Source organism: Artemia franciscana, chromosome 13, assembly GCF_032884065.1.
Source record: "Artemia franciscana chromosome 13, ASM3288406v1, whole genome shotgun sequence".
Taxonomy (NCBI): domain Eukaryota; kingdom Metazoa; phylum Arthropoda; class Branchiopoda; order Anostraca; family Artemiidae; genus Artemia; species Artemia franciscana.
The window spans coordinates 25,816,897-26,076,737 of NC_088875.1; the positions used below are offsets into that span (position 1 = coordinate 25,816,897).

General features: G+C 35.5%; 4 protein-coding genes and 1 non-coding gene across 9 annotated transcripts; 2 read left to right on the forward strand and 3 right to left on the reverse strand.

Moving 5' to 3' along the window:
• Positions 1-9,550: 9,550 nt before the first annotated feature.
• On the forward strand, positions 9,551-28,570 carry LOC136034721 (uncharacterized). Its single transcript, XM_065716083.1, has 2 exons — positions 9,551-9,728; positions 27,467-28,570. The coding sequence occupies exons 1-2, from the start codon at positions 9,637-9,639 to the stop codon at positions 28,380-28,382; spliced, it is 1,008 nt and encodes a 335-aa protein (XP_065572155.1). The 5' UTR covers positions 9,551-9,636; the 3' UTR covers positions 28,383-28,570.
• A 3,231-nt stretch (positions 28,571-31,801) lies between these two features.
• On the reverse strand, positions 31,802-63,127 carry LOC136034720 (lysosomal aspartic protease-like). The gene is made up of 9 exons (XM_065716082.1): positions 62,976-63,127; positions 55,725-55,854; positions 47,544-47,667; positions 44,777-44,895; positions 42,116-42,312; positions 39,590-39,712; positions 38,800-38,953; positions 33,758-33,850; positions 31,802-32,101 (listed from the first exon to the last, which is right to left on the reverse strand). Exons 1-9 carry the CDS (start codon positions 63,071-63,073, stop codon positions 31,940-31,942), a joined length of 1,200 nt encoding a protein of 399 aa, XP_065572154.1. The 5' UTR covers positions 63,074-63,127; the 3' UTR covers positions 31,802-31,939.
• A 9,162-nt stretch (positions 63,128-72,289) lies between these two features.
• LOC136034722 (glucose-induced degradation protein 8 homolog) lies at positions 72,290-97,911 on the reverse strand. The gene is made up of 5 exons (XM_065716084.1): positions 97,723-97,911; positions 85,966-86,162; positions 74,906-75,103; positions 73,934-74,053; positions 72,290-72,470 (listed from the first exon to the last, which is right to left on the reverse strand). Exons 1-5 carry the CDS (start codon positions 97,823-97,825, stop codon positions 72,387-72,389), a joined length of 702 nt encoding a protein of 233 aa, XP_065572156.1. The 5' UTR covers positions 97,826-97,911; the 3' UTR covers positions 72,290-72,386.
• A 4,110-nt stretch (positions 97,912-102,021) lies between these two features.
• Positions 102,022-210,703, reverse strand: LOC136034723 (venom dipeptidyl peptidase 4-like). 5 transcript variants are annotated; one of them, XM_065716087.1, is made up of 15 exons: positions 210,474-210,703; positions 162,816-163,053; positions 144,011-144,105; positions 139,998-140,128; positions 138,455-138,660; positions 132,874-133,043; positions 131,482-131,600; positions 125,866-125,989; positions 118,435-118,682; positions 115,401-115,602; positions 114,226-114,431; positions 107,098-107,289; positions 105,454-105,626; positions 103,760-103,965; positions 102,022-102,190 (listed from the first exon to the last, which is right to left on the reverse strand). In XM_065716087.1, the coding sequence occupies exons 1-15, from the start codon at positions 210,486-210,488 to the stop codon at positions 102,080-102,082; spliced, it is 2,436 nt and encodes an 811-aa protein (XP_065572159.1). In that variant the 5' UTR covers positions 210,489-210,703; the 3' UTR covers positions 102,022-102,079. The 5 variants fall into 5 exon arrangements, with proteins under 5 accessions (XP_065572159.1, XP_065572161.1, XP_065572160.1 ...); XM_065716089.1 differs by lacking the exons at positions 131,482-131,600; positions 210,474-210,703 and adding exons at positions 128,695-128,798; positions 189,521-189,742; XM_065716088.1 differs by lacking the exon at positions 210,474-210,703 and adding an exon at positions 189,521-189,742.
• Positions 198,878-198,951, forward strand: Trnan-guu (transfer RNA asparagine (anticodon GUU)). The gene has a single exon. It is a non-coding gene; the product is annotated as a tRNA-Asn (tRNA).
• Positions 210,704-259,841: the final 49,138 nt, after the last annotated feature.

Consider the following 259,841-nt stretch of genomic DNA (forward strand, 5'->3'; position numbering starts at 1 on the left):
TAGGAGGAGATGAGCCCCTGGTATGGTTAATAATTTTTGTTTGTTTTAAGTTTTAATGCTGCTCCTTACTTCCAGCTGAAAAAAACTTTTTCATATTTATTTTTTCATTGTTTTTTTTTTAATAATGCTTGTAAATCCTGCGCTCCCTTCATGGAAATTTTCTTCCCCCATGACAATTTCCTCGATGGAAAGTTCCCCCAGCATATCCCCCTCTTCTCAACCCCTCTCCCCAACCAAAAAATCCTCCTGAAAACGCCTGTACCCTTCCCAATAACCATTACTATATATAAGCACTGGTCAAAGTTTGTAACTTGTAGCCCCACCCACGGGGACTGTGGGGGAGTAAGTCGTCCCCAAAAGACATAGATATAAGGTTTTTCGACTACGCTAAATAAAATGGCTATCTCAGAATTTTGATCCGTTGACTTTGGGAAAATAATTAGCGTGGGAGGGGGCCTAGGTGAACTCCAATTTTTTTGGTCACTTAAAAAGGGCACTAGAACCTTTCATTTCCGTTAGAATGAGCCCTCTCGCAACATTCTAGGACAACTGGGTCGATACGATCACCATTGGAAAAAAAAAACAAAAATAAAAACAAACAAACAAATTAACACGCATCCGTGATGTGCCTTCTGGCAAAAAATACAAAATTCCACATTTTTGTAGATAGGAGCTTGAAACTCCTACAGTAGGGTTCTGTGATACGCTGAATCTGATGGTGTAATTTTTGTTAAGATTCTGTGACTTTTAGGGGGTGTCTCCCCCTATTTTCTAAAATAACGCAAATTTTCTCAGGCTCGTAACTTTTGATGGGTATGACTAAACTTGATGAAAATTATATATTTAAAATCACCATTAAAATGCGATTCTTTTGATGTAGCTATTGGTATCAAAATTCCATTTTTTAGAGTTTTGGTTACTATTGAGCCGGGTCGCTCCTTATTACAGTTCGTTACAACGAACTGTTTGATCTATGAAGTTTATGGTAGCTAAAACAGCATTTGGATGAAAAAATCTCCAATATAATCACTTTCTTTATATGCTTTCGAAAAAAGGAACAAAAAGTAAAAGAAGACATTTTTTCCCTTTTTTTCGACTATAAGTTCAGAAATTTTAATTGCTTCTTGCTGTTATCCTAAGTAAAGTACATAAAAAAGCAGTGACTCACATATATCTAAATTTGAATTAATTAGATTCTTCGTGAATCCGCACTGTTTTCACTTACTGACGTTAACAATTCTATTTTAATTCCTGATCAAAAATTTTCAAACCGAAAAGAACAATTATCTCCGAATTTTAACATGTTCCAGTAACCAAAATTAGAGGCTATGCCATGAGCTATTTAAATAATAAAAAAAAAAGCTATCACAAGCCCGAAGGATCGAATTTGAATTTCTGGGTCAGTAAATAAAAACAGGATAATCAAAAAAGTATTAAAAAGAACGAAAACAAAGAGACTGGAAAAATAATGCCACAATTAAAATCTCTGAAGGAAAATCCATCCGAGATGTAAACGAGATTATGTTTAAGTCGTTAATAAGTTAAATTAACTTGTATTCATTCGATCCACATAGCAAAGTATCTATCCTGTCAACATCCTGTTCTTCAATTCGCAGTTCATCCAACATCGTGATCAATTACGTCTCAATGCAACATGTGCTTCACCTTATGCAAAAAGTTCCGTATCCAGATAGATAACTGCTTTATAGACAGTATATCCTTGCATTTTATGTACTGAACATGCCCAACTGAGAATTAATGGAATATATCTTAAATTAAAACAAACAAAAAAGATACTTTCTAACCTGTGAAGCAAACTACTTGTAATACTACATAGCCTTGGAACCATAAAGACCTATAATAACAACCTTTCATATTTTCAGTAAGGAATCATGGTTGCAGTGATAGCTTCAACTAGCGAAGAATGAGCGACATCCCATAGTAGCCAATAACTCATTAAAGCGTTTTGAAACAAATTAGCTAGTGAGAAAAAATTGCCATTTCTATCTGATTCAAGAACACTACTACTAATACTAACAGCTCAGTGCAGAACCAAGCTGCCTGAGGCTAACCCAGCTACACATGCTCCTAATCCGTCCCAATCTTTTCAGTCTTCCTCTTTACACAATACCAAGAAGTTCCCGTTTGCCTCAAATTTTTCTTATGACATTCTCTCATCCCATTCGCAAACGACCTGTTCTTCGTTCGGCCCTAGACGGCTGGCCGATAAGTGTGATCTTTGGCAGTTTGTTATCCTTCATCGGCAGAACCTGTCCTAGCGTGCTCAATCTTTTTCTCATTATAGCCCTAGTAAGTAGGGTAGAACCATATTTTTCGCACAGCTTACTGTTTGAAATACAATCGATCAGTTGAGTATCCAAAACAATTCGTAAGCAATTTCAGGGCTACCACAGCTTGAAGGAGTTAACAATAGGACTTTTTTTATTAATTCAAGTTCTATTTATTTTCATAAAATAACAAAAACAATATCCCAAAGGGCTCAATGGCCCGTTATTTGGGAAAAGGCATACAATAAATAAAGAATCATAAAACCTGTCATAAACATACTAGCCAACATCTAAATATAAATAAATAAGGAAAAGAAATCTACTCACCGGCAGTCCCCACGAAACAGCGACCCTCACATCACCCGACAATAAAATACAATTTAAAATTCCCGCGTCATCGAGGATACAACACCAACAAAACAACAACCCAAAAAAGAAAAAAAAATAATAAATAAACCATAAGAAACATTTAATAAGAAACTTTTCATCTGTCTCTTGAAGGAGCCAAATGTTCGTGACTGTCGGATCTCAGCGGGAACCAAGTTCCAAGCACGCCCCACAGTCACAGCCAGGCCGAAGTCTGAACGAACCGAGGGACTAGCTGGAATCATCACATCCTTCCTGTTACAAACCATATACGAATTTACTTCCCCTACTAGTATAAGCAGTCCCGAAAAACAACATGGGAGATCTCCCCAGAAGTATTGACTTTTTTGGCGGAAAAAGGGTCTTTCTAACAGCGAAAAAAGGACCAATAAGGATCTGATGCAGCTGTTGTTTACCATAGGAAAGACAATCAACATCATACTTGATATTCATCACATTGCTCAAAAATCTGAAACCAGAATGATCGGCAATGTAGCGTCATCATCTTCTGGAAAATCATAGGTAATATCAAGATGATCCGACACCTTGGCTTTCCATATTTGCTGTTTTTTCTGGCTTTGACGTTTCTTCTTTAGACCTTCAAAAGTGCAGTTATTAACAATTGCCTTTATTCTTGCATATAATTATCTGAGTATAAACAAAGAAATGAAGATGATAAACGGCTCTATGGCCAGTAAATGAAAAAGAAGAGAACAAAATATCAAACAAATATTTCGCCCGTATATAGCAAGGCGTCTTCAGTGTAGAAATTAATAAAAAAAAAAAAATAGAAACTAAAACTAGAAAATATATATAAATCTAGATTTGGCTAATATACAATTACTTACATATAAAATTGGCAGCTACCTTCACGAATCCAAAAAAGTAGCTGGATTGAAAATTTCAAATAACAAATGAACTAGACTATATTATTGCAACATTATTTTATGAAAAGATTGTGATGCTGCCAGTCGTTTAGGTATGTTACTTAAACTAGCCCCTTGGACATTTTGCAAGACTTGGTTTTTGAAAATGGGTTTATTTTTAAAAGTAATATCATCAATAGGACTTAAATTACTAGTTTCTCTATTAATTGATAAACCTGCGACAATGTGTTTTTTTTCTAATTTTTTCCATAGCCCACTGATCGAAACCTTTATCATTGGAAATGGCAGTTGCCTCCTCGAACGGTACAAAATGGTCCGGATGATATAAATTATGTTCTGCTAAAGCTGTAGTAAAACTTTCTGGAGGGTTTGTAAATGTTAGAGCATTATCAATTGAGTTTCGATGCTCTATTTACGTTCCTCACCAACACCGCTCTTAAGTCTACGATCTATTTACATTATTTCTTGTGCTTCTTTTGTCTTTCACCAAATTCATGGCAATCTTCCAAAATCTCTTCAAGAGACTCCTCTGTTTATTTCTGATTCAGCTCCGTATAGCCTTCGTTCTTCAAATAATATGTACATTCCGCCTACCCCTGCTATTTGATCAGATTTCAATTACCTCATTGCTTATCAACACGTCTGGAATTCACTAACTTCTTCAGTAGAGAGATGCCGCTCGTTTGGGACTTTTAAAAGGATTCTTAAGGATCATTTAGTAAAGAATCATATAGAATATTTTTTTTCCCCTGAGGAGTTGATATCCCCTGAGTTTTGGTGATGGTGTATGGTTGTCCCCTCTGCGCTTTGAATCCCAGGTCTCAGGTATGTTCTCTTTTTCATCTTATGTGTTATTTGGCTATTGTTCTCTTTTTTGGTTGTTGCTTATATTGTATTTTTTGTATCCCCCTTGTATCACTGGCCATGTAGCCTTTCGAGGGGGAATAAGTGTATTGTATTTCCATTTTGTATTGTATTGAATAAAATTGTTCTTTTTTTCTTTTTCTTCTTCTATAAAACGTTCCACAAATTTTTAGTGCGTTCGACCGACGTAAAATTTTCCATGAGAGCAAGGAATGCTATACACTCCACTTACGCTCCCAAAATTTAGACATTTACTCAACAAGTTTTCTCTGGCTTTCAGCTTTTGATAGGTGAAATTTGATCAATCTCATATATTTGAAACCCGCATAAAAAAATTAATTCTTTTGACATATCTATTGTTTTCACCAGTTTTTGTTTTTAGAGTTTCGGTTACTATTGAGCCAAATCATTCCTTACTAACATTTTGTTCCCTCTCTCCGAAAAACATTTTAATGATATTGTATTCCAAAACTTATGGGAGCTGACCCCTGTCCCTCCATGGCCTAAATCCTCGCCCCTCCCCCAAAAAGTCATTTTGACGATATTTGATTCTGAAACTTATGGGAACTGCCCCCTCACTCTCCAAAGCATGTCCCGATCCCCAAAAAATAACTTATCAGCTAAATTTTATTCCAAAACTGAATGGAGCTCCCCTTGTCCTTCCCTGGCCTTCCTCCCCTCCCCGAAAAATAACTCATTAACGATATTTCCTTTCAAAACTTATGGGAACCTTTGTCGGGGGTTGTCCAATTTGCCCCCCCATCTTTCTCTCTAAGGAGCTATTAGGCAATCACCTCAAGTGGGTACTCGGTGTAAAAAAGTATTTTTCGTCATGAGCGCTAGTTTGTTTATCTTACATTTTCGACCATTGCTATTAGTGCATTGGTAGAACAGACACATCCTACTGATAAAATACCTTGAGTTACCGCAAGAAAATGTGTATATAAGATAGATTCATCTTAGAATGGAATGCTCACAAAGACGAATATGTGAAATGTGAGAAAAGCACTAGTGGAGACATCATTGGAAACGTATGTGTGCGTTTCCAAACGTGAGAGATTAAATTTCTTTGGAGCTCCAAAAATTTCAGAATTCGATAGACGACGAAGGCCGGTGTTTTTCTAGTGCTTGTGGTAAAACATTAGTGATTGATAAATCGTACTTTTAACTTTCTGGTATCAGCATTTTATCGATATCAAAAAAGAGACAGGCATACTTGTAGCAATGTCATAGGCCATATCTTGTCTATGTATTGCAACTGTTACCTTGTAAAAATAATTTTGTAATAGATAGTGAAATAACACGTAAACTAAAAAGGGCATTGGCAGATTATGTGTCTAATCATAGGCAGCGCAATAGCGCTGTCTAAGTAAAGAGTGATGTGGGGATAATTTATTTAGTTTTTTTTTGGTTTTACACCAGGGCTTTTCGTATCGAAGGAGCTGTCGCATATATCTTTGAGGATGACAACTCTTCCCCCCCCCCAGAGACAATGATTGTCAGTTATGCCCGTGGGGCATATAAGGTTATTATAGAAAGGGTGATCATATACCTTCGGTGGGGCTCGTTGGATTGCTAGTCAGAAGTTGTAGTACCCTTTATAAGATTCAAAGTGATTGGAGGGTGGACAATCCCCCACCCACCACCACATCTCGTATTTTCTCAAAATGTATCCGATATAAATTTTGAAATAGTCAATTATTGTCCTAGGAACTTCAAGAAAGACTCATTCGATTGGGAATTTAAGGGGTCTTTTTTTAACAGTCAAAAGTGGTTGGAGGGCAACAAGCCTCCCCCCCCATACCCATTAATTCCCTAAATACATCCGATAAAAATGTTGAGATAGCCACTTTGTTCAGCGTAGTTGAAGGGTCCGGAAATTCTGCCTTTAAGGATGACACCCCCTCCCAAGCTCTCAGTACAAGGGTTATAAGTTATGCCCAGAAGGTTTATAAGGTTCTTATGGAAAGGATGGTCGTATAAACTCCGGAAAGGGGCTCATTTGATTGGAAATCAGACGTTTTTAGTTAAAAAATTAAATTAAAAATTCAAGATTATAGTTTTTCAGTGCCGTTTGTTCAAAAATAGTCCAAGATCAAATAACGAGGCACATGGGGACAGAATCTCCCAGAGTGTGTAAGTTCTGCCCCAGGGGCTTATAAGGTTTTTATAGAGGAGCTGGTCGTGTCAACTTTAGAAGAGGCTCATTTGATTTGAAATGTATAGTTTTAGTTCCCTTTAAAAGTCAAATATAATGAAGAGCAACTAGCCCCCTCCCTTACATTCTGTTTTCCCAAAGCACATTCAATTGAAATTGCGAGATAGCCATTGTGTTACCAATAGTCCAAAATTATATAACAGTTTCTTTAGGGTATACACAATCCTCCAGAACCCATGGGCAAGGGTTGTAAGGTATTTTCGGGGCATATAATGTTTTTATGGTACGGGTAGTTGCATAATTTTTGAATCGGATGGAGCTCATTTTATTTGAAGTCGGAAGTTTTAGTGCCTTTTCTAAGAATGAAAAGTGAATGGATAGGTAATTCGCGCTTTACTGAAAATAAAATACGTTTCATATGTTTTCACTTTTTTACTTTCATAAATAAAAAAAAATAACAACACTTTAAGGAATATATATATATCAGTATATGTCAATTAAACTGACAATTCACGGTCATTTGATTTTTTTTTTTTTCAGTAAAGCACAAATTGTGTTCTGATCTCGGGAAGGCATGGAGGGTTATCAGCCCTGCTCGTGTTAATGTTTGCTCGTTTTGAGTTTGGCTCGGCCATTTATTGTAATTTCTGTTCGTTTTGAATTTCATTTATTTATTGACAGTGATTTGTGGTAGTTTTACGCTTTGAAGATATTTTCGCTCATTCTTCGCTTATTGGAGCTCTTTACTTTTCTTTCAAAAAACTTCTTTTATGATAAAAGTTTTTTTTTAAATTAATGAACATAAAGACAAAATGGATGAAAAGCAAGCAAGTGGAAATACTATTGATCTTGCCATAACAGATGTAGTCATTGAACCCAATAATAGCAAACTACAAAACGTATAATGAGCTTTTGGATGAAACTGTGATAAAAAATTTTATGACCGAAAGTGGAATAATGAATACTGTACTGTTTACGAAGTAAGAGAAAAGAAAAACTGCCTTGTCATGGGAGAACATGATGATTTGCCTTATGGAAAGGATTCGAAATATCCTAAGTTGTTAAGTGATATGCCAAACTCTTGGCCAATACCAGTGGTTCCTACTGTAAAATAATGCCAACTCAGAAAAAAATTAAATATAAATATGTAACCTTAGGTATTACTTGACCTCTTTATGGATTTCCAAGAAAGTACAAATTGTATTTTCAAATAATGCTAAATCAGGAATCAAATAAAGCTGCTCTTTTGTTACCACACTGCTTATTCTATACCTGTGATCTTGGTTAAGATCACCATGTTGTCTAAGGTAAAGCTCCATCTTTGAGAAGTCATCTATGCATTGTTATTTATTGGTCATAAATTGGATTTAAATGAAATAAATACAACATTTGATTCCCAAATTATTTTGTTTTCAGACATAATAGATCTAATCACTATTGCTGCTAGCCTTACCTATATGTATTTATTGTTTCGTATATCAGAAGGTTGCCCCCTCATCACTACTCCGCTTTTCACGCTAAAGTTCATTAGAAAGTTTAAAAAAGCTTCTTATTTTAATTGAAGGGAATTTGTGTTTCAAGAGTGTTTTTTAAAGATTATATACAAAAAATCAAATTATAGCACAAAAAACGAGGTATTGAGAAAAGATAAACTCCCATAATATACAAAAAAATATATTTTCATTTTAAGTTATTTTGTTGCTTCTCAGTTAAAGTGAAAAAATGTGTTTTTTAATTTAGTTTCTTATCATTTTTCTAATAATACCAAAACATTGATATTTCTCCATTCTAGAAAATTCCTTGAATCACAACTTTTCGTAAGTGAAGTACCCCCCCCCCCCCCACATGAAGAATATCCCCCGACAGTTCAATTTCCACTGAAATTCCTCTAAAGAAATTTTTTGCGAAAATTTTCAAATCATGTCAAATCCCTCTCCTTGGGAAATTTTTTCAGATATGCTACAAACCCAAATATATTATTTTATATCAAAATTCAAATCCTTCCTCTTCATTTTAGCCAAAAATAATATGTCTGAACAATTGGTCAAATTTTGCAACTTGAAGTCCTTTCACCAGAGTCTTTGTTGGATCAGGCCTCCGAAAAGACATATCTATTAGAACAAACAGGTATTCGGAATAGAGTGACTATTTCAAAACTCTAATCAGACGTTTTGAGTAAAGAAAGCCCGGGGAAGTGGGTTAACTGCCCTCCAGCCTTTTTAGTGGCTTGAAAAGGGCGCTAGAGCTTTTAATTTCAATTCGAAGAGCCTCTGCTGATCTTTTAGGATCATTTGTTGGATATAATTTCCCTTATATCGCCATAATTACCATAATATCATCACCAAACGTAAAATTATTCGACCTTTGAACTCTGCTGAAAAAATGGCTATCTCAAAATTTTGATTAGATGACTTTGGGAAATGGGCTCAGGAGGAGGAGGGGGCTAGTTGCACCCCAATGTTTTTTGTCACTTAAAATAACACTAGAGCTTTAAACTTCCGTTAAAATGACCGTCTTTCGATGTTCTAGGACCATCGATTCAATAGGATCACTCATGGAAAAAAAATGAACCTGGACCCTTGATTCACAAGGAACGAAATTCCGCATTTTTCTAGAAGCTTGAACTCTCTACAAGAGGATTTTCTGATATGCTGAATCTTATGGTGGGACTTCCATTACGATTCTTTGACTTTTAAAAGGTATAGCCCCGATTCTTTAAAAATGAGGCAAATTTTCTCAGACCCGGATATATTGATAAGCATTACTAAACTTAATTGATCTTACATATTTAGAATCAGTATAGTAACCCGACTTTTTTATGTATATATTGATGAGTAAACCTTGTTTATAAACATTTGGTTAATGTTGAAATACGTCACGTCTTACTACAAGTCGCTATCACCTATTGTTTGAAACTTCCGATGTTTAATGGATAATATAAAAGAAGGTATTGGAAACCCCGTTACGTAGATGACGCTATTGTTCGGTAACATTTGAAGAAAAGCCCATGACTTTAAGCTACAAATTCTGGAACTGGAGCTAAAGGACACTTGCAAAAAAAAAAATCAAGATTATGGAGAGCCCAGGCTTCTTGAGCTTATCAGATGATGTAATTTTGGAAATTTTGTGTTATTTGAGTTCAATGGATCTTCTTTCAGTTAGCAGGTAAGCCATTAGACCTATGTAGATTCTATTGGTTGAAGTAAAATCTGATTGGATAGCTTAAGTAGCTTGTTTTGGGAAATTTATGCAATTCCAGTGTCAGACCAGGTGATTACACTCTACTTGTCCCAAATGATACCCTCCCCCTTAGTGGTACCATGTGTATCCCTAATCAATGTGTTTCTATAGGCTATTTTGCATTTGCTAACATTTCGTTTTCTTTGTAAACTTTTTTTACCTATTATTTCAGGTCTGTTGGAAATATTATTTTAAAAAAATGATCTATGAATATTGATAGCAATTGAAGGAGATATGATAATGTGATAAGCCTAAGTAAAAAATGCTAGGCTATTAAAGTTTTATTGTTCCATTATTTCTGGTAAAGTTTTAGATGAGCTACTGTTTGCTATTTTGGAAAGTGGTTAGGTGAGAAAAATGAAACTTTCAGGGATGATCTATAGATCAAAGTGTGCTCTGGGAATGTAGGCTATTTTTATATCCCTAACTCTATCCCTCCTTCCCCTCTATGTAATGCTAATTACTGCTTATTTTCTAATGAAATTTTGTCCTATATCACTGTTAAAAGCATAAATTTATACTTACCTTGAAAAATTTGAGCTTTTAACCTTGTTTATAATTCTATATTCATTGATTAACTCTTGTAATAGGAGCCACATGTTTTGTCAATATCTGATGTTGCATCACCTATAGGCTACTAATACCTGATTTATGATATTGCCAAATAATTAAACTTGTCTATAGCTATGAATTGTCTAATTGCTTAAGGATACAGACCACTTATGAGATGTGAACTGCATCATTTAGGGTGGGACATACATTGTTTTGCCTAGCAGCAGATCTTAATTAATGGAAACTAAAATTGAGATGCTGGAATTATAAAAACACCAGGACTGACTTTAGAGTCTAAATTATACCCCATCAATTTTTGAATTATTGACTTGGTAGAAGTGATGAAAGACTTGAGAGCCAATACCTTGTTTAAAGAGTAAGGTATTGAGGAGGAGCCAATCCTCCTCATATAGCATAAAATACTTCTTTTTGGGAAAGACCACTTTTCTTTGGCATTCCAGAAAAATATGTAATATTTATGATTTATATATCAAGCAATAAGTTACATTTTTAGAATCAGAACACAATCAGCTTTTTGTTAACATGAGAATAAAACTGAGACACTGAAATAATATATACATCAAAATAGGATAATTAGTATTTCCAAAAAGAGGCCCTTCTAGGTAAGTCAATAAACTAAGAATTCTAGGTGTTTAGTCTTAAATAATTTTAATAATAAGTATATTGATGCATATCTTAGATTTTTAGCCATTCATTGACATATACAATTCTTGTCAATTCTTTTTTGGTAACAAGATGTGAGTGTTTGAGTTTTATCTAATTTTGAACAATTAGATGGTGGTTTTTTATCCTATGCAAAAATTTTTGTTCATTTTAAGTTTTAATGATGAAAAGTTTTTCAGCTGAAAAAACTTGTTTTCTATTTAATTTCTTATTGTTTTTTAAAATAATGCCAGGAAACTCACCTCAACCTCCACAGGAATCTCTCCCCCTCCCCAATAGAAGATCCTCTAGACAATTCATTCCTGGTGAAAATTTACCCCAGGCAATTACCCTTAACATTTCTATTATAGAATTATGTCAGCAAAGAGAAAGTACAACAAATAAAAAAAAAGGTTTTGTGGAGGAGTTCTGACAAGTTCCCTGAACAAAAAAATCGCCTGAGAACCCCCCCCCCCCCCCCCGAGAAACCTTGCTCCCCTGCAGAAAATTTACCCTCCCCCCAGCCAACAAATTTATACATACTTACCATTAACAAATACTATATGTAAAGAATGAACACATTTTATGACTTAAAGGCTTTTCCCAAGGGGACTGTGGGGGTCATGTTATCTCCAAAGGTATAGTTATTTGACCTTTACTAATCTAACAGAACAGCTGTCTTAAATTTTGATTAGAACATTTTAGAAAAAAGGAGGGATAGAAAAGGGTGGGTTGTTGCCTTCCAGTATTTTTGGTCACTTAAAAAGGGCACTAGAAATTTTAATTTCCATTTGAATGAGCCCTCTCCTGGTATTCTAAGACCATTGGTTTGATATAATCACCCTTGAAGAAAAAACAAATAAACACGCATCCATGATCTTTCTTCTGGCAAAAAATGCAAAATTTCACATTTCTACAAATAAGAGCTTGAAACCTTGACAGTAGGGTTCTCTGAAAAGCTGAATCTGATGATGTGATTTTCATTAAGATTCCTTGACTTTTAGGGACTGGGTTCCCCTTTATTGAATGTCAGACAAATTTTCTCTGGCTTGTAGCCTGTAATGGGTAATATTTTCTCTCTGCTATGACAATTTTCACCTTCTTTATCAACTTTATTACCAACTGAGCCATTTTAATGTTCACAGGCAACAATCAATGCACAACTTGTTTGAATGGATATTCAACAAGATGTATCAAAAATCAGTGTGTTTAGTTTTTATCAGATAATATCAAATAAACTGATTCTTGGTTTTGGTACATCTAGTTTGGGTTAAATAAAAATTTGAATAGTCAGATTATTGCATTGGGTTCAGTCTGTGAATAATTTTGCTTTAAAGACAACCTGAAATTTTGTGAAATCAAATTATGTGATAATATTATAGCCTACAATTTACCACAGATGAGGTAGTTTTAGCATTGTATTACAACCATGGCATGTTATTGAGGAGTAGAAATTGTCAAAAATGTGGCCAGGTGTGTGCAAAAACTGGAAAAATTTTCTGTTGCCAGAAAACTAGCTGTAAACTATACCTATTTGTGGTGGCTATGAAGTTTCCACAGATAAGCATAATTTTGCAAAATCAGTCTGTGATCACACATAGATGGCATATTAACCCCAGGAGAGAAGAAGTCATTGTTTAGATGGATGAAACCAAATTTGGCAAGCATAAGTATAATCATGGTCATATTGCTGATGGTGTTCTTGTATTTGGTGGAATAGAGCAAGGGACTGGAAATTCATTCATAGTTTCTCTACCTGATAGAAGTAGAGGCATGCTGTTAGGACATATACGAAACATCATCCTGCAAGAGATAACATTTGTCCCTGCATAGAGACCATAAATAAGAACAAATTAAGAATTTGAACTAGTTAAACAGCTTGTGATAACAAACTATGTGGAAGGAGCAACTTCCACTAATAATAACCATAATGCTAATGAATAGAAATTTTTAACAAAAACAAATTGATGTTCCCCCCCCCCCAAAAAAAAATGGGAACTAGCAATGTTTGGTGACTAGGGTTAGGGCATCAGCAATTTGACAGAGCAATTTTGGAAGCACTGTTGCAATTTTCCTTCAAAACAGGATTATTGCTTAGTCATGACTTGGAACATCATCTCTTGAAGCAGTGTTGGGAAATGCTTAAGTAATTAATTAAGTAAAAAGAATCTGAGTACTTGTACTCTACTTAAGTAAACAATTTCTAAAGTACTTAATACTTGTACTTAAGTAAAAAAAAGTTGAAGTATTTAGGGGTACTTAAGTACCCAAGTGATTTCTTCATGGCACAGAAAAATTTTACAGCATGACGCAGGGCCGACGTGATGAATTGAACTACCTATATATTAGCGGGTGAATGGATTTTAGTCTTTGAGAACAGCAGCTCCTGGCCCAATTGCTTAATCATGACTTGGAACATCATCTCTTGAAGCAGTGTTGGGAAATACTTAAGTAAAAGTACTTAAGTAAAAAAATCCGAGTACTTGTACTCTACTTAAGTAAAAAATTTCTAAAGTACTTAATACTTAAGTAAAAAAAAGTTGAAGTACTTAGGGGTACTTAAGTACCCAAGTGATTTCTTCATGGCACAGAAAAATTATTCCAGCATGACCCAGGGCCAGCGTGATGAATTGAACTACCTATATATTAGTGGATGAATGGATTTGAGTCTTTGAGAACAGCAGCTCCTGGCCTGGTGCAAAATTTCAAAAGAGGATGCTATCATGGTGGAACTTCCATGTATTTTAAACAGAAAGTTTTTGTGATAAATGGGAAAATTCAGATGTTCAAGTTAATGATAAAGAAAATGAAGATAAAGCATGCTAGAATGGATCATTCTCTTTTACAAACTTTGGAGAGATGCTCGATTCTCATGACAACCCCAAGTATTTCCAACTTCCTCCACACTTCAGGTGTGTCAGCCACACGCTTAACCTGCTTGTATCCACTGATGCTGATAAAGCCCTCTGGGATATTACATATAAGAGGCAGTACCACGCCACCTTTTTGAAGTGTATTGTTCTCTGGGATGCCATGAATAAAAGTTCAAAAGCTGCTGATGCTATGAAAGAGGTATATGAAAACTGCTTATAAGACCTGTGGTAACCAGGTGGAACTCGAAGTATGACAGTGTCAAAAGTCTGATGGATTGTCACAAAATTGAAAAGCTTGCTGACACATGTGATGCTTTGCAAAAACCAAGGCTAACTTCTCGTGATGTTGAAATTCTTGAAAAATACATGAAAATTATGGAGCCAGTAGTAGTGGCATTGGACATTCTTCAGGGGGGGAATGCTACTTTGGTACTATTTATCCTACAATCAAATCATTTGAAAGGAAGCTCAAAAAGCTGAAAGATTTGGCAAAGGTCAGCCAGCCTTTGGTACATGCTCTACTTGTGGTTCTCGAAAAAAGATTCCCCACGATCCTGGACGAGTGTTCTTCAGGCAAGAGACTACGTTATTGACACTGCAAGTCATCCTTGCTTCAAATTGAGGTGGTTTCCTGACAACCAGAAGGATTGTCAACTCTTGGTGGACAGAGTGAAAACGGTCAAAGATTTCAGAAGTACTGACTGGGCTGATAAAGGTAGCTTTTTGTCTGGAGATGAATACTTCGATCTTAGTGATAAAAAACAACTCATGGTAATTCTGGCACCATGACCGTGAAACCAATCCTGTGAAGGTGGAGGTTTTGTCATATCTGAATGAGAGGTGAAAGGAACTATCTGTGCTTGGAGTGTACCTAAAGGTAATGGAAAATTTCAGGAAGTACAACTGTATCATTCCTTTGTCTGCAGAACGACTTTTCAGTAGGCGGTGGAATTTTTACTCCAAAAAGAAACATGTTGGAGTTGGTATGTTTTAAAAGTTTCTGATGTTGAAAGGAGCAAGTAAGAAATTAAGTGAAGCTGTAATGAATGTTCTTTGTGAATTCTTTTCTTTTTATAACTTAACTGAAATAAAATCTGATTTTTTTCAGTGAAAAAAAAAAGCAAGTGCAGCAAAACTAGTTGCGAATTTTAGCTTTTCAATGTGTACTTTTCCGTGTCCGTTATCTAAAGGATCTGCAACCAGATTGATTTAAATCATTTTTTTCCAGGCCCTCCCTCAATCCAACCATATAATACTCGTTGTCCTTTAAGTAAGCTTCCTGTGCCTTTCATTGTCTCCGAACAGTCTAGATTTTTGCCTTAAACTTCTATTACAAATTATTGGAACACATATGAATCTTTTTTGATCAGTGTCTATCGCTATTAACATTAAAAACTAAAATCAAAGCTCTGCTAATTAGTAAATATTAATTTGTGAGTAGCTCCCGGTCCTTCAGCTATCGGATAAATATTGACAATAATTTTAATAAATGTTTTTTAGCATTTATTTTTTGGTGTGAGATAGGGTGAGAAGTGTGATGACATCTGTTTCTTCTGGGTTTGTTTGTTTCTACTGTTTGTATTGTCGCCCGGCTTTCGAGCCAGACTCCCTGTCGGGGATGTTATTTGAATAGTTTTAGATATGTATACTTAAAGAATAATAAAGAACTTGAACTTGAAGATTAGTTAAGGACCGCTAATTCCATTTCGCTAGAAAAACTTTAACAATATGTTGACTAGGAGCAATGTGTTTAGGTTGCTGAAGCAATATTTCGAATTGAGTTTTGCGGGCTGCTAATATAATTCTATTGAATATAGGAAGTAAGAGCAACAGCTTTTCAAACTGAATACCCATTTCTCTCTTCTCCTTTTTTTCTAAAATCATGAAAAAATTAAATTAAGAAACCATTGATGTGATCTTGAAAAGTAGAAAAAATATGAAAGAAGATTTAAACTAGCTGAATATGTTAAAAGTAATCAGATTTTAATAATACTCAATTCGGTTTAGGAAAACAACTAGCCGAACAGAATAGCATTTGAACAAAATACAGACCAAACAAAAATAGCATTTGAACCAGACCAGATTTCTGCCTATTGATTTCTGGATTTAAAGAAGGTATTTGACACAGGTTACCATTTGCAGTTATTATTTGACTTGGAAGAAATCAGTGTGACTGGAATCAGTTAGACATGGTTTTTGTCTTTCTTGAATAATTGCTACCAAATTTTGGTGAAGGGGTCTTTGACTTTGTTGGTCTTTGTTTCTAGGGGAACAACCTGCAGAGTATAACAGGGTTCTATAATAGGTGCTTTTTAATTTTGAATTTGTATTTATTGGATTGAGTGCTAATTGCCTAAGGCTGGTATATTCCTTTTCTAGATGACACACTTGTGCTTGAGCTGCTCCATCAGTTTATGCACCCTCTTTTAAAATCAGAAAGGCATTGACCAATTTTATTAAATGGGTAGACTTCATTATTTTGATACTAAGTTATACTAAACCCAGTAGCATCCAAATTTTTGGATATCTATTATTGAAACCAAGTTCAAAGTTTTCCAAATCTCTGAGGGTTCTTTACCAAGTGAAAAACCTGTGTCACAAAAACTCAAGTTTCTTTATTTTGCCATCTGTTGCCCACATATTTTCAAGGTTGTTCTATAGCCTATAGGCAATTAATTCTGTTTTCATATTATGAAAAACTCTAAGAAGTCCAAAATAAAGCTGTTAAACTTTTGTCACCTAAAGCTTTCATTTTCTTACTGATAACGTAGACGAATTTCATTTTAAGAGTCAACTCCCTAATATTTCAAAAATTAAATATGAGCAAGTTGCAATTTGTTAGATTTGTTTGTTATAAGGCTTGTGGTGCAGATTAGGTCGTACTGTTGGTTTTATAATTTTTTTTTCTTTGTCCTGTATTATTTTCTAATGTTTTTTTGCCACCCCGTTGGACAAGTTGTTTACTTCTCGGGGTGGCTGTTATTACTTTTTTTTTTTTAAATAAACATATCTCTCTATCCAAAAAGTTAGTATTTGATTTTTAAGCATTAGGATAATCTTCAGCCCTTTTCTGTGGATTGTTTTTTCTCCATTAATAGTGATGATACACAAGGATCATTAAATCTGGTACGCCCATTCAGAGACATGGCTATAACTTTTTTTGTGTTTATCACCAGGAGCCCTGCCTGCATGACCACATAGCAGTGTCTAAGTTGCCCTTCCATAAGTTTATCCAACCAGAAATATGACTACTAACAGTGCTATAGGTTGGTCTAGAGGAGTGACCCTTGAGAAAATTATAGGCTAGTAAACAACAGAGCATTGTACTGGATTTTGAGCGTTACATATTTTTTCTTTCTCCTATTTGTTTTGGTTTATCTTGCTGTGAGTCTCATTTTAAGGTATTGTTCTATTATGTGTTGCTTTCCCATTGAAGTAATGTTGCTGTTTAATTCTTTTTTTTGCCTTCATGCTTTTGGTGACTTAAATAACACGAAAACTACGAAATGTATGGAATGTTACAACGCTGAAATTCAACTATTATGTCGAAATTTTGACTGATGGATTTTGAGTTTTGACCTTGACTTGGTAATAGTTTTGGAAGCTTGTCTCCAAATGGTAGTAAGCATGAAATAAGTTATATAGAATAAATTTATTAAGTCATGAAGGATGGGGTAATTAGGCAGAGTGTGGGACTCATAATAAATAAGGGAAAATCTAAGTCTTGCTTTGGTGGAGACGGTACTAATTCTATAATTTTAGCTGCACACCTAAAAGGTGGAAAGTGTCTAATATTATATGCCCTTGTACAACAGATTGATGGAGACAGTGGTGAAATAGATGAATTTTACATACAACTCCAAGAACAAATATAAAAGATCTCAGGTAGAAATATTCTACTTTTACTAGGATACTTCAACGATAATAGGATACAACTAGGGAGTTAATGAAGTGGCGTTCAAAATACTTCGAAAAATTATCTCAAATACAAATACTCAGGCTCAGAAGTATTTAAATACGTATTTCAAATACTCATATACATGAATTTACGAAATCCAAAAGTAGGAGATCACACGTATCTAAGATTGATTTAACGTTTACTCATGAAAAATAAACAGATTGTTCTCGTAACATTATGGTAGAAGCAGAGAAGTGTCCACAAAATAGAAATAAGGTTACATAGGGAGATTATTAAACACTTTTATTGACTATTAGTAGAAGCATGTTTTCGAACCTTTGGTTTTCCAGCTTATTTCTTTTATAAGTGAGGATCGAACTGCCAACTGAGAAGATATGCTCAGCTGGTGCAGATGACGTAATGCATGTGTTATACTTTCTAAGAATGTTTAACACTGTTGGATATTCTAGGATAGACACTATACCTCTAGCATCTGTTACCAATGGATCACAGACAAATCTACTTATAAAGAGGAGTTACTCTACTCGTCCGGTTCTAAGTTCTGGCTCTCGACTCCTATGAACGAGAATAGGTTAGCATTGTTTGGTCATGGTATGATTCCAGCAGCTAGAGGGCATGGTAAGTTTCTGTCAGCAGTTCTTTCTAGACCCATAACAAGCATTCTCATCTCCACTACTATTGCCCCCATCATCGCAGTTTTCTCATCCTCAGGCACCCACCTTGCTTCGATAGCTACGTTTCATGACTCCCAAATTCGTTTTTAGTCTTAAGAAGGGAGGCAATTACGTGCCTAAGAAACAGCTTTTCTTGCCCTTTAAGATGGCCAAAGCTTTTTCCAGAAGCTCTGCGTCATTCACATGTTCAGCCAATAGCTTAATTTCAATACTTTTTTAGTCTTGGCACCTTTATTTCATCTTGTGCAATCATTAGTGTATGTTTCTCCTGGAAGGCTGTTACTCACTGTGTAATATTACACATCGAATTCCATCAGGTGCTATTTGGACGAAAATAGGTTGCTTCCCCATTGCTCCCTAAAATTGTCTCATGCTTTAGTACTCCGGCGAGTTGTATTCCGTAAGGCCTGATATTTTGTAGATGCTGCTCCACTAAGCCTTTTGTACAGCTCACATGCGAGAGCCTGCTCAGAATCTATGGTTGGTACTAAGTTCTGCATGTCGCTGCAGAAGCGTAAATGGCTGCATGTTGTTTAAAAGCCTTAAAAAAGTCACTTCTGTTGTCTGTTATAGTTTTGTATACTGAAGATCGTACTCTTCGTTTAAACTATTCAGCCGAAATGGATATGCAGCGTAATCACAAGTCCCAATAAATCCGCGGTATACTATAGCTGCAGAGCTCCTTGAAAGATCTGCCTTGAGCCAGTGAGCTGTAACACCAAGGTAGCTCTTGTTTGTTTGTATTCCAAATATCAGCTATCTTACGAAGTAAATCCAACGCTTTGAACTTGTCAAGCTGACTTTGCTTCATATTTTCAAAGATAGTCTCTATTCTCGGTCTGAGCATGTTCTGTAGCGTAACTATTGTATATGGTGCCGTACATGCTCCCAGTTCTCGGTAAACTTTTCGTTCAATGGTAATCACAGGTCTTTTTTCTTCACCTATGTAAATGATTATCTGATTTCTTGGTCAAACATTAAGATTGGTACTGAATGAAAGGTAGATATGCTGTTGTGACCTATTTTTGGAAATATTGTAGACTTTTGCCCCTCCCCCCCCGTCTCCATAGAAGTTTGCTAATTACGCTACGGATTAGGATTAAACCTTGCACGGTTTTTTTTCGTGCTAACAGCTTCTACTTGTAGCACAAACAACAAGAGCTGACATAGTGTCACAACTTCCTGGTTTGAGGCAGATCTTTCGAGAAGTAATGCAGCCATAGCCTTCCTCTAGTTTGTTGGGACTCATGATTACACTGCATTTGCTTTTCAGATGGATAGTGTAAACAAAGAGTGATATCCTTGTGCTTTAAGATAATCAAAATTTCTCCACATATCATTGGTGATGAAATCTATACATATTTACACATATCAAACAGTTCGTGGTAACGAACTGTAGTAAGGAGCGACCTGGCTCAATAGTAATCAAAACTCTAAATAATGGAATTTTGATACCAATAGCTATATCAAAAGAATCGAATTTCAATGCTGATTTTCAATATGTAAGTTTCATCAAGTTTAGTCTTACCCATCAAAAGTTACGAGCCTGAAAAATTTGCCTTATTTTAGAAAATAGGGGGAAACAACCTCTACAAGTCATAGAATCTTAACGAAAATCACACCATCAGATTCAGCGTATCAGAGAACCCTATTGTAGAAGTTTCAAGCTCCTATCTACGAAAATGTGGAATTTTGTATTTTTGCCAGAAGGCAGATCACGGATGCGTGTTTATTTGTTTGTTTGTTGTTTTTTTGTTTTTCCAGGGGTGATCGTATCGACCCAGTGGTCCTAGAATCTTGCGAGAGGGCTCATTCTAATGTAAATGAAAAGTTCTTGTGCCCTTTCTAAGCGACCAAAAAAATTTGAGGGCACCTAGGCCCCCTCCCACTCTAATTATTTTCCCAAAGTCACCATATCAAAATTCTGAGATAGCCTTTTTATTCAGCGTAGTCAAAAAACCTTATAACTATGTCTTCGGGGACGACTTACTCCCCCAGAGTCCCAGTGGGAGGGGCCGCATGTTACAAATTTTGACCAGTTCTTACATATATAATGGTTTTTTGGAAGTGCACAGACATTTCAGGGGGATTTTTAGTTTTGGGGGGGGGGGTGAAAAGAGGGAGATATGTTGGGGGAACTTTCCTTGGAGGAATTTGTCATGGGGGAAGAAAATTTTCATGAAGGGAGCGCAGGGATTTTCTAGCATTATTAAAAAAAAAATGAAAAAATAAATATGAAAAAGTTTTTTCAGCTGCAACTGTAAAGGTGCAGATTAGCTTACCTGTAGTGAAGGGTGCAGAAGCCCTATCGACAGAACCAAAGATGCGCGATGAGACGTGGTCTGTTTATATACTGCCTCCAATCGATCTATCTGTGCAACTTTACAGCTCAAATGATTGAATGATATTCAGTAAAAACTAGGGGTTTTCACCTGGAGGTACTAATCCACATTCTTAGTTTGAAATAGTTCTTTGTTTTGGCAGCTGCGACAGTAGGCTGTAACATGTCCTTAACAAAGTTTTTTTTTTACTTTAATAAAAAAGCTTTTCATCGGGAAAAGTCTCCAAAACCACACTTTCTGTTTTGTTTGAATTTGCTCGTTTTGAAATTTGTCGAATTTTGTAATTCCTTAAATCAAACCCTTGCCAATTGATGACCTCTACTAGAGACAACAAAGAGCCTCGAACTATGTATTTAGCAAAAATATATCTATTTTTGAAGTATTTTGTATTTCAAATACTGAAAACAGTATTTAAATATTTCAAATACTCAGCAAAAAATCTAGTTAAATACGTATTTTGGAATAAATGAAAGTAGTTTAAATCCGTATTTCAAATACATTTATTTAAGTACTTGAGATGGTATCCGACTGTCGGCCAATTTGCTGTAGGGAATGAAATAACGACGGTATTAGGATTTTACAATTTTGTAGTTAACTTACCTACCCTAGACCTTAGTTCCATAGGCACACACGTCGTCAGTGAATAGCCTCCAATCTTCCCTCAAGTGGGCCGCTGCGTAGATTTCCTTGCAATAACCTAATTAAAACCAATACATTGTTCAATCATGAAATGAAACATATGTTATCGTGGCAGCCTACTTGCATGGCCGGAAGACAGCTAAACTCATTGATAATATTTTTAGAAATTAAAGATTTGTAGAATCAATACAAGACGCTAGGGCGTATAGAAACGTTGTTGTTTGGATTAAAAGTAAATATTACCATCCATCAGTGGCCCAGGGTCTTAAGCCTGGAAAGATATATTCCAAAAAAATTGGATATAAAATTGAAGAGTTTAAGATATTGGAATATAGAATTTAGATGGAGTAATGTTAGGAAGATAGAGCATGAGAGTTTTTGGGAAGAGTGTTACAAAAATAGCTAAGAGCATTAGCTGAAGAGAGAAGAGTTTTGGATAAAAAGTTTGTGAGTGATAAATCTTACGAGAATAAGATAGAAATAAGAGAACTAGAGAAGTCATAATAAGTGGATCAAGAATATGGGTAATAGAGGCTATGGGTACAATATATCGGGATTTGGAAATGCCGGCATACGGCATAATATACATCACATGGACACTGAAAAATTGGCAGGTAGCAGATTGTCTGCAATCTATCGATTGTATACAGTATATCCGGGATTTGGAAGATGCTGGCATATGGTATAATATACATCACATGAGGACTTTGAAAAATTGACAAGTAGCAGATTGTCCGAACTATAACGGCTGAGTACGTCACATGATATAGAGCGTCAGGGGTGTGGAGGTCTGCCACTGTACTTCTGCGCAAATGGACCGTATTTCTCCACTCATGGTTTCTTTCTTTGTAGACAGAAAGCAGTGTTTCACCAATTTCGTTTGTTTTGACTCGTCGCCAAAAATGTTTTTTCTTATGATTTGTGTTAAGGGTAACTGTTGTACCGCAAAATAAACAGCAGCTTTTGAAATCGAGCTTCCTCGAATGGGGTCTCAGAAGACATCTTTCTTCAGTGATTTTCTCTAGCTCTGACCGTCTTTTTTGCTTGTGTAATTTTTCAAGCACTTTTTGTTCCTGCAATATGTGCGGCAATCAATGTGTACCCGACTTCCAACCGCACTTCAAAATCAGGGTTGCCACCCCGTGAAAAAAATCGCTACATTCTCTTTGCATATTTATGCAGAGAATAGAACAAATATTTACTTCCTCCCTGTACTTTTTGAATTGGTATCTTTGGCTTATACCCCGACCACTGAAAATTGGTTATCAGTGATCTAATCGAAATATTTGATTTTTTCTTTTTAATTTTCCTTTCCTTATGGATCCAAAACCCCAGTTTTTTTTCCCTAAAAAATAGAATTTTTTTTTTTTACTCCAGTTGAGCTAGTATAATTACTGGGACAATTTTGAAAAAGACCTTTTTATATTTTGATGGAAAAAATGTGTCCCACTCTCCACAAATTTCAATAAGCATTGGTCTTATTGCTTCTTTTGCATAAAAAATTAATTATACCGAAATCGCCCAAGAAGTAAAGTTATGTTAATCCTAATGGAATGTGCCAAAATATGATGAAAATCTAATACTTTAGATTATATAATAATATAATTTGGGCTATAAATTTCCACATTAGGGGGTGGATGGGTAAAGTAACCTAACTTAACCTTACCCCCACCCTTCTAATGTGCAAATATATAGCCTAAGCTATGCAACTCCAATGTATTCTTTCACCCGTTGTTTGTCTTTGTGGCTGTGAAACTGGTTTTCATAGATCATAAATTATCCTTATTATCCTCATTATCCTTAGCAAATTGTTCTTAGCATACTTTCATCCCCAAAACCTATCATGAGGGGCTGCGTTGGTCATGTGAAAGCTAAAGGTGTAGTTTTGGAACCTTTAAACTCTACTAAACAAAATGGCTATCTCAAACTTTTGATCGAACAATTTGTGGGAAACAAGGGATGTGGGGGGGGGGGGGGGCTAGCGACTTTCCGATCTTTTTGTTCTAATAAAAGGGACACCAGATATTTAATTTACCTTCAAATGAACCGTCTCCCGATACTCTAGGATTGTTGGTTGATATGATTGACCCTGGGAAAAGAAACAACAAATTAACACGCATCCGTGATTTTCTCTCTAATACAAAATTCAACACTTTTGCAGATAGGGGCTTGAAACCTCTACAGTAGGGCTCTCTGATACGAAAAATCTAATAGTTTGATTGTAATTAAAATTCTTTGACTTTTAGTTGGTGTTTCCTCCCTCTTTCAAGAATCGCACACATTTTCACAGTTTCTCTGCCTTTTATGGTTAAAACTAAGCTTAATAAATCTTATATGTTTGGAATCAACTTAAGAAGCTGATGATGCATCGATTGATATCAAAATTGTGTTTCTAGAGTTTGGGTTACTATTGAGCCTTGTAGCTCCATTTTTACAGATCGTTACCACAAACTGTTTGATATGTTTCCAAATAAATCCAAAAACTTGGAGAATAGGACGTTGTCTGCGCTTATTAGGCGTTTCAATTACAAATAAGAGAATTTTGAGGATTATCGGAACTCCGATTAGATATTAGAAGTAAAGATTAAAATCATTTGACAATTCCCAGAGTAGACGATCGCCCTCCCCCCCCCCGTCTACTCCCAACCAACTTCAGTCATCAAATTGCAATCGATTTAATATATCAAGTTATATTACAAATCTTATTATAAAAGGTACAAGTCCTATTTTCTTTTTCAATGATTTCTTTTTTTTTCGTTTAAAAAATTATATTTAATGTATACCTACCTTCTTATTTGTCAATGACTCCATTTCTGTTCTATTTGCAGGTGTAGAGGTTGTATTCATATCCACCATTCACTCCTCTTTCAAAAGTTTTTACAGAAGAAAAGCTAATTTAGAACTGATAGATTACAGAGAAAAAAAACATAAATATGAAGACAAAAATTCGACCTGAGCAAATGTTGTGAAATAGGAAGAATAGAACATTATTGCAATTTTGCGATTAACTACGTCCGTCTATTATCTTGATGATAACGCTCTGGGGTCTATGTCTGATATGGACGTATGGTGCGAAATCAGTGGTGTATTTGCATAAATGCTAATCTGGAACATATTGGGAACTGTAGTGAATCACAAAGGGGCAAAGCAAATTATTCTTAGCATACTTTCATCCCCAGACCTATCGTCAGAGGCTGCGTCGGTCATTTTGAATCTAAAGGTGTAGTTTTGGAACTCTTCAAACTATGCTAAACAAAATGGCTATCTCAAACTTTGATCGAACAACTTTTTTGGGAAAAAGGGATGTGGGAGGGGGGGCTAGTAACCATCCGATCTTTTTGTTCAAATAAAAGGGACACCAGAAATTTTAGTTTACCATCAAATGAGCCCTCTTCCGATGGATCGTTGTTTCGATACGATCGCACTTTGAGGGCAGAATTGTCAAGTATGGAAAAACAATCTATTTCCTGTTACCAATCAGTGCTCACGGAAAGCACTTTTTTTTAATTATTGCGATCCCCATTTTTATTTTCAACGAAAATACCAAAATAAGATATTCTTCCCAGTCTATTGATAAAGGTATCATGTTTAGATTAATAACTGAGAAAATGTTTGAACAGGTCCATTTAGTCCCAAGCTTAAGTATTACGAAAACATGTTTTATTTAGCTGATGGAAAGGCTTAATGAAGGCCCTGTATGGTATTCCAGGCTAGTACTTGAAAGTGATTAGTGCTTTATACAAGAATGACATTGATATGGTTAAGGTTTACGTTTCCTTTGGTTGTTGTTTGTGTGTTATGTTTCTGTAGTTCTATGGTTTTGGTATTTCAACATAAGACAACAATGTTGGTAACATTTGGTAACTGAGGCTCAGCTTTGCCGATTCACTCACTATTTTTTTTTTTTTTTTTTTTTTTTTTTGTTAAAAATGATGTTGCAAATAGACAAAAGCATCAGAAAATAGGAAAAATTTTCACATTTTAGATTGTTCTTTAAGAAATGTCTCAGACATATTAGGATTCTGGCTTGGTCTACGGATAGATCTCAATCTTATGAATCCATGCTCAACAGTACATTTATCCTTCCGGTCCAAATTACAGCTGAAGGTTTTTCCAATGGTGTCAGTTCGCTGAAGTGTAGGAAGGAGGCAAAACTTAATTTTTCAAAATCTTTGAAGGAGGGCAATTTTTTTTTTTTTAGATATTTCAATGGGAATATCAAAAATCATTTTAAATGAAATTACAAAAGAAAAACTGATCTTCAAAAGACAAGAGGGGAAAATCCTGGGAAGGCAACATCTGAGTTTTAGATAGCAGGTGAGGTTGAGGGACGCCTCTTCCTATTGTAAAAAGACGAAGAAAAGATAGCATCAAGTCAGAAGTGGAAACTCCTCTACAGTTAGATTAAATAAATGCTATGACTGTCCTAGATAAAATGTTAGCGAAATAAACGAATTCTTGGAGGCTTTGAAGGTTCATTTGGCGAGAATAGGTTTGGAAGTTAATGCTGAGAAGAATAAGTCGCCTTAAATTGGGAATAAATGCGTATTAGGAGGTGGATAATACGACAATTAAACAAATGAAAAGCTTCGCTTACCTATATTGTATTAACAGTAAAGACAACGGCTACGGTGAAGATCTTTCTCCGTTGAGAAAGGTTCGGAAGGATAGAAAAACAAATTTTAGAACCCAGACTAGGATACGAGATGCTATGTTAATGATGGTGGTTAAGTATGGTTTTGAAGCTTGGGTGCTTAGAAACGCTGAAGAAGATACGTTAGAAATTTTCTAAAGGAACAGTCTAAGGACAGTTTTTACTTGTTTTAATGACATATCAAACAATAAGCTGTATAACAATGTGTTTCCCTTCCATTTTCTAGGGCTATAATGAAAGAAAGTTTAAGATAAGTAAGTCATGTTTTACCGATAGAAGGTAAAACATGAGCTGTTTTACCATCAGCTTTCCAAAAATCATTTTTTTGGCAATTCTTCAGAAGCTAAACCAAAAGTAAAACTTTTTTGAATGAGGTGCCAGAGATATTAAGGGAGGAATCAAAGCTGTCCGGAACTTTTTGCGAGGGCCTGGAGAATGAGCAAGCGCAGCTGTGTTGGACTGAGGGAGCTCAGTCAGTAGTGGTATGATATTACCAATGAACTGTAAAAATGTAGACCAGTTCGATTAAGTCCAATGAAAAGGCAGTAGAAAAAAAAAAATCAGAAAGAAAATCCGTAATTTGGTTTTGACTATAATGCAACAATCTTCGGGTGAAAAATGAATCCGCAGTTTTGGGGGTTTTGTTGGGGTACTTCTTCCAGGAGAATGCTTTTAAGTGTATTGTATTGCAGACTAAGTTAAACCGTCATCTTAAAAAGATATTCTGTATTTCATTACAAGTAATTTTATTGTCATTATTATTCATTTTTTTTTGGAATGTAATTGTGAATTTACAAAGTTAAGAATCAAGCAAGACTTTAAAACCTTAAAAACTGGTCTTCTGAAAAGCTTGGTTTACTTTTAGTTCTACCAAACGATGTCCCAGAGACAAATCAGGCCATTTTGAATACAAAATTGTTGTCAAGTGTCACTTTTTAAGTGTCGTTTTCATACTAATGACCTTATCTTTGCCGGCCCAGAAGCATTCGTGAGAGGCGAAGTGCTCAGTAGGATTATACTAGAAAACAAATAACAAAAAATGTTTTAATAAAAAAATGGATAGGTTAGATGTTGCTACTGATAAGTTGAACCAGAGAGAAAAAATCAGTTCTATAGCAGGAACACTCCTTCGAATGCACGCGTTGTCTTTACAATTTTTTTCAAAGAATTTAATGCTAATCTTGCAAAACTTTATGCTATTTGTTTATGTTACTTTCTTAACACATGTTTTCGTATCTCTATTCTTGTGCATTTTCTTTTAAATTCCTCGGATTGCAGTTTTGTTTGTTTTTTTTTTATTAGTAGGACTACTTGTTTTAAAAATAGTTTGTTTTCTATTTCTTTTAGGTGCTGCAGACGGTTAGGACAAATTTCACATGACAAAAGTCTGTGGAAAAGAGCAAAATTCGATAAAGCATTACACGCAATGGAGCTGAAGAAGGCTATATCTTTTCTTCATGAAGGGACCAAAAGTGTGGAAATCCGAGGTTTCAAGAAAGTAAGGGATTCTAAAAAGGCATCATATATGTCTCTTACAGCATCAATTTTTAATGAAATTTCCAAATATTGTCCAGAGTTGTCGGCTCTTAATTTGACGGAGCATTACATCAATGGAAAATTATTAAAAGTAACAGATTGGCCAGAATCTCTTCGGTCATTTACCTTAAGCTATTCTGAGATACTTTTCCCACCAGAAAGAAAGAGCTACTTTCACAACATGTGCGCTGTATTACCAAATTTAACTTATTTGAGTTTTGAAGGCAGCTCTGTTGATGATTCAACTTTAATGCCAGTTTCTAAACTAGATAATTTGAAAACATTAGTTCTGTGGAAATGTCGGGAGATTGGAAAATGCATTGCGTATATTGCTGTCTCTGCATTTGGTTTCAAAACACTCGAGACGCTTGACATACGACTCACTCAATTTCATGATAGCACTATTCATGCACTGAAAAGAGTCGAGAGCATCAAAAATCTATATATTGATGCTGAATACCTAGCTGAATGTGGTGCTCATGAAAGTGACGCCATTACAGACAGATTTTTGTGGATTTACAGAGATGTGCCTTCAAATTTAGAAGTGTTACATATAAAAAACTGCGAAATAACCGATAAAACCCTAGATTATCTTCCAACAGCATGTCCATCCCTCAAAGAGCTGAATGTAGAAGGGACAGAAATTACTCAAAATGGATTGGATACACTTAAAAGATTTATGCCTAGTTGTAGAGTTATCCATAACCTTTCCGAAAATGAATGGTAATAAGCAATTATGCAAAAAGGTCATTGTTCTAATTTGGGGATGAATCATCCATGAAACCAGGGCCAAGTCTGAAGCTTGTTGGATTTCAGCATTAGACAAGAAACACTAATTTGTTGGATGTGCTTGGGAATGTGTTTCCAAAAATACATTTTTATATCTTGTAAGAGGAAAAGTTACGTGATTTTTCACTTTGTATAGCTGTACACAGGATCATACCTATGATAATATTTCAATGGGGAAGGGGGTGCTTAAGCCATTTTTAGAGACAGTGAGCCTCAACTTTGGAAAAGTCCTTCTTTGTCAATTGAATAACCAAATATTATGTATGTATTTATGTTCCGGGTCAATTTAAGCGCAGTAAACTCTTTTCACATGTTCTCGCTCTGAAATGTAACATAAGAAGAAAATAAAAGCAAGTTTATAAGCCTGACTTGTTGTCATCATATGCGTTATTACTAATTAGTGCTTATTTAACTTTTAACTGTAAAGATTACTTTGAGGGAGCATAACAGAAAGGGGGGCTTCATTGTTCAAATTGTCTGACCAAAGTAGAACAAAATGTATTCAAATATAATATTACAAAATGTAACGAAAATGAATTCCTTCCGTAGTTGTCATTAGAGGAAAAGATAGAGAATGAAGTCCCCTGCCCAGAGGTTTCCCGTTTTGCACAGATGTGTCTTAAATAATAATGGAAAATTGGACGTCTTGATAATCTTAATGGCTTTAAGGTTGAAAAAATGCAAAGTCGCGACCAATGTGTATTTGAGTTATTGTTATCTGTGTTTGCTCAAAAGAATCCAGAAAATGAAAAATGACCCCCCCCCCTTCACATAATTTGGTTCAAGTCCTCTCACCCCCTCCCACTTTTAAGAGAATTTCTTGATACGGCTGTGGTCATTATGCTGTGTGTTCTGAGCATAGGTTGTTGTGTATTATTTCTCCCGCCGTGTAACGTCATAAATGAGAGGATCAGTTGCTGGTTCGGTTAACTGCATAAACCAAACAAGGACGGAAATGGAGAAAGGAAATGCATTGCTAGTTTTGGTTATTACGCAGCGATCTTTTGGTGGGAGAATTTTTCTTTTTGTTGTTGAACCATTTTGGTTCAACATTTTGGTGTATTTTAATTAGTATGATTTTGGTCGCATTGCCTTTAGAAAAACGGTTTAACTTTCTTGGACCAAAATGTTTTGTTTTTATTTTATCTTAAGGTATTTTTTCTTACGGATCTGCATAGTTAACAGTCAATTGAATGCTTTAATCCTAAAATTTTTAAGAAATACTATCAAAATTGGAGTAAATCCATTTATTTTCTGAATGGCTGAATATAAACCGAAAGTAAGAAGATATATTAAGCTACATATGAAACTAAAATATAAACAAATAAGTTCGTGGTCTTTAGCGGTGTCTTAGTCATGCTAATCACACCTACGGAGTCAAACACTCAACAATACAATGTCCTTGGAATGAGGTCTTCGTGGATAATCATAAAGACAGCGGGGCCTACGGTAATTGTTTGAAGACGAGGGGCATCGGTTTTAAAATGGCACATTTACAGAAAGGTTTCATATTTACATCTCCCTTTTGTTCCCATAAAGTGTTGCCTAGTATTGGTCCAAGACTGGTTTTTTTCCCTCCAGTTTTCATTTTGAATATGTGGTCTTGTACAGTCTAAATGTGAATAAAATTGTTTCCTTGCTTTGCGATTAGAATGTCATTGATTGAACATCTTTTTGTTGTTGAACCATTTTGGTTCAACATTTTGGTGTATTTTAATTAGTATGATTTTGGTCGCATTGCCTTTAGAAAAACGGTTTAACTTTCTTGGACCAAAATGTTTTGTTTTTATTTTATCTTAAGGTATTTTTTCTTACGGATCTGCATAGTTAACAGTCAATTGAATGCTTTAATCCTAAAATTTTTAAGAAATACTATCAAAATTGGAGTATATCCATTTATTTTCTGAATGGCTGAATATAAACCGAAAGTAAGAAGATATATTAAGCTACATATGAAACTAAAATATAAACAAATAAGTTCGTGGTCTTTAGCGGTGTCTTAGTCATGCTAATCACACCTACGGAGTCAAACACTCAACAATACAATGTCCTTGGAATGAGGTCTTCGTGGATAATCATAAAGACAGCGGGGCCTACGGTAATTGTTTGAAGACGAGGGGCATCGGTTTTAAAATGGCACATTTACAGAAAGGTTTCATATTTACATCTCCCTTTTGTTCCCATAAAGTGTTGCCTAGTATTGGCCCAAGACTGGTTTTTTTCCCTCCAGTTTTCATTTTGAATATGTGGTCTTGTACAGTCTAAATGTGAATAAAATTGTTTCCTTGCTTTGCGATTAGAATGTCATTGATTGAACAGAAAATAAAGTTTAAGAAGAATGAATCTGTTGCATAAAGTAGGCTTTAAGCCAGGTAAATCCAGGCTTTGTTTAGTAGCAGTTCTTATTAATAATTAAAAAACGAGTGACGGGGATGTAAGCTCCCCTCGTTTACAGGAAAATGTTTGTCCTTTTAGTTTCTCTGTCACTCTTTAATTTTATTTGACAAATAAAATAGTTTTATTTGTCGAAAAAACAAATTTGTCAAGAAAACAAATAGTTTTCTTTCAAATACTATTCTTTTGGATTTTTATTGTAGAAAAAACAAGATGTGATTTTATGAAGTCCAGCGAGTCCTCAATGCTTTTCTTTTTTGTAGAATTTTGACGAACCATCATGGTACTAAGAAAAACCATTAATTTATACGAGTTTGATTTTGCACCTGAAGTCGGTTTTCCTAAGATCGCAGAAGAGTGTAGTCTCAAATTGAAAACAATGAAATAGCAGGAGTTGATTGGCATCTTTAATCTGGTGATTCCAATTGTCCATTTAGACCACAATCTATTTAATATCTGGTCAAAATGTATAATCAGTAGTGTCCTATTGATTCTATCGACGGTTCTTTTGAATTCTCTACTCATCGACTAAGGTTTCTTGTTGGCATGGCGGAAACTGGAAGACAAGAATCTTGCAATTGGTTGACTTGTCGCTAATCCGACTTGAAGATTTAGCTCTTTATTTCATTGAAAAATATATTTAATAATCTTTTTAACTGACTACAAGAACTTTAACTGGCCAATCGCCTTCTTGTCTCCTGGTGGACAGCAGCACAAGAAAACTGTACTTTTGCCAAAAGAAATAATCAGTGATGCAAGTAGGAAACACCGATGAATTGGCTTCTATAAAAATGAATTATACTAATTCACGATGAACAGAAAGTGATACTTCAACCCACTATTACAACCCGCCCTGGTCTGGATTTTTCAAAATACTTACGATCGCAGAAAGATAAACTGACAGCTTGCAACTAACAGGAAGTTTTGAAAATCGCTTCATAGAATACATACTTTCTGGAAATCTTTTAGCATATCAAAGTTTATATATTTACTAATGTACTCACAAAAACACAAATAAAATTAAATCATATCACGCAAAATTTAGATAAGATATGAGTTATACTCTATCCGCTGCTACTGTATAACACTTTGCTTATTCATTCAAGCAACTTCGGCAAAACCTATTCTAGCATTGCCTAAATCAAATTCCGTGTAATACCGACCAATGAAAACGTCACCCAAAATCCAGATTGGACCCATTGGAGGCGGAACGTCAAGTCCAATAAAGCCAGAAACACAGAGCGTTTTGCCAAATTGAGATACCTATAAGTTAAATGAACTGATGAAAAAATTGTTTTCAAAAGCGACGTCACAAAATGATCCTCTAAAAGCAAAATTTAAGTATCCATTTGTTTGTTTGTTTTGTTGTTTTCTAGACCACTGTTAAAGTAACCAATGTTTGACCTAAGCAGTTTTGAGAGAATTTAGGCATTAAGGGAAAAACAATAAGAAGCACTTAGATTGGTTGTCTACTGGAAGACAAGGACCAGTTCTTCAATCTCCCACGATTCCTTTAATTCTTTTTTTTAGACTTGATACGAGTATATCTAATAAAATTTGCATTTTTAGTCATTTTCGCTTTGATCCGTTAGTTGTGTAATTATAAACTGGACAAGCCGGTGGTCTCCGACAGCAAATGACCTGTTCTCTGCATCAAATTTGCAAAGTTAATCTTTTCAAAGTAGGAATTAAACTTTTACTTCTGATATTATATATTCTATATATAATATTATATTCTATTACATATTGTAAAAGTCGTAACCCTGAAAAACAAGGAAAATGAAATCCAACTAGGTTATTCGTAACAATTTTAAGTCGAAAAATATCGTTTACAGAATATTCAATTTGAAAATTCTTTGATTTTTATTCTCTTTATTGATAAAAAGTACTATTAACATGAATCGCTATTTATCTTCTCGTAGCCCAAAATAAAAAATAATACAGCACTCTAAAACTAAATACTCAAAGGAATGTTGCTCCAGCACGCCCCCCCCCCTCGTCCCCCGGCTATATCCAATTTTCCTCCTATAGACGCTAATAAGCAAAATATTTTCAGTATATTTATATTCTTTTTTCTCCGTTAGCTACCATTATTTTATGTTTCCCAACACCACAAAATTTGCACAAATCGTCTTACTCACTAATTACGTTCAAATTTGCTAGTCAACACATTTAGCTGTTTTGATGAATGACATGAGTTTTTTCGTCTGTCATTCAAACAATTTCGTACTGTATTTTGTAGATTATAAAGTATGCAGAGTCCGTTCGTGTCTTCTTAGTGCTCCTGCTAGATAAACACTGTTTAGCGTTCATGCAACCGAATCAACTCTCCAAACAAAAAACTTTTAACACTGCCACCAGTAAGCTACACTGGCGGTGGCAACCCTACCAACACGGATTAAGCGTAGTAGGTACCGCAAGCTACTGTCCAGACCAGTGTTATCACCTAAAGTGCATCCTGGGAAATTAGTTTTTGATTCGCTTTTAGATTTGAACCGTAAAATCGTACTTTACCAAAGATAGTTTTTGTCATAAAACTGGTGAAAACAGCTGTCCCATGCCGATGGAACAGCAGCGGGCAGACTAATTTCAAGGAAAAGAAAAATATTTTCTTTTGTTTGAAAGCACCTATTCAAAAGAGTCTTCCATTAAAACAAGGAATAACTATGTGGTATCAATAAGTGCTTATCAGAGAGATATTACCAGCGTGCACACATTTTGGTGCTTTGGACCTCTAATAGTCACATTATAATAATTATTTGTCGCTGTCCCCATTTTACGTCTTTTCCTCTTTAAAAAAAAACTTACTAAATTTAGTTACTATTCAACCTTTCAAATATTTAAAGCAAGAAGCAAGTTTTTCTTTTAATCTTAGTTCGTTTAAACGGCAAAAGAAGCCACAAAAAAAGACAAACCAACCTGTAGAACATAATCTTTTCCTTGTAGAGTAAAGTCGGTTCCTCCAATTGTAAGTACAATGTCCGGCAACTCGTTGATCCTTTTGCAGTCAATCTGTCAAAAAAATAAGTTAACTATACAATTTTAAAATATTGCTGTTTAAAATGATTATTCAACACAAAAATGAAGGAAACACAGGAGCAAGACACACAGCTGATGCAGAAGCAAGATGGGAAAAGATCCCTGGCATGAGAAGTACAAAGAAATCCATTAAATACAGGGTTTAATTTCCAGAAGTCTTAGGCTGCACTAGAAACAATTATAGGCGTCAGACCTTCGGCTTATACAAAGTCGAAGATCCTAAGCACACACTATGATAGATTCACCATAATAGTTACATAATTTCCTTCAATATTTTCAGTTTCGGCATTACAAGGATGATCTATGTGACTAATCTCAATATTCCTGGATGTAACCTTATATGACTTTAAATCACTACTTGCATTGATTAAGGATTTTGTCATCCTGTAGACTCGGGGGTCGGAAACAAGATTAGCCAACCATCCTGTGCTTTCGCACACCCTTCCTGTTACAGTTGACCAAGCAAAATTTAAAAGCAAGCAATGAAATTAAGATAAAGTCTGGCAATGGCAGCAGTGAAAAACTTCTGACTATAGGCAGTAATTTCAAAGAAAATAAACAGCACATCTGCATATTTTTGGTAGAAAATAAGGGCGCTCCGAAGAGCGAATGAAGATTTACTAGATGTTTTCCAGAGAAACTTCCGGACTGACCATATTTCAAAGAGTAGGCTGTATGAAAAAAGTGGTTCAATTCCGCTTTCTAGGCTATAATGAAAGAAAGGTCGAGATGGCTGGGGCACGTCCTGTGTATGAAGGCTGACAAATTACCAAAAATTGTCCTTTTCGGCCAACCGTCTAGGGCTAAAGGGAAAGCAGGTCGTCCTCGTCTGAGGCGAGAGGATGTCAAAAAGAAAGATCTAAAGGAAAGAGGAACTTCCTGGGAGGGTTTAAAGAGGGAGGCTTTGAAAAGATTGGAATGGAGAAGGAGCGTGCGTAGCTGTGTTGGCTTCAGACGGCTTGGTGCAGCAGAGGAAAATTGGATCTTCTTGGAAGGGACAAAGAGTAAACCTTTGAATATACCGCAATAGAGGAGTGTGCACTATGCTGGCGTCACGCGGCTTGGTTTGGTAGCAGCAGTTTCAGTATTAGTAGTAGTATATCAATATCTGTAATCTTTATTTTTGATACGATTATTTATTTTAATTTCTGTTCGTTTTACGTTTCATTTATTCATTGATAGCGATTTCGGCCATTTTAAGTTTCTATAATTATAGTACTCAATTTTCGCTTGTGTTAAGCTTTTAACATTGCTCTTATTTTTTTTCAAAAAATTCATGTTTCGAAAAAAAAAAATCTAGTTGACATCTGTTCATATCTGATTGTCAATGTTTTATTATTGGTTAAGATTATAAAATTTTTATTTCTTTTTTTTTCAGTTTTCTGTCTAAGGATTAAAATAGGATTCTAATTTAAACTTTTAAGATACATAATATGATCTGAGCATTGGACCTGATTGTATTCAACACAATTATTGCATAAATTTGGATCAATTTGAAATCATAGTTTAGGAAGCCTTGAACTAAAAGCTTTGATTCCACAACAATCCCTCGTTAATATATTTGAAATAATTCTGCTTGAAAGAATGTTCAAAGATTACACATTCATGAAAATGGAAAAACAGAACAAAAATATATCCAGAGACATCACTCAGCTCTCAGTATTTCTGACTCTTAATACATCCATAGACAACACTCGGCCCTCTTTATTTTAATTTAGTTCAATATTCCTCTCAACATTCCCTGAAACTTTCAACTTAATAGCCCTAGATATTATTCATATTAGATAATTCCTGAGATACTTCAGATGCGGTCTTTTGACAACCTGGGTACACATATTATTCAGTATGCGAATATTCAGTTCAACATCCTCATCAACATTTCCTAAAAGTTTCAATTTAATGCCCTTAGCCGTTCGAGAAATATTGCAGACACGTCCCGTTGACCACCTAAGATTCACAAACCTATTTTGACATAGTTCAACTAGTGGCGGTTCTTCGCCTTTTAGGGGGGGAGGGCAGCTGCCCCTCCACCAGTTTCTACGACCCCCGACGTTAAATTCCTTTTATTTTATATAAAAGGTCGCTCCCTCGAGATAATGAGGCCTGAAATCATGACCGAGTTCAACATTCCACTCGAGATTCTCTGATAGTTTCAGCTCAATGCCCTTAGCCGTTCTAGAGATATTTCGCATGGGTCATTTTGACAACCTGGATGTAAATATTATCTTTTTACTTTAATTCTACATCCGCCTCAACATGAAGTGAAAGTTTCGATTTAATAACCTTACCCGTTCTTGAGATATTGCATATATGATCTTTGACAACATGGATACACTATGCGTCTTTTGATATAGTTCAATATCCCACTCAATATTCACTTAGTACTTTCAACTTAATACTTTTAACTGTTACTGAGATCTTGTAAATTCAGCCTTTGAACAACCTGGATGCACATATCATCTTTTTCATTTAGTTCAAATATACCTTTAGCCGTTCCTGAAATAGTGCAAATAGGATCTTTTGACAAACAGGATGCACAAATCGTCTTTTAACTCAGTTCAACATCCCCTGAAAGTTTCAACTGAATATCCTTAGTCGTTCCTGAGATATTGCAAATACACCCATTTTGACAGACTGGATGAGCATAGTACCTTTTGGTTTAGTTCGAAATCGTCCTCGGCATTTGCCGAAACTTTCATCTTAATAGATTTAGCCGTTCCTGAGATTCTGAAGGTATGCACCCTTTTAACAACCTCTATACACATGGTCTTTTGATTTAGCTCAATATTCCCTGCAAAATCCCCTAGAAGCTTCAACTTGATACCCTAAGCCTTTCCTGAGATATTGCAAAAGCCCCCATTACTTAAAATAAAACATACATTTAGAGAATTACTAATTTGCATAATTCTCTTTTTTGCTCCAGGGCCTACGGGGGTGATGACATCCTCGGAGGCATTTTAATTGTACATTCCAAGTATTTCAATCAAAATGGCTATCTGGAAATTTTGATCGGATTTCTTTGGAGGTTGCAGGGGAGGGGACCAGGTAGCAAAAAGGCAATAGAGGGGGTCTGCTTGCCGTCTAATCAATTTTGTCTCTTAAAAAGGCACAAAAACTTTTAATTTCCAGTAGACGAGCCCCTCCGTGACCTCTGTGGTCTCTATGACCATTCTTTTCACATAAACTGGCTCTGGGGGAAAAAATTAGTACGCTGAAGGCTTATGGCATTTTACTACAGACAACGTTAAGGCGAGAGCATTGCCTCTAAAGTATGCCACTGCTATGACTAACTTGTTAAAAATTTCAATAATGTCAACTTATTCTTTTAACAAGCATTAAAACTACAATGCTTTTACTAACATTAAACATTAATACTCGTCAAACTTGTCTTGTTATTGATCTCAATGAAAAAAGAAGAAGAAAAGATTGTTACAAACTAGGATAGGTATGAGAAATCGGGAAAGCTTTAAGGCAAGAAATCTATGCTAAAAGACAATGTACAACATTTAAAAAAATTAATGTTTAACAGTCTTATGATTTATGTTAAATTTGTACTAGCACATTTTTTCAACAGCAGTTAAAAATTGTTTTGCTTATTTTTGCCTCGAACAAATTGTTTTTTCCTCAAAGTTTTGAGGATTAGAAGAGTAAATACCCTACTTTTCCTCCAAATTTGTTTTTTCATTACTTTCAAAGTTAGACACCATTGTCAATTAAACAACTAAATAGCTGAAATTAAACAATTCAGTAATACTTTGCATACGTGTTAAGAAACAATTACTAAACTCACATAAGTTAGTTTTAGTTAAGGCTCGGGGGCAGGAACTTACACAGAGTTCCCGCCCGTGTAAGGGCGACGTAGAACTCCGTATCCGTACTTCCAGTCTGTCAATATCTTAGAAAAATTCCTTTCAATTTTTTATATTCCCAAAGCAATTCCCCTATTTTTTTTCACTATCTTTGAAGCTAAGTAAAGAGTGCTGGGCCTAATTGGGCGTTAAATCATATTTATATTTTATAACATTTTTACTTTTAAGGTTTCTTTCTGTGTAAATTTGAACGAGGCCAATCATATGAATTTTGCCAATCATTACATAGTATAAAATGTTAGCAAAAAGTTAGCGTAACGCAGGCAAAAAAAGAAAACATTCGTAGAACATAGGCATTGACAAAATTGAGAAGCTAACAAACCAAGTTTTGTCTACCATGAGAAAAATTATCTCAAGCTTCATTTGTGAGATGATTCACAGAGATTTCTACTGAGTTGACAAGTCTAACGTTTGAAACATTCATATTTTATAACGTGTGAAACACCTAATTTGACCATAATACGATTAATTTTGCTCTACTTAACTAAGAACAAGGAAGCTTAGCTTAGGGAAAAGCTAAAGGGTGATTCGCAGTTCCAAGTATTTGCCCACCGAGGTAACTTCCTGTCGGTGGTTGTCTTCTCATTCATGGCAGAAATTCTAAGGAAAAATTAGCAAAGGAAACGAGTTTGATTTCCAATTAATATTCTAAACCTTCGCCAATGGTAAGTAATTGACACGGAAAGCATATCTTGATATGCCGTGGAGTCCACTCTGCCTTTTAAAGTATAATATAAACGAAATACTTTGGGAAAGACAGAATGATGGGTACTCAATAATGTAATGAACTGTCAAGAAATACATATTTTCCAACTTCCTTGTCAAAGTCGGAACGGAAAAAAAAGAAGACATGGTTGTTGTTATTTTCCAAACTTACTAAGAATCCTAAATCAAACGTCCCATAATCCCATCACTACGACCACGCAATTAGACAGAAGGGCCCATGCATGAATTATAATAATCCATGAATTTTCTTCCATTTTTAGTTAAATACAGTATTAAAAGACTAATTAGAAGTGTCGATTCAACGGTTTTCAAAAAAAAAAAATATACCATGTATTGACCACCGGTAATGGGAACAGCTCCGATCTTCGAGTTAATTTCCTTTATTTCAGCAACAGGTCCACCGATCAAGCTAGTTCCAGTGTCTGCAATAGCTTGGCAGCCTCCATTGCAAAGTTGACTTTCTGCCCCGTCGACGAAAATCCTAGAAAATAAAAATATGAAAATGAGCAACGGTATTTCGGGAAAAAGTAAAAAAAAAACTGATTTATCTTCAATTATTCCTAGAAGAGATTTACATCCCCAATTTATACCCCTCGGCGCGGGGAACCAAACAAAAAGAATGCTCAGAGTAACTCGTTTATAAGAAAAATTATACTGTCGAAACTTCAGCCTCCAACGTCAAAAATCACAGTTAAATCTTTGCCGTTGACTATCCTTTCTCGCAACTATTCAATCCTGTACTAACCCCAAACTTATGCCAAACAATTGTTACTTTCACCAGAATTTATCAATTACGTAATTTAAATTGAATCTTTTATTTAAAACCAGAAACCGGATAACTTGTAGGTCAAGTGGAAAAACCTTACAAACGATATATATAATAGAGGGAGAGAGAGAGAAGAAAAGAGAGAGAAATCTTCATTAGTAGAAAACAAGTAGAATATCAAATGATTAAACTTCTAAAATAATTATAAAGATAATAAAAGAAACTCTACCTATCCGAGAGAGAGAGAGAGAGAAGAAAAGAAAAAAATTCTTCATCAGCAGAAAACAAGTAGAATATCGAATGATTAAACTTCCAAAATTATTACAAAAAAATAACAAAAGAAACTCTAACCTATCCATTGTAAATTGCCAGTAGCCTTGTTTTGAGACGGGTACATAAACAAAGTCTCCTTTGTATTTTTCTGGGTCCGATCCACCCAAGATAAGTTCTCCACCGACGTCATCATTCGGATTTCTGCATAAGGACAAGACTAATTACATCGTTATAATTGTAACTACCAAAAGCAATTTCTGTTCTTGGAAAAGAATTAGACAAGAAGGCTAAAGGTACATTCATATTTCAAATGCAAAAACAACTTTAACAGTAGTTCTGAGCCTTTTATGATACCCATACACCGAATTCGAAAGTAGATCTGGTTCTATTGCAGTTATAATTCTTTTTATCGATAAACTTTTTCGATTAGATCCTTTTTCTTTAGCAAAACAAGTGGCATTTTTTTAAATGGGATCTTTTTTCTATAGTATTCTATCTCAGACTTTCTTATTTTAAAGTTGAAATAACATAGATACAGCATAAAAAGAAAATTATATTTATTAAAATACAAATTCTTGAGAATGTCATTTGTGACATCGTACCGCATATAGAATATATCGTGAGTAAGGCAAAAACTGCTATGGACGTTGTCCAAAAGCTTAAGCGTCAAAGTTACTTTTAGCAGGTTTGCTGTTTCTAGATTATCTTCAACCAGTTCCCAAAACTGTAGATCATTTGAAAGGTTACAAATGCCAGTTCGATTTTATATCTTTTCTTTAGACTAGATTTTACTAAGCTACACTTTGTTGTTGTTTTAATATTCAGCGGGATTTGTATCAGTATTTCAGTAAGATTTATGAAGTATGGCTTTCGGTGTATTTAGTCAGATCAGCCATTACAATGTCCGACAAGTAATAAAGGCAGATTTGATAAACCATAGCGAGCTAATCATTCATCGAAATTTGGGCAACAATTTTTTTCCTTTTTTATTCACAAAAGGGCCGCAAAAACATCATAACAGTTTGAACCTCTATGCAGAACGACAAAAGGACAATAAATATTACCGCTTACGTTCAAAATAGGTCCCGATGCATCTTTGCGTATTTGAAACGACCCCAAAAAATGTGTTTGGCACTCCAACTATTAATACACTTCCTTGGAAAAAATTACCCGCTCCTCCACCCCCCCAAATAAACAATCCATCAATAATTGATATATCCAGAGAGCTTAAATAAATCTTTGACTCATACTCCACCATTCATCATACTTCCTGACACAAATGAGCATTCACCGAATGAAACACAAATCAATTTCACTTCTAAAAACCCATAAGCATATACTCATTCCATAATCAATTACTTGATCTATCTCTAGACAATTGGTTGGAAAAAAATCACAAAGAATTCCTAAACTAACTGAACTCCTTCCGCCGGAAGCCTGTTCCTGACTTCAGATCATACATACCTAAAGAAAAATTTGAATCTGGCAGTAATTGAAACTGGCGTTCTAACCAGCTTAACGTTCCCGGTTTATATCAACGTTAGGATTTTTTTTTTTTTTTTTTTGGAAAAGCATACAGCCGAGAAATTAGAAAAAGATTACACATAAACAAATTTAAAGAAAATTTTATCAAACCAAAAAACAATACTCGGCGAAAAATTGCTACATGCTAAGCACGCTCCAGAGATGCTTCAATTCGTGTCAACGCCAATTAAAACCTCTCTATCATGTTAAAAATAGGAACATATTAAGAAACCCGAATTTCTGAATTTCTTAAAATCCATCATCTTATTTTACTAGCAATTACAGAACCCGTTGCTGAGTATGGAATAGGTTTTCTGTTTAACTAAGGTAAATATAGGTAGCAATCATACAAATCAGGACATTTGGAGTATGTGAAGGACTGTACACACGCTTGATTGAAACTCATAGTTAATCTACTTTTAAGAGATGGCTCCCTAATTTTATTCACTTTTTGTCAGAGATTTTATTTAACAAATGAAGATGTAGCGTATTTTTTTAACACTCATTGAATAACAACTCAAATCGTAACGAACCTCCTAATAATAGCTTATTTTACGTGCACAAAAACTGATGGCTAGACAACAGTAACTAGTGACAAGGTGGAGTAACGAAATTAGCTAACCTGAAAAGATAACACATCTATCTTAATGAAAAGGCTTTTTTGTTCAGTTTTCAATACCAGCATATCTACCCTAATTTCATATTTTCGATGGTTAAAAGGTTTATATGTTTCAATACAAAGGAGCTTTTCCAAGCACAGAATGTAAAATTAAAAAGAAACAGATTAATCATGGGTAAAAACCATCCAAAGAGCTATTCCTATGATCAATCCATAAGAAGTAAAAGAGCCGACAGTAAGTATCATATTCTTCTCAAATTCTGAAGTTTAGCACCTAAATTCAAACGGCAAAATAAACCCGGCTTATAAGTTATAACAAGAGGACGTTAGTTTAAGCTCAAATTCTGTTATATTAGAATAAATTAAAGTGGCATATATTAAAACTGAGTTATAAGAATAGTAGCCTAAACTGAAAATGGAAAATCTATATCAACGTCGTAAGTATGTAACAGACAACCTACCTATCGAGGTAAAAAGAAAACACAGGGTCAACAACGCCCTGATCAACCATTGTGTTAAAAACAGGTTTAACACCATCTACAGATATCGTTGAGAATCCCATTCCCAATATACCATCAAATTTAGCTGCAATGAATACTAAACCTGGTTCACTTACTGCTTCAGCGAATGTTTGATTTGAAGCAGCTAGACTTCCAATCTATAAAAAGAGAAAAAAAAAACAACGAAAAAAGCAAATTGACCAAACTATATCTTACATACAGGATGATTTAACACATGTATATATTAATAAGCTTTTCTCTAGGGTATGATATCACATTTAAGTGACTCAGTTACCTTGGTATTCCTTGAATTGTAAATTACAGAAAAAAAAAACAGTTTACCAAAAAATTTAAACCAACTGCGGCAAAATTATAATACTAAATTAAATTATTTATGAATAACAGCAACAAAACCAACCAACAAACGGTTTTTTTTTTTTAAAGTCTACGAACAAAAACAATTTTTTACACAAAATGATTTTTGGGCTCCATCGCCATTATTGACAACGAGGCTCGTTGTTTACTAGGTTCCAGTAAAGAGGAACCTATGTTTATGCGGATAAATTTTTTGGAAAAGAGAACATGTTCGATCCTTGGTGCCTGGAAAGCCTAAGGGTATTAAGGCGGAACTTGCAGGGAACGTTGAAGGGTGTCAAACTAAGTCAGAAGACACTCTGTATCCTGATTGTCAATACCTAAAGAGCTGAGTATGGAGTTGAAACTTCCTGATCATTGAAATTGGAAATCAAATTAGCATCCTTAACCGTTGTGGAGATACTGTAGATACATAGGATGTATTTTATTTTTATTCTTAACACGCCATGGAAATTTAAACTTATTACCCCTGGTCACCCCTGAGATACTGCGAATACACAATTTAGAAAACCTAGATGTATACAGAGTCTTTTCCTTTATTTCAATATTCATCTCAACTTGCCCTAAAAAGTTGAACATTATATCTTTAGCCTTTCCTGAAATTGTACTGTAACGACCTTTTGACAATATGGATGCACACGATGTATCTTGATTTAGTTCAACATACCCTGAAAGTTTCTACTTAAAACTACTACTACTACTACTAGCAACTAACTGCAGCACCAAGCCAACTGGGGCCAACACAGCTACACACACTCCTTCTCCATCCCAATTTAATCAAAGCATCCCTCTTCGCACCCTCCCAGGAAGTTCCCATTTCCCTTAAATCTTTCCTTACGACATCCTCCCATCCCTACCGAGGACGACCTGCTTTTCGTTTGGACCTAGACAGTTGGTCGACAAGGACAATCGTCCTTCCTATCTCAGCGTTTCCCTCAGTATAGACCTAGAAAGCAGGATCCAGAGCCCTACTTGACCACTGTCGTCACTGTAGCTTCCAATATTCTAATCTTCGTTCCCAGACTTGTCTCCTTATTCTTTCAAGCTTTTCACCTGTGAAAAAATACTCTTGGCTTCGGCTGTACTATATTTAACAGTTTCACTGCACCCACCGTCATTACTAGCATTGGTACCAAAGTTAGCGAAGCAGTCCACTTGATCGATCTTCTCTATACGCAACATTACCTTTTCACCTTCACTTACTCCTAGCCTAAGCGACTTTCCTTCCTAACATTAGTTTTGAAACCTGTTCGCAAAACCTCTGAAAGTTCATTCATTTTAATTTAACTCAGCCCTCAGCAACCTATGAAAGTTTTGAGTTAACCTTCACCGTTCCTGAGACTTTGCCAGCACACCCTTTGGACAACCTATATGCACACAGTGTTTTTTGATAGGGTTCAACATGTGCTGAAACTTTCAACCTATACCCTTAGCCTTTCATGAGATATGGTATATACGCAATTTTGACCTCCCCAATGCACACAGTATCTTTGTTTTAGTTCAACCATTCAGACAACATGGGGCGGAGGGGTTGCAGGGGTGGCTCAGGCTAAAAAAGGCCACAGGAGCGGGCACCTAACCTCCGATTACTTTTGGTTCTTTAAAAGAATACAAGAACTTTCAATTTCCAATAGAAGATCCACCTCCCAAATTTCTGCATCTACCACAGCAAGGCCCTTATATAGGGGCCAGGGGAAAATAACAAGTAAAAATCAATACATGGGAGGCATACTGCTCTCTATTAAGTCAACGCTACTATGTTGACTCCGAAATGTACCAACTGGAGAATAGCCACATCCACAATTTGAGGTCACTGCCCCTGTACTCTGTGGATTATATCTCCTACCAGTTATGTTTCTGGGCCTTTTAACCACTCCAGATGAAAATGGTTATCTTAAACTTTTATGTGTTGCCATTTGAGCAGTTCTGATTTTTGAAAGATACTAAAACTTTCAATTTTTCACTAGCTTCTACAACCACCTTTTTAATAAGTAGTGATCAGAAAAAAACATATGGAGGGGGAGGGATATTGCTCTTTAACAAGTCAACCAAAAAATTTGCCTTTCATATAGACAAATAAATATTTACCAGCTTTACTGTAAGTTAACAACCAAAAGCAAGTTTAATTGGATCTTTATTTCCCGCATTTAAGACAGCCATAATCTTTTCGACTTCCATTTAAAATCAGTACCAGAGTGTAGCAGATATATTGCTTCGGCAAAATAAGAAATAAAAAGTAAGGCTCACCATGACCGAATCAGTGGATAGAAATCCAGACAAACTACCAGTTCCATAATGAATGTCGAACTCTGTCCCATTAGCTATGTATGTAGATGACTTCTTACTGTCATATTTGTTATGCATCACTGAAAAAAGAATACAAACATTCAACAATGAAGAAAACCTGAGCTACCTCAGGAGAAAAATATAAGCTACCATTAAAGCTCCCAAAACGACCCCAACCATTTCTATCTTTCACGGATATTTAAAAACTCATAGGGAGCTGTTAAGCTAAAAAACAAACATTTAAAACGCACAAGAAAGCCCACAAAATCTTACTCAAAAAACCTGCAGAGGTATTTGTCAATAGTTTTTAAAACTCCTCTTAACGATCGCTGTTCATAAATACACCTCAAAGCGATATGGCCTACATAATCGCTTGAACCTATAAAAAAGCGCAGGTCTAGCGTGCGCAAAATTACCTTCTGATATGGCATTATAAAAAAAAAGACATAACTTGTTTCTTGCGAATAATCTATTATAATAAAATTTAAGTTAATCAAAGCAAGAACAGATTAAAGGCCATTGAATAAAATACTTAAGTATGTTTTACCCGTTTACTCCCCTTGATGAAGTATATGAAGTGAGTAATTTTCTTACTTACAGACAATGCCCAGTTCGTAGTCACAAAAAAAAAACATAAAATCAGCTGACGGAAGAACTCACAAGAGGTCATATGAAAAATTTTGATTGGCCTACCGCAAATTGGCTAGTAGTGACCTGTTCATAGTCGTCATTGATTAAGCCTATAAGTATGTAGCTAAGGTTTTGAGTCATAAAAAGGATCTAACAGTAATAGCAGTCATAATCGTTTGTGATGTCGGTATTTCTCCTGTATCTATTCTCCGTAGTATATGTTTTTCACCAGACCATACATATTTATTTTGACGTTGTTGGATTGATTGGGTACGTACCATATTCATTTCTAGTTTCTTCGCACTTTGAAAAACAATATATTACAGGTTTTGGCGAATGCATGTGATAACACCTCAGTTACGATAATTTATGAGGCCACTGAAATTGTGCGTGATGAGCCTCCTCTTCACACTCGAAATTCTTTTTTGCGTCCAAGGTTTCTGATATTGACCTAGTTGTTGTTTTTTATAAATTAATTATCTCTCTCTCTCTCTCTCTCTCAACACTGATATTCCAAGATATCCTTAAAAAAAATAAAAAAATAAAAGTTTCACCCTAAGGAGAAGGAAATGGAAACAATATTAGAATATTGAGTCTGTGATTCTTTTTGTATAAAAATGTTTAAATCAAAAATGTTCAAAACCACCTATATTAAAAAAAAGTGCCTCTATTCAAAACTGTTGTGTTTCGCCCATATGTAATGTTCCACCAAACTATGAGATTCTATACCCACCTTGTGGGTATACAAGTGGTAAATGTTTACTTTTTCCTTTCAATAACTTTACCAATAATATTTTCGGGATGTGTACTAAAATTCAAATATACGTAATGGAAATTGCCTTCATAGTTATTGGCGATACCGATTCAAAAACCATATCTACCTGTGAAACAATTACTGCTCTAATAATTTAAATATAATAAGGTGTCATGACGTAGTTAAAAATTATTGAAGAAGTTAGTTTGCCATAGATCATTTTTAATTATTCCCATGTGAGCCAAAATATTTTAAATTGGTAACTAATTTTTCTTTTCAATTGTTCCTTTTCAATTGATTCCAGATAGTTCCTTTAAATTTTCCAAAAATTCTTAATTCGTGTTTCATATAAAGCATGTTTCGTCTTAAGCGTGTTTCATATTAATCTCATGAATATTTCATATTAATGTTTACAAATAATCAACATATTAGCTAAATGTATACTTGGAAAAAAAACACACACATTCAGCAGACAAATAACTATTTTTAAAGACTGAAATAATTACTGCATTTAACAAAATTTTGGTTTCAAAAATATTATTGCCATATCCTATTTCATATCTTGAATATCCTATACTAGTGCTTCCACGTAATCAACAGGTGTATTACCTAAAATTAGACTTGTTGCCCCTCCCTCCCAAAAAATAATTATTTTTAAAGCGAGAAAAATTGTCATATTTAGTAATACAGCTCAATATTTACAACCTCAAGTATTTCAAGCTCAATATTTTTTTTATCTCTGTGAATGCCTTCAATTATAATCTTTGTATTGCTTTGATATTTATTATATCTTTGTATTGCTCAAGTTCCTTGACAAAATCAAAAAGATTTATAGACGTTGAATAACGGTTAATGAATAAGTTTTAATGTAGGTGAATTAAGGCAGTGAATTACCAATGAGTGCCACTAGAAAAGGAAAAACTGAAGATGAATGTTTTACGTTTAATGAGGATTGTACTGCTAAATACTGGTTTCATAATGTTGGAAGTCACTTATATTATGTTCATAATTAATTTATAGTTTCCTCTAAACTGTAATTAAAGTATATTTGGTTTATTCAGCGCATGTCAATAATGGAGTTTACAGTGCAGCCCTACAAAGAAAAGTGTATATGCAGCACACCCACTGGATTCACAAACCATTTTCATACTGGAAATGCAACTTCATTTTGGATGGTAAAGATAGCAATCTGTCTTTCTTGTTATTTGAAATTAACAATGCATTGAAACGACAGGGATTCAAAAGGTAGATTACTCTTTACTTTCCCTCACTGTTTCTAATGGTTCAGTAATAATAATTAACCTAAATACGAACAATCGCAGATATTTAAAAGTTTTGTCTTACAGCATGCAATATTGGACCATTTGCATTTTTTAGAAGGAATCCATAAATTCGAGGACCCAGTATCAAAAACGACTTTGAAGCTCTGAGGTGGAGTTCCGATTGATATTTCTCCATAGTATTGAGCCTAAAAAGGGGGACATAATCAAATCACTTAATACAAGTATGTACAAATAAATGAAGAATAGGGGTATCAAAAGATTATCTGAGAGACGTTTCAAAGAGTCCATTATACCATTTCACTTGTATTATTATGCTTTTATTACACATTTATCAGAAGTTTTCAGAATTGAATTTTTGCAGACCGTTTTCCTGTCTTTTTATCTATTTTTTTACCCTCATTTCACTTGTATTATTATGCTTCTATTACACATTTATCTAAAGTTTTCAGAATTGAATTTTTACAGATCGTTTTCCTGTCTTAGTTCCTCATGTTCTAATTTTCATTTACCCTCTATGAAGTATGTGATTTGTGCTGATTTTTTTTTTCTTCAACAGATTCGAATAAACGTAAATGAGGCGCGAATTATGCATAAAAACAAGTGTTAATCCCTCCTCCTCGAATTCGTGACTCAGTAGCATATCACACAGTAGGTTGACACCTCAATCCTCAACATAGGAATAGACGCATTTGCAATGAAGCCAAAGCAAGGAATCAAAATTTAAATTGAATTTTAGTAAACATTGAATAACAGTAAAAAGAAGCATGGCCAAGTTCACTTCTTTTTACAGTTATTCAACAGTTATGATTCAAGGGCTAAAAATGGAAAATGAGTACATGTAAGTAGGTCTAACTTTAACTGAGTAGTCCCAGTACCCACTTTTAAAGGTCAAATCTATCTTAGGTAACCTGACACTATTTCCACACTTCAAGTACACCGCGATACCAAATGGCATCAAATCAAACCTCAAGACATCCATTTTAATTAAAACTTCATAAGGGTCAAAAAAGCTGACTGCGGATGAAAATGATCTGTGCAGTCCCAGGGGCAATGAGTCCAAACTCTTCAAATAGCCTATATCAAACAGAAGTCAGGTATATTTACAGTTTGTCTTCAATCTCCTTTAACAAATAGTACATACGCACTGTCTTAGGCATTATTGTCTAAATTCGGTCTCAACCCCCTTTACTAGACAGTACGTACACTCCATATCTTGCCCCCTTGAGTCAACAGCACACATATTCTGTCTCCGATTCCCTTTCGTAAACAACAAATATGATTGTTTCCAGACTCATTTGGAGACGATGCTCCCAACCTATTTGGTAAATAGGGTATGTTCCATCTTCTTTACTCCTTTGGCCAACAGCATGTAACGTCTGTTCTGGTCCTCTGTCGATTAGAACTACAATATGAATACCCTAATTCAAAGGACTTTTATCACAAAGAATACATCTTATTTCCCCAATAGTTTTTACGTATCCTAATGCATACAGAAAAAAAAAACAAATCTATACATATTCCATTATGTATATAATGAATAGTGTATATGCTCTGTCTTTGACCCCCCCCCTCAGTCCTCAGGGCAAAAACTTTAACCCTACTCCATTGGCCAGGATTGTAACATGACTGTCCCAAATCAAAAAGAAATAAGTGTATTTTATATTAATAATGCTTCATGAATATACGCAAATGACTAATATGAAATATGAAGTATACACTTCGCGAATAGCATTTGATATTTGAAACATAGTATTTGATCTTCACCAAAAAATGGCACTAAAGTATTTCTTAGCAACCTGACTACGAATCCGAACATATTTGTGCAATATATTTCACAGATGGTGGAAATGCCATTCCTTGTTGAAATTGAATTTAAAAAAAAACAAGTTTCTTTAACTAAAAGTAAGGAGCGACATTAAACCAACGAGCAGAAATTATTACTTATATGAAAGGGGCTGTCGCTTCCTCAACGCCCCGCTCTTTACGCTAACATTTTTTCTTGTTTTATAAAGTAGAGTTTCGAGAAAGAGTCAAAATTTAGCGTAAAGAGCGGGGCAATGAGGAGGGGACAGCCCCTTTCATATACGGAATAATCTCTATTCTTTCAAGTTTTAGTGTCGCACCTTTCAGTTAAAGAACTTGTTTTTCTTATTTAATTTCTGGACGTTTTTGAATTAATGCAGGTTTCTTTTTTTTAACTAACAATAGCCTTATAAAAACCAAAGTTTGATTTTTGTTGCAGTTATTTAAGAATGACTCCTGAATCAAAAGGCTGTTTAAATTAGAATAATAACCTTTTTTAATAGTTAAAAAAGAAACTTCAGCGTAAGAGCAAGCTATTGAGGAGAGGCAAAACCCCCTCATATACTTAATATTTTCTGATCGTTTTAAGCTGTAATGTTGCTTCTCACTTTCAGTAGAAAAAACTTTTCTTTCATTTAATTGCTGATCGTTGTTTAAACAATGTTGGGAAATCCAGCTACTCCTCTATGAAAAATTCTCTTCCCCAACGAGAAACTTCTCCATGGAAAGATTCTCCCACATAACTAAAATTAGCAACATTTGCGGAAGTAATTTTGTATGGCATAGTAACAGAAAGGTCAAAGAGGTCGAAACTGTTTTTATGAAAACTAAATTCGCAAATTGAGCAATTCTCAAATAACTGAAATGAATGAATGATTGAAAGAAAAGATCTTCAACCCCCCTCATATAAGTAACAACTTATGTCCGTTTTAAGTTTTAATGCTGTTCCTTACTTTCAGTTGGAAAATACACAAAGAAATTATTGTTCATATCGATCATTATTTAACAAAATTCGAACGTTAGCGCAAAACCGAGGTGTTGACGAGGAGACGAGCTCCCTCATAAACGCAATATGAGGGGGTTCGCCCCCTCGTCAATACCCTACTCTTTACTTTAAAGTTCGAAATTTGTTCCAATTCTCTAAGAATGAGCCCCAAATCACAAAGGCCGTTTAATTTGAATAAATAGCTCTTTTGAAATTACTAAAAATACTTTAGCGTAAAAAGCAAGGTATTGACGAGGGGAAGAATCCCCTCATATAAGCAATAGTTTATGTTCGTTTTTAGTTTTAATGTTGCTCCTTACTTTCAGTTGAAAATAAAACTTTTTTTTATTTAATTTCTGATTGTTTTTTTTTTAAATAATGCTGGGAAATCCAGCGCCCCTTCACGGAGATTCTCTTCCCCCATGGAAAGATCCTCACATGTGACCTTATATCCCCGACCCCCCTCCCTCACCAGAAAAATCCCCCTGAGAACATCTGTGTACTTCCCAATAACCAATAAAATATGTGAACAATGGGCAAAGTTCATAACTTGCAGCCCTTCCCTCAGGGACTGTGGGGGATTAAGTCGTCCTCAAAGACATGGTAATTAGATTTTAGGACTATTCTGAACAAAATGCCCTCCTTGTGGCCTAGATACTCTCCAATTTTTTTGTCGCTTAAAAAAGCATTAGAACTTTTAATTTCCCTTCAAATGGGTCCTCTCGCGCCATTCTAGAACCACTGGGTCGATATGATCACCCCTGAAAAAAAAAACTAAAAATGAATTAACACGCATCCATGATCTTTCATTTGGAAAAAAAATTATATTTCACGTATTTGCAGATAGGAGCTTGAAACCTCTACAGTAGAGTTCTCTGATGCGCTGAATCTGATGGTGTGATTTTCATTAAGATTCTATGAGTTTTAGGGATTATTTCCCCTTTTTTCGAAAATAAAGCAAATTTTCTCAGGCTTGTTTACTTTTGATGGGTATATCTAATCATGATGAAACGTATGTATCTAAAATCAGCATAAAATCGGATTTAATGCTGATTTCAAATATACAAGTTTCATCAAGTTTAGTCTTACGCATCAAAAGTTACGAGCCTGAGAAAATTTGCCTTACGGTCCTGACCAGAAGATGAAGAGCCCCTCAAACCATTGACAATTCTGGCTATTTCAGCTTCAGAGACAGGTCCAAAGGTAAGATCTAAAATCAGGTAGAGAAGAAGAAGGACTTAGAGAAGAGGCTATAGTTTTGCCAATATTAGCAAAATAGGAAGTGAATAGATCTTGAACTTTTAGCTTACCCTCTACATTTTTGCCGTCAATAACAACACTTAAAGGGACAGAAGGAGGCAGAGAAGACGGCATGATAACAGAATTGGTTACTTGCTATGTCTTCCTAATGTCTGTACTGCATGCAGAGAATTTTCTATAATAAAATAACGATTTAGCCAATCGGCAAAGCGAATTGTAAACTCTTATATAAGCTTTGAAAAGTTGAAGCCGAGAATCACACGAAAATGGCTTAGAGGACCTGCAAGCCTTCCAAAGATTATTTTTCTTCCTCCAAGGATTCAAAGGGGCGGTTTTTTTCGATGCAGGATTCGACTGGTGTACATCATCTGTGTCCATGGTAACTTCTTTCAAAGAATCATAAAACGAATTGAACAAAGAATCTATATCAGATTCATTTTCAGAAATACTCCAGAAACGACCCGCCAACCGTGACCTAAAAAGATGCAAACCCCGATCATTAAATTTCAAAGAGGAAAAACCAGCTCTTTGGGTCCTCCTAGGCAACGGATCAGAAAAATCATACATAGAAAAAACAAAATCAAAGAAGCGGTAGTGTTAGTTATACAAGTTGGAATGCATGCAGAAGGTAATGTTCCACAAAAGAGCATCGTTGAAAGAAAATCCAAGGACGAGGATGACCTCTGGTCACATAAATTAAGGTTAAAGTTACCCATAATGACAAGTTCACACGAATGAAGTTGGATCATTTCCAAAACCTCATCAAGAACCTGAAGGAAAGAAGGAACAGACCCACTAGGAGTCCGGCATGTATTGCCAACAATCAAAAGTTTTAACTTGGGTTTTAATCTCAATATATATTGATTCGAAAATTCCTTCTTGATTTCATCACAGGTCGTGTCTAACAGAGTACGGAAGATATTCCGAAACATAAAGAGGAAGACAACCTTTAGCCATCCTACTTCAATTCAAACATTCCATCTTGTGCCCAGGGAGATGCAATAGAGATTCACTTTTTGAATCAAGGAAAGTCTCATAAAGACCAATAAAATCAGGGTGGCCACTAAGCACTATTTTTTTCAACTCATCAAACGAAGAACAAAGACCCTGAACGTTAAGTTGAAGCACAGAGAAACTACCATTTCGTTTAGACACTCCGACCTAAATTCGATATATACTTACAACTAACTGAGAAATGGGGATTTGATGGTGATTTATTGGACTGACCTACTAAATTATTTATCAAACTAAGAATATCAATTGGGTTATTTTGAAGATAAAGTAGACGTTCGCCCAAGGAGAGAATGTCAGCCGAATTAGAGTCAGACAAACTCAAATATATACAAACTATGATCCATCACGCGCCACTCACCACCCAGCCTAGTATGTCCATAACAATGACATGTGGATATCAACTAGGCAAACAGAACAATGAACTCTTTTTTTAGAAAAATGAAACAAACAGAAAAATAAAGGCCAAAAACAGAGAACTTGAATAAGAGAAAAACTTGTGTATTTAATGAAAAACAACGAAAACATAACTAAATCTCGCAATCCAGGAGACAAATTTGTGTATGATAACTTGCAAAAACAACCCTAACAAATATCAAACAAATAACTAAAGAATGAACAATCACACCAATCACTCTTCACCTTCGACTGACACAGCAGGGGAGGGAACCACAGAGGCTAGTTAGAATAAATCCAAGACAGATAGTCATTGTAAGAGAGAAAGCTGGAAATACTTTTAAGCGTTGTTTAAAAATGATTCATTTCACTTGCTGATAGATATTCTATCATCCATCCTAAGCAGAACTAAGGTACATTGGCATACAGTAAGGATAATTCAGAATGATTTTGAATTTGATCAACTTGGTGGAAAAATAGATATTCAAGCCATGGCTAGTTAGAATCAAGCCGAGACAGATAGTCTTTGTGAGATGAAATTTGGCATAACTTTTTCAGAATTGCATTAAAATGATTCATTTCACTAGCGTAAAAACTCCAGCTTAAAGAGCGATGAATTGAGGAGCAGACAGCCCTTTTTATATACGGAATAATTTCTGTTCGTTTTAAGTTTTAATGTTGCTGCTTACTTTCAGTTAAAAATAAAGCTAGTTTTTATTTAATTTCTGAAAACTTTTCATTAATACAGGTTCCAAGTTGGCTTACCGTATATGAAAAATAAAAACAAAATGTGCATATTAATTTTGGCAGACTTATTCCATACATGAAGGATTCCCCCCTCTTCAATACCTTGCTCTTTACGCTAAAGCTTTTAGCACTTTTAAAAAAGTATCCTATTCTAATTAAACCGCCCCAATGCCTCAGTAGACACTCTTAGAAAATTAGGACAAGCAGTTAAACTTTATATTTTCCCAATAATACCGGTAAATCTGGTATTATCTAAAGATATAACCCTCACAGAAAACTCTTCCCTGGAAATTTCCTTCAACGTAAAGTGCATCCCCCTCCCCCCGTCAAATTCCCTCCAGACAGTTTCATCCTCATTGAGAATATCCCCTTCCTGTAAAATTGTTTGCAGACAGTTCAGCCTAAAAAAAAGAGCGCATCTGTGGTCTGTTTTCTGGCAAAAATAGTAAAATTACACATTTATGCAGATAAGAGCTTAAAACATCTACAGAAGGTTCTTTGGTAAGCTGAATCTGATGGATTTTCAGTAAGATTCCCATAATTATTGGGTGTATTTCCCATTATTTCAAAAATCAAGCAAATTTTCTCAGACTCGTAACTTTTGATGGGTAACACTAAATTTGATGAACCTTACATATTTGGAATCATCATAGTAAGCTGATTCATTTGATGTATCCATTTACATTAAAATCCCGTTTTTTAGAGTTTCCTATTACTATTGAGCCGAGTCACTCCTTACTTACAATTCGCTACTATGAACTGTTTGATTCAATACTTTATCCAATTGTAACAATTCTTTTCAATAAAAATTTCTGCAATAAGTTTAAAACTTTATTTGTTGATAATGCTTTATTTCCTTTTTTTTGATTGCATGCCTTGCAGGAGTGTTGTAACAGGTAGCATTGCATATTTGAAGAATTGTGAATAAAACCCTCAAGTTAGTTTTTTCCTAATCTTTCAACTCATTTTTAAGGGTTAAGCACACCCTCGGCAGTACGCATTCCCGGGTATAATCGTAATCAGCGGGTTCAATATGACTAGAAACTGCTTTCAGATTGTGTGAAACAGATGTGTCATGACGACCTGCAAATAAGTCTTTTTGTCTACTGATGCCTGGACTATGTGTGGCAACTGCTATCAAGACTACAATAACCACTTTCCTACTTTCAAAATTGAAAAAAAAAACGTCTTGACTAAAGATTTAAGAATTTTAAATATAATTGACAATCAATTATCTTATACAAGGTGTCATACATATGATGAGCATAAAGAACAAAATTAAAGATGAAAGAAGCAAAATATACACAAAGCATTTGTTTTACTTTACAGCTTACATTCCATATTTCTTTTTGAATCTTTAGTGTTTAGAAGGTGGAGTAATTATGCTCTACAAAGAGTATTAGCACCCTTGGTAGGGACATAAGCGATTGAAACCCTTCCGCATTCCTCTAAGGTAAAGCGATTTTGTATTTAGACTAATTACTCTACTTTTATATCGAAAATGAGTTTTTTTTTTTGTTTAAATTTCTTGTTATTTTTATTATTCCTAAAACTTAAAAAATAAATCTGTATCAGAACCAGTTTAATTACTAATTCTTTTTACACTTGTTACTACTTTACCACTACTACTTTACTTTAATTACAACTTATTTTAATTACTGATTATAAATTATTCTAATTACAGTTTAATTACTAATTATTGCATTTTCCTTCTCTGGGGTGGATTTTTGGTAATCCTAATACTACAATAAATTCGTAGCAGCATTAAACTACTTTAAACAACCATACCAGTGAATGATTCTCCTCTATTCAAATGGTTTCAGACTTTTGTTTTTATTAGCTCCCAAGAAATCCCAAAAATTTTTAGTATTCTTTCATAATTTCATGACAATATTAAGCGGTATTATACTATGAGCATGAAGACGACCCAGAAGTATCCATAAAAAGTATCAAAATTTTAATAATTTTTTACCTGCTAGTCCTCACATGGATAAAGCTAAAAATAAAAACTCTAACAAAATGAAAGATCAAGTAGCTTACATCCATATAGTTTGAAAGAGGTTCAGGCATAGGAGTACTAAGAGTTCCCCATTTGTGACGAACATAATCTATCGAAGTTCCAACACTTTCCAAATGTCTTCGTACAGAATCTGATTTTTGAAGCTTAATCCTACAATATGAAAAACAACAAAGTGATATGAATAAGTTGAAAAGTTCAGAAAAAAGGATATAAACCCTGCTCCAGTCAAACACATGAAATTATTTGACTGTCAAACTTAATGTATTGTAAAAGTGTGGTTGAACACTAATTTGTTCAAAAACTAAACAAAACTTCTCTTGAAAAATTGTTAAAAGTGGAATAATGCATCATGGTTTCAGCAGTAGCTGCAATCTATCAAAGAGTAAACCTCAGCCCATAGTAACCAAAAGTTCAAAAACATGTTTTGAAACATACTGCCTAGGGAGAAAAAATTGCCATCTGACACTGACTCAGGAATGATAAATATTATTTCGGTTTGTCTTAAAAGTAAAAGTTTATTACAAAAAGAAATTTACGTGATTTAAAAAAAAAAGACTCAAACCCCTCAAAAATGGCATCAGATCAAAATGAAAGTATACCATTGGAATCAGCATCGTTGAAAACCTAATAGAGGGAAATAAAGGTCCCCCTCCATGAACAACAAGGCAAATCATTTTTTTTTTTGCATCAGTAGCACTAGCTTCTGTCTCCTGTTTTTTTTTTTTTTTTTTTTTTTTTTTTTTTTTTTTTTTTTTTTTTTTTTTTTTTTTTTTTACAGGCCTAGCGGACTACCAGAACATCATGGAGATGCTTAATGGCTCATTCAATAACTATTTGTCATATCTACGTGCTTTTTATAAATTCCGTCATCTGCAAGTGCGATATGGCACTAGAATGGCACTTTTGTATCATTTCTCAAGGGGTGGCACTAGCAGGCAACCAGAACATTGTAGACATATCTTTTATAGCTCATATAAAAGATATTGCTCATATCTACGTCCTTCATATGAATTCCCCCATCAGCAAGTTCCAAATGGCACTAAAAACGTCACTTTTGGTGCCAAAGCTCTAGTGGAAAAGCAGGGGCTATTGGGCTAGCATAACTTATAAGTATTGTATCAGATTAACGACGCTTCTTGACTGCTAAGGCCCTTGCGTCGGCCCTGTAGTGCATTGCTGCAGCATGATCCGATCTCTGGGTCCTGTATTACCAAGCTAAGGTCAAACCCACTGCGCCACCACAGGACCAGAACTTATAAGAGAGATGGTTAATGGCTCATTTGAAAGCTATTGCTCATATATACGTGCTTTTTTTTTATCAATTTTACCATTCGTAAGTGCGATACAGCACTGAAAACAACACTTTTGGTGCCACTTCAGTGGAAAAGTTATGAAGTACAAAAGAGGTGCTATTGTAATAGCTAGCCTATGTTCCAGAACCCTTAACTGGAGGTTTACAAGAATCCCTCCCGTACACTCCCCCTCCCGGCCCCCTTAGTAAGTTTCATAAATCGTCTGCTCATCAGTAAGCAGCTACTGAAACATTAGCAGGATACCACACCATCATAGATAGATGTTTAAGGGCTCAATTAAAAGCTATTGCTTATACTGAATAGATTTTCACATATTCTACCATCCTTTAGATTTCACAGATTTCAACGTTAACTAGTTTCTGTGGAAAATTTGCAATGGACTCTTTGTCATGATTGAAGCATTAGCTGCAACCTAGTAAAGAGCAAACCTCAGCCCCTAGTAACTAAAAGTTAAAAATGTTAAAACGGTCTTTTTTTCTTCTTTTTTCCAGGCCTAATGGGTTACTAGACCATCATAGAGAGATGATTAAGAGCTTAATCAAAAGCTATTTCTCATATGTGCGTGGTTTATATAAATTCCGCCGTCTGCAAGTGCCATATGGCACGAAAAAAGGAACTTTTTATGCCCTTTCAAGAGGGGTGGGGCTAGCCAGCTACCAGAACATCTTGGATAGATTTTTGATAGCTTGTATAAAAATGTACTGCCCATTACATTCTTCCTATAAATTCTGCCATCTGCAAGTTTCAAATGGCACTAAAAGTGGCACTTTTGGTGCCATGCCTCAAGAAGAAAAGCTGGGGCTAGTGGGCCACCAGAACTTTTTAGAGTAATGTTCAATGGCTCATTTGAAAACTTTTGCTCATATCTACGTGTTTTTTTTTTTTTTATCAGTTCCACCATTTGTAAGTGAGATATAGCACTGAAAACAACACTTTTGGTGCCACTTCTTAAGTGGAAAATCTTGAAAGCATAAAATGGTATCATTGCAATAATTATGGTCCAAAGCCTTTAACTGGAGGTTTACAGGAGCCCCTCACAGATACTCCCCCTCCAAGCCCTCTTAGTAAGTATCATAAATCGCCTGCACATCTTAAAGTACAAGATTATTGCAAAAACAAATTAACTAAACCTCAAAACTTTTCAACTAAAAATCAACCAAGAATTAAGCTTGAATGATCAACAGTTTTCAATGAACCTTCAAACTTCACTCTGCAATGAAGCTTGTGTGTTAGTTCTAACAGTGATAATTGAGGTAAATCCTGCCTAGGTTTTGAAAAACACCTTTTTTGGTCATTTCATTGGAAAAGGCACTTTTTTATTAAAAAAAAAAATGGGGAAAACAACTGTAAGTGCACCTTGTGGGAATTTGCTATCAAGTCAAATTTATAAAAAATGATTAGGTATAAACATAAGATTTTAAATGAGCCCTTAAACAGCTCTCTTTTGCTACAGTAGCCTTCTAGTTTCTGCTAGTCAGTAGATGATTTATAAAGCCCTGTCTTCATTATGGCTTTTTCAGGTGGAGTTGGCCAGGTAAAAACAGCTTTTTGCTCATCAAAAAAACAGATATATATATATATATTGTACAGATTGTATATATTATTGTTGTGAACATATATTGTTTTGTGAAGTATGGATAATGAGCTCTATGTTATAGACTGAAAATTTTTTGTAGCTGTCAAGGTTATCTGCACTATTTTCTAGAGGTGTCTTATCTCCCCTAGATTGGTGATAATAAGAAATTATATGAAAAATAAGTTTTCAACTGAGACTAAAGAGTGATATCAAAACTTGAAACAAACATACATTATTCTACATAAATAAAAAAGATTGTGTCAAGATTGTTTCTACATTAAATTTCAATCAAAAACAAACAAAGATGAATTTTGAAAAAAAAAGTTTTTTGGATGGAAGTAAGAATGAAGTTGAAACTTAAAACAGACAAAAATTATTGCTTCACAGCCTATGTAATATATATCAATAAAACTAGTAAAAATAAACCAACTAATTATGTTTTCATATGCTTTTAGGATTATAGAAAACTAGTGCTTTACTGAAAACACAAAATAATATATAAGCTTTGGTACAGTAGCAAACCAATTAAGGATACTTTTTACAGAATAAAAAATATTTTCAGTCCCTTTTAATATAATGCAACAATCCATTTTAGGATTGCTGCTTTCTTTTTATGTTTAATTTGGTATCACTTCTGCACAATGGCTCAGTTTGATGACAGGCTCTTGTTTTGGTTCTGAAAAGGACATGTCATGATTAGTTTGCACACAATTTCGAAGTAAAGCTATCTTGATAGTATTAGGACTATAGACTAGCTTTAAAATTTGTATCATATCTTGAAATTCACTGTTGTATAGAGGGAAAAAATCAGATTACAAGAATTCATATTATGTCTTATTTGATCTTTATTTCCAGTAATACTAAAGCATATTTCTTAAAATTTAAGACTATACACTGCTCACTATTGGTATTATAGCTTGCAAGACCAAAATGCAACTTGATTAATCAACCCAATATTTCTGTATGATGATCAATTACTTCATGGTTGTTAAAAAATATTTAATTTTTGCTTATGTTTTTAAGATAGTTTTAATTGCATGCTGAAATTTACTGATGTCACAACAGGTGTAAGACTATGAAAAGCTTATAGATTTGTTTATTGCTGTCAGGCTACATGCTCACTTTTGACTTCCAAATAAATATTCCTATTTTTCATACTTGACTTTTGTGTTTTCAGTAAAGCACTAGTTTTCTATAATCCTAAAAGCATAGGGAGAAATAATTAGTTGGTTTATTTGTACTAGTTTTATTCATATATATTAGATAGGCTGTGAAGTAATCATTTTGTCTGTTTCAAGTTTCAATTTCAGAGGAAGGGGAGTTTTTGTTTCCAAGAGGAGCCCCAGAGTCTTTCTTCCTATTGCTGTCTCTTTTTCCTATGTGAACCTTCTTGCTCTTTGATTAGTTCACACACTTCTCTTTGGCAAAGAACATGTCCAATGTCTGTTGTTTTGCCTTCATTGTAGGATTCTCTGAAAATCCTTCATAGCAATATCATTGAACATTTTGCCAGCACTATTTAACTGTCAGAGAAAATATTTAAAATATACCGTTTTCACTAAAGCACAAACGATGCTCTTGCCTTTCAAAGGTTAATGGGTCAGTGATCTTACTCCTTTTGTAAGTAATTTCTAATGTTTTAAGATTCAATAAAATTCATTTTAACTTCTGTTTCCTGTTAGGATTCATTTATTTAGCTATAGCAGTATTTCTGATCTTTATGCTTAATTGCAGAGGGTATATCATAAACAAGAGCTAAAAGCTCATATGGCACTTGTGACAAGGCAAGAAGAGCTAAGAGCCAAGAGCTCATATGATATGAGCTCTAGCAAAATTCTAAGAATCAATAGATTGATTTAAAAGGAAAATCAGAGGCTTAATGCCAGTCAGGATTTAAAATAAGAGCTCTGAGTCATGATGTCCTTCTAAATATGAAGTTTCATGAAGATCCAATCACTTCATCACAAGTTAAAAATATGTCATTTTTCCTAATTTTTCAGAATTAACCCCCCTCCAATAGAGTGGATCCATTCCAATTATGCCAATCATGTATCTAAGACTTCTGCTTATTTTTCCCACCAAGTTTCATCCTGATCCCTCCAATCTAAGCATTTTCCATGACTTTGGGTCCCCCCCCGAACTCCCCCCAATGTCACCAGATCCGGTCGGGATTTAAAATAACAGCTCTGAGACATGATATCCTTTCAAAAATCAAATTTCATTAAGATCTGATCAACTGTTTGTAAGTTAAAAATACTTCATTTTTTCCAAATTACAGGCCCCCACTCCCCCCAAGATGGTCAAATCTGGACCACAACTATTTCTAATTTAATCTGGTCTGGTCCCTGATACGCCTGCCAAATTTCATTGTCCTAGCTTACCTGGAAGTGCCCAGAGTAGCAAAACTAGGACCAACAGACAGGCCAACAGAATTTGTGATTGCTATATGTCACTTTGGTTAATACCAAGTGGCATAAAAAAGACTAAATTGGAAGTCATAAATATTTTTTTTCCTGAGAAAGGAGAGGAAAACTGTAAGAAAGAAGAAGAAAATGCTAGATAATTTGATTAAGGAGTGTCTAGAAATTCAGTGTCAGGGGATTGGTCCAAGTTAACCCCTCCATTTGACCCTAAGCAAATCAAAGCCTATTCATTATAAATAAATAAAACAAGTATTAATCCAATTTTAGTGCCCTAAATAAAATAGTATTTTAACAACACGTGAATTTAATACAGTAAGAAAATTTTTACCTAATGGATTTTAAAATAGAGGAGGGATATTAGCTTTTTAAGCCTAGGAAAACCAATATGTTTGAAAAAATTAATTAACAAGTGAAAAAATGACAGACAAAAATGTTTAAACTGGTCTTCTATGCTCAACTAGGCCTGGGCTGGGGGGCAGCTGCCCCTCCCCTCAGTTTTTGTGACAGTAATTCCTTTTATTTAGTATTTTTATGTTCCTATCAAGGTACTTAATTGGCTAAAAAAAAAAATCCTTATACTTTGCCCTCTCCCCCCCCCCTAGTTTATGAGGTATAAAACCATTAATAAACCAAAACTAAAAAAGAAACAAAATTTTATTAAGAATAAAAATATCAAAGAAGTGTTTTTTTATACTGATTCTAAACATATAAGATTAAGCTCAAAAATTAGGGTTCAAAACTAGGTGCCCCTTACAAACCAGTATCCAGGACAAGGTAAAACCTTGCCTGCTTCCTAGATCTGTCCCTGTCACTATGTAAAATACAATGTACATGTCTCTATGTTCATATTTACAAAAAAATATTTAGGGTTGGGGGGGGGGGGCTTAAAAGGTGGTCACCTAATTACTAGGCCTATGCTCATACTAATTCCTTCTACCTACAGATTTGTAGTAAAATAGGGGCAGTCCTAAAACTGTCTCTATATTTCCAGAATGCCAAGGAAGAAGTTGTTCCCAAAGAGAGATTTTCAATTCATATATGTATAAATTCACCACATTTCTGAGCAGATTAGACAGGCTAGTAGGCTATATTTAGAAAGAGCAAACAAAACATCAAACAATAGCAAATAAAACATCAAATAAGAGCAAACAAAAGAGTAGACAAGAGCAATCAAGTAATATGTTCACCTTGTCCCTATATCAGTTATGAAATCCTGTATATTCTGACCCAGGTCTGTTTAAATGTACTCTGATACAATACCTTAATTAATCTGGTGGAAACAATTTTGATGCATAAACACTAGGTCTTAAATCAAAATAGGCTAGTCTAGCAATTTTTATGGTAAATTTCTAGTTTACTTACTTTTTGCTATCCTGGAGAGGGGTTAGGTTAGGAAAATGAAGCTTTCATTAATGAATCTAGGGCCTCTGTGTTAACCCTCTTCTGATTTCTAAGTCTTAGAAAGTTGCCTGCTTGACTAGTCTAGCTTATACCTATTGGAATTTGTCAAAATAACATTTTACCTTGATTTTCAGTTAGACTTTTACTTTATTTTTCTCTAGTTTTGGTTCTTGAAGTCAAATTTGTTATTTAAGTAAAATTTTAAGCCATATCAATGGTTTTTTTTTTAATTTAGGATATATATTTGCAGATCTTTGAAACCTCATAAATTGGAATTGAGGAAAGTTGTTCAGCTAAAAACTGTTTGGTTGTATTTCATTTAAGCCAAAGATCTATTTGCAATAGTTCACTTTTAAAATCAAATGATTAGGCTATTTAAGGTTATCAAGGGTCAAAGCCCTCTAGAAAAAGAAGTAGCGGATTTAGGAACTTCAAAATACTTTCCCAAGGCACATTTTGGCATGTAGACCCATCCCTAAAAATTTCATTTGCTGAACATAACCCCTTTCCAAGAAAGCAAAAAGTAGCTAAACTAAAATTTTACCATTTTTATTTTACCTGTGAACACTATTTGAGTGCCTGTAACTGGCATCAAACGTAATTGACCCAAATGCATGAGAACATGTCAACACTAAACCAAAAAATAGGGCAATCATTATAGTAGCCTGCCTAACTTCTATTTCATCAAAAACTTGTCATGACAGGATCGCTGTTGCCAGTACTCAAAATGATTAAATAATATCCTAAATTGCTACTACGGAAAGATCGGGAAAGATAAAGCAGAAACTAAAATACAGGTCTTTACTCACAGGCATATACCCCAAAAAATCTCCACAACATGACTTATGCCACAAAATGGAATATGAATACCAAAACTTCAAAAGTAAAATCACTGAAGCATTATCAGAGATAATCAGAAATATATGGGAGCATATACTTTAAAAGCTTACTTGACGTACATGCCAAAATATTGGGCCTATAAGAGAACATTTGGGAGTAAAGGGAAAAAGAAAAGCTAAGGGAGCTAAGAAAACATTTGGCTCTCCTCCCAATGGGCTTTATACTTTCATAAAATGGGTTATTATGGATCGTATATTTAAAGCGCAATCATGATTAACGGTAATCAAATACTGGCAAGAGCAAAACAAGACACTATAGAGCATATATTAGTGCTGATATTTATGTTGAAAGTAAATATAATATAAGAAAAAATGAAACTGTAGCATATGAGAATCATTTAAAAACAAGGATTAAAATAAAAACGTAGATGAATACGCTAAAATGAAAAAAATTTAGTTGAAACTTGTTCTATTTATATTGAGAAATTAAGTTCTTTTCTATTTTAGTTTTGTAAATCAATCAATCAATTCATTTAAAGGAAACGGTGAAAAAATTACAAAACTTCATACTCAAAGGCTCTTTGACCTATGAAAGTGGAAAACTAAACATAACATTAAATAATAGCAAAAAAATCAAAAAGAAGGACCGGAAGAAGAAAAAAGAAATAAAAAAGAAAAGAAACAGACAAAAGAGAAAAAATAATTAAACAACAACAAAAAATACCATACCAATCGAAATAAATGAATTGAATAAATTGAAAAGGAAAGATAAAGGTTGAAAAGAAAAGGGAGGATAGAATTAACTCTCCAGTTATAAGAGGTGGTCGGTTAACTCTTTTTTGAATTGTATATAAGAATGACATAGCCGAATCTTAACTGGTAGAGAATTCCATTACAGGCACAACATAAAACTGGGTTAAGATCTGATTTTATGACTTTGGTTTTGTGAATGAAAATATCCATGTCATTTCTAGGAGAAAAAAAACCCAAGATTCCTTTTGTAGTTCAGAATTTCAAAGATAAAATTGTTTGAAGAAGTTAGAGAAGATTCCATGAAAATATATAAAAATGAAACAAGAGGAAAGAAAGATGTATGCGGATTGACCATTCAGTAAATTCATGCTGAGCTTTCCTGTCACCTCAGATGCTTGTTCTGCTATATAATTTGAAAGCAGGGAAGGTGAAAAAGAAGAGAATTTTGATAGCCATGCTCTTAGACAGCAGTACATATGAGGTTGAATGAGAGAGTGAAAGAGGAACTTTATTGTTGAACCTGGGAAACAATGACGAAGCTTTCGATGAACTTCTAGGTTTCTGGAGAGCTTAAGTTTCACAAAAGCACGGTGATGTTTGAAAGAATGATTTTCATCCAATGAAATGCATAGGAAACAAACATGTCTATCAGGGGGATGAGTTATATCACCATGAGTGGTAGAAATAGTTTGAACCAAAGGACAAGAAGTACCTGATCTGGAAAAAATGGGTGGAACAAAATTGTGATCACAAATACTACAGCAACATTGTTTTTTTATTCTGATACAACAGTGAAAAGATCATTGATAAATAAAAGGAATAAAACAGGTCCTAGGATAGACTCTTGAGGTACACCAAAATCAGCACTGAATTGATCTTGAAGCTTAGTGTCAGTAATGATAGAGCTTTCAGATGAATAAGTTTCAAACTAATGATAACTGTTTCCCCGTAAACGTGTTTCCCCTATGTGTTCCATTTTGGAGAGTAGGATAGTATGTGATATGACACTTTTCTGACATCACTTTTGATAACACTTGTGATAACACTTTTCTGACATCAAGGAAAATTGAAGCTGGAATTCTACCCTCATCAAGTTCCTTGTGAATGAACTTCAGCGAGGTCATGAAAGCATGTTCTGTTGAGTTTTTAAGGCAAAATCAAACTGATTATAATGAAAGAATTTTTTTTTTATAAACAAACGACAAAAGTCTAGAGCACATACATTTTTCAAAATTTTACTAATGGCTGCTAAAAGAGAAATTGGTCGATAATTCAAAGGAACATCTCTAGAACCATTCTTATGGAGAACAACTAATCTGGTAGATTTTAGGGCACTAGGAAATGTTCCATTCAAAAATGATAATTTCACAAGAATGGTGAGAGGGGGAAAAATTGAGGGTAATATAAACTTTAAAGCCTTGGCAGGAATTTGGTCAGGTCCACCATAGGAAGATCCAATTAGCTCAGAAACGATTCTCTGGTCTTCAAACTCGGAAACAGGATACAAAGCCCTCGATCTTTGACAAGAAGGACCAAGGTAGTTTTTAAAGTCTCTGGTAGATGAAGCACTAATCAAATTTTCTTTGGAAATTGATTTCCCTATGGATGCAAAGTGAGAGCAAAATTCGTCCATTATGATCTTATTATTATTTATTACTGCCCCCTTAGAAATTAATTTGTTTGGCAAGTTATTTCTTTTGGAATTGGGATGAAGAACTTTGTTTATAAGTTGCCAGGTTTTTCTCAGATTCATGCCAAGTTTAGAGAACATCTGGGAGTAATAAATGTACTTGGCTTTACGAATGAATGAATTCAACAAATTTAAAATGTTTTTTTTCCAACAAATTAGAGGACTTGAATGGCTTCCACAAGCAAGTCTTTCTTTTTCTACTCTTAAGAAGAGCTGCAGTCATCAAAGAAGCACGAGGAACAGCACGCTTGGAGCTTTTAGAAGCTGACGTTACACAACAACTATCAACAAAGGACTCTTTGACCAGATCACAGTATTGATTGGAAAAACTATCAACAGACAGACTCGAATCGGTGTATAATTTTGGGCTATCCACACACAAAGCTTACATGTTCTTTGCTGATTTTACTACTACTAAGGGTAGAATTGTTGGTGCCCTTGGTTCTAATTACAAAATAACCGTCATTTTTGTTGTTGTTTCTCTTGTTAAGTCAAAATTACTCCCTTTTTAGGACTATCTGTTACCTCTCCCACTATTATTCTTAAATACTTTGTAATCTTTTGGCCTTCCGTTTTAGTAGTAGCAGCAGTATTAGCATCAGTACTAGTTGTATGAGTAGAAGAAGTAGTATTAGGATACAAATATTGTCTTTCGTGTAGTTCAACATCCCCCACAACAAGACCTGTAAGCTTCAACTTTATACACCAAACTGTTCCTAAGATATAGCTGATACTCCCTTTTGACAACCTGCATACAGACGGTGTGATCTGATTCAGCTCACCTTCCACCTTCAAAATACCCTGAAAAATTCATCTTTATACCCTTAGGCATAGTTGTAATAGTAGTCACAGCAGTAGTATTGATATCTATAAAACTAGTGCTAACAGCAGCAGTAGTATTGACATATTGCCTTTTGGTCAGTTGAATATATATGTCCCTTTCGTCAAGTCCTGGAAGTTTCAAATTATATAATTTGCCATTGCTATGGCATTGTCGATATATCCTTTCGATAAGCTGTATATTCATGTGCTTCTTGAAGTTTTCGTCTTAATGCTCTTAGCCTTGCAAGTAGTTGCTATAGAAGTGGTAGTTGGAGTATTACAAGTAGTAGTATACGTAGCAGTGATATCGGTGTTGGTACTGCGTGCATATATTGCCTTTTGGTCAATTGATCTTGTCTGTTTGGAGATATACTGTTTGGAATTGTTCTTCTTGAGATATGCCCTTTTGACAATTTGTTTGCACATAGTGTATTTTGATTTAGTTCAAGTTTCCCCTCAATATTCTCTCAGATTGCCACCTGCATAGACTTAGCCTTAGTAATCAAGTGGGCATTAAATCATGGTTAATTGCAAAAAAAGTCAAGACAGACAGTCCGATTGAGTGAGAGGCAAACCTGACATTAACCCCCCCCCCCCCTACTAGGATTGTATAAAATGATGTTAGTTAACTTTTTAATAGATATGTCTATCTATTTCCGTCCGTGCGTCATTCCTAGGGCAAAAGAACTAAGGAAGATAGCCATAGAGCTAAGATTGTCATAGAATCTATAGTTTTCCGAATGTTTGGTTAAATGGCACGGCTAAACGACGGGAGTAAGTAGGCCTCTCTTATTAGACCAATACTTGTTTGTTATCCTTTAGCAAGGCACGCCCGCCTAGTCTCAGGTAAGTTGACCAAGAATTTAAAATTGACTTAGGACAATTAGATTGCCTGGAATGAGAGGTAAACAAGACACGCCTACCTATGGTCTTAGGCAGATTGAACCAAGAATTGACAGACCCTTTAGACTTTGGACACTTTTTCTCCTTGCAGTTCCTGTCAACTCGTTGGTCAACTAACAGTAGATTAAATTTTTATTTGTGCAAATGTCCAAGTATATGAATTGAATCAATCACCTTGCCTGACACATATTGCAGGTGGGCCCAGTTTGACTTTAGACGCTTGTTTACCTGTTATTCCACGCAAATGAAAGGTCCTGTATCAATTCTCAATTCTTGGTTCAACCTGCCTAGGACCATAGGTAGGCCTGCCTTGCTTACCTCTCATTCGAGGCAATCTAGTGGTCCTATGTCAGTTTTAAATTCTTGGTCAGCCTGCCTGAGACTTTAGGCAGGCATGTCTTGCTAAAAGATAACAAACAAGCATTGGTCCAATAAGAGAGGCATACTTATTTCCGCCGCTTACCTGTGCCATTTAACCAAACACTAGGAAAACTATGGTTTCTATGACTATCTACCATAGTTCTTCTGCCCTTGGAATGACGTATGGACAGAAAATAGATAGACTTATCTATTAACAAATGGACTAACATTATTTTTATATAATCCTAATAAGGGGGTTAATGGAAAAAGAAGTGGCAGCAGCAGTATTGTATTTGCAGCAGTATTAATAACAGTAGAATCAAGTACATGCTGCCTTTTGGTCATTTGAACACCCCCCTTCAAGATACCCCGGAAGTTTCATCTTGATACAATAAGCCGTTCCAAAAAATATTGCTGATATGCCTTTTAGATCTTAATACTCTTAGCTTTACAAGCAGTTATAGTTGAAGTAGTAGTGTGGTAGTAGTAGTAGTAGTATTAGAAGTGAAAGTAGCCATGGTGGTAGTGTGCACATCTTACCTTTTGGTCAATTCACATTCCCTTTTAAGCATTCTCTGAAAGTCCTAACTTAATACCCAAATCCATTCTGGAGACATGCCCATTTGACAATCTGCATGCACAGTATGTATTGATTTAGTTCAGATTAACCCTTAATATTCTGTCAAATTTTCACCTTAACACGGGTAGCCTTAATAGTCCTATTACCATAGTAGTAGCAGCAGTAGTGTTGTATTAGTAGTACTACTAATAATAGTGGCAGTAGTACTAATAAGAGTAGCAGCAGGTACAAGTTTCTGTTTGGTCAGTTGAACACCTCACTCGTAATCCCCAGAAGTTTCATTTTGATACGCTAAGCCGTTCCTAAAATATTGCTGATACACCTGTATCAGCAATTTGTATGCACACAGTACCTTTTGATTTAGTTCAACTTTACCCTCAAAGTTTCCTCAGATGTAAATTTCCATATCCTTAGCCTTGGTAGTGATCGCTACAGAAGCAGTAATTTTAGCGGCAGTAGTTATAATAGTAGTAGCGTGCAAATATTGCCGTTTCGGTCAATTGATCATCTCCCTTATCATTTCCTGAGTTCCCAATTAATATACTCAGTAGTTCCTGAGTTATGCCCTTTTGATCGCCCGTATGCACATAATGTGTTTTGATATAGTTCCAACACTCCCCTCAACTTTCTCTGAAAGGCTAAACTGATTGTCCTTCGTCTTTTCGGAAAGTCAAGGTCAAACACGCCCACCTTTCTCAATAAAATACACTATCTCTTAAAAATGCACGAATTGCCTAGCTTGTAGCCCTTGCCCTGAGGGCTGTGAGCGGGGGGGGGGCCACCTATAGGGCATACCTACTGAACCGTTCAACAGTGCTGAACAAAATATCTGTCTGAAAATTTGAACAGGATATATTTTGGGAAATGATGAGCATGGAGGGAGGGGGCTGGTTGCCCTCTAATAAATTTTGACTCTTAAAAAGGACATTAGAACTCCAATTCCCAATCAAATTACTTCCATCCGACGTTTATACAACCACCCATTCCATAACAAGAGCTAAGAGCTCATATGGCACTTGTGACGAGATCGGAAGAGCCAAGAGCTCATATGGTATGAGCTCTAGCAAAACTAAGAATCAAAAGATTGATTTAAAAGGAAAATTAGAGGCTTAATGCCGGTCGGGATTTAAAATAAGAGCTCTGAGTCACGAGGTCCTACTTGATATCAAAATTCATTAAGATTCGATCACCCACTCGTAAGTTAAAAATACCACAATTTTTCTAATTTATCCTTTCCCTTCAGCCCCACAGATGGTCAAATCGGGGAAAACGACTTTATCAAGTCAATTTGTGCAGCTCCCTGACACACCTCCCAATTTTCATCGTCCTAGCAGGTCCAGAAGCACCAAACTCGGCATAACACTGAACCCCACCCCTAACTCTCCCAAAGAGAGCAGATCCAGTCCGGTTACGTCAATCACATATCTACGACATTTGCTTATTCTACCCACCAAGTTTCATCCCGATCTCTCCACTCTAAGCGTTTTCCAAGATTTCTGGTTTCCCCCTCCAACTCCCCCAATTGCAACTGATCTGTTCGGGATTTTAAATAAGAGCTATGAGACATGGGTTCCTTCTAAATATCAAATTTCATTAAGATCCGGTTACCCATTCTTAAGTTAAAAATACATCAATTTCTCTAATTTTTCCAAATTAACAACCCCCAGCTCCCCCAAAGAGAACGGATCCGTTCCAATTATGACAATCACGTATCTATAACTTGTGCTTAGTCTTCCTATCAAGTTTCATCCCCATCTCTCCACTCTAAGCGTTTTGCAAGATTTCTGCCTCCCCCCTCCAACCCTCTATGTCCCTGGATCCGATTCAAATTGAAAATAGAGCATCTGAGATATAAGATTCTTCTATATATCAAGTTTCATTAAGATCCGATCCCCCATTCGTAAGATACCTCGATTTTCACGCTTTCGAAGAATTTCGGTTTCCCCCTCCAACTCCCCCAATGTCGCCGGATGTGGTCAGGATTTAAAATGAGAGTTCTAAATCACAAGATCCTTCTAAAAATCCAATTTCATTAGCATCTGATCACTTTTTCGTAAGTTACAAATACCTCATATTTTCTAATTTTTCCTAATTACTCCCCCCCTCCCTCAATGACCCCGCATCCGGTCGAGATTTAAAAAAAGAAATCTGAGTTACGACGTCCTTCTAAATATGAAATTTCATTAAGATCCGATCATTCCTTCATAAGTTGAATTTTGTAAGTTCTAATTTTTCAGAATTAACCCTCCCCCCCAGCTCCCCCAAAGAGAGTGGATGCGTTTCGGTTATGTCAATTACGTATCTAGGAAATGTACTTATATTTCCCACCAAGTTTCATCCCAATCCCTCCACTTTAAGCGTTTCCAAAGATTTTAGGTCCCCCCGCAAACTCCCCCCCCCCAATGACACCAGATCCGGTCGGGATTTAAAATGAGAGCGCTAAGACACGATATCCTTCCAAACATCAAATTTCATTAAGATCCGATCACTCCTTCGTAAGTTAAAAATACCTCATTTTTTCTAATTTTTCAGAATTAACCACCCCCCCCAACTCCCCCAAAGAGAGTAGATCCGTTCTGGTTACACCGAGCCCGTATCTAGGACTTGTGCTTATTTTTCCCACCAAGTTTCATCCCGATCCCTCCACTCTAAGCATTTTCCAAGATTTTAGGTCCCCCCCCAACTCCCCCATATGTCACCGGATCCGGTCAGGATTTAAAATATGGGCTCTGAGGATACGATATCCTTCCAAACATCAAATTTCATTAAGATCCGATCACCCGTTCTTAAGTTAAAAATACCTCATTTTTCTAATTTTTCCGATTTAACCGCCCCCCCCCCCAGGTGATCGAATCGGGAAACGACAATTTCTAATTTAATCTGGTCTGCTTCCTGATACACCTGCCAAATTTCATCGTCCTAGCTTACCTGGAAGCTAGCGATCGCTATGTGTCACTTGGTAGATACCAAGTGCCATAAAAACCCTATAGCCCCCGGGGCATAACTCAAAACTCTGGTTCCTGGGTTGTAAGAGGTTGTGTCGACCCTGGAGGCATTGTTGTATGTTCTTTGGACTAGTTTGAAAAAAAGGGCTATCTCACAATTTCAATCAGATGCTATTGGGGAAAAGTGGGCGTCGGTGAGAGGGGGCTAGTTGCCCTCCATCACTTTTGACTCTTAAAAGGAAACTAGAGCTTTCATTCCCAGTCAAATGAGCCACTTCTAAACTTTATGCGGCCACCCCTTCCATGAAAACTTTATAGACTCACGGGGAACTTACAGCACTTCTACCAGACTCTAGGGAGTTGTTCCAGTCCCGAAGGCCTTGTTTTATGATCTTTGTATTATTTTGAACAAAATGGCTGTCTCAAAATTTTTATCGAATAAATTTTTTGAAATTACGACGATATGGAGGGGGCTCGTTGCCCTCTGATCACTTTTGACATTTGAATTGGACACTAGAACTTTCTATTTGTAATTGAATGAGCCCCTTCGAAGTTTCTACGACCACCCCTTCCATAAAAACCTTAAGTGTTTATAATGGACAACTAGTACAACTTATTGCCCGTATCCTGAGGACTATGGGGTTGATTATGGGGGAAATGATGGGCGCAAGGGAAGGGGGCTGGTTGTCATCCAATCACTTTTGATTTTTAAAAAGGAAAATTGAACTTTCAGTTTCCAATCGAATGGGCTCCTTTCGAAATTTCTATGACAGCTCCTTCTATACGAAGTGCCTTGATAAAAAAAAAAAACAACCCAAAAATGAATAATACATTAGCGCTACATAGCGCTGTTGCGCTGTCTATGAAAGTCTTAATGACGTTAACCTTTCTAGAAAACCAACTAGAGTTCCTAGTCCTAACGATTTCCCCAAGTCTTTGACTTATACTTTCAACGCCATCAAAATGCCAAAAAGGAAAAATTATGAATAAGAATTATCTTTAATACGAATAAATAACGAACAAAATCATTTTCTCAGTCGCAAGAGCCGAAATAAAAAGAAAAATGATAAGCCGACGCTACTTTCCGACGCTTTCTCTTCTGCTGCCATTTTGCGTCTCAAACTTAGCATTTACAAAATCCGTCATATGAGGGAAATTAACCTAAAATATAGAAAATAATTAATTTGTTTATTTTTCTTATTCTCAAGAGCGATTCAATTTTAGACTTAGGTTGATGCCGATACAAATTTATATTACCAACGAATGAGCATTTCAACAACGATACAATAGTGCCATTACCGTTCAAGTTTTAGACATACTATATGCTAAAAATACATTGCGCCCTAACACAAGTTGTAATAATGAGTGTACCTTAGCAATGAGAGTGAAGTTCCTGACAACTTTTTGCTATTTTATAAAATGGAAAGATTTTCTGACCTTATTTGCCTTTATTTATTTTCATAAAAGATTTGTTATTCACTAAATGAAAACAATAGGTCAAAATTTTCCAAAAAATTGTACTGTTTGAATTTGCAACTGTATCAATTCATGTACTTGTTTAGCCATTGCACCGAGCCAGAAATACAAAAGAAGCAAATAATTGAGGCGGTAATAGTTAATTATCCAGAACACACTCAAGAATTTTGATATGCAAGATCTGGGAATAACCGGCTTAGCTGTCTGTATTCGGATACAATTAGCTTAGGCTTAGCGGAAAAACTACGTTGTAGGTATATTCTAATTAAATACTTAATATATAGAATTTTTATTTTGGTTAGGTTAGGTATTTAATATAATGTGTTCTGGGTGGCCTGCTTTCCATAATTCTTTGTCGTAGATTCAACGATTTTGTTAATAAAGTATTATATTTCCGCCAGATTTGGTATATTCCATTAGGATTAGCCCAACTTCACTTCTTGGGTGTGTTCTGTATAATTCATAAGTACCATAGAGGCAATTATTGATTTCTAATGTCAGCGAGTTGACTGAAAGCGAGAAAGCAAGTTGACTCTTTTTGCGCACAGTTGCAAAAAGATTAGCATTGGCGATATGAAGACGTTAGAAACCCGTCCTAAGTGTAATGGGATTAGCGGCACCGAAAGTGACTTCCTCAAATCTTAATACGTAAAATAGCAATTATATGATTTAAAAATCTAAAGCAGACACAAATTATAATTTATGGCTAAGTCAAATCAAACTTAAAACGAACAGAAATTACAACAAATTACCGTTGGTATTCCAAAAAGAGAAAAGTGATATTTCCTGGAAAGCTTAAGTTGAGAGTCTCTCCCTCAAAAACAAAATGAACCCCTAGTGATTGTTCGAATTTTCAATCCATTTTCCCCTATTTAAATTCCAGCCCCTTAACAGATATCCATATGCTTTTTGTCGCATCTCAGGATTCAGTATTAATTTGGGATATCTTCAGTCCACTTTAAATTTTACTAATACTGCAATTAAATTGTACTAATACTGTGTACTAACAGTATTTCATGTTAGTTTTAGGTCTAACTTCTTTACTCATAATAAATTGCGTTTCTTTCCAGTTTTATTTGGCTCTTTACTTTTCCTTGAAGAAGTTATTTTTTTCTAGACTTAATATACATTTAAGGACAAGTACGTACCCTTTTCTTATCTAACTGTTCTTGGAATAGGAGTATCAGCTTAATAAACTGAACAAGTTTGGGGTTATCTCGCCCTCGGTTTTCGCAGCGAAGCAAGGCTGCATTTACTTCACCAGATACCTACAAGAAAATAAATTATTCATCGATAATAACAAATTAAATACTTAGAATGATTGTGATTCATTTTCTGTCGTGCTAGTACACTTACTTAAATGTTGTTGGTACATCTAAGAAATATTATGTGACCACTTAAGGTCTTTTCTCTGTTTTCAAAAATGTAATTTGATATTAACATTACGGAACATTTGACTATGTAATAAGGTTCATTTTACAGAATGTTGGGCATTTATATTTTAAAATAAGTTTTTACTAGTTATAACTTTGATTGAGACACTCCGTTCGCCTTTGCAGTAAACCTTGCCCTTTTGTTTGACACTAGTGAGACGAGTAATTCTTTCCCAGATATTCTGACATGCAAGCTAGTGAGCTTAGCCTTACTACCTTTTCTTAGATAGGTCTCTATTTTATTAATATGTTCAGATCACTTAAAAGGGTTGTATAAATATATTTATGCTTTGATCTTGTTCTTGAAATTGACATATCGACAAAAAAAATCACAACCATTATCTAGCGTCTGATATTTCTTAGAATTTTTTCCCAGCTTGGTAATTATGTTTTTTTTTAGACATTGAAATTTGACACTTGCTGGTATACCAATTACACAAATTTTGACGGAATATTGCACAGTAAAAATGCTACAAAACGTCGTAGAAATTTTCCTCTTAAACGAAAAATTATTTCAATTTAATTTTTTTTGCATTGACACTAGCTCCCACTCTTACAAGTTACCAATGCATCTTGAGCCTACCAGCAACTTTGTTACTGAAATATTTCTTCTTGTCAACATCAACTTTTTCCAATTAATATGTTTTGGCAACATGTATAGATGCATTCAAATGTTTTAAATGTTACCTTTTGTCTATGTGAAAGCTGTAGGAGGTCAGCAAATGGAGATTTCTCTGGGTCATCAAACGCCAATAACGCAAGAGTTCTTTCAACTTCAGGGAGGACAGCTGGATCATTGACAGCACATTCTCCAAGGCGATCTTGAGCGAATTGAAGTGCTTCCTCAACTCTTTGATTTCTTATTAGCTCAATCATTTGTTGTTGCTACAAAAAAGGGCATTTACACTAAGACCAGATCACTGAGAGGCCAAATAAATCAAATCTAAGGAGGAAACAATGGAGAAGATGAGCCAAATTATAAATTATATGGACTGTCGTGTAAATATTTAGAAAGAGAATCTTTAAATTATTCTTTTGAAATTTCCCTATACTGTAGCACTCAAGCTGAAATTTCATCTTCGTCCTTGAAGTTTTAGGTTAATTTTGTGGTGCAAGAGCGATTTGTAAGTTGACTCATAAACTAAGAGCATATACTGCTGGTCTTGACGCCAAAATACCTATCACTTAGTGGGAAAAAATCTAAGATTTATTTGTTTTAGCTTATAATGGTAATCATTAAGATTTAGATGGCAATAATATTCTTTCTATTTTTGTTATTAAAGCAATTTCACAACGGCTGAGTAGGCACATCAGACTGGGTTATTTAAGGCCCATAAAAACGTAAATTTGATTCTGATTGCCAGATTACTTATAGTCGGTCCATCACAGATCATTATAAGTTCTTACATTATGAAATGGCAACATAAAGAAGCCGTAATCATTACGAACCAGCAGAGCTATAAGTCAATCAAGTAGTTTTACCCAAAACCTTTTAAAAAAATGTAAAATCTGCACTCTAGCCTAGCTTCAAAAAAGGTCAAATAAGGAATATCACTGCTTTCTTAAATTACCACAAACACACGTAAAAAAAAGAAGAAAAACACAGTTCCTGATACTTTTCATATCTATTACAAATAGCAAAACGCTTATTCCACAATTGGCCTCTATTTCAACAAAACCAGAGACAATTGTAATAAAGTATTTCGGTCAAGCCAGTTATATCCCTCCATGAACACTCAGCTTTTCAATTTTCAAACTCGAGTTATTTTCAAATACAATCTTGTCCTTACAAGGGCCTTTCCATTGCAAAAATAAGCTTATCGCAGACCTTCCTGAGCCTTTAGACTTATACTACTGATAAATATCATAAACTACTCATAAACTTTACTGATGAATGCCAGTCATTCCTTAATTAAGGTGCAACCACAAAGTCTTTCCAGTATGGTTTTATGGATGTATTTGCGTTTAGTAGACCTCTTTGATAATGTTGTTGGGGCATTATTTATTCCTAGTCTGTGTAACGTTCCTGCTAGTTTCAATGGAGGATAGACTTGGGTATTTAGTCATATTTTATAGGTCCTGATTTCATCAATGACTAGACGTCCCAAATACATTTGACGACTTGTCTGATTTGAAACATGTTGCGTATATTTCGTGTTAATTTTTCAACAAGCCAAATTTTATGAGTTTTCATATATGGTAATTTGTGTCTTCATTCTTATGTTAAATAATATCTTACCAATCTTGGCTAACTGGACGACGAATAAGGCAAGGGACTTAACAAGAACGCCTATTCTGTTTATTGTTGTTATTAACAGGCTAAGCCTATTGTGCTTAGCTTTACAGGAAAACAAAAATAAGGTTTTTAAGCAATCACCACGAATAGAATCTCGTTTAAAAATTTGAATAAGCAAAACATGAATAAATTTGCCATATATGACTGAATAACATGGTTTCAGTCGGGTATTTACCTAAATTAGTTTAAAAAACTTAATTTGGACTTCACTGGAACAAACAGATGACCGTGGATTGTCAGTTTAATATAATTATACTAATATTAATTCCTTAAAGTTCTTCCCGAAGTCAAAACATTTTAAATGTATTTTTTTTCGTAAAGTGCAAATTATGTTCTGGTATTGAGAAGGCATGGGGGTTGTCAGCCCTACTCGTAATAATATTTGCTCGTTTTGAATTTGACTCGGTTATTTATCGTAATTTCTATTCGTTTTGAGTTTCATTTATTCATTGATGGTGATTCGTGGTAGTTTTACGTTTGGAAGGTTATTTGACTTTATTTCTGCTAATATTTGCCTTAGTGGAGCTCTACTTTTTTTTGAAAAATGTGTTTGATGGAACAAAATTTACATTAATTTCTGCTCGGTTTTTATTGACATAAGTCTTTTTCACGAAAAAAATTACAACTTTTCGATTTTTTCTTTCTATAAACAATTTTATTCTTGCCAAAAATAAAATTGTTTAATTTAAGTTTATATCTCCTCAGGTTGACCTGAAAGATAAACTTAACATCATCCCCAAAAAATTATTTCTATGCTCTTTGACAGCCAGGATACATATACACTTTTTCTTTTATTTATTGAAATTGTAAGAGCAGAAGAGGTAATAGTAGTAGCCCCGAAAGTTTCCAATTAATAACCACTCGTTCTCGATATATTGCTGAGGTTTCTTATTTGTAACCATAGACACAGTACCTTTTCATTAAGTTTTAAAGCATAATAGACCTATTGTGGTGGTCACCATAACCAATATCCCTAGAGACAAAGCTTCTGGACTGTTCTACCACGCTGGAAAAAATAACTGTCTCAAAATTTTGATTAGGTGTGTTTGGAAAATGAGAAAGCTTAAGGAGAGGGCTGATTGCCCTCCAATCTTTTTTTACTCTTAAAATGAACACTGAAACTTTTAATCTTGAATCGAATTCGCTCCTTTAAAAGTTTCACTGATATTTCTAGTTATTATAGGGCAACACTGCCAATGGTATTGTTTCTACGCCCTTATGAAAACCTGCATGCATACAGTTTTTTTTATTAAATTGAAACTCCCCCTCTGTAGTGGTAGCGTTAATAGTACATGTATTGCCTTTTGGTGATTCGAACATCATTCTCGATAAATCCTGGAAGTTTCAACTAAAGACAATTAGCTGCTATGATATTGCTGATAAATCCTTTTGGTAACCTGTATATTTATATACGTTTGTAATTTCTGTATTAATGCTCTTAGCCTTACAATTAGTTGCAACAGAGGTAGTGGTTGAAGTAGCAACAGTAGTAGTAGTAGTAGTAAATGTAGCAGAAATAGTAGCATTAGCAGTAGCATGCATATATTGCCTTTTGGTCAATTGATCTTCCCCATTAAGCATTTTCAAAAAGCTTCCAACTTTATACTCAAATCCATTCTTGAGATACGCTCTTTTGACAATGTGCATTCACAGAGTGTCTTTCGATTTAGTTCAAATGTCTCTTCAATACTTTAAATGTAGTATTGCGGTTGTATTAGTAGTAGTGGTCGTAGTTTTAGTAGTATTAATAGTAGCGTGCAAATATTACCTTTTTCGTCAATCGGTCATCTCCCTTATCATTCCCTGAAAGTTCCAAATTGGTATACTCAGTCATTACTGAGTTGTAGCCTTTTGACAGCCCTTATCAACATAACATGTTTTGATTCAATTCAACACTCCCCTCAGCCTTCTCTGAAAGGGTCATCTGAATACCCTTTGTCTTTTAGGAAAGTAAAGGTCAAATATGCACACCTTTCTCAATAACATATACTATAGTGCATATAAACATATAACAGTGAACGAATTGCTTAATTTGCAGTCCTTTTTCTGGCGGTTATGAGGGAGTTGTCCCTAAAAGCATAATTACAGGAACTTTCAACTATACTGAAGAAAGTAGGGTTTCAAAATTTTGATTGGATTTTTTTTTGGAAAATGATGGTCTTGCGAGGGGGAGCAGCTGGTTGTCCTCCATTCACTTCTGATTTTTTAAAATACCACCATAGCTTCCGATTTTCAATCAAATGAACCCTATCCAAAGTTTATTCAACCACTCATTCCAAAAAACATTGTATGCCTTCTTGGCATAACTTACAACCCTTGCCTCCAGGTTCTGAGGGACTATTTCAACACCGAAGGTCTTTTTATATGATCTTTAGACTATTTCGAACAAAATGGCTACCTCAAAATTTGTATCAGATGCATTTGGGAAAAGAAGACGTGGGGTAAGGCTAGTTGCCCTCCTATCACTTTTGACAGTTGAAAAGGACACCAGGACTTCTGATTTCCAATTGAATGAACCACATCCAAAGTTTATACGACCACCCTTTCCATAAAAACTTTAAATGTTAACAATTAGCAAATAATAGAACTTATAGCCCTTGCCCTGAGGGCTGAGGAGGGGTGTAGATTGAAATACATAACTACTGGACCTTTCAAATATGCTTAATAAAATTGTTATCTCAAAATTTTGATTGGATGTCTTTGGGGAAATGATTAGCGAGAGGAGGCTGGTTGCCCTACAATCACTTTCAACTATTAAAAAAAAAACAACTAGAACTTTCAATTTTCAATCCAATGAGCCCCCTGCAAAGTCTATGCGACTACTCTTTCCGTAAAAATCTTGAACGCCTCGGGGCATAGGCTACAACCCTTGCCCTGAGGACTCTTTGCGCCTCACTGCTCTATTAAGTTGCCTTTGATCTTTGGACTATTTGTTGAGCCATTCCAAAATTTCTAACAGATACATTTTGATAAAATATGATGCGTGGGTAAAATAAGCTCCGATCACTTTTACTCTTAAAAAAGGAACTAGAACTTCTGATTACCAAGCCAATGAGCCCCTCCGAGGTATATACGACCATCCTTTCTATCGGAGGGCTTTCAGATTTCTATTGGAGGGCTTTCAGATTGCCCTCCAATCACTTTCTACTATTAAAGAGGGCACTAGCCCTTTCAATTTCCAATCCAATGAGTCCGTTTTGAAGTTTCTACGACAACTCCTTCTATACAAAATGCTCTGGTCTCAAAAAAAATAAATAAATAACTAAATAATACATTGTACCCAAATAATTAGTTTGAAGAACCTTTATAAGAAATAAAAAATATTGAATACCATTAACAAAAACATAAATAAAGCCTCTCACATAATTGTGAGCATTTATTTTTGTGGCTTTCGTACAACTTCATTGAAGTTTGTATCATCTCCTTAATCCTTTTCTTATAGATCTTGGCTTGCTCAGTAAGGAATAAAAGCACTACTGTATGGTGACTCCATCTTGTGAAAACTGCCATACAATTGTCATATGGCATGATACATAAGCTACCTGATCTGAGATAAATCACCTGTTACGAATCTTGCTCAACAAAAGCCTTCTCTCTTGACTCCTTTTTAAGTTTTGGATCAATAATAGTCGGAACAATAGCGCTGACTAGGTAAAAATTGAAGTGGACTCGACGTTGTTGTTTTTTTCACCAAGGCACTTCGTATGGGTAGAGTTGTTGTAGAAACTTCGGAAAGAGCTCATTTGATTAGAAATTTTAAGTTCTAGTGCCCTTTTTGATAAGCAAAAGTGACACGAGGGCAACCATCCTCCCTCCCACGACCCGTTTTCTCCAAAGATATCCAATCAAAATTTTTAGTTGGGAATTTTGTTCAGCAGAGTTGTAAGGTACAACAGTTATGTCTCTGGTGATGTCAGCAACCCTCCCTACCCCATCCCTCAAGGTAAGGACTGTAAGTTATGTAATTCACCCATTGTTTATACATAATATTTGTTTTCAAGAAAAAGGGGCATGTTTAACTGTTGTCTAGATAGGCCAACAGAATTCTGGTGAAGCTCAAACTAAATCAAGACATACTTAGTGCATGCAGATTGTCAATAGGACATATCTCAGAAATGATTTAGTGTATTAAGTAGGAACCGTTGGGGGACAATGACAGGGATGATCAATTGACCAGAAGGCTACATGTGCATGCTGCTACTAGTAATGCTTCTTCTGCTGTTAGTATTACTACAAATCCTACTAATGCTCCTACTAATATTCCTATTACAAACAAGATGAACTACTACGGCTAAGGGTATGAAGGTGAAAATTTTAGAGAATATTGCAGGAGAAGTATAACAAATTAGAGGGAAGAAGGAAATGTTTAACAAAATTATTATATGTGCAAACTAGCAGCAGTACTAATACAGCTACTGCTATTAGTACTACAATTACTAATGATAATGGTATTAAGGTGAAAGATTGAGGGATTGTTGATAGGGGTTGGACTAGATCAAAACACACTATGTGCATGCAGGCCATCGAGAAAGTTTCAGCAATATTTTAGACACAGCTAAAAGTATTAAGCTGAAACTATAAGGAAGCAAGCAGAGGATAGTGAGCCGACTAAAAAGGCACAATGTCAATACTATGATTGTTACTACTGCTAACACTACTAGTACTATCACTGCTACTCCAAAGCTCTTACTATTACTTGTGCTACTACAACTATTAATATTGCTAATGCTAAGGGTATTTGGTAACACTTTAAGGGAAAGGCGAGGGCAGTGTTAAACTAAAAGCAAACCACACCATATTTAGGCAGGGAGTCAAAATGGCACAAGAGCAACATTTAAAGAAATAATTACAGCAAGGTGAAGCTTTCAGGGTGTTTTGACGGGGATGCTAGATTGAATCACAACAAAGTATGTATATGAGGATAATTAAAGGAGTGTAAGATAAATTAAAATAAGATATTTATTTCAAAATTCACTATCACAAACCATGAAGGACCAAATTTGAATTTCAAAGTAAAAATATCATAAAAAAAAACACACGAAAAAGGGAAAACATCATTCGTCATTTAACTGGATAATATCAGTTAAAGTTAAAAAGATCAAAACTGGTCAAGTAAAACTAAAAATAAACAAAACAAACCAAATAAAAGAAATGAAAAGGGACACTAAAAAAGAGGGATAGGGGCAAAACAAGCAAATAAATACAAAAACCTGGCCAGCACCACATCCAATAAAAAAAAAAAAACTAGATGGATTTTTTTTTCATTTTTTCTGTAATGAAGAGTACAGAGATTTTTTCATATCTAGACGTGAAGCTGCGAATAGGGTATAAAATAGGAATGGGTTCATAAACAGCTCTAGCTAGACGGCCAGAATCTGGATTGGGAGTGACGTTTGGGGAAAATGCTTTCCGTGCAAAGGTTTATTATTTTTTGCAAAACGGAGGCACAGCGTACCTCTCTTGGGTTCAAAGTTTTCAACCTAGCTTCTCTCAGAAGCAGAGAGTATAGCGCCTTACCTTCTTTGAAAATTATTCACAGGGCTCTTTTTTGGATGGATTCAATTTTTTCTTATTCTTTACGGGAGATATCAGGGTGCCAAACTGGACAAGCATATTCGAAATGAAGACGGACGAAGAAAGTATGGATCTTTAAGGAATGAGAAAGGGGGACGCACAATTTTTTTAGGAGCTAAAGGAGTAAGATAGACGCATTAGCTCTATGGATGGTATTTTTTACATGCTTATCCCACTTTAAATTAGAATAAATTGTGACGCTAAGTGATTTCAAGGAAGAGGACACAGAAATTTCATGAGGGATAGGATTTTTTAAAAAAAGAGCGAGGATTTGAGGAAACATATTAGCATTACCATGGAGTTAGAGGGATTAACAGTGTACTAACCATTTAATAACAATATCTCAGCAAAAACAAACCTTAGGCTATTCAGCTAAAGGTTTCAGGGCTACTTATATTACTACCACTTTTGCTATTTCTACTCCTATTACTTCATACTATTACTACTATTTCTACTACTATTACTTCTACAATTGAACAATATAAAAATAGTGTCAGTGCATCCAGGTTGTCAAAATGGCGCATACAGGATATCTTAGGACTGGAATAGGGCATAAAGTAAAAACCTCCATGGAAAGTTTATTGCTTTAAAACTACATCAAAAAGCACTACGTGCATGCTGTTTGTCAATAAGGACGTATCGACAAAATCTCAAGAACGGTTGAGCATTTTAAGTTGAAACTTTCAGGGCTATTATTATTACTACTTCTGCTACAATTATTGAACTTAATCGAAAGGGCTGAAGTGCATCCAGGTCGTCAAAATAGTGGAGGCACAGTATTTAAGGAACTGAATAAGGTATTAAGGTTTATTTTTCAGGAGTAGAACTCAATAGCCCCATGCTTTCTATAGACAAAAACACAATTTGCACTTTAATGAAAACAAAATACAAGTTCAATTTGTTTTTAGGGGTGGGAGGAAAGCTCCACTTGCCACCTTCTCATTCATTTTGGACCTATCCAAAAAAATCCGGAAATGATTTTTATATGTAATTGTATTAAATTCAGCAAAATTTATCTGGATGAGAGCAATGGGGGTAACTTCTTTAGGCCTCTTGAGAAATTAGTGTTTATTATGGGGATGGCGAACTCCGTGGTAGGGGGGGGGAGTAGGTGCAATAGACTTTACTGGCACTAGGAATTTCCTCTGTGTATTAGCATATTCATCTGCAATGGCCTTATACATGGATGGATTTCTTAACAAGCTATGCAGGGTATGAGAGCTATTGGCTTCAATTTTTGTCAGATAATTTATCAAAAGAGATCTTCTTCTTTCATTTATTGTTGATAATCCACTCTCAATAAGCAGAAACTTAGTACTTGTTGGTTTCCTGAGACCAAATATGAGACGGATTATATTATTTTATGTTGTTTCAATTTTTTGCATCAGAGTCTTTGCACAAGCATCATAAACAATGAGCCCATAATCAATATAGGGTCTTATATGTGATTTATAAAATTGGAGTAAATTTTTCTCTTTACAACCCCAAAGTGTGGATAGTAGTCTTTTTATTATTCTTATTTTTCTATAGCATTTTTTTTATTGTGTTTGTGATATGAAGGTGGAAATAAGTTTATGGTCAAGTATGAGACCTAGATAATTGATTTGATTGTCCAGAGGAATAACTATTCCATCTAGAGTTAGTCTTGCATTAACATTATTTTGCTTATGATGAAATTAGACGATTTTCGACTTGGTGGGTGCAATGGGTAAATCAGAATTTTGGGAAACTCTTCAAATTGGAAAAGTGACTTTTGCAACTTTGAATGTACAATCTCAAAGGTGTTGCCAGTTACCCCTGATACCAGATCATTAGCATATCGTAAATTGGTGTGTGGGAGGTTCATGTTCCAGAGAAATAGGGAGAAGAGGAGGCAGTTCAGGACTGCACCTGCACCCTGTGGAAGACCTTTGGTTATTGTAGTTTTGGGTGAGGAGGCTAAACCTACACAAACAATGTAACTTAGATTTTCTATGAAAAATTTTTATAAAGGATACTAGCTTGGGGGGTAATCCAACACTTGCAAGTTTAGCTAAAAGGATCAGGTGGTTAAAGTTGTAATATGCCCCTTTAAAGTCTAGGAATGGAGCAACTACGACATTGATTTTTGATAGGGATTCATTTATTGCGTTTTTTGGGGTAGTTGTTTGGGGTCCATTGAGCAGACTTTATTGGGATGTTGGTTTTTAAATTAATTAGTATGTCTGCTGATTTAGAATCTTGGAGAACTATTACCAAAGATCCATCATGGTTAATATTTAAAGAAAACATTGATTTTAACAATGAGAAGATTGCAACCCTTAATAGAGCTATTTTATTTATCTCAAAGGGGGCATCAGGAGAAATTTTAAAGTATATTCCGAGGTTTTGTGAAGGAGGTTTGATCCATCATGTAATTCATTAAGTTTGACCCATTATGTGAGCTTTGAGATAGGGAATTTGATCAGCCAAGATGTGGAACATTTCCGGTATTATCGGGGGTAGGGTCTGGAGGGACTTTTTTGAGAAGTGTTGTATGCAATGCCTATTGGAATAAGCTTTAATACTAACAAAAGGAGATTATAATACCAGGCCATCTGCACACATTCCTACAACCTGAATAGCAAGATGTGCTGATGTCAGCATGATACTGAGAAGCCTAGAGACTCTGGCAATGCCCTGGGTACCTATGCAGAAACGTTAAGGTCTAAAGCAAGAGATTCAGTAATGAAGAAAATATACTTTTGATTAATTCTCTAGTTGCACATCATGAGCAAATGGGTATGGTACTGAAGAAATTCAGCTTATCCCAAACAATTTTGCTGGCAGTAGAATATCTTGAAAGAAGTTTTTTTTAATCCTATTTATTTTATGATTAGTAAAAAAAACATATTTTGGGAGATAATGAACAAATTATTATGGTACAGAACGAATCCTGCTTATCCCAGATAATTATGCAAAGAACGCCTTATAAAAAGTGTCTTGTGGTGAACAGTATTTATTTTATGCTAATTAAATATCATTATCGAAGATTCAAACAGCTGATGGTAAAAAGATTTACATTAAATATTAAACAGCAAAGCAAACTTATGAGTCCCAAATTTATGTACACCCTGATTCAAAAGCCAACCTCTGACATGATGCAGCAATAAGTTGAATTAAAGAGCAGTAGTTTTTTTTTTAGTTTCAAACAAAGATACAATCATTAAATACTTAATAAAATATTGCAACGAAAAGTTAAGTACCACTATCCAAAATGTTTTTTTTTGTGGAAGGGGGGGGGGCAATGAATTTTACCGATTGGTTGGTCGTTTTTACTGACTGATTTTGGTGGTAATGCTATTAAAATTACTTATTTCTTTTTTACCAACTGACGAATTTTCATTGATTTTTTGTCATTTTCTTCTATGAGCTTATCTACCCTAAAAAAAAGAAAAAAAAAAAAAAAAAAAAAAAAAAAAAAAAAAAAAAAAAAAAGAAAAAGAGCCAGTAAAATAGTGTTGCTTTCCACCACTATTTTATCAACTCAGTTTTTTTTTACCAACTGGCTGAAAAGCTCATCAAACCTTGATGCCACCAAAGTAAATTTTTTTCCTCTGCTCAATTCTCTTTACTTTTGTAAAGAAAAATTAACGCTTCTAATTTTGTTACTTATTGTAAAACCCCTAAAGGGATTATATAGTAGGGAAAGGAAGGTGCAACACTTAGGGGAAAGAAGGGGCAAGCCATAAATAAGTACAATCAGACTATTAGTTTGTCAATTTGTCCATGCTGTCTTTTGAATCAATCTAAGGGAGGTTGATTCCTGATGTTATATCCAAGCCATCCAAGCTTCTTTTACTATAGTATAAAGAAAAATAATCTTTCATAAGTTCATACAAGCCTTGAAGCCACAAACCTGCAATCTAAAATAGAGCGTGTGGTCCTTGTCTAATAAGCTGGGATATTTTTCATTAATTAGATGGATAGCCTCTTCAATCTTTCCACATTCAAGGGCTTCCTTTACTCTAATTCTCTCATCCATGGAATCCAGTTCAATTGTTGGTTTTAAGCCACTCTCTGCAGCAAACTTCTCAGCTGCATCTTTGAAACCTTCTGCAAAAGATGATAAAACAAATTAGTTGTGATAATAATCAATTACATTCAGTTCATAAAAAAAAATTGATTACAAGCAGTGCTTATTTTTCTCCTTTTGAAGATGAATGACCATAGATTAGTCAAATAATGAGTCTACCTACTCACAGTGCACCTTAACACTGGTAGTATAGAAAGACAGTTTGGTCTAAGGAACTATAAAGTCATTAACTCGGGCTTTTGAGCAAGACTTTAACTGAAGATAAACTAAGTTTATTACAATACTAATAATTAATTGCATCTTTAAGAGAAATCAATGATTTCTTTCAATTAATAACAGAAAAACAAACAAAATTGAAACAGAAAAAATAAAACAGGAAAATCATGGGACTTAAAAGTAATTGATCTACTCACTTTGATATACTTATGGCAGTATATACAGTGTAAATAAACAGAAAGCAAATTTATAGTGGTTTGTGTTTCCCTTATGCATTACTAAATATTTCATTCAGTCACCATGAATATTGGAAAGTTATTGAATACACTCCAGCAAATGCTTTTAGCGACAAATTTAGTTGTACATACTACTACTAGTAACAACTCCCAGCAGCAACAAGCTGCCTGAACCCACCCCCTTTATACATGCTCCTCCTCCATTCCAATCTATTCAAAGTCTCTCTCTTTAAACCCTCTCAAGAAGTTCCCATTTCCTTTAAATCTTTCCTTATAATATCCCCCCAAACCATTCGGGACAACCTGCTTTTTGATTGTCTTAAGATGGTTAGCCAAGAAGGATGCCTTTTGGCAATCTATCATCCTTCACCTATAGGATGTTTCCTAGCCATCTCAAGCTATAGCCCTAAAAAGTGGGATTAAATCACATTTTTATACAGCTTACTGTTGGAGATATGGTCAGTCAAACAGGTACCAAAAACAATCCATGGGCAATTTGTCTGGAAAACATCTAGCAAATCCTTCTCCATCTTTTGGTACACCCATACTTGACCACTTTCATTCCTGTGGCCTCCAATATTCTAATCTTGGTTTGCAGCCTATCTTCCCACTCTTCAACACTTTTTTCAACTGTGAAGAAACACCCTGGACCTTGACTATCTTACTGTTAGCATCTTCACTACACCCAACATATTTACTAATAATACTACCTTGGTAAGCAATAGGCTATATACCTAGGTAAGATATAGACTATATACAACAGTTTGCTGATTTTTTGGACTTGCCATTATTTTTTGGGTATATCTTCATCAATTAAACAAGAGCTAAGAGCACATATGGCACTTGAGACAAGGCCGGCACAGCCAAGAACCAAGAGTTCTTATGGTATGAGCTCTAGCAAAATTCTAAGCATCAACAGATTGCTTTAAAAGGAAAATCAGAGGCTTAATACCGGTCGGGATTTGAAATAAGAGCTCTGAGTCACGAGGTCCTTCTAAATATCAAAATTCATTAAGATCCGATCACCCACTCGCAAGTTAAAAATCCCTCAATGTTTCCTCTCCCTTCAGCCCCCCCCCCAGATGGTCAGATCGTGGAAAACGACTTTATCAAGTCAATTTGTGCAGCTTCCTGACACACCTACCAATTTTCATCATCCTAGCACGTTCAGAAGCGCCAAACTCGCCAATGCACTGAACCCAACACCCTCAACTCTCCCAAAGAGGGCGGATCCAGTCCGGTTACGTCAATCACGCATCTACGACATTTATTAACGGTTTCCAACTCCCCCCAATGTCAAGAGATCTTTTCGGGATTTGAAATAAGAGCTCTGAGGCATGAGTTCCATCTAAATAATAAATTTCATTAAGATCCGGTCACTCATTCTGAAGTTAAAAATACCTCAATTTTTCTAATTTTTTTCAAATTAACAACCCCCAGCTCCCCCAAAGAGAACGGATCCCTTCCAATTATGACAATCACGTATCTATAAATTACGCTTATTCTTCTCATCAAGTTTCATCCCGATCTCTCCACCCTAAACGTTTTCCAAGATTTCCGGTTTCCAAGATTTCGGGTTTCCCCCTACGACTCCTCCAATGTCACTGGATCTGGTCGGGATTTAAAACGAGAGTTTCTAAAGCACAAGGCCCTTCTAAATATCAAATTTAATTAAGATCTGATCAACCGTTCGTAAGTTACAAATACCTCATTTTTTCTAATTTTTCAAGATTAGTCCCCCCCCCCAACTCCACCAAAGAGAGCGGATCCGGTCCGGTTATGTCAGTAACGTATCTTGGACTTGTGCTTTTTCTTCCCACCAAGTTTCATCCTGATCTCTCTGCTTTAAGCGTTTTCCAAGATTTCCGCCCACCAATCCTGTATCTAGGACTCGTGCTTATTATTCCGACCAAGTTTCATCCTGATCCCTCCACTCTAAGCGTTTTGCAAGATTTTAGATCCCCCCAACTCAACTCCGCCCAATGTCACCGGATCTGGTCGGGATTTAAAATAAGAGTTCTTAGAGCTTAGAACTGGACAGCAAGAAGTCCCTGGGACCTCCAGTATGAAGGGAAGCTTTGCACAATGCTAGGCCTATTTTTTGTCACAACAGGGTTTTCAGCACTTTGTGATGCTCTTCTATCAACAAGAGTTAAAATTTTGCACTGTCTCAATCCTATTACCGCCTACTTGTTATATATCCATGCCTACAAATATTACATTGTTTATTTCAATACAGTTGCCCTTTTATGAAATTAAAATAGAAAAACAGGTTTTTCAACTAAAAGTAAGGACATACATTAGAACTTTGAATAAATGAAAATTTTCAATATATGAGGGGATTTCCCCCTCTTAGACCCTTCTCTCTTTATGCTAAAGTTTCACTTTTTTCCAATTCCTTGAGAGAGACTTCATAAATATTTGGGCTGTTTAGTTAGACTAAAAAGCTTGTCAAAGCAATAAAGACGTTAGTTTAATGAGCTAAGGATTTAGGAGTGTGCAGCCTCACTCATATATGGACTAATTTTTGTCTTTTTCAATGTTGTTCTGTATTTTAAGTTGAAAAAACGTATTTTTAAAACTTTAATTTATGCTTGTTAATCAGATCATGCAGTTCCCTCAATGTGGTTTCAGGCACCATCCCCTTTCCCCACTTTGGAAGTCCTATTTCCTCCCCCTCACAGTATGCTGCCCTATACCCTCCCTACTCTGCCGCAAACCAGCAATTTCTTGACGGACAAGAATCACTATTCCCAACCAGCCCCCCTTTCCCAGCACCTTACAAAACCCCACCCCCAGCCTTTTCGTTTCGTCCCTCATGCCTACCCTGTCAACGTGACTCAGGTCTGAGACTTTTTGCATTCAATAAATGTCTTGGAATAAATCCTAATTGTTCTCCTCGTGCTTCATCCATATCGCTGCCCGTCCCCCCACCTCCGAATCCCCAAGACAAATCCTTCTCTTACTCTAATAATTCATCTATCAATGTTGACTCTAACAGTCATCCCATAGAAGTCAAATGTGCTCCCTCAGTCCCTTGTTCTGACTACATTAATCTGCCCCCCTGCAAATCCCACCACACCCCCTGTACCCATTTGTAATTTAAATAAAGTCAAGTGTAAAAATGGTACCTTTGCAGGTCGTTTTAAATTTCCCACACCTTTGTTAAGCAGCGCTGAAAGTCTTAATTTTGAAAAGCTTAATGAATTAGACTCCTTTTCTAAAATATATAGATCAGACATAATCGCTATTACTGAAGTACATGCTCAAAATACACACATGTTAAAAATGAATAATTTCTTTCAGTTTATTAAACTCAGACCCGAAACCGACCCTCTGGGTAAGAAACGAGGTGGAATTCTTTTCTTTGTCCGTACTGATTTTTATCCTTCAGAAATATTAGTTCCTTGTCTAACTCCCTTTGATGAAATTTTGTGGGTTTGTGTTTGACCTAAGGTCTTACTACGTCCTTTCAATTTGATTGTCCTGTATTGTTTTTACTACTCTCCTGGGCAGAGAATGACTGAAAAAATTAATTTTATTGAAAAATTGCATGGCAGTGCTGACTATGTACTATCTAAATACCCAAATGCTGGAATTTTCCTCCTAGTTGATGCAAATGAATGAAAACTTGAATCTACATGTAATACTTTTAGTCTAAAACAAATTGTAAAAGTCCCTACTACCACAGGCAATTCTACTCTTGATTTAATATGCACCAATATGTCAAATTTCTACAGACTCCTCACCATTCTTCCCCCTCTCGGAGGTAGTTACCACTTTAGCCTACTCCTATCTCCACTAGCTACAGTTAAACATTACTTTACTATCACTGAAACCGTCTTTAGACCTCTAATTGACTCAGGAATCTACAATTTTGGCTCTTGGATCACTAGTGAAAATTGGTCCCCTGTGTACCAAACAAATGATGTCGACTTCAAGGCTTTGTCCCTCCAAAATTTATTGAGGACTAATTATGAAGCCCATTTTCCGGTGAAAAAAAAAATTAAAATATGCTCTACCAATAAACTTTACATTACTGCGACTTTTAAAAGACTAATAAGGGAAAAAAAATCAATTTGTTCAAGCAAGGACATATCACACAGGCTAATCTAATAAATCTAAGAAAGTTCCTGAAGAGAAAATTGAGAAAGGCAGCTTCTGAGTATTACAATAGTAAGGTTAAGGATCTGTATTCTAACAAGCCCAAACAATGGTACAGGAAAATTAAAGAGATTTGCGGAAAAAACCCTGTTGAAGTTAATTTTCATCTCTCTCCCCCTCCCCAATAGAGATATCCCCCTTACAAGATAGCCAACGATTTGAGCCCGCATCTTGCGTCCATAAAAAGAAAGGAGGGAAAAAATTTACCTGCTTTTTGCTAAATCAGTCATTTCCAATCCCCATACTGAGGACTTACTCCCTGATTTTCACAATCCCATTAGACTCCAACTCCCCGGGTCAGCTTCCTTAGCAATCCCAACTTACTCTCCAATCCATGCTGTTACAGAGAGGTTTTGTAAAAGTTTTATCCCCTTTATTCTGGAACACCTTAATAATAATTTGTGATTATGTAATTGCCAAATTCCCCTTTTCCTCTATTGCCGTTTTTATTTTCGATTTACTGCAATGTTTTTGTAATTTAGTTGTTAAGTTTACTGATTTGCCCTTTATCTTTGATGATTTTGCTTTTTTAATTTCTTTTTAATTGTAAGTGTTTGACTTAATGTACTGATTTGAATTATGTTTTCTTAGCTTTTACTGACATATAAAGCGAACTCGGCTCTATTGAGCTTGTGATAGTCTTTTGAAAATAAATATTATCTTATCTCTGGATCCACTGACACTTTTTCATAACAGGTGATTGCAAATTGAGAAAAAGCTTATTATTCTTATTAAATGGCCATTATGTTTCGGGAGTTGTTCTTAAGGAATTGGGGCAAAAAGTCAAGACTTTAGCGCAAAGAGCAAGGTCTTGAGGAGGGGGAAACCCCTTTCATATACATAATAATTTCTACCTGTTTAAGTTTCGACGTTGCTCCTTACTATGAGTTGAAGAAACTTTTCTATAATTTAATTTCTTATCACTTTTAATAGCACAGAGAAATCAAGGTCCCCCCTTGATGAGAAATTCCCTCGTCCATGGAAAAAATTCACATTTGAAAGTTGTTTTTATGTATAAACAACCTCCACCTTTCCAGGGGAATTCCCCAAGACAATTCAGAAAATTTCTTGCAGATGATCTGGGGTGAAAAAGTTTTCTTACAGCATTTTCACTTGTAAAAGACTTTAATTTCTGATTGCTTTTAAAATCATGCTCGTAATTCCCTTCTTGATAAAAAAGTTTCCCAGCAAAAGGGTGTTTTCCAGCAAAGATTTTCAAGGGGGGGGGACAAAAGAAAAGAAACTTTAAAAACAGTAGAAACAGGGATAGATGGTATCCTAGCCTAAGTAAATTTAATGTAGGAAAAGAAAACAGCAATGGCTACAGACTGTTGCAATTTTGTAGGCATAACAATCTAGTTATAACCAACACAGTGTTTGATCATAAAATGGCCCATCAGTCAACATGGAATTCACATGATGGCAAGACAGCAAACCTTATTGATTATGTTATTGTAAACCAAAGACTGGTAGGATCAATACAAGATACTGGGGCATATAGGAGTGCTGTTATTGATATTAAAAGTAAAGATCACCATCTGGTAGTGTCTAGGGCTTATTTAAAGTTGAAATTTTAGAAGAGTAACTAGTCCCTGAGAAATTATGATGTTAGTTGACTCCAGGATGAGAATTTGAGACAAACTTTTCAGGAACAGTTGAATTATAAGATGGAGAGTTTAGAATTAGACAATGTGAAAGATGGAAGGAATTATTTTAGGAAAACAATGTGTGAAGTTGCTAATGATGTCTCAGGGAAGAAGGCTAGGAGTATTATTGAAAAAGGTTTATGTTTAGTAGTGACAAGGGGCATGTACAAGAATTATCTGAGTGATAGATCATATGAAAACAAAAGAAATATAAAGAAAGTGGAGAAAGCATTAAAATATGAACTAAGGAAGTGTGAAGTGGAGGCCATGGATAAAATTGCCAAGGATCTGGTAGATGCAGCTATATGGCATATTAGTAAATTACTGGCATGTTCATAAATTGAGACGGAATAGTCAATCTGGACCTGTCCCAGTTAAAGATAAGAATGAGGCCACAATTAGTGATAAGGAATGACTTAAAGAGAGATGTGCAGAACATTTTGAGAATGTGCTAAACATACAGTTACAGGAAAAGATATAGAAGGATATGAAAAAGTTTATGATACCTTAGTTGTGAAGGAGGGTTTGTTTTGTGAGAAAGAGCTTACAACAGTAGTAAAAGGATTAAAAAATAATAAGGCTCCATGTGCTTACAGTGTGGTAAATGTGTTTCATAAATATGGCAGCTCTGAGGTTAGAAATAAGTTATTGAAGATTATGAACATGATTTTGAAAAAGGGGAAGTACCTAGCAATTTTAGGAAAACCTTAATTAAACCACTATATAAATAAGGTGATAAGACTAGTGTGGTAATTATCAAGGCATTAGTCTGGTCTCTGTAGGTAGCAAATTACTTGGTAATAAGATACTTTTTAGACTGAGAGATGCTGTAGACAAAGTTTTAAGAGAAGAACAGTGCAGTTTTAGAAAAGGTAGAAGATGTGTCAAAAAAAAATTTCACTCTTAGGTTAATAACTGAGAAATTCCTGAGTTATCAAACACCTTTAGTCCTCAGTTTTATAGATTATGAACAAGCATTCGATTCTGTTGATAGAAGAGCTTTAGTAAAGGTTTTATCCTTGTATGGTATCCCCCTTTATATGGATCGTTTGGATGGATTTGTCTTAAGAAGCACAGGAAAGGCAATGGGAGACCATGGAATCAAATGGGGAGGGAAAAATCTCCTAGAGTTAGATTATGCTGATGATTAAAGTGTCATAGACTGAAATGTGAGCAAATTGAATGAACTTTCAAAGTTTTGTGAGTTCAGGGAATAGGTTTGAAAATAAATCTTAAGAAGACTGTCACTAAGGCTAAGAATAAGTGAAGATGAAAAGGTGATGCTGGCTAATGAATAGATTGATCAGATGGACAGCTTCACCTACCTTGGTAGCATTGTTAGTAAAGATGGTGGGAGCAGTGAAGATGTTAAAAGTAGAGTAGCCAAGGATAAGGGGTTTTTTTCACAGTTAAAAAAAATTGTAAGAATAGCAAGATAGGTCTGCCAACCAAGATTAGAATATTGGAAGCAACACTGGCTCAGATGCATAGGCACTCCAAAAAGCAAATGAAGATTTGCTAGATGTTTTCCAGAGAGATTGCCTACAGACTGTTCTTGGTATCTGGCTGACTGATCATATTTCAAACAGTAGGCTGTATGAAAAGTGTGGTTCAATCCTGCTTTCAAGGGGAATAATGAGAAAAAAGTTGAGATGGCTAGGGCATGTTCTACAGATGACAGATGACATATTCTCAAGGATTTTCCTTTTTGGTCAACCATCTAGGGCTAAATGGAAAACTGGTCATCTGTGGTTGGGGTGAGAGGATGTCATAAACAAAGATTTAAAAGAAATGGAAGCTTCATAGGAGAGTGTACAGAAGGAGGCTTTGAATAGATTGGGATGGAGGGAGAGTTTGCATAGCTGTGTTGGCTTCAGGTAGCTTTGTGCTGCAGTAAGTTGTAGTAGTAGTAGCATTGAATATTATAAATATTTTAATAACAAATACAAAATTATTGAAAACGTTAGTGCCAACCAGGAAGTATTATGGTTTCTGCCAATTTTTCATGTGGAGATGTCCTGGCAGAATTATCTAAAGGTTATTTTCTGTATGTTTTGATTTCTAGGAAACAATTTCTATGGAATGGGGCATCTCTGAAGTGGTCATGAAACCCCTTAAAGATTAAAGTATTATTCAAATAAGAGAATGCTACAGAGAATTTTTCAGGGTGAATCATTCACAAGCAATTTTACAGGGAGGGGGATTCTCAGTGAGGATGGAACTGTATACAGGGATTTTGACAGGGGGGAGGTTTACTTTATATTGGATGAAATTTTCAAAAAAGAGATTTCTATGAGGGAAAGGACTGCCCCCTCTAAGTAAGAATTGTGTCCCCCTCCTTACATTGCTCTTTACTCTAAAGTTAGACTATTTGTCCCAATTTTTAAGAGTGTTTACTGAAACAAAAGAGCTTTTTATTTAGAATAGGAAGCTTTTTTAAAAGTGCTAATGGAGGAGGGGGCAACCCTTCATGTAAATAGTAAATCTTCCAAAATTATTTTGCAAATTTTGTTTTTATTTTTCATGTACTATGAGTCAAATTTGAACATTATTTGAAAAACATCCAGAAATTAAATACAAAAATAAGTTTTTTGATTGAAAGTAAGGAGCAACATTAAAACTTAAGACAAACAGAAATTATTCTGTATATGAAAAGGGTTTATCCCCTCCTCAATGCCTCACTCTATACTATAAAGTTCTTGCTGTTTTATTAAGTCAAGTTGTGGCAAAGTCAAACTTTAGTGTAAAGAGCAAGGCATTGAGGAGGGAACAGCACCTTTCATATACAGAATAATTTCTGTTTTAAGCTTTAGTGTTGTTCTTTACTTTCAGTTAAAAAACTTTTTTTTTCATTTAGGCTAATTCAAAAAAGAAAAGTCTATTGCCTATTGCTTATACATAGCATTTGTTATTGGAAGGGAAAGAGGCATTTTTCAGGAGACAAATTGTTTTCTGGGGTAATTTTCAGTGGTGGGATGGAATGCCCCCTCTTAAATACTTTGATCTTTATGTTAAAGTATGAATTTGTATCCCAATCCTTTACAAACAAAAAGTGAAACACAACATTAGTTAAATTAGAACAAGATAGCTTTTTGAACATTCTAAATAATGTTAGCATGAAGAGCAAAGTATTGTGGAGGGGGGTGTCCTCCCCTTTTTGTAATAATTTCTGTTTGGTTAATTTTTAATCCCTACTTTCAGTTGAAAAAACATCCTTTTTTGTTTAATCACAAAAAGACACAAACAATTCTCAGAAGAAAACACTGATATGTTGCTGATTTTGAATAGTCAACAATAGCCAGTAGTTTATTTTTCTTTATCCTGAAACTGAGCCTATGTAATTTCAAATCTAGATTCTTGTGATAAGGATTTATGTCACTGAAGCTTATTTTCATATTATTCAATGTTTGGAAAAAAAATTGTGCAAATACTCTTTAATTATAATTTTTGTTATTGAACTTGGGCAAAGCAAAGAGTTAATTAATTTGAGCAAAAAAAATGATTAGAGATACTGAAATCAGTGTGACAAAAAAAACTTTGGCAAAGCAAAGAGTTAATTAATTTGAGCAAAAAAAATGATTAGAGATACTGAAATCAGTATGACAAATATAACTTGGGCAAAGCAAAGAGTTAATTAATTTGAGCAAAAAAAAAATGACTGGAGATACTGAAATCAGTATGACAAATATAACTTGGGCAAAGCAGAGAGTTAATTAATTTGAGCAAAAAAATGATTAGAGATACTGAAATCAATATGACAAATATAACTTGGGCAAAGCAAAGAATTAATTAATTTGAGCAAAAAAATGATTAGAGATACTGAAATCAGTATGACAAATATAACTTGGGCAAAGCAAAGAATTAATTAATTTGAGAAAAAATATATTTAGATATACTGAAATCAGTATGACAAATATAACTTGGGCAAAGCAAAGAGTTAATTAATTTGAGCAAAAAAAAAAATGATTAGAGATACTGAAATCAGTATGACAAATATAACTTGGGCAAAGCAAAGAGTTAATTAATGTGAGCAAAAAAAAAATGATTAGAGATACTGAAATCAGTATGGCAAATATAACTTGGGCAAAGCAAAGAATTTATTAATTTGAGCAAAAAAAAATGATTAGAGATACTGAAATCAGTATGACAAATATAACTTGGGCAAAGCAAAGAGTTAATTAATTTGAGCAAAAAAATGATTAGAGATACTGAAATCAGTATGACAAATATAACTTGGGCAAAGCAGAGAGTTAATTAATTTGAGCAAAAAAAATGATTAGAGATACTGAAATCAGTATGACAAATATAACTTGGGCAAAGCAAAGAGTTAATTAATTTGAGCCAAAAAAATGATTAGAGATACTGAAATCAGAAAGACAAATATAACTTGGGCAAAGCAAAGAGTTAATTAATTTGAGCAAAAAAAAAATGATTGGGGATACTGAAATCAGTATGACAAATATAACTGGGCAAAGCAAAGAGTTAATTAATTAGAGCCAAAAAATTATTAGAGATACTGAAATCATTATAACAAATATAGAAAGTGAAAACATCAACATACTGTTTAATCAAATTATCACCCAACATATCCAATTTAAAGCAAAACATCTCATCATAAAACTTATCTAATGATGGACTTGAAGCAAGACAGTAGGGCCTAGTTCACTTTGGATGCATGATCTAATTGCCTATAGCCTAGGCAGTTTTGTCTCTAAATCACCTTTGTCACTGTAGTGTTAATCAGCCATGCAAGGGGAGGATGTGATGTAAATTATGCAAATATGGTAGGCATGCAAGCTTTTTCTGGGTTCTGATCTGACCATAACTGATATAGGCCTATAGCCTTAGTTTTATTTTAGATTGTTGTTCTTTTCATTTATTGATCTGTTATAATACTGGTTAAGCTGTGTAGACTTGAAATATCCAATTCAGCCTCAAAATTCATGCTGAATATTGCATTGAAATATAATTTTAAATGAGATAAAAGTGTTAATAATTAAAGGAGGAAACATAATAACCTGATTAATGTAAATATACTTCATATGGAATAGTAGGAATTTCATTCTGTTAATATATTTTTTTAGTTTGATTGCCTATGTATCCTAAGGCTATAAATGGGACCATTAGGAGAGATCTTCTGATCAAGTGGCAGAAAAAAAATGTTTTAAGCTTTAGAAACAACATAAAATAAGAAATCAGGTGGTAGTATTAATTTATTAGCATACTTTTATTATCTCTAAAGAACTGTCCATATTCAGAACTCTCATCTATAGCCTAGCTTACGTTTTTGTGGTTGATTAGAAGCTTGGGTTACAAACCTATGCAAAGATAGTCCATGATAACATTGTTTATGTCATTTCTAGAGAGTTTATGCTTTTCTAATTTTTTCTTCCAATCTTCTTCTTCGAAATTATAATCCATTTCTTTATACTTCAGTTAGGCTTTTATTTTAGAAGTAGATCTTATTTTACCGCGGCTTCTTCTCGAAGTAAGGTTGCCATAAAGATCGTTGCCACTACTCGACAAAGAGACCTGAAAAATGAGATTTTAATTTTTGCAACAAACAAAATGTGTGTAATAGAGGCGACCAAGTAAAACAATTTTATTTTATCGGTAATATGATGCTTATGTTCGTCTATCTTTGGCTTGTCATGAATTTAATTTTCCATTTCATCTAATCCCTATCTCAATAGTGTAAAATCAAACACTGAACCATAGAACACCGACAACAGTCTACCATCCCTTAAACCAACGAAAATAAATTCAATTTTTTGATTATCTCTATCTCCATATTTTTTCACTTCTTTTTGTTTGTGCTTATGGACGGCTCAGACGGCGTTCGTAAAGTTAGTAAAGTCGTTCGCAAAGTGTAATAGAGTTTTCACCGCTCATATGAACTTTGTACTTTACGTGCGTTTTGAGCAGCAAACTATTCAAATTTCTGAGGCATTTCATATTTTGGAGATAAAGTCTTGAAGAAATAAGGAGCTTCCGGTGTGAGTATAGTTTTTGAGGCATAAGGGCTTGTTACATATTCTGTTTTCAGGATCAAACATATCAAGATCCCCTGTTTTTTCGATTTTCTTGTGAAGTTGACAGTGGTGGTAAAAATCCTGGGAAATTTTCCTTGAGGAGACTGGTATATGAAAGGCATTTCTCGGACTAGAGAAATCAGCATATCTTCAATTTCCTTATTCCAAATTTCCAAATCTGTTTAAAAGTTTTGCTCTTGAACTCTTTCCCTATTGGTCAACTTTACGAAAAAAGTTAACTAAAGTTTAACTTTAATGCTTGCTCATGTAAAGGTTTACGAAAGGTTAACAAAGCAACTTTACGAACTTTGCGAACGACTTTACGAATGCCGTCTGTTACTCTCTTCTATGCTAATAACACAAGTAAATTGAATCAGATTCGCTATAATGCTTTCCAGAACTCTGAGGGCACATGCTACACAATGGCGCACGTAAATTTGAAGAACTCTAAACAGGCTATTGCACTCAAAAATATGTAGGATCAACAGTCTTTTATCAGATTTTATAATATCTTGCTTTTCAATAGATAGTAGCGTTCACTTTTCTTTGTGTTCCTTTGGGTTTTATATTCAACAAAACCCAATAATCACAATATCATACCTTTCAATCCTGTGTAAATTCGAATAGTGATGTAATTCTTGTTCTCTGTGTGCAGAAGAACCCAAAAGACGCTTAGACTGAGTTTGTTTGGGGAAAGAGGAAGAAAAACAACAGACAACTACTTCTTGCAAGTACCTTCTATCATTTTTATTAGGCCCACTTTAGAGGCCTTAACTAAGACAAGATCTGAACAGTGGATGCCACAATATATGTATATGGAACCTGATTTGACTTTGCATCTCCATTGTAACAGGCAGGTGCGTCGCAACAAGAGAGGGGGGCTACAACCAAGCTTTTTGAAATTTGGTGAAAGTCAGGCCAAAATTCCCGAATTATACTAAATTTGAAACCAAGTAGCTACAGTTGAATCTCAGAGAGTCGAAATTTTGATTTGATTTTGATACAAATTCCAAAATCAGGTAGTGAAAGTGCGAAAAGCTAATTTTTCTAAAAGTGCGGTAGAAAAGCTAAACAATAAACAAAAAGGCTAATTAATTATCTTTTTTACCAGATCTGGGTTCGCTGTTTAATAAACTGTAGGCGTTTTAATCACACACATTCTATATATTCCGCGAAACGGTCTTATGATGAAACCCATGAAATGAGGTGGAATATGCGTACGTTTCTCCGCAAGACGTAGCACCTATCTGTTTTTCGTAAATCTGCACACTACGTAAACATCAGATACAGGAATTTGGCGTTTTACGGACAAAAAGAAAAGAAAGTGAACCACAGACGTAGGAAGAGACTATTTTTTCAAATGATGCAGAGGAAAAACAGGGTTTCCAATTGACTGTCTCTATTGACGCTTTGTCCGTAAAAGGGAAAAATTAAACGGACACAGGGCTTAAAACATAAGAAGATAGTAAAAAAAAAAAAAAAGAAGCGCCATTTTTACTCCAGTGTCTGATCAAGCCATCAAAAGTTAGAAAATTAGATAGCAATTTGACAATTAATTAAATTGTTAATCTGCATTTTTAACAAACAGTGTGTGGTAACAAACTGTAAGTAAGGAGTGACATGTGCTAATAGTGACCAAAACTCTAAAAAAAAGAATTTTGATAACAGCATATAGCCTACATAGAAAAATGACTTTTATGCTGATTCGACATATATAAAATTCAACAAGTTTAAAGTTACCCACCTGAAGTTACAAGCCTGATAAAATTAGCCTAATATTCAGAAAGGGCATTAACCCCCCCCCCCAAAAAAAAAAAAACAACAACAAACAACTTAGCAATATCGATGAAAATTACACAAGCGAAGTTAACATATCTGAAAAGCTGGTTGTGTAAGTTTCAAGCCCCTATCTTTAAAAATATGAAATTTTACAGGTTTGTTCCGAATAGGATGATCAAGGATATATGTTTATTTGTTATTTTTCCCCAGGGAGGGGGGAGGAGATTGTATAAAATCAGAGCTCCTAGAATATTTAGATACTTCTCATTAGAAAGAAAATTGAAAGTTCTTGTACCCTGTTTTAAGTAGAAAAATGATTGTGCAACAAAAAAGAGGCGTTTCCTGCCATTTTGTGGCACAAAACGACATGTTTGGTCCAAAGGGTGCCTAAAAGCCACAGAAGAAAATTCTGGTATGAACAATCGACTCAATATTATCGAAAGGCTTTATTATGACCTTTTCAGTTTCAAAGGTAGGAATGCGACACGGTTGTACATTTGCCATTAAAGATGGTGCATTCGCCCGTGATCCATACAAAATAAATCGTTGACATGACATATACTTTCAACCTCCATTTAACTGAATTGATTCCTTTGAGGCTTGATGAAATTATGCATAGTCGTGTATAGCTACGCACCAGCTATTATAGAGGAGGGCCTAAGGATCTTAGGACAGATGGGGTAAGGAGTGTTATTGAAGCCTAAAAAGTGCGTTATTTCGGTCAGTTTTCCTAACTCTCTGTGAGCTTTCAGATAAATACAGTAGGTTTGGGAGAGTGTAGAAATTAGTATCCTATACCTCCTGATTCCCGGGAATAATTTTTGTTACTATGCCTGTAACATGAGGGATGTGGGGTGATAGCAATCCTCTTATTACAGACAATCTTAGATCATCGGACTCCCGAAGTCCTCAGTATATAGATTACAAACACGCAATTGATTCAGTCTATTGAAGAGGCCTTGCACTTGTATACTGGATCAGATTAAACGATTAGTGTTATGTCCGAAAAATATTACTGTGGTTAAAGTACGAAATGAGGCTAGTAGCTGGTTTGGTGATGAATAAAGAGTTATGCAGGGTTGTGCCCTATCCCCATTTGTATGTACCATTTTGATGGATTTTTCCTTATGGAGCACGGCAAAGGAAATGAGAGAACGTGGAATCAAATGGGAAGGGAAAACACTCCTAGATCCTAGACAGATTATGTAAATGATCAGTGTCATAGATATAATTTTAGCAAAATAAATGAATTTCTGGAAGTTTAGAGGATTCAGGGCGAAAGAATGGGTTTGATAATTAGTTTTGAAAAGATCAAATCGCTTAGGTTAGGAATTAATGAAGATGAAGAAATGATGTCCGTCAGATGATGTCAACTTATCTGGGTAGTATTATTAATAGTGTTGCTGTATGCAGTGAAGATACAAAAAGTAGAGTAGCCAAGGCCTAGTGTTTTTTCACAGTGGGAAAAGGTTTGGAAACATAAGAAGATAATTATGCGAGCCAATATTTTCACGAAATTCTCTTTTCCTCCTTCTTTACGCCCCCCCCCATGGACTTCTCTTTTCCCTTAAATCTTCCCTTACGACATTCTCCCACCCCTATACAGGACGACCTGCTTTTCGTTTATTCCTAGACGGTTGACCGAAAAGAGCAATCGTTGGCAATCTGTTATCTTTCATCCGCAAAAAGTGTACTAGCCAGTTCAACCTTTTTCTCATTATAGCCCTAGATAGTAGGATTGATGTCGTAAATTAAATATACGAAAATAAACGGGCGTTAAGTAAAAAATCCTAAGCAAGCCACAAAGACAAGGAAGTATTTATTACAAAGTAATATATGTTGTACTGATAAAAATAATTGTCAGCTAATTTGATTCTTCAACCATATGAAAGCAATCATCCATCAAAAAGGCTGTAAGAGAATGGTACACATGCCTCTTTAGTAAGTTTATACCGTGGTTCTCATCCGGATAGCTCTGAAAAAAGAAATTAAGATGATATTTGATTTTTATTTTAAATAAATTTTTACCAGATTTGTCAGCTTGAATTTTTATTTCCAATCTAAGTACACATTTTTTTCACTGTAATCCTAATTATCATCTTAAATTATTAAAATAGAATAATTTCATTTCCAAATTGAAAATCAAAATCAAGCTTTTCTTAGCGTTCAGGAGCTTTTGTTTTTGGATTGCATTTTATTGCTTAACTCAATAGATTTTTCTCAAGGAAAGAAAATGAAAAGTACTAGGAATTTTCGGAAAAAAACTAGATTTTCTATCAGCAAATGCAGAGCTATTGTTAGTATATATCCCTTTCTAGTCAAGATCTTTGAAGTGAAGGTGAGTCTTAGAAAACAGAGGTCTTGAGGTAGAGCAGAGAGTTTATAATCGAACCTCTCGACAAGAATAATAACGAAAAAATGAAAAAGTATTTGGAGAATTAATGACTACCTTAAAGGCTTATACATAGAACTTGTTTTGGGAAGCGGGGGCCGGGTAAAAATTTTTGGGACGAAATCTTTTTGGGGGGATGAGCTTACAAGATGCAAAAATTATAAGTGAAATTTTTACATTAAATGTATACACATTTTTGTAAGATCTTGCAAAAGCCAAGCATCATAGTTCTTCATAGCGAGCTACTCAAAATGAAAGGCTAGAGGTTACAAAGATTAGGGAAAACACTGTTATTTTGCTTATATTCAAAATTAATTCTTAATGGTTAAGATACGCTTGTTGAGGAAACATTTTAAAAACAAAATACTCCCAAAAAAACTAAAATTGAAAAGAAAAAACACAGGAGAAACATCTCTATAGCGAATAAATACAATATCAGATATATGTACCGAACAAGCTCGATACAAGTAAATTGTTTTTTATTTTTAACCTGTGGGATGAACGACCAAATACATTGGTTTTAAAACATATGTAGGCTATAGCAGTCAAGGATTTTATCTAAAAGAATATTCCCATGCCTCTATACGATATGCCGGGGAAACTGAAAATCAAATTCAATGTTCAATTATTTCAGACCCCGATGCAGAAGCCTATTTTTTTTTTTTTTTAATGGAACCCTTTGTTCCGGAGGGCAGGATTAGGAGTTACATTATAAAAAAATGTACTATGTGAAAAATATAGGCAATTATCAGTAAAATTGTTGACACAATGAAATTGAATGGGCGTCAAGTATCCAGTCCCCCCCCCCCACATTACATAAGTGATTTGTTGGAGTAACTGACAAACTTGAAAGGCAAAAATTATCAAAAAAATATCAAGGTGCTTCTACCTTCTATTAGTGAAATAGATTTTTGGTTGTTTGTTTACTTTGTCAGTACCTTCGTGACAACAGTACATTTCCAAGAATTCAGAATCAGAGTTAGCCAGGTGAAACTTAAACTGAACTCTCAATTTTTGAGCTATTTATCTACTATGGTAAATAGAGTTTAAGATGAATTCCAGTCCCACTCATATTAGGGTTTGTCCGTATAAAAGACAGAATAAGAAAAAAATAAATACTATTGGGAAGAGAAAAAGTGATTTTTGACAAACCTGAGAATGAAATAAAATATCTTCTTTTTCTAAAACCTTGGCTAGCATCATAGCTTGCTGGTAGTGGACGTTATCATCTGCGGTGCCATGAAGTAAATAGAACTTTTTGTGCCGGATGTTTTCTACATTTCTCGTTACATCACTTGTATTGTATCCAAGAGCGTTATCTTGAGGTGTACTCATATAGCGTTCGGTGTAAATAGAATCTACAAAGACGAAGGAAAAAAATACAACTGAAGTTGTCATTAATCAGCCTTACCTCAATATTAAAAATGATATGATTACTGTACGTTAGCATTCTAATTTATAATTATATAGTCAAGACTTATAATATAATTTTTACAATACAGATTTGATGTGCTTGTTTCTAACCTCTCGTTTTTTAATACTTATCACTTTTGATTCCAAACTAAAATTTTATTAAGGCAGCTTATAAGGTTTTGAAGTCAGCCTTTTCCATTATTTTGTTTGTTATCTAAAACCTGTGTTATTAGATGACCCTTTTGATTTCTTCTGAACACTGTATCTTTTATAATAGGTTTGAATCACTTCAAACCTATTAAAGCTCAGTTTCCGAGCTAGAGGATTCAAGGTTTGAATAGTTTCTTAAAAATTAATTAATTGTATTAATTAATTAATTAATTAATTGTACAAATATCTTGCACTCGTAGTTTTTTTTTTACTCTTTTCTTACCCAAAAGGCCCACTGAAATATTTGTTATGCGGAATTTACATTTGAAGCTTTTAGTTCCTTTTTTTATTTGGTGTGTAGTCGGACTTTTTTTTTATTTCATTTCTTCATTATATATAACTAGTGATCTGGCTAGTCTCGACTAATGCATCCAATACTTAGGCAATCATTGTCACAGCGACACCTACAACCTAGTAAAGAGCGAACCCTGGCCCATGGAGACCATAAAGCTCAGTTTGTTTTTACATTCTGACAATACTTAAGTTGAAAAAAAAAAGAATTTTATGCCTAATCAATCACAGGAAACTTTCCCTAGCGATAATGAATATTGAGATAAATGCATTTTTGTCATATTTGTAAGTTGCAACTGTTCAGAATAATACAATGTTTTGGATTTCTGGTCTTGTTTTAACTTATGTACTCTGTGTCTTTCACGGGGACTGGAGGGTTAAAAGGCAATTGCCAGTGATGCCTACGTCGTTACAAAATGCAGCATGAATATCGTCAACGATTAAAGTAAGACTGATAAAGAAAAGAAAAAAGAGACATGACAAAGTGCAGCCGCATCAATAATCTAAACTAGTATTTATTAAAAAGTATCTATTTTATTTTTCTAAAATGTGAATTTATATATTGCTTCATTGCAAAAATCAGCCCCCCTCCTTATTATTTGGTATGAACATCCTTGGTTAAGCAACTCGGTTTGAGCAGCTTTACTCTTTATAACAAGCTTTACAAAAAGATACTATCAACTATTTCAGGGCTATTTAAATACAAGTTTGTTTTCGGCAAGTGGTTTGGCTTGAAAAAGATATCCAAATTTAAAAAAACAGACGATTACAAGAGAACTCTTGCTACATCTTACTCTCTTCGTCTCATTTCTATGTTTATCTTCAGACCTCTTTAAAATCTTTCTGGTAAAATAAAAATCAGTTCTATAAGCATGTCTCTCGAAAAGCGTCTCAACCCAAACCAATTTACTGACTTTTTTGCAATGTATTACCATAATATATCCAATTTGTTACTGGAGCAACAGACATGCCACATCGATAAGCTGTTTCTCCCAAAGCATCGGGTATATCCATTTCGAGAGCTGAAGCGGTTGCAAATCCTCCGTAACTCCAACCCCAGATAGCTGTTTTGCTTCCATCTACGAAGGGTTCTTTTTTCAATTCCCTAAAAAGTAAACATATGGGTAGTTAAATGAGTCAATGACAAGGGCCTAAACATGATCTCCTTTGGGAGGTATTACCTAGCTCTTCAAGTTCTTTCGTAATCTATGTTGGGTTAAAATATTGATTCGCAAAACCGAATAAGATACATGTAAATTTTAGAAGGAATTTTTCAATAGAAATTGAGAAGGTTAGCATTTCAACGTCAACACAAAAATACTAAACTTCAGCAGTTATTGGTCTCCCAGCTTTCCCCCTCTCTTACGCCTCATAGTATAGAACGAATGATCGCAGAAATATGGAGGAAAGAGCTCACTTGGTTGCAAATCAAAAGCTGTTGCGTTCTTTCTGAGTGACCAAGCACCTTGTGTTACCCTGGGAGATCCACAATCCCGCATGTCACCGAACAAGAATTTGAAGATACACATGTTTATCATACAGAAGGTCCAACACATGTGCGACTTGGGCCTACTTCTGTTGGGGTGGTAATATGAATCATTTTCCTTTCTTGGCTATAGTGCCATTTTCTGATGCACACATAAGGCTAAAAACCAACCATCTTCCCAGCGTGTATGAGAAGTAAGTAAATAAGTTCATGTAACTACTACTTCTACAACAACTAACAACTTACTGCAGCATCAAGCCACTGGAGGACAACACAACTACACACGTTCCCCTCTATACCAGTTCTATTTAAGCCTCCCTCTTTACACCTTCCCAGGAAGTTCTCACTTCTCTTTAATCTTTCCTTACGATATCATCCCACCTCTTTGGGGACAACCTTCTTTCCGTTTGGGTCAAGACGGTTGGCCGACAAGGATTATCTTTGGCAACCCATCATCCTTCATCCACAGAATGTAGCCTAGCAAATTCAAACTTTCTCTCACTATAGCCATAGAAAGCAGGATCGAACCACATTTTTCTTACTGCTTACTGTATCAGTGAGTTGAGTACTCAGTCAGTCAGATTAAAAACCCCTCCAATTTTACATTAAATGATTCAGTTTCTTTATAAATATTATACACCTCTGAGCTACACCCATATTCAAAGCTACTTTTTATTCTTTTAGACCGATTTCAATGCTTATATGGTAAACAGTTAAAGTTTATTCCTTGAGACCAATTCAACTGTATTCACATTAAAGCAAAGATTTAAGTTTAAAAGTAAGCAGCATCCATTTTCCTATTAATATTCAAAACTGATTTCAGACGCAAAAGGCTTGGGAAACACTTTATATATCAAATTCTACAGCTCATTTTGCCACCGATAGGTACTCCCCCTTCATCCCATCTTGCACAAGCCTTATATTTAACATAAATTTTTCTTTTTCCTCATAAAAGATGTTTCATCAACAGGTTCCAAAGTTTTCCTGTTTATCGCATTGCTGCTGCTAAAAAAAAGAAAAAAAATTAAACTGAGAAAAATCCCAATTAATATTATTTTTCTCGTTTCAGAAACAGTAAAAAAGCACTAACTTCATCACAGTGATTTGATCTTCTACTTCAACGGTCCCCATTCCTCTGTAAATTTCGAATAAAATATTTTCACCCTGGTAGCCAGAACCTCTTCCATCAATATATGCATATATAATTCCTTGGGATGCATAGTAATGTCCCCAAGATATACTAAATGCTTCAGTAACTTGCTGTGAAGAGGGTCCACCATACCTAGAATCAAAAAGAAAAGCTATGAGCTATAATAAAGGAATACATTTAAGTAAGCTTACCAGGTTTAAACAGACATAAGTCATAGAATCGAAGGGAATCTATTTTATAAGGGTAATACAACCACCAGATCTATAGCCAGTATTATTTTCCTCATAGAGGGGGATTTTGGGAAACTTGGAATTTTGAAGACGGGAGAGGTTACCAGAATATCATCTATTGAAAGGAAGTAGTGCTCAAGTTGGTTTCGATGGTTGTTTTGCATTATCGATTATTATGTTTAAAGAGTACATACCAAGATAGATGTTTGTACATAATATGCACCCCTAAGAGGGTGGGAAATTGGAAGACAATTCTGTAAGTACGATGTTAAAGACTGATGATCTGACAGTTCAAGATACACAGTAGCCTATGCCTGGTGAGAGGCTAGTGTGCTATCTTTTGCTTCTTCTTAAGGTACCTTCTTTTTTGAAATATTTTGTATATTAGGAGCATTTTAAGTTCTCAATATGCCGCTAGTCAATTACAAACTGAAACCATTCGGTTTTATACATCGTTTAACTTTTCCTTAAAGGAATCAGCAGATGGCTTTGACAAGATAACATCCTCAGGGATCCGATTTCGGATAGAATCAGAGCGCAGAACAAGCTGTTTTTAACTACTCCTAGCCATGTGTTTTGTCCTTCAGAGAGCGAGATGTGTAGCAAAATATTTGTCTTTTCGTCTTGACAGACGGGGAAGAAAGGTGAGAAAACTCTTCAGGAGGAGCCTGGACGTACCCATAGAAGACAGTGATTAAAGCAACATCAAACCTTACTTTTCAAGGTAGCAGTTGCTCCTTGGCGGAGCTAGACCCCATCTTATAAGCCTTGTTACGGAACCTTTGTATAGTTGCAAAGTGAGTTTCGCAAGCCCTATAATTAAGCAGGCAACAACAGGTCTTGTGCAAGAGTTATATTTAAGTAGGGAGGGGGCAGTTTTCCCTGTATCCATGTACCGGCCGTTTTAACATGGTCCACTTACATTACTTGACTTACATTACTTACAGTTACTTGAGCACTATTAAAGGCTAATCTGGGTTGCAATGGTAGCTAGCAACCTAGTAGGAGACGATCACGTCCCACACTTAGAGATACAAAAATTCATAACTCCTAAAAATAGAGTCAGATCAAAAAAAGAAGTTCACTTTTAGAACCGCCTTGTCCGATACCCCTATATAAAAAACTAACTGTCCCTTGGCTTAAAGAGCAGGGAAAATTCATTTCCTTGAAAAACAAGAAAAATGGCTCCAAGCATGATATTCTTTATCGACGACATCTTTTTTCAGTTTTTCCCTTCTCTGTAGCTACCGGGCACTAGAAAATCATAGAGCTGTATAATGGCTCATTTGGAAGGAAATCTCTTCACTTAATTGGTCGCATTTTCCCTTTTTCTTATTGTTAGACGTTACTGTTCTTTTCTGGTTTTGTCGGCATTGATCATGCCTCGATTGACGAATCTAAAGATACTGGGGTATTTTTTTTTTCTTTCCTTGTCCTTTTCAGTGGGCGGCGTTTGCCCCCCTTCCCTCTAGTAAATACGCCCCAAGGAAAATAACTCCCTACTGAAAATCCCCCCGGAAAAACCACAGAAAATAACCCCCTGTAAAATATCGCCCCCCCCCCACGCAGAAGCTTCTTTGACCTTGAGGTGGAGGTGAGGATAAGGAAGGGGCAATCCACCTCCTGTGCGGAATAAATTCTGCTAACTTTGTGGTTTAATGTTATTCTTTACTTTCAGAATACCAGCGTAGACCAGAATTATACCCAGAAATCACAAGGGAGTAGATATTAATTTCACATTTTTGATGTGTTTTTAAAGTTTTCTTTTGTACCCCTCCCCCCCCCCAAAAAAAAAAAACTTTGCTGGAAAAACCCTTTTATTGGCTTTTTGCTGGGAAACTTTTCATTGAAAGGATAACCGGCATGATTTTGAAAACACTACACAAGAAACTTGTTCTGGATTTAAGAAAGTTCCTGGGTGGAATTTTCGGCTAGAATAGAATTGTCTTGGGGGAATTTCCCTGGAGGGGGGGGGGTATTTCTACGTCAAAAGAGCTTTCCACGTTGGAATTTATCGTAGAGGAAGGAATTTTTCATGAAGGAGAGCCAGATTTCCCAGTATTATTTGAGAACCATTAGAAATAAAATTTTTAAAATAAGTTTTTTTTTAACTGAAAGTAAGGAGCAATAACAAAACTTAAAATGGACAGAAATAATTACGTATTTGGATGCGTTTTAATGACTCAAGAGTAGCCTGGCCAAAATAAGTGAGAGTAGTGCCCTTGTGATGCCGTCTCTTTAAGGAACTAATATGGCAGATGAAGGCCAGGGAACTGGAATCTTTCTATGACATATCCCTTAAAAAGAAATTCTTAACGACATTCATATAAGGTTTTCTTATAATAATTGATTTTAAAAAACTTTGTGCACAAAACCTGTTTTTTAAAGAAATATAAAGAACTTCATAAACCCAAAAATGAGCCGAAATAAAGTCAAATAATCTTCAAAGTAAAAAATCATGGAATCTAATAAAAAAAACCGAAGAGATATAAATATCTTTTTTTCATGAAATACTTAATAAAAACAAACAGAAATTAATTTTAAAAAACGTTTTCCCCACAACAAGTTTGTCAAATAAAAGTAAAGAGCTCCATTGAACAAAAAATTAGTAGAAATAAATTTAAATAATTTTTTAAGCGTAGAACTACCACCAATCACCATCTACACCTAAATTAAACCCAAAACGAAAAGAAATTACACTAATTAACCGTGTCAAACTCAAAAAGACCAAAAATTAACATAACTAGGGCCGACAACCACCACATCTTCTCAAGACCAGATCATAATTTGCACTTTACTGAAAAAAAAACAAAAACACATAGAGTAATATTTTTCAGAGAGCATCAGTTTTGATAATGGACATCAGGTATAAGAAGATTTAACCTTTATATCGGAAGTGAGTCTGAGATTCGAGTTGAGTGATATTACACCGATATCCTGCCAGTTAAAAGCACGTTTTACTCGTCATGGTAGCACAATCTCCTTAGCTTGTTTAAAAAGTCAGAACGAGTGGTACTTTCTCCTAGTAGACTTAGTGAATGCTGTGGCTAATGAGTGTCGGTTCAAAGATAATGCGGAGACGATAGCATCTATTGGCAAGCAGCTCGATAATACGGCGAAAGCTCGCTCTCATAACCCATTTGATAGGCAGCCTTTTAAACAGACTTATGTGAAGCTGTCTGAACTTCCTTCAATGGCACTCGGTATACTCATTTCTTCTGCGAAGAAAAGTGAGTATCCTGCCTGTTTGCTAAACTTGACAAAGTTTTTGCACGAAACAAGATGGATGTCTTTATTTGTCACGGACGACGCTAGCCATAAAAAAGGCGCCTATCAGACTTCTACTGGCACGAAAACACTTAAATAGATACCGAGTTAAGTACCATATAAGAAAACGAGTCCCGGCTATTCATCAGAAGAGGCAGTCGAACAGAAGCAAACCACTACTCTCTGTTTAGAATCATCCTTCAACAAATCATACAGGGATGATAAATCAGGAAAGAGGAAAAAAACCTGATTCAGTATGCAGTTGACAGACTTTCTAACAAAGTAGGATTCAGAGAAAGGAGTAAATCTAAAGCGTATTCAGATGTTTACTTGCCACTTAGAGAAATGGTAGAAAGCTGCGCCAATTAAAGTAAGATGACTGGAGAAAAATTTAGAAAGATATTTCTGCTAGCGGTTTTGCGAAACAACATAAATCCCAAGTGCAAGTCTTGGGAAATCCAGCTTCTCGGTGAATGTGTCAAGACATCGAGGAATGTCAGAGAAACTATGGGAGTTCTGAGTAGACTTCGTATTCTATCCTCTCGAGCAAGCGTCGAGTCATTGATCAATACAGCAGTGGAAAATGGAAAAACAGTCAAACACTCGCTAACAGCAGCTGATTACATTGTGGTAGTTGACAACAATCAGCAGGCCTAAATTAACCAGGTGAGAATAACTGGAAGGTCTGATGTGGAATGCATACACTCAATTACAGTTACGACTGTCTATAAACCTAACTTAAATGCGCAATCTTTCCTTTGCACCCTGTGTTAGAGCCGAATGATATTGATCACAATTTTTTTTTGTTCAGAGCGATTCAGAATCATACTGGATGGCAAGGTTTGCAAAATCTCAGCTCGAATGTTCAGCTGAATTGTACATGCTGAAATTAGATCCCGATAAACTCAGTATTTCGCAGCTGCTATGTAAATTAAAAACAGCCGTACATAGTCTTACTTCGAACTTAAGGACTGACGAAGAATTTGAAGCGAAGGAAAATATTAAAGAACTAGAGGATTCATATGCACAGATGAAAGCGACGATATGGATGTTGAATTTTAGTGCAGCCATTCAATAGACCTTGACTCAGAAGATGATTCACACAGAGCCGAAGAATCGAAAGTTGATTCATCTTATTTTCCCCCATTTCGCAATGACTTTGGTGTTTCCAATGACATCGTTTAATATTAATGGTACAAAGGATAAGGACTTCGTTATTAATAAGCTCTGCAATGATTTTAATTTGGTGTACCTGCAGGAGCATCTTCTTACAGATTTTAGCAATAACCTTTTGCGTGGGAGCCCTCGTCATGATGTGTTTTTTACTGCTGCCAAAGCCACAAGAGGCCACCCATCCGGTGCTAGCTTGTATTTTTAAGCGCAATCCGAATTTGGTTTCTCCTGTGACTTCTTACTCGGATTAGTTTTGTTTTGGCTTTTTGTATGGGCACTATAGTTTTCATAAATTCTTATTTGCCTTATGATAATCGTTCTATCAGAGCGATGACTAGATATGCCGAAGCTTGTAAAAAGCCGAAGTTTTTAATGGAAAAAATCTTTCTATTTTTCTAGATCAAATGATCATTGGTGACCCCAATATAGATTAAAAATCATTCGTCAGTGAGAAGTGATTCCTTGTTAGATTGCCTTGCATCTTACTAGTATTACTACATCAATAGTGTCTGTACATTCTGAAGAACAAGATTTCGACCATCTCCCTATTTCATTGACTTTTATGCTTAATATAAAAATTACAAGTATTTGTAAAGTGCCTTCAAATTGTTTGAAAAAAGTAGTTCGAAAAATCTGATGTCTCTCTATATTTTTACACTAACAAACCTGCTGTCTGCCTTACGAATTCCCTATCATCTGCTCCAGTGCTCTGTGCCAGTGAATTGCAACCTGGATTGCTATTATAATCATATTATTAAATGTCTAAAAGATGCTGAGGCAGTTGCTGTGTCGTTGCAACGTGTTAGATGTTGTGCGTAAAAATCTATTTGGTCTTTAGATCCTAATTTAAAAAAAAAAATGTGGAATGAACATGGTAGACTGCATTACGGAATTGTTTCTGACCTTAAGCGCAAGAGCCTTAGTGAATATAAAAATATCTTAAGTCAATGCGTCATCGTGGTGTGGATTTTCCTGTGTCCAGGAGAGAATGGCGAAATGTTATTAATTCTGAATTGATTAGAAGTGATACGCCAAGTAGTGATTGTCTTCCTCCATCTGCTTGGCATGACCATTACTCGTCTATATTTTCTAATGTTAATTTCCGGTTGCATTCTTTGTATACTCGTTCGCTTTCTGCTACTTTTAACACCCCCCCCCCACTCTCTATCTCAACGTCTTCGTATTCCCATTTATCCTTCATCCGTAGTTGAAGCAATTAAGAAACTTAAATTAGATAATGTTGATAATGATGTTATGTCTAGATTTCACCTTTTATTAGATTGTATCCTCCCCCCTTATTGACCACATACACCTACTTTACAGATGTGTCTTTGTACGTCTAGTGTACCGGAAAGTTTTTTGTGTGGCACTGTTTCTTCAATTTTAAAGAGAGGAAAATCTCTTTAATTTGTTCTTCTAACCAACCTATTACTGTCTCTTGCACTTTATTAAAGTTCTTGAGCATGTATTACTACCTTCTTGTGACTAATAAAAATGCTTGAGGGAGATAACCAGTTTGGATTTAAGCCCGGAGAAGGTTGTCAGCATGCACACCTTATATTATCTTCTTTGCTTCTTGATCAATCTATTGGTTATAATGCTTCTTCGCTACTGTTACTCTAATTCTTTTCTTCGGCTGAAATCAGCGCCAACTACTATTACTAAAGTGAAAAGAGTTTTAAGGCAAGGTGGAGTTTTATCTCTGGCTCTATTTCAATTATGTATTTCGGGAGTTCTGACAAAGATATTGGCTACCTATCTCTATGGTTTTTCTGATGTTTCATATCTTGTCTAAAAGAATCGGCATTAATTATTTTAGATTTTATAATTTTTTGTTGTTTCTTCCTCCCTGGACTAAAAACCGGGTACCTATTAAAACACTTCTTGTTCCTGATATTACTGTAAAACTGGAAGTACTACATAGAAAGCTTTCAAATACTGCTTGTATCCGTTTTTCTCCACACCACCTCCTTATCAGGTTTTTTCAGTCGTAAATTGTTTTTCCTTTATCTGTTGGTTTGTTTTTCTCTCTTTGGTTACTCCGCATTTTTAGTATTGTAAAGAGTGAGTAAAAATCAAATAAGGATAACAATCAAGACAGCTTGCGTCAATATTTATCTATGTTACTGCTGTATTAGATTCTGCAAGTTGATTTTTTTTTTCTTCTTTTTACCCTCCTTTTAATTTTTTTTCTCTTTTGTTTTAGTGTATTTTATTTTTATGTGTTACTCTGTAACTGGTTTCCTTTCGATTTCTATATTGATTTGCGTTTGGTTTTATGTGTTTTTCTTCGTGTTACTCCACGTATTATACCTTTGTAAAAATATTTGTGGGTCAAAATAAGTAACAATAATAGTCATAGTTTCGCTATAACCTTTGTAGTAATCAGATTACTTACACATTAACCAGTACTGGGTATTTCTTAGAAGCTGGATTCTGAATATCAAAGTCTTGAGGCATAATAAGCTTCACATTAGCATAATAAGGTGATGAAAGTGGTCCAATTTTAATGCTTCGCATGTAAATATTGGTGGGCATGCTTACATTCTTCAAATTCTCTTTCAGAGAAAGATTAAGCTCCCAGTCAAGAAGTTCGTTATGGCTCTGAAAAATTCAAGCTATTTAGTCAAGGATATCAGTTTGAAGAAGGCAAAAATACCATATAGCATGAAATGGCCTTTCATATAATAAAAAAGACCGTTTAACAAGACCATGCTCATCGAATTATTCAATGACTGAAAGTTATCATCGTTTGTTTTTGTTCTTTTTGTTTTTCAGTTTTTTCATTCTACTAGTACTTCTACTATCAAGAACCCATCGCAGCACCAAGTTGCATGAGGCCAAAAAAGCTAGGGATTCTCCTCCTCTACCCTAATCTATCCAAAGCCTCCCTCTTTACACCCTTCCAGGAATTTACCATTTCCCTTAAATATTTCTTTACATCTTCCCACCCCAACCGCGGACGACCTGATTTCCGTTTAGCACTAGACTGTTGGCCGAAAAGGACAATCTTTGGTAATCTCTCATCCTTCATCCACAGGACGGGCCCTAGCCATCTCAACCATTCTCACATTATAGCCCTAGAAACCGGGCTTGAACCACACTTTTCATACAGCCAACTATTTGAAATACGGTCAGTCAAACGGGTACCAAAGACAATCCGTAGGCAATTTCTCTGGAAAACTTATTCTCACTTCTTTTCGCCCTCTTTCTCTCAGCAAATCTTCCTCTGTTTTTCGGAGCACCCAAGCTTGAGAAGCATATTTGACAACTATTTTTTCTCTTTCTTTTTTTTCTTTTTTTTTATCGTAGGTCTTGTATAGCTAGCGTCACCTATGAATCTGCTTTTTAGATTTAAGGAGGTGGCAAGAGGTTTTCAGCATCACTAAAAGCTTAATTTTTACTGACAGGAAAATTTGAAAATTTAATTTAAAAAAAAAAATTCCTTTAGAACTTATTTACTGAATTTATGAAGATAGTCAGAGGCTTTCAGCTTCATCAAAGGCCTATTAAAATTTTGAAGATAATAGTGTTTTGCTTGACAAGCATGAAAATGAAGTTTTTACGACTTACATCTGTCGCACTTCGTAGTCGAACTTCTGGTACATTCGGACCGTTACAGCTATGAGCATAATATGAGGCATCGGAACTGAACCTCGCATTATTCCATGTGCAGCCAGTATTACAAGTAAGACAAACAAAACCGTTCCCATCAATTTGAATTTCATATAGATGTCTCTGAGATGGTTTTGCAACATCCGTTCCAATAGCATACCTAAAAGGCAAAGAGTAGAATTTAAGACTGGAATCGAAGTAAAAGGAGGAGTGAAATTTTGCAGCAGACGCAATCTGCAATCTGCATCAAGAATACTGAACAGCTCAGCATATAAGAAGTATCCCAATAAATATAAACTTTAAGAAGTATACTTGTTTAGCTATTAATTTGTAATTCTAAATTATTTTTGGTATGGTCATTTCCGTCATATATAATTACGATTAATGCTTAAGATTTATAAAAAAATATGTATATTTTAGGCTTGGTATTCTGTAGAAAAAAAAAGTATTATACTCGAATTTATTTCCTTAAGCAAGTTATAAGAAAACTTATTCAGGAGGTTTTTTTTAATGCACTACACAGAAATCGAAGTTAGAAATTAAACAGAATATGTTCTCCAAGATATTATTCTGATATTTAGAAATAACTTACTCAAGAGACTGTGCACAGACTGTCACAAGTGAACACGACCTTGTTTGTTTAGCCCTTTTTTATGTATTTATTACGTACCTGGCTGAAAACAACTTAGTTAAGAAATTCTTGGAATAAGCAGGGTAACTTTTTTCTAGCCTTCCGACTAAGATGGAATACGGATGGGCGAAGCGGGTATCGGAATTAGCCGATGAAAATGGAAAAAAACACATGTTTTAGCGATTATGCAATGATGAAAACAAATAGTTTTTCGCACCCCTGCTTCTTTTGGCTGGTTCACAAAAATGACCGTGTTTACAAATTATTGAACCTGACAAGCTGTTCATGTGCATTGATACCTTTACATTTTGCTCTAGATGAAAATTGTCTCTGTAAAATAATATTGTCAATTTTTTTTTCATCTCGTTTATCTTTTGAAAAAAAACTAATTTGACCCACTTATGATGGAAAATTATGGTCGATTGTCCTTCTTCGGTAGCACACAAACCATAATTGGAAGGACCAGGAGAAGAATATATGAAACTGCGCCAAAATGATTCATTATAATGTATACATTATAACTTAATTTTATCTAATTTGGCGTAGATTTTAGTTTCTGGTCCACAGTTTTCCTGTATAATATAGACACAGGCGTGGCTCGATGGGGGTGAGGAGGGGGATGATTCATTTCTTCTTGTTTTTGTGAAGTCGAGTAAGTCGTTTGACCTAATTGAGGTCCCATGTGCTCAAAGAGACAGTCTAATTTGTATTTTTTTTTTCTTGGAAAGACTTTTGCTTTAAACTTCTCGGTAAAGAAATGCTCAGCTTCAGTTGTAGATATCAAAAGCCGAATTCACATGTAGAGTAGAGCCATTTTATTTTATTGTTTAAAAGTATTTTTTTAGTTTTGTTTTTAAACAGATTCGTTTAAATTAAATCAGGCTTAAAGGGATTAACAGGCTTAAACTGGATAGGTAGCCATTAGCGCCTTAAAATCTGCTTATGTCCGTATATGATTTGTCTGGTCGTTCAGATCTAGCCACCACTTTTTGTCAAGTCATAAAAGTCGTTTATTTTGGCCTCATTCAGTTCCCAGCCGTTCAATTCAGTCAGAAACAGTCTACGGTGTATTTTCCTTCTCCTGAAAAGACTTTGGGATTTTCAAACTTCTTAGTAGAGAAATGGTTCATTTTAGCATTACTTGACTTCAGTCGTAGTTACCGTAATCAAATTTGCATGTAAATAGAATAGAGTCATTTCATTTAATCGCTTAATTTTTACTTTTAATAATTTCAGATTTAAATTCTATGACAAACCTGTTTTTAAATGTTTTAAAGCTTCCTCGGGACCAAAAAGCGTCCAAGGTAACGCAGCTAATCTTTAGATCAGGTAAAATTGGTTAAGTTGTTCAAAAACCTGAAAAAATTTCACGAAAAAGAACGACTGAAAACCCTTTTCGTGCATATCTGAAGGCAGAATGCACGTGAAAAACTGATATTCCGTGAGAATTTATATCTTATCTTTCACTTTATTGCTTCAAGTAAAAAATTAGGGATATGAAAACCTACCATATTATTCCCCCAAAAACTGACATTATTTAAATTACGTTTCTAAAACCCTATGTTTCTCGAAAGGCAAACTTTGGACACAAATCCTTACTTCTACTGAATTGGTTGATATCCGACAACCTATTTTGGAGTCTATCCTGATGACATGAATTTAAAAACCCTATCTTTCCTGCCCGAAGAGCCCTATTCGAATGACTAAGATCTTAAATGCTGCTTCTGACTAAATTTGGTTAAGAATCAACAGGCTCTACAGTTGTACATCCTGAAGGTTAGAATATGGAGACTTCTGTCACTCAACAGAGATGAGACTCCCCCCCCCCCCTTCAAAAGGTTCAACAAGGACACTGGCTAAGAACTAAAATCAGCATTACTTATAGACAAAAAATCTGCACTCAATAGTATAAATTTACTAAGCTGCTGCTTAGTCCACCTCCTTGGTTTCCAAATTCCGAAACTGGCTGTAGTTATTCGTATTATAGACCACAGTATTTACCAAGTCCAAATTAAAAAACTTACCTTTACATAAGCAAAATATAATTTGTATGAGTTTCCACGAACTCAGTTGTAACTGAGTTAGAACTCAGTTATCGTGAAATCTTACTAACACCTGGATTAAGCTAGCGCTAATTTAAGCCAATTTGATTTTCATAGAATTTTTGATTAGCTAAAAAGTATATGAAATATTTTTATTGGCTCAAATTTGCGCTAGTTAAAATCCCGGTATTAATAAAATCCCATTGTGATTGGGCCTTAAGCATTAGACTTTGCAACTAGAATCAAGACCTGAAAGTAGATAGTCGTATAACCGATCTCGATGAGTTAAATCATGAACTTAAAGTAGAAGCATGCTTACACAATACCACGGTTTTCTTCAAAACTGATGATTCGCGTGATTTCAAAATGGCCAAAAGTCAGTGGTTTGTACGACCAACTCTTATTGATTTGATCAAAAAGAACAACATGTTTATATTTTCCAGCTTCCATTGAATCAGTTAAAGGAACTTCTACAGGATGAAGGATCACAAACATGGATCCATCGCTATTAAAAATAGGGGGGTCAAAAAACTCGTTCCATCCTCCTTCAGAGGCATAACTGTGAATCTGAAATAAAAATAAATAGATAAATTTATTTAGCACAAAACCCCGTGGGTCATGGCAACAGAAATCAAATATCAAGCACTAAATAATTAACAAATCGAAATCTATCTGTCTTATGATCACAAGACTCTTTTTGCTTAATATGTTTTTGGCAAGCCTAGTTCACGATCAAACAATCCTGGGTAACGAACTTTGAGTAAGAAGTGACTAAGGCGAAAAGTGACCAAAAACTGTAATGAAAGGAACTTTGATAGCAATTAATGCATGAAAATAATCATTTTTTTTTATGCAAATTCAAAGTATATGAAATTCTTTAAGTGTAATGTTACCCATCAAAAACAAAGAGGCTCACAAAAATGGCCCGATTTTCAAAAAAAGGGGGAAGGACACTCCCCAATGTCGAGCAGTCTTGAAGAAAAGCACGCCGTTGGATTCACCATGTCAGAGAACATTATTGTAAAGGTTTCAAGCTCCTATCTACAAACATGTGGAATTTTCTACTTCTGCCAGAAAAAAAAAATCATGGATGTGTGTTTCTTATTTTTTTTTTTTTTTACGGGTAATACTCAACCAATGGTCCTATAAGATCAGTAGAAGCTTATTCGAACGGATATTCGAATTTCTAGGCCCTTTCTAAGTGACCAAAAAATTGTGCCAAGGAAAAGCGGCATTTTCTGCCATTTTGTGGCACCAAACCACGATTATGTCCCAAAGAGGGCCAAATTGCCAAAAATCCTTGCCAAAATTCAAATTGCGAAAGAGGACCAACAATTCTGAGATAGCCAATCAATTCGAAAATATAAAAAAAAACGTATATTGGGCTTCCCAGTTGCATAGGAAGTAATACCACAGAGCGGCGCATTTGCCCCTGAAAAGTCAAAGTCCATAAAAGATAAATGGTTAAAATAGATATTTATCTTGATGATTGATTTACACAAGTTGATTCGTTTAATTTTTCATAAGATTATGCGTAGCGACGTATAGTTGCGCATCAGTTAATATGAAGGAGGGGAGGTGGGTCATCGTGTGCGTAGGGAGGGAGGAGAGAAAATGCCTAAAAGAACCCATTTTAATGCCCAAATTGTCTAACCTTCGTTGATTCTTCAGATAAATATAGAGAGAGGCATGTGGAAGGGCATTAAGAGTTACTTTCCTCTCCTTTCAGTTTAAAGGCCCAATAAGGGTTGCTGCGGGGCGATACCTCCCTTGTTATTGCAGAAAAATGTTTCTGATGTACATTTTCTAGCTTCATTGTTATTTTCCATAAGGTTCTGTTTTGGGTCCTTCGTTATATCTTGTATATGCAGATACTATGCAGTTTTATGTTCCGGGTGGTGTTAATACTTCTTTCGCCGATGACACGGTATTGTCAGCTGCTGCAAGAAATGCTGATGATCCTGTGGAGAAAATTAATCAAGCTTTAAGTCGTCTTGTTAATTTTTTACAATAAGCCGTTTATCAGTGAATGTTTTAGAAGCTCATTTTATGTTATTTAGTCGGAAAGGAAGTCTAGTTGATTTAAATGGAAAAATATTTATTTATAATAGGCCATTGAAACAAGTAGCTGTGGTGAGATACCTTGGTTTCCAGCTTGATCAAAATCTGTGTTGGAAAGCACATAGTGATTAAGTGGCAGCTAAGGTATCTAGAGGGCTTAGTCTGATTCGACGTCTGAGAAATCCGTTACCTCGTTCTGCCCTTATAACTGTTTATCATTCTTATTGTCGCCTTATATTTCTTATGGTTGTGTGATATGGACTAGTGGATTTTATACAAATATTAAACGAGTTCAGTTTTTACAAAATAAAGCTATTAGATTATTAGGTAATTATTTGCGTAGTGAAAATGATATAGTGAATTGTTACAGGAAACTCATGATTCTTAATGTTAGCCAACTTCTTGGTTATCAACTTGCTATTTCTGTATTTCAGAGTATTTACGGTTTGTCCCCTGAAATTTTTCATCAGATGTTTAAAAAAGGAATTCTTCATACAACAGTCAAGTGACTAGATACATGGACGATTTGGTATACGAGCGTCGTACCTCTCAGAGGGCAAGTTTTAGTCCCAGGTTTGCTGAACCAGTAGTATGGAATTCTTTACCAACGACCATAAGGTTATCAGAAAGTATTGGCCAGTTTAAGAGTAGACTGATGAACCACCTTCCGAGAAGAGATTAAGTAAATAATTTAAATGGGATGACCTATTGTCTTTTTTTTAAGTAGGATTTTTTTTCTCCCTTCTTCTTTATTTTCCTTTTTTTTCGTTTCTTTTTTCCTTTTTTGTCTCATTTCATTTTTTACATATATTGATGATATCTATAATAAAAGTGTCTCTCTGTCTGTATTGAACTAGACTGATTTGCTTCACTTTTTTAAATAATACACAGTGATGTGCAAGCGCACATCAAGTAATATAAAGAAGGGAAGGTGGGTAATTTTTCAGTTTTATAAGCGGGGGGGGGGGAGGAGGAGATGCTTCAAAAAGTGTATTTGAAGACCTAAGCATCCTAACTCCAATTGAGCCTTCAGATAAATACTGAAGGAGTTTTAGGGAGGGGGAGGAGAGTTCGTAGAACTTGATATTGAATCCTTCTTGATTCCCGAGAATATTTTTGGTTTATGCCTTTATTATTGGACTAGGAAGCTGGGCAATAGTACCCCTCCCATTGTGACTTTTTTTCTCTTAACATAAAATCCTATATTTACCTGTCTACTAGCACTGAGGTGGAACAGGTGAGGCGGGGAATCATTTGCTATTTACATACAATGTTTCAATACATTTTTAATTTAATGCGTATTTTGTTTCAATATATTTTTAATTAAAAATCAAAAAGAACAGAGATTATTCCGTGCATGAGGAGGACTATCCCTTCCTCAGGCCCTAGCTATTTACTCTGAACTTTGACTTTTCGTCCCGATTCTTTAAGAAAGAGTGCTGAAACACAACAAGAACAGCACTGTGAACAGTGCTGGCTGTTGAACAAGAATAAGAATTTTTTTTAAGCACTAAAATCTTAGCAACAAGCGAGCGTTTGAGGATGAGGCAGTCCCTCTCACACATGGATTAATTTCTGTTCGTTTTAAATTTAGATATTGCTCTTTACTTTCAGATAATAAAAAACTTGTTTCTGTTTTTTTAACCATATACAGAAAAGAGATCCAACTCTCTCAGTTCTTACAACAGTCATCAGGACCAAATCTTCACCACTATTCCCACTCATTTGGCACGAATTACAACATTCACAAACAGAATCCTTCCAAAGCATACCTCCGATTGTAAGAGAGATTCAATGAAAAGAAAATTCACCACAGTTTTCATTTTAATACTAATTCATTATGCTTCTTTTCTTAGTATTAGACAGATATGACAATATTAATTACTGAGACAGTCTGGGATCCAGTAGGCAGTGAGATCGCGCAGAGTAACCAAATTAAGAGAAAGTGTGTGTAGGCCGTGAATAATAATAAAAAAAAATCAGGACAATAGTGTATATAGGCAATGACAAATTTGCAAACTGCGGGGTCTCAACCTATGACTTCCTTGCTGAAGTTGCGTTTCAGGAACGGTAACATATGAATTTTCTGTCATTTTCAGCCTGACATGGCTCTTTTTCTCCAAACTGAAGAAGGATATTAGTCTTCTACCCAGGTCATCTTTCAACATTATTTCAGAGAAGAATTCAGCAGCTTTATACCATCCACTTAGACACAATGATAAATATGCTCTAATATCAGTCTGTGGGCTAGCTGAAGGGAGAACATGGTGAAATGGCAAAAGTATTTGAATTCTGAGTTATTGGGATTACAACAGACATCCTTTTTTTTAATCCAACTTACACACATGCTTAGCTAAACATCAATGTTCAGGCATCATCATTACCCAATAATTGTAATATGCTTCCTTTTTAACACGAATTCCCTGATTGTTTAGAAGTTATAATGGCTACAAACTAATTTCAAGCTAAGAGCACGTGTCGCCAAGGCTTTAGGCTTTTGATCTTACTAATAAAACAAAAAGTAACAGGCCCATACACCCATAAGTCGGCCTTAAATACAAGACATTCAGTCATCAAGTTTCTATCATGACATCCTTTAGATGGAAACAAGGTCTCACTGTTAACCTTCCCAACTAATAGCTCATGGTACCAATTTATTATTGAATCTCTTCCGACTGTTCACGTTTTATCAACTTCGGTCAAATACTCTGATGAAGCTATATGAGACCTTTAATAATAACAATAAACAACAACACATCGTAGCATAAGCCCACCTTGAACAGCAGAGCAAAACTGATAGTTTCTTGGCGCTATATACCTCTAAGACCATCCCTTTTTGAGTACCTCACCACAAGTAGACTTAAACCGTAGATTCTAAAGTTTCGAGACTCAGATTTATAAGTTGCAATTCAGTTCCAATAGTGAAATGAAAAAACTGGTGATGTATTAGCAACCCGATTTGAGAGAGGTATTGTATATGTTTCGAGTAGAGAGGTACGAGTAAATTTCAACCTTATTTTAAATCAATTGAAATCTTAGTGATTGAATGGAAATTTAAGAGTATTTTTAATTTGGAGTATATTTACTTTTTATATTGACTCAGTGCACTTTTTGGCAATTTTTCCACTATCATTCTTCAGTTTAAATCTAGCTTATCTCATACTTTGACTAGAAATGGGAATGAATTAAAGCTACTCTTTCATTGTGACAAATTGCGATTTCGATGCTAATAGAAGACAACGCGATGTAATTGACGTTCCCTACTATTGACTTTCATTTAGTATTTAAATATTATTATTTCTCATCCAAGAGCATTAGCAATTGTGGGCTACACTAATTTTAAACTGTATAAGCAGATTTCGGTATTGCCTGAAACCAAGAACAAATAAACGGTAATATAAACTCCAGAAATCCATTTATTTATGTACCTAATATGGATAATTTCACATTATGATGCGAATTTCTAAAGTTGGTTTGCATACCTAACATTACTAAGACAGTACTACTTCAAGTTAGCAAAATAATGCTGAAATACCAATTTTTTGAGCCTGCATAAGAGTCATTCATTGGCAGGATGGAAAAAGTTCCAAAGCTGCCAGTAGCAGAATTCGATAGAATTCCAAAATCTGCTGACATTTTAGCAGCATAACTTGTATTTTGACAGCTTTTCATTGAGCCAAAAGTTTTTTTTTATATGTAAGAATGGTATTTTCAGAGAAAATCTACCAACAAATTTCACTAGGCCATGAAAACTGCCAAGTAGCATTGCTGCTATGCTACCACATTTTTTCCAATGCGGTTCATCAGTTTGGGCTCATACTGCAGAAAGCCTACCAAATTGGGTGAGCTCAAACCTTATAAAGACATTCTAGAATGCTTTAGTACTACACCTTATTCGAAGAGGGATCTAGATTTTCAATTTATATTATATGACACAGGAAGTGGGCCCATGGTCTTCCACCATCCCTACCCTTCTTTTCGCCAATTTTCAAGCCAAAAGATAGACATGTTGCACCACGTTTGAACCGGAATCACGAACAGATGTTAGTTGCTTAGTTTATAAGGTCTACAAGGGTTTTAAGAGTATAGGGGTATTTTCAGTTGTTAAGGGTGTTTTGGGAGCGTTTTTAAGGAGATTGTCCTCAGTTCAAACAGTTCATGGTAGCGAACTGTTAGTAAGGAATGACCCGGCTCAATAGTAACTGAAAGTCTAAAAAATGTAATTTCGATACCAATAGATACATCAAAAGAATCAAATGTTATACTGATTTTAAACACACAAGTTTCTTCAAGTTATAGTCCAACCCATCAAAAGTTACGAGCCTGAGAAAATTTGACTTATTTTGAAAAAAAGGGGAAACACCTCCTAAAAGGCATAGAATCTTAGTGAAAATCACACCATCAGATTCAGCGTATTAGAGAACCAAGAATTTTCATGGAAAAAAGTACATTGTTGTTCCATGGAAAAAAGAAATATAAACAAAAAAATGTGCTTTTATATTGGTCAATTATTTATGTTGGGTATTTATTCCATCATCTTTTAGATCTTCATTTGCCTTGCTCATATTCTTTAATCATAAATTTAGAATTGCCTCATTTTATTACGGTTTTTCAACAGGGGTTAGCGGTGTTACACTGTAAGCTCAGCCAGAGTTGACCCAGCTCCAAACAGATACCAGGACAAAACCGGAGGAAAACACGGGAGGCGTAGGGTGATTTGCCACCAACCACGCATTGCGCTCCCAGCTGAAGGCAGAAAGTCAGGAAATTGGTACCTACATTACGCATATCATTGGTCAGCATGGGAAAAAGTAAGTTGTTTAAAGTTTATTTTATTCTGACGTATTTGTGCTACTTCCCCGCTATTCTAGTTATTATTTTTTATCTTCTATTTTTTTGATGTTATTTAAATTAACTTCACAGTAGAAATGAACCTGTTAAATCACGCAAGTTTACATTTTTTTTCCCCTACAGCTGAGTCCTTTCAAAACAAAACAATTTCAAATTCAATGCCCAAGATTCATCCTAATGAACAGGAGTTCAGGATTAGCTGCAAATAAGAACCCTGATCAGGTTTCAAGTTTAGTTGTTCTACTTTTTTTGGGCATTTCCGCATACCCTTCAATATATGGTGATCACCAATTGTGCCCAAACGTCAAGAAAAAAGTTATCAGAATTGTTGTTTTTCATTGCCTTTGAACAATGTGCTTAGCACAATCTCAGAACCAGTACGCTTTGACAATAAAGTGACAAAAAAAGCAATAAAAAAAAGGACACATCAGTGCTATCCATGCAAAAAACGTGATTTCTATTGTTGTTTAAGGTGGAGGGATGTACCTTTCCTGTATGGAGTTTTGGAAAATGGCAATTCCAATGGTGCAGTTTTCATTTCGATCCGACGCTCTTTTCAAGCGTTTTCAGGCCATCTTTCTAAATTCCCATAGGTTTGTTTTGTATTAAGCTTTTACCATTAAAATAAATTGAAATCATAGTTAGCATTCCTTAATCAGCTTCAGATGGCAATTTTTCTCACTTGACAGTTTTTTAAAAAGAGTGTATTAAATTTTTTGTTACAATGTACCATGGTTCCTTCATTACCAGGTTCCAGTTATCATTTTGTTTATGCCTGTCGTCCGGCGGGTTCTTTGGCTAATTTTTAGTATTGAAACACTAAAGACTTTAAACTTACCACATTACAGTCTCCAGAAAACGAATCACATATAGAGAAATAAGACTGGTTTTGCACTCGGTTGGACCAGACGACAAAAAATGCTTCTTCGTTTACCCAAGTTGCTGTAGTGAACAAACAATCTCTGTAAATATATTCAATGTGTTATTAATTAATTCATGGTAATAGTGCAGTGAGTAATAGTAAGCCAGTAACAGTGCAGTAACAGTTAAAGTAAGTGCAGTACAGTGCAGTAACAGTGAAGAGTAATAAAGCAAACATTTTTTCCCACCGTATCAGAACTGAATAAGAGCAAAGATCGTCGAAAACTGACGAAAGTTTTATCCTCAGCATTTTAACCGTGCTTATTATACAGGCACTAATCCAAGCTGAAACCATTAAAGTAAAAAACAAAGCTTATAGTACAAGCATCATAAGCAGCATAGGAATGCATTTGATAGTTAAAAAGGCAGTGACAGCATTAAATGCTTACTCAGACAAAGGCGGATCTATAGCAAAATCTTGGGGGGGGGGCAATGTGACAAGGGCACCAATAATAGACCAGGGCACCAATAAAGTCAATTTAAAATAAGAGCAAAAAAAGAAATAAAACGTAATGAGCACTCCAGAAAAAATCTTGGAAGGAGGCGGATATGCCCCTGTACTCAGAGATCAAATATGGGACAAGTGATCACTCTCTCAATGTATAAAATGTAATTTCATAGCTTGGACAAATTAAAGAAATTTAACTATTTAATTTGTTTTAAATAAGTTTATAAACGGGAAGGGAAGTAAAAAATTTAAAACAATGGCATTTAAATGATTAACAACATTATAATTATACATTATGGTAAAACAATAGCAATAGAAAAACATCAAAGCTAAACTTCCTCGGTACTTCAAGTTGTTTTTTTTTGTACCTAATTCAGACACATAGACATATTAATCTCTTACAGAAAACATACAACGTATGCTTTCGCAAGGTTCTAACGCCGTTCCTTCCCTGTTACGACCAAATGTTTCTTTCAGATGTTAGAATACATCTATGGTAGCATTTTTCTAGCAATAATAGGCTTAATCTGGTAAATTTTTTAGGTTTGAGCACATTTTATAGTTACTGATACATAAAATTTCGATCCTGGATATTTTGCTATTGGAAAGCTTCTTTTTTCACGTGTAGTAGTCTATTTGTCATAACAGGTTAACAATAACACATACGAAGAAAAAAAGAGAAAAAATAAATGAAATTGCATAAACAAGGTTCTTTAAACAGGGACCATTTTGACGATAACCAAGTCATGGACATTCGCAAAAACTTGTGCCATTGCCATTAAGCACTATTTACAAATGTAATATTCGGTAGCGCAGCAAGTTCCATTTGGGAACCTTAAAGACCTATAAATACTATGTTTCTTATATAATGTTTCCATGGAGAAGGAAGTTTCCAGGGGGTGAAATTTTCAGAGTAAGCTTTATACTGGGGGAATTTGTCAGGATTCCTATACAAAATTTCTTTATGTGACTTAAGGGTAATTGTCCGGGGTAAATTTTCCCCAAGATTGAATTGTCCAGAGATTATTCCATGGGGAGGGGGATTTTTCCATGGAGCCAGATGTCTTGGTGTTATTTAAAAAACAATCAGAAATTGAACAAAAAAAAGTTTTTTCGACTGAAAGTAAGAACTAACATAAAAACTTAAAACAAATAGAAATTATCCCGTATTTGAGAGAGCTGTCCCCTCCTCAACACCTAGCTCTTTACACTAGAGTAAATCAGGTTCTAATTCTTCAAAAATGACTCCTGAAACCCAAGGGTTGTTCAATTAAAACAACAAGTAACTTTTTTAAAAGTGCCGAAATACTTTAGCGTGAAGAGCGAGGTGTTGAAGCGGGGACAGTCCCCTCATATACGTAATAATTTCTGTTTGTTTTAAGTTTTCACGTTGCTCCTTAGTTTCAGTTGAAAACTATTATTTTTTGTTTAATTGGTCAGGTTTAAGAGTTCAGCATTTACAGGCCACCACTTCCGAAGAACAAGTCTTGTATTCGTAATTTTTTCGCTCCAAAAACTTGAACTTCTTAGTCTGCTATTTGACGGATTGAGAGCGATACTATCGATCAAAGTTTACTCTTAATATTTGGCAATTTTTAGTTGTTTAGAGTTTTTAAATAAGAAACCAAATCTTAAGCAAATGATAGTAGACAGATACGTGAAAAAGCGCTTTGCCATATTTTTCAAAAGCACAGGAATGTGCTTTTGCGACTGCAACCTTTTGCAAGCTTGCATTTTCTTTGTCTCCGAATTTTCAAGAAAGAAAAGTCAAAAAGAGAAGTCAGGGACCAATCTATGTTATTTCAAAATAGAAAATAAATAGCTGACTAGAAAATGATCAAACATCACAATTAGTGGATCAGACGTCTTAAGACAGACAGAGAGACAGACAAATCCTTATCATATCAATACTTATATTATCATACTCGAAAAATTGATAAAAGACAAAAATTAATAGAATTAAAATATTTTCTCTGAGGCCAACCTGACTCTTATACATAATAATGATAGATGGTAGTAAGATTACCTAAGCTACCGATGTCAGGAATCACCTGACACCCGTTGCTTAGGTAAGCTTATTACCATCTATCATTATTAAGAATTGAAATCAAATACCGCCAATTGCCAACGACGCCAACGACGGATACTAACGAACAACTGAGAAATAAGGCAAGGTTGATAACTTAAATAAAATCTTCAATGCACACAGGTAGCGTTTCTTGAATTTGATTCTGACACTGTGTATAGCAACAAATCTGCAAATAATTTGAATGAGCTATATACTATATTTATACTAACGATGGTACTTCTTCGGGTGGAGTCAACATCACCAGCTGAACTGGCTCTTCAACAGAACTTGCATTAAAAAGCGATATTACAGCATTGGGGTTAGTTGTGCCAGGCTAGAAAGGAATAGAAGTCACGACAAAGTATTAGACTGCAAACTCGGTGGCTAAAGTAGAATCGAGTAGGAGAAAAAAAAAGGAAAAACACCCAAAAATTCCATCTGTTTTGGATATTTGGAAAAAAAGAACCATGAACTGCCTCTTGGTCCAATTTAACAAAAAGGGAACATTTTTACTTTTTTCTAGAGCGATCTAACTCTGGAGGAAAACCTAACAATAGCAAAATAAATTAACAAATTTTTAACTCTTTTAATTATGAACAAACAAAATATGCATTTCGGAATAGGTACTAACAAATTGCTAGTGCTCTGTTATATGTCTTACTTCTTATTTGTAATGGAAACTTCAGAATAAACCTTTTAAGATTATTTATTGATTTGAAGTGATTGGTTCTATTTATAAACAAAAAGAAAAAATAAAAAAAAAGGCTGGAATTAAAATAGAATTTCTGAAGTCAATTAAAAATCGCTTGTATAGGTTTTCCTAAGACACGTTTTGTTTTACCAGGATCACTCTTTCTTTTTACTTCATCACTCTTACATTTGAAATATGAAAGCAGAACGGCTCTTCAACACTCTTTCTTAGGAAACTTAGGTTGAAAAAATGTGTTGTTGTATTGCTGTTGATGGCAGGACGTATTGCAAAAAAAATGTGATGGCTGGAAAGATGAAGGTGCACTCTTAACGCAAAAAAGTGTTTTAATTTTTTTTGAAAGGTCATAGCAAAAAGTTCTAGAACTATTACCCAAGCAACATATTAGAATAAAAAGAATGTCTAATGAAAATCAGGTAAATAATTTCCTCAGTAGTGCAAAACTAAATATTGGATGACATTTTTCAACGGTACTTAGTTGCCAAACTGTGAATAAATAAACTGTAATTTGGATGACATTTTTATGTTTGGTCAATCGTGATATGATATTTGTAATTTGGATGAAATTTTTCGGTACTTAGTTGCCAAACTGTGAATAATTTCACTCCTATGACATAGTATAGTAAGTATGAATACATTATAATGAAAACTCTTTTACGAGGGGCCCAAATATGAAAATCAGTTTAACCAATATTCTTTCAGTGGCAATTTCCTACGCACAAACCCTTAAACTAAGATTGTGTTCAAATTAGGGTGTGGGGACTAGGTGTATGTGGCCCCAACCAATGCGTTACGGCTTTTCTCTTTTTTATTCCTGTCGTGTGAAAGGCTCTGAAATTGTAAAGAAAGATTTACACGGCGGTTAACCTACGATTCCTTCCAAACAACAATACAAGAATAAGATCTATTTCCAAAAATTAAGACTGTATATTTTTTACCAAAGAATAATAACACAAACGATACTAATTGATCTCGGGTGAGAAATTCAAACTTCAAATTTATCTTATGATTTGAAATAATTTTTAGGAAAGTAAAAACAAATTCAGACACAGAATCTTGGGGGAGGCCCAGTGTGACAAGGGTGCAAATGAGAAAAATCTTGGGGGGAGGGCCAATGTGACAAAGGCGCCAATAATTGACCAAATTGACCAATTTATTCTAAAAAGTAGTAAAGAAAGGAATGAGGGCATCAGAAAAATCCTTGGGGGGGCTCAGGCCCCCTGGATCTGCCATAGGCGGGAGCACTAGCTATATCGTACATTTCAAAAATGGCTCAAGTCTATGAAAAGCGGGAAATTCAGAGAAAGAAAAGTTCCTATGATGGAAAAGACTAAGAATGCATATTTACTTCTAAGTGGTCGTTTTAGAACACAAAAGAATGAAAATAAAAAAAGAGTAAAAATTATATTCGATTGCAAGAAACGGCAAAAGAAAAAATAACTGAGAAAGCCTTGGTTTACTTTAATGAAATTCAGGATATGAATGAGAAAAAAAACATGCTAATGCTAACCATATAGAATCCACCAAACCAAAACTGTTTGTTTTTTTCTAGATAAATTCCTTATTCCTATTCATTCTCATGCAACTATTACTTGAATGAATAATTAATGCTACTGATGCAAGCGATTTTGCAAGTTTACTATTTTCTACTGATGCAAACATAACGTGAAACTAATCTTTTGTATTTTTCAGACTGTGGTGCTTTGACATTTTCTTCTTTTTTAGTTGAGGAAAAGGTTAATGCATTTATATAATATTTTATTTAAAAAAAAAGAAAGTACAGGTTATTTTTGATAAAAGAAGCGTTTTCTGTTGCATTCTCTTTTTCTTTGAATTCGCAGCACGTTAAAATGAGTTAGATTCTAGATAGTCTCTAAAACCTCTTTTTTCCTACGCTAGTTTGACTTCGTCAGGAGCGTACACAAAAGGAGGCCAGCCTCGGCCCCTCCCCTGAATCCCTAAATTTTCTGAAATTCTTAGGCACTTATTCAACCTATTAAATAAAGTTTTTTGTTATTGCTTACCCCCCTTATAAAAAAACCATACCCACGTGTTTGCGTCATGTTAATAGTGCTTACATGATGACTGGGCTATTATGGGAGCCTCGTTATTATCAAACGATGTGAATAAAGACCACACAGCAGAAATTTACGCTCTAAAATTTACTACTCTAAGGAGTAGTAATAAACCCTGACAAAAAGAAGAAAGTCCTTTTTGTAAACAAGCAAAAGCCAATTCACCAAAGTATAATTTAGGCTAATTTAAAGCATTGCAATGTTAATCATACATGAACTTAAATCATAGTTACGTTGGGTTCAAATTTCTTGGGGGCATAAAATGAGATTTCCAAAGCTTTCCTTGAAAATTGGATCCAGGGTGCTTAAGCCAAACACTTGTGAAAGACACGATCGGGTTATGGGTTCCTGGCTACAAAATATATAAAGTTTAAATAAACGTTTCCACACACAAAAATATAAGATTATTAAAACCCGATTTATCATCTTATAATATTGCCACGACAAAGAAAGAACGGATTCTAAGAGCAATGCAAATAAGTTCAAGACTGTTTCTGAACCTACCAATAAGGGAAGCGAACATTGTTTCACAAGGGATCGTAAACTTATTTATAACAAAACGATGTTAGGTGTACACCAGTGACCCATGGACAACAGCTTACAAAATACAAAAGTTTATTCTAGCGTGACTAGCATATGCAACCATAGTTTTATTCAGAACAAAAAAAATCCACTGTCAATTTTATATTGCATGACGTGCTCAAACAGGTTTTTTCACCTTATTTTTAAGAGCTTAAATTTACTTTTGGGATGACAGATTCTCTTAAAGAATCTAGACATTAAAAAACTTTGTTTGAGTCAGTAGCTACCCACGGCCAAAGCTAACATCTAGAAACGAAAGATTTGAATTTTGACACAGCGAGCATAATGATGCGGCCAGAATTATTCTATTTGCTTTACTTTCTAAGATACAACCTATTTGAAGGTCGTTTTCGACCTTCAAATAGAGCTTCATTTGAAGGTCTATTTGAAATATGTTTTCAGGGGTGAAAACATATTTCACTAGTTTTTCATATTCAAAGCCTAGTAAAGACATACTAGGACGACAAAGCCAAGTATCCACGCCCATTAGAAAAGGAGCGGCAAAGACGTGAGGAAAATAGAATTTGCAAAACCTAATCATGGATTTAGGTTTTGAAATCTATTCCTCCTGTTCCAAAAAAAAAATAATACTATTTTGGAGCTTTCTTGACGACTAAAAAAATTCAGATACTTGGTTTTGGCAGAGGACAGCCATAAAATCTAATATAATTTACGTTCTGAAAATTAGACGTCTAAATGCCAAACATAAACGTCGGTTAATTAGAATAGAAATCTTGATTAAAAAAATCTTGCCTTTGTTAGAAAGACAAGAAAAATGGACCGATGCTTTTTTTGCAAGAAGCGACCCTTTTCAGCCGACTTTAGGATTTTTCTGGACAAGAATAAAGTTTCTCGTAGCAACTAAGTAATTTCTTCCTTTCACTTTCTAAGAACATACACATGACTCAGGCTATTCTAGCTTCTTTTTCTAATTTACCCAGTGAAATACTAGGATGGGAGTTTCTAATCTAGTAAGAATGTTGACATTTTAGGAGATTTAGAAAGCCCTGATAACAATAAGTTTCATCGAGATGACGGGTTACCTTTGGATACATAATGTTCATATTTTTCGTATATTGCCAGTCCAAATCACCGGGGTTGCCATATATCGGGAAGCTGAATGGTTGTACGTTCAGATCATTAAATGTTGCAAAGGCAATTTTTGAACCAGAGGGTGAAAACCATATTGCATTATCAGAACTCAAAACCTCCTCTGTAATGTAAATCGAAATCATCTATTGTAAATAAGTTGCACTTTCATAGCATGGCCCAACTTAGTATCTTTAGTTAATCAATTAATTGCATAATAACAAATACTAAAATAAGTAAAAATACAGTCATCTCAAGAAAAAATTTGTCAAGGAGCATAAGAGTTACGGGTACTATCAAACAGTTTGTGGTAACGAACTGTAGTAAGGAGCGATCCGGATCAATAGTAAACGAATTTTTAAAAAATGGAATTTTGATACTGATAGATACATTAAAAGAATCGGATTTTTTGCTGATTTTAAATATATAAGTTTCATCAAGTTTAGTTCTACCCATCAAAAGTTACGAGCCTGAGAAAATTTGCCTTATTTTCAAAAAAAGGGAAACGCCCCCTAAAAGTCATAGCATCTTGACGAAAATAACGTCATCGCATTCAGCGTATCAGAGAGCCATAATGTAGAGTTTTCAAGCTCCTATCTACAAAAATGTGGAATTTCGTGTTTTTTGCCAGAAGACCAATCAAGGGTGCGTGTTTATTTGTTGTTTTTTTTCCCCAGGGGTGATCGTATAGACCCAGCGGTCCTAGAATGTTACGGGAGGGCTCATTCTACCGGAAATTAAAAGTTCTAGTGTCCTTTTTAAGTGACCAAAAAAACTGGAGGGCACCTAGACCCCCTTCCACGCTCATTTTTTCCCAAAGTCAACGGGTCAAAACTCTGAGATAGCCATTTTGTTCAGCATAGTCGAAAACATAATAACTATGTATTTAGGGACAACTTACTCCCTCACAGTCCCCGGTGGAGGGGCTACAAGTTACAAACTTTGACCAGTGTTTACATATAGTAACGGTTATTGGAAAGTGTATAGATCAATTCAGGGGAATTTTTCTTGGATAGGGAGGGGGTTGAGGCGAGGGGGTTACATGGGAGGCTTTCCTTGGAGGAATTCGTCATGGGAGGAGAGAATTTCCATGAAGGGGGCGCAGGATTTTCTAATATTATTTAAAACATAAAACAATGAAAAGATAAATATGAAAAAGTTTTTTCAACTGAAAGTAAGGAGCAGCATTAAAACAAAAAAACGGAAATTATTACGCATATGAGGGGTTCACCTCCTCGTAATACCTCGCTCTTTACGCTAAAGTATTTTTAGTAATTTAAACTATTTCTTCTACAGCCTTTGTGATTCAGGAGTCATTCTTAAAGAATTGGGATAAAATTTAAGCTTTAGTGTAAAGAGTAAGGTATTAAAGAGGGGGCAAATCCCCTCATATACGTAATAAAAAATACGAATTTAGAAGTTCGTTACGAAAGTTAAATCGGAAGTTACGTTTATTTTTATTAATAAAAACGTTCGTAAGAAATTAAAAGTTCTAGTTGCCTTTTTAAGTTACCAAAATACTGAAGGGCAACTAAGCCTCCTCCCCCATTCCTTTTTCTTAAAATCGTCCGATCAAAACTAAGAAAAAGCCATTTAGCAAAAAAAAAAAAAAAAAAAAAAAAAAAAAAAAAAAAAAAAAAAAAAAAAAAAAAAAATTGCAAATTTCGTTCTAAGTATTCATGTGCGGAGAGCCAAAATCAAAACATGCATCAATTCAAAAACGTTCAGAAATTAAATAAAAAAACAAGTTTTTCTAAGTGAAAGTAAGGAGCGACATTAAAACAAAACGAACAGAAATTAATCCGTATATGAAAGGGCTTGTTCCCTCCTCAACGCCCCGCTCTTTCCGCTAAAGTTTTTCAGTGTTTCAAAAAGTATATTTGAGAGAAAGAGTCAAACTTTAGCGCAAAGAGCGGGGCTTTGAGGAGGTAACAGCCCCTTTCATATACGGAGTAATTTCTGTTCGTTTTAAGTTCTAATGTCGCTCCTTACTTTCAGTTAGAAAAACTTGTTTTTTTTATTTCATTGTTAAAAGGCACACACTACGAACTGTTAAAAATACGAACAATGCTGGAGACAAAGCTTTGAGAATAAGACCTTGACCTCGAGTAAAGCAGTGTTAGTTATGGAACTTTCACAGCCGCTTCTCTGAAGATTCGAGATCTAAGAGGGACAAAGGAAGGCAGAAGGAAGTTTTCGTAGTGCAAATGGAGGAGGATTGAGGCAAATTTCAGGCACAATTTCTGACGATGGGCAATAAGGGGGTCAAGTTAAAATGCTTTTAGACAAAAAAAAAGTAAAGCAAAAGGAAACCTCCGTAGATGATTTGCAGTGATTTCTTCGAACTCGTTCGATTTTATCACTTTATTCTTTTATCAGAGCGAAATGTCGAACAGAACATGTATATTCTAATAGTGGGGTGCACGAAAATGCAGAACATTAATTCCATTTTATCCTCTGGAACTCGGAATTTCTAGAGTTTTCGGTATTTGGATAGCACCGTTTACCTTCTTTAAGATCAAAGTTGTCTTTTTATGCAAAGTTAGATCACACGAGATTACTACCCGAAAAAGTGTGAAGCATACGAAATAATGGCACAATTAGTACTAAGAATCTTTAATGTACAAACTAATTACACACAATTACACCAGATATTAGTACAGATACATGACTTATTGGCATACATCTATGAGTCATACATGAAATATATGACTCATTTTTGGTCATCTATGACTAAAAATGAAACAATAGACACTAATTTTTATTGACCCGCCTACTTTTGAACCGTTATGGTCAATCAGAATAATGTTTTCACCCTTCCTAGAGTGGCTAAGGATCCACTCAGTAACTGGTAATGTTATAACTGGTAGGTGGATTTGGCAGTCAATATATTACTCCCTATGCGGTTAACAGGAGCTGAATGGGGTCCAGCAAATTGTTGGGGAGCCGTGAATGGGGAGATAGGAATTAATCTCTTATTTCCCTTCATTTAGACTAAGCCTGAACTTACTACAGAAAAATGTTTCTGGCATTTTTAAAGTTTCATCAAACTAATGTCTTTGCTTCTTATTTCATAAAATGATTTGCAGTGATATGTAAGTGCACACAAACTATTATGAAGGGGTATTATAAGGGGTAGTGGACCATTTTTTAGGCGGGGAAGAAGATTTATAATGCCAAAACATCTTGACTGTTTTTGAGCTTTCAGATAAATACAGAATGAGTTCAAAGGAAGGGGGAGGGAGAGGTAGAAATAGAAATATAATCCCTTTTGATCTTTAGGAATATTTCCGGTCTACACCTTTTTTATTGGTGGTAAAAGGAGGGGAGGAATTATGCTCCCCCTATTGCGACAACATTTTTCTATGTAGTATTAAATACTATATTCACAAGTTTACTGATAACCAGATGGAAAAAGCAAGACGGGATATCATAAGCCATGCCAGGGCAACATTTTGCTGTTGGTATGGGATGGAACTAGTTGGAAGCTTGGAAATGAGCCAAAAAACTCTTTTTATCTTATTAACTTGAAACTTACGAACGCTAAAGTCCTTAGGACAAGGGGACTAATGTATAAAAATTAGTAAAAAGTTAGTCTTAAAATCATACGAAACCTTGGGTTAAGGGGATTCCTATACAGAAAAAATTGCTTCCTCTCAAGATGCAGCCAAAAAAGAACTTTTTTCCCGCCCACTACAAATAAAAAGGGTTATCTTAGAAACTTAGGATGGAACCCATTTGATTGGAAACTAAAAGTTCCTGAACTTCTTCGAGGCCGAAAGCTACTGAAGGGAAAATTGCCACCCCTCGGTTCCTTTTCGACTATCTAGCCCTCTTCTATCCCCTGTGATGTCGAATCAAGAATTATGATACTCAATGCAAATTATGTTTCTTAAAAAATGCCCTCTCCCAGTGATGCAGATACGAACTTATCGCCAAGTTTGGACACTCACTACTTGCGAGACGGAAGTATGATTCGTTGCTGCTACCTCCTTGTACAAAGCGTCTGCCTACCCGAAGCAAGAATAAACTCGAATTGTTGAGATGCCGTCCCAATTGTTCTACGAACTCTTTAATTCTTTTTTTTGTCAGTGCATTCAATCGTTCGTAATTCATACTTGTAATTTATTGATGTTGTTAGAAAATAGCACAGTTTAGTTGTGGCCTAGGCAAAAATTGTTTAAAGTATCTTTATTAAATGAATCTTGAATCAAAACTTTGAGATGTCTGATTCGTTCAAAAAACTTCAAATGTCTAATAAGTTTGCCTTTGGAGTTCATGCCAACCCCCAGCCCTGCTGATAAGATTTACTTTATCCTACCATGACAACTAAATCCCCAGAAACATGAAATAAAAAAACAAAAAATAAAATAAGATTTAAAAATAAATGCTATAGGACATTCAACACCACATTTTCCGCCTAAAATTTGGAATATTGGTAGAATGTTCCTAAAATTCCTTCTTTTGTTCACTATTTTTATTCCTCATACTTAATCTTTGGCTGCTCAACTTCACATGGGGAGGGGGAATTTTAGAGAGGAAATTTCCAGCGTGAGTGAGGAATTTTCCATAGACAGTTTACAAAAAAGGGGATATACCTAGCACCAAACCGAACCTAGCCAAAAAAGTTTGGCTAGACGAAACCATCGCAGTATACTTTCTTTTGAACTCTGGCCTGGGATTGCCTATTTTGTTATTACTTTTAGAAAAATCAACATTTTGATTCTTTTTTTTAGCTAAATTTAAGATTTGTTCAGAACAAAATTTCAAGAGGGAATAGAATGGTCTGTTTTGACATTGTCACTGAATCTAGTCCTATGAAACGAGACAAGAGTCTCTGATCAAGGAATATAAATAGACTTTCGATGGCAACCCACAGTGGATTCTGCAGGTAGTTATACAAAACGTTCGACGACCAGCTTTTGGCTACTTAAGTTCAACGACAATTTTATCCATTTCTCTTCCCCCCTCCAAAAAAATCATTGAACACCCACACAAAAGTTTGTTTGTTGTTCAGTCATGGGACTCTGTATAATGGAAAGAGTTGACCACTTAGAAACATTAATGGGAGCTCAAAAGACGCTATTGCTACAAAAATTATATTTTTAGAATGAAGTCTATGTAGGTGTCTTATGAATGCATGTATTACTCTCCATCAAATAAGTTGTCATAGCTTGTCCCAGACAAACCGTTTGCGATGAACTCGCCGAAGTACAGCTTGTCAGGATTTCCTTATTCAGCGTGCACACCGCCTAGATTACTTTGAAATAAGTTTCACGCGACTATCCGTTGCCATGTGGAATGCCCTCCGAGCAGAGGTAATCATAGAAAATTCTTCTCCCAAGGCGTTAAAGGGAAGGTATAAAAATACCTCAAAAATAAAAATTAAAGAAATTGCCAAAATTAGTGGCAAGTCATTACCTGTGATCGAATCGAGAAGCCTGTTATAAAAAAACAAAATATTTTAAACATAGCTAATGTTTTCCTTCTTGGCTAAATTCCGAAAAAAAAACATATGATAAAGTTCGTACATACCTTCATAAACCCAGTCTGGGATTCCATTAAACATAAACTCACTACCATCAGATGTAATCCTTACAGCGGGTGAAGTTGGCGATGGCATATAATAAATATCGTTTTCAAATACAAAGATAATACTGTTATCATCACCGGGTGAAAAGGCAGCATATTGTAAAACATCTTGGTCTGGCAAATTTCTTATTGAAATAGGGTAGACATTGCTGTAAAAAAAAAGAACGAAAAATCAGAAAGTAAAACGTTTTTAGATATATCTTTGCATGGGAAATACGAATACTGTTTCCTTGTCGAATAAGAAGGATAAATTACGAGGAGGTGGACACACCACCTTTGATAATAAACACTAAAGTAAAAGACGGTTGTCAAATTTAAATTCTAAAATTTGTTCACTCAAAAAGCATTCTACTGCACTTTTGATACAAATATGAGTGACAAGAAAGTGGAAAACAAGAATATATACAATTCAAGTGCAAGATAAATAATAAAACGATTAGAATAAAGCGTGCCTTAGGCTATACTGCTCTGCTAAGTGTTTATATATATATATATATATATATATATATATATATATATATATATATATATATATATATATATATATATATATAGTTAAAAAATAATATCTCCCCCGAAAAAGTCAACCCAGAAAACTACCAACGGAAAAATTGCCCCTGCACAACTTTTCTCATTGTAAGGCTCGTACCTGCAAATTTAACTCCCGGTAAACTTTGGGGTTTTACTGACAAACTTTATAAGATAATTACAGTCTGTATTATGTTCCAAGGCACAAGCGGCGAAGAAAAGAAAAACAAGAAAAAAGGGACACATTTCTGCTTTCCATGCAAAAGTGATTTTTCTTGTTTGTTAAAAGTGGGGGCATTAATTTCCTCTAAGGGGTTTTTGACAATGACAATTCCAAAAGTTTACTATTCATTTTGACCCGAAGCCATTTTTGAGTTGCTTACCATTTCTTATTTCTCTTTTTCGAAATTCACATACATGTTTTCAAAATAAGGTTTTATTATTCATATTGATTGAAATGATGGTCAATATTCTTGAAGCAACTGCAAATTGCAATTTTTCCTCCCTAGATAGTTTTTTGAACTTTTGGTTACTATGGGGAGTCATTCACTCTTTACTAAGATGCAGCTATAGCTGCAAGCATCATTCGTGCGGAGACGAAATGAGCTAACTAATTGCGCTTTTCTGTGACAAATAAAACAAATGAGTGATTCAAGTTGTTTCACTCGGTAACTAACGAATAAAAGTACATGTTGGTATTTCTAAACAGTTATTATTATGTTAATAGACATATTTTCTCAAATTAACGAGCTAAACCAGCCTTAATCTAAGACAATCCCAAAGTGATTCGTAATTTTCAACAAACAAGTCCAGTAGAATTCCCAATATTTCTATTATAGAATACCCTAAAAAGCGTTTGTTAGAGGCATGCATATTTAAAATTTGAACGAAGAAGGGTAGTGAACTGGATTGAAATTAGAATTGAACACTCATAAAAAAATATTGTGAAAAATCTTACTTATTTGCAATATCTAGGACAGAGTATTTAGCTTTTGTTGAATGTCTCCAGACCCGCGTTACGTCAAAGTTGAATAGCAAAAACTGACGATCCTTTGACAACCAATAGGTGTGGCCAATCTTCCACTGAGACTGTAAATGACAAAAAGTTATCCATATTAAAAATATTAATGGTTTAGTCAGAAGAGTAAACTGTGAGATATTAGACGCAAAATGTTCACCGTAAATTTTTCTGGTTTAAATTCTCAGTTCACAACTCGGTCTAATTCCTATGCAGCTAAAGTTTGATAATGTAGCTCTTTAATTTATCTAGCCCTCACAATATTCTAATAAAATGAGCTTGTTTCCTGGCGATTAAGCTTACATGGACAATAACTATAAAAGGGAAAGGAGAAGAGAAAGATGGGCTATTCAGCCACAATGACCACTCGGAACGCTACTTGAGTATCAAAGTCTTTTTTTATAATGTAATTATACCATGAAAAGATTTAAAGGTTCATTGGTTTTTGTTTAGCTAAATTAGTCAAGGGCACATTGTCCAAAATTCAAATTGTCGGTAAAGGTTTTTTTTAACAAATAATCAGGTGTTTTTAATAAGAATCGACCACACTGCTAGCAAATATACGGAGAATGGCATAGTTAAAATAATGTTTAACGGGTCATTGAAAAAATAGAGCGAATAGAGAAGTAAATTCAAGCTGCATAAACCATAAATTTATAAATATAATTTTTAAAATATTCTGCGCGTTTATTTAACAGGAGTGATCCGATTTCTCTTTGATGAATGTAATGTAAGTCATGTACAGAGGCTTCTATACGTTGGGTACCACTTAGGTGTAGTTTCAGTATGAAGTTTTCAAAGTGAAATCTGTTAGCTTAAAATATGAAGCGTTATGATGGAATATAGAAATATTTTGTTTTATGCCCTAAAGGATTATCAGACTTAAAAGAATAAAATAAAGATTTTTTTATACTGTACTAAAAAATTTCGTAAGACTAAATATGTATGTGTGGAGCAATCATGAGCATTTCGCAACTATTCTAGGTTAACTTTCTATGCACTGGACAACCAAAAATTTCATTCTTAGTCCTAAAAATTAAATTTTCTGATAGTTTGAATAATTGTTCTTTGACTCAAATAAATATGGACAGAAGGCCATTTTTTCAGCTTCTATATTACCAATAGTAGCCTCTTATTTACAAATCATAAGGTTAGCAGAACTTTAATACCAACTTGGTGGAAGTCAAACATCATTATGAAATATGCATGTACTACCTCCTTTGGTTTAAGAGTCCCCTAAATTGCCTTAATAGTGTCAGATTTGGAATTAATTAAATAAACAAAACAAGTTTTTTTCAACTGAAAGTAAGGAGCAACAATAAACCTTAAAACGAATTGAAATTATTACGCATATGAGGGGATTCGCCCTCTCGTCAAGACCTCACTCTGTACGCTAAAGTTTGAATTTTGTTCCAATTTTTTAAGAATGACCCCTGAATCACAAAAGCCGTTTAATTTGAGCCATTGTCTTTTAAGTAACTAAAAATTGAAAGGCAACTAGGCCTCCTCCCCCACTCTTTTTTTGTTAAAATCGTCCGATCAAAACTATAATTATTAATATGCAAATTTCGTTCTAATTATTCATGTACGGTGAGCCAAAATCAAAACATGCATTAATTAAAAAACATTCAGAAAAAAGATAAAAAAACAAGTTTTTTTCAATTGAAAGTAAGGAGCGACATTAAAGCTTAAAACGAACAGAAATTATTCCGTATATGAAAGAGGTTTTCCCCTCATCGACGCCACACTCTTTTCGCTAGAGTTTTTCATTGTTTTAAAAAGTAGAGTTGTGAGAAAGAGTCAAACTTTAGCGTAAAGAACGAGACGTTGAGGAGGGGACAACCCCTTCCATATACGGAATAATTTCTGTCCGTTTTAAGTTTTAATGTCGCTTCTCACTTTCGGTTGAAAAAACTTGTTTTGTTTTTTCAAAAAAACTTCTAAAACTCTAAAAAACTTGCATGTAGAAGCTCAAAATCCTCTACAGTAGAGTTATCTGATGCGCTGAATCTGATGGTTTGATTTTCATTAAAATTCTATGACTTTTAGGAGTTGTTTCCCTCTTTTTTGAAAAATAAGGCAAATTTTCTCAGTTTTGTAACTTTTGAGAGGTTAGGCCAAAGTTGTTGAAACTTACTTACAGTTCGTTACCATGAATTGTTTGATAAGGTAAAAACTCTTAAATATCAACTTTGGCATTTGTGAAACATCCAACTAATAGCAAACCAAATACATTTGTGGAATATATTATTAATGTATTTTATCTGGGACAGTCTTACTGCAGTTTTAGTGATATCTAATTATTAACACTTAATCATTTAGGGATATTCACAAAATAACCCCTAAGCAACCATGAATAAAAAAGTACGCCATCTATACACCTATAAAGTCGAGCGGCAAAGACTAGCGTCCTGCTTTAAACACTTCAAAGATATAAAGCAAGAATAACACAGAACAGAAAATGACAGAGGATGTCAAGATGCTGCAGGTTCACTTTTTATCATCAGTCATGCAGACTGAAAGTCGTTACATGTTTCTAATTTAAGCGAGAAGCTTAAAGGGGCGCTACTCATTAGAAAGGGTGCAACAATAGATGGCATACATTCTTGCAATGAAAAACTTTTACATATAAAATATAGATATTTGTCAGCTACTAATTACAAATGGTGCTAAAATCGATTCTTTAGATTCTTCGGATAAAACACCTCTACATGTAGCTGCTGCGCCTAGAAACCGAGATTTTCAGCTTGAAAACAATCAATAAACATTGTTGCAGTTTAGAACTGTTATCTGATCATTTAAGACAACCGCAAAAATAACCCATGGAAATAATGAGTCAAAACAGCTGCAACATGTGTATTCTTATGAATTTTGGAGAAAGAGCTTAATGTTCAGGAGTCTGCTATTGTGCAGACCTAAATATTGACATAATCCTGATTTCATCAAGGCACAAAATTGCGATCATTCTGCTAAAATTTATCTATGTTCAAAACGAACTGTTTGTTTAACTCGGAGCCCTAACTTTGTTTAACTTCGAGCAATGGGCGACAATAAAATTTGAATACTATAATATAAATCTAAAATGGAAGTTTTACTGCCATATTTGTAATTAGGGAACCAAAAAGGGGCAAAAAGTTTAAACTTGTAAAAATAGAGGAGGACTCATGCCCCAGTAATTACAAATATCATGAGTAAAAAATTTACATAAACCTCATTTCAAGAAGGTATAAAGCGTCCCCCCATTCCACAGGTTTTTCAACTTAATTTTCATTTCCCGAAATAATATATGACACTGCTTTACAATTTCTATTCTTAGTTCTTCTCTGTAAGATCATACCAGGAACACTCCAAATTTAGAGAAACGGTCAATATGAATTTGAAAAGCAGTGAAAAGCCTTCTTTTAGAATAGGATTGACTTTCACCTCCTCCCTTAAGCGACTCAAAAATTAGCAAATTAATTTGAGAACCTTCAAGTTAAAGTACAGTATTGACTGAATGAAACAGATGTACTAATAGACTTACAAGATAAGACATACCTAAAGACAAGGGGGGGGGGGGGGGGTTGAAATGCATGAAGCACAGGGGTAAAGGTGGAGAAAGGGCAGCAGATATAAACGTTCTTGCACGTAAAACTATCTCTGAGTAGAGAAAAGTGGTTCAAGAAATTATCCAGTTCGATGGAAATACCGATAATACTGCAAGGCATCGATACAAACGACAAACCTGATCATAAAGACAAGGAAAGAAAAGCTAAAACAAGTTAAACACCCCAAAAAATTAAACAATTATAGAGGTGCGTCAGCATAAGCGTTTCTATAAGAGAAGAGACAAAATACGAAATATAAGAGAACAGACTCAGATAAGAATATGATAAGTTCACATAAGTGAGGAGAAGGTATGAGACAATTTAATTCGGCTCCGTAAAAAAAAGGCTTAATGTTTGAATTCTTACCAACTGATTTGCTGTTAACAAAGTGGAAGATGACTGGGTTGCAACATCAAGTATTTGAAGATCTCCTTCTTGATTGTCGTAAAGAAACTCCGTGTCTGAAAACACATAAACATATAACTTCAAACAGAAATGGAAAAAACATAAGCCTGGCCGTGCTGAACGTTCAGAATAAAAAACTAAATAGAAACGAAGTAGGCAAACCTAAGAGGAATAGAAACTAGAAATAAAATTTTTCTCTTTTGCTTTCAATTTAATTTTCAGGAAGAGACACCTTGGATCAAAATTTTGAGACAACCATTTTGTTCAGCATAGTCGAAAGACCAAATAATTACGTCTTTCGGGACGACCTAATACCCCACAGTCTACAGGGGAGGGACTGCACTTTACAAACTTTGACCATTGTTTAAATATAGTAATGGTTATTGGGAAGTGTACCGAAGTTTTCAGGGGGACTTTTTGTGTTGATGGAGGGGGGCTCGGAGGGAGAAAGTTAAGTATGAGGATCTTTCCATGGAGGAACTTATCATGAGGGAAGAGAATTTCCTTGAAGGGGGCACAGGATTTTCTAGCATTATTTAGAATAGTAATAAGAAAATAAATGAAAAAAGAATTCAGCTTGAAGTGAGGAGCAGCATTAAAGCGTAAAAAGAACATAAATTATTACGCATATAAGGGGGTCTGTCTCCTCCACAATACCTCGCTCTTTACACTAAAGTATTTCTAGTAATTTCAAGTATTTATTCTACGACCTTTGTGAGTCAAGGTTCATTCTTAAAGAATGCCTCAGTTCAGATTCAACTGGGACATAATTCAAGCTTTAGAGTAAAAAGTAATAAAATTATTACGTAATAAAATTATACAAATATAGAAGTTCGTTACGTGAATTAACTCGTGAGTTATGTACATTTATTATTAATGAAAACGATCGTAAAAAAATAAAAAGTTCTAGTTGCCTTTTTAAGTAACCAACAATTGGAGGGCAACTAGGTCTCCTCCCCCACCCCTTTTTTATAAAAAAAAAACTATGAGAAAGCCATTTAGTCAAAAAAAAATAATACACAAACTTCGTTTTAATTATTCATGTGCGGTGAGCCAAATTAAAAACATGCATTAATTCAAAAACGTTCAGAAATTAAATAAAAAACAAGCTGTTTTATCTGCTAGTAAGAAGCGATATTAAAACTTAAAACGAACAGAAATTATTCCGTATATGAAAGGGATTGTCCCCTTCTCAACGCCTCGCTCTTTGCGCTAAAGTTTTTTATTGTTTTAAAAAGTAGAGTTGTGAGAAAGAGGCAAACTTTAGCGTAAGGAACGAGGCGTTGAGGAGGGAACAACCCCCTTTATGTACGGAATAATTTCAGTTCGTTTTAAGTTTTAATGTCGCTTCTTACTTGCAGTTAAAACAAATGTTTTTTATTTAATCACAGTTAAGGAAGAAGGCAATAGCTAAACTCATTGTAGTGAAACTAAAATTGTCGTGAACGGTCCCAGAAAGAAACAAGATTAAATTAAATATTTGATATATAATGATATCAGCGGCTGAAAAGCCCATTAGTTCAAAATTTAGTGTTACTGTAATTTGTTTTTATTTTCAATGTTGTAATAAGTACGTAAGAAAATATTTGTAACATGATTCATCAAACAGTTCGTGGTAACGAACTGTAGTAAGGAGCAACCCGGCTCAATAGTAACCAAAACACTAAAAAACGGAATTTTGATACCAATAGCTACATCATAAGAATCGCATTTTAATGCTGATTTGAAATATATAAGTTTCATCAAGTTTAGTTTTACCCATCAAAAGTTAAGACCCTGAGAAAATTTTCCTTATTTTAGCAAAATCTTAACAAGAATCACACCATCAGATTCAACGTATCAGAGAACCCTACTATAGAAGTTTCAAGCTCCTATCTACAAAAATGTGGAATTTTGTATTTTTTGCCAGAAGGCAGATCACAGATGCGTGTTTATTTGTTTGTTTGTTTTTTTTGTTTTCATTTTTTCCAGGGGTGATCGTATCGACCAAGGGGTCTTAGAATATTGTGAGAGGGCTCATTCTAACGGAAATTAAAAGCTCTAGTGTCCCTTTTAAAAAACTAAAAAATTGGAGGGGGAAGACTTACTCGCCCCAAGTCCCCGTGGGAGGGGCTACAAATTAAAAACTTTGACCAGTGCTTACATATAGTAATGGTTATTAAAAAGTATACAGACGTTTTCAGGGAGACTTTTTGGTTATGGGAGGGGTTGAGAAGAAGAGGATATGTTGGGGAACTTTCCATGGAGGAATTTGTCATGGGGGAAGAAAATTTCCATAAAGAGAGCGCAGGGTTTTCAAGAATTATTAAAAAAAAAAACAATGAAAAAATAAATATGAAAAAGTTTTTTCAACTGAAAGTGAGGAGCAGCATTAAAACTTAAAACGAACAGAGATTATTAGGCATATGAGGGGTTCAACCCCTCTCAATACCTCGGTCTTTAAGCTAAAGTATTTTTAGTAATTTCAACTATTTATTCTACGGCCTTTGTGATTCAGGGGTCATTCTTAAGGAATTGGGACAGAATTAAAGCTTTAGTGTAAAGAGCGAGGTACTGACGTGTGGGTGAACCCCCTCATATACATAATAAGAACATACAAATACAGAAGCTCAATACGTAAGCTAATTTGTAAGTTACGCATATCTCTTACTAATAAAAACATTCTTAAAAAATTAAAAGTTCTAGTTGCCATTTTAAGTAACCAAAAAATTGGAGGGCAACTAGGCCTCCTCCCCCGCTCCTTTTTTTATCAAAATCATTCGATCAGAACTATGAGAGAACCTTTTAGCCAATAAAATAAATATGCAAATTTCGTTTATTATTCATCTGCGAAGAGCCAAAATCAAAATATGCATTAATTCAAAAACGATCAGAAATTAAATAAAAAAAGTTTTTTTTTAACTGAAAGTAAGGAGCGACATTAAAACTTAAAACGAACATAAATTACTTTGTATTTGGAAGGGGCTGCTCCCTCATTAACGCCCAGCTCTTTACGCTAAAGTTTTTTACTGTTTTTTAAAAAGTAGAGTTGAGAGAAAGAGTCAAACTTTAGCACAAAGAGCGGGGCTTTGAGGAGGGAACAGCCCCTTTCATATACGGATTAATTTCTTTCCGCTTTAAGCTTTAATGTCACTCCTTACTTTCAGTTAAAAAAAACTTGTATTTTTTATTTAATTTTCAGTAAAGCGCCAATGACGCAGTAGGTTTTAGACTTTTACAGTTAGCGAAGGAAGCGATACCCATACTCTTCTTTAGAATGATTTTGTTCGTTTCAATCTAGATTGGCATATTTGATTAAAGCTGTATTCGTTTTAAGATTTATTTATTCATTTATATTAGCACAACAAAAGAAGAAAACCAAAAGCAACGCGAAACCACAAAAATGGAACAATGCAAGCTGTTCTTTTCGGGTTTTAATCGGCATTATTCGACGCGTCTAAAGATATTAGCATTTTTTATCTTTGCTTGTCCTTTTTAACCCCTGTAGAAAATGCCCCCTCTTTCACGCGCAGAAAATAACCCCCCCCCCCCCCCCCAGAGATTACCCCCATAAAAAGTTGAGACTAGAACTCTCAATTTCTAATCGAATGAACAAATCCTAAGTTTTTGCGATCTTGAGGTAGAGGTGTCAATGAGGATGGGACAGCCCTCCTCTTACAGAATTTATTCTGCTCATTTTGCGGTTTAGTGTTATTCTTGACTTTTATAATAACAGCGTAGACCAGAAATATTCCCAAAAATCGTAAGAGAGTAAATATCAACTTCACATTTTTATGCGATTGTAAAGTTTTTTTTGTACCCCTCTCCTCCATCCAAAAATACATTTCCTGGAAAATACCCTTTTGCTGCCTTTTTGACGGGAAAATTTTAAGGGAGGGGGGTATTCCCGGCTTGATTAAAAAAAAGCAGAAACTAAAAATCTTTTTTTCAAATGAAAGTGCGCTAAGAAAAGATTTTTACTCCCAACTTCCCCAAAGAGAGCGAATCCAGTACGGTTACGTCAATCATGTATCAAGGACATTTGCTTATTCTATCCACCAAGCTTCTTCCGATTCCTTCACTCCAAGTGTTTTCCAAGATTTCCCCCTCCAACTCCCCCCAATGTCAAAAGATCTGGTCGGGATTTGAAATAAGAGCTCTGCGACATGAATTCCTTCTAAATATCAAGTTTCATTAAGATCCGATCACCTATTCGTAAGATAATAATACACCAATTTCACGTTTTCCAAGAATTCCGGTTTCCCCCTCCAACTCCCCCAATGTCACAGGATCTGGTCGGAATTTAAAATTAAAGCTTTAAAGCACAAGATCCTTCTAAATAAGTTACAAATACCTCATTTTTCCAAATTACCCCCCCCCCCCAACTCAACCAAAGAGAGCATATCTGGTCCGGTTATGTCAGTCACGTATCTTAGACAGGTTTTTATTCTTCCCATTCAATTTCATCCTGATCTCTCCGCTTTAAGTATTTTCTAAGATTTCCGACCCCCCCCCCCCCTAACTGCCCCCCAATGACGTTAGATCCGGTTGAGATTTAAAATAAGAGATCTGAATTACAAGGTCCTTCTAAATATGAAGTTTCATGTAGATCCGATCACTCGTTCGTAAGTTAAAAATACGTCATTTTTTCTAATCTTTCAGAATACCCCCCCCCCCCAATAGAGCGGATCCGTTCCAATTATGTAAATCACGTATCTAAGACTTTTGCTTATTTTTCCCACCAAGTTTCATCCCGATCCCTTCAATCTAAGCGTTTTCCATTATTTTAGGTCCCCCAAACTCCCCCCAATGTTACCAGATCCGGTCGGGATTTAAAATAAGAGCTTTGAGACACGATATCCTTCTAAATATCAAATTTCATTGAGATCCGATCACCCGTTCGTAAGTTAAAAATACCTCATTTTTCTAATTTTCAGGATTACCCCCCCCCCCCCAACTACCCCAAAGAGAGCGGATCCGTTCCGGTTATGTCAATCATGTATCTAGGACTTGTGCTTATTTTTCCCACCAAGTTTCATCCCGATCCCTCCACTCCCAGTGTTTTCCAAGATTTTAGGTTTCCCCCTCCCAACTCCCCCCAATGTCATCAGATCCGGTCGAGATTTAAAATAACAGCTCTGAGACACGATATCCTTCCAAAAATCAAATTTCATTAAGATCTGGTCAACCGTTCGTAAGTTAAAAATACTTCATTTTTTCTATTTTTCCGAATTAACGGGTCCCCCACTACCCCCCCCCCCCCCAGATGGTCAAATCGGGAAAACGACTATTTCTTATTTAATCTGGTCCGGTCCCTGATACGCCTGCCAAATTTCATCGTCCTAGCTTACCTGGAAGTGCCTAAAGTAGCAAAACCGGGACCGACAGACAGACAGACCGACAGAATTTGCGATTGCTATATGTCACTTGGTTAATAAAGTGCCATAAAAAGTTTCTTCAACTGAAAGCAAGGAGCAACAATAAAACTTAAACGGAAAGAAATAATTACGTACATGAAAGGGGTTGCCCGCTCCTCAAGACGTTGCTCTTTAAGCTAAAAGTTCGACTTTTTTTCCTAATTCCTTAAGAACGATTCCTGAAATACAATGGCCGTTTAATAAGAACAATGAGCCTTGTTTAAATTTCTAATCACCTATTATGAAAGAGTGACGGTGTGAGCAGAGTGGGGAGAGGAGATGGTGCCTGAAACCATCTTAAGGGAGCCAGATTACCAATCTGAAAATCTGATTAAAAATCAGAAAAAAAATTTAAATAAGTTTTTTCAACTTAAAGTACAGAAAAACATTGAACAAGACAAAAATTAGTCCATATATGAGAGGGGCTTCACCCTCGTAAATCCCTTGCTGGTTAAACTAACTTCTCTATTGCTTTAACAAAGCTTTTTATTCTAATTAAACGGCCCTGACATTTATGAAGTCTTTCTTAAAGAATTGGGAAAAAAGTCAAAGTTTAGCGTAAAGAGAGGGACTTAAGAGGGGGAAGCTCCCTCATATGTGGGGAAACTTTGTTTATTTAAAGTTTTAATGTAGGTCCTTACTTTTAGTTGAAAAAATTGTTTTTTCTATTTAATTTCATAAATGGGTTACTGTATTGAATTAAAAGACACATCATTCCCACAAGATTCTGATAAATGGATAATTCTTCTGGGCTTGTTCTCTTTTGGTTGGGGTTTTGAGACTGAAAAATCTCTTCCTTGCTAATTTATCAACTATGAGATGCTTCATCGTTGTAGCATAATATTTTTAGGCATGGATATATAATGAGTCGGAGCTAACAGGCTTGAGACTGTGCAGGATTTTGACTCTTGTTTATAGATTAAATAAAAGAAAAAAGGGTTTTTTTTTACTAAAAGTAAGGAGCGACATTAAAACTTAAAACGAACAGAAATTAATCAGTATATGAAATGGGCTTTTCCTCCTCAACACCCCGCTCTTTACGCTAAAGTTTGACTCTTTCTCTTAATTCTACTTTTAAAAAAAAAAACTTTAGCGTAAAGAGCGAGGGGTTAAGGAGGAAAAGCCCCTCTCATATAGGGAGTAATTTCTGTTCGTTTTAAGTTTTAATGTCGCTCCCAAGTTTCAGTTAAAAAAAACTTGTTTTTTTTATTTTAATTTCTGAACGTTTTTGAATTAATCCAAGTTTTGATTTTGGCTCTCCGCACAAAAATAATGAAAACGAAATTTGCATATTATTTTTTTTTTTTTTTTTTTTTTTTTTTGGCTAAATGGCTTTCTCATAGTTTTAATCGGAAGATTTTGAGAGAAAAGGAGCGGGGGAGGAGGTCTAGTTGACCTCCAATTTTTTGATTACTTAAAAAGGCAACCAGAACTTTTAATTTTTTACGAAGGTTTTATGTTTTTATTACGTATGTTTTTATTACGTATATGAGGAGGTTCATCCCCTCGTCAATACCTCGCTCTTTACACTAAAACTTGAATTTTGTCCCAATTCCTTAAGAATGACCCCTGAATCACAAAGGCCGTAGAATAAGTAGTTGAAATTACTAAAAATACTTTAGCGTAAAGAGCAAGGTATTACGAGGAGGTGAGCCCCTCATATGCGTGATAATTTCTGTTCGTTTTAAGTTTAATGCTGCTCCTTGCTTTTATTTGAAAAGACTTTTCATATTTATTTTTTCATTTTTTTTTAAATAATGCTAGAAAGTCCTGCGCCCCCTTCATTGAAACTCTCTTCCTCCATGACAAATTCCTCCTTGGAAAGATCCTCCCACGTAACCACCCTCTCAACTTCCCCCTCCCCCAACCAAAGAATTCCCCTGAAAACGTCTGTACACTTCCCAATAGCCATTAGTATATGTAAACAACGGTCAAAGTTTGTAACTTCCAGCCCCTCCCACGGGGACTGTGGGGGAGTAAGTCGTCCCCAAAGACATAGTTATTAGGTTTTTCGACTATGGTAAACAAAATGGCTATCTCAGAATTTCGATCTGGTGACTTCGGTGAAAAAATGAGCGTGGGAGGGGGCCTAGGTGCCCTCCAATTTTTGGTCACTTAAAAAGGGCACTAGAACTTTTAATTTGAATGAGCTTTTAATTTGAGCTTGAATGAGCCCTCTCGCGACATTCTAGGACATTTTTAGAAAGTGGTCAAATATGGCTGAGAATCATGGGCGCTCAGAAAAGCAGAGGAAGATTTTCTAGATGTTTTCCAGAGAAATTGCCTACAGATTGTTCTGGGGACCCGGCTGACTGATCATATTTCAAACAATAGGCTGTACGAAAAGTGTGGTTTATTCCCGCTTTCTAGGGCTATAATGAGAAAAAGGTTGAGATGGCTAGGGCACGTTCAGCGGATCAAGGATGACAGATTGCCAAAGATTTTCTTTTTTGCTAACCGTCTAAGGCTGAACGGAAAGCAGGTCGTCCGCGTTTGGAGTGGGAGGATGTCATAAAGAAAGATTTAAAGGAAATGGGAACTTCCTTGGAGGGCGTAAAGAGGAGGCTTTGAATAAATTGATAAGGAGGAGGAGCGTGTGTAGCTGTATTGGCCTCAGGCAGCTTGGTGCTGCGGTGAGTCGTTAGTAGTAGTAGTAGTATTGAATATTATAAATATTTTATTAACAAGTACTAAATTATTGAAAACATCAGTGCCGGCCAAAAAGTATTACGGTTTCTGCCAATTTATAACGTGGAAATGTTCCGGCGGAATCATCCGGGGGCTATTCTCCACGTGTTTTAATTTCTGGAAAATAATTTCCACTGATAGGGGCATTTCCGGAGTGATCGAGAAACTGATTAGAGGTTAAAGTCTTATTCAAATGAAAGCATGCTCAGGAGAAATATTCAGGCTGAATAATTAGATTCTGAAAAATTAGAAAAATTGAGTTATTTTAACTTACGAAGGAGTGATCGGATCTTAACGAAATTTGATGTTTGGAAGGATATCACGTCTCAGAGTTCTTATTTGGAATCCCGACCGGATCTGGTGACTTTGGGGGGAGTTGGAAGGGGAAACCGGAAATCTTGGAAAACGCTGAGAGTGGAGGGATCAGGATGAAACTTGGTGCGAAAAATAATAACAAGTCCTAGATACGTGATTGACATAACCAGAACGGATCCGCTCTCTTTGGGGGAGTTGGGGAGAGGATTAATTCTGAAAAATTAGAAAAAATGAGGTATTTTTAACTTACAAAGGAGTGATCGGATCTTAATGAAATTTGATGTTTTGAAGGATAACGTGTCTCAGAGCTCTTATTTGAAATCCTGATTGGATCCGGTGACATAGGGGAGAGTTGGGGGGGGGGACCCAAAATCTTAGAAAACGCTTAGAGTGGAGGGATCGGGATGAAACTCGGTGGGAAAATAAGCACAAGTCCTAGATACGTGATTGACATAACCGGGACGGATCCTCTCTATTTGGGGGGAGTTTGGGAGGGGAAGGGTTAATTCTAAAAATTAGAAAAAATGAGGTATTCTGAACTTTGAAGGAATGATCAGATCTTAATGACATTTCATATTTAGAAGTACCTCGTAACTCAGATCGCTTATCTTAAATCCCGACTGGATCAAGTGTCACTGGGGGGGGAGAACCGGAAATCTTGGAAAACGCTTAGAGTGGAGAGATCGGGATGAAACTTGATGGTAAGAATAAGCACAAGTTATAGATACGAAATTGAAATAAATGGAACGGATCCGTTTTCTTTGGGGGAGCTGGGGGTTGTTAATTTGGAAAAATTAGAAAAATTGAGGTATTTTTAACTTAAGAACGGGTGACCGAATCTTAATGAAATTTCATATTTAGAAGGAGCTCATGTCTCAGAGCTCTTATTTTTAAATCCCTAACGGTATTAAGCCTCTGATTTTCCTTTTAAAGCAATCTATTGACTCTCAGATTTTGCTAGAGCTCATACCATATGAACTCTTGGCTCTTGGCTCTTTCGACCTTGTCACAATTGCCATATGAGCTCTTAGCTCTTGTTGTTATTGAACTTTGGCAAAGCGAAGAGTTAATTAATTTGCACAAAAGAAAAATGATCGGAAATATCGAAATCGATTTAACAAATATAGAAAGTGAAAACATCGATAAATAGTTTAATCAAATTATCGCCCAACACTTACAATTTAAAGCAAAAGATCTCATCGTAAAACTCATGTAATCAAACAGGTCGTTGTAACGAACTGTAAGTAAGGGGCGACCCGGCTCAATAGTAACCGAAACTTTAAAACATGGATTTTTGATATTAATAGATGCATCAAAAGAACAAACTTTTTATGCTAATTTCAAATATATTAGTCTCATCAAGTTTAGTTATACCCAACAAAAGTTACGAGCCTGAGAATATTTGCCTTATTTATAAAAAATGGGAAAGTAGCCCCTAGAAGTCACAGAATCTTAATGAAAATCACATCATCAGATTCAGCGTATCAAAGAACCCTGCGGTTGAGGTTTCAAGCTCCTATCTGCAAAAATGTGGAATTTTGTATTTTTTGCAAGAAGAAAGATCGCGGATGTGTGTTTATTTTATCTATTTTTTTCTTCCCAAGGGTGATTGTATGGACCCAGTGGTCCCATAATACCTCGATAGGGCTCATTCGAAGAGAAATTGAAAGTTATATTCAGAAATTAAATAAAAAAAAACAAGTTTCTTTTAACTGAAAGTAAGGAGCGACATTAAAAATTAAAAGAAACAGAAATTATTATGTATATGAAAGGGGCTTTCCCTCCTCAACACCCCGCTCTTTACGGTATAGTTTGACTATTTCTCACAACTCTACTTTTAAAAAACAGTAAAAAACTTTAGTTCAAAGAGCGGGGTGTTGAGGAGGGGACAGCCCCTTTCATATACCGGATCCGGGACATAGGGGGTTGGAGGGAGAAACAGGAATCTTGAAAACCGGAAATCTTGGAAAACGCTTAGGGTGGAGAGATCGGGATGAAACTTGGTGGGTAGAACAAGCAAATGTCGTAGATACGTGATTGACGTTACTGGATCCGCCCTCTTCGGGGGAGTTAGGAGGGTCCAATGCTTTGGCGAGTTTGGTGCTTCTGGATGTGCTAGGACGATGAAAATTGGTAGGCGTGTCAGGGACCTGCATAAATTCACTTGATAAAGTTATTTTCCCAGATTCGACCATCTGGGGGGCTGAAAGGGGAGGAAAAATTAGAAAAAAAAGGAATTTTTAATTTACGAGTGGGTGATCGGATCTTAATGAATTTTGATATTTAAGAGGACCTTGTGTCTCAGAGCTCTTATTTTCCCGACCGGCATTAAGCCTCTGATTTTCCTTTTAGATCAATCTGTTGATTCTTAGAATTTTGCTAGAGCTCATGCATATGAGCTCTTGGCTCTTCCGACCTTGTCACAAGTGCCATATGAGCTCTTAGCTCTTGTTTTTCCTTTTTTTTTTCAGCAGGCCTAGCGGACTACCAGAACATCATCGAGGGATGCTTAATGGCTCATTCAAAAGCTATTTCTCGTATCAATATGTTTTTTTTATAAATTCCACCATCTGCAAGTGCCATATGGCATTTTTTGTGCCATTTCTAGAGGGGTGGGGCTAGCAGACAACAAAAACATCGTAGACAGATTTTGTATAGCTCACATAAAAAATATTGCTCATATGTACGTTTCCCTATAAAATCAACCATCTGAAAGTGCCAAATGGCACTAAAAATGGCACTATTGTTGCCATGTCTCAAGTGGAAAAGCTGGGGCTAGTGGGCATTTAGAACTTCTTAGAGAGATGTTTAATGGCTCATTTGAAAGCTATTGCTCATATCTACGTGCTTTTTACCAGTTCCACCTTGTGCCATATAACACTAAAAACGGCATTTTTGGTGCCACTTCTTTAGTCGAAAAGCTTGGAAGTATAAAACGGTACTATTGTAATAGTTATGATCCAAAACACTTAACTGGAGATTTACAAGAACCCTCCCGCATACTCCCCGTCCTACCCCCTTAGTAATTCTCATTAGTCCGTTGGTAGAATTGATCATGAACCCTTTAACACGGTCAGCCAAAGTCAGGGCTCGCAAAATGATTTTTAAATTTTCAAATGTTCTTAAGAGGAAGAAATTCATAGAAGAACAGATAATTGAATTTCAAAATTCCTAATTCCAAAATTCATAATTCCTTGATGTACCCCTCCCCTCATCCTGTTCGCAAAAGTTGAGCTTCACCGAACATAGTTTAATGCTCTCACTCTTTATAATAGAAGCTAAAATTAACTCAATGTTTTATAATAGCCAATTACGAATGTATTTGCTGAATAAGGTCCAAAAACTATGCTTTTGGTGATGACATAGCTCTCCATAGTCTTTGGGAAAAGGGCTTTAAGTTACACAACCTTGTCCAACAAGAACAAATAGATTGAATTCAATCATAAGCCGCCGTAGTTCAGTTACTAGCGAGTTAGACTTTGAATCAGATTGGCAAGGGTTCAGTTTCTTAATTAAATAAAAAAAAATAAGTTTTTATAACTGTAAGGAGCGTCATTAAAACTTAAAACGAACAGAAATTATTCCGTATATGAAAGGGGTTGTCCCCTCCTCAACGCCTGGTTCTTTACGCTAAAGTTTGACTCTTTTTCACAACTCCAGTTTAAAAAAAAAATAAATAACTTTAGCGTAAAGAGGGAAGGAATGAGGAGGGGACAACCCCTATCGTATACAGAATAATTTCTGATCGTTTTAAATCTTAATGTCGCTCCTTACTTGCAGCTAAAAAAACAAGTTTTTTTCTATTTAATGTCTGAATATTTTTGAAGTAATGCATGTTTTGATTTTGGCTCACCGCACATGAATAATTAAAACCAAATTTGCATATCAATTTTTTTTTTTCGTCTAAAGGGCTTTCTCATAGTTTTGATCGGACGATTTTGATAAAAAAAAGGGTGGGGGAAGAGGCCTGGTTGCCCTCCAATTTTTGGTTGCTTAAAAAGGCAACTAGAATTTTTTATTTCTTTTACGAAAGTTTTTATTAGTAATAAAAATACATAACTTACGAATCAACTTACGTAACGAACTTCTATATTTGTATATTTTTATTACGTATATGAGGGGGTCCGCCCCCTCGTCAATGCCTCGCTCTTTACACTAAAGCTTGAATTTTGTCCCAATTCTTTAAGAATGATCCCTGAATCACAAAGGCCGTAGAGTAAATAGTTGAAATTACTAAAAATACTTGAGCGTAAAGAGCAAGACATTGTGGAGGAGATGAACCCCCTTATTTACGTAATAATATCTGTTCTTTTAGGTTTTAATACTGCTCCTTACTTCCAGCTGAAATTTTTTTTATTTATTTTCTCATTGTTTTTTTTTTAAATAATGCGAGAAAATCCTGCTGCCCCTTCATGGAAATTCTCTTCCCTCAAGATAAATTCCTCCATGGAAAGATCCCCCACGTAACCTCCTCCCCAACCCACCTCCCCCTCAACACGAAAAAGTCCCCCTGAAAACGTCTATACACTTCCCAATAACCCTTACTATATGTAAACAATGGTCAAAGTCTGTAACTTGCAGCCCCTCTCCCGGGGACTGGGGGGGGGGATTAAGTCGTCCTGAAAGACAAAATTATTAGGTTTTTCGACTATGCTGAACAAAATGGATATCTCAGAGTTTTGATCCGGTGACTTCGGGAAGAAATGAGCGTGGGAGGGGGCCTATGTGCCCTCCAATTTTTTGGCCATTTAAAAAATGCACTAGAACTTTCATATTTCCGTTAGAACGAGCCCTCTTGTGACATTGCAGGACCACTGGGTAGACACGATCACCCCTGGGGAAAAAACAAAACAAAACAAATAAACACGCTTCCGAGATCTATCTTTTGGCAAAAAATACAAGATTCCACATTTTTGTAGATAGGAGCTTGAACCTTCTACAGTAGCGTTTTCTGATACGCTGAATGCGAGGGTTTGATCTTCGTTAAGATTCGATGGCTTTTAGGGGGTGTTTCCCCCTATTTTCTAAAATGAGGCAAATTTCTCAGGCTCGTAACTTTTGATGGGTAAGACTAAACCTGATGAAACTTAAATATTTAAAATCAGCATAAAAATGCGACTCTTTAGATGTAACTATTGGTATTAAAATTCAGTAATTTTAGAGTTTCAGTTACTATTGAGCCGGATCGCTCCTTACTACAGTTCATTACGACGAACTGTTTGATCAAGCATCTTTATTTCAATCATGGTTTTCTGCCTCATATATGATTATTTTTTAGCTAATTCACTATTTTTCTTATTTTTTGTGAATTGTGAAATGTTCCAAACACTATTTTTGGAATAAATTACGCCCAGGACCCCAACCCCTTGCCACTTAAGGGTTGGAGAAGTGTAGGCCCATGGTTCTGGAACCACTCAAAGTTGTTTCTTCAAAGAAGGATTACTTATTGTTATATTTATTTATTCATATTATTTCCTTTTTTACTATTTAATAGACAGAATAAAACTATTTGCAATGTATTTAGAGAAATCATAGCACTAAGAACCAATTAGCTTTTTCCTGTGATATTTTTCTGGTTGTCAAGTTACTTTCCAGCTTTTTCTTATTTATTGCTATTCCACATCTGTATATCCAATATTTTTTGGTGTTTATCAGAGGGAGGGGGGAGGGAGATGTTTAGTGAAGTAACACCAAAATTTTGCTTAGGTTTTGAAAGCCTTAAAATTTTTCTTTAGAAAAATGGTTACTCTTTTCTAACTGTCGAGGTTGCCCACTTTCAAAATTTATATACACCATTTTGTGCAGCTCGGCATTATTTGAAAAACGATCAGAAATTGGATAATTTTTTCCCCTGAAAGTAAGGAGTGACATTAAAACTTTAAACGAACAGATATCATTCCGTATATGAGGGTGCTGCCCCCCCCCCCCGAAAAAAATTAAAAGATCATTGAAGTGTTGCTTCTCCATTAAATTTAAATTAAAAAACGGGCAAATATTAATTTAAAAAAACAAAGTTTTTTGCCGGAAGTAAAGAACAATGTTAAAACTCAAAACGAACAAAAGCTATTGCTTTACAGTCTATCTAACATATATCAATAAAACTAGTACAAATAAACCAAATATTTCCCAATATTTCCCTAATATTTCCAACCATATTTCTCTGTGTTTTTAGGACTATGAAAAACTAGCGCTTTACTGAAAACACAAAACAATATAGGAGTTTTGAGACAGTAAAAGTAAACCGATTAAGGCCACTTTTTACAGTATACAAATAAAGCACGGTTTTCAGCACTGTTTCGCTGGTGAGACAAAAATGTTACCTGATAAATCAATCAATATTTCTGTTTGCTGTTCAGTGACATTGCGGTTATAAAAAAGGATTTATTTTGATGCTTATGTTTTTGAGATAATTATAATTGTATGCTGAATGTTACTGATATCAAAGCTAGTGTAAGACTATGAAAAGCTTTATAGATTAGTTGGTTCTTTTTAGGCTACATACTCACTTTTAACTCATAAATCAATATTCTTGTTTTTATGGCACATGGTATTAACCAAGTGACATATAGCGATCGCAAATTCTGTCGGTCTGTCGATCTGTCGGTCTAACGGTCAGTCAATCTGTCGGTCTGTCCCGGTTTTGCTACTTTAGGCACTACCAGGTAAGCTAGGACGATGGAATCTGGCAGGTGTATCAGGGACCGGACCAGATTAAATTAGAAATAGTCGCTTTCCCGATTTGATCATCTGGGGAGGGGAGTGGGGGCCGATTAATTAGGAAAAAATAGAAAAAATGAAGTATTTTTAACTTACGAACGGGTGATGGGATCTTAATAAAATTTGATGTTTGGAAGGATATCGTATCTAATAGCTCTTATTTTAAATCCCGACCAGATCTGGTGACATTGGGGGGGGAGTTGGAGGGGAGCCTAAAATCTTGGAAAACACTTAGAGTGGAGGGATCGGGATGAAACTTGGTGGAAAAAATAAGCAGAAGTCCTATATACGTGATTGACATAACCAGAACAGATCTGCTCGGTTTGGGGGAGTTGGGGGGAGGTTTAATTCTGAAAAATTAGATAAAATGAGGCATTTTTAACTTACGAAGGATTGATCGGATCTTAATGAAATTGACGAAAGTAAAACAGTTCAAAATAGGGATGAAACCTTTTTACCTATTTTGAACTGTTTTACTTTCGTCATGGAAAGGCAGTGTTGTCTTCGAAGTTATCTACTTGAAGAAATTTGAAGTTTGGAAGAATATCGTGTCTCAGAGCTCTTATTTTAAATTTCGACCGGATGCGGTGACATTGGGGAGAGTTGGGGGGACCTAAAATCTTGAAAAACCCTTAGATAGGAGGGATCAGGATGAAACTTGGTGGGAAAAATAAGCACAAGTCCTAGATACATGACTGACATAACCCGAACGGATCAGCTCTCTTTTGGGTAGTTGGAGGGGGGTGGAGGGGGGGTTAATTCTGAAAAATAGAAAAAAATGACGTATTTTTAACTTACGAATGAGTGATCGGATCTTAATGAAACTTCATATTTAGAAGGATCTCGTGACCCAGATCTCTTATTTTAAATCCCGACCAGACCCATCGTCACTGAGGGGGAGCAGCTGGGGGGGGGGAATCTTGGAAAATACTTAAAGCGAAGAGATCAGAATGAAACTGGATGGGAAGAATAAAAACAAGTCCAAGATACGTGACTGACATAACTGGACCGGATCCGCTCTCTTTGGTGGAGTTGGGGAGGGGGGAATAATTCAGAAAAATTAGAAAAAATGAGATATTTGTAACTTACGAACTGGTGATCAGATCTTAATGAAATTTGACTTTTAGAAGGATCTTGTGATTTAGAGCTCTTATTTTATATTTCGACCAAAACCTATGACATTGGGGGGTATTGGAGGGGGAAACCGGGGAATCACTTGGAAAACGTGAAAATTGTGGTATCTTTGTCTTACGAATAGGTGATCGGACCTTAATGAAACTTGATATAAAGAAGTCTCAGATGCTCCTTTTTCGACTCGAATCGGATCCGGGGACATGGGGGTTGAGGGGGGAAACAGAAATCTTGGAAAACGCTTAGAGTGGAGAGATCGGGATGAAACTTGATGGGAAGAATGAGGACAAGTTCTAGATACGTGATTGACATAACTGGAACGGATCCATTCTCTTTGGAGGAGCTGGGGGGGTGTTAATTTGGAAAAATTAGAAAAATTGAGGTATTTTTAACTTAAGAATGGGTGACCGGATCTTAATGAAATTTGATATTTAGAAGGAACTCATGTCTCAGAGCTCTTGTTTCGAATCCTGACCAGATCTGTTAACATTGAGGGCGTTGGAGGGGGAAATTGGAAATCTTGGAAAACGCTTAGAGTGGGGGAATCGGGATGAAACTTGGTGGGTAGAATATGCAAATGTTGTAGATACGCGATTGACGCAAACGTACTGGATTCGCTCTCTTTGGGGGATTTAGGGGGTGGGGTTCAAGCTTTGACGAGTTTGGTGCTTCTGGGCGTGCTAGGACGATGAAAATTGGTAGGCGTATCAGGGAGCTGCACAAATTGACTTGATACAGTCGTTTTCCTCGATTCGACCATCTGGAGGGCTGAAGAGAGAAGAAGAATTATAAAAAAATTGAGGTATTTTTAACTTACGAGTGGGTGATCAGATCTTAATGAATTTTGATATTTAGAAGGACATCGTGACTCAGAGCTCTTATTTCAAATCCCGACCGGCATTAAGCCTCTGATTTCCCTTTTAAATCAATCTTTCGATTCTTAGAATTTTGCTAGAGCTCATACCATATGAGCTCTTAGCTCTTGTTTATACTTGGTTTCTGTGTTATCAGTAAAGAGCTTGTTTTCTATAATAATACAAACACGGGGAAACATGATTATTTGGTTTATTTGTACTAACTTTATTGATATATGTTAGATATACTGTGAAGCAATAATTTTTGTTAATATTAAGTTTCACCTTTGCTCTTTATTTCCCTCGACAAACTTTGGATAAAATGTTTCAATGGGTGCAAGAGCTGTATTCCTAAGACGCTAGGAGCTTAATTCTGTTGAGTAAATCAATTGCAAAGTAGGGGGGGAGGAAAGATCGAATTTTCATAGTAGGCTTCAGATTTTCTGTATTTGAGATAACTCCCTACAGATTTAATTTGGAGAATAGAATGAATTTCCATGGACTGCTGAAAAAAAAAAAAACAAGCAGGACATTATGTATGTTACCAAATGAAACATTGTCGAAGACAAATATAAATTATTTATTTTAAATTCAGTACCCAAATTAAATAAAAAACACAATCTCAGAAAATATTTGGGAGTGGAAAAGTTTTGATTATTCATTCTGCGTAGTGACAATCAGACTAAGCGTGATATAACACCTTTTTTTTAACAAATAACCAGAGGCATCAATTCACAGAATTTAGGGCGGGGCGAAAACTTTTCTTATATCTTTTTTTATAAAGACACAAAAAAATATAATTTTCAAAATCTGGGGGGGGATCAATTTTGGCTTTTCACGATTTTTCGCTGAACATACTAGATAAAGGTATACCTCAAAATCTAGGGATATAATTGCCCCCCTCCCCAATCGGCATCCCAACATACGAATTTCATATAAGACTAACTTCTACTGTACTTGGTAACTGTTTAGCTTCAGGTGACCGGACGGCCTTCGAAATATTCAGCATTGTGTTATCTAAAACTTGTTTACTTTTCTCAGTAAAATTTGGTATTACTCTGTTTACATTAAAAAATGGCACCTTAATTCCTGAATTATTCGTTATTTATCTTCTTGCAGATAAAACCCAATTTTAGCTTTAGTAGTTCCAAGTTCCAAACAGATTATAAATTGTAGGATAATAAAGACAAAGTGCTGGCAATGCCTAGCCATTCAAGGGGAAAAGTTAAAAGTGCCTTCTTGCTGTTCTAAACAGGAACTCTTTAGAATGAAAAAAATCTATTTCATTACTGCCTAGATCTGGGTCAAACTGGGAAGCATTCCTTCACCCTATCTTGTTGGATTGTCAGTCTCAGTCAATACAATAAAAAAAAAATATCTTAAAACCTTTCTAAATATACATTCAATGAAATTCCCATCGGTATGAATGCTGATCTCCCCCGCGCATCAATAGGGAAGATCCGAAGAAATCAGATTAGAAAAAATTGACAACCAGCTTCACTTAAAAGTTGGGCAGCGAAGAAAAAACTTTCAGGGTGGGAGTATTCAGAAAACTATAATAGCAAGATGAATTAAGTCCAGACTGAAACCGAGGTCGTTTTCGAACATTTCAATGAAATTCTCGGTTTACCATTGTTCACTATAAGTAAATTTTAAACATAATACCTGATATCCATGTTCCGTTGAAGTCCCTCGGGTAGTACCTCGAATATAATATATCATCAAGGGTAAATCCGTTAAGGAGTGGCTTAGGGGAAGGTGCACCATTTGAAAACCCAACGACGATTCCAGCAATAATTCCAACAGAAATGGCAACTACTGCCATTATCCCGATTATTGCTGCAACTCTTCCCTTCTTTTTGGTAACAACTTCTTTTTTATCTACGAGATCATCGATTATATCCTGGAATATTTAATTATTACTAGAATGTCATATGGCACAGGAAAAAGCCTCCAGTTTTTATTTAGCAGGACTAGTAAAGAACAAACTACGTTGTCACTACAATCCAAAGCACGCTTTTAAGTATTTTACTATGGCTGTAGCCTATTTTTACAGCGCCATTTACCACCTTGTACAAGAAGAAGTAGATATTTGTAAAAAAGATGATTCTATTTTAAAATTTTCGGCTTTTCAAACAGTTCGTGGTAACGAACTGTAGTAAGGAGCGACCCGGCTCAATAGTAACCAAAACTCTAAAAAATGGAATTTTTATACCAATAGCTACATCAAAAGAATCGCACTTTAATGCTGATTTTAAATATATAAGTTTCATCAAGTTTAGTCTTACCCATCAAAAGTTACGAGCCTGAGAAAATTTGCGTTATTTTAGAAAATAGGGGGAAACACCCCCTTAAAGTCATAGAATCTTAACAAAAATCACACCATCAGATTCAGCGCATCAAAGAACCCTAATGAAGAAGTTTCAAGCTCCTTTCTACAAAAATGTGGAATTTTGTATTTTTTGCCAGAAGGCAGATCACGGATGCGTGTTTATTTGTTGTTTTTTTTGCCAGGGGTGATCGTATCGACCCAGTTGTCCTAGAATGTTGCGGGAGGGCTCATTCTAACGGAAATGAAAAGTTCTAGTGCCCTTTTTAAGTGACCAAAAAAATTGGAGGGCACCTAGGCCCCCTCCCACGCTAATTATTTTCCCAAAGTCAATGGATCAAAATTCTGAGATAGCCATTTTATTCAGTGTAGTCGAAAAACCTTATAACTATGTCTTTGGGGACGACTTACTCCCCCACAGTCCTCGTGGGAGGGGCTACAAGTTACAAACTTTGACTAGTGCTTACATATAGTAATGGTTATTGGGAAGTGTACAGGCGTTTTCAGGAGGATTTTTTGGTTGGAGGCAGGGGTTGAGAAGAGGGGGATATGCTGGGGAAACTTTCCATCGAGGAATTTGTCATGGGGGAAGAAAATTTCCATGAAGGCAGTGCAGGACTTACTAGCACTACTTAAAAAAAAAACAATGAAAAAATAAATATGAAAAAGTTTTTTTTCAGCTGGAAGAAAAAGCAGCATTAAAACTTAAAACGAACAGAAATTATTACCCATATGAGGGGCTCACCTCCTCCTAATACCTCGCTCTTTACGCTAAAGTATTTTTAGTAATTTCAACTATTTATTCTGCGGCTTAATACCTTGCTCTTTACGATAAAGCTTTTTTTATTAATTTCAACTGTTTATTCTACGGCCTTTGTGATTCAGGGGTCATTCTTAAGGAATTAGGACAAAATTTAAGCTTTAGTGTAAAGAGCGAGGTACTGACGAGGGGGCGAACCCCCACATATATGTAATAAAAACATGAGAATACAAAAGTTCTTTACGTAAGCTAATTTATAAGTTACGTATATCTTTTACTAATAAAAAGATTCGTAAAAAAATAAAAGTTCTAGTTGCCTTTTTAATTAACCAAAAATCGGAGGGCAACTAGGCTTCCTCCCCTGCTCTTTTTTTCTCAAAATCATTCGATCAAAATTATGAGAAAGCCATTTAGCCAAAAAAAAAATATGCAAATTTCATTTTAATTATTCCTCTACGGAGAGCCAAAATCAAAACATGCATTGATTCAAAAACGTTCAGAAATTAAATAAAAAAAAACAAGTTTTTTTAACTGAAAGTAAGGAGCGACATTAAAACTTAAAACGAACAGAAATTACTTCGTATATGAAAGGGGCTGCTTCCTCATCAACGCCCCGCTCTTTACGCTAAAGTTTTTTTACTGTTTTAAAAAGAAGAATTAAGAGAAAGAGTCAAACTTTAGCGTAAAGAGCGGGGCGTTGATGAGGAAGCAGCGCCTTTCATATACGAAGTAATTTCTGTTCGTTTTAAGTTTTAATGTTGCTCCTTACTTTCAGTTAAAAAAAACTTTTTTCTTTTAATTAGTTACAAAAGCGAGTCGATGTAACAATTTCTTTTGGCATGAGTCCTTAAATAGCTCTTACAAGTGCACCGCTAGCCATAAGGAAAAAGAGAAAAAAAAAGAAAAATAGACATATAATTGCTTCACATGCAACAACAAAGAAAAGTGATTTCCCTTGTTAATCAAGCCAGGGGACTGTAAGTTTGACGGATAGAGCTTTCGGTCATGACGATTCCAATGGTGTACTTTTGACTTCGATTCGACTGGGATTCAAAATAATTAATTTGGAGTTACTATTGGTCGAAAATCGTTCTTTACTAGATTTGCAGCTACCGCTACAACCACGACATCTACAGTATAGATGCGCAAGCCAATTATTATACACTAGCATATATCAATTAATTTAACCATGCTAATTAGTGATCTATTGTTATAGACTTTCGCACTCCACTACATTGGCTGTAGAGCTATATTTAATTATTGGCTATATTTAATTTCTGAACGTTTTTGAATTAATGCATATTTTGATTTTGGCTCTCCACACATAAATAGTTAAAAAGAAATTTGCATATTAATTTATTTTTGGGCTAAATGGCTTTCTCATGGTTTTGATCGGACGATTTTGAGAAAAAAATGAGCAGGGGAGTAGGTCTAGTTACCTTCTAACTTTTTGGTTACTTAAAAAGGGAACTATGACTTTCAATTTTACGAACGTTTTTATTAGCACAAATATACATAACTTACGAATTAACTTACGTACCGAACTTCTATATTCGTATGTTTTTATTACGTATATGAGGGCACACGCCCCCTCGTCAAAACCTCGCTTTTTACACTAAAGCTTAAATTTTGTCCTAATTCCTTAAGAATGATCCCTGAATCACAAAGGCCGTAGAATAAACAGTTGAAATTAATAAAAAAAGCTTTAACGTAAAGAGCAAGGTATTAGGAGGAGGTGAGCCCCTCATATGCGAAATAATTTCTGTTCGTTTTAAGTTTTAATGATGCTCCTTACTTTCATTTGAAAAAACTTTTTCATATTTATTTTTCAATGTCTTTAAAAAATGCTATAAAATCCTGCACCCCCTTCATTGAAATTCTCTTCCCCCATGACAAATTCCTCCATGGAAAGTTCCCCCGTATAACACCCTACACTCCCCCTCCCAACCAAAAAATCAACCTGAAAGCGTCTGTGCGCTTCCCAGTAACCATTACTATATTTAAACACCGGTCAAAGTTTGTAGCTTGCAGCCCCTCCCACGGGGACTGTGGGAGAGTAAGTCATCCCCAAAGACATAGTAATTAGGTTTTTGACTATGTTGAATATAATGGCTATCTCAGAATTTTGATCCGGTGATTCCGGGAAAAAATGAGCGTGGGAGGGGGCGTAGGTGCCCTCCAATTTTTTGGTAACTTAAAAAGGGCACTAAAACTTTTAATTTCCGTTAGAATGAGCCCTCTCGCGATATTCTAGGACCACTGGGTCGATACGATCACCCCTGGAAAAAAAACAAATGAACACGCATTGGTGATCTGTCCTGTGGCAAAAAATACAAAATTCCACATTTTTGTAGATAGGAGCTTGAAAATTCTATAGTATGGTTCTCTGATACGCTGAATCTGATAATGTTATTTTCGTTAAGATTCTATGACTTTTGAGGGGTGTTTTTCCCTATTTTCTAAAATAAGGCAAATTTTCTGAGGCTCGTAACTTTTGATGGGTAGCCTAAAACTGAACTTGAAACTTATATATTTCAAATCAGCATTAAAATGCGATTCTTTTGATGTAATTATTGGTATCAAATTTCCGGTTTTTAAAGTTTCGGTCACTATTGAGCCGGGTCGCTCCTTACTACAGTTCGTTACCACGAACTGTTTGATACGCTACTCACTCAAGTTTACGCTGTGCAAAACTCGAGAACTAACCGATTCTTTCGTTAGTTTCTTCGTTATTTTAGAAGCAAAATTGGGCTACATTTTACATTAGGGGGGGGGAGTAAAGTATAGCGGGTCTGCATGCAAGGTGTGTTAGGTAAAATTATTCTACATATTATTAAGTAAGAATCATTTTATGACTTCAAACTTTCCAAATGCTTTACCCCCCCCCCTTATGTGCAAATTTATAGTCGAAATTATATATTTCCCATCTATTCTGTCACTTGTTTTTGTCTTGTCTCGCGCTAAGCTGAAAGAAACTAACGAAGAAATCTGTTTGTTCTCGAGTTTTACACAGCGTAAACTTGAGTGAGTGGCGTATAAAACATAAGTGCCAAAATTCCTTCTCCCTACGGAAAAAGAACAAAACTCAAATAAAATTCTCAAATTTGCATAGCCTTATTTTTCACAGGGAGTATTTTTCGGGAGATTTTCCGCGGGAGGGAGGTATTTTCCACGGGGGTATAGAGCTCGTCCTAAAGATTGTGTTTTAATGTGAGTTCTTTTATATTCCTTTTTTTTCATTTGTTTTGCTAAGGACCCTAGGATATAAGGTCAAAATATTAAACTCGAAATATCAAACCCGAAATGTACATTAAACTGACAATACACGATTTTTTTTTTAATGAAGTGCAAAATATGTTCTGGCCTTGAAAAGACATTGGGATTTTGAGCATACTCCTTTGGTTCCCAAAGGCAACTATGCATTCAAAGGAAAGCTAAATCTTCTTAAACTTTATGGTGTCATATGATTTTAGCTTAATTTTGATAATTTTTCACCTGCATTTTTTTCTTTTTTTTTAATTTGGCACCCACTTCAGCCAAAAATCGCGGAAGTTCATATGGAAGTCCTTTCAACAAAAATGGATTTGCGAGTTCTTAAGATACTTATGGTGGGTGAATTCCTCTTTTTCACTTTCCTTATATCTTCTCAACGAAACTAAAAAATAAATAAAACACAACTGAAAGAAAATTCTCAAATTTGGAAACCTCATTTTCCACGGGGTGGCATTTTCCGCGGCGGGGGGGGGGGGGGGGGGGGGGTAAACGGCTAGAACCCAACCGCCATTCATATAAATTTTCGGTCATCCTGTAGACACCCTTTAAAATTTAGTCTACCGTTTTATAAAAAGAATCTTTTCGTGGTACATTTCAATATAACCAAAATATTAAAATTCCTATAACTACAAAATAGTACGTTACGAACCAATACAACCAGATTTGTTACCGCATTAGGTCAATGAATAATGTTTCGACGTTATTCATATGCTCTCTAGGTCTCTTCAGCCTTCGTGTTAAGAATTACGGACAGGATGGTGCTTTGTTTAAGGAAGCTTCTACCTAATTTTGACAGCATGCTCCGATTCAAAATACCCCTGCAATCTCTCTATATACTGTGTTGAGTTGCGTAACAAACCTTTCTTTCCCTTTAAAAATAGCAGTTTGTATTTGGGGCCCAAATGACACTAACTGATGTATATTTATCTCGGAAACACATTATAATTGGTTCTGAAAATTAGTCTAGTAACATTTTCCGGCGTAAAAACGACATAGGTCACGACTTTGGGAGGATACATTCCCGCCTCCCAGTACCCTTGATATATTGTTCATGAATCATTTGCTGACTAAAATTAGAGACCTAGCTATCAAAAAAACTGCTAACCTGAAGGTTGACAATTGATTCCAGGCTTTAGAAGGGTGAGTAGCAATCACGTCATTACTGTTCTATACTTTATAACCTGAGTTAATTTTGCATGAATTTGTATGCATGAGAATTCACACATTAGATTGTTTCGACGACATCTTTTTGAAGACAATGGTAACTTCACAAATATTCGTTTTCCGGTGTGAAAAAACGATATAGATAAGTCACGACTTAATAAAAATTCGCTTAGAGTCTGAATTTCGGAAAATATTCTTCATATTAATGACGTCAATTTCATATGCGTGGCTTATCCTTGAGTTTTCCTTTTTTAGTAAATTAAAGCACACTCAGCGTACCGGTAGTTGATAGCATGTTGGACTTCTAATTCGAAAGAAGTGCTTGCGAAAAAAGAAATGCTTTTTCCCATGTTCGAATTTATGGTACTTTATGGTAAAAAATCGTATTACTAATCATAAAGTTTCAGCTGAGAAGAACCTATTTATAACTTCTTTCTGTGAAAAAAAAACTAGTATTGGCTTACTCTCTATACACTAGTATATGTATCTTATAGCTTCTTCATAACTCTATAACTAGTAAATTAACTCTATAATTCTAGTGTAGGCTACCACAAACAGAAATATAAAAATTTAATCTGTAGATGGATAAATTTTCAACAGCTGATATCTTTGTATTCATATCTGTCTTTTACCCCTCCACCCACCTCTTTCTTTGTGTTTCTCTTTCTCTTTTTTGGGTCTGGCCAATTCAGTATAAAAAAATAATATAAAAAATTAATATCTATTCGACGAACTGGTCGGCTTGGTATAAAAAACTAATATTTATTCGAATAATCGGCAGGTTTGGTATCAAAACTAATACATATTCAACTAACCAGTTATTTCGTATGACCTGTTAGCAGAATTTAAACAGTTCGTGGAAACGTACTGTAAGCAATGACGTAGCCAGGGTGGGAGACGTGGTGGTCTAGAAATCCTCCCTCCTCTTTAGTCGAAGAAGTCAAAAGGATGTAAAGGAAAAAAAAATCATTAATATAATAGAGAAATAATGTTGCAACAAACCTGAACATGAAACTCTCTTAATTATGCTAGTTTCTAATCGTTATGAGTTTAAATTGATTATTCATCCTAATCTGTGTTCTTTTTAGGTTTTAATCATTCATTCACAGTAATATCTATTATTGTTTAGTTTAACTTGATTGCTCAATTTGGTTTTTGTTCGTTTTTTTTTGCTTCATTTATTCATTCAGTTTCTTCTGTAGGTTTTAACTCGGACTTATTACATGATTCAATTTCATTCGTTTTGGGTTTTATTGGTGCTTTCAATTTTCGTTGAAACTGTTTTTCTTGAAATCTTTGTTTTAGTTACCTATATTATAAAGGTGAGAATGTTATAAATTGTTAAAATCCGGATCACAAAGAGATTTTATCCAAAAACATTTAAGATCCCAAGGACTGCCTTTTTTACACAAATGAACAAATTACACAAATGCAATATTCTAGGCCCCACGGCTAAAGGATAAACTTTAGAAGAAAGGTAAAGAGTATTGTACCATTTTAGATTGAGCATTGGGAGCAGATGTATTCCTATATAGCCTAATTGAAAGCCTCTAAGTCGTCCTCTTTTCTAAAATTATACCAAAGGGGACTGCTCGAATAAAACCAATCGTCATAAAATATCAGAAGAGGATTCTTTGACCAGAAATTTTGAGTTTTGGTCTTTTTTTATGAGTTGGAAATTACAGAAAAGAAACAAGCTCCATGGTTGTCGTTTTGGCAAGAAGTCCCTTCGTGAAAAAACATGATGTCATTCTGACTGTCGAAACAGCTATTTCAGTTAAAGATTGACATATACAAAAAATGTGTCCTTGGAGGCAAATTCCCTGTAACACTCTGAATATTATGTTAAAAACGAATAGATATTAACTAAGAAAACAAGGTTTTCTAAAAAAAAAAAAAAAAGGTTAAAAACGACCTTTCGAGTCAAAAGCATCATTAAGACTCAAAACGAAGAGAATGTATACTGTATATAAAGGAGAATTCCACTTCTTATAGCCCTTACTTTTTTTACTTTTTTGGTTTTTCTCTCCCATGCTTCAAGAACGAATGCTCTAACAAAAGAGTAATGAGATTAAAAGTTAATTTCTTTTTACATGTTTTTTTTTATTTCTTTTAGCCCCGAGAATGGAAGTGTTTATTTATTGGGAGTTTCTTTAAGCAATTAAATAAAAAAGAAAAACGTTTTTTTTTTCAACTGAAAGTAGGGAGCAACATTAAAACTCAAAACAAACAGAAATTATTCCGTCTATAAGGGGGTTGACCCCTCCTCAATATCTTGCTCTTTACACTAAAGTTATTGTAGAACTTTTAAAAAAGCTTTTTATTCTAGTTAAACTGCCCTTGTTTTTCAGGTTTCGTTCTTAAGGAATTGGGAAAAAAAAGTCAAACTTTAGCGTAAAGAGCGAGGCATTGAGGAGGGGGCAACCCCCTCATATACAGAATAATTTCTGTTCGTTTTGAGTTTTAATGTTGCTCCTTACTTTCAATTGCTTTTTTTTCACTTCTCACCGTCTTTCAAAAAATGCCGGTAAATCTGGCTCACCCTTCATGAATAATTCCCCCCTCACGGAAACCTCCCCCGTGGAAAATTCTTTCAACATAATTCCCAGCAAAATTACACCCGGAAATTCTCCTGTAAAATTCTCTCCGGACAATTCTATCCTGGCTATAAATCTCCCCCACCCCCGCCATAAAATTTCTTGCAGACGATTCACCCTGGACAATTCTTCTTAGCACACTGTAATTTGATAAAGACTTTAATTTCTAACCGTTTCCCGATCATTCGGGAAATCCCTCCACCATGGAATTTTTTTCTCGGAAATCCAATAACGGTGAAAATAGCTTGTGGATAATTCCCCTGGAACATCTCCACATGCAAAATTGAGTTGGCAAAGAGAAAGTAAGAAAGAATAAAAAGAATCTCGTATAGGAATTTTGTCAAATCCCCCAGTGTAAAACTACCGTTGGAAAGTTCACCCCCCCCCCCTCCGAAAATTATTCCTCTCCATGGAAGATTCACCCTATGGAAACCCACAAAAACAAATATTCCCCCTCCCAGAAAAATTGTATACTTCCCAATAACAAATACTGTACGCAAATATTGGACCAATTTCATAACTTACAGGCCTCTCCTCAAGGCCGTGTGGTGTCATATTACCTCTAAAGACATAGCTATGGGATATTTCAACTATGCTGAACAAAATGACAAACTTAAAACTTTAATCGGGGAACTTTGGAGAAAAAGGGCGGGGGGGGGGGGTAGCTGCCCTGCAATTTCTTGGGTCACTTAAAAAGGGCACTTAAACTTTTAATTACCGTTCGAGTGCAGCCACCCCAGTTTTCTAGGACCACTATATCATTACGATCATCGCTGGAAAAGAAAGAGAAAAAACAACAAATAAACACACATCCGTGATCTTTCTTCTGGCGAAAAAATAAAAAATTCAACATTTTTCTAGATAGGCGGTTGAAACTTCTGCAATAGAGTTCTCTGATATGCTGAATCTGACGGTGTGATCCAGTAAGATTCCTTGACTTTCAGGGGGGGGTCCTCCCTTTTTCAAAAATCAGGTAAGTTTTCTCAGGCTCGTAACTTTTGATGGGCGACAAACACTAAACTTGATGAATCTTATTTATTTAGAATTAGCCTACTAAGCTGATTCTTTTGATGTATCTAATAATGTCAAAATTCAATTTTTTAGTTTCGGTTACTATTGAGCTCGTTCGTTACCACAAACTGTTTGATGACATTTTCCGTTCAATTGTTTTGAAAGGGAATCCGCAAATAAAGCACTTGAAATCACCAACTGGCTATACTTTGGCATCCGAAAATACTTTCAATTAAGCATCAGTTAAAATTTAGGGTCGATAGGGGAATGGGCCTAAGAAGGAGGCAACCTCTTTATCATATTCAGGATGATTTCAATTCGCTTGGGAATATTAATTGGAGCATCTGCTTGGGGTCGGTACCTGTGGAACCAGACGTTTGTCCAACATACGAGTTGTTTTTTTGCTTTAATTTGAAAAACTCCGTTAGCAGAAAGACTTGGGAACCGACATAATCTAAGACAATGTTAGAATTATTTACATCCATGCTATTTTTTTTTCTATATGCACGAAAAATCCCAATTTTAGCCACTTCAATCCATAGGTTGTCATGATGAAGCATCCTAATTAGGAATAAGCAACTGACTTACAACTTTGGTCTGATTATTTAAATCTGCAGGGTCTGTTTGAACTTGATCCCCCATTGTTAATTTTTCAGAATAGTATTCTCATAACAGCACTGATATCAAACACAAAGAATAGAATTCTTTTGCTTGGGCTTAGATAAGAGCAAGAAAATTATCCGATACAAATTAGATAAGGGAGTTATAGCTAGAATTAGCTTAAGCTTTGAAGTTTCCATTGCAGACAAAGGAGCAATTGGATCTCAATTGTGATCAGTTTACGACCTATAGAGTTAAAACTTTCAGGATAAATCATAAAAAACAACATTAATAATAAAAACATAGGAAATGTAAACGCATTTAACACTTTTTAGATGAGACAAAAGTAGCCATTACATGTAAGTTATTGTAGAAAATCGGTCACTTTTTAGGGCTCAAGACCTTTTTAAGTAACGCTTGACCTTTCACTGTCTTTTGATTGACAAATATTCAGTAAAACAGTTTTTTTAAGCCAAACAGTCATAACTCAAAATAACTCAAATAGCAAAAGCCATAGCTATACAACGCAGCAGGAGGTCTAGGCAGTGACGACTTTTATATTTTTTCTTTACTCACAGACTTTTTCCTTTTTTCTCTCAACTTTTCCCGTCTTTTGGTCACACAATAACAAGAAAAACATACCTCAATGCATATTCAATCCAATTTTGATGATAAGTTTAAATTTCTATTCCCGTATTATATCTATTTTTGGCACCAGGAACTTGTATCAATAAAAAAAAAATAAAATCCTAGACTATGATCCCACAGGTGGTATTTCAATATAAGCGACCTTTAAAAACACCAGAAAACAACAATAAAGTTCTGTAAGATCAGACGACAAGCTATTCGGCATAGTTTTGTTTTGATTTAATAAACAAATAAAAAATCTAAATTAAAATACAGATTTTCAAAATAATTTTTGCGCAACTTCCCTTGAAAAATTATTTTCATAATTGCAGCAGTAGCTGCTATTTAGTAAAGAGCTAACTACGGCCCATAGTAATCGGAACTTAAACACTATAATTTTCACAAAATTGTCAAACGAGAGAAAAATCCTTAGTCGACGTTAAATTTTAAAGTGATTTTTCAGCAAAGAGCTGGTTTTTCACAATTCTATAAACATAGGAAAATATCATTAGTCAGTATATTTGAGCTAGTTTTATACATATATTTTGCAAAGGCTAACGATTTTTTTTCATTTTAAGCCTAAATTTCACTCTACTCCTACGAGAAGAATTATTTGGTAGATTTTAATCAAATTGTATGATCACTCTGACTCAAAATAGCACGAAAAACTTGCGTCTGCATTTCATCTGCAAAAAATATTTCTAAGGCAAAATCAGGCAATGCTTAGATATTCAAACATGTTTTTACGTTAAAACATAAATTAAGGTATTTTTAGACATTTTATCTTTGTTATTTTTTTTCCTTGTTCACTTTTCCTTCAAAATACTAAAATTAGCTGATTCGTTTTACCGTGTAAAAACTGCAGATGCAAATAGATCGGTCCAAATTTAAGTAAGACATGGTCAACCAGGACATGCTATAGCAGACTTGGAAATGCAAACAGGAAGTTTCTGCATACAGATATAATTTTTACATGGGATTTATTAGCATCATCAATTATTTTCGTAACAAAAAATAATCAGGAGAGAATTTCGGGCTATTTCTTCCTCCTACCTCTCCTATATGGCCCAAGAATACATTTGATCGATGACTATTGTTCTTGTTTAACTTTTTCACATAGTTTAGATCAGATATAAAACGTATTACCCAAGGACCATCACTGATCCACGAAGTCTTTTGCAACGATATATAATGCTGTCATACTTAAAAACGATATCGGGTCCACATCCTTCATTTTTAATCTTAACAAAAATATCTATTTCCTTGGTGGCACGAAAAAAAAAATTGTTTTGTACTTTATAGTGCATTCGGATAAAAACCATTTTTTTTTAAACACAGATTTAGAGAAAGCCTACCTCTAGTATTATTATGATTAAAAAGAAAGTCATACTTATGGCTGAAATCAAAATTACAAAAACTACACCGCCGATTATCTATCCCGAGCTGCCACTCAATAGGACCTTTCCAAAGACCTTGAGATTTCATTCCTGTGCTTGGTACCTGCGGAAAACCTATTCTAATCAATTGATACCTAGGTTTTTTTTTGTGGCGTGGCTCTATAAGCATAAATCTATCATATTCGTCATGATATCAAGAAGAATCATCAAGGCGTAGTTACTCTGAACAAATCATTCGTGTCGAAAGTACCGAGACATAAGTTAAGTAAAAAAAGTTATGATACACCCATTCACTAGTACAAAACAATCATGTTCAATTTGTGTCTGGCCAGGTCATAATATGTCACCATCTTTGGTTCGCTAATAAGAAATATTTTTAATGTTTGCAAGTCAACACATAATCAATTTTGGTAATTGTGGCTTAACGGTATTGCCAAATTATTTAGTCTGTAAACTGATTTTAAGTCTGTAAACTATTGTGTAAAATAAAGTAAAAAACCTACAATTATAATACAAACACTACCGAAGAAAAAAAGTAAGTGGTATAATCTAACTTTTAACCTGGTATAGAGCGAACAACACTCCGTAGTAACAAAAAGTTTAAAATACGTTTAGAAATAAACTGCCAACTAAAAAAAATCGCCATCTGACACAGACTCAAGAATGGTAACTATTATTTCGGTTCGTCTTAAAAGTAAATGTTTATTGCGAAAAGAAATTTATGGTGATTTCGAAAAATGTCTGAAGCCGCTCGAAAACGGCGTCAGATAAAAATGAAAAGTGCAACATTGGAATCAGCATAGTCAAAAACCTAATATAGGGAAATTACGCCCCCCCCATAACAACAAGGAGAATCACTTTTTTGTATGGGTAGCACTGATCTGTCTCCCGCTTCTTCTTTTTTTCCGGGGCTAGACGTTTACCAGAAAATCATAGAGAGATGTTTAATGGCTGGTTTAAAAGCTAATTTTTCATATCTACGTGCTTTTTTTTATAAATTCCATCACCTGCAAGTTCGATATGGCACTAAAAATGGCAATTTTGTGCCATTTTCATAGGGATGGGGCTAGGGGGCGACCAAAACATCGTAGACAGATGCTTAATGGCTAAATACAAAAGCCATTTTTCATGTCTATATTTTCCCATAAAGTTCACCATCTGTGCCAAGTGCCAAATGACACTAAAGATGGCACTTTTGGTGTCATGTCTCAAGCTGGAAAAGCTAGGACTAGTGGGCTACCAAAACTTCTTAAAGATATTTTCAATTGCTCATTTAAAAGCTATTCTCATACCTACGTACTTTTTATCAGTTCTACCATCCGTAAGTACCATATTGCACTAAAAACGGAACTTTTGGTGCCACTTCTTAATTGGAAATGCTTGGGAGCATAAATCCGTACCATTATAATAAAACCCTTAGCTGGAAATTTACAAGAGCCCCTCCGGTATACTTCCCCTCCCACCCCCTTTGTAAGTCTCATTAGTCCGCAGGGAGAATTCACCATGAACTCTTTCACATGGTCAGCCGAAGTTGAGGCTCACAAAATGATTTTAAGATATCGACTGTTCTTAAGAGGAAAAAGTTCAGAGAATAACAAATAATTGAATCTTGAAATTTCGAGTGATTATTCCTTGACATACCTTCTCCCCTCTTCCTGTTGGTAAAAATTCAGTTTCACCAAATATAGTTTAATGGTCTCACTCTTTATAATAGACTCTTCAATTATCTCGATGTTCTATAATAGCCAATTACAAATGTATTTTCTGAGTAAGGTCCAATGACAATGCTCTTGTTGATGACATACCTCTCCGTAGTCCCTATATGTCCCTAAATCTATATATATATATATATATATATATATATATATATATATATATATATATATATATATATATATATATATATATATATATATATATAAATATATATATATATATATATATATATATATATATATATATATATATATAATATATATATATATATATATATATATATATATATATATATATATATATATATATATATATCTACTAGCTGTTGGGGTGGCGCTTCGCGCCACCCCAACACCTAGTTGGTGGGGCGCTTCGCGCCCCCCCAAGCCCCCCGCGCGCGTAAGTCGTTACGCGCCATATTAGTTACGCGCCATTGTAGTTGTGTCCCTGTGTCCCACCTGTGAATATAGATAGATTTATATATGTGTTTCAAACTACGTAAAAATTGCGAATATACAACATTCTTGGCTTTCCCATTGTCTGTCCATATACAAAGCCGTATGTACTAATAATGACGTCATATGCAAACGCTCTTTTTACAAACAAACACACATGCATACACACAACTCGTTTTTATATAGATAGATAGATAGATAGAGCAATAGATAATCAATTCTTAACAACTGAGCGTTTCGCTTATGTAGAATAATATCTCGAGGTAAAAACTGATCACCGACCATAACGATTGCCACTTCGTCGATAGTCGGAGCATTGTATCTACGCACATGTTGGCCAGGAGGCGTTTTGTCAGCGGAAATAACAATTTTATGAGTATCAGTAGGCATCAAATCGATGGCTGTTTTGAACAGACGCACTAAATTATTATTTTCGTGGAAAAGATGTTGCAATTGGGAAACGATTGTCCTTTCAACGTGCCTGATTTCTTTCTGTTCTTGTAATTCCTCGGCACGCTTTCTTTTCTTACTTTCTCTATCAACAGCAAGCCTGATTTCTTGCTGTTCTTGTGATTCCTCGGCATGCTTTCTGTTCTTTCTTTCTCTATCAGCAGCAAGCGTGTTTCCCTGCTGGTCTTTTGATTCCTCGGCACGCCTTCTTTTTTCACTTTCTCTTTTAGCAGCAAGTCTGCTTCTGCGTTGCTCTGGTAGTTCCTCGGCATGCTTTCTGTTCTTTCTTTCTCTATCAGCCTCAAGCCTGTTTCCCTGCTGGTCTTTTGATTCCTCGGCACGCCTTCTTTTTTCACTTTCTCTTTTAGCAGCAAGTCTGCTTCTGCGTTGCTCTGGTAGTTCCTCGGCATGCTTTCTGTTCTTTCTTTCTCTATCAGCCTCAAGCCTGTTTCCCTGCTGGTCTTTTGATTCCTCGGCACGCCTTCTTTTTTCACTTTCTCTTTTAGCAGCAAGTCTGCTTTCGCGTTGCTCTGGTAGTTCCTCGGCACGCTTTCTTTTCTGACTTTCTCTATCAGCAGCAAGTTTTTTGGCATAGACTCTTTGAGCATCTTCATCAGTCATTGTAAATTTAAACATTAATAGAATTCTACGCGAACATATGTCTTATATAACTTGAATGACGTCACCTTCAAAGCAAAAATGATGGCAACTAATTTCATGACGTCAGCCGAAACATGACGTCACCTGATCCACAGATCCACAGACAACTTATTTTTATATATATAGATAGATATATATAAAAATAAGTTGTCTGTCTGTGTGTCTGTCAGGTGACGTCATGTTTCTGTGTCGACTGACGTCATGAAGTTAGTTGTCGTCATTTTTGCTATGACGGTGACGTCATTAAAGATATTTAAGACATATATGTTCACGTAGAAATCTATTAATGTTTAAGTTTAAAATGACTGATGAACTTACAATGGCGAAAGCTGATGAAAATGCTCAAAGAGTCTATGCCAAAAAACTTGCTGCTGATAGAGAAAGTCAGAAAAGAAAGCGTGCCGAGGAACTGCCAGAGCAACGCGAAAGCAGACTTGCTGCTAAAAGAGAAAGTGAAAAAAGAAGGCGTGCCTACCTGCTGATTTCTGTAATTTAGTGACGTCCAAAAATGAATTGATTGAAAAAGTATTTCCGAATATTCTAAAAAAATTATAAAAATAATAAATGGCTAAGTGAAAGAGCGATTCTCGCACCCAAAAATATAGACGTCCACGAAATCAACAATATTGTTTTGACCAAGATTCGAGACCAGGCAGTCCTTTACAAGTCAGTCGACACAGTTTTGGAACCAAATGAAGCGGTTAATTATCCATCTGAATTTTTAAATTCCATAGATCTTTCAGGGTTTCCACCACACGTGCTACAACTAAAAATAGGCGTACCAATAATACTTTTAAGAAATATCAACCCACCAAAGCTTTGCAATGGCACGCGACTTGCCGTAAAAAAAAAAACAATGGAAAACCTAATAGAGGCCACAATCTTGACAGGGCCTTTTGAGGGTGAGGCTGTTCTTATTCCTCGCATTCCCATGATTCCAACGGATCTGCCTTTTCAATTTAAAAGATTGCAATTCCCAATTCGATTAGCATTTGCAATCACCATTAACAAAGCTCAAGGTCAATCATTAGAAAAATGTGGTATAGATCTTAATACTGATTGTTTTTCCCATGGACAATTGTACGTTGCATGTTCGAGGGTCGGTAAACCTGACCATCTATTTATATGCAGCGACAATTGGACAGCGAAGAATGCTGTATATTCGCAAGTTTTACGCAGTTAATTTGTATTGTATCTATCTATCTATATAAAAACGAGTTGTGTGTATGCATGTTTGTTTGTAAAAAGAGCGTTTGCATATGACGTCATTATTAGTACATACGGCTTTGTATATTCACAGACAATGGGAAAGCCAAGAATGTTGTATGTTCGCAATTTTTACGTAGTTTAACTCCTGCAGACGAAATGAATGCTTGCCTGAAAAATTCTAATTTATGGGCACATGTAAAAATATTAAAATTAACTACAAATATGCGTGTCCGATTGCAAAACGATGACTCTGGTCAAACATTTTCAGATCAATTGCTGGCAATTGGAAACGGAAAGCTCCCAGTAGTGGGAAAGCCAAAAATGTTGTATATTCGCAATTTTTACGTAGTTTGAAACACATATATAAATCTATCTATATTCACAGGTGGGACACAGGGACACAACTACAATGGCGCGTTACTAATATGGCGCGTAACGACTTACGCGCGCGGATGGGCTTGGGGGGGGGGGGCGCGAAGCGCCACCCCAACAGCTAGTATATATATATATATTTAAAATTGAATGTGTGTGTGTCGACTGACGTCATGTTTGTTTGTCGACTGACGTCATTATAAGGATTGAGCTGTATGTCGTCATGAAGTTGTATGTCGACTAACGTCATGTTTGTCAACTGACGAAATTACACACCGGGACACTGGGACACAAATGACAACCGGGACACAGGGAATATAAATGACGACCGGGACACTCAAAGAGAAATTACAGACTGGGACACCGGGACATAAATCACGACCGGGACACAGGGAATATAAATGACGACCGGGACACAGGGACACAACTACAATGGCGCGTAACGACTTACGCGCGGGGGGGGGGGGGGTTGGGGGGTTGCGGATCGCCACCCCAACAGCTAGAATATAAATAAAAATAAGTTGTTTGTTTGAGTGTGCCAGTTGACTGACATCATGTTTGTGTGTCGACTGACGTCATTATAAGGATTGAGCATTATGCCGTCATGAAGTTGTTTGTCGACTGACGTCATGTTTGTCGACTGACGAAATTATAGACCCGGACACCGGGACACAAATGACGACCGGGACACCGGAACCCAGGGAATATAAATGAAGACCGGGATACTCAAAGAGAAATTACAGACTGGGACACCTGGACACAAATAACGACCGGGACGCAGGGGTTATAAATGACAACCGGGACACTGGGACACAAATACAACGGGGACGCTGGGGGGGACATATAAATGACGACCGGGACACAGGGAATATTCGATTTGCAATCACCATCAACAAAGCTCAAGGGCAATCTATCTATATATATATATCTTCTATATATATAAAAATAAGTTGTCTGTGGATGGATGGATGGATGTGTCAGGTGACGTCACCTGAAAAAACTGGATCAGGTGACGTCAAAACTGAAAAAACTAAAAACTAATAAAAAAAATAAAAAAGCTAAAAAACTAAAAAAACTAAAAAAAGGCAAAAACTACAAAAAAAACTAAAAACTAATAAAAAAGCTAAAAAACTAAAAAAACTAAAAAAAGGCAAAAACTACAAAAAAAACTAAAAACTAATAAAAAAAAATAAAAAAGCTAAAAAACTAAAAAAACTAAAAAAACTAAAAAAAGGTAAAAAAATAAAAAAACTAAAAACTAAAAAAAAACTAAAAAAAAGGAAAAAACTGAAAAATAAGCTAAAATAAAGGTAAAAACCAATAAAAAAGTAAAAAAAAAACTGAGAAAACTAAAAAAAGGCAAAAACTACAAAAAAAAAACTAAAAACTAATAAAAAAAAGTAAAAAAGCTAAAAAACTAAAAAAACTAAAAAAAACTAAAAAAAGGTAAAAAACTAAAAAAAATAAAAAATAAAAAAAAACTAAAAAAAAGGAAAAAACTGAAAAATAAGCTAAAATAAAGGTAAAAACCAATAAAAAACTAAAAAGAAAAAAAGGAAAAAACTAAAAAAAAATTTCATCTAAAAAACTAAAAAAAACTAAAAAAGGTAAAAACTAAAAGAACTAAAAAAGAAAAAAATAAATGACGAAACTCAAAGAGAAAGCGACCAGGACAAAAGGAATGTTCGATTAGTAATCAACAAAGCACCGGGACACAGGGAGTATAAATGACGACCAGGACATAAGTAAAAAAAAAACTATCTATATATATAAAAATAAGTTGTCTGTGGATCCGTGGATCGTGGATCAGGTGACGTCACCTGAAAAAACTGGATCAGGTGACGTCAAAACTGAAAAAACTAAAAAAAGGCAAAAACTACAAAAAAAACTAAAAACTAATAAAAAAAATAAAAAAGCTAAAAAACTAAAAAAACTAAAAAAAGGCAAAAACTACAAAAAAAACTAAAAACTAATAAAAAAGCTAAAAAACTAAAAAAACTAAAAAAAAGGCAAAAACTACAAAAAAAACTAAAAACTAATAAAAAAAAATAAAAAAGCTAAAAAACTAAAAAAACTAAAAAAACTAAAAAAAGGTAAAAAACTAAAAAAACTAAAAACTAAAAAAAACTAAAAAAAGGAAAAAACTGAAAAATAAGCTAAAATAAAGGTAAAAACCAATAAAAAACTAAAAAAAAAAACTGAAAAAACTAAAAAAAGGCAAAAACTACAAAAAAACTAAAAACTAATAAAAAAAGTAAAAAAGCTAAAAAACTAAAAAAACTAAAAAAACTAAAAAAGGTAAAAAACTAAAAAAAAATAAAAAAAAAAAAAAACTAAAAAAAAGGAAAAAACTGAAAAATAAGCTAACATAAAGGTAAAAACCAATAAAAAACTAAAAAGAAAAAAAGGAAAAAACTAAAAAAAATTTTCATCTAAAAAACTAAAAAAAAACTAAAAAAGGTAAAAACTAAAAGAACTAAAAAAGAAAAAAATAAATGACGACACTCAAAGAGAAAGCGACCAGGACAAAAGGAATGTTCGATTAGCAATCAACAAAGCACCGGGACACAGGGAGTATAAATGACGACCAGGACATAAGTAAAAAAAAAATTTAACAAAACTAAAAAGAAGGTAAAAACTACAAAAAAACTAAAAAGAAAAAAAAACTAAAAACTAATAAAAAAACTAAAAAATCTAAAAATCTAAATAAACTAAAAAAGAAAAAAAAAGGAAAAAAATAAAGGAGAAAAACAAAACTAAAAAACGAATGTATATACAGACCGGTACACCGGGAGACAAATGACGACCGGGACACAGGGAATATAAATGACGACCGGGACACAGGGACACAACTACAACGGGGACACCGGGGGAAACAGGGGGATATAAATGACGACCGGGACAAAAAACTAAAAAGAAAAAAAAAACTAAAAACTAATAAAAAAACTAAAAAATCTAAAAATCTAAATAAGCTAAAAAAGAAAAACAAAGGAAAAAAATAAAGGAGAAAAACAAAACTAAAAAACGAATGTATATACAGACCGGGACACCGGGATACAAATGACGACCGGGACACAGGGAATATAAATGACGACCGGGACACAGGGACACAACTACAACGGGGACACCGGGGGAAACAGGGGGATGTAAATGACGACCGGGACACCGGGACAGGGAATGGTCGATTAACAATCACCATCAACAAAGCTCAAGGGCAATCATTAGAATCATGACGTATAGATCTGAATACAGATTGTTTTACCATGGACCATTATATGTTGCATGTTCAAGAGTCGGTAAACCTGACAATCTATTTATATGCAAAGACAATGGGACAGCAAAGAATGTTGTATATTCGCAAGTTTTACGTAGTTAAAACCATATATATATATATATATATATATATATATATATATATATATATATATATATATATATATATATATATATATATATATATATATATATATATATATATATATATATATATATATATATATATATATATATATATATATATATATATATATATATATATATATATATATATATATATATATATATATATATATATATATATATATATATATATATATATATATATATATATATATATCACAGGTGGGACATAGGGACACAACTACAATGGCGCGTAACTATTATGGCGCGTAACGACTTACGCGCGCGGGGGGGCTTGGGGGGGGGCGCGAAGCGCCCCCACCAACTAGGTGTTGGGGTGGCGCGAAGCGCCACCCCAACAGCTAGTATATATATAAAAATAAGTAGTCTGTGTGTGGATCTGTGGATCAGGTGACGTCATGTTTGTTCGCATATGACGTCTGAATTATTTCACACTAATACAAAAGAAGAAAAAAACTAAAAAAGGTAAAAACTACAAAAAAAAACTAAAAAGAAAAAAAAACTAAAAAAGCTAAAAAACTAAAAAAAACTAAAAAAAGGTAAAAATCTAATAACTAAAAAAAACTGAAAAAAATAAAAAAAGGCAAAAACTACAAAAAAAATAAAAACTAATAAAAAAACTAAAAAAGCTAAAAAACTAAAAAAACTAAAAAAAACTAAAAAAAAGTAAAAAACTAAAAAAAACTAAAAACTAAAAAAGAAAAAAACTAAAAAAAGGAAAAAACTGAAAAATAAAAGAGAAAAAGAAAACTAAAAAAATATGAATAAATATATATAAAAATAAGTTGTTTGTGGGTTATGTCTGTCTGTCTGTCTGTCGAGTGACGTCTTGTTTGTCCGCATATGACGTCTGAATTATTTCACACTAATACAAAAGAAGAAAAAAAACTAAAAAAGGTAAAAACTACAAAAAAAAAAACTAAAAAGAAAAAAAACTAAAAAAGCTAAAAAACTGAAAAAAAACTAAAAAAAGGTAAAAAACTAAAAACTAAAAAAAAACTGAAAAAACTAAAAAAAAGGCAAAAACTAAAAAAAAAACTAAAAACTAATAAAAAAACTAAAAAAGCTAAAAAACTAAAAAAACTAAAAAAAGGTAAAAAACAAAAAAAAACTAAAAACTAAAAAAGAAAAAACTAAAAAAAAAGGAAAAAACTGAAAAATAAGAGAAAAAGAAAACTAAAAAAATATTAATAAATATAAAAAAACTACAAAAAAACTAAAAACTAATAAAAAAACTAAAAAATCTAAAAATCTAAATAAACTAAAAAAGAAAAAAAAGAAAAAAGGAAAAAAATAAAGGAGAAAAACAAAACTAAAAAACGAATGCATATACAGACCGGGACACCGGGATACAAATGACGACCGGGACACAGGGAATATAAATGACGACCGGGACACAGGGACATAACTACAAAGGGGACGCCGGGGTGCACAGGGGGATATATAAATGACGATGGCGACTCAGGGAATGGTCGATTAGCAATCACCATCAACAAAGCTCAAGGGCAATCATTAGAATCATGAGGTATAGATCTGAATACGGATTGTTTTCCCATGGACCATTATATGTTGCATGTTCAAGAGTCGGTAAACCTGACAATCTATTTATATGCACAGACAATGGGACAGCAAAGAATGTTGTATGTTCGCAAGTTTTATGGGACATAGGGACACAACTACAATGGCGCGTAACGACTTACGCGCGCGGGGGGGTTTGGGGGGGGGCGAAGCGCCCCCACCAACTAGGTGTTGGGGTGGCGCGAAGCGCCACCCCAACAGCTAGTATATATATATAAATAAGTTGTTTGTTTGTGTGTGTCTGTTGACTTACGTCATGTTTGTGTGTCAACTGACACCGGAACACTCAAAGAGAAATTACAGACTGAGACACCGGGACACAAACGACGACCGGGACACAGGGAATATAAATTACGACCGGGATTCCCATGGACAATTATATGTTGCATGTTCAAGAGTCGGTAGACCTGACAATCTGTTTATATGCACAGACCATGGGACGGCGAAGAATGTTGTATATTCGCAAGGTTTACGTAGTCAAAAACATATATATATATATATATATATATATATATATATATATATATATATATATATATATATATATATATATATATATATATATATATATATACATATATATATATATATATATATATATATATATATATATATATATATATATATATATATATAATGGCACGTAACTAATATGGCGCGCAACGACTTATGCGCGCGGGGGGCTTGGGGGCGCGAAACGCCCCCACCAACTAGGTGTTGGGGTGGCGCGAAGCGCCACCCCAACAGCTAGTTAGGTATATACATATACCTAAGGATGATGAAAACATAATACTTTAGAAAAAATTGGGCTAAATAATTTACATTAGGGGTGATGGGGGTAAAGTATAGCGGTTCTGCATGCAAATGTGTTAGGAACAATTATTCTGCATATTATGAAGAAAGAATTGTTTTCTTACTTCACACTGTCAAAATACTTTACCCCCACCCTCTAATGTGCAAAATATATAACCCAAATTATACGTTTCCCAACAATTCTGTCGCCTGTTATTGCCTTGTCTCAAGGTAAGCTGAAAGAAACTAAAGAAAGAAACCGGTTTTACAGTGCGTCAATAGATGGAGAACTTGAGCATAATTGTTGGCAGCATAATGCGCAAGTACCGTTACACAATTATGATCCTATAAAAGTCAATAGATTGTAATTCGATCATCAGCCGAACAGTTCAGTTACTAGCGCGTCAAACTTTGAATCAGAATGACAAGGGATCAATTCCTTAATCGGTTTTTTTTTTCCTATTATGGTTTTGTTCTTTATATATGATTATTTTTCTGCTAATTTTCTAATTAAAAAAAAATTAAATGTGAAATGTTCCATACAACTGTTTTGGAAACAAATGCGCACCGGACCCCAACCCCTTCCCACTTAGGGGTTGGAGAAGTGTAGGCATATGGTTATGGAACCACTCAAAGTTATATCTTCGAATGAACGCGTTTTTAGCATCTTTTATTTTCTTAAAAAAAAATCATAACATCAAAATCAGCATATCAGAGAACCTTACTATAGAGGACAAAAATGTGGAATTTGGCTTGGATGATCGTGTCGAACCAGTGAAAAGATCAGTAGCGGGCTTATTTAATCGGTAATCAGGAATTCTAGTACTCTTTTTAAGTGGCCAAAAATATTTGAGGGCAGTTAGCCCCCTCCCACACCCCTTTTCCCCAATGCATCCCGGTTAAAATTTTGAGATAGCCATTGTGTTCAGCATAGTCGAAAAATCTAGTAACTGTGTCTCTGAGGGTGACTTAATCCCCAGAGTCCCCGGAGGAAGGGCTGCAAGCTATGATTTATTCCCATTGTTTACGAAAAGACTTCACAGAGAACAACTCTGTAGATTTAGTATTGGCTGTTGGGAAGTATACATATAATTATTTTCGAGGGGGGATTTTTTTGGTATGTGTAGAGGGGGTAATTGGGAGGGGGTTAAGTGAGGGAGGTTGGGGAATTTTTTGTGGGGAAGGGAATTTTTCATGGAGGGGAGCATTATTTAAAAAACGATCAGAAATTAAATAAAAAGCGAGTTTGTTTTCAACTGAAAGTAAGGGGCATTGTCAAAACTTAAAACGAACAGAAATCAGTATTTATATAAGGGCGTTGCCTCCTTTGTGCTGAAGTTTTTTAAAGCTTTAAAAAATAGCTTATTATTCTAATTAAACGGTCATTTTGTTTCAGGAGTCGTTCTTTAGTAATTAGAACAAAAAGTCAAACTTTAGCATAAAGGGCGAGGCATTGAAGAGGGGGCAACCCATCACATAGGCTGATCCTTACTTTCAGTTGAATTTCTTTTTATTAGTATCTATGACACGTGCAAAATTACACTAGACGATAAATAACTTTGAACAACCAAAGAAAATGGAACAGAATAAGAAATAGCAAAATTCACATTGAAGTGCAAACAAAAATGTGACTCAAAACATATGTCACCCTATGACTTGAAACTGAAGAATAAAGGGATAATTAAGCCAACGCATAATTTAGATAATTCAGAGAGCTTAGGCAATATAAAATTCATAGTTCCTACTGAATTTTATAACAATACGATTAAAGCAAAATAAAACCACTGAAGAAAGACTGGAAAGGCTTTCTTTGTATCTATGACGTCAAGCAAAATCAATCACATATAGTTCTGAATGAATCCGAACAGCTTAAGGGAAATTCATACAAAAAATGTCATGATAATAATAATGCATATTAATGCACAAAAATGAAATGCAACGAGATATGTGGCTAGAAGACATGCGCCAACAAGCATTACCAACAACAAGCAAAAAATCTGTGGTTGGAAGATTATAAGCGATAAGGGTAGTCACATCGAAAGGTAAAGTGAATCTGCAGTTAGAAGAGAAGTAACACAAGGATCAAAACGATTCCCAGGAGAAAAAAGAATCTTACAAAATGGATGATTCTTTGATGCATAAGAATTGAATTCACCCCAAAATTTCTGAACCGAATTGAAATTTTTGATTTGTCACCCCACGACTTAAAACTAAAGAATAATGCGATGACTATACTAATGCATAATTATAGAATCATATATTCATCGCGTATTGACGGTGAATGTTGAACATTTCTGAGATTTACATTTTTTCTTCTCCGGAATTCAGTCGCGATACAATTTCTGGACGCTGCTTCTTGGAGGATTGATTATGAACACAAAACACACCGTAGATTTTAGTGAGAAAATAGAATAGCAGTAAAATAATTCAAATTATCTCTAATTTCAGAAATGACTTGATTACAGAAATCTCTACAATTTTCTGATTGCAATATCTTATATATTATATCAATATCTTGTATATTGCAATATCTTATATATTACAACAATTTAAACTATCATGACACTAAATTGCACAAAAAAAAACTTATTTTACAACTGTATTTATGGAGCACTTCGCTTTGCAATGACAGCACATATAACCTTGCCCACAGCGTCTCGAATTAGCTGTAGGTGCGAAATTTCTTGAAAATCAATCTCATCCATAGAAAGTAACTTTTCTTTACAAATTACAAACTAGTTACGCGTGTGAAACAGCTTCAGGATGTCATTTTCATTTGCAAGTTTATGTAAGTCAGAGTCTTCCATTTCAACAACTACTGCTTACGATGATCTAATTAGAGGTAACAAATGGGTTTTTTCTCTCTTTTGGACATTCACCACAGCATACCCATGATTGTCGACATACACCGGCGAGGGTCCGAATCCACAAGATTGCAATAAAATATTTGATCTTTCACTTGCTTATTTGGTGTTTGTTGACATTCACTGGTTACAAAGAATATGACGATAAGATCAAGGAAAACCGGAAAAAAGACATCATTTCTAAGTCTTGGCTTTTTTATGAACAGATGTGACTGTCTTATGGTTCGAACAAGAAACATGTCAAAACCAAAAACTTCACGAGATTCGTGTAAAAGCAAGTTGAATGGCCTTGCAAATTTTATCTCCAGATAAATACACCTATTAGAGCACTTGTCAACTCCGTTTCTGTTTTAACAGCTGTAAAGGTGAATTGCAATCAGCATTTTTTATTACGGTTTAGGCTACTGTCGAAAGAATTCAAGTGATCGAATTTCATTGAATGATGACTGACTGATAAGAATAAAAGATGGATTCAAATCAAAGAAATATTCTGGTCACACCTTCGTTAATGTAAATTTCTGGCCTCTGACTCCTCTTTTACACTTATAGAAGGAAATATGGGGCATTTATTTAATATGCGTTAACGGTTGCTATAACAAGTCTTTTTGCTCAGAGAAGCAAGTTTTCTTTGCTCAGGAGGGAGGAGTCTGAAGCTTACCATTTTAATAAAATCTCGTGAGTTCTGGGGACACTAATAAAAAAAAGGTTTTCTGACGGAAGTAAAAAGCGAACTTATAACTCAAAGCAAACACAAACTGCGGCTTATTAGCTCATACATCACATATCTATAGATTTGGTGCAAACAAACTGACTGCTGAAAAGATGTTCAAAAAGTCAAAATGCATTTATTAACAATAGTTTCATGACCCAAAACAATAGTTCAGGTAATACCAACATTGACCAAATTCAGTAATGTTCAATATCTGCGCGCAATTTCATGTAATTGCCCTAGTGGGAGGTGGACACTTCTAAAGATAAATCTTTGACCTTGCCTAGGTTTATGAGGAAACCAAACGCGTGCAGATTTACAACAGTATCATAGAATACATTTTCTATTTGAGGTGGCTTATCAAAAAAGCAATAAAAGCAAATCTACCTGATTACAATAAAATCCTAATATTTATCACAAAATAAGCTTCCACTACGTTTCACACCAGACTAGAGTTTCACACGGTAAAGGTGGCCAGATCAGATTTCTTGCCTTAAAGCATCAAGGTTATCTCATAGGTTTTTCACTGCCAAAGTCAAAAACCTGCATGGCTATCTCTCAAATATAAACCGTAACAATGATAGCAAAACAAGCCCTTATTTACCGCAATTTCCTATTTATTGGCAGATAATAAAAGGTTTACACTAGCAATAGTCTTTCGTAATGCATTTCTTAATAAGATAAAATCCCTCTGGCTATTCATAAGATAAAATCCATATTTTGTTGGCTATAGATCTGGTTGATTATTACGTTGACCCATAAATGGGTTTCGATATCACTTCCTATTCCTTTTATTTATTGTTTTTTTTTCATGGATGTGCTTTCAGTCAAGCTAATAGCTTAAATGGGGATTTGCTTTACTATCATAGGTAGCACAGCGACGCTGCCAAAGTACACAGCGAAGTGGCTTCCATGTATTATTTATTTTTTCTAAATAGTTTTTTAGACCCCCACTGCCTTTCCCTTTCCTAATACAACAAAATGAAAAATAGCAAAACACGATTAGTATTATAATACAAGAGCTCATATGGCACTAGTGACGAGGCAAGAAGAGCCAAGAGCTCTAACAAAATTCTAAGAATCAATAGATTGATTTAAAAGGAAAATCAGAGGCTTAATGCCTTTCGGGATTTAAAATAAGAGCTCTGAGTCACGATGTATTCTAAATATCAAAATTCATTAAGATCCGATCACCCACACGTAAGTTATAAATACCTCATTTTTTCTAATTCTTCCTCTCCCTTTAGCGCCCCAGATGGTCGAATCTGGAAAAACGACTTTATCAAGTCAATTTGTGCAGCTCCCTGACACGCCTACCAATTTTCATCGTCCTAGCACCTCCAGAAGCACCAAACTCGCCAAATCACTGAACCCCTCCCCCCAATTTCCCAAAGAGAGCGAATCCGCTCTCTTTGGGCGGATACTTTCTCCGAAAGTATGCTCTATACTTTCTCCGAAAGTATAAAGCATTCAGTGAATATTCTCTATTATTATTGAATATAATAATAATATTTCCTTAAATAGGGTTTTAGGAGAATATTCACTGAAGGCTATATACACAAATTTAATTAAAAATGGCCTTACGAAATATTATAAAAAATCAATAGATATTAACACAGAACCTGTCACAAATAGACCTATAAGATCAACAGCGAAAAAAGCTAGGCTGGCATTACAAACGTGTTTTTAAATCATTTTCTTTCATTTCAATGAATTGCCTCGTTTCATAACAATTTATTTATCAATCGTGGTTGAACTTCACTGAGGTAAGGATGCTGGGACTGTTTTGAAAAACTGTTCATTTTAGTTTTATTTATTTTATCTTCTTGTAAGTTGTTTTTTTCTTATTTGTATTGCTGAGGACGGCCCTTGGACACAGGGCCGAGATATTCATTCTAATTTGTGTCCCACTGTCTTAAAAAATTCCCTATTGTTCTTCTTGTTTTTGGTGTTTGTGATGGAAAGGCAGTGTGGTGTTCGTCGTTATTTAATTTCATTAAGATCCGGCCACCTGTTCTAAAGTTAAAAGTACCTCAATTTTCAAATTCTTCCAAATTAACACCCCCCAGCTCCTCCAAAGAGAACGGATCCGTTCCAATCATGTCAATCTCGTATCTAGAACTTGTGCTTATTCTTCCCATCAAGTTTCATCCCGATCTCTCCACTCTAAGCGTTTTCCAAGATTTCTGTTTCCCTCCTCCAACCCCCTATGTCCTCGGATCCAAATCGAGTCGAAAATGGAGTATTTGAGACATAAAACCCTTGTATATATATCAAGTTTCATTTAGATCCGATCACCTATTCGTAAGATAAAAATACCCCAATTTTCTCGTTTTCCAAGAATTCCGGTTTCCCCCTCCAACTCCCCCCAATGTCACAGAATCTTGTCGGAATTTAAAATTAGAGCTTTAAAGCACGAGATCCTTCTAAATATCAAATTTCAAGATCTGTTCACCCGTTCGTAAGGTACATATACCTCATCTTTCCGAATTACCCCCCCCCCCCAAACTCTACCAAAGAGAGCAGATCCGGTCCGGTTATGTCAGTCACGTATCTTAGACAGGTCTTGATGCTTCCCATCCAGTTTCATCCTCATCTCTCCGCTTTAAGTATTTTCTAAGATTTCCGGTCCCCCCCCCCCAACTTCCCCCCCAATAAACGCTGGATCCGGTTGAGATTTAAAATAAGAGATATGAGTTACGAGGTCCTTCTAAATATGAAGTTTCATGAAGATCCAATCACTCCTTCGTAAGTTAAAAATACGTCATCTTTTCTAATTTTTCAGAATTAACCCTCCCCCGCCAAAAGAGCAGATCCTTCCAATTATTTCAATCACGTATCTAAGACTTCTGCTTATTTTTCCCACCAAGTTTCATCCCGATCCCTCCAATCTAAGCGTTTTCCATGATTTTAGGTTCCCCACCCCAAACTCCCCCAATGTCACAAGATCCGGGCGGGATTTAAAATAAGAGCTTTGAGACACGATAGCCTTCTAAATATCAAATTTCATCGAGATTTGATAACCCGTTCGTAAGTTAAAAGTACCTCATTTTTTCTAATTTTTCAGAATTAACCCCCCTCTCCAACTGCCCCAAAGAGAGCGGATCCGTTCCGGTTATGTCAATCATGTATCTAGGACTTGTGCTTATTTTTCCCACCAAGTTTCATCCCGATCCCTCCACTCTAAGTGTTTTCCAAGATTTCAGGTTTCCCACTCCCAACTCTCCCCTCCAATGTCATCAGATCCTGTCGGGATTTGAAATAAGAACTCTGAGACACGATAGCCTTCCAAACATCAAATTTCATTAAAATCTGATCAAACGTTCGTAAGTTAAAAATACTTCAATTTTTCTATTTCTCCGAATTAAAGGGCCCCCAATCCCCCCCAGATGGTCAAATCGAGAAAAAGGCTATTTCTAATTTAATCTGGTCTGGTCCCTGATACGCCTGCCAAATGTCATCGTCCTAGCTTACCTGGAAGTGCCTAAAGTAGCAAAACCGGGACCGACAGAATTTGCGATTGCTATATGTCACTTGGTTAATACCAAGTGCATAAAAACTACTGCTCATATTTATGTTCTTCCTATGAATTCCGCCATACGCAAGTTTCAAATGGCACTAAAAACGGAACGTTTGGTGCCATGTCTCAAGTGGAAAAGGTGGGTCTAGTCGGTTACCAGAATTTTTTAGGGTGATGTTTAATAACTCATTTGGAAATTGATTCTCATGTCTACGTGCTTTTTATCAATCCTACCATTCGTAAGTAAGATATAGCATTGAAGACAACACTTTTGGTGCCACTTCTTAAATCAAAAATCATGGAAGCATAAAGCTGTATTATTGTAATAATTACGGTCTAAAACCCTTAAATGGAGGTTTGCAAGAACACTTCACACGAATTCCTCCTCCAGGCCCCCTTAATAGCTGTGCACTTAAAGTCCTACAAACATCAATGTTTAAATTAAATTATTAGAGGTGTGGTTCTGTTAGTACAACGCTGGACTTCAAATTAGATTATCATGCGTTTGATTCCAGCTTCGATTTTTTTTTTTCAATCAAAGTTTATCCCTTCTTACGATTGCTTTTCAAACTATCAACTATTTTTGCAAATGTGATGCACTCATTTTTTAAAGCATATCCCGAGAAGGCTCATTTTAAACCTATTAAACCTTATATCTGCGTGCTTTTTATCAATTTTACCATCCAAAAGTGGCCTATAGCATTAAAAACGGTACTTTTGTTACCACTTATTAAGTGAAAGAGTTTGGAAGCATAAAACGGTACCAATGCAATATTTATGGTCCAAAGCCCTTAATTAGAGATTTATAAGAACCCCTCACATATACTCCCCCTCCAGACCCCCTTAGTAAGTTTCATAAATCGCCTATTCATCTTAAAAGTAAAAAATTACTGCGAAAACAAATTAACTAAAGCTAAAAACTTTTCAACTAAAAAGCCACCAAAAATTAAGCTTGAATGATCATCAATTTTAAATTGAACCTTCTAACTTCACTCTGCCATGAAGCATGTGTGCTAGTTCTAACGGCGGTAATTGAGGAGAAGGGACAATCTTGACCCCTTTTTTTGGTCATTTAATTGGAAAAGGCAATTTTCTCATTTAAATATGGGGGAAACAATCGAAAGTGCACTTTGTGGGAATGTGCTCTAAAGTCAAATTTATCAAACGCGATTAGGTATAAACATAAGTTTTTAAATGAACCCTTAAAATGCTCTCTTTTGCTACAGTAGCCTTCTAGTTTCTGCTAGTCAGTAGATGATTTATAAAGGCCTGTCTTCATTATGGCTTTTTCAGGCAGACTTGGCTGAGTAAAAACAGCTTTTTGCTCATCAAAAAACAAACGTTCCTGAAAATCATGTATTGTTTTGTGAAGTATGGATAATGAACTTTATGTTATAGACTGAAAGTTTTTTGTAGCTGTCAAGGTTTCTGCACTATTTTCTAGAGATGTCTTAACTCCCCTAGATTGGCGATAATTAGAAATTAAACTAAAAATAAGTTTTCAACTGAAACTAAGGAGTGACATTAAAACTGAAAACGAACATACATTATTCCGTAAAAAAACACATGGCAGCGTTGTTTCTACACTAAATTTTAATCAAAAACGAACAAAGATTAATTTAAAAAACAAACTTTTTCCGAGGGAAGTAAAGAGCGAAATTGTAACTTAAAATGGACAAAAATTATTACTTCACAGCCTATTTAATATATATAAAAAACTAGTAGAGATAAACTAACTAATTATGTTTCACTATGTTTTTAGGATTATAGAAAACCAGCGCTGTACTGAAAACACAAAATAATATAGGGGTTTTGGTATAGTAAAAGCAAACAATATATGTTACAGTTTAAGACCGTGTACTACTCACTATTGACATTATAGCTGGCGAGACCAAAATGCTACCTGATAAATCAATCCAATATTTCTGTATGCTGTTCAATTGCTTCAAGGTTATTAAAAAAAAAAAATTTACGCTTATGTTGTAAGATAATTTTAATTGTATAATGAAAGTTACTGATAGTCATAACTGGTGTAAGACTATAAAGGTTGTAAGACTGGTGTAAGTCAATATTCCTGTTTTTTGTGCTTGACTTTGGTGTTTTCAGTAAAGTTTTCTACGATCCTAAAAGGATAGGGAAACATTAGTTGGCTTATTTGTACTAGTTTTATTAATATATGTTAAATAAGCTGTGAAGAGAGAGAGAGAGAGAGAGAGAGAGAGAGAGAGAGAGAGAGAGAGAGAGAGAGAGAGAGAGAGAGAGAGAGAGAGAGAGAGAGAGAGAGAGAGAGAGAGAGAGAGAGAGAGAGAGAGAGAGAGAGAGAGAGAGAGAGAGAGAGAGCGAGAGAGAGAGAGATAGAGAGAGAGAGGGAGAGGGAGAGAGAGAGTAATAATTTGTGTCCGCCTTAAGTTCCAACTTAGCTCTTTACTTCCCTCGGAAAAACTTAGTTTTTAAAATTAATTTTTCAAAACATGGACGACAAATAAAAAAAAAAATCACTGTAATAACCGAGATGACTCGAAGAACTAATTGAAATAACACTGATTTCGTGAAATATATTAACTTTTTCGCTTTTTTATTATTTCTCGAAATTATAAACATAACAAAACGTGTAGACCTATAGTATATTCTGTTTCCAGTAAAGCGGAAATGGCATAATAGGCTGTAGAACTAGAAAAAAAATAAGAAAAAAAGAACTAAAAAAAGGTAACACCAGAAAAACTAAAAAATAAAAAAGCCTAAAAAAAAGAAAACAGAAAAAAAATAAAAAAAACGCCAGAAAGACTAAAAAAAACTAAAAAAAAAGAAAACAAAAGAACATAAAAAAAAACGAAAAAAAGGAGAAAAAACTAAAAAATTAGAAAACACCAGAAAAACTAATGAAAAAAAGAAAAACAATGAAAAAAGAAAAAAACTATAGGCAGTTGAAAATTAGCACATTGCATACATGTTGCATACACCCACAAAAAGTCATAGAATCTTAACGAAAATCACACCATCGCATTCAGCGCATGAGAGAGCCCCACTGTAGATGTGTCAAGCTCCTTTATTATTATTATTTAAGAATTAACGACGCTTCTTGACTACTAAGGTCCCTGCGTCAGCTCTGCAGTGCATTCCTGCAGCGTGATTCGATCTCTGGGTCCCGTATTACCAAGCTAAGGTCAAATCCACTGCGCCACCACAGGACTGTTTCAAGCTCCTATCTACAAAAATGTGGAACTTCGTATTTTTTGCCAGAAGACCGATCACCTGTGCGTGTTTTTTTTTTTTTTTTTTTTCAGGGGTCATCGTATCGACCCAGTGGTCCTAGAATGTCGCGAGAAGGCTCATTCTAATGGCAATTAAAAGTTCTAGCGCCCTTTTTAGTGACCAAAAAATTGGAGGGCACCTAGGCCCCCTCCCATGCTCATTTTTTCCCTAAGTCAACCGATCAAAATTTCGAGATAGCGTTTTTGTTCACCATAGTCGAAAAACATAATGACTATGTCTTTATGGACGACTTACTCCCCCACAGTCCCCAAGTTACAAACTTTGACCAGTGTTTACACACATTGATGGTTATTTGTAATTGTACATATTTTTCAGGGTGATTTTTTTAAGTTGGGGGGGAGGCGTTGATGGGAGGGAGCTACGTGGAAGGATCTTTCCTTGGAGGAATTTTTCATGGGGGAAGAGAAATTCCATGAAGGGGGCGCAGGATTTTCTAGCATTATTTAAAAAAAAGGAAAAGATGAATATGAAATTTTTTTCAATTGAAAGTAGGCTAAGGAGCAGCATTAAAACTTAAAACGAACAGTAATTATTACGCATATGAGGGGTTCATCCCCTCCTAAATACCTCGCTCTTTACGCTAAAGTACTTTTAGTAATCTCACCTATTGATTCTTGCCTTTGTGATTCTGGGGTCATTCTTAAAGAATTGGGACAAAATTTAAGCTTTAGTGTCAAGAGTGAGGCATTAACAATGGGGTAAACCCTCTCATATAAGTCATAAAAATATACAAATATAGAAGTTCGTTACGTAAGTTAATTCGTAAGGTATGTGTATTTTTTACTAATAAAAACGTTCGTAAGAAATTAATAGTTCTAGTTGTCTTTTTAAGTAACCAAAAATTGTAGGAATACTTGGCCTCTTCCCCCCCCCTTTTCTTTCCAAATCGTCCGATCAAAACTAAGAGAAAGCCAGTTAGCCAAAAAAAAAAAAAATGTGCAAATTTCGTTTTCAAACAGTTCGGAGGTAACGAACTGTGGTAAGAAGTGACCCGGCTCAATAGTAACCGAAACTTTAAAAACGGAATTTTGATGCCAATAGTTACATCAAAAGAATCGTATTTTTATGTTGATTTCAAATATATAAGTTTCATCAAATTTAGTCTTACCCATCAAAAGTTTTTACCGTTTTAAAAAGTAGAGTTGAGAGAAAGAGTCAAACTTTAGCGTAAAGAGCGGGGCGTTGATGAGGAAGCAGCCCCTTTCATATACGAAGTAATTTCTGTTCGTTTTAAGTTTTAATGTCACTCCTTACTTTCAGTTAAAAAAAACTTGTTTTTTTATTTAATAGCTATCCTGGAACGATCATTTGTTTCATGGTAGTCTTACGATTCATTTTAGTCAAAGACAGGGCAATCGCGCTGCTTAAGTAAATAGTGGCATGGCGTCAATGTATTAATTTTTTTTCACCACATCACTTGTTACGGAAGGAGTTGTCGTAAAACTTCAGAGGAGCTCATTCGAATAGAAATTGAAAGTTTTTATGCCCTTTTTAAGGGCCAAGAGAGACTGGAGGGCAACCAGACCCCTCCCACGCCTTTTTCAGCTGCCTCCTTGCCTAACCCCAAATACACCCAATTAAATTTTGAGACTGTTATTTTGCTCAAAATAGTCGAAAGGCCCTAATACTATGCCTCTGGGGACAGGTTTGTAAGTTTTGGAAGCTGCACATTGTTAGCATACAGGTTTTATTGAAGGTCGCGCAGAAGCTCTACATATGTAAAAAGCGAAATGGGCTCTTTCTTTAATTATTTCCACGAAAAGTTTTTTCAACGAAAAGTAAAGAGCTACATTAAACCAAAGATGACCAAGGAAAATATGTTGTAAAGTCATTAAAAACTTTTTCCACTGAAGAAAAATTTCAAAGAGAAGTAAAGGGCTAAAGTGAGCCAAAGACGAGCAGAAATAAAGTCAAATAAAAAACCGAACCAACAGTACTTTCAGTAAATAAATGAAACCGAAATAAACAAAAATTACAATGAATAATCAAGTTGAACATAAAACCAACAGAAATTATAACAAGCAGGCTATCGCAAACCTTCTAAGGTCCAAAGCGTCATTTGTACTTTACTAGAACCAAAAGGTACTTGAAATGTTTTTTTTTTTATCTTAAGAAATACAAAATTGCGGAGACTTCAAGAAATTTATATTACTATATATTAGACTGTTAACATAGCCTACATTCATTATAGTCTAAGATTTTTATTTTTATGTACACAAATAAATAAATAAACTAAACAAAACGTTCGCACTGAAGAAAACCTATGAGGGTTTGCGGTCTCAGGAAAATCCACTTAACTACTTACCTATTAATACAACTGTTTAATATTTAAAAAAAAGGTACTTCTCTAAAGGGTATAAAGTCATATTGGGTCCATTGACGCACTGTTTCGTTTTGGGTAGCACACCCTTATCCTGGTAAAATCTAATTGCCTCTTCTTCAATTTTTAACAAATCCCAAATCTTCATTTGAACAACAATGGTGAGATACTTTCCACTATCAGCACACATTGTAAACCAAATGAGCTTTGTGGCTATGTTTCAAACAAGTTTTTAAATGTGGTCGCTATAACCCGTAAGTACGAAAAAACCTCAACTATTTCAATAACTCTATTATAAATAAACCAAAAATAATAAAACTATGAGCTAGATATTAAACAAAAAATAACTGAATTGAAAATAATAATTGATTAATGAAAATATAAAAGAAAAATAATAATAACAAATCCAGTCTCTATTACTCTTCAAAACTCAACTCCCCCTTAAATGGAATTTCACAAATTTAGCCTCAGCAGGGAAGGAGAGCTGGGGCGCACTTGTGGCAGTAGCGAGTAACATGTCATCTTTTATTTAGCCTTTTAATCGACAAGTTCATCGACTTCCTTACGGCGATAAGAGTACGCATCGAAAGGGAACTGTATCATTTAGTTTTTTATATAATTAATAACATAAGCCTCCGTGGCGCAATCGGCTAGCGCGTTCGGCTGTTAACCGAAAGGTTGGTGGTTCGAGCCCACCCGGGGGCGTTTTTTGCAGGTATTTTGTGACCTATGAGGAAAATCATACTATTTTGTAATGATTCCGACCTTAAAATAATTTGGCATATTTTTTTTCCGCTCTTTAGAATTGTCTATCTGACTCTGTACGTCTGTTGACTAGCAAGTATAGTATTCTATCATGTTAAATTCCTAAAATTCAACTGGCAGATGGCAAATTTCAAGTTACAATTCAAGAGACAGTGAATATGAAAATAGGCAATCTCGGTGTAACTCACTACAATAACAATCGTACACAGAAAACATTCATCTAATTTATTTGTATCGAATTTCCAGAGTCGCTTCCAGTTTGACTGCATACCAGCCCCCCTCCATTCCGATCCCTGGACATAGTCGTACCCTGCATACATTGTTTGCTGTTTTGTTTGCAGACATTGTTTGCAAGTTTGCTGATTGAATGATTAGTATTATTGGTGTATCTTGAACAACAGTGACCTGTGCAGCCTTAATACCAACATCAAAAAAAGAGTGCGAGGACTTCGTGAGAGCACAAAACTTGAGGACCTGATGTTTTTCCTCAATGCCCTAGGTGCCTCTGACAAGACAGGTGATACTAAGCTCCAAGGCTGTAGGGTAGTTTGTTCACAATATCAAGAATTCTAATTTGAAAGAAAAATCAGCATAGCTTTTATATACAGCTTAAGGCTATATCAAACAGTTCGTGGTAACGAACTGTAGTAAGGAGCGATCCGGCTCAATAGTAACCAAAAATCTAAAAAATTGAATTTTGATATCAATAGTTACATCAAAAGAATCGCATTTTAATGCTGATTTTAAATATATAAGTTTCATCAAGTTTAGTCTTAGCCATCAAAAGTTACGAGCCTGAGAAAATTTGCCTTATTTAGGAAAATATGGGGAAACACCCCCTAAAAGCCGTATGATCTTAACGAAAATGACACCATCAGATTCAGCGTATCAGAGAACCCTATTGTAGAAGTTTCAAGCTCCTATCTACAAAAATGTGGAATTTTGTATTTTTTGCCAGAAGACAAATCACGGGTGCGTGTTTATTTGTTTGTTTTTTTTTTTTCCCCAGGGGTCATCGTATCGACCAAGTGGTCCTAGAATGTCGCAAGAGGGCTCATTCTAACGGAAATGAAAAGTTCTAGTGCCCTTTTTAAGTGACCAAACAAATTGGAGGGCATCAAGGCCCCCTCCCACGCTCATTTTTTTCCCAAAATCAACGGATCAAAATTTTGAGATAGCCATTTTGTTTAGCATAGTCGAAAATCATAATAACTATGTTTTTGGGGATGACTTACTCCCCCACAGTCCCTGGGGGAGGGGTTGCAAGTTACAAACTTCAACCAGTGTTTACATATAATAATGGTTATTGGGAAGTGTACAGACGTTTTCAGGGGGATTTTTTTGGTTTTGGGGGTAGGGCTGAGGGAGGGGGCTATGTGGGAGGATCTTTCCTTGGAGAAATATGCCATGGGGGAAAAAAATTCAATGAAAAGGGCGCAGGACGAATCTGGTCACGTTAGAAAAAAACGTCAAATTAAGAGCTTAATATACAATGCTGGGTGTTCGGAGCCTCTCTATAATGGAGTATAATTTGAAAATAACACAACTATACGAGCGATAAAACATATATACCACAACCATAACTCAACTAACGAAAGAACTGCTAAGATATAACACAACTATAAAGCGAAAACTAACGGGAAAATAAACGAACTAAGAGGTGGAAGGGGCCCAGAGAAAAAATATAATCCTTTTTCAATTTTGAGCCTAACTTCCGCAAAGGAGTAATAATGTCAGAAGCCCCGAAATACCGAATTATTTTCTTTTCAAACAGTTCGTGGTAAGGAACTGTAGTAAGGGGCGACCCGGCTCAATAGTAAACGAAACTCTAAAAAACGGAATTTTGATGCTAAAAGATACATCAAAAGAATCGAATTTTTACGCTGATTCTAAATATATAAGTTTGAATTAATTTAGTCTTTGTCATCAAAAGTTACGAGCCTGAGAAAATTTGCCCTATTTTGGAAAAAAGGGGGAAACATCCCCTAAAAGTCATAGAATCTTAACGAAAATCACACTATCGCATTCGGTATATCAGAGAACTCTATAGCAAAAATTTCAAGCTCCTATCTAAAAAATGTGGAATTTTGTATTTTTTGCCAGAAGACAAATCACGGGTGCGTGTTTATTTGTTTGTTTGTTTTTTTTTTTTTTTTTTTCCCAGGGGTCATCTTATCGACCAAGTGGTCCTAGAATGTCGCGAGAGGGCTCATACTAACGGAAATGAAAAGTTCTAGTGCCCTTTTTAAGTGACCAAAAAAATTGGAGGGCAAATAGGCCCCCTCCCATGCTCATTTTTTCCAAAAGTCAACAGATTAAATTTTAAGATAGCCATTTTGTTCAGCATAGTCGAAAACCATAATAACTATGTCTTTGGGAATGACTTACTCCCCCACAATCCCTGAGGGAGGGGCTGCAAGTTACAAACTTTGACCAGTGTTTACATATAGTAATGGTTATTGGGAAGTGTACAGACGTTTTCATAGGGATTTTTTGGTTTGGGGGCGGGGTTGATGGGAGAGGGCTTTGTGGGAGGATCTTTCCTTTGAGGAATATGTCATGGGGGAAGAAAAATTCAATGAAAAGGGCGCAGGATTTTCTAGCATTACTATAAAAAAAAAACAATGAAAAAATAAACATTAAAACGTTTTTTTCAAATGAAAGTAAGGAATAGCATTGAAATTTAAAACGAACAGAGATTATTACGCATGTGAGGGGTTCTAAAAATACTTTAGCATAAAGAGCGAGGTATTTAGGAGGAGGTAAATACCTCGCTCTTTATGCTAAAATATTTTTAGTGATTCCAACTATTTATTCTACGGCCTTTTTGATTCAGGGGTCATTCTTAAAGAATTGGGACAAAACTTACGATTTAGTGTAAAGAGCGAGGTATTAACGAGGGTACAAACCCCCTCGTACACATAATAAAATATAAGAATATAAAAGTTTGTTACGTAAGTTAATTCTTAAGTTACGTATATTTTTTACTAATAAAAACGTTCGTTGAATATTAAAAGTTCTAGTAGCCTTTTTAAGTAACCGAAAAATTGGAGGGCAGCTAGGCCTCCTTCCCCACCCCTTATTTCTCAAAATCGTCTGATCAAAACTAAGAGAAAGCCATTTAGCCAAAAAAAAATAATATACTAATTTCATTTCAATAATTTATGTGCCGAGAGCCAAAATCAAACATGCATTAATTCAAAAACGTTCAGAAATTAAATAAAAAAAACTAGTTTTTTTAACTGAAAGTAAGGAGCGATATTAAAACTTAAAACGAACAGAAATCACTCCGTATATTAAATGGGTTGTGCCCTCCGCAATCCCCCGCTCTTTACGCTAAAGTTTTTAATTGTTTAAAAAGTAGAATTGTGGCAAAGAGTCAAACTTTAGCGTAAAGAGCGTGGGACTGCGGAGGGGACAACCCATTTCATATACGGAGTAATTTCTGTTCGTTTTAAGTTTTAATGTCGCTCCTTACTTTCAGTTAAAAAAACTAGTTTTTTTTATTTAATTCACGCATTAGAGTGGCTTCCATGCGACATTATAGAGGGTATTAAATTTTAAGTATTGTATCAAACTTTATTTATGCGACTTTTGATTTGCACCAAAGATTCCATTTTATTAAAATCAAGAAGTAAGCACTTTTCCCGAAAGCAAAATTATCCTAAACTTGAAACTATTCTATCCTGCTTACCTATTCCAGCTATTAATTAAGGAGGCACCCACTTTACGCCACCTGGTGTATATCTCAGACCGCCACGTGTGCCACACAGTTCCGCCACGCTTAGCACAGTTTCTGCTACACTTGGCAAACTACCGCTTGGCACACAGCTCCTGGTGTAAATGATTTGTAGAAGTAGGTGCCCCTCGCTATTAATAACAGAGCAAGAAAAAAATTAAGCTAATACAATTTTATGTACTAGACTCAGGGTTTTCAATTGAGGAAGGCTGCATTCCCCCCTCTAAATTTAAAGTGTTTTTTTTCTAAATTTTTAAAACTACCTTCCATTGGAAAAAATGCCTTTTTTGGTATTTTCATTGAAAAAATTGTTAAAAAAAAAGTAAATTATCCTCCTTATATTTTGAAAAATAAACCCCATCCCAATACATTTTAGTGAATTAACGCCATTGACTAGACTATGGGTTGACCATATTTTTAATCATGTTTTTCATGGAATGAGTTTTTGAGCAGTAGTGCAATTTCGATATCTGATCTGATTGTTGAAGTATAAACTTTACTTTTAACCATGTGAATGATCAAGAATAATCGATAAAAATTCCTTACCGTTTAAACATTTTGAATATATTTTGAATATCAATATTTATATAGGAAGAAGAACATCGAACATTATATCACCAATTTCAGATCTATACAAATCTAACGAACGTTCCCTTGAATTAAATCAGAAAAGATGTTTAAAAAAAAAAAAATTATCCATAACAACAATTAAAAAGTCCCGTTGAAAGCCAAAATTAGTAGAATTTAAGTCTTGTATTGGAAACTTGACAAATTGCTTCCAAAAATAGCACTTTATTCTTTTTTACATAGTTTGATTTTCCTGAAAACTTGATTCGTATTTTCATTTTGTTCACTGTATGAATGACAAACAAGCCTTGAGGTGAGTTTGAGGGGAGTAGAAATACATCCCTTTTCGTTGTAATTTACTAACATTGTAATTTTACTTTATCATTCATTTTATTTTCGATCAGATTCATTTGTAAATCCATAGTAATTCCTGTCCGTTTTAAGTCTGCCTTATTATAGTACTTGATGTCTAGTCGTTTTAAGTTTTAATATCGAGTTTTACTTTTCTTGGGAAAACCTTTTTTCATTTTATTTTAATTTTTCTCGGTTTTAATAGAAATTTTAATTTTTCTCGGTTTACAGCTTCATTATTTGTCAACTGTTCAAACATTTAATATACGGCATTTTTTTTACTTTTCTTGGATAAAATTAAAATTGCACTATGACTTAAATCTTACGCAAAAATTGGATACACAATCATAATTTTTAATCAACCATTTTTTTGTGCAAATTTTTTTTAAGTCGGCTTCATATGAAGCCTGAATTTTTCCTTTTGTTCAATAAACACGTTCCAAAAATATTAAACACTACTACATTTTTTAAAACTGTATTAAATTGTAACTTTCAGGTAAGTTTTTTTGGAGGGGGAGGGGTAGGGGAGCTTAAAACTAATCAGAAGACGCTATTTGTATCCAGATAGTCAAAATGGCGGTTCAGCAATGTCTCAGGGACGGCTGAGGGTTTTTATTTGGAAGTTTCAGGGCTATTACCACCACTACTGCTGCTACTGCTAATACCGCTACTTCTGCTACTATTACTACTAATGCTACTGCGACTATTTACGACCGTGACTTTTTGCGACTGCTACTACCTGTTACAAGTGTGACTAAATGGACCTGCGATTGCGACTGCGTAGCAACAACTATTTACGTCTGCAGCGACTTACGACAGCGAGAACAACTACTTGAAAATGTAACAGCAACTTTTTGATACAGCAACGGCGAATACATGGAACTGCGATGGTGACTACATCCGTTTGCAACTACTTGCGACTGCTACTAATGTTGCGACTGCTGCTACTACTACTATTGACTCAAATCATCGCAGTCTAAGTGCATTCATTTTGCCAGAATGACATAGATGCAATATCTTAGGAACAGAGTAGAGTATTAAGTTGAAACTTTCAGGTACCATCGACGGCACTGTTGTGAAACAATTGTAAAATAAAAATCCAGCAAGTAAAATTGATTAAGTAAGTTAAAATTGGGTAAAATAAGGTACTCCCTGGGAAATATAGGGTAAAATTAGTGTTTGAAAGTTCCCCTGTAGCTCTAAGACCAGTTGATCACTTTTTTCTTAGCTATCATTTTTTCAGCTAATAATAAACTTTTTTAATAATATTGATTTTCTTGGGCTTAGAAAGGTAATACCTCTAGAGTCTCATCACTTTAATTGACAGTCTTGTTTGTCCTTTTGGTAATCTTGAGCCTAGGGTAATATGTCAGTGCTTTGACAGCGCCTAATTGTTGAAAAGTATTTTGTAAAATAAACCTAAAAACCTCACTCTTCTTTTTTCTTGTTCTGTCATAGTTGATTCAAATTATTGGTCCAAGGGTTGAAACAAGAGAGACGCATTGGCAGAATACGGGGGAAACATATAATTTGTACTATGTATTTGCACGGTATGAGGGGGGTAAAGTATAGAAGATCTGCATGCAAAATGTGTTAACTACAATTATTATTCATTTTATGAAGTAAAAGAAAGCATAAGGTAAACATAGAAACTTGTTCCAAAACATGATTTCTCTACACTATTCATTGGTGATATTTTTTACATTTTAAATTGTAAAAAGTTCCTTTCTTTCCACAATTTCATAGTCCAAATAAAAAATCTGGATTGTAAATTGGAAATATCTTTATACTTGCTTACATTTGCCAGTTGGTCTCTGATTACAACATGAACAACTAAGAATCTACTGAATGAAGGACACTACTACTGAGATTATTATATACAACATTAGGTGATAAGCGTGTTGGGCGAAACTATCACTTACATGTGACATAACTCCTCCAAACTTACCTGTCGATATATTGAACTACAGATTTAGATTTAAATCTACTAATATAGATTTAGTTCTGTATATATATATTTCTTGAAAATTAGATCTAACTTGCTTGGAAATGCAGTGTTGTAGTAATCTTCGATTGGATTTGCAGATTAAATTATGGAAGGGGCAATATTTTAACATAGTTTCTTCGCCATTGATCAAATGATGCAGTTTTGACCCCATGATGTAGTTCTACCCGAAGCAGAAGTTTTTCTTAAAAAATAGAAAATAAAAAAATAAAAACAAGCTATTTCAAAATGGCTGCAAAATACAGCATGTTCTTAAAATCATCTTTAACTTCATGCCTGCATTTGCATCGAGAAGTTGACGGTAGGATGGACATAGAGATATTGAATGGGACGAGACCTACTTTAGGCCACCAATTACGTACGATGAATATCCTTGAATGACCCTGCTTCAAAGGTGGTGCAACAAACTTAAATTTCACAAAAAGTTGTGGTCCAAGGGCTAGAGGAAAAGGGGTGTTGGAGGGCCATTGGTCAACATTGCGCTTTCAATAAGACAGATTTAAAATTCTTGTATTGTTCTGCTTCAAACAAGGTACAACAAGTCTACTTGTTGTATACACCTTGTGTCCTACGAGAAGTCGTAGGACAGAGGTGATCAGGGTCGGCCACAGGCAAATTTTATCACCCCCAGCTTTTTTTTACAGAATCAGGGCACAGGTCGTTCTCCTAAAAAAATAAAGTATTCTTAAGATCAACTTAACTCTAATTGAAAACAAAATCAGAATAAAAAAAATGGCTATAACTTTTATTAAGACGCATAACTTAGGAGAAAACAAAAGAACAACTATACAAATACAAATAAATGTCTAAATATTTGGGCTTTACATCCAGAAGTCTTAATTAACAGGAGAAAAGGATAGATTAGAATAAAAAAATTATCACATGCTAGAAATAATATAAGATATGAATAAAACACACAAATCCTACACAATGAAAAGGAAAAACCAAAGGGAACCCCAACGCAGTATATTGCACTTGTCCTTTTAAACAACTCCGATATGACTGGATACATATGCAGGATCTGATAAGGTACTGAAGATACAAGGCATCCAAACTGTGGTATTAAATTTTGTATTTGAATGATATTCGGTATTTAGTTTCTGTTCATTTCAAGTTTGAGTTCTTTTTTCATTTTAATTTCTGCTTGTATTAGAATTCATCTATTTATTTATAACAGTATCAGTGTTTATATTGGATTTAATAATTCACCCAATTTAATCAGTTCTTAATTTCCTTTCATTATAATCTTCACTTATTTGTTCATATTAATTGAAATTTGAACTGTTACATGACTTTATTTCTGCTAGTGGTAGATTTTAATATGGCTCTTTACTTTTCTTTGAAAAACTCCTTTTATTGAATTTTTTTTATAGTAGTGGTAATCAAACATAGGCACAAGGCTGGAAAACTATCATATTTTATTGTGTATGTCCATAATTTTTTCTAATATTAGGGTATGACATGTAAACCATGAGAAATCTTTCTTATAATGAATTCAATATTATACGCAACACTTTAACATAAGAAACGGCAAATAAGCCATAGAATGCCAAAAATTATTTAGATTTTGAATCTATACAAATAAAATTTTTTATCCAACCCAGGTTTTATGTGCAAATCTACAGCTGGTTGAAATTTTAGACTTAATATTTAGATTTTTCCCAAAATTTAAACTACAATCAGACATTTTAGTTTTAAACAGAAAAGCTGGAAAAACTTTACAAATATTTCTACAATTGAACAATAATAATAGTATGTCAATTGAAAAGCAGCCAAAATCGTTTTACGAGAGATAAAAGACAGAGAGTGAGTTTAATATCCCCCACCAAACAAGCACTGCTGTGAAGCAGTGTGTCTTTAGGAATAATATAAGTCAGAGTTGAGGCTACAATTTTTTAAAATGGCCGAGTTTTCAGATTTTTTAAGGGCTTCCTTCAGACAATCCTTGAAAATTACTGGCATCTATTATACTCTCCACAGCCTCGCATTAGGGTTTTAGAGCTAAGATAGTTATAAATTTACTGATTTGCCTACTCAGAAGGAAACACCATAAAATTTTACGAACTACTTTAATAGATCCTAAAATACTTACAATAAGATTCTAGACAAGCTACTTTTCACTGTCTTGGAAAAGGGTTAGTTAGGAAAATGACACTTCCAGTAATGAATCCAGGGCCAAAAAAAACTCTGAAAAGGATTGCCAAGCTACTGTGTTAACCTTATTCTGACTTCTAAGTCTTAGAAGTTTGCCTACTTGATAGATTTGACCTATTGGAATTTTGACAGAACAACATTATACCTTAATTTTCAGTCCTGAATCAGTCCAAGCTACAGAATTTAGATGACGAGAAACAACGCATTGTCCACAGCTTAGATACCAATATAATGTTATGAAAACTCGATTTATTTTTGGGACACAGTGCGCGGTAGCGATGCTAGCGGCTGGAGACAGGAAACTGGTATTGGAATCTAATTGGTAACAGGAAACTGGTATTGGTTTCTAAGCTGTATATGCATCAAAACAAATAGCGTTCCCGCCTATGGTGCTGGAGTACGATCTTTACGTCGGAGCGCGGACTTGGAGGAGGTGCCAAGTTCAGAGCTCTGTACCAAAAGCTTCTCATGGGCAAGATAGGAGTTTTCATAACTGCATTGGTATCTAAGCTGTGGCACTGTCGAAGCTAAGGGCTGACTGGGTACAGAAACAAGCTAAGTAGCTACTTGCTGCTAATACGAGATAAGTTCTTATTCGATGCAAAAACTAGCGAAATCTTGATTAAAGGGGGAAACAAGCTAATTCCAGAATCATAATCAGCTGAGTTGAACCATGTTTCACAATTGAGCTAAATCTGAGGAGTGGACTGACAAGGTGCAAAAATGAGCAACGTCCCGATTCTGTTGGAAAAGGAGCAGACTGTAACAAACTGAATCCCTACTCACTACAAAATAACATAAGTCTAAGCTATGGACTGACTGGGTGCAAAAGCGAGCTAGGGCATGTTTAAAAGAAATTGTTTTTTCTAAATTCTCCGCCTAGTATAGAATAAAAAAAAATACTACATTGAAGAATTTTTCATCCATTCCAGTGTTTGACCTATTCACTTACAGTCAGCCTATGCAAGAATATTTAAAGCGCTCTTCCATGGTGTCATCTGTGGAGTATAAGCAGCGGTTAGGTCTAAAGAGCAGTTTTTTGATTTGCATGGTGTTAAAAAGGGTGTTAAAAACTGTGTAAAGTTTTGCTCACCAAAAAAGTGTATTCTGTTCTTCATGGATGCTGTTTGAATGACAGACTACAGTTGAATCCAACCAAGAGAACTCAATATACGTATTTGCTGTTGATTTTGAACTTCTGGCTCATTCCCCAGGAAAAATTCACAGCAATTGAACTTTGGCTGTTGATAAGTTGTCGACTGCCAATAAACGCTAACAAGCCCAAATCAATGCCAAATGTGATCATCTCTCAAATGGCTCAAGGACTGTTGGTCAAAATTGAAGAAATAGGGTTTACCTATCTTGGCAGCAATTTTGAACAGGATGAACTCCGACAGGGAAAACTTGGGCTGAATAGCATTGGCCGGCTCTACTTTCATTTAGTTTAGATAAGTTTGTAGGAGTAGCAAAAATTTCCAGAAGAATACCGGGTAAATTTCCGATTATCTCCCTAATAAGATAACTAAGAAAAATACATATTTTTGGAATCGGTATTTTATCTGAATCCAAATGTAAAATTCATTTGCATCGAAAATGAACTATACTAACACATTCCTAATGTTCAAATATATACCCTGAATTGCATATATGCACTGAATTCTCCATAAGGCACTATTTTGGGTAAAATTCTTGTTGATTGGCTTTTGGCTTCCTCGGAAAGGGGTTAGGTTAGGAAAATGAAACTTTCAGGGATGAGTCTAAAGGCTAAAGTATGTCCCGGAAGATATTTTGAAGTACACGCCTCCACTCCTTCTCCCTCTAGAGGGCCCTGACCTTTAATGACCTTTAAAAATATGTGTGCTATAAAAGTGAAACCTTGCAAAATAAATCTTCTGCTTAAATGAAGTACAACAAAATTGTTTTCAGCTTCACAGCTTTGCTCAATCCCCATTTATAAGGTTTTAAAGATATACAAATACATTGCCTAAATTTTGAAAAAAAAATATTGATATGGTTCAGAATTCTACTCAAATAACAGGAATTACATTTTCAGAACTAAAGGCAGAGAAAAGGCAACTGGTAACTGAAAATTAATGTAAAATGTTGCTTTGTCAAAATTTCAATAGGTATAGACCTGTCATGCAGGAAAATTTCAAGGCCCTCTTGAGGGAGAAGGAGTGGAGCTGGGTACTTCAAAATACCTTCCCGGGACATACTTTAGCCTTTAGACCCATCCCTGAAAGTTTCATTTTCCTAACCTAACCCCTTTCCGATATAGCCAAAAGTCAATTAACTAGAATTTCACCATTAATTTAACTGTTATTCAAATTAATGGAAAATTCACTGCATATATACAGTTCATGGTATATATTCGTATATTAGGGGGGGGGAGGAGTTTATTTCCGACGCAAATGGATACAATCTTTGTTTGGATTCAGAAGGAAATTCTGGTTCTAAATATATGTCTAATTCTTAGCCATTTCATTAGTAAGTTAATGAGAACATTTGCCGATTACCACACCCCCTCCCCCGTCACTAATTGAGTAAGTAGAGAAATACGAGGGCTCTTTTTGTTCCTAAAAATAAACTGAATGCCCTAAAGCAAGTACAAGATTGTAATATAATAGAAAAAGAAAATTAACTTACCTTCAGGACCGTCATAGCTTTCACCTTCTATTTATCTCTGCTAGTTTCTTATTCCCATTTTCCTTTAAACTTTCTTCGGTAAAATTCCTACAGTTTTTAATTTCAATAATTGACAGTAACATCTTGAAATAGGCTATATGGATAACACAGGCCAAACCACTCCATTTTTTGGAGTCTCTTTGAGACACAAGAAATGCTTTCCATCTCCTGTGGTACTTAGCATAAAAACCAGACTGATTCAATGTAAGCATAGACGGTTCTTCATATGTTCGCAAAAGTATAATTTTTCTGAATTTAGATTAAACCATTTCGAATGCAGTATTCCGTGCTATAAGATTCTTACATTCACATCATTCGTGTTCAAAACAATCTTGACAAGATTAGCCAAGAATTATACTTGAAGTTCTTCAACGGAATGATCAGTTGGATTTCGGGTTCTGAAATTGAATTTTTAAAGAAATTAAATGAAAAAAACTAGTTTTTTTTAACTGTTAGTAAGGAGCGACATTAAAACTTAAAACGAAAAGAAATTATTCAGTATATGAAATGGGTTCTCTCCTCTTCAACGTCTCGCTCTTTACGCTAAAGTTTGACTCTTTGCCACAATTCTACTTTTTAAAACAATTAAAAGCTTTAGCGTAAAGAGCGAGGCGTTAACGAGGAGAGAACCCATTTCATATACAGAATAATTTCTGAGCATTTTTGAATTAATGCATGTTTGATTTTAGCTCTCCACCATAGGACTTGTCCAATCTTATTGAATTTTTTGTATTGAATCAGATTAACAGATTATTAAAATGAAATTTGTATATTTTTTCCTTTTTTGGCTAAATGGCTTTCTCTTAGTTTTGATCAGACGATTTTGAGAAATAAGGGGTGCGGAAGGAGGCCTAGTTGCCCTCCAATTTTTCGGTTACATAAAAAGGCAACTATAACTTTTAATTTTATTAGTAAAAAATATACGTAACTTAAGAATTAACTTACGTAACAAACTTTTATATTCTTATATTTTTATTATGTACAAGCTGTTGGGGGGGGCACCCCAACACCTAGTTGGTGGGGGCGCTTCGCCCCCCCCCCAAGCCCCCCCGCGCGCGTAAGTCGTTACGCGCCATTGTAGTTGTGTCCCTATGTCCCACCTGTGAATATATATATATATATATATATATATATATATATATATATATATATATATATATATATATATATATATATATATGTATATATATATGTTTTTAACTACGTAAAACTTGCGAATATACAACATTCTTTGCTGTCCCATTGTCTGTGCATATAAATAGATTATCAGGTTTACCGACTCTTGAACATGAAACATATAATGGTCCATGGGAAAACAATCCGTATTCAGATCTATACCTCATGATTCTAATGATTGCCCTTGAGCTTTGTTGATGGTGATTGCTAATCGACCATTCCCTGTGTCGCCGTCGTCATTTATATATCCCCCTGTGCCCCCCAGCGTCCCCTTTGTAGTTGTGTCCCTGTGTCCCGGTCGTCATTTATATTCCCTGTGTCCCGGTCGTCATTTGTGTCCCGGTGTCCCAGTCTGTGATTTCTCTTTGAGTGTCCCGGGTGTCATTTATATTCCTTGTGTCCCGGTCGTCATTTATATCCCCTGTGCCCCCCGGCGTCCCCGTTGTAGTTGTGTCCCTGTGTCCCGGTCGTCATTTATATTCCCTGTGTCCCGGTCGTCATTTGTATCCCGGTGTCCCGGTCTGTATATACATTCGTTTTTTTAGTTTTGTTTTTCTCCTTTATTTTTCATTTTTTTCCTTTTTTATTTTTTTTATTTTTTAGTTTTTTTAGTTTTTTAGCTTTTTTAGTTTTTTAGCTTTTTTATTAGTTTTTAGTTTTGTTTTCTTTTTAGTTTTTTTGTAGTTTTTACCTTTTTTTTAGTTTTTTAGTTTTTTTTTACTTATGTCCTGGTCGTCATTTATACTCCCTGTGTCCTGGTCGTCATTTGTGACCCGGTGCTTTGTTGATGGTGATTGCTAATCGAACATTCCTTTTGTCCCGGTCGCTTTCTCTTTGAGTGTCGTCATTTATATTCCCTATGTGCCGGTGTCCCGGTCGTCATTTGTGTCCCGATGTCCCGGTCTGTAATTTCGTCAGTTGAAAACATGACGTCAGTCGACACACAAACATGACGTCACCCGACAGAAAGACCCACACACACACAGACAACTTATTTTTATATATATAAATATATATATATATATATATATATATATATATATATATATATATATATATATATATATATATATATATATATATAGATATAGATATAGATATATACAAATTAACTACGTAAAACTTGCGAATATACAACATTCTTCGCTGTCCCATTGTCGGTGCATATAAATAGATTGTCAAGTTTATCGACCCTCGAACATGCAACGTACAATTGTCCATGGGAAAAACAATCTGTATTAAGATCTATACCGCATTTTTCTAATGATTGACCTTGAGCTTTTTTGATGGTGATTGCAAATGCTAATCGAATTGGGAATTGCAATCTTTTAAATTGAAAAGGCAGATCCGTTGGAATCATGGGAATGCGAGGAATAAGAACAGCCTCACCCTCAAAAGGCCCTGTCAAGATTGTTGCCTCTATTACGTTTTCCATTGTTTTTTTTACAGCAAGTCGCATGCCATTGCAAAGCTTTGGTGGGTTGATATTTCGTAACAATATTATTGGTACGCCTATTTTTAGTTCTAGCACGTGTGGTGGAAACCTTGGGAGATCCAGGGAATTTAAAATTCAGATGGATAATTAACCGCTTCATTTGGTTCCAGAACTGTGTCGACTGACTTGAAAAGGACTGCCTGGTCTCGAATCTTGGTCAAAACAATATTGTTGATTTCGTGGACGTCTATATTTTTGGCTGCCAGAATCGCTCGTTCACTTAGCCATTTATGATTTTTATAATTGGTTAGAATATTCGGAAATATTTTTTCAACCAATTCATTTTTGGACGTCACTAAATTACAGAATTCAGCGGGTAGCTGTATACGTCCTGAAATTGAGTCTACTGGGAGCTTTCCGTTTCCAATTGCCAGCAATTGATCTGAAAATGTTTGACCAGAGTCATCGTTTTGCAACCGGACGCGCATATTTGTAGTTAATTTTAATGTCTTTACGTGTACCCATAAATTAGAATTTTTCAGGCAAGCATTCATTTCGTCTGCAGGGGTTGATCTAGGTATTATAGGTAATGTTTGCCTGAAATCTCCCGCAAGCAATATTGATGTGCTGCCAAAGGGTTTCGAATTTCCTCTCAAATCTCGCAATGATTGCTCCAGAGGCTTGAGCGATTTTTTGTGTGCCATTGTGCACTCGTCCCAAAAAATAAGTTTGCATTGCTGCAATACTTTACCCATCCCAGATGATTTGGAAATATTGCACGTGGGATTTTCTGTAGAATGCAAATTCAGAGGCAATTTCAAAGCGGAATGAGCAGTTCTTCCACCAGGCAGCAAAGTTGCAGCTATTCCGGACGACGCTATTGCCAATGCTATATCACCTTTTGATCGTATTGATGCCAGAATCAGTTTTATCACAAACGTTTTACCAGTACCACCTGGTGCATCCAAAAGAAGATTTCTCCAACGTTGATATCGTGATATCGACACAATGCATTATCGTATCATAAATGTCTTTTTGCTCAGACGTTAACTTGGAAATATTATTTTGTACATACGACAACAGATCACTCGTGTTGTAACTTTGTTCACGATCCAATTCTACACATGTCAAAACAGCAGCGGTACGATTAGGTGAAGGCATTCCCAAATCCTGAAGAGGTTTGTTTGCCATACATAAGCACAAATCTTCACTAATAACTAAAGTGTAGTTATAAATTTCTGATGTAAAATCAAAAGTCATATGTGACGTCTCTAACCGTTTTCGATGGAGTATATCTTCGGACATTTTCGATTTAAATTTCTCCCATAACTCTGTAGGAGCTGAAAGAGAGCAAGTTGTTAGTATGATTCCAAACAACGCACGAATTTGACTTGGAGTTGACGTTTCGCACGCGTCATTGATGCAGTTAACCCAGTGTTGGTCATTCTCTAATAAATTCAGAGCTTGGCATGCACTACGGTAAGTGTCATGCATAGTACCGTTTACAGTTCTCAAATACTCAAAGGACGTCGGACCGGGTACGTTCACCAAAAGCAGGCGTAGAAAGAAGCATTCATGTTGATTGTGGTGAATGGTGTACGAGTCTTCCTATCGTGGTATCTTTGAAGATGATAGGTTGGCCTTCGACTGACTTACCCTGTTTTCGACGTTCAAATGATTTATTTTTAGTATTTCACGTGTAATACGAAGGCACTTCAGTATACAGCATTTTTTTTGCAAAAGAATCATTTTGGCATAACGAAAAGAAAGCAGTTAACGTTGTATCCGCTGGATTCAGGGCTCTTTTTTGCACGTTGGATTCCGAAAAATAAACACGTTGACCATTCTGTAAATGTACCGCTAAGTGAACAACAGCTGGACTTCGTTCATGTATCGGAAATGAAAGAATTCGCCAAACAGCTTCATTACTGCTTATGTATCTTCCAGCCTGATATTGTCACTGCCTTTGTTGACGTATTTACATATGTATTTGATTGCCTTCACGGAGTTATAATATTCAACGTTTATTTGTGCATTAAATGTTTTCGATAATAAAGGGGAATATGGAACAACCCACTGGTTATCTACTTCGATGGTAGTACCGTTACGCTTCTTTATTATTGCTATCTTACCACCATCTTCAGTAGATCTTCTTCTATATTGTGAGTAAACATCATTGCCAGTAATTGTTTTTGGGTACTAAAAGTCGAGGATATTGCTTTGTGCACCTTCCTTTGGCCATGCATGGTGATTTTTCGTTCAGTGCACCGCAAGGTCCATGTATCATATTTTTTACCACAATACCATATAAGCTCTTATCGACAGTTTCATCAGGTATTTCAGCAGAAATCACATCATCAATTTCATTAGAAGTAATTTTATCATGTCGCCAGATTAGTATATGTGCGTGTGGCAATCCTCGTTTTTGCCATTCCACTGAGTACATCCAGCATCGCACTGACCCAAACACTTTAAGTTTTACTATGTAGTTTATCAGTGATTTCAACGTTTGCCGGAAGACACGGGCCGTAATGTCATGTCTATGAACCGCCGATTGTCCTTGAAGTAAAAGCTGTTGTATCTCGTCCCAAGATTGATTACACGTAAATGTAATAAATAAATCTGGACGACCATAGAGACGAACATACGCAATAGCATCTTGAGCATATTCATGCATATGACGGGGACTGCCAGCATATGACGAAGGTAAAATTGTTAATCTTCCAACGTTAGTGGTATTACTGTCATTTACAACTGCATCTCGCAAATGAATGTATTGTTCAGAGCGGAGCTTGGTCTGATTCAGACGGATAAATAGCAAACGTTCTGATTCAATCTTTGCATACATATCAACGATGTATTGGTGAAACAATTGACGGCATTTTAAAATATAGTTATTTTCATTGTGACGAATCATTAGTCTATAGGAATAATAATTCACTACGCTGCATTTCTTATCTGTTTGTTTATTAGTGGATGGATTTATCAATTTATTATTAAAGTGATAGCCGTCGGCTCCATCCCAAAAAATAATAGGATATTGTAAGGCATCGTAGCATCGATGAGTTTCGGCAATTCTTAACAACTGAGCGTTTCGCTCATGAAGAATGATATCTCGAGGTAAAAACTGATCACCCACCATAACGATTGTCACTTCGTCGATAGTTGGAGCATTGTATATACGCACATGTTCACCAGTAGGCGTTTTGTCAGCGTTAATAAAAATTTTATGCGTATCAGTAGGCATCAAATCGTTAGCTGTTTTGAACAGATGCACTAAATCATTATTTTCGTGGAAAGGAAGTTGCAATTCGGAAACGATAGTCCTTTCAACGTCGGGAAACATTTCGCAACGTGCATTAAATTCAGAATTGCTATCAATGATGAAGTACAGTTGTAAAAATTTATGATTCTCGCCTGAGAATGGTAGAAGGGACCCTGCTCTATGATAAATTTGCCCTTTTACTTTGAAAGTAGGCATAAATTGATCTGGATTTTCGATTTGGGCACCAAACGACGTCATTTGGAAACATGAGTTATATTTTCTGATGTTTGATAAAAAAAAAACGCTTAGATTCTGATGTAGTTCCAGTAAGCAAAGTCTTCAATGGCTCTGGGGGTGCACATTCCCATTGTTACACCATTAAATTTCAAGGCCTTTCAGTAGGGACAAATTTTAGACATAGTCCCGATTTGAACACATCTACTATAATCATCGACTGGGCTGTACCTGAATGCCATGCGATATTTTCACGTTGCTCTTGTGATTCCTCGGCACGCTTTCTTTTGGCATTATCTCTTGAAGCCGCAAGCCTGTTTTCACGTTGCTCTTGTGATTCCTCGACACGCCTTCTTTTTTCACTTTCTCTTTTAGCAGCAATTCTGGTTTCGCGTTGCTCTGGTAGTTCCTCGACACGCCTTCGTTGACGTAAATTGCACATTCCTAATCTGGCATTATCTCTTAAAGCCGCAAGCCTGTTTTAACGTTGCTCTTGTGATTCCTCGACACGCCTTCTTTTTTTACTTTCTCTTTCAGCAGCAAGTCTGGTTTCGCGTTGCTCTAATAGTTCCTCGACACGCCTTCGTTGACGTAAATTGCACATTCCTAATCTGGCCCTTTCTCTTTGAACCGCAAGCCTGGTCTTGCTTTTTGGTAACATTCTATAACATTGACAGTTGGAAAAATCTTCACGTGCCAAGCTTGTTAAAGCTCAACAATTTATAATAAACCTAAAAATTTTAAGTATCTGTTTTAAGGTTTTCGAATTACTTTAATTTATTGTCAAAATATTTCAAAATATTTATGCAATTCCCAGTTTTTACATTTTAGTTTGTTTTCTTTTTCTTCTTTATTTTCCAGACGTCATATGCAAACCCTCAACACAAAAATGCATACAACTTATTTTTATATACATAGAAGATATAATCTGGCGTAACAGACATACTGTAACAGACATAACACACATACAACTTATTATAGATATAAGGGGGTTTGTACCCTCGTTAATGCCTCGCTCTTTACACTAAATCGTAAGTTTTGTCTCAATTCTTTAAGAATGACCCCTGAATCAGAAAGGCCGTAGAATAAATAGTTGAAATTACTAAAAATACTTTAGCATAAAAAGCGAGGTATTTATCTCCTCCTAAATACCTCGCTATTTATGCTAAAGTATATTTAGAGCCCCTCATATGCGTAATAATCTCTGTTCGTTTTAAGCTTCAATGCTACTCCTTACTTTCTCCTTAATTGAAAAAAAATTTCATGTTTATTTTTTCATTGTTTTTTTTATAGTAGTTTTAGAAAATCCTGCGCCCTTTTCATTGAATTTCTCTTCCCCCATGACATATTTCTCCAAGGAAAGATTTACCCACATAGCCCCCTCCCCTCAGCCCCATCCCCAAAACCAAAAACATCCCCCTGAAAACGTCTCTACACTTCCCAATAACGATTATTATATGTAAACATTGGTCAAAGTTTGTAACTTGCAGCCCCTCCCCCTGGGACTGTGGGGGAGAAAGTCATTCCCAAAGACATAGTTATTATGGTTTTCGACTATGCGAAACAAAATGACCATCTCAAAATTTTGATCCGTTGAATTCGGGAAAAAAAATGAGCGTGGGAGGGGGCCTAGGTGCCCTCCAATTTTTTTGGTCACTTAAAAAGGGCACTAGAACTTTTCATTTCCGTTAGAATGAGCCCTCTTGCGACAGTCTAGGACCACTTGGTCGATACGATGACCCCTGGGGAAAAGAAAAAAAAACAAAGAAACAAACAAATAAACACGCACCCGTGATTTTTCTTCTGGCAAAAAATACGAAATTCCACATTTTTGTAGATAGGAGCTTGAAATTTTTGCTATAGGGTTTTCTGATACTCCAAATGTGATGGTATGATTTTCGTTAAGATTCTATGACTTTTGCGGGGTGTTTCCCCCTATTTTCCAAAATAAAGCAAATTTTCTCGGGCTCGTAACTTTTGATAACAAAGACTAAAGTTGATGAAACTTATATATTTAAAATCCGCATGAAAATCTAATTCTTTTGATGTATATTTTAGCATCAAAATTCCGTTTTTTAGAGTTTCGTTTACTATTGAGCCGTGTCGCTCTTTTTCAAACAGTTCGTTACCACGAACTGTTTGAAAGAATTGTTTTGAAAGCCGAATCGTGAGTTTGAATTTTGTTTTCCTTTGGTATTTGTGGTTTTGTACATACTGTATTAAAGTTAATGCATAGTGATTGAAAGCATGAGACATTGAAGGAATTGATCTTTTTACCAAGAATTCTTGCCGTTTAAATATTTTTTCATTCGGTGTGTAAAAATTAAGTTCAGTACTTATCTGTTATATAATAGACACTTGGGAAGTGAAGTTGGAATTAATGCTAATGAAATGAAACAAAATACGGTGAGTATATAATAGTTTAGAAACAAATTTGGGCTATATATTTGCACATTAGGAGGGGGGTAAAGCATAGCATATATTAAATACGTAAACTAACCATTGCTGAATTTAATATATTTTATGCTTTACCCCCCCCCCCCCTAATGTGCAATTGTAAAACCCAAATTTGTCTGCATAAACCAAACCAAAATACAAACTAAATACTTAAATAAAATATAACTGCAATTTATTTTGCAACCAAACCAAACCTAATTGTGTGATACAAAGAAGTTGCTTGACCAGTTTCTTATGTGACGCTCGCATCATTCGCGATCGAAATTGTATTACGTCCATTATATAACCGATAAGTATATTAAGTTCTTTTATTTTTTATCTGAGATTTGTCATACCACCTTTTATCCTCAAATGTCCACTCACCTTCCACTGCACTCACAATTATTATTCTGGTCCCTTCACCCGTGTAATATTTTCAGTGGGCGTAATATTTCAAACTGCAGTTTTAGGATCTTTTTACTGTCTTGCAAAGCTGCTAGTTAGGCAAAGAAAATTTTATGGAAAACATTCTCTTCAAATTAGAAATAGCCTAGCAAAACATGTTTAAATATCTAGGCCTACCTTTACAACTTCTAATGCTTGAGCAATTAGTAATCCTGTATGAAGGCTAATCCTGAGATAGAAAAAAAATTAAAGAAAATGTAGTATAATTGTATTTCTTCTTAAGAATTATCCCTAAATACAATCTTTTTACCGTAAAAATTTCACAACCCTCCCTTCTCTAACCCCTCCTAATGATGCAAAATTTAGCTATAGACTATATAAAATGTCAGGGAATAAGGAATTTAAACGGAAGTGACCCCAAAAATACTATTCATAAAAATTTAAATGAGAGCTTAAAGCACAAATTGGGTCATTAGGCTCGTTTTCTTGTGAAGTCTTATATTATCTTCGGACTCATTTATCACAAATCGTTGGTTAATAATGCCAAAAAAAGTTGAAGAAAAAGAATAAGTAAATTTTATGATTTCTAGCTATCTTGTCCATGGGGGCATTATGTGGGCTGATATAAAACTGAGAGTCTCATTTTTATGGCACTTGGTATTAACCAAGTGACATATAGCAATCGCCAATTCTGTCGGTCTGTCTGTCTTTCTGTCGGTCCCGGTTTTGCTACTTTAGGCACTTCCAGGTAAGGTAGGACGATGAAGTTTGGCAGGCGTATCAGGGACGGGACCAGCTTAAATTAGAAATAGTCATTTTGCCAATTTGACCATATGGGGGGGAGTGGAGGAGGGGCCGGTTAATTCGGAAAAAATAGAAAAAATGAAGTATTTTCAACTTATGAATGGGTTAATGAAATTTATGTTTGGAATGATATTGTGTCTCAGAGCTCTTATTTTAAATCTCGACCGGATCTGATGACATTGGGGGGAGTTGGAGGGGGGAAACCTAAAATCTTGGAAAACACTTAGAGTGGAGGGATCGGGATGAAACTTGATGGGAAAAATAAGCACAAGTCCCAGATACATGATTGACATAATCGGAACGGATCCGCTCTCTTTGGGGTAGTAGGGGGGGAGTAATTCTGAACAATTAGAAAAAATGAGGTATTTTTAACTTACGAACGGGTGATCGGATCTCAATGAAATTTGATGTTTAAAAGGATATCTTGTCTTAGAGCTCTTATTTTAAATCCCGACCGGATCTGATGACATTGGGGGGGGGCAGATGGGAGGGGGAAACCTAAAACTTAGAAAACACTTAGAGTGGAGGGATCGGGATGAAACTTGGTGGGAAAAATAAACACAAGTGCTAGATATATGATTGACATAAATGGAACAGATCCGCTCTCTTTGGGATACTTGGGGGGGGGGGGGTATTTCTAAAAAATTAGAAAAAATGAGGTATTTTTAACTTACGAACAGGTGATCGGATCTCATTGAAATTTGATATTTAGAAGGATATCGTGGCTCAGAGCTCTTATTTTAAACCCGACCAGATCTGGTGACATTGGGGGGGGAGTTGGGAGGGGGAAACCTAAAACTTGAAAAATACTTAGAGTGGAGGGATAGGTATGAAACTTGGTTGAAAAAATAATCATGAGTCCTAGATACATGATTGACATAACCGGAACGGATCCGCTCTCTTTGGGTAGTTGGGGGAGGGGTTTATTCTGAAAAATTAGAAAAAATGAGGTATTTTTAACTTACGAACGGGTTATCGGATCTAAATGAAATTTGATATTTAGAAGGATATCGTGTCTCAAAGCTCTTATTTTAAATCCTGACTGGATCTGGTGACGTTGGGGCAAGTTTGGGGTGAGGGAACCTAAAATCATGGAAAACGCTTAGATTGGAGGGATCGGGATGAAACTTGGTGGGAAAAATAAGCTGAAGTCTTACATACGTGATTTACATAATTGGAACGGATCCGATCTATCGGGGGGGGGGGGGGGTAATTCTGAAAAATAAGAAAAAATGACGTATTTTGAACTTACGAACGAGTGATCGGATCTTCATGAAACTTCATATTTAGAAGGACCTCGTAACTCAGATCTCTTATTTTAAATATCAACCGGATCAAGCGTAATTGGGGGGGGGGGCAGTTGGGGGGGACCGGAAATCTTAGAAAATACTTAAAGCGGTGAGATCAGGATGAAACTGGATGGGAAGAATAAAAACCTGTCTAAAATACGTTGACTGACATAACCGGACCGGATCTGTTCTCTTTGGTGGAATTGGAGGGGGGGGTGTAATTTTGAAAATTGGGGTATTTGTAACTTACGAAAGGGTGACCAGATCTTAATGAAATTTGATATTTAGAAGGATCTTGTGCTTTAAAGTTCTTATTTTAAATTCCGAACAGATCCTGTGACGTTGGGGGGAGTTGGAGGGGGAAACAGGAATTCTTGGAAAACGTGAAAATTGGGGTATTTTTATCTTACGAATAGATGATCGGATCTTAATGAAATTGGATTTTTAGAAAGAATACATGTCTCAGAGCTCTTATTTCAAATCCCGACCAGATCGTTTGACATTGGGGGAGTTGGAGGGGGAAATCTTGGAAAACACTTGGAGTGTAGGAATCGGGATGAAGCTTGGTGGATAGAATAAACAAATGTCCTTGATACGTGATTGACAGAATCGTACTGGATTCGCTCTGTTTGGGGGAGTTGGGGGAGGGGTTAAGTGATTTGGCGAGTTTGGCGCTTCTGGACGTGCTAGGACGATGAAAATTGATAGGCGTGTCAGGGAGCTGCACAATTTGACTTGATAAAGTCGTTTTCCCAGATTCGACCATCTGGGGGGCTAAAGGGAGAGGAAAAATTAGAAAAAATTAGGTGTTTATAACTTACGAATGGGTGATTGGATCTTAATGAATTTTGATATTTAGAAGGACATCGTGACTCAGAGCTCTTATTTTAAATCCTGACCGCCATTAAGCCTCTTATTTTCCTTTTTAAATCAATCTATTGATTCATAGAATTTTGTTAGAGCTCATACCATATAATCTCTTTTCTCTTAGCTCTTCTCACCTCGTCACAAGTGCCATATGAGCTCTTAGCTCTTGTTTTTATGAGAGTCTCATTGTGAGACTGCAGTAAGTAGTATAATTGGAACATGGACGGCCGCAAGGGTGGGGTGGCTCGGTTAATCGGTGACTATATAGTAATTATGAGGTAACCAAAAGAAAGGAAGGCAAAGTAAAATAAACAATGAAAAAGATAAATGCTCCGAGGGGGTATTTTCCACAGGTAGGGTGGGTATTTTTCGGCTTTTCTGTGGGGTATTTTTCGGGGGGGGGGCATCTAGAACCTTAGAAGCAGCACGAAAAACCAATAATGTGTCAACTGTCATGAAAATTCCCCTTTTAGTTTAAATTTACTTTTTTAATTTAGTTCCTGTTTGTTTTAAGTTTTAGTGGTGCCCCCTACTTGTAGGTTGAATTTTGTCTCTTTAACTTGCTTATCTAGGAACCGCAAACAATATTTATTTTTGTTTTCAAATATTATTAATCACCTACTTAGATTAGTGACTTAATGAACAATTGCTACTGGTATTTACAGTTCACATGTGTTCACTATAAAAGAACTATGATGTTTTCTCGGTTATTTGTTTGTTATCTGTTTTAATTCCAGGCTGAAAGTCACTGGCTGTATTCACTGAGATGGCAAATTTTCACGCAGATGATTTTATTTCATATAGCGATCTTTCAGACTCGAATGAAGGCAAAGCTTATCTAAAAAAAAAAAAAACACAACTCTCAGCCAGATATTATTTCCATGGAGGGAAGTTATGATGAGCTAGAAATTTCTTTAAAGGATGATGATGACTCCTCGCTTGCAAATGGCTTTCTCCTGTCTAGCAGTTCGAAAAAGAAAAAAATATTTTGGGAAAAGTGACAAATATTTTCAGAAACACCTAAAATCCTGGGAAATTTGAAGACATGTTCAAAGGCTGGCTCACAAAAAAACCAAGTGGTGATTCGGTAATTTGCTTATGGTGCAATGCTGAACTGAGCTACACAAAAGAAAGAAATGATATGTCGAAACCCACAAGAACAAGAGCTAAGAGCTCATATGGCACTTGTGACGAGGTAAGAAGAGCTAAGAGCCAAGAGCTCATATGGTATGAGCTCTAACAAAATTCTAAGAATCAATAGATCGATTTAAAAGGAATATCATAGGCTTAATGCCGGTCGAGATTTAAAATAAGAGTTCTGAGTCACGATGTCCTTCTAAATATCAAAAATCATTAAAATCCGACCACCCAATCGTAAGTTATAAATACCTCATTTTTTTCTAATTTTTCCTCTCTCTTCAGCCCCACCCCCAGATGGTCGAATCTGCGAAAACAACTTTATCAAATCAATTTTTGCAGCTCCCTGACACGCCTACCAATTTTCATCGTCCTAGCACGTCCAAAAGCACCAAACTCGCCAAATCATTGAACCCCTTCCCCCAACTCCCCCAAAGAGAGCGAATCCAGTACGGTTATGTCAATCGTTCTTAAGTCAAAAAATCTCAATTTTTCCAATTTTTCTAAATTAACACCCCCCAGCTCCTCCAAAGAGAACGGATCCGTTCCAATTATGTCAATCACGTATCTAGAACTAGTGCTTACTCTTCCCATCAACTTTCACCCCGATTTCTCCACTCTAAGCGTTTTCAAGATTTCTGTTTCCCTCCTCCAACCCCCTATGTCTCCGGATCCAATTCAAGTCGAAAATGGAGCACCTGAGACATAAGATCCTTCTATATATATCAAGTTTCATTAAGATCCGATCACCAATTCGTAAGATAAAAATACCCCAATTTTCACGTTTTCCAAGAATTCCGGTTTCCCCCTCCAACTCCCCCCAATGTCACAGGATCTGGTTGGAATTTAAAATAAGAGCTTTAAAGCACAAGATCCTTCTAAATATCAAATTTCATTAAGATCTGGTCACCCTTTCGTAAGTTACAAATACCTCAATTTTCCGAATTACCCCCCCCCCTCCAACTGCACCAAAGAGAGCAGCTCCGGTTCAGTTATGTCAGTCACTTATCTTAGACAGGTTTTTATTCTTCCCTTCTAGTTTTATCTTGATCTCTCCGCTTTAAATATTTTCTAAGATTTCCAGTACCCCCCAACTGCCCCCCAATGACGCTGGGTCCGGTTGAGATTTAAAATAAGTGATCTGAGTTACGAGGTCCTTCTAAATATGAAGTTTCATGAAGATCAGATAACTCCTTCGTAAGTTAAAAATACGTCATTTTTCTAATTTTTCAGAATTAAACCCCCCCCCCCAATAGAGCGGATCCGTTCCAATTATGTCAATCACGTACCTAAGACCTCTGCTTATTTTTCCCGCCAAGTTCCATCCCAGTCCCTCCAATCTAAGCGTGTTCCATGATTTTTGGCTCCTACCCCCCAAACTCCCCCTGATGTCACCAGATCAGGTCAGGATTTAAAATAAGATCTTTGAGACACGACATCCTTCTAAATATCAAATTTTATTGAGATCCGATCACCCGTTCGTAAGTTGAAAATACCTCATTTTTCTAATTTTTCAGAATTACCCCCTCCCCCCAACTACCCCAAAGAGAGCAGATCTGTTCCGGTTATGTCAATCATGTATCTAGAACTTGTGCTTATTTGTCTACGAAGTTTCATCCCGAACCCTCCAATCTAAGCGTTTTCCAAGATTTTAGGTTTCCCCCTCCAACTTCCCCCCAATGTCACCAGATCAGGTCGAGATTTAAAATAATAGCTCTCAGACACGATATCTTTCCAAACATCAAATTTCATTAAGATCTGATCAACCGTTCGTGAATTAAAAATAATTCGTTTTTTCTATTTTTCCAAATTAACCTGCCCTTTACTCCTTCCCAGATAGTCAAATCGGGAAAACGACTATTTCTAATTTAATCTGGTCTGGTCCCTGATACGCCTGCCAAACTTCATCGTCTTAGCTTACCTGGAAGTGCCTAAAGTAGCAGAACCGGGACCGACAGACGGACCGACAGAATTTCGATCACTATATGTCACTTGGTTAATACCAAGTACCATAAAAATGTAGTCATTCCAAAGAATAATGGGTGTATAATTAGTAACTTCACAAGTGTCGAAACCGCAGCACCCCATCAGAACGTTTGGAATAAAGTTAGTCTAGTGAAACAGAAAGTTGTGAACGTTGTGAGACAAGGCCTTGGACCCTACTTGAAGATAAGATTGTTGAACGAGTTGAATAAAAGCATATTTTTCACAATAATGTACGGGACAAAAGATGTGGGCACAACCAAGCAGTTGCCCATCTGTGTTTCATTCTTCAGTGATAGCCTTGACACTGAAGTTGATAGTTCTTGATTTTGTTGAGTGTTCCGATAGCTCAGCTATTTCAGTGTTTTCAAAGTTGAACAAGAGCTAAGAGCTCATATGGCACTTGTGACGAGGCGAGAAGAGCTAAGAGCCAAGAAATCATATTTTTCTTGACTTCTGCTTATTTTTCCCACCAAGTTTCATCCCGATCCCTCCAGTCCAAGCGTTTTCCATGATTTTAGGCTCCCCCAAACTTCCCCCAATGTCACCACATCCGGTCAGAATTTAAAATAAAAGCTTTGAGACACGATATCCTTCTAAATATCAAATTTCATTGATATCCGATCTCCCGTTCGTAAGTTAAAAATACCTCATTTTTTCTAATTTTTCAGAATTAACCCCTCCCCCAACTACCTCAAAGAGAGCGGATCCGTTCCGGTTATGTCAATCATGTATCTAGGACTCATGATTATTTTTCCCACCAAGTTTCATCCCGATCCCTCCACTCTAAGTGTTTTCCAAGTTTTAGGTTTCCCCCTCCCAACTCCCCCCCCCCCATGTCACCAGATCCGGCCGGGTTTAATATAAGAGCTCTGAGCCACGATATCCTTCTAAATATCAAATTTCATTGAGATCCGATCACTCGTTCGTAAGTTAAAAATACCTCATTTTTTCTAATTTTTCAGAAACAGCCCCCCCAACTACCCCAAAGAGAGCGGATCCGTTTCGTTTGTGTCAATCATCTATCTAGGACTTGTGTTTATTTTTCCCACCAAGTTTCATCCCGATCCCTCCACTCTAAGTGTTTTCCAAGTTTTAGGGGGAAACCTAAAAAGGGGGAAACCGCTCATAAGTTAAAAATACTTCATTTTTTCTATTTTTTCCGAATTAACCGGCCCCTCACTCCCCCCCCCAGATGGTCAAATCGGGAAAACGACTATTTCTAATTTAATCTGGTCCGGTCCCTGATACGCTTGCCAAATTTCATCGTCCTAGCTTACCTGGAAGTGCCTAAAGTAGCAAAACCGGGACCGACAGACAGACAGACAGACCGACAGACCGACAGAATTTGCGGTTGCTATATGTCACTTGGTTAATACCAAGTGCCATAAAAAAAACAACAGATATATAAAAAAGATTGGCTTTTTATGCTGGTACCAAATATATAAGATACATTAAGTTCAGTGTTACTCTTCAAAGACTACGAGCATGAGAAAATTTGCTTAATTTTTGAGAAAAAGGGGAACATATTCCCTAAAAATCTCACAGAACCTTAACGAAAATAACATCATCAGATTCAGCGTATCAGAGAATGCAACTGTGTAGGGTTAAAGCTCCTATCTGCAAAAATATGGTAACTACGCCCCCTCCACGCCCTTTCTCCCCAAAATCGTTTGATCGAAATTTAGAGATACCGTAGCCATTTTGTTCAGCATAGTTGCTGAATATTACCCAATAACTTTGACTTTGGAAATAATTTTACTCCCACAGCCCCTGGGGAAAGGTCTTGAAAATATAGAATTTGCCCATTGTTTACGTACAATATCTGTTATTTGGAAATATGCATTCTTTTTTCGGGTGAAGGGTTGAGTTTTTCGCAGGGAGAACTTTCCATTGGGAAGGAGGTTTCCGGGGGGATAAAATTTTGAGGTGGGATTTTACACTGGGGGGATCTGTCAGAATTCCTAAACAAAATCATTTTTATTTGTTTCAACTTTCTCTTTGAAGACCCAGTCTTACGCGTGGAGATGCTCAGTGTAATTGTCCGGTATAAATTTTTAACGGGATTGAATTGTCTAGACGATTTTTCCGGAGAGAGGAAGATTTTTTTCCGTGGAGTTGTAGCCGGATTTCCTGGCATTAAAAAACAAGAGCTAAGAGCTCATATGGCACTTGTGACGAGGCGAGAAGAGCTAAGAGCCTAGAGATCATATGGTATGAGCTCTAACAAAATTCTATGAATAAATAGAGTGATTTAAAAAGGAAAATAAGAGGCTTAATGCCGGTCAGGATGTAAAATAAGAGCTCTGAGTCACGATGTCCTTCTAAATATCAAAATTCATTAAGATCCGATCACCCATTCGTAAGTTATAAATACCTAATTTTTTCTAATTTTTCCTCTCCCTTTAGCCTCCCAGATGGTCGAATCTGGGAAAACGACTTTATCAAGTCAAATTGTGCAGCTCCCTGACACGCCTATCAATTTTCATCGTCCTAGCACGTCCAGAAGCACCAAACTCGCCAAATCACTGAACCCCTCCGCCCAACTCCCCCAAAGAGAGCGAATCCAGTACGATTCTGTCAATCACGTATCAAGGACATTTGTTTATTCTATCCACCAAGCTTCATCCCGATTCCTACACTCCAAGTGTTTTTCCAAGATTTCCCCCTCCAACTCCCCCCAATGTCAAACGATCTGGTCGGGATTTGAAATAAGAGATCCGAGACATGAATTCTTTCTAAAAATCAAATTTCATTAAGATCCGATCATCTATTCGTAAGATAAAAATAACCCGTTTTTCTTCAATTATATTTTTTTCCCCCAATTTTCACGTTTTCCAAGAATTCCTGTTTCCCCCCTCTAACTCCCCCCAACGTCACAGGATCTGGTCGGAATTTAAATAAGAACTTTAAAGCACAAGATCCTTCTAAATATCAAATTTCATTAAGATCTGGTCACCCTTTCGTAAGTTACAAATACCTCAATTTTCAAAATTATCCCCGTCCAATTCCACCAAAGAGAGCAGATCCGGTCCGGTTATGTCAGTCACGTATCTTAGACAGGTTTTTATTCTTCCCATCCAGTTTCATCCTGATCTCACCGCTTTAAGTATTTTCTAAGATTTCCGGTCCCTCCCCCCAACTGCCCCCCAATCACGCTTGATCCGGTTGAGATTTCAAATAAGAGATCTGAGTTACGAGGTCCTTCTAAATATGAAGTTTCATGAAGATCCGATCACTCCTTCGTAAGTTAAAAATACGTCATTTTTTCTTATTTTTCAGAATTAACCCCCCCCCCCCCAATAGGTCGGATCCGTTCCAATTATGTAAATCACGTATGTAAGACTTCTGCTTATTTTTCCCACCAAGTTTCATCCCGATCCCTCCAATCTAAGCGTTTTCCATGATTTTAGGTTCCCTCACCCCAAACTTGCCCCAACGTCACCAGATCCAGTCAGGATTTAAAATAAGAGCTTTGAGACACGATATCCTTCTAAATGTCAAATTTCATTGAGATCCCATACCCGTTCGTAAGTTAAAAATACCTCATTTTTTTCTATTTTTTCAGAATTAATCCCTCCCCCAACTACCCCAAAGAGAGCGGATCCGTTCAGGTTATGTCAATCATGTATCTAGGACTCGTGATTATTGTTTCCACCAAGTTTCATCCCCATCCCTCCATTCTAAGTGTTTTTCAAGTTTTAGGTTTTTTCAAGTTTTAGGCCCATCGCCTAAAGTTCTTTAAAGTTGTGCTTTAAAGTTCTAATTTTAAATTCCGACCAGATCCTGTGACATTGGGGGAGTTGGAGGGGGAAACCGTAAATTTTGGAAGACGTGAAATTTGGGGTATTATAGGCAGGGGGTGGGGGTAAGGTTAGGTTTTTAACCCATTTCTGAGATATTCTCTCCCCCCCCCCTAATTGCAAATATATAGCCCAAATTATACTATTGTATAAACTAAAATATTATATTTACATCATGTTTTGTTGTATTTCATTATGATTAACGTAACTACACTTCTTGAGTGTGTTAGGTATAATACATAAGTACCAGTAATTTTCTTTCAAAAGGCCACAGACTAATAGAACCAATTTTCGTTGTTTTTTAAGTTAATCACCTCCCCCCCCCCTAAAAAAACGAACCAAAAGCCTGTGTATGTACCTGCAGTCCTTTGAGTCTGCAAGGCTATCGAAATATTCAACACTCGACTTTAGAATAATATCAAAAATGATTACCTTGCCCTTTTGAATTATCGATGCCGTTCTTTATAGGTAGGAATTTGTTTCATACATTTCAGTTACAATTTTATCCTTATTTCGACATAGATTCTATGAATGACCTGCTCATTAAATTCATGGAAAACGTTTTAAATACGTATTTAAATTGCGCATTTGAAAAGGCGGCATTTGAAACAGGTGAGCAATAACTGGGGTCCGCGTTGTCTGTGCCCAAAGGACATGGGAACTAATTAAAAGTCAATAGCTAAGTTCATGAATGTAAAATCATCATTGATGACTGTCACAGTGTAAAAATATTTTCCCTTTACTGTGCTGACTGCATAGATGACTGGAACAGTTACATCCGCAGGACTTTGCTTCTTAGGGCATTCCAATTTCGTCAGCAATAGTTACAGCTTAGGGGTATAAGCCTAGAGAAGGAAACATGTTAAGAAAACATTTCATAATACGCACAATAGCTGTAGCTAACATTTTTTGCATGGATCCCCCCTATACTTTACCGCCAACCCACCTTCCCATAAAAGCAAATATATAGTCCAAATTATATAAAACCAATGTATTCTGTCACCCATCACTTGTTTTCCGGTTCTTCTTTTAAACAGTTAATTCAATTAATAAGTACAAAGTATGAAACAAGAGAGACGCATTGGGAGAATAGAGGGGAAATATATAATTTCGACTGTATATTTACACATTAAGGGGGGGGGGGGTAAAATATAGGGAGTTCCAAGCAAAATCTGTTTGCTACAATTGTTATGCATATTGTATTCTTATCATGCTTCCTTCTCAAACATGTTTCCTTCTTAACTCGTAAGTTAAAAATACCTCATTTTTCTAATCTTTCAAAATTAACCCTCGCCCCCACTCCCCCAAAGAGAGCGGATCCGTCCCGGTTATGTCAATCACGTATCTAGGACTTGTGCTTATTTTTCCCACCAAGTTTCATCCCGATCCCTCCACTCTAAGCGTTTCCAAAATTTTAGGTCCCCCCTCAATTCCCCCCAATGTCACCGGATCCAGTCAGCATTAAAAATAAGAGCTCTGAGAAACGATATACTTCCAAGCTTCAAATTTCATTAAGATCCGATCATTCCTTCGTAAGTTAAAAATACCTCATTTTTCTAATTTGTGCAGAATTAACCCTCCCCAACTCCCCCAAAGAGAACGGATCCGTTGCGGTTATGTCAATCACGTATCTAGGACTTGTGCTTATTTTTCCCACCAAGTTTCATCCCGATCCCTCCAATCTAAGCGTTTTCCAAGATTTTAGGCCCGCCCTCAATTCCCCCCAATGTCACCAGATCCAGTCGGGATTTAAAATAAGAGCTCTGAGACACGATATCCTTCCAAATTTCATTGAGATCGGATCACTCCTTCGTAAGTTACAAATACCTCATTTTTTCTATTTTTCAGAATTAACCCTAGCCCCCCCCAACTCCCCAAAAGAGAGAAGATCCGTTCCGGTTATGTCAATTATGTATCTGCGACTTTTGCTTATTTTTCCCATCAAGTTTCATCCCGATCCCTCCACTCTAAGTGTTTTCCAAGTTTTAAGTTTCCCCCTCCCAACTCCCCGCCCCCGTCACCAGATCAGGTCGGGATTTAAAATAAGAGCTCTAAGACACGATATCCCTCTAAACATCAAAATTCATTGAGATCCGATTACCCGTTCGTAAGTTGAAAATACCTCATTTTTTCTAATTTTTTAGAATTACTCCCCCCCAACTACCCCAAAGAGAGCGAATCAGTTCCAATTATGTCAATCATGTATCTGGGACTTGCGCTTATTTTTCCCATCAAGTTTCATCCCGATCCCTCCACTCGTGTTTTCAAAGATTTAAGGTTTCCCCCCTCCAACTCCCCCCAATGTCATCAGATCCGGTCGGGATTTAAAAAAAGAGCTTTGAGACACAATATCATTCCATACATCAGATTTCATTAAGATCCAATCACCCGCCCATAAGTTAAAAATACTTCATTTTTTCTATTTTTTCCGAATTAACTGGCCCCCCACTCCCCCCTCCAGATTGTCAAATCAAGAAAATGACTATTTCTAATTTAATCTGGTCCGGTCCCTGATACGCTTGCCAAATTTCATCGTCCTAGCTTACCTGGAAGTGCCTAAAGTAGCAAAACCGGGACCGACAGACAGACAGACCGACAGAATTGGCGATTGCTATGTGTCACTTGGTTAATACCAAGTGCCATAAAAACAAAAAAAAATATGTAAAATAAAATATAAAAAAAAGTCTTTTCCGTCTGAAATTACGCGGCTAAGGAGCAACAGTAAAAAAAAAACAAAAAATATTACATATTTTTCATTACATGAAGGGAATTGCCCCCTCTTTCTTTACACTTAAGTTTGAATTTAGTCCCGATTTTGTAAGAACGACTCCCGAAACACAATTGCAGTTTAAATAGAACAATAAGAAGCTTAATTACTAAAAAACTGCAGACTGAATAGTCGGGTGTTTAGAGGGGGCAATCCCTTTATTATGCTATCATTTCTATTCGTTTTTATGGCACTTGGTATTAACCAAGTGACATATAGCAATCGCAAATTCTGCCGGTCTGTCTGTCTATCGGTCCCGGTTTTGCTACTTTAGGCACTTCCAGGTAAGCTAGGACGATGAAATTTGGCAAGCTTATCAGGGACCGGACCAGATTAAATTAGAAATAGTCGTTTTCCCGATTTGACCATCTGGGGAGGAGTTGGGGGGCGGTTAATTCGGAAAAAATAGAAAAAATGAAGTATTTTTAACTTATGAGCGGGTGATGGGATCTTAATGAGATTTGATATTTGCAATGATATTGTGTCTCAAAGCTTTTATTTTAAATCGCGACCGGATCTGATGACATTGGGGGGAGTTGGAGGGGGGAAACCTAAAATCTTGGAAAACACTTAGAGTGGAGGGATCGTGATGAAGCTTGATGGGGAAAATAAGCACAAGTCTCAGGTACATGATTGACATAATCGGAACGGATCCACTCTCTCTGGGGTAGTTGGGGGGGGGGGTAATTCTGAAAAATTAGAAAAAATGAGGTATTTTTAACTTACGAACGGGTGATCGGATCTCAATGAAATTTGATGTTTAGAAGGATATCGGGTCTTAGAGCTCTTATTTTAAATCCCGACCGGATCTGGTGACATTGGAGGGGGGGAGTTGGGAGGGGGAAACCTAAAACTTGGAAAACACTTAGAGTGGAGGGATCGGGATGAAACTTGGTGGGAAAAATAAACACAAGTCCTAGATAGATGATTGACATAAACAGAACGGATCCGCTCTCTTTGGGGTAGTTGGGGGGAGGGTTATTTCTGAAAAATTAGAAAAAATGAGGTATTTTTAACTTACGAACGGGTGATTGGATCTCAATGAAATTTGATATTTAGAAGGATATCGTGTCTCAAACCTCTTATTTTAAATCCTGAACGGATCTAGTGACATTGGGGGAGTTTGGGGTGGGGGAACCTAAAATCATGGAAAACGCTTAGATTGGAGGGATCGCGATGAAACTTGGTGTGAAAAATAAGCAGAAGTCTTACATACGTGATTTATATAATTGGAACGGATCCACTCTATTGGGGGGGGGGGGGTTAATTCTGAAAAATAAGAAAAAATGACGGATTTTTAACCTACGAAGGAATGATCGGATCTTTCTGAAACTTCATATTTAGAAGGACCTCGTAACTCAGATCTCTTATTTTAAATCTTAACCGGATCAAGCGTAATTGGGGGGGGGGGGCAGTTGGGGGTACCGGAAATCTTAGAAAATACTTAAGGCGGTGAGATCAGGATGAAACTGGATGGGAAGAATAGAAACCTGTCTAAGATACGTGACCGACATAACCGAACCGGATCTGCTCTCTTTGGTGGAATTGGGGGGGGGGGGGTAATTTTGAAAATTGAGGTATTTGTAACTTACGAAAGGGTGACCGGATCTTAATGAAATTTGATATTTAGAAGGATCTTGTGCTTTAAAGTTCTAATTTTAAATTCCAACCTGATCCTGTGACATTGGGGGGGAGTTGGAGGGGGAAACCGGAATTCTTGGAAAACGTGAAAATTGGGGTACTTTTATCTTACAAATAGATGATCAGATCTTAATAAAATTTGATTTTTAGAAGGAATTCATGTCTTAGAGCTCTTATTTCAAATTCCGACCAGATCTTTTGACATTGGGGGGAGTTTGAGGGGGAAACCTTGGAAAAACACTTGGAGTGGAGGAATCGGGATGAAGCTTGGTGGATAGAATAAACAAATGTCCTTGATATGTGATTGACAGAATCGTACTGGATTCGCTCTCTTTGGGGGAGTTGGGGGGAGGGGTTCAGTGATTTGGCGAGTTTGGTGCTTCTGGACGTGCTAGGACGATGAAAATTGGTAGGCGTGTCAGGGATCTGCACAATTTGACTTGATAAAGTTATTTTCCCAGATTCGACCATCTGGGGGGCTAAAGGGAGAGGAAAAATTAGAAAAAATTAGGTATTTATAACTTACGAGTGGGTGATCGGATCTTAATGAATTTTGATATTTAGAAGGACATCGTGACTCAGAGCTCTTATTTTAATCCTGACCGGCATTAAGCCTCTTATTTTCCTTTTTAAATCAATCTATTGATTCATATAATTTTGTTAGAGTTCCATATGATCTCTTGGCTCTTAGCCCTTCTCGCCTCGTCACAAGTGCCATATAAGCTCTTGGCTCTTGTTATTTTTAATGCTCTTCCTTGCTTTCAGGAGATTTCTTTTATTATTAAATTTCTGGTGTAAGTTCATGTTTCCTTGTCGAAGAATAATCATTAATTTGGAGAAATCATTGCATATCTTATTGCTTTGTATGCGATTATTGCCTTTCTATACTTTATTTTTGTCGTCTTTCTGAAAATAAGTGATATAAAAGTCTCATTTTCGGGTCAAGAAGAGCAGCAAAGATAATGTTAAACCTAAAACAACAAAGTTCAGAGTGTAATTAATTCAGCCTATTTTTTCTAATTTGAAACCAATTTTGAGGTTTTGCCGCAATATCAGCGATATTCTCTTTAGCTATGAATTCCAATACTTTGGCTCTAAAACCTAATTTGTTAAAAACTTGATTTGCTACGTTGATCCATGCCCTACTTGAGCTTGAAAAGGAAGCTAAAGCCCTTTTTGGCTCCCAAATTTTTTCAACGAAATTCCATTTTGAACTTGCCCCCGAAAATTCCCCGGATCTTGAAGACTTGTCCCCGAAAACTCCCCAAATTTTAAAACTTGTCCTCAAATTTTAAGACTCGAGAGTGGAAGCCCTGAGTATATGCAGAAATTGAACAATATGATATTTTTGACATTTGACAATAATTGTCATGAATATATTTCTATTGTAAGATACTACAACTTACAACTCACTGTAGCACCAAGCTGCCTGAGGCCAACAGAGCTGCGTACTCTCCTCCTCCATACGATCTATTCAAAGGTTCCTTCTTTACACCCTCCCAGAAAGTTCCATTTCCCAAAAATTTTTCCTTGCGACAATCTTCCACCCCAATGTAAGTTGGACGGACAAAATCAGCAAGAACGAGATATATAGCGCATTAAACCAGTATCCGATACTTGATGTCATTAGAAAGCGGCAAATAATATATTAAGGGCAATTGGTGCATGTAGACGATTCTTCATGTGCATGAAGACTTTTATATTATAGATTATATGGTGCTGGACACTTTCTCTTCTCTGCAAGTCAGGAAGGCCCAAATAAGTATTGGCAGGTCGTTAGAAAAGGCAAAAAAGTTAGAAAGGCCTTTGATGGAGCAGCTTCAATCAAAAGCACAGGACAAGTTGTTGTGACGAACCACTGTTGCTGGCTCATGCACCTCTAAGCAGAGCATCAAAACCCAAGTAAGTAATCAGTGCTGTGAACGAATTCAAGTACTCGTATTTGAAGCATTATTTAATCACAGAATCAAAGTGCCTAGGGTATACTTGAGTTTAGCCGTCTTTTTTACTTTTTTTTACATCTATTTAAATAATAAACAAAAATATTAACTACTACAGATATGAATCACTATGCTAGAGAAAAATTTTAATTTTGCTAACGCGTAGCGATTAATTGCATAAACATTGCTAAAGGCACCCTAAATTGATAATAAAAAAAAACTACATAAATGTTCCTAAAAGTGTCCTAGACTAATTAAAATAATAATTAAAAAAGAATAGAAAAAAGACAATCACCTTCTCTCAGACACCCCCAGGGTAGCAAACACCATTCAAACACAACTCCATCTACCCTCACTCCTTCCACCAGCTCCTCTCTCCAGTACAGTAACCCAAAAAACACATACAAAAATTAAAAAAGAACTAAAAAAGCTAATTCCCAATGAAATACTCTTTTAATCTTTTTCTAAAGTGTGGAAGGTGCTCAGCCGCCTTAACACTCACAGGAAGTGAATTCTATACAGAAGGGCCAAAATACTTCGATGTCCATTACCATACTATTTTCGATGTCAATAACCGAGTTATCACACCTTTCTGTATCATGCTCATGAACAGAACTTCTGAAACGGTAAAACTCAATAAAAGTTTATAGGACTGGATTATTCACACAATTAAGCACAAATATCACTGCTTGATAGTCCCGTATCTGTCCAAATTGAGTAGCCTTAGAGACTTAAAGCATGCACTGGTGTCTTTCACATTTTTACGTACTTCCCAATTACTCTTGCTGCTCTATTTTGTAGAATTTGCAGTTGATTGTAATTGAAATAAAAATTGCTTGAAATTAACGCTTGTAATTAACAGAATATGCTTCAGTCTTCTGAGAATGCCAACTCCACGTGCAATCTTGGTGGAGATAATGTCGCTATGATGCTACCACGAAATATTAGAATCAGTATGGAAGCCAAGGTACCGTAGTGTTTTAACTTGTACAACAGCTTTTCACACGGTAGACCAAATTTTCACTTTTAGATAAATAATTGAGGAATACCTGAGTCATCAAACGCCTTTAGTCCTCAGTTTTCTAAATTATGAGCAAACCTTTAAATCAGCTGATGGAACTGCTTTAGCGAAGGTCCTAACCTTGTGTAGTATACTATATAAATACATTAAAGTGATTAGTGTTTTGCACAAAATGAAATTACTGCGGTTAGGTGGGAAGTAAGGTTAGTAGTTGGTTTGCTATCAAATCATAAGTTAATCAGGGTTGTGTTCTATCCCCCTTTATATGGATCATTTGATGGACTGTTTCTTAAGGAGCATAGGAAAGAAAGTAACACTCTCATAGACTTGAATCATGTTGATGATTTAAGCACCCTCGATGGAAACTTTAGCAAAATGAATGAGCTTCTTGAGCTTTTGAAAGTTCAGAGTTTAAGAACAAGTTTGATAAATAATATCAACATGACTAAGACACTGAATAAGTGAAGATAAAAGAGGTGATGCTGGTTAACGAGAAGGTCAATCAAGTGGATAGCTTCACTTAGCTAGGAAGAATTAGTAGCAAAGACTGTGGGTGCAGTGGATATGTCAAATGTTAGGAAACATTTAAGAGAAATGGAAAGCTCTTGGGAGGGTATAAAGAAGGAGGTTTATAATAAGAGGGAGGGAGGTATATTAGTTAATGGCAATTCCAACGGCAAGTTTCTTGTTTCAATCCAACACACATTTTTGGGTTTTCAGGCTGTTCTAGTGAAGACTTTGTTCGGTCTTTACTATACTGTAACCTAAGTCATGCTTACTAGGTCATTTTTGGTTGCTATGGGTCGTTGTTAGTTCTTTACTAGTGATTGCAGTTACCACTGCAACTATCACTATTATATTATCAAACAAAGCAATCTTTGATATTTTACTAAAGTTTACAACAGGGAACTATCAGTATTTTTACTAGAGAGGGGGAATTGGTCAAAATCGAAAAAACAGGTTTGGCTACTATTTTTAACGTTTCTCAAAGTTGAGAGCATTAGAGCGATTCTAGAAACCCGAAACACAAACTCATATCATGCCTTAGTTTGTTTAATATAGTTGTAACCAACATCTAACCTGAAACCTAACACTTTACAAAAAAACTTCATAATCCCCCCCCCCTTATGCACCTTAATTATTGTGTAAAAGTATTTCTTCTATCTTATTTAGGCTCTAAAATGGTTGTTGACCGTCCTTTAGGCTAATACATCAACATAAATACTCTAATTCCAGGCTCTATCTACTCCTGGCATCGATCCTCCCTGCATATTCCTGACTTCATTCAAAATTTCCTGTTTCTTCATATTTCCTTCTTTCATTTACCGCCATAACCAACTCTGAATCATTGTCATTCAATAGTAGATCCATAAATCCGTCCAAATATGCCAATTTATGATCTGATAATTCATCTTACCCAACTTCTTCAAATCTACCTGCCAAATACTCAGTCCACCTTTCAGCTGACGGAATCGAAGATTTCACCCTCTTTCTAAGACCCTTCAACTCACAGGCTTCTAAAATTTCCCTCAAATCTGTTTTTATCAATACATTCACAACCTTACTGCCTTCTCCTAGCCCAAACTTACTTTTCTTCCTCTCGCGTTGTTCTCTATTTTTCTTTTCTTTTCAAAGTGTATATTTGATGACGCTCGCCCGTTTTCCCCTACAGACTATCCTTTAAGCTCTTAAGAAATTTTATTTCTCTCCTTCTACAGTTCTCGCACTTACTCATAATAAAAAACTATTTCCTAGCTTAGTATAAATTTTACATCAGGGGCCACTGGCAGATCCGGGGGGAGGGCCAAGATTTTGTATGGCACCCTCTTTCCTTCTTTTTTCTTTTTCATTCTTTTTTAGAATGAATTTGTCAGTTCGGTCAATTATTGGCACTTTTGTCACATTGGCCCCCTCCCCAAGATTTTGCCTATTGGCGTCCTTTTCACATTCCCTCCCCCAAGATTTCGCTCTAGATTCGCCCCTGCCAGGGGCAACCTAATTTTTGGGGCCTAAATGAAAACAAGGCTTTTAAATTTCATATATTTTTTATATAACAGAAAATCCGTTCCGAAGATATTGTACCTGTGCCATAAGTAGTCACAGTTACAATCATGAATTAGTTGAAGTTGCAACTGCATATGCAGCAGTAGCAATAGTAATGTTATCAATTGTAGTAGTAGCAATAGCATGCATATAGTGACTTTTGGCTAGTTCGACATCCCTCGCGAATTTTGGCATAATATTCTTAGCCGCTCATGAGATATTGCTGATACTCCCTCTTGGCAACCTGCATGTACACTTTGTGTTTTTATTAAATTAAACATCCCCTTAAAAATTACCCCTGCTGTTCATAATTGTATATACATTTTGCCCCCATCATCCTCATAGATTTTAGAATTTTTATTAAAAACATGGCATTACCAAAGCCAAAACTTGCTCATGGAAATTTTTAGGCATCATGAATTATTAATTAAGTACAATAGTGGGTCATGCGAAAGGTTAAAATCTGAATTTAGGATGGAATATAATTTGATAAGCTGTCTTTTGATTAAGTCAATCTCCATTGAAACAGCGAACTTGAAGCATTAATTTTTTTGACCCTTTACAAACACTAAGGTAAATTGTTGTTCTTTATATATTGAAACCATGGTCTGATCTACTTACTGTTGGTCTTTGTTCAGTATTGTGAAATGATCCAGGAAAAACCAAAATATTTTGTGTAAATAATCAAAACTTTAAAATACAGTTTTTTGGGGGGTATATGACAATCATGAAAGATTATTGAGTTAAGTGAATTTAATTTTCAGGAAGGTTTCAAATTAAGCAAGCAGCTATTCTTCAAGACTTAGGACAAAAGTCAAACCTTAGCATAAAAATGGGGAATTGAGGAGGGGCAGACCCCTCGTATACGGAATAATTTCTTTCGTTTTAAGTTTAGATGTTGCTCTTTACTTTTAATTAAAAGAGTTTATTTAATTTATTTCCTGATAATTTTTTAAACTGCTGGGAAATCTGAACCCTCCCCCTCACAGAAATCCTTAAAGAAAAATTACTTCAGGCAACCACCTGTGGATATTTCCTCTTCAAGATCTCCTTGCTTTCATTCGAAAAAAACTAGACCTACGTTGCCCGGGCAACGTGAAGTGTTGCGGCAACCTTTGTCCGGCTTCGCCGACTAAAGTGTTGCGAGAGCAACACTTTGGTTTTGTTTCTTCGTTATCGATCAAGTAATCACAATGATCAAAGGCTATTCCTCAGCGTTGAAAAAACAACAACAAAATAATATTGAAAAAAGGGATTAAATTGACTTTGCAGCCAGTTGGACTTTATCCTTTTCAATCGTAGACATCGTGACGGATGAAAACTTGGAACAATATCTTATGCAATCTAGTTGGTATTATAAAGCTATCCCAAATTTTTCAGGATCAGAATACCATAGATGACATTCTATTAATTATTACGAAACTATCACATTGTTTTACATTCTCGTTTGTGCTTGTTTCTTCACTATCGGTTAAATGATGAAGTTGTCAGCCTATTGAAGTTTTTAAAATATGTCCAAACAAGAACGCAATCAGTTATCACATGGTCAAAGGCTATTCCTCAGCATGGTAAAAACAACAACTACAAAATAATATCAAAAGAAGGGACTAAATTGACTTTGCAGCCAGTTGAACTTTATCCTTTTCAATCGTAGACATCGTGACGGATGAAAACTTAGAACAATATCTCATGTAATCTAGTTGGTATTATAAAGCTATCCCTAATTTTTCAGGTTCAAAATACCATAGATGACATTCTATTAATTATTACGAAACTATCACATTGTTTTACATTCTCGTTTGTGCTTGTTTCTTCACTATCGGTTAAATGATGAAGTTTTTAAAATATGTTCAAACAAGAATGCAATCAGTTATCACATGATCAAAGGCTATTCCTCAGCATTGTAAAAACAACAACTACAAAATAATATCAAAAGAAGGGACTAAATTGACTTTGCAGCCAGTTGAACTTTATCCTTTTCAATCGTAGACATCGTGACGGATGAAAACTTAGAACAATATCTCATGTAATCTAGTTGGTATTATAAGGCTATCCCTAATTTTTCAGGTTCAAAATACCATAGATGACATTCTATTAATTATTACGAAACTATCACATTGTTTTACATTCTCGTTTGTGCTTGTTTCTTCACTATCGGTTAAATGGTGAAGTTGTCAGACTATTGAAGTTTTTAAAATATGTTCAAACAAGAATGCAATCAGTTATCACATGACTAAAGGCTACTCCTCAGCATTGTAAAAACAACAACTACAAAATAATATCAAAAGAAGGGACTAAATTGACTTTGCAGACAGTTGAACTTTATCCTTTTCAATCGTAGACATCGTGACGGTTGGTATTATAAAGCTATCCGTTACCAGTTGGATTAAAATACCATAGGTGACACTAATTATTACGAAACTACCTCATTGTTTTACGTTTTCGTTTGTACCCGTTGCCTAAACACTTAATTCTGTCAGACTTAAGGAGATCGAATACAATGTGCACAAATTTCTAGCCCAAAGTGAACAGATTCCTACTTACAAGTCCCTCTCCCGTGATAGGCATCAGATTCACCGGAAACGAATAAATGGGTACACCAAGTCGTCTATATGTCTCACAATTTGTATCGGCCTAGATTTCGTTTCAGTGTGTACCTTACTACTGAAGTGGTCAACCCATTGAAACTTTCAAACTAGTATACCCCATGAAGGAATTTTTGTACCAAAAAATGGATGCAATATAATTTGATCAGTTCATCAAGAGCTATCGATTGCCGTAAAAAAATTCTATCTGTCTTAGTTCAACAGTTGATTTTTTTGCCATAGGCCAACTTTCTAACGTCACCACTTAGAAAGGAGCAAAGGATAAGCTCCAATTTCTTTAGCAATGAAAGAACTTTTAAAGTTTATTAGGCACATCTAATACCATTTCTCTACCACAATCCCAAGTCCGAAAAACCGAATGATAAACCCAGCTGAAATCACGAACATAAATGGGTAGAAACAATAGATGGCAGGACTTTCGGACCTGTGGGAAAATGCCACATTTTTGCTTCTGTAAATTTTTCTATTTATCACTCAAAGAAGATATATTGGCTGTGGGACCGGGTAACTGCCGCATATATTTAACACTTATATATTTTAGTCCATCTTCAATTTGAAAGTGGTGCCTGCCTGCTTGCCTGCTAGAACGGAGCTTTCCACTCGGAAGCAGAAACATGGTTTGACGAAACGTAAGCTTGGCTGCACAACTTCAGATACTCCTCTCTGACATATGCTATATGACTCCACTTCACTTCGCACACCATAGGCTCTGGCTCGTGGGCAAGCAAAAACCATCCTTTTTGGCCCCAGGCAAGAGTTCTGCGGAGCTTTCCAAAATGTAATGTCATATTCATCAATCCGGCCTGAGGTCCACACTTTCCGTAAAAACCGCACAGGTTAGACCCTTACCAGTTTCCAGGAATAAGCTGAGATCGGCGGTATAGGGAAAAAAAACGGGATAAAACCAAAGTGTTGCTCTCGCAGTACAATTATAGTATTAATTTTTGGTGGTTTCGAAATCAGGATTTAAATTTCTCGTCCCTATGACTACATGAAATATTGATAAACTGGATGGGATAACCGTTTCCACCAGAAGTTTAACTCTGGTAAATTTCCTTCTGATTTGACCTAAAACTCTGAGCAAATACTCAGGGCTGGATCCACATGAGAAGTTACAACACCTCCGATAACTTGTGGGAGGTGAGGGGTGAAACGATCTAAAATAAAAGTGCCTTTTGTTTTCGCAAAAAATTAAAAGAGGTTTTGTAACTTCGGAGCGGCACAAGCCGCAACTGGAGATGTCAGTGTTTAGTGTTTTGTTACTCTTAATTCAACCAACATTTTCAGAATTTCTGTGGTACAGTACTTCTGGAAACTTGAAAAGCGCTCTAGAAATTTTAATTTCCACAGTTCAATCAATAGCACTTTAACCTTCTATGAAGCAAAATTGAACTTTGGTCCGGTAAATTTAATTTGACTGAAACTGGGAATGATGTAGGGACCAAAAAAAACTATAATATGCATTAAATGAGGAATTAAAAATAGAGAAAAAAGTTTTAGGGTCCGGCTGCTTTTAATGCTTGTTGTCTGTATCAAAGTGGTTTTTCCTATATTGTATTTTTGGGGGGTAAAATTCTAGATGAAGACCTTTTGATTGTCATAAAAAATAATCGAGTTAAGTGATTGGAACTTTCGGGAATGGATCTAGGTTTCAATTGAATAAAAAATCAGAACATTTGCGCACATGATGGGGGGCTGAGGATAGGAGACCCCCTCATATACGGAATGATTTCTTATCACTTTATTCTGAGCGTTAAAAAATGCTTTGAAATCTGCATCCTCTATCTGTGTAAGTCCCCTCCCCGCAAAGACACCTCTCTTACGGAAAAATCCCTCTGTGAGGCAAAATTGAACTTTGGTCCCACACAATTTTATTTATCTGGGAATGATGTGGAGCTATTAACCAACAGGCTAATGAGCGACTGTTTAAAATGTTGTTCTATGCATGTAAGTGTTTTTTTTAACTCGATTTTGAATTCTTGTTTTCAGCAATTCTTTTATACTGCCATGGTCCTGTTGCCTTTTATTATTATAAAGCTTCTTTTACATAAGTTGATTCACTTTATGTTTCATAATGTATGTTGCTGAATAAAGTGCAAAAAAATGAAACATGAATTGGATTTTAGACATTTTCAGCCTTCTCAAACAGTTCGTGGTAACGAACTGTAGTAAGGAGCGACCCGGCTCAATAGTAAACGAAACTCTAAAAAACGGAATTTCGATGCTAAAAGATATATCAAAAGAATCGTATTCTTATGCTGATTTCAAATATATAAGTTTTATCAAATTTAGTCTTTGTCATCAAAAGTTACGAGCCTGAGAAAATTTGCCTTATTTGGAAAATAGGGGGAAACACCCCCTAAAAGTCATAGGATCGTAACGAAAATCACACCATCGCATTCAGCGTATCAGAGAACCCTATAGAAAAATTTCAAGGTCCAATCTACAAAAATGTGGGATTTCGTATTTTTTGCCAGAAGACTAATCACAGGTGCGTGTTTATTTGTTGTTTTTTTTCTTTTCCCCAGGGGTCATCGTATCGAACAAGTGGTCCTAGAGTGTTGCAAGAGGGCTCATTCTAACGGAAATAAAAAGTTCTAGTGCCCTTTTTAAGTGACCGAAAAAATTGGAGGGCACCTAGGCCCCCTCCCACGCTCATTTTTTTCCCAAAGTCAACGGATCAAAATTTTGAGATAGCCATTTTGTTCCGCATAGTCGAAAACCATAATAACTATGTCTTTGGGGATGACTTACCCCCCACAGTCCCTGGAGGAGGGGCTGCAAGTTACAAACTTTGACCAATGTTTACATACAGTAATGGTTATTGGGAAGTGTACCAACGTTTTCAGGGGGATTTTTTTGTTTGGGTGTGGGGTTCAGGGGAGGGGGCTATATGGGAGGATCTTTCCTTGGAGGAATATTTCATGGGGCAAGAGAAATTCAATGAAAAGGGCGCAGGATTTTCTAGCATTCAATGAAAATATAAGCATGAAAAAGTTTTTTCAATTGAAAGTAAGGAGAAGCATTAAAACTTAAAACAAACAGAGATTATTACGCATATGAGGGGTTCTAAAAATACTTTAGCATAAAGAGCGAGGTATTTAGAAGGAGATAAATACTTCGCTTTTCATGCTAAATTATTTTTAGTAATTTCAGCTATTTATTCTACGGCCTTTCTGATTCAGGGGCCATTCTTAAAGAATTGGGACAAAACTTAAGATTTAGTGTGAAGAGCGTGGTATTAACGAGGGGACAAACTCCCTCATATATATAATCAAAATTATAAGAATATAAAAGTTTGTTGCGTAAGTTAATTCTTAAGTCACGTATATTTTTTACTAATAAAAACGTTCGTTAAAAATTAAAAGTTCTAATTGCCTTTATAAGTAACCGAAAAAATTGGAGGGCAACTAGGCCTCCTTCCCCACCCTTTATTTCTCAAAATCGTCTGATCAAAACTAAGAGAAAGCCATTTAGCCAAAAAAAGAATTAATAGCAAATTTCATTTTAATAATTTATGTACGGAGTGCCAAAATCAGGCATGCATTAATTCAAAAACTTTCAAAAATTAAATAAAAAAAACAAGTTTTTTGAAATGAAAGTAAGGAGCGACATTAAAACTTAAAACGAACAGAAATTACTCCTTATATGAAAGGGGCTTTTCCTCCTCGACACCCCGCTCCTTGCGCTGAAGTTTGACGCTTTCTCGCAACTCTACTTTTTAAAACAATAAAAAACTTTAGCGTAAAGAGCGGGGTGTCGAGGAGGAAAAGCCCCTTTCATATAAGGAGTAATTTCTGTTCGTTTTAAGTTTTAATGTCACTCCTTACTTTCATTTCAAAAAACTTGTTTTCTTTATTTATCGTTATTAAACTGAGGCTAATGTTACCATTTGGACATCAAAAATACAAAATTCATTAAACTATATATTTAAAAGACAGTAAACATGCTGTATTCACTTTCCCTGAATCCTATTCCCAAGGTATTGTATCTTGTGGTGGGCGTTTACATCCCCCTCGGAAACTATCCCTCCGTTGAAAAGAAGGCTTTCCGAGTTTGAGAATTTTTTTAATTTTTTTTTTCTATGGGGTAAAGGAATTTTGGTACTTATGTATTATACGCCACTCACTCAAGTTTACGCTCTGTAAAACTTGAGAATAAACCGTTTTCTTCGTTAGTTTCTTTCAGCTTAGCACGAGACAAGACAAAGACAAGTGACAGGATAGATGGGAAATATATAATTTGGCCTATATATTTACACATAAGGGGGGGAGTAAGTATTTGGGCAATTTGAAGTCAGAGAACGATTCTTGCTTAATAATATGCAGAACAATTGTACCTAACACATTTTCCATGCAGATCCGCTATACTTTACACACACACCCTAATGGGCAAATATATAGCCCAAATTTGTTTCTAAGGTAACGAAGAAACTAACGAAAAAAACCCATTTGTTCTTGAGTTTTACACAGCATAAACTTGAGAAGTGGTGTATTATACACAAGTACCAAAATTCGTTCCCCCTATGGAAATAAAACCCAAATAAAATACTTAAATTTGGAAAGCCGTATTTTCCGCTAAGGGGGGAGGTATTTACGGGGTGGTAATCGCTGGGGCGGTGTGGGGGTTAAACGCCTAGAACCATTTGGAGTTGCAATCATAAGTTGTCAAAATCAAAAGTGGTCAGTCAAAAAAAAAAGTAGTTTAGGTCTCATACAGTTGCAGTTACAATCATAAATAGTTGAAGCGGCAACAGCATAAGTAGTGACAGTAATATTAACAGTAGCAGGTACATAGTACCTTTTGGTTAGTTCAATATTCCCTACAATTATAAATTTAATATTCTAAGCCGTACACAATATATTGCTGATACGCCTTTGTGACAACCGGCATACACCCTGTGCGTTTATATGTAGTTAAACTTCCTTCTCAACTATTGCCCGACCCCCAAGGATTTTATATGCATCCCCCTCATAGAAACCAAAACTTGCATGGGAAGTTCATGAAAATTTTAACACATCATGAAATCACTTATGAATTATTGATTGAGTATATCAATTAGTTATGAGAATAATCAGGTCAAAATTTTAATTGATAAGCTCTCTTTTGTTTAAGTCAGTCATCATCGGTGTATTGAATTGGAAATTTTTTTGTGCTTTTACCGAAACACTAAGGTAGATTGTTGTTCTTAATTTCTTTGGTCTTTGTTCAATGTTGTGAAATGATCAAAAACCCAAAATATTTAATGAAAAGGCGTTGAACAGATTTTCGAAAATGATAATATATTTCTTGTGTAAAATTCTAGCTGAGGACCTTGGCTATCATGAAAAACAGCAGGACAACAATATGTTGTTGCAAGGATTCTGGAAAGGATTTCAATTAAATGAAAAAAGACAAGCTTTTTCAATTTCAAATAACACCCTCCTCAATCCATCACTCTGCACGCTAAAGTTTTTGTCTTTACAAAAATTTCGTATTCCAGCTCAGGTACGCACCAATGGGATGGGGGGCTAAAGGGACTGTAGCCTCTATCAAGAATAAAATTAGATTCTGATTTTAAATCTTATTTAATCTACTCGGTATAATCATTCATTCCTTAGTCCCTACTCGAAACTTGCCTTCAAAAACATGGGTGCCGAAAGGGGGGGCAACTGCCCCTAGGAAATTTGGGACTGCAAATCATAAGGAAACCAAAGGAAAAAGTGCAGAATAGGGAAAAACCATGGAAAAATGCGTGTTTCCCCATTGTTGGTTGCCTGCCAATAGATTTTGACCCTTAATGAGGAAAATTTGAGTTCTAATTCTTGACTGAGTAACCCCTTTCTAGTCTTACTCAAACATTTTTTTAAATGATTTGGTTGGAGTAACACAAAAAAAATATTCAAATAAAAAAAGTTTCTTAACTACAGGTAAAGAGCGACATTAAAACTTGAAACGAACAGAAATTATTCCGTATATGAAAGGGGTTGTCCCCTGCTCAACGCCAAGCTCTTTACGCTAGAGTTTGACTCTTTCTCACAACTCTATCTTTTAAAACAATGAAAAACTTTATATACGGAATAATTTCTGTTCGTTTTAAGTTTTAATGCCACTCCTTAATTGCAGTTAAAAAACATGTTTATTATGGCACTTGATATCTAACAAGTGACATAGCGATCGCAAATTCTGGTCTGTCTGTCTGTCCCGGTTTTGCTACTTTAGGCACTTTCAGGTAAGCTAGGAAGGTAAAATTTGGCAGGCGTATCAGAAATCAGACCAGATTAAATTAAAACCCCGATTCGACCATCTGGGGAGGGAGTGGGGGGACGGTTAAACGGAAAAATAAAAAAAACGAGGTATTTTGAACTTACGAATGAAACTGAATGAAATTTGATGTTTGGAAGGATATCGTGTCTCAGAGCTTTTATTTTGAATCCCGACCGGAGATGGTGACATTCGGGGGGCCTAAAATCTTGGGAAACGCTTAGAGTGGATGGATCGGATGAAAATTGGTGGGAAAAATAAGCACACGTCCTAGATACATTATTGATATAACCGGAACGGCTCCGCTCTCTTTGGGGGATCTGGGGGGGGAGGTGGTGGTTAATTCTGAAAAATTAGAAGAAAATGGGCTGTTTTTAACTCACGAAGGAGTGATCGGACCTTAATGAAATAAGATGTTTGGAAGGATGTCTTATGTCAGAGCTCTTATTTTAAATCCCAACCGGACCTGGTGACTTTGGGGGGAATTAGGGGGAACCTAAAATCTTGGAAAACGCTTAGAGTGGAGGGATCAGGATCAAACTTGGGGGGGGGGATAAGCACAAATCCTAGATATGTGATTGACATAACCGGAACAGATCTGCTCTCTTAGGAGGAGTTGTTTCTAATCCTGAAAAATTAGAAACAATGAGTGTATTTTTAAATTACGAAGGAGGGATCGGATCTTAATGAAATTTGATATTTGGAAAGATATCGTGCCTTAGAGCTCTTTTTTTAAATCCCAACCGGATCCGGTGGTATTAGAGGGGGGACTAAAATCTTGGAAAACGCCTAGAGTGGAGGGATTGGGATGAAACTTGGTGGAAAAAATAACCACAAGTCCTAGATACGTGATTGGCATAATTGAAACGGATCCGCTCTCTTTGGGGGAGTTGGGGGTAGGATTAATTCTGAAAAATTAGAAAAAATGAAGTATTTTTAACTTACGAACGAGTGATCGGATCTTAATGAAATTTGATGTTTGGAAGGATATCCGGTCTCAGTGCTCTTATTTTGAATTTCGACGGGATCTGGTGACATTGGGGGGAGTTGGGGTGGGAGAACCTAAAATCTTGGAAAACGCTTAGAGTGGAAGGATCGAGATGAAACTTGGTGGGAAAAGTAAGCACAAGTCCTAGATACGTGATTGACATAACCGGAACGGATCTGCTCTCTTTGGAGGAGTTGGGGGGAGGGTTAATTAAAAAAATTAGGTATTTTTAACTTAAGAAGGAGTGATTGGATCTTAACGAATTTCATATTTAGATGGACATCGTAACTCAGATCTATTATTTTAAATCTCGGCCGAATCCGGTGTCATTTGGGGGGAGGGGGATCGGAAATCCTTGAAAACGCTTAAAGCCGAGAGATCAGAATGAAACTTGGTGGGAAGAAAAAGCACAAGTCCAAGATACTTGACTGACATAACAGGACCGGATCCGCTCTCTTTGGCGGAGTTTGGGGGGAATAATTTGGAAAAATTAGAAAAAATGGGATATTTGTAACTTACGAAAGGGTGATCAGATCTTAGTGAAATTTTATGTTTAGAAGGATCTCGTGCTTTAGAACTCTCATTTAAGATCCCGACCATATCCGGTAACACTGGGGGGAGTTGGAGGGGGAAACCGGAATTCTTGAAAAACGTGGTATAACGTGGTATCTATGCAGGTAGGATGATTTTTCGGTATCTCTACTCCTTCTGTAAACTGTTATAAGCCGTAGAAAATGGCGACTTTTTTGCTAAATATTACTCTGTGAATCTACTCCCTCTCTCCTTGAAAAATACCCTACCTCCCACGACTTCCACAAGAATACCTTACTACCAAGTCTATCCTCAACAAAAAAAATGCCTAGAAAATTCTTTTATGGACAGTTTCTCCTTACTTTCATTTGAAATACAACTTTTTCAAATATTATTTTTTGTCTTTTTTTAAACTAGGACTGTAATGCAAATACTTAGTACCGGATCGACGAAAGCAGTTGCAATACCCCTAGTAAGTTTAAAAGAGGGCTTTCAAGTTGTTTGTGGCATCAAACCTTCTGCAAATGGGAAGCTCACTATATGGTTTTTTGATACTTTTAAATCAATTGGTAGTCTCAGAATTTTCTATCAATAGCAATTTAACCCGTCTATGAGAGAAAGTTGAACTTTGGCGACAGGGAATAAAACGCTATAATCTCATGGACACTGCGCTATATTTCCAGGAGCTTGAAAAAGACATGAAATTTCCATGCAAATAGACCTTCTCCCGAATACACAGAATTATTCTATTAACACGATAATTCCTCGGAGAGACGTAAACAAAAAAACAATAGCCTGATTTTCAAAAATGGGTGGAAACACCCTCGAAAGTCAAAGAGTCTTAATGAAAATCATACCATCAGATTCAGCTTATCAGAAAACCCTAGTTTACATGTCTCAAGCTCCTATATGCAAAAATGTGGACATTCTAATTTTCGTTAGAAGAATGGATGCGTGTTAATTTGTTGTTGGTTTTTTTTTCAAGGGGTGATAGTATCAACCCAGTGGTCCTGGAACATCGGAAGAGGGTTCATTCGAATGAAAGCTTAAAGTTCCAGTGTCCTTCCAAAAGTGACCAAAGAAATTGGAGGGGAACTAGACCCCCTCCTACGCCCCTTTTTCTCAAAATCGTGCAATCTTGTTGTGCATAGTTGGAATACCCAGTAACTATCCCTTTGGAGATAAAATAGCCCCCACCCCCCTGGGGAAAGGTATTTAAGCTATAAAATTTGCCCATTGCTCTCGTATAGACCTTGTTATTGAGAAGTATGCATACATTTTGGGGGGTCAGGGAGGTGGAGGGTCTCTTTGCCGACTTAATTATACGGGTCGAAATTTTAAGGGTAATTGTCTGTGAACCCTGTCACCAAGAGAAAATTGTCCGAAGGATATTTCCATAGGGAGGGGTAAATTTTGTGAAGGTGGAGCCAGATTTCCTTACGCTATTTAAAAGACGATCGAAAATTAAATTAAAAAAAGTTTTTTCAAGTGAAAGAATGGAACAACATTAAGACTTAAAACAACAGAAATTATTATCTATATGAGGGGGGTGAAATATATCTTAGATTTTAGGACAAAGGAAGACAGGCACATACAAAGGATCTTTTCAGTGGGGAGTAGAGCTTACAAGCATTATTTAATAATTTAAACAAGAGGTACGTAGAAATTCTTGAAAATGTTGACCTGTTGGGGCCCTGCTCCCAAGGTTCCAGTACATTCGTACCTTAAAATGGTGATAGAAGATTTGATTGTCGGGAACGGTAGCCCCAACTTTATTTGTGGTAATTTCTGTTTGCTTTGCCGAGTTTGGATTTATTAAAATGTCTACTGGTTTTTAGATTGGATTTGTCTCTTTACAGCACATGCTGTTATGTTTATGCCCGTTTGAATACCATTAAGAACTTTTCACGAGCTTCCGTTTCTCAAAATGTTTTTGCGAGGTTCAATGTCATTAAAAGCCTCAAAGACAAAAAACCCATTGGCAAATTGTTTCAGTACCACAGAGAGCTCTCGGAACTGCCATTAAACCCAAATCCCATTTGACAACTTGAAATTTTGAAAAAGTTGATATAGATCTGTACTAGAACCTAACAAGAGGCTAGTTTAATATAAAAAAAACATTTAATTCTTTATTAATTGTCGGCAATTTTATTAAAGCTGAACATCTCTATCTCAGGACCAAAATGTGAACATACATTGAACAGTTTTTCTGCAAATTATGGCAAGACCGCCCTAGCAATTCTAAATGGTTGAAAACGAACTAAAAAAAACTTATCATTGATGAGGTGATTTTTTAAGCTACCACAAATCCTTAGTTAGACTCCTTGAATGCATAAAATTCTTCCAATTAACTATATTTTACTTTTAATTTATTGATTATAAAGTTAGGTTGCACAAAAGAGAATAGGAAAATGAACGAGGAATGAGGTAAAGGTTTAAATGGGAATAGAATACACACACAAAAAATGCTAGTTTTTGTTTTTTTTTATCTAGTCTTTTAACTAATTACCTTATTTTAATTTTTTATAAGACAAGTTCGCCCAGGCATAAACAGAAAGCTGTTTGTCCGCAGTTGGAGTGGGAGGATGTCGTAAAGAAAGATTTATGGGAAATCAGAACTTCCTGGGAGGGTGTAAATAGGGACACTTTAAATGTACTGGGATAGTTGAGGAGCGCATTATTGTATGACCTCGGGTAGCTTGGTGCTTTGGCGAGTTTCAAATTAAAAGTATTTTTACAAGCTAGTAACATATTAAATACTTAGAACACTTAAACGTTTTAATATCAACATTCAAATGAAAATTGAATTGTTTACAGATCGGTCATTTTTTATTAAGGGCGGAGATGTATTGGGGGGAAGGGGTCTATATCTGGATAGTCAAGAAACATGGGACATACAATGGTTTTTCTTCTCAAAATTGTTGGGGGACTACTGCCCCCTTCAAACGACACCCAGGGTTAAGAGAAGCCTGGTATAGGGTAGAGGTGCAATAAAAGGTGAAAGACAACAAAGAAATAATTTTTCCTTTTTTTAAATTTACGTCGATTAGTAAATTTCAATGGTTGAAATTTGTGTCTTTTTTGTGCTACCCATTGCTAATAAACCCACAAATATTACACAATCTGATGCCCTTTTATTAATGGAGGTTCTATGTTTTCATGACTTTTATTTGTTATATTTTCTGCAAGTAAGAGTTTATAAAAACGGATTTTCATAGTTCCCATTGGGTTTGAAAATGATTGAAATTACAACTCCTCTTTATACAAGAGACGCTAGATTGATCCCCTCTTTTCCCTCTGCTCTGGAATAAACATTTTTCAAATTTATATAAAAAAAAATCATATATATATGTGAATATAGCAGTGTTTATTTTTAATATAGTACTTATTTCAAACATCGAAGTTATTTATATTAAAATAGCAGTAAAATCCACACAAGAGAGCCAATAAACAAAAACGCAGTGCAAACAACCCCGTTCTTTCTCTGAACCTCAATCTCCAGGACATGTAACTCATCCATTTCATGACAGTCAAGATGAGGTTAACAATGAAAAGGAGCGAGAAGAACTTGAACACATAGTCAATAAAATTCATTTGCAAACTTAAACTCGTATTGCAGTAGTTACATGGATACAAACATGTGCTCAGCAAAACAAAATCCTTGGTCTTCATGTTCAATATTTATTTTAGTTGCCTACTCATGTTGTTTTGTATAATATGCAAAAATACAATTTTGTAGTTTTACGTTGATTTTCGTATAAGCAAAACATCCTTAGGTTTAATATAATATTTTAATGCAATACAGGACTTTGTAGGTAAAACTTTTCTTGAAGTTAAAAAAGAACCATTTAAATGAAAAAACCATTTAAATGAGAAAGGTCAATTATTCATAAAGCTTTCCAACTGAAAAGTATTCTCTTTTATTATCTGAGCCTCCTTCAAAACTTGAAACTCCTGCACTTATTGACCCATAATACGAGAAAAGAACCTAGAAAAAGTTGCTGTATAGAATTTTTAAACGAATGCGTAAATTTAAATATTTTATATGATAACTTCAGACATTCAATCATAAGCATTCACTGGAGTCCTCAAAATATCTTTTTTGGCTTTAGTGAATAAAACTATCAAAACTACTTAACAAGTATCTTATATCTTAAAAGGTTAAAAAAGAGTTTTTTTTTAGAAATTTTTCCGTTTAGTTTTGGGAGGGGCAGAAGGGAATTTCCTAGTGTAATTTGAGAAGCAGTCAGAAAATAAATAAAAATACGTTCTTTTTTCAATTGAAAGCAAGGAGTAACATTAAAACTTAGAACGAATAGAAGCTAGTATGCATTTGAGGGGGATTGCCCCTTTCTCAACCCTCGCTCTATACGATAAAGGTTGACTTTTGTCCTGATTCCTTAGGAATTACTTCAAACACAGGGGGCACTTATATTGAATGATAAGTATTTTCGAAGATTTTTAAAAATTTGGCGTAAAAAGTCAGGATTGTGGAAGGGAAGGCCCTTTCGTATACATACTAATTTGTGTTCATTTTAAGTATTAATGTTGCTCATTGCTTATAGTTTAGACTCTTTCTTTTTTATCTAATAAAGATAAAGAGCTAAGTTAAAGTTAAAAAAATTACTGTTTCGCGGCTAAAGAAGCAAACTAAAAAAAAAAAAAACTTGCTCGTGGTATTTCCTTATATTTGGTGGATTCTGAGTATTTAGCGCTTTCCTGAAGACTACGCTTTTGGAGAGTTATAATCATGCTGTAAAAGTTACAGATCTCATGACCAGATAATGAGCTTTATTGTATAAAATATGTTTCTATTTTTTGCAGAAAACTTAAGAGTTTTCCTGTTTCTTTCTCTATTTTATTGAGTTTTCAGTAAAGCACTAGTTTTTCAGATTTCCACAAATAGAGGAAAATATGACGATCCTCAAAAATAAAAATATTGCGTTTTCTTACCTCCCAAAAAATTACCAAATACTATTTTAATGTCACTTTCGCCTGTTTTAATGTCCTTTTGGTCTGATACGGGTTCCAATTTTTCTCACTTGACTTTTTTTAAACGAATTTTAAATTTTTTATTTACTATCACATAGGTATTTAATTTTGCTATTAAATAGGTTGCAGCTTTTGCTGCAACCATAATCATTTTGTTTGAGTCTCAAAAAGTAAATAATAAGGCTCTTTCTATTTTGATTTTAAATGTATGGTGGGATGCCTGGACAAGTTTTAGCTTTTAGAGCCTATGGATCTAAATCCTATGGCGCTTATGTTTTACTACTAACAACTCACCACAGCCCTAAGCCGCCGGAGGCCAACTCGGCTACGCACGTCGGATTAAACTGAAGCGTGACTGAATTATAACCTGACTGACTATCAGTTCAGTGGTCTGTTTCAGTGACTTTGCGTCATTGAATTTTTCAGTCATTTTTTTCGGTATGTGTTCCAGTAGATCACTTTTTGTCTCCTCCAGATGGGCTTCAGTTGCAACTAATTGCTCGCAAATAGGGACGATACTCGAATAAACCGAGTTAGACCCTATACTGCCTTTCATGGCTAAGAAATACTTAGAGTTAGTAAAATTTCAGGGGTATTAGCAAGTTCCACAAATGCTTTTTTAACAGCAAGCGTGGATGAACCTATCGTTTTAGAGTTGTATTCTTGAAGATTCCCATCTATTACTCGAAATTCATTGTGACTACCGTAACAAAAGACCAGATAAGTGTGCTTTCCGTATGAATCCTTTCCGATTTGCACAACTCTCATCGGTCATATGCGGTAGTCTTGAATTTCGCCAGTGTAACATAAAACTGATCGAAACGCTGCATAATTAACAGTATCTTATTATTAGAAGTCGATAAACAGAACAAAAAGACTTATCTTTGAGTAAGGGCTGAGCCTCACTAATGCATCCAAGTGGATTCCAATCCAACCTGTGTTAAGTCAGCCCAAAAGACTTTCCTGCGTATCACTGAAGACTGTACGTTAACAAGCAGGGCCTACAGATTGCCAATTTCACAGTAAAATAATCCTCCAAATATTAAAACTTCAGTCCCAATTTGCAAAACCTATTCCTGTAATTAGAAGTCCCTTCACAATACCACATTTAATTCAAAGTAGTAACTAGCTCAGATCATGAAAAATAATCCAATTAGTTAATATGTTGTCACCTTGAAAACTAGTTCAGGACTGAATGTTTATTACTCAATTCTTTTGTAAACTAATTGGGTACTTCAACCACTCAAGCACTCATAAATAGTATAGTAAGTTCAAAATTTATTTAAGATTTACTTTGATCTTATTTTTTGTCTGATAAGCGCTTTAAAAAAAAAATAAAAAAATAGAACCATGAAAAGACGTTTAAATATGGCATGAAATATGTTCTTACAAACTTCAAGTGAATAGAAACTTGCAATAGGTGATCTTCTGTGACTCAGTTATTGTTCTCATTTCCAGGTAAAAATAGATATGTGGGGTTGCCTTGGTAATACTGATACCTCATAGCAATTACGATGTCAAGAAAATCAGGGTTTAAGTTAAAACTCGTCACAGTAAAAAGTGACAGGTTATTTCTTGAATACTAACATTTCGTTTGTGTGTGAATGAAATTTGATGATACAGAAAAAGAGTGATTGCAAAAAGTGAGCAAATAAAGCTAATGCAACAGAACAGCTTAGACTGACCAAGCTATTTTTGCAAAAAGACACCTAAAAAAGAGCTAAGAGCTCATATGGCACTTGTGACGAGGTCGGAAGAGCCAATAGCTCATATGGTATGAGCTCTAGCAAAATTCTAAGAATCAATAGATTGCTTTAAAAGGAAAATCAGAGGCTTAATGCCGATCAGGATTTAAAATAAGAGCTCGGGATTTAAAATAAAAGCTCTGAGTCACGAGGTCCTTTTAAATATGAAAATTCATTAAGATCCGATCGCCCACTCGTACGTTAAAATAGCTCAATTTTTCTAATTTTTCCTCTCCCTTCAGCCCCCCAGATGGTCGTATCGGGGGAAACAACTTTATCAAGTCAATTTGTGCAGCTCCCTCACACGCCTACCAATTTTCATCGTCCTAGCACGCCCAGAAGCACCAAAGCAATGAACCCCACGACCTAACTCCTCCAAAGAGAGCGGATCCAGTCCGGCTACATCAATCACGTATCTACGACATTTATAAGCGTTTTCCAAGATTTCCGGTTTCCCCTAAAACTCCCCCCGATGTCAACAGATCTAGTCGGGATTTGAAATAAGAGCTCTGAGACATGAGTTACTTATAATTATCAAATTTCTTTAAGATCTGGTCACCCAATCTTAAGTTAAAAATACCTCAAAATTTTTTCCAAATTAACTATCCCTAGCTCCCCCAAAGAGAACGGATCCGTACCAATTATGTCAAAAGCTTTTTCCAAGATTTCCGTTTCCCCCCTCCAACCCTCTGTGTCCCTCGATCCGATTCGAATTGAAAAAGGAGCATCTGAGACATAAGATTCTTCTATATACCAAGTAACTGATTAAGATCTGATCACCCTTTCGTAAGATACCTCGATTTTCACAAATTCTAGGAATTCCGGTTTCCCCCTCCAGCTCCCTTCAATGTCACCAGATCTGGTCGGGATTTAAAATGAGAGTTCTAAAGCGTAAGTTACAAATACCTCATTTTTTCTAATTTTTCCGAATCCCTCCCCCCAACTCTACCAAAGAGAGCGGATCCGGTCCGGTTATGTCAGTTGCCTATCTTGGACTTGTTCTTTCCACCAAGTTTCATCCTGATCTGTCCGTTTTAAGCGTTTTCCAAGATTTTCGTTCCCCCCCCAAATGACACTGGATCCGGTCGAGATTTAAAAGAATAGATCTGAGTTTCGGGGTCCTTCTAAATATGAAATTTCATTAAGATACGATCACTCTTTCGTAAGTAAAAATACCTCATTTACTAAAATTTCTTAGAATTAATCCTCCCCCCAAAGAGAGCACTTCCGTTCCAGCTAAGTCAATCCCGTATCTAGGACTTGTGCTTATTTTGTCCACTAAGTTTCATCCCTATACTCTAAGCGTTTTCCAAGATTTTAGGTTCCCCCCCCCCCCCAACTCCAGCAAAGAGAGCGGATCCGGTCCGGTTATGTCAGTTGCCTATCTTGGACTTGTGCTTGTTATTTCCACCAAGTTTCATCCTGATCTCTCCGCTTTAAGCGTTTTCCAAGATTTTCGGTCCCCCTCCTAATGGCACTGGATCCGGTCGGGATTTAAAAGAATAGATCTGAGTTTCGAGGTCCTTCTAAATATGAAATTTCATTAAGATACGAGCACTCTTTCGTAAGTAAAAATACCTCATTTTTTCTAATTTTTTTAGAACTAATCCTCCCCCCCCCCAACTCCTCCAAAGAGAGCATTTCCGTTCCAGCTATGTTAATCCCGTATCTAGGATTTGTGTTTATTTTGTCCACCATGTTTCATCCCGATCCCTATACTCTAAGCGTTTTCCAAGATTTTAGGTCCCCCCCAACTTCCCCTCATTGGATCCGGTCGGGATTTAAAATAAGAGCTCTGAGACATGATATCCTTCCAAACATCAAATTTCACTAAGATCCAATCACTCCTTCGTAAGTTAAAAATGCCTAATTTTTTTTAATTTTTCAAAATTAGCCCTCCTCCCCCGAAGGAAGCGGATCCGTTCCGGTTATGTCAGTCACGTATCTAGGACTTGAGAGTATTTTTACCACCAAGTTTCACCCCAATCCCTCCACTCTAAGTGTTTTCCAAGATTTTAGGTTCCCCCCCAACTCCCCCAATGTCACAGGATCCAGTCAGGATTTAAAATAACAGCTTTGAGACACGATATCCTTCTAAATCTAAAACTTCATTAAGATCTGATCACTCCATGGTAAGTTAAAAATACCTCTTTTTTCTAATTTTTCAGAATTAGCCCCCCCCCCAACTCTCCCAAAGAGAGTGCTTATTTTTTCCACCAAGTTTCATCCCGATCCCTCCACTCTAAGCGTTTTCCAAGATTTTACATCCTCCCCAGTCACCAAATCCATTCGGGATTTAAAATAAGAGCTCTGAGACACGATATCCTTCCAAACTTCAAATTTCATTTAGATCCGATCACTCCTTCGAAAGTCAAAAATACCTCATTTTCTCTAATTTTTCAGAATTACCCCCCCCCTAACTGAGCAGATCTGTTCCAGTTATGTCAATCACTATCTAGGACCTGTGATTATATTTCCCACCAAGTTTCATCCCGATCCCTCCACTCTAAGCGTTTTCCAAGATTTTAGGTCCCCATCCTCCAACTCCCCCCAATGTCACCGGATCTGGTTGGAATTTAAAATAAGAGCTCTGAGACACGATATCCTTCCAAACATCAAATTTCATTAAGATCCCGTCACCCGTTCGTATGTTAAAAATACTTCATTTTTTTTATTGTTTTCCGAATTATCCGGCCCCCCAGTCCCCCCTCCCATGTCACTTGGTTAATACCAAGTGCCATAAAAAGACAAAAAAGAACTTCAAGATATTAAATGCTATAAATACCTTAACGATTGTCTATCATAAATTTATATGATAAACAAGATAACAGTGCTTAATGCTAGATCTAGTGCCAGTCCTAGTCAAAACAACTATAAAAAAGTGAAAGGGACCTAATCGGAGGTATGCTCCTTCCTTCAACTTTGCATGCAACTTTTCATACGAAGTCAGTTTGTCCCTTGCACCTGGCTTACAAATAATCTTAAAAAATGACATTAAAAAATGATTTTGAGTCTGAAAAAAGGAGAAGAGCTTATTAACCACACTGAGACCACAAGGAGGAGGACCTTAGGCATTAGCCCCTCTGTAATTATGATATTTCGTGAAGTCCTAACTCCCTGTATTTTTAATGTCGCCAGAGGTCAACAGTACCAAATATCCTCCATGCCCCAAAAGAGATTCTAGCGTACGTACCGGACAGTTTTGAAGGATGATATTTTCTGTGAAAAACACCCAAATTCAAAATAGTTTCGGAAAATTAGAAAATATAAAGCTTCATAGATAACAATATCTTTCTATAGTAAATACACATATGAATGAAAAATAATGTGGCATGTTATTAGAAAAAAATAATAATGAAAACAAAACCTTGACACGTTATTTCGGGATTATCTATGGCACAATCGTTTTACAGGTGTTTCAAAATATCAAATTTTGTTTATTTTCTTCGAGTTTTTTCATTTATTAGAATTACAAAACCTTCCAAGCACCTATTTAATGCAGCTCATGCATTTTGAACTCGTGTACAACTTGAAACACGGTTGTCCAGGAAATAAAGTCTTTGAAGTACTTGATATTTAGTAATTGTTACTGTTGAATTGAAAGCAGTTATTTAGCTTATGTTAATTTATAGGTTAACTAGGCCTAGCCTAGGTTAACTACAATTATTTTGACAAGTTGCCACTTCTGAAAAGACATACTTTTTTATTTAAAATTCCTATTATAGCCAATTTTAAGCAGCTAAAGATCCAATTTTCTTTAGTTTGCTAAACTGTATAGCCCTGTGTTCTTAAAGGAAATTTTCTAGAAAATCGTCATTTTTTATTCACTTATTAATGCCCAAAGGTAGCTTACCTCTAAAGCTACTTAAGCTTTACGATGCTAGAGCATTTCAAAGGATTTTGCTGAATACAAGATTCAAGTAACTGCATTTCTGAAAGCTATAAAATTCGTTATCTGAATTTAAAAATTCGGAACCT

Coding starts and splice junctions, on each gene's coding strand:
- LOC136034721 (XM_065716083.1), top strand. CDS start 9,637: ATGGAGAGCCCAGGCTTCTTGAGCTTATCAGATGATGTAATTTTGGAA. Junction 9,729..27,466: donor GATCTTCTTTCAGTTAGCAG/GTAAGCCATTAG, acceptor TATTTCTTTTAG/GTGCTGCAGACGGTTAGGAC.
- LOC136034720 (XM_065716082.1), bottom strand. CDS start 63,073: ATGATTGCCCTATTTTTTGGTTTAGTGTTGACATGTTCTCATGCATTT. Junction 38,954..39,589: donor TGGCAATTTACAATGGATAG/GTTAGAGTTTCT, acceptor TTTATTTTCTAG/GATTTTCGTCGACGGGGCAG. Junction 32,102..33,757: donor GAAAAGATTATGTTCTACAG/GTTGGTTTGTCT, acceptor TTTAACTTATAG/GTATCTCAATTTGGCAAAAC.
- LOC136034722 (XM_065716084.1), bottom strand. CDS start 97,825: ATGGATTATAATTTCGAAGAAGAAGATTGGAAGAAAAAATTAGAAAAG. Junction 75,104..85,965: donor CGCTCTATTTTAGATTGCAG/GTTTGTGGCTTC, acceptor CCTTTTTTGTAG/CAACAACAAATGATTGAGCT. Junction 72,471..73,933: donor AACAGTTAGATAAGAAAAGG/GTACGTACTTGT, acceptor TCTATATTTTAG/GTTAATTTCCCTCATATGAC.
- LOC136034723 (XM_065716085.1), bottom strand. CDS start 172,926: ATGGGGGATCAAGTTCAAACAGACCCTGCAGATTTAAATAATCAGACC. Junction 140,129..144,010: donor TGTTAACAGCAAATCAGTTG/GTAAGAATTCAA, acceptor TGTCATTTACAG/TCTCAGTGGAAGATTGGCCA. Junction 115,603..118,434: donor GAAGAAAACCGTGGTATTGT/GTAAGCATGCTT, acceptor TTTGCCTTTTAG/GTATGCTATTGGAACGGATG.